At 50.9% G+C, this 282,946-nt stretch overlaps 7 protein-coding genes, 1 long non-coding RNA gene and 4 other non-coding genes across 13 annotated transcripts in view; 6 read left to right on the plus strand and 6 right to left on the minus strand.

The window, feature by feature from the left end:
• The first annotated feature begins 1,130 nt into the window (after positions 1 to 1,130).
• On the plus strand, positions 1,131 to 80,185 carry MAP2K1 (mitogen-activated protein kinase kinase 1). Of its 2 annotated transcripts, XM_055125791.1 has the most exons (12): positions 1,131 to 1,564; positions 31,880 to 31,951; positions 43,397 to 43,607; positions 45,140 to 45,286; positions 54,119 to 54,196; positions 56,354 to 56,405; positions 71,935 to 72,059; positions 74,992 to 75,193; positions 77,155 to 77,219; positions 78,177 to 78,238; positions 78,526 to 78,571; positions 79,254 to 80,185. In XM_055125791.1, the coding sequence occupies exons 1-12, from the start codon at positions 1,485 to 1,487 to the stop codon at positions 79,365 to 79,367; spliced, it is 1,254 nt and encodes a 417-aa protein (XP_054981766.1). In that variant the 5' UTR covers positions 1,131 to 1,484; the 3' UTR covers positions 79,368 to 80,185. The 2 variants fall into 2 exon arrangements, with proteins under 2 accessions (XP_054981766.1, XP_054981767.1); XM_055125792.1 differs by lacking the exon at positions 31,880 to 31,951 and having other exon boundaries at positions 1,133 to 1,564.
• Positions 80,087 to 85,304, minus strand: SNAPC5 (small nuclear RNA activating complex polypeptide 5). Its single transcript, XM_004619628.2, has 3 exons — positions 85,194 to 85,304; positions 83,343 to 83,432; positions 80,087 to 82,209 (listed from the first exon to the last, which is right to left on the minus strand). Exons 1-3 carry the CDS (start codon positions 85,281 to 85,283, stop codon positions 82,096 to 82,098), a joined length of 294 nt encoding a protein of 97 aa, XP_004619685.1. The 5' UTR covers positions 85,284 to 85,304; the 3' UTR covers positions 80,087 to 82,095.
• Positions 85,305 to 86,008: 704 nt separating this feature from the next.
• RPL4 (ribosomal protein L4) lies at positions 86,009 to 90,450 on the minus strand. Its single transcript, XM_004619629.2, has 10 exons — positions 90,293 to 90,450; positions 89,020 to 89,191; positions 88,733 to 88,839; positions 88,351 to 88,489; positions 87,960 to 88,084; positions 87,709 to 87,838; positions 87,332 to 87,488; positions 87,015 to 87,098; positions 86,785 to 86,905; positions 86,009 to 86,530 (listed from the first exon to the last, which is right to left on the minus strand). Exons 1-10 carry the CDS (start codon positions 90,293 to 90,295, stop codon positions 86,303 to 86,305), a joined length of 1,266 nt encoding a protein of 421 aa, XP_004619686.1. The 5' UTR covers positions 90,296 to 90,450; the 3' UTR covers positions 86,009 to 86,302.
• On the minus strand, positions 87,585 to 87,657 carry LOC129402947 (small nucleolar RNA SNORD18). Its single transcript, XR_008628961.1, has one exon. It is a non-coding gene; the product is annotated as a small nucleolar RNA SNORD18 (small nucleolar RNA).
• On the minus strand, positions 88,184 to 88,255 carry LOC129402946 (small nucleolar RNA SNORD18). The gene has a single exon (XR_008628960.1). It is a non-coding gene; the product is annotated as a small nucleolar RNA SNORD18 (small nucleolar RNA).
• LOC129402960 (small nucleolar RNA SNORD16) lies at positions 88,548 to 88,646 on the minus strand. The gene has a single exon (XR_008628971.1). It is a non-coding gene; the product is annotated as a small nucleolar RNA SNORD16 (small nucleolar RNA).
• On the minus strand, positions 88,913 to 88,980 carry LOC129402948 (small nucleolar RNA SNORD18). Its single transcript, XR_008628962.1, has one exon. It is a non-coding gene; the product is annotated as a small nucleolar RNA SNORD18 (small nucleolar RNA).
• Positions 90,451 to 90,784: 334 nt separating the features above from the next.
• Positions 90,785 to 120,336, plus strand: ZWILCH (zwilch kinetochore protein). Its single transcript, XM_055128970.1, has 18 exons — positions 90,785 to 90,912; positions 91,979 to 92,030; positions 92,925 to 93,020; positions 94,506 to 94,624; positions 96,633 to 96,832; positions 98,337 to 98,404; positions 99,059 to 99,214; positions 101,848 to 101,919; positions 104,753 to 104,846; positions 105,826 to 105,875; positions 106,792 to 106,897; positions 108,094 to 108,173; positions 108,486 to 108,642; positions 110,896 to 110,924; positions 115,451 to 115,587; positions 116,961 to 117,056; positions 118,917 to 119,029; positions 120,223 to 120,336. The coding sequence occupies exons 1-18, from the start codon at positions 90,860 to 90,862 to the stop codon at positions 120,309 to 120,311; spliced, it is 1,767 nt and encodes a 588-aa protein (XP_054984945.1). The 5' UTR covers positions 90,785 to 90,859; the 3' UTR covers positions 120,312 to 120,336.
• A 14,570-nt stretch (positions 120,337 to 134,906) lies between these two features.
• Positions 134,907 to 137,393, plus strand: LOC129401643 (saoe class I histocompatibility antigen, A alpha chain-like). The gene is made up of 6 exons (XM_055124376.1): positions 134,907 to 134,992; positions 135,279 to 135,545; positions 135,721 to 135,999; positions 136,547 to 136,822; positions 136,942 to 137,069; positions 137,379 to 137,393. Exons 1-6 carry the CDS (start codon positions 134,926 to 134,928, stop codon positions 137,391 to 137,393), a joined length of 1,032 nt encoding a protein of 343 aa, XP_054980351.1. The 5' UTR covers positions 134,907 to 134,925.
• Positions 137,394 to 137,649: 256 nt separating this feature from the next.
• Positions 137,650 to 138,222, plus strand: LOC129402012 (uncharacterized). The gene is made up of 2 exons (XR_008628495.1): positions 137,650 to 137,700; positions 137,846 to 138,222. It is a non-coding gene; the product is annotated as an uncharacterized LOC129402012 (long non-coding RNA).
• Positions 138,223 to 201,980: 63,758 nt separating this feature from the next.
• On the plus strand, positions 201,981 to 206,564 carry LOC129401644 (patr class I histocompatibility antigen, A-108 alpha chain-like). The gene is made up of 6 exons (XM_055124377.1): positions 201,981 to 201,998; positions 204,660 to 204,948; positions 205,494 to 205,769; positions 205,888 to 206,004; positions 206,423 to 206,451; positions 206,544 to 206,564. The coding sequence occupies exons 1-6, from the start codon at positions 201,981 to 201,983 to the stop codon at positions 206,562 to 206,564; spliced, it is 750 nt and encodes a 249-aa protein (XP_054980352.1).
• Positions 206,565 to 280,600: 74,036 nt separating this feature from the next.
• Positions 280,601 to 282,946, plus strand: part of LOC129401645 (saoe class I histocompatibility antigen, A alpha chain-like) — a 2,909-nt gene continuing 563 nt past the window's right edge. The window contains exons 1-5 of the mRNA XM_055124378.1: positions 280,601 to 280,667; positions 280,939 to 281,205; positions 281,381 to 281,659; positions 282,207 to 282,482; positions 282,601 to 282,717. Coding sequence (XP_054980353.1) covers positions 280,601 to 280,667; positions 280,939 to 281,205; positions 281,381 to 281,659; positions 282,207 to 282,482; positions 282,601 to 282,717 — 1,006 coding nt within the window. The remainder of the gene's footprint in view (positions 280,668 to 280,938; positions 281,206 to 281,380; positions 281,660 to 282,206; positions 282,483 to 282,600; positions 282,718 to 282,946) is intronic.

The raw sequence follows: 282,946 nt of genomic DNA on the forward strand, positions 1-282,946 counted from the left end.
TGGCGGGCTCCAGCTTCCTACCATATGGGACGCCAGAGATAGAACCCAGGACTGCCCCAGGCAAGACAAGTGCCCTTCCAGAAGCGCCCTCCCGGCTACTCTCACTCTGGCCCACTTTTATCCCCATTCCCTCCCCATGCCTTTGCCCTCATTGCCGTTGATACTGTTTTAGTGGTGGGGTGGGCCACACACATTGGACATGGCAAGGACTATTCCTTGCCATGTGCTCAGGGATGCTCATGGTAGGCACCGGGTACTGAACCAGTATTGCTGTTGTTGCAATGACCAGGGATCACGTTCACTTGTCCTCATGCTTGATTTCCTCGATATCCTCATAATCAATTCAGGTGCTCACCAGGTTTGTACTATTTCAGTTGTAGTGCTCACACACGTGCGGGTTGAAATGCTCATTTAGGATCATACTTCTGGCCGTGGAGAGCTCAAGCATTTTTTGCTGGCGCTCACGCTTCATTTAGTTGTTAAAATTTGCACTATTGGAGGCTGGGCAGACAGTGCAAGTGGGCAGACACTTGGCTTACCTGCGGCAAACCCTAAATCGAAACCCCAGCTGGAACTATTGAGGTCGCGAACATGGCTTTAAAGATTTTGTGGAGGGCAAGCATTTAATGAAATTCATTTGCACTCTTAGCAGTACTAAGTATCAGTCGCCCAGGACCCTGGTCAGTATGTCAGTGACATTTCTGAGTTTCTCCTCCAGTTCTCCAAGCTCCGCTTTGCCCATTCCCCTGGACTTTTCCCATATTATTTCATCACGGTCAACGCGGCTCAGTCTCCAATCACTGCAAAGGAGGCCGCGCGGCCGCGGAGACCAGCTCACCGAGCTCTGACCGCCGAAACCCGGACGCGCCGCCTTCGGGGGACCCGCAGGCAGCAAGGAGCGCTGCGGGCCCCGAGCCCGAGCCCGAGCCCCGCCTCCCAGGGCCGCACACCACGCCCCCTTGACGTATTTCCGCGCCATCTGCGGTCCAAGCGGGCTTCCATTGGCTGTCGAGAAATCATAAGGGCGGGGCCGATCGGGTACGTGGCAAATCCCGTCCGTCGGCGTGAGGCGGGGGCGGGAGCGTGGGGCGGGGCTTCTTCGCCGCCCCTCCCCCTTTCCCGCCCTCGAAGCCTCCGGGCGCCGCTGCGCGCAGTGGCTGGGACGCGGCGCTCGCGGCGGCCGCGCTTTCCTGGGCTGCGGCTGGAGCGGGGCTCTGGTCCGTGCGCGCGCGGCGGGCTGCGGGGGACCCGGCGGGCTGCTGCTGGGGAGCGGACGGGAGTCCCGGGCTGCCGAGCAGCGCCGGGCCAGATCGCCGCCGGCTCCTGGGCGCGGACGGCACGCGCGGGGCGCCCCTTCTAAGGCCGCCCGGGCTCGCGGCTCCGCCTCGGCCCCCCGCGACGTGCGTGCTCCGGGCAGCGCGAGCGAAGAAGCGCGTCGGGTTCGCGCGCCCCGCCGACTTGGAAGCGCTTCCCGCGGAGCCAAGATGCCCAAAAAGAAGCCGACGCCCATCCAGCTGAACCCGGCCCCCGACGGCTCGGCGGTGAACGGGACCAGCTCGTCAGAGTGAGTGCGGGGCGCGCGGCGAGAGCCGGGGCCGGGGCGCAGGGGTGCGCGGCGCGGTGCGGGGCTCGGGGCGGCCGGCCGAGGGGTCGGTGACTAAGCACGGAAGGGGCTTCTGACTCACACCAAATCTCGACCCCCGCCCCGGTCCCGCCCTGCAGCGGGTCACTCCGCTTCTCCGGGAGGATGAAATCTGGCCTCCCCGTCCCCCTCCCGCTGGCTCCCGACTGCGTTCGTCCGGGGGCTCGTGGCCTGCAGCCGCCGCGGGGACGCACGTGTCCCCGGGCGCGCGAGCTCCCCGCCGCGCGCGGCGCATCCTCGGCCCGCGCGGGACACCTGTGGGCCGCGGCGTGCGTGCAGCGCCCCCGCGACCCCGCCGTGCCCTCGCCGCACCCCGCCCTGGCGTTCTTCTTGGAAGCGATCTTGTCCGGCAGGGAGTGGCTTTCCTCTTCTTCCTCTGGTTTCACTCGCTTGTTCATTCATTGCACAGTTGACTGTATGTACTTGACCTTGAGCCCCTGAAGTCCCGGCTTGAGAGGGGGACGCGGTGGGCAACGAGAAGTGCGCCCCAGGCCCGTCTCTGCAAGCGCTTGATTCCATACTCTAACGGTGAGGCTGGCTCAGAAGGGACAGCCAGTCGTTCTGAGCTGCCACATCTCTGTCGGATCTTGAGTAAGGGGCAAGACTGGGCGAGGGCGACACAGGTAGCTGGAGAATCAGCCCCTCGCCCCCCCACCCCCAAAGAACAGGTTCCCCGTCTTTTCCCTGCGCGCGATGGACCGGATGGAGTGAATAGAGTCGGCTGGACTTGCTGTGTCCAGCACCGTAGTGATGGCACGGTCCGTGGTGGCAGCGCTCACTCAGTCTGGGTCCGCAGACCCCCTTCAGAGGTGTCGTTTGTTTTGCATGACACTGGCCGTGCAGGTCAGTTGGTTGCTTTGTAAACAAGTGTCCGATGACTCTACAGATTTTACCTTCAGAGACAGCTGAGCTCCCCTCCAGGCCTGCGTTCCTGGGCAGCTCCGTTTGCAGACGGGTTTTGACCACAGGGAGTGTGGGTCCCTCTGCTTACCTCGCTCCTGTCTGACATTGCAGAAGGTCCAGAGGGAAAGTGACCCAAGTCTAGCCCTCGTCACTTGTGACCCCATATTTGTGTTCTGGTAAAAGGGAGGCATTTGTCTACAGGAAAATAAGACAAGAAGGATGAGGCAAAACTCCCTGGGACTTGGTGGCAGAAAGTGTGGGCTGGGACGGAGAGATTCTAAACGGTGGTTCTGGAGTGGCGCCCTGGAGTGGAGCCCGGCTTGAAATGTGGTTGTGGTTTGTAACCTCGGCAGTGCTCTCGCTCTTGTGCTCCGTCCTCACTCTCTCGCTCTTCCATCTGTAAAGTTAGACTGACTGTAGAACTTGCTTAGGGTAGTAGTGAAGGTGAAACGGGCTAACTGTTCCTACACCCTAGTAAATGTTGGCTGCTGTTGCCTTTGTGAGGGGGTGATACTGATAAGGCTTAAGGAGCCTTTACTTGGGTGAAAAAAAGACTCTTCCAGGTTAGATTTTGTGCCATCTGCATCGACCTCCTGACTCATTGTGGTGTTTCAGGAGGAGGCATCTTTGTGTTTCGCTGTCTGAAACTAAACAGGGACTGGTCCCCTGCATTTCTTGGCACTAAGGTAAGAAGGGGGCATGGGGGGGGCAGTGTGCATACATCATCTTCCAGTTCTCTCCTGCAGTGTTCCTCAGACAAACCTTGAGGAAATTTTTATCATTTCTATGACTAGATTAGGGCACAATGTCATTATCAATTTAAAGTATCTAGAGAAGAGAAATAAAAAAAAACACACAAAAAGGAAGCCAGTCCTTGATAGTAAAGAGTTCTTGGCACTCACTTGTTGGAGTTGCTTCTCCGACACTGGCTCTGTGGGTTCACTATGATCTTACCTTACTCCGGTGAGGCTGGGCTGAGTAGACTTGGTGTGTAGGCGAGTTATGGAGATCCTAGATGAAAAAGAATGCAAAGGTATTTCTTTTGGACGTTTTTGCAAAACGTGATATTGCCAGGGCACTGGGCCTTAGAATCAAGTGTGTTGGAGAGTAAACTCAACATTTCCTTGTGTAAAACAGTATGATCTAATTGAGGTTAGAATAAAACCTCCATCCATTTAGCTCAGGGACACTTGAGGGATCTGTCTGCTCTGGCCCCTCCACCCCGGCTCTTTAGCCTCATTTCCTGCTGTTCTTCTCTTCTGCCACATTGGTCCTGTTTCACTTCCTCCTAGGGATGATCCAAACTTCCTCCAGGCCTCAGTGTATGCTCGTCCCTTTGCCTGGAATGAATCATTCCTTCCTTTTCCCCAGCTGGGAAGGAAGCACTCTTCACCTTTTCGCCAAAATGTCATTTCCTTTGAGATGCTTCCAGAACACTTCATTTAAAGAACTTCTCTTTGTCCTGTCACCTGGTGTTTCTTCAATGACACTTAATCACTGTGCTTTTCATATCTATCTCTCCTGTCCCCCTTGCATTAGAGGACTGTCTCCTTGAATTCATCGTAAGTACTTCCTCTCTAAGTTATTCTTAGATTAGTCGCTGGCACATAGTAAGTGCAGAAATGCTTGTTGAGTGAGTCAAGTGTGAATGAAATTTCTAATATTTGCACAGTCTGTTTAATAAACCCTTTTTGTCTTTTCAGTTTTTCCTTTTCCTTTCTCCTTTGCCCTCAGTAACTCTCACTCCCCAGTTTCTTTTCTTTTCTAGGCAGAACAGCCTTATACTACACCCATTTGTTTGGGTATATGTGTGTGCCTTTGGGAAGTAGTATTCGTTTGCATATTTCTGTATTTGTATATTTCTGGGTATAGGGTATGAAGTGGGCTGTAGCGGTAGCACAGCAGGTAGGGCATTTGTCTTGCATGCGGCCAGCCCGGGTTCAATTCCTGCATCCTTCTCGGAGAGCCCGGCTGCCAAGCTCGCTGCCAAGCTTGCTGCCAAGCTCGCCCCCACGGCAGAGCCTGGCAAGCTACCCTGGTATATTTGATATGCCAAAAACAGTAACAACAAGTCTCACAATGGAGACGTTACTGGTGCTCGCGAGAGCAAATCGGTGAATAACGGGATGACAGTGACAGTGTATGAAGTGTGGTACTTAGCCTTGAAAAAAGGAGATGTTGGACTGGAGAGATGGGACAGTGGGTACTTGCTTGCACGCAGTTGACCCGAGTTCCATCCCCACCAGGAGTGATCCCTGAGCACAGAATCAGGAGTAAGCCTTGAGCACTGCAGGGTGTGGCCCCAAAACCAAACCCCAAAATAGGAGATCCTGGGCCAGAGAGACAGGATAGCAGGTAGGGCACTTGCCTTGCTTATGGCCAACCTGGGTTTGGTCCCCAGCACCAGCATGGCTCCCCGAGCATCATCCCAGGGATCATTGCTGAGCGCAGAGCCCCTGTGAGCACTGCCACCCTCCCCCTCCCCCCCTTAACACACACAAAAGATTGCACCATGTGCAACAATTTGCGGATGAACCTGGAGAACATTATGCTGTGGAATAAGCCACGTTCAGAAAGAAAAATCCTGCACCAGCCCATATTCAGAATCTACAAAAATGGAATGCATAACATCAGAGAGCAGTGCCATGGTTACCAAGAGTGGGAAGGTGAGGGAACTGTGAATTCACTGGTCAAAGGGTACAAAGTTGGAGTGATGTAGAATGAATAATTTTCGAAACCTGAGATGCAGCACGCTGACTCTAGTTAATGAGATCCTGTTATACTGCAGGTTTGCGGAAGGTAAATTTCAGGTGTTTTTTTCCACATATGAGGACACAGCTAGGTTCACGAGCATGATGGTAGAAACCGTTTCACTGTGTATATTGAAAGAGCACATGCAGCTTAAATATGTTCAAGTGTTGTTTTAAGATGCTACTGCTAAAATAAAAAGAAAATTGCTGTTGTGCTCCAAATCTGCTCCGTGGAGACAGACTAGGTGGTTGAGGGAACCGCCGCCCACAAGTTTAGCTGTTTCCCACACCTGCAGCCTTGGGAACTGGATCACATCAGGGCCCCAGGCTGATGGAGGCGCTGGCTCTGAAATGTGCCCGTGTGAGAAGGAAATCTTGGGAAGCACATTTTTGCTCATAGTTTTCTTCCCAGATGTGTCACTTGCTTTTTTTTTTTTTGTCACACCCAGCTATGCTGCAGGGGGTGGGGGCGGGCCGGGGGGCGGGGGTTAAGCCTGGCTCACGCCTGGCTCAGCACTTAGGAATTACTCCTGGCAGCACTTGGGGGACCCTACGGGATGCTGGGGATTGAACCTGGGTCTGCAGTTTACAAGGCAAAGGCCCTACCTGTTGTACTGCACACCCCCCAGAAGTGTCACTTTCGCTCTTGTTTCATTGGCCAAAGCAAACCTCTTTGGCTTCATTGATTTTCAAACAAGGCCAGGTCATTATGGAAAGAGAACTAAGATTTGAAAAGAAGCAAGGCTTCCCTCCTTCAGCCTTACTTCAGTTCCTTATCTTTTTTTTTTTTTTTGCTTTATTTGGGTAACACCTGTGGGGGTTACTCCTGGCTCTGCATTCAGGAATTACTCCTGGCAGTGCTCAGGGGAGCATATGGGATGCTGGGAATCGAACCCGGGTAGGCCGCGTGCAAGGCAAACGCCCCACCTGCTGTGCTACCGCTCCAGCCCCTCAGTTCCTTATCTTTTAAAAAGTTTTTTGGTGGGGATGGGGAGGCGAAGGGGGAAAGGCTCCCGAACAATATTTAGGGTGCCTTGGCCTGGCAGTTTATTTTTATTTGTATTATTCCTCTGTGTGTGTGTGTGTGTGTGTGTGTGTGTGTGTGTGTGTGTGTGTGTGTGTAACACCTGGCCATGCTCAGGACAGCAGTGGACCCTGCACTGAGCGATCACTCCTGGCCGTGACCCGGGGATCCTCTGCAGTGGCGTGGGGGCTGGACCTGATGGGCCACACGCTGGGCAAGCACCGTGGCCCCTGTAGCGTCTCCCCCAGTCCTCGTGGGCCCTTTCAGGTGTCCACTCCCACTCGCCCTTTCCCTCTTCCCGCTCTCTCTGTAATACCCGGAGCCTGGGCGAGCTCTGCTAGTGGTGCTCACTGAATCACTGGTGCTCACGTGTACTCATGGTGGGGGGCACACGTCTGGCCCTGGTGGTCCCAAGCTTTTTGTTGCTATCTTTGCCCAGGGTTGTTATGGGTTAGCAATCTCACACTCTAGTGCCACCGCATGGGTCTCTGATGGCTGAGCTGCCACAACTACCCTTGGCCAGTGTGGGCTGCACCAGCGCGGACTCGGCCTCACGCGTGCCGGAGCCTCTCTCTCCTTTCATGCTTCCCGTCTGTGCTGTGCCGTGAACATCACATTTGATGCAGTGCCTTTCTGAAAGATAATGCATTGTTTTCTCTTTGGGGTCACGCACAGCGGTGCTCAGGGCTTCCTGACTCTCTGCTCGGGGATCACTTCTGGTGGAACTTGAGGGACCCTATGGGGTGCCGGGGATTGAACTCAGGCCAGCCAGGTGCAAAGCAAGCACTTTACCTGCTGTATTATTTCCCCAACCCAGTAACACTTTCTTATCCACTAAATATTCCTCCGTTCGGTTTGTTTTTGGGTCATACCTGGCTCTGCTCAGGGATTACTCTTGGCTCTGCACTTAGGAGTCACTCCTGGTGGGGCTTTCGGGGGCTCTGTGGAGAGCTGGGAATCGGGCTGATCACATGTTTTCCTCCTGTTATACTGTCGCTCCAGTCCCAGCTCACTGTTCTTCTGTACCCCTGTATCTGTCTGATTCTTGGTGTGTGTGCGTGTGCGTGTGTGTATGTGTATGTGTCTGTGTCTGTGTATGTGTATGACTTACTCACACTGGGATGGGAACGTTAGCCTAAGGAGGTTAGCTCCGGGTGTGTGTGGGGTGTGTGTGTGTGTGTGTGTGTGTGTGTGTGTGTGTGTGTGTGTGTGTGTGTGTGTGTGTGTGTGTGTGTGTGTGTGTGTGCTCACACTGGGATGGGAACGTTAGCCTAAGGAGATTAGCTCCGTTTTGTTCCTTTTGTTCCCTTGCTGCCAGTTTGGAGAAACAAATCATTCTCCACTCTGTGGCCACTTGGTTCTGTGTCCTGGTTGTGCAGCCTTGGCCCCAGGAGAGCAGGCGACACCCTTACTGGGTAGGGGCATTTTGTTGTAAAATAGCAGGTGTTCTCTGAAGCCTGTAGCCTGATTACTGAAAATGGTGGAGCTCCCTGGGGCACCTGCTTTGATGCCAGCCCAGGGATTCAAATTAAAAGCAAGCAGGGGGAGGTCTGAAGAAAGCAGGAGGGACAAAAGCAGGGGTTTCCCCACACACACACACAACTTAAAATGGCTTGAATGTTTTTTCTTAAAAACATTAAAAAATTTTATTTTGGTTTTGGGGCCGTGATACCCAGAGTTGCCCAGAAGTGATCCTGGTGGTGTCTGGTGGGCCACATGTGTGCCGGGATTCCACCCATGGTGGCCACGTGCCAGGCAAGCTCCTCACCTCCTCAACTTGACTCTCTGGCTCTTCTTTTTGTTTTTATTTTTGGGTCACTTTTGGCGGTACTCAGGGCTTACTCCTGGCTCTGTGCTCGGGGATCGCTTCCGGCTGGCGATTCGGGGCTGGAGTCACAGTGAGCTACATGCAGAGCAAGTGCCTTAACCACTATACTATCTTTCCGGCCCTGTCATAAGCATCTTTTTTTTTTTTTTCTTTTTGGGTCTCACCTGGCGATGCACAGGGCTTACTCCTGGCTCTGCACTCAGGAATTACACCTGGCGGTGCTCAGGGGGCCATATGGGATGCTGGGGATCAAACCCGGGTCGGCCACGTGCAAGGCAAACGCCCTGCCTGCTGTGCTATCGCTCCCATCCCCGTCATAAGCATCTTTTAAAGACCTTCTGATTGTTTTCCAATTTAACTTTTGGTTATTTTAGTTATTATATATTGTGATTAGTGCATCTTTTTTCTTACCTCCCAGTTTTTACACATAATTCTTTTTTTTTTTTTCTTTTTGGGTCACACCTGGCGATGCACAGGAGTTATTCCTGGCTCTGCACTCAGGAATCACCCCTGGCCGTACTCAGGGGACCATATGGGATGCTGGGATTTGAACCTGGGTCGGCCGAGTGCAAGGCAAACGCCCTACCCGCTGTGCTATCTCTCCAGCCCCTTACACATAATTCTTATTTTCGACTGAAGGACAGAGTTTTATAGTGTTCTAGCTACACAAATGATATTTTTGTGGATTATGTAGGTGCTTTGGAACTTTTTCTTGTTTTTGCTACTCTTGAAAATGTTTTTGAGCAATTAATTTTGTTCTGCTTTCAGACTAATTCATACATGAATCTGAGGCAGTGAACCATATTGCCGCCATTGTTACATATTAACAAATGTGTCCCGAGAAAGAGAGAACCAATTTGCTATGCATAGTCAACTGTTTCCTCCAGCTTTAAGTTTATTTTTTTACTTTTAATTTAGTGATTTTTGGTAGTTTAAATGCCCTTACTTGGGCTCTCTGAAGGTCACTCTGCTTTAATTGTTAGCCAGACTGCGCTTTCGAGAAGGAATCCTGGTCTGTATCCCTCAGGGCAGTTGAAGCTAATAGTCACCTGACTGCTCCCTGAGTGTTGCGCGCTGTGCTGGGAGCCCAGGTGGGTAGACGCAGGATTTTCCTTCTCCTTAAACTCCCCTGTCGGTGGAGCAGGATTTCGGCCCACGGGAGGGACTGTGACTACAGTGTAAGGAAAGTGCTCCAGGAGGAGAGGTACAGAGAAGGCACATCCAGCCCTGGAATTCAGCTGTGGGAGGGAGAGCTGGGGGGGTGAGGGGGCACACTTTAGGACCACCACAGGAGGTGCCATCTGGGCTGGATGTTGTGGGATGGCTGGGACTTCCGTGGGAAGGAGGGTGTGGCGGTACAAGAGCCCAGGGCGGGCTGCTGGTCTCGCACCAGCAGGAAAGTCTGGGGTACTTGGGAGAGCCCGCAAGTGGTAGTTTGCCCCGTGCATGTTGTGGGAGACGAATCCGAAGAGGTAGGTGGGCCGGGATGTGTGGTGTCAGGCAAAATAGTTTAAAAGCCCCCTGGAAGTTCTTCTCCGCCCCCCTGATTATTTTTCAATAGCTGTGACTAGTCCCTGTGCACTCTCCAAGTGTAATTTTTGTTGGTTGATGTCTCTCATTAGCTCCTACACGATTGTCTCGCTCTGATTTCCAAGTTTCTACGTTATGGGGCGGGGGATGTGACTCACAGTGAGCACGACTGACTTGTATACACGAGCTTGTGGATTCATCTCTGGCGCTGCAAGAAACAAAGAGAAAACAAAACAAAGCCCCCAGAAACGGCCCAGGTTTAAAGTCTTACAAATTGTGTGGTTGCCACATTGTGATATCTTCCTTATATATTGCATTCAGAGCCACCCCCTCTTTTTTTTAGAAAGGAGGTCCACACCTGGCAGTGCTCTGGAGTTATTTCTGGCTTTGCATGCAGGAATTACTCCTGGTGGGCTCGGGGAACCATATAGGATGTCAAGGATCTAACCTGGGTTAGCTGCATGCAAGGCAAACACCTTCTCTGCTGTACTATGGTTCCAGCCCTAAAAACCTTTTTTTCTATTTTTTCCTTTGGAACAACCTGCTTTTCTTCACAACTAGCCTTTTCTCTCCCTTTTCAGGTTAATTAACTCTTTGTCACATCTGAAATTAAAGAGTTTTGGTGTAAGGTACAGATTTTCCTTTTTTTTTTGCTTTTTGGGTCACACCCAGCGATGCTCAGGGGTTACTCCTGGCTTTGCACTCAGGAATTACTCCTGGCGGTGCTTGGGGGACCATATGGGATGCCGGGGATCAAACCCGGGTCGGCCGCATGCAAGGCAAACGCCCTACCCGCTGTGCTATCGCTCCGGCCCCAAAGGTACAGATTTTCTTTTTTTTTTCTTTTTTTTTTTATTTTATTTATTTATTTATTTATTTTTTATTTATTTATTTTTTTTAATTTTTATTAAATCACCATGTGGAAAGTTACAAAGTTCTCAGGTTTATATGTCAGTTATACAATATTCAAACACCCATCCCTTCACCAGTGCCCAAATTCCACCACCAGAAACCCCAGTTTACCCCCCGCCCCCACCCCCAACCCCCTACTGTATAACTAATGAATTTCACTTCATTTTTTCTTTACCTTGATTACATTCCATAATTCAACACAAAACTCACTATAGTTGACATAACTCTCTCTCTCTCTTTTTTTTCTCTTTTTCCTTTTCCATTTTTTTTTTTTTTTTAATTTTTCCCCCTCATCCCCCTTCCTGCGCCTCATAGTATGGTGTACTCCACGCCACGTTGGCCAGCGTGGGGCTTTTGCTTAGCTCATAGTCCAGAGGTGGCTGTTACATTAAGAACCTTCAATATTTCAACAAAAACTTACTGTTATTATTTGGAGTTTCCCCCCCAAGTCTGACCTGTTCAAATGGAACCCTTTCACATTGATGACAATTATAAATGTTAAGTTGCGCGGACGCGGCAGCATCCGCGCGGTTTTGGATTTCTGTATAAAGTCCTGGGAAAATTCTGCCAGAAATTACATATTTCCTCCGTTAGCCGGCGTGGGGCAAAGGCTTAATTCACAGTCTCCATACATGGGTGCAGGCACTTGCTGGAACCCCAATTCCTAAAGCTGTCTCTGGTTCCCGCTTGTTCCACATCCACCGGCTCTGCAGGGGCATGGGCGCCCGGGCCGAAAACCCGGCCGGCCGGAGCCGAGCACGGGCCCGACTAGGGCTGGCTCTGTATCCTGCGGCTGTTTCAAGTTCAAAGCACACATTTTTTTTTTTTTTTTCCACGCCACCCAGATTTTCTTAAAGTTGATTTTTATATTTGAAATAGGTTGTTTTGGGGGCTTAGAACACTTTTTTTTGTGTGTGCTTTTTGGGTCACACCTGGCAATTCGCAGGGGTCACTCCTGGCTCTGCACTCAGAAATTACCTCTGGCGGTGCTCAGGGGACCATATGGGATGCTGGGACTCAACTCCCATCAGCCACGTGCAAGGCAAACGCCTTACCCACTGTGCTATCATTCCAGTTCCCCATGCTTAGAACACTTTACCATCAATTTATGTGGGAAAAATTTTTATATGTTCTTCGACCCCATAAATCACTAATTTTTACCAAATAGGAACCAACTAGGAATATCCATCTTTATGGAAACCTGCATGGGTCTAAGTAGCTTTTTGTCTATAATAAACTCTAGTATCAGGGCTGCAGCGATAGTATAGCGGGTAAGGTGTTTGCCTTGCACGCGGCTGACTCTGGTTCGATTCCCAGCATCTTATATGGTCCCTAGAGCACTGCCAGGAGTAATTCTTGAGTCCATGAGCCAGGAGTAACCCTTGAGCATCGCTGGATGTGACCCAAAAAGCAAAAAGAAGTAAATAGACTCTAATATCTTACTGGGATTTATGAAGTATGAATTATTTGGTGTTTATGGTATTTTAAACTATTTCTAGTGTTTCTTTATAACACTTCTTATTGGTTTGGTTTTTGTTTTGGGATCATGCATGTGGTGCTTTGAACTTACTCCTGACTCTGCACTCAGGAATCACTCCTGGCAGGGTTTGGGGTAACCATATGGGGTACCGGGAATGGAATCTGGATCTCTTTTAGTACAAGACAGAATCTTTAACCCCTGTTAACCTCTGGCACATCAACTCACTCTTATGTAATTAAAAAAAATTGAACTCTAGGAGGCCTGAGGAATAGCACAGCAGGGAGGGCGTTTGCCGTACACGTGGCTGACTCTGCTTGGTTCAATCTCCAGCATATGGTCCCTTGAACACTGCCAGGAGAGATTCCTGACTACAGGGCCAGGAGTAACCCCAGAACATTGCCTCCTATAGCCCAAAAACAAAAACAAAAATTGAACTATAATTGACATATCGCACTGTCGCCCAGTTGTTCATCGATTTGCTCAAGGGGACATCAGTAACGTTCCCATTGTGAGATTTGTTACTGTTACATATGTAACAAACAGTAACTGTGATTTGATAATTTGTATTTTCATCTTGCTTGTGGTTTGTTGTGTGCAAGTTATTTATATCCTGCAACTTTAAACTCATGAGAGCTAGTAATTTTTTTTTCAACAAATAATGCATTCCAAGATTTACTTGTGGGATGTGCAGACTCCTTAGTTCTTTCTCGTCCCCCACAGGGTCTAGTGGCCGCCTCGTCCGCTGTTGCTCCCAGCCACTGTTCTGTGTTCCCAGGGGACTTCTGCCAGGAGGTTTCCCAGGGACCTCCTCGCACATTTCTGCTCTTTCCCAGGAGCCATAAAATAGGAAGCAGCTGTCCAGCTTCGCCATTGCCTGTGGGCTGAATGGTTGCTCACAGACCCTCCTTCCCTCCCTGTCTTCATCCAAAGGAGGAGGGAATGTGTGTGGGGGGGGGCAGGGGAAGGAAGTCCCCAGGAATTCATAGCTGGAGTGGAAGGAGGTGGTCGGGTTTTTCAGTCCCGCTTAGATTTTCTTACTGTGTATATGTCACATGTTTTCATTTGGGGCATTTGATGACTTGGCTTGAACATTTTCCAGCTTTTTGTTTGTGTGTTTTGTTTGGGGGTCACAGCCAGCTGACTTACTTCTGAGACTGCACTCAGGGATCACTCCTTCGGGGGCTCAGGGAATCACATCGGATTCCAGCGATCGAACCAGTTCAGTCATGTGCAAATGCCCTACCTGCTGTACTGTTTGGCCCCCAGATTTCTAGGTTTGAACTTGAATTTTGGTAATGAAGCTCTGTAGGCCTGGTTTTGCTCCTGCTATTTCCTTTCTTGAAAAAGAAAATGTCTTTCCAAGTCATAACATGAAGCTATGGGAAAGATACCCCTTATTATCTTCTTTTCCTCCTGTCCCTCTCTCCCTCTCTCCTTTCCATCCTCCCTTGCTCCTTCCCTCCTTCCTTTTTTATTGCTGAACTCAGTGCTGCTCAGGTGCTGTTCCCCCGGGTACTCCCAGGCTGGGCCTTCTGCCTGTGATGCCCAGAGCTCTCTGGCCGAGCCCTCTGTCCACTTCACTACTGTCTTAGGTGGCTCTGGGAAGAGGGAATGAGGAAATGGGGGGAGGGGAGGGTATTTTAGTCCAGGATCCTTGGTAGGAGGGCCTATTTTTAAGCTTCATAATGTGGTTTAAAAGCAGTGGTTTTCAAAATAACCGCAGGCAGAAGTCCCCTTGAAATAAACGCCTCTCTGGAATTGACCTGTTTCGAGTTAAACTGTTACCAAGAAAGGCTCAAGCCTGGAATGCCCCTGAGTGCATTTACTTTTCCGACAGCCGAGGAGCCGTTGAGCATGGTGAATGACCACGCGGCTTCCAGAGACAGGTTGGATCTTGAAATCTGGGCTTGAAAAGTGAAGCTAGGACTAATTCACCCGTAACCTTGTACTTGCACAGGCTTATCTGGATCTGGGGCAACCGAGTTCCCTTTATTGAGTTGTCACAGATCCCCAGGTTGCTTTCAGGACTTTCATCAGACTCTTACTACATGTGAACGTTCAGAGTCAGGACGATTTGCCAGATTTTATTTCAGACCGTCCTTTAGTAAACAGCCCTTCAAAAATGGCCTTTTCTGGGGAAGCCTCTGAAGTTGACAAGAATTCCAGGCTGAACTATAAGCCTTTTGTCACTCAGATCCGGGCTGCAATCCGATCTGAGTGCCAGTTTGGCTTCCTCTCCCCTGCCCCCCACTTCTCTTAGAGTCAGTGGAATGGTGGGGAAACAGGCTGACACCAGCTTAACATTCCAGTAATTAGTTTTCGTTTGTGTGGGGCTACCCCCAGCCATACTTGGGGCTTATTCCTGGCTCTGCTCTCAGGGATCACTCCTGGCAGTGCTTGGGGGATTATATGGGATAACCGGGCATGGAACCCAGGTTGGCCACTTGCAAGACAAGCACTCTATCTGCCGTGCTGTCTCCCTGCCCCCGCCCCCCGTAATTATTAATGAAAAATTTCCCTGCTTATCATAGGCATTTATTTGTGCCCTCTGACAAGACTTGGTTTTTGGAGTCGTAGAAAGGTTCCATTTACCAAAAGAAAAACCAGTGGAGCATTTGGACCAGGCCTTAGCATTAGATTCTTTGAGTTAGAGATCTATTTTTCTTTTTCTGTTGGGTCACACCTGGCGATGCTCAGGGGTTACTCCTGGCAGTGCTGGGAATCGAACCCAGGTCGGCCATATGCAAGGCAAACGCCCTACTCTCTGTGCTATCTCTCCAGCCCCCTCAACATCTTTTTTATTCTGTTAGGTGTTTTTGGTTTTGATTTTGATTTTGGACCACACCCGGTGGTGCTCTGGGCTGACTTCCTGACTTTGTGCTTGGGGAATCACTTGCAGTGTCTAGATCGATCTGAGCCGTCTGCATTCTCTTGCCTTTAACCCCTGTCTTGTCTCTCGTGCCCAGAGATTTTATTATTTTAATGACATGGGTCTTTTAAAACATAGCCCTCTGTACCTGCTTCATTTTGGTATCTAAACTAAGGCTGGGGTAAGCAGAAATGTAACTTGCTGCTTTTCTGAGTGTTCTAACTCAGTGAGCCATTAAAAAAAACCCAAAAAGTTCTCAAGGCATTTCCAAATAACAAAATAAGCCGTGAAATATTAGGGGAACTTCAGGAAGAGTCAGTGAGGAAAGCACCCCCAACTCCACAGGTGTTTTGGTTTCACAGAGGAAAGTCTTCTGCTAGGCATTCATGGGGTGTCTGAATTACCGCATGGGCTCTGAGACAGGGTCCCCGGGGCAAAGGGGAATCCAGTTCTGAGGACGTGGGTTATTGGAGGCTTGCCCAGAGCTGAGGACCTGAAAGGATTCCTCAGATAGTTGCTCACTTAAATGACAAAAGCTGCCCCTCCAGGGCCACCCGTGCTAGTCTGGGCGGACCATTAGAGTTATGAATCCCAGCCCCCCCCCCCCCCCCCCCCCCCGCAGGAAACAGTGGGATCAGAATAGAAGAGAACAGGGTACTGCAGAGATGGCACAGCAGGGAGGGTGTGTGCCTTACACGCGGCCCACCAGGGTTCAATTCCCGGCATCCCATATGTTTCCCCAAGACCACCAGGAGTAATTCATGAGCACAGGGCTAGGAATAAGTCCTGAGCACCACTGGGTGTCGCCTCAAATCCCAAACCAAAATAACCACCAGATAGAAGACAAAAATCTTTTATCTATAAGACTGGAAATATTACTTCTGATATTTGAGGACCTCTCTGGCTTATTTACACCCCCATCATCTTGAATTTGCACCAAAGTTCTGGATATTCTCTTGTAGAGATGAGGAAAAAGAATTTCAGGAAAGTTAAGTAAATTGCACAAGGTTGCACAACTGTTAAGTGCTGAAACTAAGTTTAAATTTTGGGGTGACTTGGGTCTCCCCCCCGGCAGTGCTTAGGGCTTACTCCTGGCTCTAGTCTGGGATTGCTCTGGGGACAGTATTGGGTGTCAGGGATCGAACCACGGTTGGCCATGTGCAAGCAAGTGCCCTGTCCACTGTGCTATCTCTGCAGCTCCTTATTCATTTATTTTTGCCCCTTTAATTTGCAAAGGAGAAAATGAGGGACATAAAAAGAGAGTTGTCACTGTCATCCCGTTGCTCATCGATTTGCTTGAACGGGCACCAGTAACGTCTCCATTGCGAGAGTTGTTGGTACTGTTTTTGGCATATCGAATACACCATGGGTAGCTTGCCATGTTCTGCTGTGCGGGTGGGATACTCTCAGTAGCTTGCTGGGCTCTCTGAGAGGGGTGGAGGAATCGAACCCGGGTTGGCCGAGTGCAAGGCAAACGCCCTACCCAGTGTGCTATACTTGGACATTTTCATCCATTTGATCAGTTCAGGCCTTTGGACTGGTGACCTTCCCTGTCATCACGTTCTGCTTTAAATGAACAGAATGTGTGTGTAGATGTGTACACGCTCTGCAGACACAAACCCCACACCGGGAGTTGCCCCCGAGCTCAGTGAGTGTCACCTCCTATGTGCTAGTGGCCTTGCAGCCTGGCTGGCCTAGCCGACTCGCGTCTTTGCTCCAGAGGACTGCCCTGTGATGCCGGAGTTCAGAGGCCATCTCTGAATTAGTTTCCTTCAGGGCAACGGAGGATGTCGGATAGAAAGGAATTCCGTTCTCAGTGAATGAAATGACCCCTGGATTTCCTCTGCTCCTTCCTGCCTTCCACCAGGCACTTCATATCGGACTTGCAGCTGCTAACCATTTGTCTTCCAAACCAGGCCATGGCCAAGCAGTTCAAATGACAGAGGTATGTGGGCTGCACGTGGTAGCAGCTGCCTGTGATTTGCTGTTTGCTGGTATTTTGAATGGCGTTTGTGTTAGGGTCAAAAAGATTTAGATTAACTGACTCTAAAACAGAAAAGAAATAAGAGAAATAACGTCTAGGCCAGAGCGCTATCATAGGGGAATTTGCTTTGCGTGTAGCCGATCAGTTTGATTCCCTGATACCGAGTATGGTCCTCTGAGCCCACCAGGAGTGAGCACAGAGCCAGGGATAAGCCCTGAGCACCACTGATGTGTAACCCCCCACCAGTAATTTAAAAACCACTTTTAATTTTTTTTTCTTTTTAGTTTTTGGGTTACACCTGGTGATGCTCAGGGGTTACTCCTGGCTCTGCACTAAGGAATTCCTCCTGGCAGTTTTGGGGGGACCATATGGGATGCCGGGGACTGAACTTGGGTCAGCTGTGTGCAAGACAAGTGCCTTAACCTCTGTACTCTCCACCTCCACATTTAAACATTTTTAATCCGTAACAGTACATACCTAAGATATACCCAGAACTGGGCTAAGACATGCTGAAAAGAACTTTTTCTGAAAAGTTGGAAAAGGTATCATTGTTACGGGGGCGTCAAGAGCATTTTGAATTCTGTCTGAATTCTATTGTCAGTATTTGCCATCCTTGTGTCTACTTATTTAGGCCTAAGATTCAATAAAAGCTGTAGTTTGGATCAGAATTTCAAAGGAAAGCGAAGAATCAGGCACACTTGTCCTTTAGGAGAAGCTATTAAAGACACTTCAATTATATACTCCGGTGTCTGAATGACATCTAACGTGTGTCTGTGCGTGGGGGGCTGGGCATGTCAGAACAGAAAGAAGGCATTGTACTGGGGTAATATTTTTAGGAAGTCTGAATGTAATGTTTGATTTAAATGTGCTACACGCAAACTTTGAAAAGTTGTCTTTCAGAAACTGAGAACTTAAAGTTTTGGGGGGATTTTCATAAAAAATATAATGTCAAAGATGTGTAAAAGTACAATCAGGTTAAAACAGAAATTGTATTCTGTTTGCTTGGGGGCCACACCAGGCGATGCTTAGGACTTACTCCTGACTCTGCACTCAGGAATTACTCCTGAAGGGCTCAGGGGACCATTTGGGATACCGGAGATCGAACCCGGGGTGGCTGCATGCATGCATGCAAGGCAAACGCCCTACCCGCTGTGCCTCTGTGTTTGACCCCTTCATCAGAAATTGGACAGTGGCAAAGTGTCCAGCACGGGCCAGTCTTCCCTGAACGTGATGAGGGAGGGAGGAGAGACCTTCAGGGTGACGCGTTCCTCTGGGAAGGTCCCTTGGGAGCTGGGACGCGGATCTTTCTCAGTGCCTAAAATGGTGTTTGTGGGGCAGTGACAGGAGGAGTTTGTGCGGGAGCAGAGCGCCCAGATGAGTCACAGAGCGGGCTCTGAGTTTTAGCAACTGGGAATAGTAGGTTTATGAAAGTTTTGGGTTTCATTTTGGGGCAGGGCCATTCCTGGCGGTGCTCGGGGGACCATATGGGATGCCGGGAATGGAACTCAGCAGCTTGCCAGGCAAGCACCCTGCCCACTTGGCTATTGTTCCAGCCCTAGAGTTTTGGAGTCTAAAGGTCCAGATATGGGATAATCCGGGGAGAGCGTCATTTTTCCTCTGTCGTAGCGTTTACTTGGGGCACCGGCAGTGCAGTGAAGAGGCCAGTTTCCAGCCAGGTTTACAGGTTTGTTTTGGCTTTGGGGGTTGAGGGGCTACTCCCAGTGCCCTGCTTGGGGGCCACACAGTGTCAGGCTCCCACCTGCAAAGCCTCTCCCTTCAATCAGAGTTTGGAATTTTTTTCTTTATTTGTGTTTTGGTCTATACCAGGCGGTCCTCAGGACTTACTCCTGCCCTCGTGCTCAAGGATCGCTCTTGTCAGGGCTCAGGGAAGCACATGGATGCCGAGCACTGAACCTGGTTGTCTGTGTGCAAGGCGAGTGCTCTTCCTGCTGTATCATCTCTCTGAACCCAGATTCTGAAGTATTTTCTCTTTGCCTTCACACTTCTTTCTTTATTTGGTTTGGGGGCTGGGGGGCCATCCATGGTCGTGCTCAGGGCTTGCTCCTCACTCTCTGCTCTGGCTGTGCTCAGTGCTGGGGATCGGACCTGGGTCTCCCACATGCCGTCTCTTGCGCTCTCTCCCCCGCCCCTGTGCTTGGTCTTCACCCAGCGACCAAGCCCTTTTCTGGAAGGTCCCACAGCCTAGAGGTGTCAGCGGTTTCAGGCTGCAGCACTCTGCAGAGGAGGTCTGAGTTCGGCCCCTGTCCTGGCCAGCTGGCCCCGTGACTGCTCTGTGTGTGCAGAGCCCGGGTGACAGCAATGCCCCCGACCTCTGCTCCCTGTCCCCCCTCGCAGAGTCCTACAGAGCACGCTTTCAGTCTCCTGGTAGACTGTAAGGTGATTTGACTTTTATTGAAGGGAATCTGGAAGATCTTTGGCAAATAAAAAGGTCGGGACCACAAAGGAGGCTCCGGAGAACTTGGCTTGGCCTTTTTCACGCCAAGATTTGATTGCACTCTCAGGTTTCCTGCGCATAGGCCAGAGCGGGTGTGGCACAGTGGGAAGGCTGTGTTTCTGTGTCCTGGGAGGATGGGGCCACGGCTGCTGGTACTTGGGGGCGCCTCCTAGCTTTTTTTTTTTCTTTTTGGGTCACAACCGGCGATGCTTAGGGGTTACTCCTGGCTGTGCACTCAGGAATTACTCCTGGCAGTGCTCGGGGGACCATAAAGGATGCTGGGAATCGAACCCGGGTTGGGCACATGCAAGGCAAACGCCTTACTTGCTGTGCTATCACTCCAGCCCCAACTCCTAGCTTTATGTTCCTTAGTGCTCCTGGCTTGGGGCGTGCGAGACAAGTGTCTCACCATTGGTATACTCTGTGTGGGCCTCGGCAGGAGGCTGTCATCAACAGACACGGGTTCAAATCCTGGCTTTATTCTCTGAGAGATCTACAGGCTTCTTCACATGCTCGAGTCTGTTTGTAGGATATAGTCGTACCAGGTCTAGGAAAGAATTCACGGAGAGAGAGAGAAAGAGAGAGAAAGAGAGATAGAGACAGACAGACAGACAGACAGACCAGAGAACTTCCTGTGGCAGGCCCCACAGCTGTTCTTTAGGAACTTAGAACAATGCCCGGGTATATTGGCAGTTTGGGGAGTTGTGCTGGAAGTAAAGGAATTCTTTTCAGTGAAACAGGAGGCTGCAAAAGGTGCTTAAGAAAACAACTGCACCCAGGGACAGCCCGATATAGACGTGCCCAGCATCTCTTGGACTGCCATCTGCCCGCGTGTGTGTGTGTGTGTGTGTGTGTGTGTGTGTGTGTGTGTGTGTGTGTGTGTGTGTGTGTGTTCGTAGGAGTTGGAGGGATAGTAAAGGCAGCACTTCCTTCCAGTGACTAACGCCCGACGTCAGGATCCCTTCTTGGCAGATCGTGGACTCTGTTCTTCACTCAGTTATCTCCTTTAGTGGGCCCCGGCCGCTGCTCAAACTGTCTTGCCTCTGGGCGACTGTTCAGTGTGTCCTGGAGCCCTGACCTGGGTCTGTGCTTCCTTGCAGGTCACCTCTCCCTGTCGTCCGCCCGCCTCCAGCAGTGGCCGTCTGCTCTGCTTTCCCGGGGGCACCCCATCACTCTCCGCTTGCACACGGGCTGCTGTGCAGTGGCCTTGGCGTGGCTGTTACTCTGTCTCCGGTACAGGCGGTTTTGGGGAGAAGGGGTCAGTGCTGGTGACCACACCCGGGGCCTCATACATGCAAAGCACACGCTCACACACGGTTGACTGTGATACCCAGCCGTGGCCCTGGGGATGGAGCCCTGCCGTCTGGTCAGTTATTGACAGGAGAGTCAGCACTGGGGTTGTGGCAGTCCTGGTGCTTGTGGTGAGAGACTGGCTGGTCTCTTGGTTTGAACTTCAATCCCCCCCTTTTGCTGCTGATGCTCTGGGGTTTGCACACTCTTTTTCTTTGGTGTGTGTGTGGGGGGGCATTTGGGGCCACACCCAGGAGTGCTCAGGGCTTACTCCTGACTTGGTACTCAGGAATCACTCACTCCTGGTGGGCTCGGGGACCATAGAGATGCCAGGGATCGAGCCCAGGTTGGCTGCATAAAAGGCAGACGCCCTCCCTGCCCCACTCTCCCCAAGCAGCCCTGGCCTGCACGTCCCTGACGGTGGCTCTCCGGTCTGCACACTTGCTTGTGACCCTCACAGGCTTGGTGGTGCACAGAGGTGGTTTGTGACCCCAGGGATCCCAGTAGCTGTGCCACCAGGCTCAGGTGGGGAGGCGCTAGGGCGCCAGCCCCCGTTCCCTGCCCGCTCAGCCCTGGTTCTCCCTGGGCCCCTTTCAGGGAGTCGGTCAATACCCTTTGTTTGCTTTTTTTTGGGGGGGGGCACACCTGGGGATGTTTAGGGGTTACTCCTGGCTCTGCACTCAGGAATTACTCCTGGTGGTGCTTGGGGAACCATATGGGATGCTGTGGATCGAACCCGGGCTGGCCGCGTGCAAAGGAAACGCCCTACCCGCTGTGCTGTCGCTCTGGCCCCTTTCATTGACCTTTGAGTCCATGTATTTCCTCCCTCAACCACGCGAGCTAGGCAGGATGTGCTTTAGTCCTCCTTGGGAGCTTGGGAACTGACCCCAGTGAAGAGCCCTGTCGGGTTATGCAGATAATGTTGAGTACCTCTAGTCCTGTTTGCTTTTTCAGCCCCCAGTTCCCTTTGAGCCCAGAGAGGACACGTCTGGTCTGTGCACCCTGGTGGGAATGCCTGTGGTGGGTCTGCAGCTTGGCGGGGAGGAAAGCGCGTGGAGTGTGGGTGGGCACCTCTGGAAAGGCTGAGTGCACCGTTGACCCCCGGCAAATGCATACCCTTGGCAGTATGTGACATCGGTGGCTGAGTATATGTGGTACCTGGTGGCTTTTCACACTCTACACCCCACTCCCCCCGTGCCTCTCCGGGAACTGGGCTAGGACAGATGGCTGCAGACACAGGCTCCACAGCCTGGCGTCCCGTCTGCACGCCACGTGCTGGGGAAAGTTGAGGTGGTGCAGTCACACAGGCTCAGTGGCACAGTCCTACCCTGCTGGTGAGTTAACACCCTGGGTAAATCACACTTCAGCAGAACGCGTTTGGGAAGAGAGCTTCATTTCACTGGGGTTGGCTGTGACTTCCCACCCACGGCCCTCCCACCCCGCCCTAATGAACGGAGGCTGATAAGGCGCCGGCAGTGCACAGCCGGGCTATTTCTGGGCGCAGGGGAGCGAGGCATTGTGTGAATCACGCTGTTCACCGCCACACCTTCACTGTGCTCCTGCTGGAGCGGCTCACGCAGCTGCTCCGGGCGTGTCCTGAGAGATGAGAGATGGAAAGGAAAGTGGTGGAGGGCTCAGCCTGCTGAATGGAGCGTGGAGAAACTGAGTCACGGGGAGCCCGGGTGCCGAGTCAGTGCTTGTGAAGACTGAGTTGGGTTCCGGGCCCTGTTTCTCTCCGGGGGGAGGCTCCGATTTTCGGCCCTGCCCCAGTCTGTCCTTCTGCCCCCAGCCCGTGGCTGTCTCCCAGCAGCCCGCAGCCCTGGGCATTGACTCCTGGCTGGCAGGTCTCTGCAGAGTTGGTGCGGGCCTTGTGTGAATGCGGTGGGACTGAGTTTCTGGGGAGGGTGAGAGGGGGCAGGGCAGGAAGTCTATGCAGGGGGAGAGAAAACTTGTTTGTTTTCTCTTTTGGCTTGAAAATCATCAGCTTTTGAGGCTGGAGTGATCGCACAGAGGGAAGCCTTACATGTGGCCAGCCTGGGTTCGGTCCGCGGCATCCCATACGGTCCCCTGTGCACTTCTGAGAGTAATTCCTGAGTGCAGAGTCAGGAGTAAACCTCTGAATTGCCAGGTGTAATCCATAACACCCCCCTCCCCCAATAAAGAAAAAAGAAAAAAAAAAAAAGAAAGACCATCAGCTTTTGTGGCCGGAGAGATAGTGTAGCAGGGAGGGAGCCTGCCTTGCATGCACCGACCAGGGTTCCATCCATAGCACACTCAGGTTCTCTGAGCACCACCAGGAGTAATTCCTGAGCACAGAGCCAGGAGTAACCCCTGAGCACCACCAGGTTTCCCCCCAACCCCCCGAAAAAAAAAAAGAATAAAGAAGAACCATTAACTTTTTTTTTCTTTTTGGGTCACACCTGGTGATGCACAGGGGTCACTCCTGGCTCTGCACTCAGGAATTACCTCTGGTGGTGCTCAGGGGACCATATGAGATGCTGGGAATTGAACCCGGGTTGGCCGTGTGCAAGGCAGATGCCCTACCTGCTGTGCTATCGCTCCAGCCCCAGAACCATTAACTTTTGAGATTCAGCTATGCCAGCTAGACGCACCATTCAGAGGTCAGAGCCCGGCTGCAGACTCTTGAGATTGTAATCTCAGATGGCCCAGATGAGAAGGAGGCACATTTCTCACTTGGCCCAGAATGTTCTGCCAAGGGGCTGTGCCAGTCTCGTCACATGCAGTCCCTTGTGGCGGGGTGCTCATGGTCCAGGTGGGGACTCTGGGCTTGGACACACAGGCTGCCCAGCTCTCGGCACCCAGTTGCCTTCCCTGTGGGGTGCTGAGTGTAGCTGGAAGCTGTGGCACAGCCGAAAGAGGCAGTTTGCCACACAGGCCCTCATGGGGACTAGTGAATTGTCGGTTTGTTTCTTGGTTTAAAAAAATAATTCTCTGGGGCTAGAGAGATAGTACAGTGGGTAGGGCACTTGTCTTGCACATGGGTTTGATCCTCAGCATCCCACGTACTCCTTCAAGCCAGCCAGGAGTGAGCACTGAGCCGGAAGTCATCCGGGAGCACCTCTGGGTGTGCCCCAGAAACTAAAGGAAAAAGAGGGGCTGGAGCAGTCGTACAGTGCTTGCCTGCATGTGGCAAGCGTTCTGCCCGCTGTATCATTGCTCTGGCCCCTGACTGACGATTTTAATCTTATGTCTTAGCATGGCATCCGAATCATAGTAAACGTTCATTAAAAATTCACTCCCAACTATGTACATTTCATTTGAAGCTTTTCCTTACAGTTTATTGCTAGTGTTTGGGAACTCTGCTTTTTTTTTCGGGCGGGGGGAGAGGATTTGGGTTTGGGCCACACCTGGCAGTGCTCAGGGATCCCTCCTCAAGCTTAGGAAGTTCTCTGTGATGCCAGAATCACTCCAGGATCAGCGGCATGCAGTAATGCCCAGCCCTGCTCTCGCTCTGCCCCTGGATGTTGGTCTGGGGAGAGTTTGTATGTGTGAGTCCTTATACTTGTCTGTTTTGTTTTCCCCTCCCTTGTTGTGAACTTCTCGGGGAAAGAGTTCAGGATTTTTTGGGGGTTGTATCCAGTGGTGCTCATGGATTACTCCTGGCTCTGCACTCAGGAATCACTCTTGACTCTGCACTCAGGAATCACTCTTGACTCTGCTCAGGGGTCATATCGGGTATCGGGATCAAACGTGGATCGGCTGTGTACAAGGCCAAAGCACCCTCCCTGCTGTGCTGTCTCTCCTGTCCTGGAGGAGTTCTGTTTTTCAGGACCCATCTCTAGCCCAGGCCTGGGGGTCGTGGGGTCTGTAAAAGCGACACGTGTGAAGATTAAGGTTAGCTTACGGAACTCCTGTGTGATCAGAGATTGCCCTGTTAGCATTCCGTTAACATCATGGAGAATATTTTGTGCCTTGAGTTTCTGGATCATTTTTCTGGAATCAACTCTTCTCTTTGTCTTTTTTTGACTGATGGAGCAAAACTGGGCCGGTTGGAGTCCTCAGAGAGGTGATTCCTGCTTGATGTGGTTGAAGATCAAGTGTGAGATTTGGGTCCAGTGGACTGTGAAAGACGATGATGGGCCCGGATGTGGTTTGAGGACAGAAGGAGTCGCAGCCCCTCTCAGAAGAGCCAGGCAGCTCCTAGGAAGTCGGGCCTGAGGCAGGATGTGGCAAACCAGTGGGTCAGTGAGAGCCGTTCTCCTGCAAGGAAAGGAAGTGGGTGGGGAGAAGCAGAGAGGAAGAGCTTGGACAAATCTTCTGTCTGCAACAGTATGCCGCTGCTGCAGCTGCTTTTTTGGAATGCCAGAGAAACTCTGGACAACTTGGTTTTCCATTATTTATTATTTTTTTAAATTGGGGGCCTTAACCCAGTGGCCACTTGCTTCGCCCTGGGCAAGGGGAGTGTGCAAACCCTGGAATCCGGCCCAGACCTCCACCATGCAGAACATACATCAGCCCTCTGCGCCTTTGCCCCGATGTCCCTGTAGAGTTTTGACCCAATGTGATCACAGTCGAAAGCATGCTTAATAATTCCGGCTTGAGAGAGAGAGTACAGTGGGGAGGGTGTTTGCCTTGCAGGTTTCCAACCTGGGTTCTGTCCCCGCTGTCCTTGAGCCCAGCCAGGAGTGATCCCTGAGCGCCGGCCCAGACGTAAGCCCTGAGCACAAGCAAACAATATATGCATAGATTGAAGAAGTTCTGGCTTTGCAGTTGTTTCTCTGCTGTTTGCCGTGCAGGGGAGTGTTATCTTTGTGGGCTATTTCCTTTGGTCATGCGTGTGTTCTTCGGTGCCCTCTGAGGGCTGGCGGAGAAGCGAGGTGCGATCCAGTCACACCCTAGCCAGGGTAAGCGTGAGAAAAGGGGTGTTTCCTCAGGGTCTCTGCACTGTCTGTGTGAGACACATTCTTCCCTGCTGCCTTGAGCTCGCAGGTGCTCGTGGCGGTCTCTCGAGACAGAGGACTGTGCTCCATTGAATGCTGAGGGGAGCTCGCAGGCCAGGGGAGCCGGTGGGAACCAGCCGTGCGCATGGAGGACTCCAGACAACTTGACTTCAAGTTCAGGGTTACTCCTTAACCTTGACACTTTTTGTTTCTGTTTCTGGGCCACACCCAGTGGTGCTCAGGGCCTACTCCTGACTCTGCATTCAGGGGTCGCTCCTGGTGGAGCTCAGGGGGAACAGACGGGATGCTGAGGACTGAGCCTGTGTCGCCTGTGTGCAAGGCGAGTGGCTGACCTGTTGTACTACCTCTCCGGCCCCTAAAACAAGGATGCTAAAACGCCAGTAAATGTAAACATTCTGGGCCAGTCTAGGTATGTGTGCTAGGATGATCTGTTTCTTCATTGATATATATCTTTTTTTATTGGGATATAGTTGAGGTCACGTCAATGTAAGGTGCATGGCAGATTGATTGAATCCATTCTATACTGCGCGCGATTCCCATCATAGCATAAACTCAGACCCTTCTCATGTTGCATAAGAATTTCTTCTTTGTGGGGGTAACATTTAAGATGGAGTCTCCAGCAACCGGTTGTTGTTTTGTTTTGGGGCCATGCCTGGCGATGCTTAGGGCTTACTCCTGACCCTGCACTTAGGAATCATTCCTGGTGGTGCTCAGGGAACCATTTTGGGTGCTGGGAATTGAACCTGGGTCGGCTGCATAGAAGGCAAGTGCCCTTACTGCTGTACTGTCTCTCTGGCCTCAGTTTTGTTTTTTGGACCACACCCACGGGTGCTCTGAGGTTGTTCTGGCTGTGGAAATCCTATGATGCCCCTGCTTGAACTGAGGACCCTGGAATTCAAAAAAGTTTAGGTCTTTGAACTGTCTCGGGGTCAGTTGACTGCAATCATTGTGTCATGCATTGGGTTTCCAGAATTTGCTCATCTTCTTACTGTAAATTTGTACTCTTGGTCCAACATCTTTCTGGCTTCCTCCCCAGACTCTTATTGTTCTACTTCATGCTTCTGTGAGCTTACGAGTTTGGCTTTCTTAACTTTAGCATGGAGGTGAACTTTGGTATCTGCCTTGATCTGACTCAGCTCACTGAGCATCATGCTCGCAAGTTCCATCTGGGTTTGTAAAGTGTGTGGGTCTTTTAAGGGCTAAGTATGATCCATTGTGTGTGTTGCAGCTTTTTTGTTTGTTTTTGATCCCACCTGTGTTGCTGGTGGGGTGGGGTTTCCTCTCAGTGTTGGTGTCTGGGTTTGAGGGTCCGAGAGGATGGTGGGATGCCAGGCCGGGATTGAACCTGGGCCTCTTGCGTGTCTTCCACCCTTTGGGCTGTGCCTGGTCCCTGTGGATCATCTTTCTTATGCATCCACATGTGGACACAGCTTGTTTCCATATCTTGGCTATTATAAATGTGATAAACGTGGGAATGTATATCTCTCAGAGATTTCTCTGCCTTCTCTCCCCACCCCCAGAAGTGGGATTTCTGGATCACATATCACCTCTATTTTAATTTTTGGAGGAACCTCTATTTCTCTATAGTCAGTAGCTGGACCAAGATAGCTCTAGCCATTTTATGGCCTTCTCCCTAGTCAGGAAAATAAAATTGACTGTTCTCTGTGCTTTGACGCTGACTTTTCCCAAGTGCAGAGTACTTGAGGGGCGGGGGTCAGGGTCTGTGGGGAGCTTGTCCAGGGCAAGAGAGCTGGTGCAGTGGTAAGGCCCCTGTTGCCTCCTCAGTACCACACACGGTCTTCATGCACCGTCAGGGCCTGGGTCACTCCTGAGTACAGAGACAGAACTAGCCCCTGAGCACTGTTGGGTATGATCCACATCATTTCTCCCCCACGTGCCCCAAAATCTTGTCAAAACTTGGGGTGACTGACCCATGCACTCCGGGCTCGCCTGCACCCCAGCCTGACAGTGTCATCTCTCCTTTACTTGGAGCATTCTCCCCAGAGTCACTGCATCTTTCTACAGGGTATGGATTTCCCTCACATTTACCCCTCTCCGAGCTCCCTTGCACCCTCCTGTTACACTATCATCTCTCAATAATATTTAGGAAAAATAAATAGGGGCCAAGAGACAATCCGCAGGAAAATGCTTGCCCTGCATACGGCACCCCAGACGGTCCCCCAAACCCTGCCAGGAGCAATCCCCTAAACTCAGTGCCCTGAGCACTGCTAGGTATGGCCCCGAAACCAAAGGAAAAAATATATATAATATGTATAATAAATCAAAGACATAGGGCAGTCAGCTTACTCTAGCCAGAATGAAAACTCTGCTGCTGTTTCTGTTTCTCTTGCCCTCCTGTGTCTACCCACATTAATACTACAGCAGATCACTAACTTCAGGATAAGAAAAGAACTGCATGGCCCCCCGGAATCCAGTTCTCTCTGTCAGCTCCCAGTCCTGTCTGTGGGAAGGTGTTTCTCCGTGTCGTGGAGTAGTGGACAGGCCAGCTCAGCTGCGTCCGGCCTCAAGGGGGACGTGAGCAAGTGCTTGTAAGGACCACTCCTGGCAAGGATCCAGGGGCCGTGTGGGATGCCAGGGATTGAAACCTGGTTGGCTGTGTGCAAGGCATGTGCCATACCTGCCGCGCGATTGCTCCTCCCCTGGAGACAGTCTGGAGGTTTCGTTTTGGATGCACGCCTGACAGTGCTCAGGTGCTGTCCTGGCACACTGCTCAGGAGTGTCTTCCGTGTTGCTTAAGGGACCAGGGGGCCCTGAGGGGGGATCTCGACCTTGCCCATGCAGAGTGTGTGCCCCAGCCCTGGGAGCCGTCTCATTAGCTAGTCCTCCCTGGGAACGTGGGGAGAAGCCTAGGAGCTGACAGTAGGCACTGGCAGGAAGGCGGAACCGTGAATCCTGATGTGCACGGTGCCCTCCTGAGCCATGCCCTGCTCGCGCCCAGCAGCCTGTTCCGGCTGTGCAGCACTGTGCCTCCGTGGCATCCCGGCTCTCTTCCCCGGAATAGTTTCCAGCTCTTGGTGCCTCGGTTTACGCTGGCCCCACCCTTTACTGCTTTTCCCACTGCTCCCAAAACGGGAGACGCTCCAAGACTAAACCTCAGCGTTACATTTTGTGATCTGCATCTTCCTTTCCTCGTCTTTGGTGGCGGTGTCTTTTCTGTGTGTTCTTTTAGATTCCTGCGCCCACATCACTCTCAGTGTTGGATCCCCGTGCCCAGATCACGTGCAGCCTGTGGTTATTACTGGGACTGGCAGCCTTCTGTGTGGGCCTTGTAATATTGCTCTCCCTTCCCTCTCTCCCCTCATTTCTCGTCTCCCCTGCCTTTTTCACTCTCCTCTTTCTTTCCCTCTACCCTGTAGTTTTTGAGAGGTCACACCCGGTGATGCTCAAGACCTATGTCTGGCTCTGCTCTCAGGGATCACTCCTTGCGGTGCTCCGGGAACCCTATGGGATGCCAGGGATCGAACCTGGGTCTCCTGCATGCAAGGCTAGTGCTCTCCGCACATCTGATCTCTCTGGCCCCCCACCCCCACCCATCCACTCTCTTCTCCCTGCATCTGTGTGTCTGTACTTTTCTGGTGAGGGCAAGGGCTGGATTGCGTGATCTTGCCTTCCCGTCACAGCGGGAGCTCATCTGCTTTTTTAAACCAGAGGGGGGTATAATCTGCATGTTCCCTCCTCAGAATTAGAGCCCTCCGAAGGCTTATAATTTTATTGTCACTTCTACCTCTATGGAATTCATGTATTTCCCTTTTAGGATGGTTTTTCTCTTTCTGCTGTATTGAATCCGCATGGAATTAGGTTCCTAGTCCCTGGTTTTCACCACGAAGGGGAGAGGGTGTCACGCCATAGCAAGAACGACATTAAAATCTGGTCTTACGTGACCTGCGATACTTCCTTTGGTGAGGTCCCTTCCTTCCTCTCTTGCTTTCTCCCTCAAACAAGCTTCTCCCGTTTGATTCCTCGACTCAGCTGCCCGGGTCCCCACTCCCCCGCTCTTGAGGCCTGCCTGTGCCAAGGCGTAGAGTTGGGCCTTAAAGCCTGGGCCGGCTCTGGGGTTGGGCTGGCCTTTGCCGTGGAGGGGAGTGCTGGCACCTTTCTCCTTGCAAAAGGCAGGAGTAGGCATGGTTCTCGTTGCTTTTAATTCCAGTTAGGTCTCCGGTTGGCGATGTCACTCTCTGAGGGTTTGGGTGCTGCTCCCCTGGTTTCGACGGGGGGGGGGGGGGTTGTGTGCAGGGGAGGGGCTGACTCCGGTGCTGGAAGGTCTCTCTGGGAGGCTGGGACGCACATGTGTCTTTGAGGGCCGTTTCTGTGCGGCAGTGATCAGTCTTCACACAGACCTGACCGTGGGGGTTCACACACTTGCGGGGCTTCCTGGGGCATCCCCTTGGTTGTGGGACTCCAGTGCTGGCCGGGAAGAGACCTCTGGGGGCCATGCTGTGTGCACACCTGGTTGGGGGCAGGACAATGTGCATCTCCTTGCGCTGGACCTGCCGTGAGCGGCCCTGTGGTAGTGGTGCTCAGGTGGGCTTCGGTGGCGGCCGTGGACTGGAGGTGGGCGTAGCTGGCGTCCTTCCAGAGACCCAGCCCGGGCCCTGTGTTTCTCCCAAGGCCCTCTTCCTGCCATCTTGCTCTGGCCTCTGGTTCTTGGCCTCTGTGCCTCAGAGACTCACTGCCTTCTGGGGGTCTCAGAGCCGGTTCGTGTCAGGTCCCGGGCCTGTGACTGGTGATACTGCACAGGCCGGTGTTATACAGGGGTTCTCGGAGGCCTGTTCAAGAATTGGGGAAAGGTCGGGGCAGAGGCATTTTCCAAGACCACAGGGCACCGCTGGTCCTTTCCCGAAGTGCCAGGCCCGCCTGTGTGGTGGGCACCACAGGTCCCCGGTGTGCAGGTGGTCATCTCAGCGGACTGTCACTAGGCTGTCCTAGCACTGCTGCTTCCAGCACTCCCTGCCTGCCTCCCTGAGTGCCCCGTCTCTTTTTTTCCTTTCTGATCTTTGGGCCACACCCAGTGATGCTCAGGGCTGACTCCTGGCTTTGCTCTCATGGAGCACTTCTGTGGCTTGGGGGGCCACATGGGGTGCCAGGGATGGAACCTGGGTGGTCTGCGTGCAAGACAGACGCTCTCCCTGCTGAACTACCCCTCCAGCCCCCCTCTCTGAAGGCCACCAGCTTTGGCCGTTTCTGCCCAAGTGTTCATCCTCTTTCCTCTTCACCACCGCCAGCTGCGCCTGCTGTGAGGGGTTTTCTGATGGGAGCCCCTTTAGGGAGAGATTAAATTTGTTGTTTTTCCAGGAACACCTTTCTTTTTTTTTTTAAAAAAAAAAATCAGTTTCACTGAGGTATTATGGTTGATAATACTCTTTTTACTTTTGCTTATAATGTTACTGCACCACACCAGAGTAGACTGACTTTTTTGCAGAACATAATTCTTTTGTTTGATTGGTTTGTTTTTGGGGCCACACCCAGCCGTGCTCAGGGTTACTCCTGGTTCTGCACTCAGGAATCACTCCTGGCAGTGCTCGGGGGACTTACATGGGGTGCTGGGGGTCAAACCCGGTTCTGCCACGTGCAAGGCAAATGCCCTGCCCACTGTACCATCACTTCAGCCCCCGCAAAGCACGATTCTTTGCTGCAAAGGAGTAAGTCGCTCATTGGTCAATAATCTGGTGTTAGGAATGAGATGGTGGGATTTGTTTGAAGGATCTGAGATTTGCAGCATGGTGTGGAAAAAACCATCAGCCTTTGGACTTCTGACTCTCACCTGGGGTAAGTGACTTAACTGCTCCACCCACATCCATGTCTGTAAAATGGGAGCAAAGCGCCCTATGCTTTTTAATGTCATTGAGGGTTAATGGGTTAATGGTTGTATCAAGATTGAGGAAGCCCCTCTCCTAATTACATCTCAGTTTCCTTCTCTGTCGGACCCCGTGATTATCTCCTTCTTGTTCCCATCAGTGAAATAGAGGCCATATTCCCTTTTGCCCTGTGTCTTCTGCTCTTCCCCGCCCCCCTCCAGACTTCATCACTTTCCCTTTTTGTATTTCCATAGAAGACTGGCCCTTTGGGGAGGGATTAATATGTGGTTAATTAAAATAAATGTGGCCCCTCCCCCAGCACAAGGAGCCAGAGGCTGCCAGTCCCCTCGAGCCGCCATAGGACCCCCCTCTCTGAGCCAGGCTGTTGTTCAGTATTTAAGAAGAGTCGCTGTGAGCGGGTGGTCCTTTGGCTCCAGAGCTTCCTCTGTGTGTGTGTATGCGTGTGTTTTCCAGCCTGACTGTCTGCAGAGACATGCCGTGGGAAGGTAGTTTATATGATTTCAGGAGCCTGTTTGATTCCAATGGGTAAGTTGGTTTTTTCTTTTTTTTTTCCTTTCTTGCTTTTTTCCGCTAATGGATAGGACTACTTGATTCTTATTTGTCTCTTCTTAATTAAATTTGTTTTCTTGACTTTAAAACCCTGTGTGTTTTGGAAACTACTTGTTTTGAAGGGAAATTAAAGATGAGCACTTACTTGTCCTAGCTCTTATTTTCAAGTTTTATTCAACCCACCCCCACACCTTTCTTCTTGTTTATTATAACGGTCTTGCTCCCTGCTACAAGCCTTGTCCACTGCAGTGCACCAAGAGTGGGTGTTTCTGCCCCCTGGGGGGGCTGTGTCCAGGGCTGGGGGTGGTAGCTGCCTGGGGTGAGGGGGGGGTGCTATTTACTGTTTCAGGAATGATTCTAGGCTAAGCAATTTATTTACTTATTAATTTTTTTCTGGAAAGAAGTTGTCTTCTATTTCTGGGTTTTGGGATGTGTGTGTGTGTGTTGTTTGTATTTTTTGGCTTTTTGGGTCACACTCAGCCAAGCTCAGGAGTTACTCCTGGCACATCCAGGTGGACCATATGAGATGCTGGGGATCGAGCCCTGGCCAGCTGCGTGCAAGTAAACACCCTCCCCAGGGGACTATCACTTCAGCCCAAGAAGGTGTTTTCTGAAAAGGGAGAGCCCAGTAAGTCTGGGAACCTCCGGTCTCCAGAGCAAACCTTTCTGAACTGCGTTCTCTTCTTTCGTGCAGTTAAAATTCACTGAATAGTTCTGATTTGGACCAACCCAGGCCTTGGGTCTCATGCAAATATTTGGCTCCTTCCGAGTTTTCTGTCGGCAGATGCTGGCGACACCAGCCTGACCGGAGCTCCAGAGCTATCTGGGGTGTCCTTGGCCCCTTTTGAGGATTAGAGGAACCTCCATGTGCAGTCTCTGCTTTCAGAGTATTTTGAGGACTAATGGCTGGCAATCACACCGTGGGGGTATTAGGAGATTACAGGTGCTCATCTGTGTGTGACAGGAGGCACTCATTAATCAATACTAGGCTGCTGCCAAATCAGATGTTATTCTTACTAGCAATAATTAACTGGCAACGGCACAACGGAATTGAATATTTAGCATTTTAGGCGATTCTGCTTTTCCTTTTAAACATCGCCACTTAAAAAGGATTGTTGTTATTGTTGTTGTTTTCGGGCCACACCTGACTGCTCAGGGCTCACTCCTGACAGATTCAGGGGACCACTTGGGATACTGGGGATTGAACCCAAATTGGCTGCAGGTGGGCGTCCTCTCTGCTGCCCTGTCACTTCAGCCTCTCACCCTTGGTTCTTCACCACATCATCGACTTAAATTGCCTTTTATCGGTCTGGATTTCTCTTATTTCGGCAGCAGAACCTTCTGTTGCTGAAATGCCTGGATTCCTCAGAGGAGCCCTGGGAAGATGAAGCAGTCGATGTAATGTCAAGAGAAAAGGCAGACTGCAGTGACGGGACAGCAGACAGGGCGCTGCCTTGCGCGTGGCTGACCCCTGTTTGATCCCCGGCATAGCATACGGTCCCCTGGGCCCCACCAGGGGTGACCCCTGAGTGCAGAGCCAAGAGACAGCTCTGAGAACTGCTGGATGTAGCCCCAAAGCAAAAAGAATAAAAAGAGGCGGGGGGCGGGGGATAGTAGTGAAGATGGGCTCTGAGTATGGCTAACGTGTGGACAGGGAGTTGGGCTGAACAGGACCACGTCTCCAAAAGGACATGATACTGCCAAACCTTCCCAGGGCGACGGTCCCGGGCTGAGAACTCTGGGGCCTTCCCCAGCGGGGGCCGGCAGAGTCCGGAAGCCTCCAGCTGCATCCTACATACACAGAGCTGGGCCATGACTGAGCCTCATGGCAGTGCCAGCACCTAACTGTCTCGGTTCTATAGCTTCCGGACACTTCAGAATTTCGTGGTACTGTCAGCCAGTAGGCAGGAAAGTTGGAAAGAAGCACCCCAGATTCAGCCTGAACAGTGACGCAGAGGACTCCACTAGCACCGACCCGTAGTAGACCCTCAGACAGTGACTTTAGTAACATCAGACAACAGTGACCACAGATTGACCGCTGTCGGTCTAAAGTTTGATAATTCTATTTGCCTTTGTGTTGTGATTTGCCTTTGTGTTGTGACAAACAATATGAAGTAAATCTGTTTGTTCCTGCAAGGGGGCAGGCTGGGGTGGTGGGTGGGAAACGGGGACATTGGTGCAGGGAAGGGCACTCTGGGTGTTGGAAGGTTTAAGGCCTGAAACAACTGTATTATGAACAACTTGGTAAATCACGGTTTTTTAATAAAAGTATTATTTTTTAAAAAAAGAAGTTGGGCTGGAGAGATAGTACAGCGGTGAAGGCGCTTGCCTTGCACATGGCTGACTTGGGTTCATCCCTGGCACCGCATACGGGCTCCCGTGCACAGCCAGGAGTAATTCCTGAGTGCAGAGCCAGGAGTAAGCCCAGAGCACCACCAGGTGTGGCCAACAAACAAACACACAAAAACACCAAACTGATAAACCAAAGAAGCAACAACCAGGGCCTGAAGCCGGCCCTCCCCTTGCAGAGGTGCCAGGTGCTCATTCCAGCTGCACAGTTCTCTCCTGCAGTACTAGGGGAAGAGTCTGGTACTGGGAGATTTTCTAGCACTGAGAGGGGCCATCTCCTTTAACGACCCTATTTTCTCTCTGTTGGAAACCGAGGGGAAGTGACTTGTCCAGGTTCACTGGTGGAGTGACTCTCAGAACCGGAACCCAGGTCACCTGACTCCCAGACCCGCCCACCTCTCGACGCCACACACCTGCTTACACCTGCTTTCCTTCCTTTTAAGAATTGTAGGGAGCAGAGGCATAGGACTGGGGGGAAGGCACTTGCCTTGCATGTGGCTGACCCAGGTTCAATCCCTGCCATCCCTTATGGCCCCCTGAGTGATTCCTGAACACGGAGCCAGGAGTGACAGCTGGGCACCGGTGGGTTTGGCCCCCCGAACAAAGCAAACAAACCATTTCAGGTCTCTTGAAGGAAGAGGAACTCTGCTGGCTGGAAGCCGCTGCTTCCCCGCATGTGTGCCTGGCCCGGGAAGTGGGGCTGGGGGCTGCTCTCAAGAACAGTGACTGCGAGCTTCTCTCACCTACACATCTGTCAGCAAGTAGAGGAGTAGGCGGCCAAGATATGAGCAGCTAGCATTAAGGGGGGGGGGGGAATTCAATGGAGCACGTTATGTACCAGGCAGATAATGGCTGTACCTTAGGACGGCCTCCCACAGCTTTTGTTGTTGTTTTTGAGCCACACCTGACAGTGCTCAGGGCTGACTCCTGTCTCTGCGCTCAGGAATCACTCCTAGTGGGGCTGAGGGGAACATCAGGGATGCAGGATTGGGAACATCAGGGATGCAGGATCGGGCCCGGGCCAGCCACGTGCATAGCCAGCGCCTTCCCTGCTGCACCGCGGCCCTGCTCTCCCACTGCATTCTGAGTCTGCGCGCCCAGAGCTGGGTTCGGCACCGGCACGAGCAGAGCTCTCCCGTCACCCATGGCATGGCGGAAGCTCGTGCCCGCCCTAGAGCGACCACAGACACACGGCAGAGTTTGCCTGCCCTGGAGAAAAAGAGAACGCCTGGCTCAAGGGCTGAAAACAGACCAACCCAGGGGCCCAAGTGATGGTACAGTGGGGAGGGCACTGATCCCTGGCACCACTCCAGGTCCCCTGAGCACTGGTAGGAGTGAGTGATCCCTGAGCACAGCAGCCAGGTGTGGCCCCACAGTAAATAAACACAGCCAGAACCAGGAGCTGGAGAGATAGCACAGTGGGCAGGGGACTTGTCTTGCATGCCGCTGACCCGGGCTCCATCCCCAGCACCCCAGATGGTCCCCTGAGTCCTACCAGAAGCAACCCCTGAGCACAGAGCCAGGAGTCAGCCCTGAGCACTGCCAGGGATGACCCAAAACCAAGCAATGACAGACTGAACTAGGATAGCAGAGCTCGTTCCCACTTGTCTCCAGACCTAGCGGGCGACTTTCCCATGGAAAACATTCCTTGTAGGCTGTCCCCGGAGCAGGGCACACACGAGGTGGGTGCCACTCAGGACGGGGGGCGGCGCAGCAGCACAGGGTCACGTGTGGGAGGCCTGGGTTTGGTGCCAGTGCCACCGCGTGCCCTGAGCACCAGCAGGAGTCAGCCCGAGCATGGAGTTCACGTTACACGGGCACTGTCAAGTAGGGCACCAGAACAAACCTGCAAGGTGCCCCTCTGTGCAGGAGTTGCGGGAACACGGAGGAGCGGGCACCCGCAGCTCGGGCCTCGCTCCAGACCTGCAGTGAATCACAGGCATGTGCAGCTGTCGGGTGACATGGGAACAGGAAGGTTCGACCTCTAGCCTGACCGCCTCACGGGAAGTGTGACAGGAGAACATTCCCCTTTCGGGGCTGGAGCCGTAGCACAGCAAGGGAGGGTGTTTGCCTTGCACGCGGCCGACCGGGTCCCATCCCCAGCGCCACAGAGGGTCCCCGGAGCACTGCCAGGAGTGACTCCTGAGTGCAGAGCCAGGAGTAGCCCAGAGCACTGCCAGGTGTGCCCCCGAAACAAAAACAAAAACAAAAAAAAAACTATTTCCTAGCATAAAAGATGATTGTCCTAGTCTCTGATCTTTTGTATCTAGTATTCAGTCAAAATTACAAGGGTGAGGGCCGGGGGGACAGTACAGAGCAAGTACAAGCGCTTGCCTTGCTCATGGCTGCTCTAGGTTTAATCTGTGTCATCCCTTGAATAGCGCCAGCAATGGTTCCTGAGTGCAGAGCCAGGAGTAATTCAAAAGTATCTCTGTGATCCCAAAACAAAACAAAAGAATTAAAAATCAGAATAGAGGGCTGGAGAGCCCAGTGGGTCAGTGGGTCAGGTGCTTGCTGTACGTGCATGCCTAGGTACCATTGATAGCAGATAAGCTTATTGTAAGGAGCTGGATCATGAGATCATGGAGTCTCAGTGAGTCCAAAATTGACAGGGTTGGCTAGTTGGCTGGAGAACCCTGGGAGAGTTGGTTGAAATTCAAATCCAAAGATAGCGTGAGAGCAGAATTCTCACTTCTGGGGAGGTCGGAAGTTCTCTTTGTTCTGTTGAGGCCTTGAGCTGACGGCTGAGACCCCCGGTCTCATGCGCCTACCAATTTAGGTGTTAGTCTTCCCTGTCACGGCCCCCCATCCCTCACACGTACTTTCCGATACATCCACGACAGAGTTCGACCAAGTATCTCCACGCTGTGATCCAGCCAAGTAGTCACCTGAAATTGACCATCACCCGCATTCCTTCTGACCTCCACCCCAGACCATGACCGCTTTCCAGCCTTGTAATTGCATACCTAACCTTTTAAAAAAAAATTTGGGTTTCGGAGCCTCAGTCAGCTGTGCTCAGGGCTTCACTTCTGGCTTACTCTGTACTTGGGGATCACTCCTGGTGGGACTCAGGGTGCCGGGGACTGAACCAGGGTCAGCCGTGTGCGGGGCAAGCGCCTTAGCCTTTGTCCTGCCTCTCAGCCCTGAGCGTCTTTGGCGTTTGCGATGGACAGAAGAGTCGAATGTGCCTTCCTCTGCCTCCGCTTCTGTTCACAGAGCCTCTGTACATAACCATGAAGCATCTCCCTTCTCCCCGCCTCACAAACTTTTTCTGGGTGGGGGACAGGATAAGGACTTCGGACCAGAAAGGGGTACCCTGCCCCAGTGCCCCAGCACTCCCAGATGGTCAGGGGACCACAGCCTCCTTCGCTGGTGTTCGTCTGAGCAAGCTTCTTCCTCCCCCTTCACCCCCCCAATCATGCCTTCACTGTCCCAGACCCTTCCCAGTGCCACAGGCTCTCCGCCCAGTCCGCCCTCCTGCACGAAGCCCTGTTCCTTCTACCCACTCATCGTCACCGTCTGCTCTGCCCTTTGTGCCCCTGCAGAGGTGGCCTCTGTCCCCACGCTTGGTTGAGGCTCACATCAGTGGCAGCCGCCTGGTGTTTAGCATGGCACATGGCCTGTCTGTGCTGGCCCTTGGCAGCCGAAGCTCCCCTTCCTTTGTCTGGGAACATGCCTTGCTCCCTCCCCCCCTGCTTCAGGCCCGCACCCCACGTAGGCTGGAGGGCTGGGTGTCCAGGGGCTGGGAAGTTTTGGGGTCCGGGAGTTGTGACTTGGCATCCTCCAGCCCTGTGAGCTTGTTTGTCCTTGCTGGGCCTCAGTTTCCCCCCTGTGAAGTGCACTGGCTTGGGTGATCTTGATGCTTCCCCCGCTGCTTCTCCATGGGAGCTGCTGAGCTGTAGGCAGATTCCAGTGGTGGCAGAACAGTCAGGCTTAGCAGATGGGCGAGATGGCGGGGAGGGGAGGGGGGTCCCCACCCTTGGATCACCCTCTCCCCACCCACTGCATTGTGCCTGGTGTGTGCGGAACACAAATGACGACCCTTGTTTTTCTCCCTGTTCCTTGTTTTTCTCCGAGTTCCCGTTTGAAACCTATAATCTTCTTGGATCTCTGTGAGTGCGTGTCTACTGTCAGAGAGCGTTGGGGCAGAATTTACGTTTCCGTTTGTCGTGTACCCGCTGCTGTGGTGAACGCAGCTGGGGCCTGAGTTTATGAGAGCTCAGCTGTGTGCTCTGTGTGCACGTGTGTGTGCATATGCATGTGTGTGTGTGTGTATGTGTGTGTGTGTGTGTGTAGGTTTATTGTGCAGGGCCTTGCTGTTTTCCTCAACCCCTTTTTCAGATTTCACTGATTTCAGTTCGAACCAAAGACTGTCGGGCAGACCGGTTTTTGCTGACTGAGTTTCCACTGCTGGTGACCTGATGGAGGGCGAAGGTGCCCTTTCTTCCTGTTGCTTTGCTAGAAGTATTTCACCTCGAAAGGGCAGAAGTGGACTTCATTGAACCCGGCTAATTCCAGCGCGAGAGGAAACAACACTGACTACAATCACATTATTGACTTTTATGTTTTTTTTGGGGGAGGGGACATGCTCCCAGGCAGTGCTCAGGAGACCCCAAGCCTCCTACCCAGGCTGGCGGGTCAGTTCAAGGGCACCAGGACTTGGTGTATCCAGTCCTGGGATTATCTGGACTGTCCCATGTTACAGGACCTCCAGCCACCCCTGTGCTGCGGACTATACTGGGTGTGGTCCCAGGCCGGGCATCACCTTATGAACCTTTTGACCTCTCCAGCCTCAGTTGGTTTAATTTTTATCTTGTTTTGTTTTGCTTTGGGGCCAGTCCTGTGAGCGCTCTGACTCCTGGCTCTGCATGCAGGGATCACTCCTGGTGTTACTCCAGGGACCCTATGGGAAGCCAGGGATGGAACCTGGGTCAGCTGCTAACAAGACAAACGTCTTCCCTGCTGTACTAGCCCTGGCCATTTCTTCCCAAAGCTGGGAGAAGGGCTTATTTCCACAGTCAGAAAAACAAGCATAATTAGCATTCCCTCTACTTGGAGCGCCAGGCTGGCGTGGAGCCTTGGGTTACCTGCTAGGTGAGAGACTGGTGTGTGGGAGGGGAGCGAGGACTGGGCACACTGCTGGCACACTGTGCTGTTACTAATTATATTGACCCCTGGCGTGTCGCATGCCCCATGCTGGGATTTTACTCTTGTTTGCAAGTGACCTTCCTGGAAAGTACTGAACTTTTCTTTTTCTTTTTTCCTTTTCCTTTTTAAAATTTTCTGGGCCTCTGGTGATGCTAAGAGCTTGCCAGGGACCAAACCAGGGCGGGTCATGTGCAAGGCCTTCCCTGCTGTGCTAGTTTCCCACCGAGCACTGAACTCTGACAAACTAACGTGGTAGCTTGTTGACGGATAGTTAGAGCTTGTCTCCACCCTGGTCCTGGTCCTGGTCCTCGCTTGACCACTCGCTGGTGTGTGGCCTGGGACGGTTTCCTCCTGTGTCACTGGAGGGCTGGAGAGCTTAGGGTTGGATGCCGTCATCAGTGTTTAACACCACACAGAAGACAAACGCAAAGAAAGGTTTTATCCTTCCTCATACCTACCCACTGTGTATGCTCTGTGTGTGTATGTGTGTGTGTGTGTGCACGCGCACGTTTCGGTGTGCTCAGGGGTGTGTGTGTACTTGGATGCATTTTGGGAGGGGTGTGTGCGTGCTTGGATGTGCATGTGTGTGTGCTCGAGTGTGTGTGTGTATATGCTTGTCTGTGTGCGTGCTCAGATGTGTGTATGTGCTCACGTGTGCTCAGATGTGCCTGTACTCAGCTGTGTGTGTGTGTTTGGATATGTGTGTATGTGTGTGTATGTGTGCTCAGATGTGTGTGTTTGTGTTTGGGTTGTGTGTGTGCTTGGGTGGGGGCGTGTGTATGCTCGGGAGTGTGTGTCTGCTCGTGGTTTGCATGTGTATGTGTTTGGCTGTGAGGGTGTGCTTGGGTGTGTGTGTCTCTTGTGTTTTTTTTTTTTTTTTTTTGCTTTTTGGGTCACACCCAGCGATGCTCAGGGGTTACTCCTGGCTTTGCACTCAGGAATTACTCCTGGCGGTGCTTGGGGGACCATATGGGATGCCAGGGATCGAACCTGGGTCGGTGCGTGCAAGGCAAACGCCCTACCCACTTTGCTATCGCTCCGGCCCCGGGTGTGTGTGTCTCTTGTGTTTGCGTGTGTGTGTTCGCGTGAGTGTGACTGTGCTTGGGTATGTGTATGTGCTGGGGGGTGCATGTGTGTTTCTGATTTTTTTTTTCACAGCTGCCTTTGGAGTCTGTGTTTCCAGCTGGCCGCCTGAGCCCTCCAGGCAGCCACCCCCTTTGCCAAGTTTTAGCTGTGGGGTCTGTGTGCATTTGTGGTATGTCACCAAATGCTGTCACCCTGGGCTCCTGTGTCCATAACCTGAGAGGAGGAAGAATTCCAGCTCTCACGGTTCCTTCTGCTCGTTTCTGCTCCCGCATCTGAGGACCGGGTGTCGGGGCCATTGGGACGATGACCAGCTGCCTCAGTGTCAGGGACCAGGCAGTGCAAGCAGGGGGAGAGCACGTGATGTGAGGGTGCCAGCACCTGGGGGGCTTGGGGCCTCTTTTCCTGGGGGTGCACATTCCTCCCTTCTCCCTGGCTTGGGGGGTGGGGCACCCCCACTGTTCTTACAGGGCTCCTGATCCTGTCTGATTCGAAGCCTTCCAACAGGACCTTTTTTGTTTGTTTTTGGCCCATACCTGGTGGCACCCAGGACTCACTCCCGAGCTCAGGAATTACTCCTTCCCTGCTTGGGGGACCATCTGGGATGCCAGGGATCGAAACCACGTGCAAGGCCAGCACTCTATTATACTATCTCTCCAGCCCCTCCCTGTTTTTAAGACTTCAATTACCTCCTAAGAGTTCTCTCCCCCACATGGTCACTGCAAGGATTTGAGCTTTAGCCTTCCTCTTTCCAGAGTTCCCAGTGAAGAAAGTCGGTGAAATCACCTTTAACTCTCTCAGCCCCAGGCACTGTTATCTGTAAGGCAGAAATGGATTTCCCCACCCCTGGGCAGCCCGAGGCCCCATCCCCTGCCTTCCCTGAGGCTCTGAGTAGAGTGAGTGAAGGGCCAAGGGTCACTTCTGCCTCTACTGCTAGCTTTCTGGGGTTTTGGGGGGTGAGGGTGCATGTATCACCATGCTTACTGCTGGCTTCACACTCAGGGTGCTCAGAGGACCTGAGCGGATGCTGGGGATCGAACCCAGGTCGGCTGCGTGCAAGGCCAGCACCCTCCCCGCTGTGCCCCGTTCTGGCCCCTCTACTGCCTCCGGTGTGTAACGGTGGCTGTTCTGATCAGCTGACAGTGGTAGAAGCTCTTCTCCACCTGCCAGGAGCCGTGGGTGTTCTGCTCTCCCCTGCACCCTTCTGGAAGGCCAGCAGCCCCCACCACCTGGCTGCACGCCGACCTGCCACATTGCCACACTCCTGGTGCTGCTTGCCGTGGCGCCCACTGGCTGGGTGCTGTGCCTCCCAAGGGCCAGTGTGTTCCCGGAGTCATTTGAACAGTTACAACTGGCATTGTAAGGACTGTTTATAACAGCAGATAAACGGATGACAGATGACTGCAAAAGACGTGGGCTTGTCCCTCACACCCCCTCCGCCCAGGAAGCTGGTTCAGAGCCTGGTTTGCGTGGGAAGACTCAGTAGGTCCAAGTCACTGAACAGCTCTACTGTCAAGTGAGATGGGCATGAGATGGGCATTAAGATGGCATTCGACGGGCATCAGAAGACTCACATTTTAAACCAAGACTGCTCTGATCAGGGCGGTGTTTTCACTTCCCTTAAAAACTCAGGAACCAGAGTTTGTATGTTCAGGTTTGTGTTAAATCAACGATGTGATGTTCTGACCAGTGGACATCACATACTTTAATAGAGTACTGTACCCTGCCTTAGAAGATGTGGGGTATAAAAAATGTGTGCATTTTTGTTACATACACACACATACATATAGATAGATAGTTTTTGAGCCACCTCTGGCGGTGCTCCTGGCTCAGGAATCACTGCTGGTGGTGCTGGGGGACACTGGGGACTGAACCTGGGTCAGCTGCATACAAGGCAAAAGCCGCCCCCACCCCATGCCCCGCTGTACTATTGCTCTGGCCCCCTGTTTTAATTCTTAAATATTTATTTAGTTTTTGGCCACATCTGGTGGTGCTCAGGGCTTCCTTCTGATACTTCCCTCAAGGATCACTCCTGGGGATACTCAGGGGAACATTTGGGTTGCCGGGGATCAAACCCAGGTGAGCCACATGCAAGCCAGCACCCTCCCTGCTGTACTATCTCACTGGTCGGAGTGCATTTTATATGAATTTTACAAAAAAATAATACAAGAAGACGTACCTTTTTAAATTCTTTGCCCCATTCTGATCCCATTGGAGTGTTTGTACTGTTGTGATGCGTTTTAGAGCCTGTTTTGGTGATTTGCCTCGGTTTCCGTTCCGTGTCTTTGGGACATCAATTCTATTTGGCAGAATAGCAGGTGCTGAGTGAGCCAGGACTCTGGGACCTGTCAAGCCGGGGGGCTCCGGAGGGGGCCCACACTGGCTTGTGCCTGCTTCCTGGCTGCCCTCAGGGACCTGAGGCATTTGAGAGGGGCGGCACTCCCCCAGCCTGCAGAGGAGGGGCGGGGTAGGCGAGTTTGTGTGTATGTGTGTGTGTGTGTGTGTGTGCGTGTAGGGGGTGAGAGGCAAGGAGCAGGAGCAGGCGAGGACCCCGAGCCCCGGAGGGGTGGGGTAGGGTGAGTGAGTGAGTGTGAGTGTGTGTGTGTGTGTGTGTGTGTGTGTGTGTGTGTGTGTGTGTAAGGGGTGAGAGGCGAGGAGCAGGCAGGACCCTGAGCCCCGGAGGGGCAGGGTAGGGTGAGTGTGTGTGTGTTTGTGTGTAGGGGGTGAGAGGCGAGGAGCAGGAGCAGGCGAGGACCCCGAGCCTGACCTCTGTCAGTGGGAGGGCTCCTGTGGGCAGCGGCCTGGCCCCGCGGCTGCACTGACCCGGCCCCCTTGGCACAGGACCAACCTGGAGGCCCTGCAGAAGAAGCTGGAGGAGCTGGAGCTGGATGAGCAGCAGCGCAAGCGCCTCGAGGCCTTCCTCACGCAGAAGCAGAAGGTCGGGGAGCTGAAGGATGACGACTTCGAGAAGATCAGTGAGCTGGGCGCCGGCAACGGCGGCGTGGTGTTCAAGGTCTCCCACAGGCCCTCGGGCCTCGTCATGGCCAGGAAGGTGAGGCCACCTGACAGGGAGCCGGAGTCCAGCGGTGCGGGCACTGGCCTTGCACCAGCCGACTCTCCCCAGCACCCCATGGGGTCCCCCTGGCTCCTTGGCGTGACCCCTGAGTGCGGAGCCAGGAGTGAGCCCTGAACCCCGCCAGGCGAAACCCTCAAACCCAAACCAAAAACATAAATGAGTAAGTGACAAGCCTTGTGTGTGTGTGAGGCCCTGGGTCCCATCCCTGGCACTGCAGAAACACGAAAGGACTGACTCTGGGCCAGAGCCATGGTATAGCGGGGAGGGCATTGGCCTCCCAGGTTCCATCCCCGGCATCCTAAGTGGTCCCTGAGCCCGCCAGGAGTAATTCCTGAGGGCAGAGCTGGGTGTGACTGAAAAAACAAAAGACAAAGAAAAGCGACCAACCCCAAGTGGCCTTTCCAAGCGAGTCCTTAGACTCCCTCTGAGGACCCGTGTGGCCTGGAATCGGGTGGAGGGAGGACTTGCTCTCACTCCCAGCGTCAGACTGTCCGGCTGCAGGTAAGTGAGGAGTCTCCGTGTCTCTGCCCGTCCCTAACCTGGCACGTGACAGCAGGGGCCCCTTGTCCTCCCTCTGTGCTCAGGGAAGAATACTGGGCTTCCTGCCTGTCGCCTGGCACACCACATTTATTTCTGGCCTGGTGTCTCGGCTGTGCCCATTTCCCAAGGCCCACCTCCCGCCCAGCTCTCGTGAGCTGCCTCACAGGCGCCGGCTCCTGGCTGCCGCCCTCCACTGTCTGGCTCCTCTGAGGTGCTCAGCCCAATCCGGTGATCTTCTCACGTGTCAGTCACTTGTCTTCCCAGCCGGAGCTCCGGGCAGCATCTGGGGACACGAGGTGGCCCCCCAGGCCCGGGCTGTGTTTGAGTCTCTCTGTGTCCAGCTGAAACCTCAGGGCTTGCAGGCCCAGCCCCTCTTACCCGCTTCCACCAAGCCCTTAGACCACTTTCCCCTCAGCCTCCCGGAGCTCGTCAGGAGAAAACTTCCCTTCAGTCTAGTGAAGCGAACACCCTGCTCGGCCTCGTGCTCGGAGCAGGGACCGTCTGCCTCGCCCCAGCCCCAGCTCCAGTGTGTTGGCACTCGGGGCTTCGGTTGGGCAGAAACTTGCCCGTCTCCTTCCTTGTTTCTCTCTGTTTCTGTCTTTCCCTCATAAAAGTAGGGAACTTTAAGAGCTGAAGCCGGGCGCTGGCTCACGGCACCGGTGGGGGATCCTGGGTTGGTCCCCAGGGCCACGGGGCTCCCCAGACTCTGCCGTGTCGCCTTGTGGTCCCAGAGCACCGCCAGGTGTGGCTGCAGCGACTCCAGCGTGGCTGACCCCAGACACTGAACCGTCGGTTGCACAGCTGAGCCCAGCACTGCTGGGCGGGGCCTCTGGCCCCCCTGAGCACTGCTCGAGAGGCTCCCCCACCCCCTCAGGGTGAGCACCTTCACACGGGAGGAAGTGTCGCCCGTCCCCCGCCCCCCTTCTCCGTGTTGACCAAGACTCTTCTCTCCTGTGGTCCTGTCCCAGCTCATCCACCTGGAGATCAAACCCGCCATCCGGAACCAGATCATCCGCGAGCTGCAGGTGCTGCACGAGTGCAACTCCCCCTACATCGTGGGCTTCTACGGCGCCTTCTACAGCGACGGCGAGATCAGCATCTGCATGGAGCACATGGTGGGTGCCGCCCGCAGGGAGGGGGGCCACGGCCGCCTCCACCGCCCTGCACCCCTCAGCACTCGGCATCAGGAGAGCCTGCTGGGAGGGCCTTGATCACAGGACGATGACAGTTCGTCCATCCTTCCTCCGACCCTTCCTTCCCTCATTGTTTCCTACCCTCCTGTCCTCCTTCCTTCCTTCCCTTTCTTCCCTCATCTTCCTTCCCTTCTTTCCTCCCTTCCTTCCTAGTTTTGTAGTTTTTTTTTTTTTTTTTTTTTGTTAGATTGCCACACCTGGCAATGCTCAGGGCTCTTTCTTGGCTCTGTGCTTGACTTGGAAGCAAGATAGTTTTTATTGACTGAAACTTGCTCGGAGGGATGTGAAAGAGAAAGAGGGGACATATGTGTCCAAGAGAGAGCACGGGCTTCTGCAGGCCACAAGTAGGCTAGCAGAGACACAGACAAGCAAGCGAGAGACATGTGTAGGGCAGAGCAGGAGCTTAGAGTGAGCCTCTTTATTTTGATTTTTTTTTTTAATTCAAATTTTTTTTTTGAGGCCACTTCTCGCAGTAGGTTCTCAGGGCTTATTCCGGGCTTTGCGCTCTGGGATCACTTTTGGCGAGTTTCGGGTACCTTTGCTCCAGCCCCTCCTACCTTTCTTTACAGGGGGATATTCTTGTCCCCAACATTTTGATGTGGGTAAAATCTAGTATTATGTAAATCCACTGTAGGTGATGCTGTGTGTGAGGTATCGGGTTCGGGGCACTGGGGAGGGGGAGAGCGTGAACTCTGGGCACAGAGTCAAGTAGTTGCCCAGCTGTGCGTCATTGGCAGGGGCCGGTAAGGGGCATCTGGGTGCTGCCCAGAGGGGCCTCCTAGTCCAGTGACTCACAGTGAGGTTGGCAGTACCAACAGTGATAATACATGTTGGGTGTATGTTTTAAGGGCTGGAGCAGTAGCGCAGTGGGTAAGGCATTTGCCTTGCACTCGACCAACCGGGTTCCATTCTTCCATCCCTCTCGGAGAGCCGGGCAAGCTACTGAGAGTATTGCGCCTACACGGCAGAGCCTGGCAAGCTACCCGTGGCGTATTCGATATGCCAGACAGTCACAAGTCTCACCATGGAAACGTTACTGGTGCCCGCTCAAGCATATCGATGAGCAACGGGATGACAGTGACTGTTGGGTGGGGGGGGGGGGCATGAGCTGCACACTCGGCCCTGCTCAGGGCTTACCCTGGCTCTGTACTCAGGAGTTACTCCTGGTGGGACTTGGGACCCTCTGGGGTGCCAGGGATAAAACCTAGGTTGGCAGTGAGCAAGGCAAGCGCCCTCCCTGCCGTACTCAGCCTCTGCAACTCAGTACCTAGCACTTCCTAAACAAGTCAGATTTTGTTGCATTTTCATCATCATCTTCTCCAGTGGGTTCGTTATCCCCATTTCACAAGTGAGGAAGTTGAGGCTCTGAGAAAGGGAATAATTTACCCAAGACCATGTCACTAGTATGATGTCTTGATCCAGTTGGTGGTGGTGGGGTTGGTGTTGAAATAGTGAATGTAACAAATCATCATGGACAACTTCATAAAAAATAAATAAAACACGCAAAAAACAAAAAAAAAAGTCTTGGTCCAGCCCAAAGGCAGCAGCCTGGGCACAGCACCTCTGCTTGCACCACCGAGTGGGGGATGGGCCTCTCCTTTCAGCCTTCAGGCCTTGGGCTTCATTGGACTGACTTCAGAGTTGCAACTTTTTTTTTTTTTTTTTTTTTTTGCCATGTTCCCACTGGGCAGCATGACACAGGCGATTTGGAATCTGATGTTTACTCATGCCTCCCTTCTCCCCAGAATCCATGCCGGCACGCTGTCGTATTTGTCACTGTGTCTTCAAAGCCCAGAATAGTCCTGGCACGTAGCAGATGTTCCCTGATCGTTGGTTTGCTGATGGGGGCCTTCCCTGCAGGACCTTCAGAAGCCTCTTATTTTCCCCCGAGTGCTGTCCACGTCTGTGCGGTGGCCTTTATTGCACCCGAGGCTATGCTGTCGTGAGGTTTGTAACGGCACTGTCCACTCGGAGCCTCTCTGCTGCCAACCTGAGCCAGGAGCCTCCGCCTGACTCTCTGACGGCTCAAGACGCGGGCTGATGAGGCAGGGTCGAGTTCTTCACGGCGGCTGGGCCTGCCCGCTTGACTGCCCTCTAACCCGGCCTCTGGAATCAGACCGCCTGGGCCTGGCCTTCACAGGCTGAAGGGAGCCCTCCGTAGGAGGTTTGTGCCTTGCTGGCGCTCCGTAATTCGGAACACCCCTTCGTTTTAATGATCGTGAAGTGCCATGCACACTGCCCCAGGCATCTGCCAACGTTTGAGGTGCCATATGGAACGTGGATCCCAAAAACATCTCCCGCACATTGAAAGGCCACCGAGAACGCGTGCGGCCCTCTTGCTGTAGCAAGAGCCGGGCCCCTTTTTGGCAGAGTGCAGACCTGTTTCTGGCTTGGTCGCAGCCCGGGGTGACGACTGATTTCCACATGGGGCTTAGCTGCCTTCTGCTGGGCCGGACCCCAGGGAGGGACTGTTCCTCCGGGTTCCCTGTGCTCCTTGGGCTGTGACGGTTGGTTTTCCAGCTCACCCCAAGAGTTTTGGATAAAGATGTAGAAGAAGCAGTTGGGGTAGGGTGGGGGGCCGTGGAGAGGCAGTACAGTGGGTAGGGTGCTTGCCTTTGCATACGGCTGGCATGGTGTTATCTCCAGCACCCAGTGTGGTCTCCTGAGCACAGAGACAGAAGAGCAGAAGATGGGGGACTTACCCCAGCTCCCACCACTTACTGAGTGAGTCCTTTTCACCTGCCACTAATCACAGCCAGCGAAACGATTGTGTGTGTGTGTGTGTGTGTGTGTGTGTGTGTGTGTGTGTGTGTGTGTGTGTGTGTGTAGGGGAGGGGAGGTGATGTCAGGAACTGAACCCACAACCTCATGCATGCAAGACAAATGCTCTCCCATGACGCCACAGCCCCGGCGGTGCGACAGATTGCCGAGACCCCTCTTCCGTCAGCCAGGAGCCGGAGAGGGAGGCCTGGAGCTGTGCAGTCACAGGGCCGGTACTTGCGGAGGTGGGCTGAGTGCGGAGTGCCCGATGGGCTGTTCTCCGGTGCTCGGGCCTTACTCTGGGCCTGGGGCAGGGCTATGTTCTCAAGCTGTTGTCATCACTGCAGAGAAAGGTCCGGAATGGATCTTTGCGAGCGACCCTGGCCACGCTTGCACCCTGCGTTTCTATGGTTTCTGGCAGGTGTGAGCCCGATCGGTTAATAAACAAGGGCTCAGCTTCACGCACGCTTATTTTTAGTGTCTGTGCTGCGTGAGGTGCCATGTGCTGCGGGGACGGAGGCCTGGGGGGCATGTCCTGCCCCCTGGAGCTCGTCTCAGGCTGGACGACGGCGTTCTGGGCTCCTCTCCGAGAGGTGTAGGAGTGGGGGTGGGGGCTTCTGTGCATCAGGAACCTTCCGGTCAGGCCCGCTCTCTTGGAACCACTAGAACCCTGAAGTCACCGAGTTTTCTCCAGTTCTGTGCCTCCTGAATCCTCCCTTTGACAGTGACCCCAGGGAGCTGCTTGTGGGCAGGATGTGGCCCAGCCCCAGGGACCCGCTTCAGATTAGACAGTCCTCAGGCCGTGACCTGTGCATTCAGTGAGAGCTTGCTGGAACCTTTTGTTTTGTGTTGTTTATGGGGTGCCCGGTCTGCAGGTAAGGCAGGCGCCCTCCCCGCTGTATGGTCGCTCTGTGCCCTGCAGGTCTCCCTTTTGCTCCGAATTACTTGTCACTGATCATGGCTCTTGTGCCTCTTGCCCATTCCTGGGAGGAGATAAGACAGGCTTGGTTTCTATTCTCTTGACCCATTTCCGGTTCTGGACATGGGCCCTTCCTGCCGCCGACCCCACGTGAACTTGGCCCTAAGGGACAGTGGGGTCCTCCGACACCGGCGCCTAAAGACACCGCTGGCATTGCCCTGGGGACCCTGAGCCTGGGAAACCGGGAAAGGGTGGCCGATCTGCGTAGGAGCCAGCACTGTGTCTGCGTGCCCCGTGGTTGGTGCTGAGTGACTGCATGTGGGGGCACTGTCAGCCCAGTGCTAGAGTCAGACCTTAGGACGACCCAGGTTCAGTCCTCAGCGTCCTGTGTAGTACCCCCAGCCCACCAGGAGTAATTCCTGAGTGCAGAGCCAGGAGTAACCCCTGAGCATCTCTGGGTATGCCCCCTCCCCTGCTCCCCCAACTATATATAAATAAAAGAGGACAGCATTATTTTATAGTTATATATATATTATTTTTATTTATATATAAATAAAAGAGACCAAGTGTGCATTCCTGGGCAAATGCACCCGGGACAGTGGGAGATGCGCGGTCAGTCAGGACCGTGCAGGGAGGTCACCATGACAAAGGCCACATAACCATGAGCGCTGGCAGAGCTGCTCCCAGCTGCCTGGGCTGCCCTGGCAGACACAGCTGTCTGCCTCTTCTCCTGACACTTCCCCTTTGCCTCAGCTTCTGCCTCTCCGAGGTCGGGTGTTACCCAGGGGCACCTCTTTGGGCCTTTCCTGTCGAGCTCTGTGCCCCGGCCACTCCTGGGGTCCTCTGTGCCACAGTCTCCCCATGAAGGGCTTTGTCACTCACATCCCCGACTCCTGGCTGTGGTCAGCCTCACGAATGCAGACGCTGGCGGGATCGTATGACGGACACGGAAGCAGAGGGTCCCACCCTTGCTTAACGTGGTCTGCCCCGAGTCTTTTCAGGGAAATAGTGAAACTGCCTTGCAGCCCTCAGACACGTGCCTTCTCCCACACTCTCCGGTCGCACCCGCGTCTGAGCGGGCCCGGGAGGCTCTGCCCTGGGCCCGCCGCCTCCGTTCCATAGTGAACATTTGGCCCTACGAGCCTTCACCACGTTTTGTTGATCTGTTCTGCCTGGAACCTTATTTGGACCCATCTTTTTTGTTTTGTTCTGGGCCCACAGCTGGGAACATTCAGGGGCTCAGGCCCCAGGAGTTGCTGCTGGTGGCGCTTGGGGGGCCGTGTGGTGCCGGGAATCCATTATGGGCCTTCTTTCCATTTGTGTTTTTGCTTTGGGGCTACATCTGGCAATGCTGACAGGTTACTGCTGGCTCTGCACTCAGGAGTCACTCCTGGAGGGGCTTGGGAGGCGGAACCCAGATCCCCCCACATGCAAGGCAAACTCCCTCCATATAATGACAATCACTGCCATTGCTGCCTTTTGGGTGCATCTTACTTCTGTCCGCATGGTAGGTGTCATGCATGCAGTGCTCCTGCACCACACTCTGCCCGGAATGCTCTCCTCCCTCCACCCTTGTCTCAGGGACCCCTGCCATCCCCCTGCTCCTCCTCCACCCTTGTAAACCAGTCTTGGCTTTAGTTATTCCCATCCTATCCCAATCCCATTCTTTATGCCCCAGGACAGAGAAATCATTCTGTGCATCTTTTTTTCCCCCCATTTTTCCTTTTTTTGGCTTTTTGGGTCACCCAGTGATGCTCAAGGGGTTACTCCTGGCTCAGGATTAACACTCAGGAATCACTTCTGGCAGTGCTTGGAGTACCATGTGGAATGCCGGGGATTAAACCAAGGTCGGCCTCATGCAGGGGTGCCCTACCCGCTGTACTGTCGCTCCAGCCCCAATTCTGTGCATCTTAAAGTGAGTTTGTGTCATTGAGCCCTGCTTTCTAAAGCACTTAGCTAAGCACTGGACTTCCCTAGAGATAAGCCACATTTGACTGCTGGGGACTGACTTCCCAGCCCCCTCAGGTTAATGGACGTAGCTGATGGGAACAGAATTTCTCTGGCTTGTAGGGGAAGTAGATTTCTGCTCAGGTGACAGCAGGCCAGCCACAGAACTGGGGACTCAGAGTTCATGGTTCTCTAGCAGAAGTAAAAGCATTTGCATTTTTTCCCTCTCCATAAAGCATTTGTTTCTTCTGTAGAAACCTTCACAAAAGCACCGTCGACTTAGTTAATAATCGACTGCTAAAAATAAGCACAATCACAGCAGCTCCAGCAGGCGAAGGCAAGCCCTCGGCAGCAGCGGGAAGAAGGAACGATGGGGGGCGGGGGTGGGGGGCGATGTCTGCAGCTCTGGGCAGTCCTGGCTCTCCTCCAGACCCTTGCCCCTCCTGTCGTCTGCGCTGTGAGACCGCTGCCACCTCTCTTCCAGGAGGTCAAAAGGAAGAGAGCCAAGGTTGCTTCCTTTGTAATAGAACTAATTACCTCGCTCCCCAGGGAAAGTAGGACTCGAGGCAGGGACCTTCTGCCTGACAGTCACCCTCTGTCCTTGCCATGAAACCTGGGAGTTTTTCTACTTCATCTGGGTCAGACTCTGACAGCATTGCCTTGTTTTGTGTGGACTTCTTTTTTTTTTTTTTTTTTGGTCCACACCCAGCAGTGCTCAGGGTTTATTCCTGGCTCTACTCTCAGAAATCACTCCTGGCAGTGCTCAGGGGACAGTGTCGGGTATTGAACGTGGGTCAGCTGCAAGTACAATAAATACCCTACCTGCTGTACTATTACTCTGATCCCAACTGTTTTTCTTTATATGTCACATAAAAGAGAGGTCATTCTGCATTTGTCCCTTCCTTTCTGACTGCCTTCATTCAGCTGATGCCACCAGCACCATCCCCTACACAGTGGCACATTACATGACTTAGGTTTTTCTTTAAGCCGAGTAGGTATTTCCTTGTGTTAGGTATTTCGTTGTGTCTGTGTACGACAGTTCTGTTTGTTTTTTGGTTTAAATCCACTCCGATATTATTGAGCACTTGGGTTGTTTCCAGATTGTGGCTATGGTGAACACTGAGCATAGGAGTGCAGGTATCATTTTGAAAGAACGTGTGGACTCCCAGTTCTTTGGATTTTGAGATGCCTCTGTGCTCCTTTCCAAAGAGACGAAGCAGCTGACATTCGAGACAGTCAGGTGTATGGAGAGCTAATCTTCAAAATAGGAGAGAAGAGTGAAATGAAGCCGGGAAAGCCTGTCCAGCGGTCGTGGGGGGCACACTGGACAGCCACACGTGACAAAGTGAACTCAGACCCACCTCTCACACCATGCATTAAAATGAATTCAGAATGGATTGCAGAGCTTCCTTCAGGCCTGATTCTATAAACTATTTAAGGAAAACGTAGACAGAATCCTCCATGACATTGACTCTCGAGGCTCCTTCAGTGACTGTCACTGGCCAGGCAGACAGAAACAAAGACAAGCAAAGGGGACTGTGTCTGCTACTGCAGCACAAAAGAAATGAGACTGGAATGAGAAGATCCTCAGACCGGAAGAAGACGTTCACCTTCCACTCACCTGACAGGGTTAATATCCGAGAGGTGTAATGCGCTTGCGAGACTTGAATAAACAAAAGGAATAGTCCCATCAGAAACGGGAAAAGTAGGTGAACAGACATTTCCACTGCTGCTGAGAATGTCCACTGTAGAACTTCTTTGGAAAACAATATAAATAATTTACTAAAATAGGTAACTCACTTAAACGTTCTAGAAAATTCATAAATAAAAAACACAAACCATCACACAGTAAATACTCCTGATCACCTGACTACCAATATCCCGTTTGATGATCTGTTTTTTGTGTGAGTATATATTACACAGTCTTCATAAAAATGGGGCTTGGGGGCCCATGGAAGTGACTGTTGGTCACAGGCCTTGCACACACTGTGCGCATGACGTGACGCTCTGGATGGGCCCCAACAGCACTGAAAAATGGGGTTCTGTGCTTTCCTGGTGTGCGTTGTCCTAGAACGCGTTCCGTACCGTGACCTCATCTTAGAGTAACGTGTCCCGGTGCCCATGTCTGGAGACGTCTCTGTTTGCCCATGATTTGCCTCTTCCTACTCTTCGCTCTTAGTTTCCATCTCAGGCCTGTTAGGAGCTCTTTTCTCTTCTTCTTCTTTTGGTTATTGGGCTATCTAGCAGTGTTCAGGGTTGTTCCTGGCCCGGTGCTCAGGGATCAGTCCTGTGGGGTACTGGGGAGCAGGCCAAGTGCCCCACCTGCTGTACTGTCTCCCTGCCCCCACATTTCTCCTGATTTATTTTATTAAGGGTTGTATATTTCCTCTGCTAAACTTTCAATTTATTATTATTTTTTTATTCCCTCCTCCAGTTTCTGGGCTATTCCTGGTCATATTCAGGGACCCTCATAGTGCCATACTTGGGGCTCCCTCTGGCAAAGCCGTGCATGAGCCTTGGAAGCTGTCCCGGCCTTGGAACTGTCTTTCACATATCCCTGTCCTCCGTAGAATGTAGCACAGTCTGTGGCATGCCGTAGGGTTTGTGGAGTGAATCATTGCTTTCTAGAAAACTTCGCTTTAGATTTTATTAATTATTATTAAGATAGTACCAATACCAAATGCAAATTGTAAGTTCCATGATGGTCAAAAAAAGCAAACATTTATTGAGTACTTAGTCTTGTTTTTTTTTTCTATATCAACTTAATATAATTTTTCTAATTGTGGGATTATCTCATTGTATATGTCAAATAAGTGGGTCAGTCCCTACTAAGAAACAGAGCTGGGATTTGAACCTGGATCGTTTGTCTCCTGAACCCAACCACTTTTATCACCAGCTCACCGCTAATCCAGGTGGGTTTTCTACGGCTCATTTTAGTTTTGTTTTTTTAATGCTTTGCCACAGGATTTGAGTCAAAATCTCATACCTTCTACAGTGTTTTTGCATTCCTACCATATTTGACGCTTGAGATAAACTGTAGGATACTCTCCTTAGGGGATCTGCCCCTTGTGAGAGATGCAAGAATTGTTAGAAGTAGTCACTGAAAGGATTGGTACTTTTATTCCTAGGATGGAGGTTCCTTGGATCAAGTCCTGAAGAAGGCTGGAAGAATACCTGAACAGATTTTAGGAAAAGTTAGCATTGCTGTGAGTACTTTGCTGCTCCTTGCTTGCAATCCCTCACTGATAAATTAATGATGTAGTGGGAAATGCATCAGGTAGAAAGGGGGAAGTTTGGGGCTGGAGAATTAGCACAGCGGGTAGGGTGTTTGCCTTGCACATGGCTGACTTGGGTTCGATTCCCAGCATCCCATATGGTCCCCTGAGCACCGCCAGGGGTAATTCCTGAGTGCAGAGCCAGGAGTAACCCCTGTGCATCTCTGGGTGTGACCCAAAAAAGGAAAAAAAAAAAAAACAGAAAGGGGAAGTTTGTAAGAAAGTGGAGTTTTCCCACTGGAATTTCGCTATCTAGATTTTACATGCAACATTTATTCTTTCTAAATGTTGCCAGAGAGCTAGTACAGCAGTCAGGGTGCTTGCCTTGCTTGCAACTCACCTGGAGTTGATCCCAGACACCCCATAAGGTTTTCCACACCCTGCCAGGAGTGACAGAGTTCAGAGCCAGTAGTAAGCCCTGAAGACACTGGGTGTGGTCCCAAAATCCAAATCAAAAACAGAAACAAAACACATTCTCTCCCTTCGGCATCCTCTCCCCCTCTGTCTCTCACACACGAACATTAGAAATGGAAAAGTTATGTTCTCTGAAGATGTATGTTGTGAAATACATGCAGGATATCCCAAACCCTGGGTGTATATTTTCCATTTGTAACATAAGAAAATCTCATTTAAGATAGCAAAATTTAAGGGGGAAATACTTGAGTGTGAATTCAAGGAATTTAAAGTGGAATCAGGCAACTTCAAGTAAATCTAAAGTCATTTAAACTTGTAATGTTTGGGCTGGGGAGAAGGTTCAGCAGACTGAGAGTGTGTTTGCATGTGGGAGGCTGCACCAGGTCCCCTGAGCCCTGCCAGAAGCTGTCCCCAAGCCTGGTGCTGGGGGTAGCTTCAGAGAGCTGGGTGTGGTCCCAAAAGGGGAAAAAATATGTTATGATCAATTTTATTTAAAAATAGAACATGTACCAAAAGATGATTTCTTGATGAGGTACATATATTTAAGATGAATCAGAGCCAGGGGGATAGTTGAAAAAGCTGAATAAATCCAGCCCCACAGCTCCTGGAGGACCTGGCCACACAGCACCTCCCAACCTCACGCAGCCCAGAGGAGCCCCCAAATTTGATGAGAAAGTTGGATAGAAGCCCACTGAGCTCAGTGAGCAAAAACAGCACAGAAGGCTCAGCCAGCACCTGACAGATCAGTCAGCTCAGACTATGACTGCAGCAATACCATCGGAGATACAGCAGTTATCACAGATTGACTTTTTTTTTCTTTTTCGGTCACATCTGGTGATGCTCAGGGGTTAGTCCTGACTCAGGAATTACTCCTGACGGTGCTCGGGGGACCATATGGGATGCTGGGAATTGAACCCAGGTTGGCCGCATGCAGGGCAAACACCCTACCCACTGTGCTATCGCTCCAGCCCCTACAGATTGACTTTTAATGATAGACTTTTTGGTAATTCCACTTGCCTTTTGTGTTGTAGCAAACAGTATGAAGTAAATTTGTTTGTGCCTGAGAAGGCGTGGGGGCCTGTGGCTAACTGGCAGCATTGGTGGAGGGAAGGTCACACGGGTGGTGGGGTTGGTGTTGAACCATTGCACGCCCAAAACTGTATCATGAACATGGTAAATCACAGCATAATAATAATAATTTTTAAAAACTGAGTAAATGCTTTCAAACCAAGGGTCAGTCCCTAGCATTGTGTGGATCTCTGAGTACTGCTGGCAGTGACCAGCCTTTGAGCACTGAACCAGGAATAGCCCAAGTACTACCAGGTGTGTGGCTCAAAACTCACAAAAAAGAAAGAAGTGTGCTGGAGTGATAGCACAGCGGGTAGGGCGTTTGCCTTGCATGCGGCTGACCGGGTTCAAATCCCAGCATCCCATATGATCCCCCAAGCACCGCCAGGGGTAATTCCTGAGTGCAGAGCCAGGAGTAACCCCTGTGCATAGCCTGTTGTGACCCAAAAGGCAATACATAAATATGTGTGTATGTGTATATATATATATATATATGTATATATATATATATATATATATATTTAAATAATAATTCTTAAGCTTGAGTTTTTTTAGTGTTTTCAATAAAGCACTGTTTCAGGTTCTTTTTATGTTCCCTCTCTATAGGTAATAAAGGGCCTGACGTATCTGAGGGAAAAGCACAAGATCATGCACAGGGGTAAGAAATGACTGCCTCGCTGCATTCTGAATTTTGCATTTCCTTTTGTGTTTTGTTGTGAAATCATCTCCATGTAGCGTTTAAGCGTTAGGAATGCTTGTCTGTTGAGTCTCGTGGCTGGGACAGCAGGTCCCACCTTCCTTTTGACCTGTGCTGCCCTCTCACTTGAGCTCATCCAGGCCTCACCCAGCAAGCCCGACCGAGCCTCAGTGAAACTAAACTACTCAGTGTGGTGTGACTTGCTGCCTATTGATTTTGCATGTCCCCAAACCATGAATCATTAACTGGAGATGGTTTTGACTATAAGAAAAGTTTGAGGGAGCCAGAGCAGTAGTACAGCAGATAGGGTGCCTGCCTTGCAAACAATCTCCAGCAACTCACAGATCCAGTGCCCAGGGCTGAGTCTTGGCTCTGCTCTCAGAGGAATAGAGAGAGCAGGTAGGCTCGGGGGAACCATATGTGATGCCGGGCGCTAACTCGGGTTGGCCGGGTGCAAGGCAATTAAATGCCCTGGTCCAACACCCAGACCGCTCCTTTTTCAAGAACCCCTGAGCCAGCTCCTTTCCCAGATGGATTCGGGCCTGGGCCTGGGCAGTCCAGCCATGTCATGCATCCTCTCCTGCTTCCCCCGCCCCACTGCGATGGATGGTGGGGAAGGAGGACACACCGTCCGGCGTGGTGTTTGTGCTCTTAGCCGTGTGCATGTGTGACCATGGTTTTGTGTCCCTCTTTGGTGGTATTTGGTTGTGGTGCTCCACACTGCTGTGATTGATCTGGGCCCCCCAGGCCCTAGCAAAGTTGCAGAAAGTAGCTCCTTGTGTGGCTTGTCAGAGGTGGGTGTGGGCTTCCCTCTCGCCACAAGGCACAGACTCGACAGCGAGACTGGCCGAGCGTCTGTGTGGCCTGCCCTGAGCAGTCAGTAGCCTGCTGCTGATTTTTCTTACCATTCCACTCTGGTCTTCCCGTGGCCAGAGTCCTAACTTTATTTCTGATCCTACGAGAAGTTTCCAGATGATTCCTGGAATAACTAGCATGCCTTCTTCTTCTTCTTCTTCTTCTTTTTTTTTTTTTTTTGCTTTTTGGGTCACACCTGGTGGTGCACAGGGGTTACTCCTGGCTCATGCACTCAGGTATCACTCCTGGTGGTGCTCGGGGGCCCATATGGGATGCTGGGAATCGAACCCGGGTCAGCCACATGCAAGGCAGATGCCCTACCTGCTGTACTATCGCTCTAGCCCTGCATGCCTTATTATTATTATTATTATTATTATTATTATTATTTTGCTTGCCGCTGCCCTTACTTTCTAAGAATTTTCTCTCGATGCCACTGATCATTGCCCTTTGGCAAGAAGGGCTGCTCTGTGAGCCAGCTGGAGCTCTGGGCAGATGTCCCTGTGGGCATTTCCTTACTTCCCCGCCAAGAGTGGGCAGTTGCTAGAGGCATTTCTGCCCCACCAAGTGGTGTGTGCCACTGGCCTGACCGCCTGCTCAACTTTGCAGATCCCTGGGCTCTGGAAAATCCTGAATGGGTGGACTGCCAGGGCCCCTCTCCCTCTATAGCACCCCCCAGCCCCGGCCTGACCCCGGGGGATGTTCTCATGTATGATTTGCTTCCTGCACAGGAAGCCCATGAGTGAGTCACTGCTTGAGTCCTGAGTTAGAGCACAGAGGAGAGCGGGCGTCTCCCTGGGGTGTCTCCCTGGGGCGTCTCCCTGGAGCATTTCCCAGCTTCCTCCTCGGGTAGGAAAGAAATGTTCTTCCCCGACCACGAGAAGCCGTCTCTTCTCTGTATTTTAAGGGGAAAGTGAAGAGCAGCTTAAAAATATTACTATCTTCATTGATAATAATTTATTTGTTGGAGGCAATTTGGTGGTTATTTGAATTAGATTTTGCTGTGAATCCACCCCAAATGTAGTATGAATAATTTACTTTGGGCTTTGGGTCGTACCTGCTGGTGCTCAAGGCTTACTTCCGGTGCTTAGGGGACCGTATGCAGTGCCGGGTTTGAACCTGGGTCCATCCCTAGCGCCACCTATGGTCCCCCAAGTCCTTCCAGAAAAAGTTCTGAGCACAGCGGGTGTGGCCCAACCCTCTGACTCACTGAATCTTTTTTTGTTCGTTTGTTTTTTGGTTCATACTGACGATGCTCAGGGCTGACTCTTAGCTATGTGCTCAGGGGTCACACTTAGTGGGGATCTGGAAACCATGTGGGGTACCAGGGATTGAACCCAGGTTGCCATGTGCAAGGCAAGCGCCCTCCCTGCCTGCTGTACTGTTGCTCTGGCCCATGTCTCCCCAAGTCCTAAGCACCATTTTAAACTGTTTGTCTGACCTACGAGTGTTTTCCTGACTAAAACGATTCACATAGACAAGCCAAGGTTCAAACAGCAGGGGGATAGATCCCACCTCTTGCTGGTAGAACTCTGAAATTTTATGGGTAGGGCGTTTGTCTTGCACGTGGCCGATCCAGGTTTGATATCCCCAGCATCCCATATGGTCCCCCGAGCACCGCCAGGAGTAATTCCTGAGTGCAGAGCCAGGAGTAACCTCTGAGCATTGCTGAGCTTGGAGAACCCCTGTGCAAAGCCAGGTGTGACCCAAAAAGCAAAAAAAAAAAAAAGGAAGCAGTTGATCTGAGCTTGCCTTGCACGTGGCCAACCTGGGCTTGATCCCCAGCATCCCATATGGTTCCCTGAGCATCACCAGGAGTGATTACTAAGTGCAGAGCCAGGAGTAACCCCTGAGCATTGCTGGGCTTGGGTCCCCCCAACCTTCCCCAAAGAAAACAGTTGTCCTGAAACCACGGCTTCCTTGGGCTGTAGCTGCCCATGATCTTCCCAAGCCTCTGGGAGTGTCCTGGCTCCCCTCCCAGGGGTCAAGGTTGGTGTTTCTGAAATATGTGCTCCCCCTGCAGACATGCGGCGGGGATTGGGGACACTGTTCCCTCCTGCTGAATTTCGGGGAGTGTAGGTTGGCGTGCAGATGGGACACTCAGAATTTTAAGGTCACAGGTTGAGGAAAGTGTGTCACACTGCTCTCAGCAAATCTGACGTGCAGACCCAAGTCACACAGAGGTCTCCAGGGGCAAATATTCTGTGCTTTTCACAATATTTACTGCAGGGTTTTCACGTGTCACTGAGCCTGGAATGTTCCGGAAGGAAAGCAGATGACATCGGTGTGATGGAAACATTCCTTTCCTTTTGTGCTTTGTTTGGGGGCTTTGCTGACAGTGCTCAGGGCTACTCCCGGTGGCTCTTGAGGTGCCGCGTGGTACTGGGGTCTCACTAGGAGCTGCCATGTGTGAAGCACATGCTCTGGCCCTCCAAACTGTCCCCCCAGCCTCAAACCTTTCTTCCTGAGAACATACCCATGGTGTAAAGTGAGGCATACCTGAAGTTAACAAATCACTTGCTTTTGATTGGATTTGGGCCATATTTCGAGATGCTCAAGGATCTCTCCTGGTGGGGCTCAGGGAACGTCTCTGATGCCGGGGACCACACTCAGGCCAGCCGTGTGTGTAAGGCAAGTGCCCTCCCCCTGTACTACTCTCTGCCCCCAACTTGCATTTTGTTTTGGGGTGGGGGATGGCACGGGGCAGTGCTCAGAGCCTACTCCTGGCTCTCTGCTCAGGGATCACATCTGGCAGGGCTCCAGGGACCATACGGGGGGCCCAGGAACTCAGGTCAGCTACGTGCCAAGGCAGGTGCCCTTCCTGCTGTCCTGTCTGTCCTCCTGCCGATGTTGATCAGCTGTAAGTTCTTGGTGGAGACACGGATGACAGCGAGGAGAGAGGCTTTCATTGAGAGCCTGGAAGGTGTCAGCCTCCACGGTCGCCGCATGGACTGTGAGTGGTGGTAGGAGGTTTTTGGTGACTTCATCCAGGCGGTGGGTGACCCTGTGATGCAGCCCTGCTCCGTGCCCCTCGCAGCCCAGTGTGGCTCTGAGCCCACTCTAATGAGTGAGCTCGGATTCTGACCGGGTGCCTGGAGACACCTTAGACGATCGAGATCAATAAGAGGCTCATACAGCGTGTCCTGTAAATTATTCCTGCCCGGAGTTGCCACCTAAAGATCGATCAGTGCTAAGAGAGTGTTTTTCTTTCCCCTCCGTCAGATGAATGGCTCACAGCCTGATCGTTAGGGAGCCGTGGCCTGGTGTGCTGAGACAGCAAGCCTGGTGCTTTATTTCTTTCTTCATTTTGGTTTTAGGGCCGCATCTCATGGTGCTCAGGGCTGACTCCTGGCTCTGTGCTCAGGAATCACTCCTGATAGCACTCGGTGGTAGTGGTGGGGGGTATTTGCGATGCCAGGGATTGAACCCAGGTTGGCCGTGTGCAAGGCAAGTCACCCTCTGCCCCAGCCTAGCTTTCTGGCTGCACGGCCAGACACGTGTCTTCCTTCCTCTGGTGGAGTGCGTCACGGATATGTCCCTCCGCTGGTCTCTGACGTCCGCTCTTCCCATTGTTCATCCCTGCCACCCCCTCCTGGTGCAGAAGTGAGCTGCCAGCAGGCCAGCAGGCTCTTCGCTGTCTCCTTTCTTGATTGCGAGCTGAGTCTCGCTCACCTGCCGCGGGAGGCTGAGGGCCCTCCTGGGGCAGGCCTGGCCGCACTCAGACAGGGCTTTTAAGCCAATCAGGGAAAGGCTTCCTCGTGATTGGGGGGCAGTGAGTCTCAGTTTCCACGTCTATGGAGTGGAGCTGCCCTGTCACTTCCGAGGGGGCCTTTAGAAGTGAGAGGATCCAGATGCATTTCTATTTTCTGCCCATTTCCTCCCTCCCCACATTTCGTTTTCTCCCTGTAACCCCTCATACCTTTTGCTCTGGCTTTTGTTATATCTGTCTTCAAATTTTAGATCGTTTCCATGTAGGGGCTGCCTGTTTCTGTGTTAGCACTTCCCAGGTGTCACCATATTTTCAAGAATGAAAATATTGAGTCAATATACCCAGACTCAGAGTTAGAAGCAGATGAAAAGGTTTATTGAGAATCAGAGGAGAAAGAAACTCCTGGACTGGAGAGGAAGCGAGCGCAGGACTCGGCCGAGTGAGGCTTCATGTGGAGGTTTCCGGGGAAACCCAAGTCTTTGCATTCTTTTTCTTCTCTTTCTTCTTCCCCCTACCTGTGTGGCAGATGATTTCCACATTACTCTCTCTCTACTTTGGTTACATTTAATACTTCGACACCAGACCCATCATTATTATTTGGGATTTTATCCCAACTCTCAGATCTGCCAAAAAAGGCAACATTAGACAATTTGTTTTCTACTGCTGATTATGAATAGCATACGATGTTGCATGGCCGTGTGCAATTTTGGAATTTTGAAGTTTTAATAATTAAATCTGGAGGGATTTCTGCCCAAAGCTGCTGGGTTCCAAGATTTCTGAGTCTCTGGGATCATGGCCATTAAGCAGCTTGATCAGTAGCCAGAGGGGTCATTCATGGGCAGTGACTCGGGGTCTCATTGGTGGGCGGGGGGCGGGGGGAGGAAGGGAGGAAAGGGCCTGCTCCACCCCCATCATCACGGGATCTTCTAAGAAGGTTCCCCAGCAGTGCGGTTAGTTCAGGGCCCTTTTATGTGGCTAAGATAAGACAGACGCCCGCATTCCCACGTAGGCCAGCAGGGCTGTCGGTCTGTGTGTGCATCTGGGACCCCCCAGGCGTGTGCTTGCTTCCTGGCCTGGCACAGCCTGTCATCTCTGACTCCCGTGAGTCGAGGACTGGGGCAGAGCATATGGTCTTGAGTAAACTCTGGGCTCCCGCACTCTTCGGGAGAGCCTGGGGAATCTCAGGGATGTGTGGAATGTGGGGTGATGGGGGCTGGTGCGACAATACTGCAGGAGGGCGTTTGCCTTGCATGTGGCCCATCTGGACTTGATCCCTGTCATCCCCCTCAAGCACTGCCAGGAGTGATTCCTGATCAGAGACCCCTGAGCATCACTGGGTGTGACCCAAAAATCTAAACAAGAAAGATTGAATAATGTGGGATGGTGGCATCTGAAATGGAGCCCCTTTGTGGGGAAGGCGCTTGTTTTGCACGTAGCCAACCCTGGTCTGATCATACATGGTGGGTGCCCAGCACATCCCGTCCCTTAGCACCACCCGGCATGACAGTGACCCCAGAGCACAGAGCCGGGATGAGCCCTGCGCCCTGCTGGGGGTGCCCTCCGCCCCCTGCACTTAGCCCATCTCTTGAGTGACGTGTGCTAATGAAGCCAGATCCCAAATGCCTGCCGTCAGGCCTAGTGCTCCATTGTGAGCCGTGGGAGCCTTGGGGAAGCCCGCGGGGAGGGAGACAGCCGTAGAGAGTGAATTAATGAACCCGGGGAGGGAAGAACATGATGGAGTGCAGCTGCTGAACTGGGTTTCGGAAGCCTTGAGCGTGGAGAGAGATGGACAGCGCTGCTGGCGAGGGCCCTGCAGGAGTGCTGCAGAGATGCCCTGCCTGACCTGGGCCGTTAGTCGGAGGCGGCAGGAGGCGGCCTTCCCTCCCTCCCGCTGTCAGCAGCTTCCTGCAGCCAGCCTTGTCAGGGAAGATACTGAGCCCCGGGAAGGACCGGGAAGGCCAAAGGCAGCTCCCTACCTCGGCAGGGAATCTGTCCCACCCTGCAGGGATTGTGGGGAGCGCTGGTGTCTGCCGTCCCAGGTGTCTACTCTCCCTGGCTCTGTCTGGGTAAGAGCCAGCCCCGGGCCCAGCCCCCTCCCCTGCATGGTCCTTGCCGCCTCTGTGGCACAGCCAGGGTTCTGCAGCCGCAGAGCTGGGCTTAGGGGGTTGGATCCTCTGCGCTGTGCTGTGGCACCCCCGGCTTCACCCACGCATGCAGGCACTCCAGTCCTGAGCCCCATTGCTGAGCTCCCCCTCCCCCTGAAAGCCAGGATATAGGGGCCCGAGAAAGCTGAGTGACGGGATTGCATGGCCCTGGCCTCCCCTGAGCACAGAGCTGGGAGTGGCCCATTGAGCACTGCTGAACGTGGCCCCAAAAGGGACAAGGAGACTGAGAGCGAATTGTCACAGAACAGTGCTCTAGTTTCAGGTGCCCGTCATTAGGATGCGATGTGTATGTGCACTGAGAAATGACCAGACGTATCACAGTTCCTTTCTGTTCTTAGAGGGGGGTCCCCAATTGTGCTCAGGGCCATTGGAGTGGCCCTGGCGGTACTCAGGGCCACCTAGTGCTGGATGTGGACCCCAGAACCCCTGGCACGCCAGCGCATGCTCCAGACGGCCCTCTGTGTGTGTCCTCTTGGGCTTACGGAGAGCCTTCTTTTGGCAGTGGGCTCGCTCAGTGTGTCCAGGGGCCACTCATGGCAGTGCTGGGGATCAAACTCGGCCACTGCTTGCAGGCAAGCACCCTCCCTCTGCTCTGTCATTGCCCCCCCCCCTGAGGAGGAGCACCCCCAGTGGTGCTCAGGAGATCCTGGGGCTCAGGGAACTGGACCTGGGGCTCTTGCATGCAAACAGGTCCTCCGGCCCTTTGCGCCAACTCCCAGGCCCCCAGTATGGTATTTTAATTTGGTTTTGGAGGGTTCGGGCCCCACCCAGTGGCGCTCAGGGGCTACTCTGGATCTCTGCTCCCAGTCGTTCCTGACAGTGCTCGGGAGACATGAATATGAAGCAAGATGAGATGCAGGTCACACGATGCCCGCCCGCTTTATCCAGCGAGGTTCTGGCCAGGTTGGACGTTTGCCTCTGTCGTCTGTGCTGTCTCCAGCCCCTGATGAATACCATTCCCTGAGGCTTCTCTGTTGTACATTAGATTCTCTGACATGTGTATCTTACAGCTGGGTGTCTGTGTCGGTTGGCAGAGGGGTGGTGTTCTCAGGCCACCCCTGGCAGTGCTCAGGGGTAACTCCTGACTCTGCGCTCAGAGATCACTCTTGATGGACTGTGTGCAAGGCAAGCGCCCTCCCTGCTGAGTCTCTGTGCTTGGTCTCCACCCACAGCCCAGTAATGACTTTCCTTGCAGCATGGGGCCACTTCCACTTGCTCTCTTGACCAGCCCTGGGCTGTCAGGCCCTGAGGAAGAGCCTCGCGTTCTCCTTTGCTCTCCAGCATTGGCTTCTCCTGCAGCGTTCTGGTTTGTTTGTTATGGGGCAGAGGTGGCCGTGCTGGTCTCAACAAGGCGGCCCGGTGTTTGGGACTCAGCCCTGCAGAGCTCAGGGGCCACCAGGAGGCGGCAGCCTGGATGGTGCCAGGGACCGGACTCACGGCCCTGCATGCACTCTGTCCCCTCCCTGGCCCCTTGCTGAGTGACCTGAATGGGTGTGCCCCTGACTTGGCCTCAGCCCTCCTGCCCCCATGTCGGGTCCTGGAATATTTCCTCCCACTCTGGTGAGGGCTGGAGAGGTCGCTCAGCGGGAGCACAGGCTGTGCATTCAGGAGGCCCGGGTTCCACCCCAGACTGCATGCCCACGTGTGGAGCAGCTCCGGGAGTGGGTCCCTGGCGAGGCTCAGGGAAGAGCAGTCTGCTCCAGGGGTCTCCCGGCACAGCTGCACTCAGCAAGCCCGTGGTGGTGGCGCATCTCGGCTGGCTGGGAAGGAAGGAGGCCTCCCTGCCCCAGGCCAGCCAGGGCTGGACGCTGGAGTCCTGTCCGCGCTCCCTGGGAGGGCTGTGCGGGGAAGAGGTCATAGGGATCGGGTAATTGAGAGGTCTGGGTTACCTCTGAATTCTAATTGTCTTTGCCATGGAATTACTTCCCTGGCCTGGCATTGCTGGCGTGGTGGCCCTGGGGGGCCTCTTGATTCATCAGGGTCAGTGACCTTTCCTGTCTGTTAGCTCCTCTTTAGGGAAGGGTTATTAAAATGCTACCAGGATTGCTACAGAGAGGCCGCTGAAGTCTGAAAACAGCTTTAACATTTAGAAAAAAATTTTTTTTTTTTTTTTTTAGTCTGGGGCTGGAGAGACGCAGATGACCAGAGTCAATCCTCACATCCTCTGCATCTGTAGGGTCCCCTGAGCACTCCAGGGTCATTCCTGAGTGCAGTCAGAAGTACCCCTGAGCATTGCTGGGTGGGCGCCCCCCTAAGAAAGGAGATAGAGGAGATAGTACAGCGGGGAGGGCACTTGCCTTGCAAGTGCTGATCCCCGGCATCGCGTGTGCCCCCCTTGGAGCTCCCCCAGAAGTGATCACTGGGTGCAGAGTCCGGGGTGAGCCCTGAGCACCGCGGCTGTGCTCCAAATCAAGACAGAACAAATTTTATCTCATTCACCCTCTGATGCTCATTTACCCAGTAAATGATTCAGCCCGCGCAGAAATGAGCCAGACTCTGGTGGCCCCTGTCTATGTCCATGGGGTCCTCATTTCTTCCTCCGCTGCTTCTGCTTCTCTCATGCCCACACTCTCTCTCATGCCCACACTCACTCCCCTTCCACAGTGCCCACTGCCCTTCCCCACCCCCAGTCCTTTCCTCCAGCACTGGCCTACACCATCCTGGACGGAGCCACTGTCCTCGTGCAGCTGCTTTTCGCTGAGCTTCATCTGCATGGGCCGGCCTGGCCGCTGGACAGGCTAGTGTCAGTTTAGATCAGGGCCCACCTGTCCCCACCCTAACCATCAACACTGTCCCTGCCTGTCTCTGCCCTGTCCATCAGCACTGTCCCCTCTCATCTCTGCCTGGGCCATCAGCACTGTCCCTAGCTGTCTCTGCCCTGGCCATCAGTACTGTCCCCTCTCGTCTCTGCCCTGGCCATCAGCACTGTCCCCTTTTTCCTCTTTGCCCTGGCCGTCAGCACTGTTCCCTCTCATCTCTGCCCTGGCCATCAGCACTGTCCTCTCTCGTCTCTACACCGGCCATCAGCACTGTCCCCACCTGTCTCAGCCCTTGCCATTGGCACTGCCTTGCCATGTTGCTGTTGTTGCGTTCTGTCTCCCCTAGTGGTGACTGCCTTGAGTCGCATGGCTCCAAACGGGCCCCCGTGTCTGTAGAATAAACCGATGCTGAATTATTCCTCTAAAGCTCTTCTGGGGGTAGGGTGGGGATCACCCCCAGCATGCTCTGGCTGGGCCCTTTGTTTTTTTTTGTATATAAAGTAATGTTATTTATTTATTTTTTTTTTAAATTTTTATTAAATCACCATGTGGAAAGTTACAAAGTTCTCAGGTTTATATGTCAGTTATACAATATTCAAACACCCATCCCTTCACCAGTGCCCAAATTCCACCACCAGAAACCCCAGTTTACCCCCCGCCCCCACCCCCTACCCCCTACTGTATAACTAATGAATTTCACTTCATTTTTTCTTTACCTTGATTACATTCCATAATTCAACACAAAACTCACTATAGTTGAAATAACTCTCTCTCTCTCTTTTTTTTCTCTTTTTCCTTTTCCATTTTTTTTTTTTTAATTTTTCCCCCTCATCCCCCTTCCTGCGCCTCATAGTATGGTGTACTCCACGCCACGTTGGCCAGCGTGGGGCTTTTGCTTAGCTCATAGTCCAGAGGTGGCTGTTACATTAAGAACCTTCAATATTTCAACAAAAACTTACTGTTATTATTTGGAGTTTCCCCCCCAAGTCTGACCTGTTCAAATGGAACCCTTTCACATTGATGACAATTATAAATGTTAAGTTGCGCGGACGCGGCAGCATCCGCGCGGTTTTGGATTTCTGTATAAAGTCCTGGGAAAATTCTGCCAGAAATTACATATTTCCTCCGTTAGCCGGCGTGGGGCAAAGGCTTAATTCACAGTCTCCATACATGGGTGCAGGCACTTGCTGGAACCCCAATTCCTAAAGCTGTCTCTGGTTCCCGCTTGTTCCACATCCACAGGCTCTACAGGGGCATGGGCGCCCGGGCCGAAAACCCGGCCGGCCGGAGCCGAGCACGGGCCCGACTAGGGCTGGCTCTGTATCCTGCGGCTGTTTCAAGTTCAAAGCACACATTTTTTTTTTTTTTCCGCGCCACCAAGTTCGTACCTTCTCAACGGACCCACAAAATGTCGGACTCCACGCCTTCTCCCGGAGGGGAGAGAGACCAAGAAGGAAGGTTCTTTCCTCCGTTAGCCGGCGTGGGGCAAAGGCTTAATTCACAGTCTCCATACATGGGTGCAGGCACTTGCTGGAACCCCAATTCCTAAAGCTGTCTCTGGTTCCCGCTTGTTCCACATCCACCGGCTCTGCAGGGGCATGGGCGCCCGGGCCGAAAACCCGGCCGGCCGGAGCCGAGCACGGGCCCGACTAGGGCTGGCTCTGTATCCTGCGGCTGTTTCAAGTTCAAAGCACACATTTTTTTTTTTTTTCCCCGCGCCACCAAGTTCGTACCTTCTCAACGGACCCACAAAATGTCGGACTCCACGCCTTCTCCCGGAGGGGAGAGAGACCAAGAAGGAAGGTTCTTTCCTCCGTTAGCCGGCGTGGGGCAAAGGCTTAATTCACAGTCTCCATACATGGGTGCAGGCACTTGCTGGAACCCCAATTCCTAAAGCTGTCTCTGGTTCCCGCTTGTTCCACATCCACCGGCTCTGCAGGGGCATGGGCGCCCGGGCCGAAAACCCGGCCGGCCGGAGCCGAGCACGGGCCCGACTAGGGCTGGCTCTGTATCCTGCGGCTGTTTCAAGTTCAAAGCACACATTTTTTTTTTTTTTCCCCGCGCCACCAAGTTCGTACCTTCTCAACGGACCCACAAAATGTCGGACTCCACGCCTTCTCCCGGAGGGGAGAGAGACCAAGAAGGAAGGTTCTTTCCTCCGTTAGCCGGCGTGGGGCAAAGGCTTAATTCACAGTCTCCATACATGGGTGCAGGCACTTGCTGGAACCCCAATTCCTAAAGCTGTCTCTGGTTCCCGCTTGTTCCACATTGGGCCCTTTGTTTTAAAGGGATGGAAAATGCTCCAACGTTAGGACAGAATCATTTGCCCTTGGGCCAGGTCCCATTTCAGTGGTGGCAGGCACACCTCCCGTGCAGGGTCACTCTGCCAGCCCCACCTGCCCCCCGAAGAAAGCCAATTATGTGTTTAAGGACAATTAGAAGGCTTGGAAGACTGTCTGCGGCAGAGCACACTCATCCCAGTTTTCTCAAGACTTCCTTCTTCATGAGCCCGGAGATGCCTCAAGAGTCAGTGTCTTGTGCCTTGTATATGCAGGGCCCCTAGTGTGCTCCCTGGCACCATGTGTCCAGCACCCCGGGCCTGGCGCTGGCCCATCTGACCCAGTAGGTTGCTTGAGAGACACCCCTATGCCCCCTTCAGCACCTTCCTTGGGGTTGAGGCAGCAGTGCGGCGGGGAGGGCACCTGGCTGCATGTGCAATGATCCAGGTGCCATCTCTGCCATCCTGGGTGCGGCCCAAAACACAAAGACCAAAGATCCTTCCTGGCTGTCCCTGTAGGAGGTTCCCCGTGTCCCGGGAGGCACCAACTCTCAGCCACACCCTCTTCCACTGGGGTGGGAAGAAGCTCTGGAGAGGCCTCAGGAAGCAAAGAGGGGCCCAGCCTGTGGTGGGGGAGGGGCCGGCTTGCCGTGGGGGAGGGCTGATGCCAAGGGTGACGGAGGCCGTGTGTGTTCCAGTGCGGGCAGGAGAACATGGCCCCAAGGCACAGCAGGACCTAGAGCCTGAGGGGTCAGCAGAATGAGGGGCCGGCTTGGAAAGGCAGTGAGAGCTGGGGTCCGTGCCTGCAGGCAGATGCAGGAAGCAGGGGTGGGGGGCGGCCTGGTGGAGGAAGAGCAGGGGAAGGAGCAGAGGAGGGTAGGCAAAGTGGGGGCTGGGGGGGGGTGTTGCAGAGAAGACTCTCCTGTGGACGGACCTGACCCGGGGCCCATTTCAGCCCCCAGGGGCCCGGGCGCTGCCGGGGTGGAGCAGAGTCGCTCCTGGACCGTCTCCAGGCTGCGTCTGTCTGTCCCACCTTATGCATCACCAGGGGGCCACGTGCTGTGCCTTTGGCCTCCACAGCAAATGGAGCCCAGTAGGGAAACCCCCAGGGCTCCCCTATGCTCTGCCCGACTCCTCTACCCCCAAATCCAAAGCCTCAGGCAGGCAGGTGGCGTCGCTCCAGGCTGGCAGCCAGGGATGGCGGAGAGCGTTATGTAAGTCTGGGGAGAGGGGGCTCGCTTGCCGCATAGCAGGAAGCAAATCCAAGGACGGCTCCAGAGTGCAGCCGCTCTCTGGAGACCTGAGCAGAGGCACAGGGCCGGGCAGGGCCTGAGCTGGCTGGCGGGGCCTGCAGGGCGTCCAGCGCAGGGGGCAGCCCGGGGAGAACCATCCTTCCCGCTGCCGTGACTGGGGCTGCAAGCGTCCACATTGCCCCAGCTGGCTGCTGGCCCATCCGCTCATGCTCTGCAGCTCGAGAAGCAGTGACTTGCTCAAAGCCACAGGCCGGGGTTCGAATCCCACTTTCAGCTCAAGTGATCTCAGCTGGGGGGGGGGGGGGGGGCACTGTGAGGTGGGAGCACCCAAGGCTCTACAGTCAGGACAGAAGTGAAGTGGTCAGGCTGGGGGCCGCACCCCCGCGCCCCTAGTATGTTGCTGGGTACCAGTGACCCCCGACTCCTGAGTTGTCTAAAACTTGGTGGACAAAGAAGCGTCTGAGTTCTGGTTCAGCTTTCCTGGTTTCTGCTGTGTGGCCCCCGCAAGCCCCTGAGCCCCTTTGGGTTTCCGTCTCTCGGTCCCTGCTGTGCCGGGGCGGAAGCAGACGCCTGCACTGGGGTCTCAGCGGGGGCCGCAGGGCCAGAGGCTCTGCGAACTGCACCGGGACCATGCAGGGCACTTACGACTGGGCACTGGGCAGAGGCGCTTCCCAAGCACTGAGGAGCCCCAGGGCCAGAGGCGAGGTCGATGTCCCATCCCCCGTCTCTGCCCACTGTGGGCCCGGAGGGACGTGAGCTGGCTGAGGGGCCTGGTCACTGCCTGACCCAGAATGAAGAGGAGAGGCGTGGAGGGCGAGGGGTAAGAGGGGACAGATGGCTTCTATCCCGCCTCATCCTTGGCAAGATCCTTGGACAGACAGAGAATTTAAGAATAAATTGGGGCCAGAGAGTTAGCCCGAGGCTTCGGCCGTGCCTTGTATGGCCCTGGCTGCGGACCCCACTTCCGCCCCTGGCACCTCACAGGGATGCTGGGAGGCCTCAACACCCCTGTGGTGGCCCAGGTCATGCCAGCACTGTCCTCAGGCCCAGGCCAGAACCACCAGCCCTACTGGCTGTGAATAACACGGAGAGGCCCCTGGGTCTCCAGGTGGTCCTGCTGGGGAAGCCCCCACCCAAAAAAAGAGCAGGGGGGCTGGAGCGATAGCACAGCGGGGAGGGCGTTTGCCTTGCACGCGGCTGACCCGGGTTCGTTTCCCAGCATCCCATATGTCCCCTGAGCACCGCCAGGGATGATTCCTGAGTGCAGAGCCAGGAGTAACCCCTGTGCATCGCTGGTGTGACCCAAAAAGAAAAAAAAAAAAAAGAAAAAAGATCAGGAAAAGAAAAAATAAGTTCTGGGGTAGGGAAGAAAACGCCAAGGCCTGGAGTCCTGGACATCCCTGAGGACTATAGGAGCTGTTCCCAAGCTCACTGCTTGTGACCAAGAGACCCCAGGACCAGAAGTTTGGTCAGTGGGTGTGTCACGGTGCACGGAGGCTGGCAGGGTTCTCGGTTTCTCTCCTCCCACTCTCCGGAAGTTGTGGAAGTCTCTGTCTCACTTCCATCTAGTCCTACCATCTTTTCCCTGCCCGTGCGTCTCATTGTTTGCTGATGTGGGTCCACAAAGCCCAGGACCCATGGCCTCAGCCAAGTTCCAGCCTCAGTTTCCCACCTGCAGCAGTCACCTGGGGGCACTGTGAGGCCCCTACAGCCGTGTGGTGGCCTGGGTCATGCCAGTGCTGTGTCCTCACCCTGGACAAAACCACCAGCCCTGTTGTCTGGGGGGTCAGCAGCCGAATCCATACAAGGCGTGTCCGAGGCTGCGGGCTATCTCTTTGGCCCCAGTTTATTCAGATTCTGTCTATTCAAGGATCTTCCCAAGGATGAGGTGAAAAATAAGCCATTCGTCCTTCCCCAACCCTCGCCCTCCTGACCCCTCCCCTTCATCCTGGGTCAGGCGGTAATCAAGTCCCTCCAACACAGGTCAGCTGCATGCAAGGCCACTGGCTCCTGCTGTGCTGTCGGCCCCCTAAGACATTCTGACTAACCCTCAGTCCGCATCCATCAGGACGCCTCCCTGTGGGTCTCTGGATAAGACTGGTTTCTCAGTGACATTCAAGGCCGGAGAGCTAGCTCAGCGGGTTGGGTGCTTGTCTTGCGTGTGGTCAACCCATATTTGATCCCCAAAACCTCATAGGGTCTCCCGAGCCCCCCAGGAGTGATTCCTGAGCACAGAGCCAGGAGTGAGCCCCCAAACAAGCAGTGAAAATCCCCCGGCGCGGTGCCCTGCCGTCAGCACATGCCCTCACCCTCCTGAGACCCCTTCCGGAGCCCTGTGCAGGCCGGAATGGTGGTCTGGGTGCTAACATGCCAGGGGCAGACTCGGCGTGCCGGAGCAGGGGTGCCTGTGGGGGGCCCGGCCCCACGCCCAGCCCGCCTCTCTTCACCCCTGCTCTCCTGCTTCTCTCCGGCAGATGTCAAGCCCTCCAACATCCTGGTCAACTCCCGGGGGGAGATCAAGCTCTGCGACTTTGGGGTCAGCGGGCAGCTCATCGACTCGATGGCCAACTCCTTCGTGGGCACCAGGTCCTACATGTCGGTACGGACAGTGGGTTCCACAGCAGGGCTGGGTGGGGGAGAAGCCAGGGCCGGGCACTGTGCCCGCTGAGTGGGTAGTCTGGCGGGGAGGTGGTGGCTGCTCGGACGTCGGAGCTGTATTGGCTCCCAGGGCCTGGGACCCAATTATTATTATTATTGTCATTGTCACTGTCACTCATCCCGTTGCTCATCGGTTTGTTCGAGCGGGCACCAGTAACGTCTCTCATTGAGAGACTTATTGTTACTGCTTTTGGCATATCCAATACGCACGGTTAGCTTGCCAGGCTCTGATTATTATTATTATTATTATTATTATTTTATTATTTTATTATTATTATTATTATTATTTTGGTGGGAGGCAGGGGCCTGGAGGGGGACCCATACACAGTGGTGCTTAGGGGTCATTCCTGACTCTGTACTCGGGAATTAGTTCTGGGGAACCATATGGGATGCTGGGAATCGAACCTATGTCCGCCGCGTGCAAGATAAGCTCCCTCCCTGCTCTGGCCCTTGGTGCCGTGTTCTTCTGTTTTGTTTTTGGGCCACACCCGATGTTGCTCAGGGCTTAGTCCTGGCTCTGTGCTCAGGGGTCACTCCTGGCGGGGCTCCGGGGACCATTATGGTGACCCAGGTCAGCTGCACACACAGCCAGCACCTTCCCCGAAGCACCCTCCCTGCTGTCCTGTCTCTCTGGCCCCAGCCTGCTGCTTGTCCTGAAGACATCCTGGCCTGGCTTGGTTGTATTCAGAGTCTCAAGCCGGAAATGCCCAGACAGCCCCTCCCCCTACTCCTCCCCAGGAGCTGGCCTTGTGCTTTCTTGGAAACCTGAGCCTTCCACTTCCCTCTCCAGCCCCCCTCCCCCCTCCCCACAGGGCCCTGCCAGTCCCACCATGTCCCAGACATGCTTCTCCTGCTCCCGGCTCCCTGCAGAGTCCATCCCTGCAGCTGCAGCGGCATCACATTCAATCCCTGCGACCCCTGTCCCCCAGCTCCTTGGGCAGGGAGTGGCCAGAGGGTCTCAGTGACCCCCCAGGATCTGGCTTAGGCCTGGTGGGTGTGCGGAACTATTTGGCAAGCAGGGGTGTGTCTGGCCAGGTGACTGGGGAAGGGGCAGGGAGGGCGGGACATGGAGAGAAGCTGTGTCAAGTGGGGGGAGGGGCGGGGTCAAGGGGCGTGAGGCCTGGAGGTGGGAGTGGGTGAGACGTGCAGAGTCCTCCCAGCTTTCAGCTCCTCGAGGATCTCACTGTTTCCGTCCTCTGAAATACTCAAAATAAGCCCAGTTCCCTCTTTCCGTTTTCGTGGTGGTTGTGATGACCAGGGTTGCGACTCTGGTTGCAGTGCTCAAACGCACTTGGCTACAGCATGGCCCCAGGGATCCCAGGGAGCAGCGCCCTGAACCGGCCCTGTGGAATCTGACAGTTCTCATCAAGGAGGGAGGGACTTGAGACTCAGGGAGGTCGCTGGACGCCCCATCCCCATCCCCCTGCCTCCTGGATGCAGGGGATCAAAGCCAGCCAGTCCCGGACACACTGGCCCTCTTGCCGAGCTTCACATCCCACGCTTTGGTTCCCATGCCTGCCCCCGAGCGCCCCCTGGTGTGCCTTCCCGCCACTGCATGCGTCTCCTGGCCCGCCCCTCAGCTCCGCAGAAACCCACAGCCCTCCAGACTCCTCCCTGCTGACCTAAAAGCTGAGCCGCAGGATCACCCACGCTCAGAGTGGGCGCACGTGCCTGGGACTTACTGAGCCAACAGGGTCCGTTGTCGGTATTGGTGAAAACTCCTGGGGGAGAGAGTAGCTCGGGGTCTGAGGAGACATGTGGTGGGACAGAGGTTCAGTTTGGGGGCTTCCTGAAGTCCAGGAGCTGCTTCGAGTGGAGCTCGGCCGGAACAGTGCTCAGGTCCCGCCGATGGGCTCCTGGAACAGGGTACCTGGGGGTATCGCGGTGCCTGCCCTGGGCTTTCCCTCTCCGTAGCCCTGCAGGCAGACAGCAGGTGTCCATCCTGTTGCCTCTGTTCCTGTCATCGTCAGCTCCCTTTGTAGCTGAGGCTTGACCCCTGGAGAGGCCCAGAGTTGGGATTTGCACGGGGCTCCTGGGCCCGGACCCCTGCTGGAGACCGTTCCAGGGGCCAGCCAGGGCCCCGAGCCTCAGGGCCAGCCCTGCTTCTTCCTGCCCAGAACACGAGGACGCCTGCAGCTGGACTTCAGGAAGACTGTCCCCTTGTCATGGATACTCCCAGGCTGGCAGGGCCAAACCCCAACCAGAGTGTCAGCCAGCACGGGCCAGAGCTGCGGGGGCCTCCCCCTCGCACAGACAGACAGACAGACAGACACACACACACACACACACACACACACACACACACACACACAGAGCAGGGGAAACCCCAGCCAGAGTGGCAGCGAGCACAGGCCAGAGCTGCAGGGGCCTCCCCCTTGCACAGACACAGACAGACAGACAGACAGACAGACAGACAGACAGACACACACACACACACACACACACACACACACACACACACACACACGTCAGGCTCAAACCCCAGCCAGAGTGGCAGCCAGCACAGGCGGTGGGGGGGGCTCCCTCTCACACCGACACACAGACACACACACATACACACACACACATCCCATCCCCCCCTCAACCCCCCACCCTTGTAGGGTGCAGCAGGGAGAGTTTGCAGGATATGGAGCCTGCAGAAGGCCCGAGATGGCGTGAGCGGGCAGAGTGCAGGGCAGAGTGCTCAGCACCCAGTGCATCTCTGATGCATACCAGCTAGCGTAGCATGTGGCGGCCCTGGCTCCTCATGTGAGTGCATGTGTGTGCATGCGTGTGTACGTGTGTGTACGTGCGTGCATGTGTGCGTGTGTGAGCTCGACCCCGCCGTGGAGGCCCAGCAGCTCGCGGTGACCTCTTCGTGTCTCTCTCTGCAGCCAGAGCGCCTCCAGGGCACACATTACTCGGTACAGTCGGACATCTGGAGTATGGGGCTGTCCCTGGTCGAGATGGCCGTGGGCAGGTACCCCATCCCTCCTCCTGACGCCAAGGAGCTGGAGCTGATGTTTGGGTGCTCCATGGAGGGCGACGCTGCCGAGACCCCACCCAGGCCACGGACCCCCGGGAGGCCTCTCAGCTGTGAGTGGCCGTCGTTTACCGTTGGGGTTCTGGGCGGCATGAGTGACCCCGGGCAGAGGTGCTTGGGGACTGTCATCACCAGCCTCTCCCTTCATGTCCCTGATGCCGCCCTTAGCGTTTGACGTGCATGTTGATGTGGAGCCATTCTGAGGTGCATGGGGGCTCCCCGGCTCTGAGCTTGGCGTCTGTCCTGCCCGTGTCCAGGAGACCCTGCGGTGCCAGCTCCCGTGTGAAAAGCACATGCCTCTGCCCACGGACTTTCTGGCCCCTTAAGACACATTTTAAACTTTCTTTTTAAATACCTGGCATTTTGTTTTGGGTGGATTTTGTTAAGTCAGGTAAGCTCCCATAAAACACCCACTTAGAACTGTGCGTTCAGTGGCCGCCTCTCCCGGGCAGTGTGCAGCCTGCGTCACCATATGATGCCCAGACACCCCGTCACCCCCAGAAGAAGCTGTTTCCATGGACAGTCACTCTCATTTCCACCCCATGCAGGTCACGAGTTTATGTTGATCTCTGAGCATTTGATTAACATCATCTAATTTTTTTATGGGGGCATCTCCCGAGTCCTGCCCAGGGGGGCTCTCCCAAGGGCGCTTGATCAGCCATGTGGGCATGAGCCCACATGGCATGAGCCTGTGGGGGTGGGGACACCTCCCTGTGCCTGGGGAACCATGTACATGCTCCAGCCCTCGAGCCAATGGTATGTAATTTTTTTAGGCCACTCATGGCAGTGCTCAGGGCTGACTCCTGACTCTGTACTCAGGAATTACTCAGTGCTCAGGGGACCCATGAGATGCCAGGGATCAAACGTGGGTCAGCCGCATGCAAGGCAAGCACCCTCTCCGTTGTCCAGTTGCCCTTTAGTCTGGTTTTAAAAGCCCCATCTGACCTGATTGAATGGGTTATTTTCTTACTTTTTCGGTTTTTTTTTTCTCTTTTTTGGGTCACACCTGGCGATGCACAGGAGTTACTTACTCCTGGCTCTGCACTCAGGAATTACCTCTGGCGGTGCTTAGGGGACCATATGGGATGCTGGGAATCGAATCCTGGTTGGCCGCATGCAAGGCAAACGCCCTACCCGCTGTGCTATCGCTCCAGCCCCATTGAATGGGTTGTTTTCATCCCACCTTCTCTGTGCTGCTTTTGCCATCTGGTCACGCACACTCTGGGCTTGCCTGGGGCTGCCCGGTGGCTGGCTGTGGTGCCCCCCAAGGTCTTACCCTGCACTGTAGGGCTCTGCATTTGGTCGTGGTGTTGCCAGGGTCACATGCTTTAGCTATGACACTGGGGCCCCTAGCGCAGTGCTGCTAGGGTTCCCCTGCTCCTGGAGCCATGTGGAGATCAGCCTGGGCATCATGGCCAGGCGCCCCCCACCCGGCCCCATGCTCAGAGCAGTTGTGTGTGTGTGCTGTGTCACCTTAATCGAGGAAAGGGCGACGCAGTGTGAGACTCAGGCTGGCAGGTGAGACCCAGAGCACGGAGAGGGGTGCAAACCTGGTGCTCCAGACGCGTGTCCTGGCCCTTCTTCTCGTGCCAGAATCTTCTGTGGCACCGGGGAGCTGGGACGCTACCCCGGGGAGGAGCCGACCTTGGGGGCAGCTTGTGGGGCCTTGCTCTAACTGTGATGTCTAAGGCGCGCCCGTGACGGGCGGACCTGGAGGAAGAAACTCGAGTTGGGTGTTGAAACTCCAAGTTTCTGTTCCTTAGTTACTATCTCATCTGCTCTTCCCTCTGTTGGCAGGGCGGGTGTAACTACCCTTCACCTCTGCTCTGCAGAATTCAAAGCTAGGTCAGTGGCCGGCTGATGCTCAGGTGTGGCTGCCCGTGGCCTGTGACCATCCCTTCTGCATTTGTTTGTCTCCGATCACCTTGTTTGGTGCCCAGGGTCCAAGCCCAGCCTCTAGTCACATATTGACAAGTGACAGGTGTTTTCTTTGTCCTTTTGCTGAAACCTGTAGCCTACGGAATGGACAGCCGGCCACCCATGGCGATCTTTGAGTTGTTGGATTACATAGTCAACGAGGTAGGTGCTGTGAGGACTCCTTCACGTGGGCTATAAGGCGAACGAGCAGGGGAGGCTGGGGTTGGGGCGGGCAGGGAGCTCAGGACCTCTGGGAGAGGAGAGAATCTCGAGCCCCAGGGTCCAGGTGCCTGTCTATGGCACACGCTGGCTCAATGCTGCCGCACCAGCTCCCAGCATCATCCGCTGTGCCCTGAAGACCCCCAGGCTCCAAGCAGCATCATCCTCAGGCCCCAGGGTGCTCGATGGCCTGAGCATGAAGCAGTGCCGGGGCAGCTCCCAGCGTGATACTCGGCATTGCTCCTGGCAGTGCTGGGATCAGACGGGATTTCTCCAGCCCATGGAGGGAGCCACATGCGGGCTCAGCGCCCCTCCTCCTCCCAGCCTCGGCCCAGGCCGGACTGCACCGTGGCTGGGTTGCTGGGACACAGGCTGTGGGCACGGGGCCCCAGCCTTGGGAGGCTCCCTGCCCCTGGAGGCGACGCCTGGTCCCTGCCCTGGCACGTTCCCTTCTCCGGCGGCTGTTCCGAGTGGGGTCAGGAGCGGGCCTCACCCTTCCCCGGAGGAGGCTCATTCCTGCTCATTCCTCTCAGGCCTTCGGGAAATGGCTTGGCTGGGCTGGGGGTGTCGTCCTGGGCGGTGTCGGGTGGGCATGAGCCTGATGCTGTGTGGTAGAGCCTGACTCTGTGGCTGGAGTGCGGACCCCCAAACTCTGCCACGCCACACACCAGGGTTTGCAGTTGGAGCATGAGACTGAGTGCCCCAGAGGCCAGCAGGTCCAGGCTTCCTCCTGCGGAGAGGGGTAAACTGAGGCTCGTTCAGCCCGCAGACGGGCACACAAAACAGGGCTCCAGCAGGACCAGGGTGATGAGGCTGGATGCTGGCCTCCGCTTTCATTGACGGGGTCCGGGGCCAGGGGTTGACGCGGGGTCCTGAGCCCAACACCTCACCACTTTGCAGCCTCCCCCCAAACTGCCCAGTGGAGTCTTCAGTCTGGAATTCCAGGACTTCGTGAATAAGTGGTGAGTGGTTCTGTCCCCGGGGAGTCACCTGGGTGGATCAGCCCGCACCCCGTCCCAGCACACACCTGCCCCATCCCTCCCTGTCCCCTCCACTGCCGTCTCCCAGAGCCCGAGTGGGGGGCTGCCCTGAGCCCTGCAGCAACCCTGGGGGGTGGGGGGTGGGGGGCAGGAGGCTGAGAGTGCCCCTCAGTCATCCTCCCAGAGCCTGGAGGGGAGACGAGGGCGGCGCATCAGCAAATTTGAAGCCGGAGTCCAGTCCCAGCTCATCCTCTCTCTCTTCCCTTAAGCTTAATAAAAAACCCGGCGGAGAGGGCAGATCTGAAGCAGCTCATGGTACGTCCCTTCCTTCTGACTCCTCGAATCCCGTTCCCTGCCGTCTCCTGTCACACCCACTGCTTTTTCCCTTCCCCACCTGGCTTTCCCAGAGCCTGGGGTGCAGGCTAGGGCACTTCGGTGTCTGGCCTTTCGGTTTGGGGAAGAGTTGGGAGGGGGCCCCTCTACACGGCTGGGTTTGGGCTGTGGCCCGGCTCCCCTCCCAGTACACTGCCTGTCGCTGTCCTCGCTGGATGGCACGGGGATGGGGAGCTGGCCTCTGGCCGGCCGTCCTCACTACCCCATGAGCACAGCTGTCACCTTTGCTCCATCTCAGACTGGGGATCAGCTCAGAGGCGGGGGCTGGAGGGTCCGTGTCCGTGCTAGCCTGCCCCACTCGCCCCCCTCAGCCCACTGAACTCCCAGGAGCTCATTGCAAATGCAGCACAAGCTCCAGAATGAAACTCTGGGATTCTCCTTCTTGATGCTTTTTATGATCTTGTTGGTTCCTGGGCCACGCCTGACAGTGCTCAAGCTTACTCCTGGCTGAGCTCAGGATCACTCTTAGTGGGTTCAGAGGCACTGTACCGGACAGCCAGGGATAGGACTCGGGCGGGCCCCATGCACGGCCCTCCCCATGGTGCCTGGCTCCAGCCCCGCTGGTGCTTTTGTAAACCTCCCCCGTCTGTCTCCCCACACACAGGTCCACGCTTTCATCAAGAGGTCCGAGGCGGAGGAAGTGGACTTTGCAGGCTGGCTGTGCTCCACCATCGGCCTTAACCAGCCCAGCACCCCGACCCACACGGCCGGCGTCTAAGCCCCTGGGACCTGCCTGGCACCGTGGCCGGGTTACCACAGGCCTTCTTCCCATGCCTGTCCCTGTGCAGACGTGCGTTTCGCCCGTGACCAAGGATGAAGAACACAGCATGTGCCAAAATTCTCTCCGTGCCCTTCCAACTACGCCTGTCTGTATTCTCACTCCTGTCGTTCACTCCCTGGGTGGATGGCTGCGGGCTGGGGCGAGGACACCTAGCTCCGTGCTGACTGGGGCTGGTGACCACGGGGCCACTCCTGCTGGCCCTGTGCTGCTGCTCCCTCTCCGTGACTGGCTCCGTTCCGGTGTTTCTAGGATTCCTTGCGAATTGGTGGTACTTTCCCCTCGCCAGCTTCCCTTGGGAGATTCTCCGCAGGCAGTGCATGTGCCGCATGCTTTGCTGCTACTCAAAACCGAGCATCGGAATGTGTGTGTCACGTACCTTTATTATGACTATTTTCTCGCTTTCGGTGTACGATTCCGCAGTGCCCACCAAATCCTAGGCAGAGCTCCTCGCTACCACTGCCAGTCTGTCTTCTGGTTGCATTTCTATATTTATTTTGAAATACACTGTGTGGGGTCTTCAGTGGCATATGTCCCTAGTTCCGGTTACCGTTTCTGAAATGGAGTTTGAATGTTACAGACGAATCAAGGCATTAAAGTGTGTGAGATTTCTGCTTCCCCCAAAGCCAGGTCCTGATGCTCTTGTAAACAGCCGTGTGTACAGTGCCTAAGGATTGTAGGAAATCCTTCGAACCATTTTAATCCAGATGTTTAACAAATCGAACCTCTTATTCAAATAAATATGCTTTTAAGACGGATGAGAGCAATTTCCAGTCTTGTGGTTGTGATTCAGTCTTCAATGCACAAATCTAGCAAGTCAGCCAAACCCTGCCGTGGCGTTTACTGGGCTCACGATGGGGCTTCCTAAGAGTCAGCGCTCCCCAACACCCTCCTCTTCCGGCCGCCCTCCTGTGCGCAGCTCCCGTCTGTCCCCTCTGTTCCTCTCTATAAGGCAAAAATGTGGGGGTGGGCTGGGGCACCCCCCGGCACAGGAGCTGCTGCCCAGGAAGGTGCACCTATGCTGCCTATTCCATTTAGGCTTGACTGCACCTCCCCGCCGACAAGCAGCCCCAACTGCTCACCCCGTCTGTGTGGTGGCAGGGAAGTCACCTGCGAGTGTGTGCCAGGGCTCAGCCTAGTTGCCTGCGCTCAAAGCCAGCACCCTCCCCACTGCTCTACTGCTCCGGCCCTGAGGGTTGGATTCCTGTGTCTCAGCATCTCACCGCCACTTAGGAAAATGCCAGTTGTGAAGCGCATAGTTGTGCGGGTGAGGGAGGCAGTGAGGAAAGGCACGTGACTGGTGACAGGCTAGAGCAGGACACCCATGGTGCTCAGGAACTACCGACTGCGGCGGGTGAGTGGACCGTGTCAGTCCACCGAGCCATCTCCTGGGGCCGCATCCTGTTCTTACAACTGTGTTCGTATTTTCAATTAGACGCACCCCCACCCCATGTGCCCTTGCTATTTTTCACTATAAAACTACCTTTTACATGACATTTTTCAAGAAACATGTTTGTCTAGATTTCTGCTTTTTCCCAGTCAGGGTATCCAAAGTAACTTCATCAGATGCTGATACAGTTCAGCAGTGGGAAGGGACAGTACCTAGAAATGAGTTTTGGCTGGAGCCAGAGCACAGCATGGAGGGCACGTAGCATACCTGGGTTCAATCCCAAGCATCCCCTGGACCCCACCATGAGTGATCCCTGAATGCAGAGCCAGGAGTAAGCCCTGAGCTTTGCTGGGTATGACCCAAAAACAAAGAAATGAAGTTTAACTCCAGCTACCATTAGTTTAATAAGCGAGTCTGGAATTAGGATTCCTTTATTATAAACCCAGTCTCCCAAGCTGGTTTCGCATTTTCATGGCATATTTCCTCCCTAGCCCAGGTGTGGCCTTGAGCCCATCCTGCTGTATGTTCCCCAGATGAGATTCTTGGGCAGCTGCTGGGAAGCCAGCACCCTCCTGGTGGCTGTGATCTTGAACCTCCTTCTTGGCATACTTTACTGCCCCACCAGCTGCAGGTAGCCACAGGTGGTCCACTGTGGGCAGTGCTGCCCATGGCCCAGCACATGACCCTGCATCCTCTGGCTCTTTCTCTCCCAGCTGTGGCCTTGCTCTGTGCCCCTGGGGCTGGGTGGCGTGCAGCCAGCAACCAGAGAGGGTTTTCTTTTTCTTTTTTTTTTTTTTTGCTTTTTTGGGTCACACCCAGCAACGCACAGGGGTCACTCCTGGCTCTGCACTCAGGAATCCTGGCAGTGCTCAGGGGACCATATGGGATGCTGGGGATCGAACCTGGGTTGGCCACGTGCAAGGCAAACGCCCTACCCACTGTGCTATCGCTCCAGCCCCAGAGAGGGTTTTCTTATAGGTGACACTATTGGCCGCAAAGGCTGCCTGTAAACACCCAGAGCATTTCAGAGACGACTTCTGTTCCATCATGATCTCGGAGTCAGGTGCAGCCCCGCCCACTCTGCCCAGCGCCCAACCACTGTCGCTTTTCTTGGTCTCTGATTTTTGCGAAAGCATCCCAGGGCCTGAGTTAGTGGAACCACTTCCACAACTTTCCACCCTCTTGAAGTTCTTGCTTCCTTCTGTAGGTCATCGGGCCCATGGCGAGAGAATCTGTAAAGAGAAAGTTCTGGATCCTTAAGACATGAGTCTTCCCCCTTCAGGAATCCGATTCTTCCTCCACCTCCTCTTCCTCTTCTGGCCCGTGGCACCTTGTGCCCAGCTCCAGTGCTGTCTGGTTGATGGATGCTTCATTGTCCACATGCACCAGCATCTGCGTTAGTCAAGGACAAGACGGGTCAGCCGGGAGGGGTTAGCTGGCTTCAGGACAGCAAGGTCTTACAATGGAACAGTACAGCGGGTGAAGATACCTGCCTTGCACGTGGCTGGCCTGGGTTCAATCCCTGGCAACCCATGTGGTCCCCAAGTCCCTCCAGGAGTAACTCCTGAGTGCAGAGCCAGGTGTAACCCCTGAGCATTGCTGAGTGTGTCCCCCCTCCAATTCTATTTTTTTTTGGGGGGGGGGGGGCACACCAGTGATGCTCTGGCATTACTCCTGGCTCTGTACTCAGGGATCACTCCTGATGGGGCTCAGGAAATCACGTGGATTGATTGATGGCAAGCGCCCTAGCTGCTGTACTATCCAGACCCCAAATAGCGAATTCTTAAAAATGCCATCAAATCTGATCTCAAATGCATGTTCATCCCCAGTCTTTACCAAGTGTGACTACTGGCCTGTGTTTCCCAAGTCTATCCAAGCTCGTCACTCCCACTGCCAAGATGGGCAAATCAAGTCTGAGCTGAGCTGGGCTGGGCTGTGGCCAGCCGGGTTTTTTGTGTTGAGCCACACCCAGCGACGCTCAGAGCGTACTCCTGGCTCTGTGTTCAGGAGATCATATGGGATGCTGCGGAGTGAGCCCGGGTCAGCTCCATGCAAGGCCAGCCCTCCCCGATGTGCTTCTGCCCAGGCCCCTCAAACACGGCTCTGACAAAAGCGCCATGCTGCTCAGATGCGTCAACTCTCGTCTGGTTTGAAATGACTCAAGTGCACAAACATGGCATATCTAGAATGAACATGACTCTAACCCCATGGTGTATGATGGGTACCACTGGAAGTAGAATTCATGATTTTGCCACAGTATTTTAGATATTTCCCACCCTTTACTTAAGTATAAAGTAAGACTATTATAAAATTTTTAAATCCTTAAAATCCTGAAGGTAATATAATAAAATGCCTTTAAACATATATGGAACTATTCCTTGTAGTAGGCTGAATAATTAAAACTAAAAGAATCTTAGCACTCTGCAGAGTCCCTTGGGTTTGCAAATGTGATTTACAAGAACATCCTGGTCTCCAAGCAGCCCGCAGGCACACATCTGTGCCTTCTCCCCTGGGTGCACACTTACATCCTGTACTGGATCAGGCGCAGGCTGCGAAGGTGGCACCCCGGCCCCTCTGGTTGAATTGATCATTGCCTGCAGCGCCATTTCTTCAACCTAGAAGAGAAGATATCAGAACCTGCCTGACTTGGACACGTACAATACTCTAAGATGCAGTAAGTAAATGGCTCAACTGCAGGAAGCGAAGCCAGCAAATCTCTGCAGCTCTAGAGAAGGGGAAGGCTCTTGCACTTCCTGCCCCTTCTAAGGAAAGAGCAAAGCTAATCTCCAGTCCCTTTCCTTGGGGGTTTTCCAGAGTGCAGTGACATCATGGCTTCCACTCCCAAATTCGGGAGCCTACAGACAGTGCAGCAGTGTCACCTGCTGGCTCCTCAAACGCCACAGTGTGGCTCCCCTTGTAAGTAAGGCAGAGCTGCAGAGAAAGCTCAAAGGGCGGAGTGCACACTCCCCAGGCACCAAGTGGGGTGAGGTGTGGTCACCAATGGAAAAGGAGGTGAAGGTAGGGAGTAGAGCAGTTGAATTGTTCCCGGGAACATAAAGGCTTTGAAGTCATTTTCAAAACGCATCAGTGTTCTAAGAATACTAGCAAACATGGGCATTGAGTGTCCCGAGAGTGGGCTGGGAGGCAATACTCACTATACACACACGGACTAGGAGGTGCCCTGAGATCACCCACCACAGCCCTCTCCATATCCTGGATAATCCTGGAGCTGCATGGCCCGGGCCCTTACACTGAACCACCAGGCCTGTTGGCTGAGAGCCGTAGGGGCCCCAAGACCTCCTGAGTACGGGTTTGGGGGCATTCTAGGGGTGGGGGCAGACTCAACTGGAAAAAATGCTTGTTTCCATGTTCCAGTTAAAGGAAAGTTTAACGACGATGAGGCAGGTTTTTCATCGCTCTCATTTCGTGTGGACATAATGATGCCCACGGAGGGCGTGGGCAGCGCTGAAGGTGCACAACGCACCTGCCCAGGAAAAAGCCCTGCTGGGCCTCGAGTTCCACGTCTCACTACGGCCATGGTGCCGGTAACAGGAAGGCAGAGAGAAGGGTACAGTGGGGGGAAAGGGGCTTGCTCTTCACGGGACCCACCAGGGTTTGATGCCCGGCATCCCATATGGTCCCCTGAGTCCTAGCAGTTGTGGTGCCTCCAGGAGTTAGCCCTGAGCACCGCTGCCGCGCCCCCCACGCCCCCAAAGAAAGAAAGGTAAGCGATGTTTCAACTTGGTGGTAAATGCATCTCTGGAGCCCTGCTGTCTACACAACGGAAGAAAGAAAATCTGTAGGTGATGGAATGGGGTGTCAGGAGCTCTCAGCGCTCGGGGGAGCAATGGGGGCAAGGGACCTCTCGGTGCTCGGGGGAGGAGGAATGGGGCCGAGGGAGCCGTCGGCGGGGTCAGGGAAGGAGGAATGGGGCCGAGGAAGCCGTCGGCGGGGACAGGGAAGGAGGAATGGGGCCGAGGGAGCCGTCGGCGGGGTCAGGGAAGGAGGAATGGGGCCGAGGGTGCCGTCGGCGCCCGGGGGAGGAGGAATGGGGCCGAGGGAGCTGTCGGTGGGGTCAGGGAAGGAGGAATGGGGGCGAGGGAGCCGTCGGCGGGGTCAGGGAAGGAGGAATGGGGCCGAGGGAGCTGTCGGCGGGGTCAGGGAAGGAGGAATGGGGCCGAGGGAGCTGTCGGCGCCCGGGGGAGGAGGAATGGGGCCGAGGGAGCTGTCGGCGGGGTCAGGGAAGGAGGAATGGGGCCGAGGGAGCTGTCGGCGCCCGGGGAAGGAGGAATGGGGCCGAGGGAGCTGTCGGCGCGCTCCGGGCGGGGAGTCTGACCGCGGCGGAACCGAGGGCCGGGTGGGGACCATGATGTCACCTTGAGCCGGTTCAGCTGGTCGTGCAGCGCCGCTTTCAGCCGCAGCAGCGTCTCCTCCTCCTTGCGCAGCTCCTGCAGCCGGCTCAGCATGGCGCCCTCGCCCGCCCCGGCCGCCGGCTGGTGACGTCGCGGCGCCCGCTGATGACGTCACGGCGCCGGTCCTTGGAAGCGGCCGAATCACAGCAAGGCTCGCTGCGAGGCGCTTCCGGCGAGCTTCCCGAGTGTCTTTTTGTGCCACACGTGGCGCTGCTCACGGCATCCTTGGGCCGCCTGTGAAGACCGCCCGCCTCGAGCTGTCCCAGATGGAAAACTCGCCTACTCGCGTTCCCATGATGGCCGAGTCTGCAGAGGCATCTCTAGACCCTGCCAGCTGGGGGCCACTTGGCGAAAACTACTGAGTAAAGGCAACTCCCAGGCCACTGCTCACAACCCTTCACACAGGCGGGGGCTCTGCAGAGGGCACCAACTGTAGGAGACAGGACAGCAGCCTAGGGCTTCAGAACAGGCCCAGCTGTTCAGGGCACTTCCCTGCACCATACATGGCCACTAGTAAAGCACAGTATTCCAGTCTGCCATCTGGCTGTGCTCACGAGTCACGGGCACTACAGGACGCCAAATGCTTACATTTGATGGGACAGTTATGCGTGCAGCACTCCTCCAGGGGAGAACACACCAGAGGACAGGATTTCATTTGGAGGCACTGAACCCATAAAGTATGGTTTTGCCTCATGCTTGTGGGTATGAGAAGTATATTTTTTGTTTGGGGGCCATGTATAGTGGTACTGGGGAACCAGGTAATTTTAAAGCCAGAGGACTGGAGTCTAGAAGCTGTTTATTAAGTGTTTTTTCAGGACATTACACTATTTACAAATGAGTTTTGTAATCTGCATTCTGGCACTTGCTTTTCCCACCCAACTACATGGGCCCCAACATAAAAAATGAAAAGGGATCATTTCACAAGACTAAACTGAAACAAATGAAAGACTTGCACTAATATTCTAACCAAGATCGACAACACAGCCAACATCTTATTTTTCATTGCCTCTTTGATCAGGTCTTTATTCAAAATTTAGCTGTCCAAATGACTGACTTTTATAGAAGATGGGTGCTTATGCAGCAGGCTTCTTCTTTTCTTCTGTGGCGGCTTTCTTTTCTGCAGGCTTCTTTTCAGCTGGTTTCTTGGTAGCTGCGGCCTTTTTCCCCACAGGTGCCTTCTTTGGTTTCTTCACACCAGCAGGCTTCTCTTTCTTCCCTACCACAGGCTTCTTGCTGCCAACCTCCTTCCCATCTGACTTGGCTTCTAGTGCTGCCGCCGCCTTATCCATCCTGATTTTGTGCTGCAACAATGTAAGAAAGCTTAATCATCAACTCTTTCTTAAAAATTTAACAGCAAGGGGCTGGAGCGATAACACCGCGGGTAGGGGGTTTGCCTTGCATGCAGCCGACTGGGGTTCTAATTCCAGCATCCCATATGGTCCCCCTAAGAACCACCAGGAGTAATTCCTGAGTGAAGAGCCAGGAGTAATCCCTTGCGTGGCCAGGTGTGACCCAAAAAACAAACAAAAAAAGCAAGATCCAAATAACCACTTACATTCCTGGCCTGGCGAAGAATGGTATTTCGGCGCATTGTCTTGGCATATGGATTCAGCTTCAGCATGATTCTCAGGTTTTTCAGAGGATTCTTCTTCAGGACTCTGCGATGAATCTTCTTGCTGTGAAAGGTAGACAATGTCTTGATATTATCTCCAACTATATGCACTAGGAATGACCAATGCCCAGAGCCTGGGATTAAGATGGGCACAAATAACACTAAAAACTGACCGTGGTGCTCGCAGGGCTCTTTGGATCTCTGGGCTTTTCAAGATTCTGCTAAGGTCGGTATTAAGCATCTTATGCATGGGAAGACTAAAAGAAAAAAAAAAACTAAGTTTGAAACCTATTGCTCATACAAAGAATAAGAATCTCAGTTTTAACCATTTAGCCAGTCCAAGATTTAAGCAGGAATTCCACTATACCAGTGGCCTTAGAATCTCACCAGTGTACCTTGCCCACAGAAACCACTTAGAAAACATGCAAGCCAAGTCTGAAGTTTAAATACCAAGAGACAGCTGTGTTTGGCATTCTGACTACATACTCACTTGTAGTTACTCTTGAGGGAGGCAGCTTTCCGCCAAGTGCCATACAGTTCATCTAATTTGCGGAAAGCACTTTCAGTCCAGATGCAGAAACGACCCACATGTCCACCAGGAGCAAGTTTCAGTATGTTCAGCTTGCTTACATTAAGCAAAGTAATTCCTTTGAAAGAAAAGAGAAGAATCATGTACTTCAGCAGCAGAAATACAACCCCTACACAGCTTATGTGCTTCCAATCATGGTACATCCACTCAGCTGAGAATCAGAAGTTCCACAAAAATCATAGATGTTTCAGAAACACGGACCTTCAAGCGGAATATCATCATAATAAAAGCTGAGTAAATGTGGGAAATCCAATTACACGGGCAGTGTTTAGACTTACCGGGAATGTTTCTGAAAGCTTTAATGATACCGTTGTCCTCATTATAGATGATACAGGGTCCCCTGCGCTGGATGCGACGACGGTTTCTCATTTTGCCTTTGCCGGCTCTCATCCGCTGAGAGGCATAAACCTTAACAAGGAAGGTTTGATGGTCTGATTATAACTTCAACTGAGGTCTCATTTCAAGTTTTGTACTATCACGCAGGCTTTTGAAAGCTCTGCAAACAATGACCTGTCTTTCTAAAGTCTACCTTTTTGATGTCATTCCAGGCCTTAAGTTTCTTGAGCAGCAGAACTGCCTCCTTGGTCTTTTTGTAGCCTTCAACCTTATCTTCAACCACCAAAGGAAGTTCGGGTACTTCCTCAATGCGATGACCTGACAAAGCCAAATAAACATCAACCTGGTTACTCCAAAGCTATGGGGAGACATAACTAGAAACATGACCCACAAAAACCAAAATGGCATGTAACTTGCTACATCAGAATTTCCACAGATATCATGTGTTTCAGAAACACGGACCAATGAAGTGGAATCTCATCATACTGACACTTAAAAGAAGTTATGAAACTTTAACATGAGCCAAGGGCAAGATTCAGGTCAAAGAGGCAGTTTGAATCCCTCCAAATCAATGTGCCACAAACCTTTGGACATGACCAGCGCTGGTAAGGCAGAAGCAGCCAGGGCAGAGCAGATGGCATATCGCTTCTGAGTCGTGTTCACTCTGCGATGCCAACGGCGCCAAGTTTTGGTCGGTGCAAACATGCGCCCCCCACGGCACATCTAGTTTTCAGTTAAGGATCAACTCTCAACTTTCAAGGATCAGAAAGAGCTATGGTCTCGCTCAGTAAAAATTTTCGTCATCCTTCTGTACCAGCTTACTGACAGCAGGCAACTGTCGCTGAGAACAGAGTAAGACGCAAATTACGACATCATGGCAAGCATTCCTGAGTTAAAAAGCCCCCATGGGCAGCCATCTGCCTCCACGGCAGAGAAGCCACCAGTCTATGCAGGGGAAGAGGATACGTTTCCAAAAGCACCCTGGCCAGAACGATGAGTACCACCACCTCGAACTCTCGGAATCCGAGCCACGGCTCTGCCAGTTCCCCAAGACTCCGCACTGGTTTGGTGTCCTGAAATTGAGAAATCAAGTTTAATCACCGAGCCATCACCCTGTCTGGGACTTACTATGTACAAGCAGGATTCAGCATCAGAACATCCTGGACAATCACATGCTTCAGAAACACGGACCAAAGGATGGAATCATCAGCGCTGCTCCCCGCCAGGCCGCTCCAGGAGAGGGAAACCCTTACCTGCCAGCTCACTGACGGCATAGGGCTGCCTGTTATTCTTGCGCAGGTTGGTGTGAACAAAGTTAACGATATCCGGCCGAATGGGAGCCTTGAACACCGCAGGCAAAGTGACATTTTTGCCAGATGACTCCCCCTTTTCGGAGTATACAGAAATCAGCGGGCGAGCACACGCCTGGAAGAAAAGGCAATCATTCATGTTGAGAAGCCACGCCAGGCAGTTTCAAAGTCCCAACAAAATCACTATCTACTCAATTACAGGACGCTCCCATGATCGGCAATGCTGAAAGCAAAAATAAATGCCGTTACCACCTAAAATCCGTTTGCGCAGGCTTCTTTGCTCGTCTCTGCCACGTTTTCTTAGGAAAAAAAAATTACCACTACTTTCATCAAGCACTCTAAAGCTGGGAGTAATCTTTAATGGGTCACCCCAAACGTTCCTTATCTCGGCCCAGGGTCTGCTCCCCCAACCTCCATCCTTACGGAGACCCCTTCTGGGGACGGCTTCTGAGACGCAAGACTCGCTAGCGCTTCCATCAGCCGTTTCCGAAGGCTCGGCCCGAGCGGCCAGCCGCCTCCTGCCGGGCGCTAACTAGTTACTCGCCATGTCATCCGCCCTGCCTGTCCCTCTGTCCAGGTAACCGCCGAAGGTGTGGGTACTTGCCCGCGGCCCGGGCATCCGTGCGCGCAGGGCCTGCATACCTGAGCACGGCCCAGGGTTAAGACGAGGTGGGGGGAGCCAAGGGGGCACCCAGGTAGGTAGATCCGAAGCCGAACGAACAGCAAACGGTCGCCCATCCCACCATCTTTCCCAGGATCGCGAGATTTCTCATGAAATGACTCCTGCCCGCCGGCACTAGAGGCCCGCAGCAGCTAAACGTGCGCTTGACTCTCCGGCAAAACCTTAAGCAATGGACCGAGTCTTGCCCAGCGGCACAGGGACGCGCGTTAAGACTCGCGGAACGCCTGGATCCCCTGGGCCCGTGGAACCCAGGGCTTCGAAGGCGCCCGTGCAACTAGAATTCCGAGTCCCGCGAAGCTCCCGGGCGTCCCGGGGTCCTTCCAGGCCGCCCCGGACCGCGACGCCCACGTTGTCCCAAGATGGCTGCCGCGGCGCCGCGCGGCCCGCTCCGCGCCGCACAAGGCGCCCCGAGTACCCCCGGCCTCCCTCGCCACGACCTCACGGACCCCGGCCCGACACCCCCGGATCCCCCCGACCCCTATTCCCAGGGGCCCGAGGCCCGCGGGGAGCCCAGGGCGCCTGACCTGCACTCACCATGGCGGCAGAGAGAAGGCCACGCTCCTCTCCGGCCGGCGTCAGGCACAGGAAAAGGAAGTGCTCAGCACCACCGCCCTATATGTAACCTTCCACGGGCGCCCCCGCCCCGCCCCACCTCAGGGTAGATCCGGAGTCACAGAGAATCCCTCTCCTATTCTGAAAATCAGAAAGGGCCTCTTACTCCTTGCTGGGCGCCAAACTACGGCATCTGTTGACTCCCAAAGTCAGGAGCAGCACTTAGACGCGAGGAACTCCTTTCTGCGGATTGATCCGCGAGGGACGTATCTGGCCCTGAGGGGGCGTGTCCAAGCCAGCCTTTCCCCACACCCCTCTACCCCCTCGAGCGTTTTTCCTTGCAGCTCCAGCGTTGTCTTCACCTTCTGATAACGTGGATGGGTCGAGGAAGAGCCCTCGCCCGCGCTAACACCGCAACTTCGCTTTGAAGACGGATAGGGCTGGGACAGAGGGTGAAAGTAGGCCCGGCCGGGGGCGGGCGTAACCCCGGAAGTCCGCGCGGCGCGCAGTTCGACTTGGCGGGTCGGGAGCCGCTTCCCGGCGGGCGCGATGTGGGAACAAGTGAACCGCGCCGCCGAGGGCTTCTACTCCCGCCTGCTGCAGTAAGTGGGGCGACGCCGCGCCCCGCGCTCGGGGGGCTCGGGGGGCCCGGGGGGGTCCGGGCCTGGAGCTGGCCGCCCGCTCACGCGCTTGCTCGCCCGTGTCGGGGACTCGGAGCTCGCCGGGCACCGCCCTCGCAGGTGGTCCGGGCCACTCGATTTCAGGACCCCCCAAGACCTCCCACTTGGCGCCGCCAGCGCGCCCCCGGGCCGCGGCCGCCTGTGCCCCGGGAGCAAGCCGGGTGGGCTGCGTGCACTGCAGACGCCTGACCCTGTGCATCGCTCCCGCCTCTGCTTTGTTTCAACGGGTTATACAGCTTAGGTGGTTTCCTGCTTATTTATTTAGCCTGTGGCCTCACCCACACCCCACTGATTTTGATATTTTCGCATTTTTGTATTAGTATGTTTACATGTCTTAAGATCCCGGTTTTAAAATGTTCTTGAATAACTATCAAATGATAACTCAGTTTCATACTTATGCTTTAAAAGGAAACCTTTTTAAGATTATCAGATTGACTTATTTTTTTTAGTTACAGCCCATAAACGGAATACATGCCTTGTTTTAGCCATTGAAACTAAGACCTGCAACTTCTCGCAGCTTCTCTGTGGTTCCCCAGGAATGCAGGGGCAGGTCAGAATCCAGACTTGTTGGCATATTTGAATCATACCTGACAACGGTGCACTGGGGCTAGCCCTGACGGCTCAGGAGTGACCCTGGCAGTATTTTGGGGACCCTCGGTGGGTTCCAGGGATCACACCTGCCTCAGCAGCATTGCAAGGTAGCACCTTAACCCATCTCCCCAGTCCAAAACCCAGACATCATTTACTTTCCCAAAATCATGGTAAATTAAATGTCAGTAGCAGCTGGTGACGTGTTTGAAAAGCTACAGGAATAAAGGTAGATAACGCAGCTTCCTGCTTCCATTCCTGACCAGGGTGTCTTAGTGTTGCCTTAAATGCTCCAGTGTTGCTTTTCTCGCTGGTCACAGCAGTCTAGTGACCCCTAACCTGTGAGTGTAAGCAACAGGGAACTGTGACTCCATTTTTCACATGTGGTTCTGCATTTCAGGGAGTTTTATGAAGAAAAGAAAGGAATCTGTAGAGAGCCGTTTATCTATGAGGTAAGATCCAGTTCGGTCTTGAAACTCAATGATCTTAAAATAGTCAAAAAGTTTTGAATTGACTGAAATTAATTCACATATAGATGGCTATAAAGGAAAAGAAGACAACATAAGAGAAGAACAGGCAAAGAACCAGTAACCCAGAAGCAAAATTACAAATATAGATTATGTCTTGCTACTCAAATTCTCCCCGAAACTCAGGAGTCAAGTATATCCTGGTCAGTGTGCCAAATCCTGCCATCTGGACTCTTGTTTGTCATTTGTTTGTTTATTTCGGGCCACCCTAACTGTGCTGAGCCCCGACACCAGCTCTCTGGCTCCCCAATATTATGGTTCTCAAAGTCTCTTTTAAGTTTCAGACTTTTTGACCATAAGTGATGCAATTAAATTTTTAGCATTTCCTTTAAACTGTTATATTTTAGTTCTGAATTCCACCTTATAATCAGAAAAAAAAGTGGTACCTAGTAGTAAATGTTATAGCAATTAGAGAAACATTAGTTTTAGAAATATTAGTTGTCCTAATCCAAAATGACTTTACATGGCAGGGTGATCTCGAAGACTGAGTAAACCCAAATATAATCTAGATTAGGGGGGAGGGTGGCTGTATTTCAGCCCTTGCACCTCATCAAAGAAAAAAAATACCTGTCCCCATTAAGTGTAAGAATAGCATGGACAAAGCTAAGTGAAATCTTTGTTTTTCTTTTTCTTTCTAGGGCTCCTACATGCAAAGCTTGTACTTCTACTCACTGTACCTTCTGATCCCTAAAATCTTATTTTCAAACATTCAGTCATATTTACATTCTTTTTCCAGCAAAGGACTGGTCTTTCGTGCGTTTAAATGTTTGTGCACCTGCTTACAGATAGGTCATGGCGGATGTGCTTCTCTGTCCGCAGGCTGATGTGCAGGTGCAGCTGCTCTGCCAAGGCCAGCCCAGCCCTTTGGAAGCTATTCTCAACGAGAGCGAGGCTGCGTTTATCGCAGGAAGATGGGTGAGGCGCGGGGCTTTCTGCTTGTTGAGTTCTGTGTTCCTCCTCTTCCCGTCTCGCCGTTGCTGTTGGATGAAGGCTGGGGGGTGGGAAGGGGTGACGTATCCAGCTGAGGCGATGTTGGGGGCCATCTACTTTACTCTCTGGTTGTCATGCTCTCTGGGCCCCGGGACTGTGCCTGGATATACCATTGGGGCTCCCAGTCTTGGCCTCGAGCTCACAAGGCAGGAATTCTCTGCCACGCTCCCATCCCCCAGGGCCCTGTGCGGTTTTATTTATCTTACTGGTTTTGTTTTTGAGGCCACACCCAGCGGTGCTCAGGGCTTATTCCTGGCTCTCTGTTCAGGGGACTCTCTGGGGTGCTGGGGATCAAGCCACCATGTACAACATGGACAAGGCAGGTGCCTTCCCCGCTGCACTATTGCTCTGGTCCCCCTGGCCCTTTGGTTTTTAAATGTTAAATGTTAAGTTTGGTTTCTTGGGAATAATCTCAAATGTAAACATGGAATTTGAATCTCATGTCTGCACAGAAAATTCGAATATGTTAACTGAGGCTTTTACAAAGTCTTTGGAAAAGAAAGAAACGAGATGAATGAACTACAATCCCAGTAATGTGGAGTTCATGCCACATTCAATCAGCTTAATCAATGGCTGAATAAATAGCAGTACTCCTACACTGAAAAAAAAAAAAAGAAGAAAAGACTACAATCCTTGCCTCTTGCTAATTTACAACTTTTATATTCTAATTTTTGTTTTTGGGCCACACCTGGCAGTACTCAGTGCTTACTCCTAGCTTTGCACTCAAGAGTTATTCCTGTCGGGACTCGGAACCCTATGGGATGCCGGGGATCAAACCGTTGTCATCTGCATGCAAGGCAGCATGCATACCTTCCCTGTGCCTGTCTCTCCAGCCCCTAAATCAATGTTTTTTGATCGTAAAGTAGAAATACTTTTGTTGGCAAGATCCATTACTAAACTTAGTTTTTAGTAACAATTTAAAGGGGGGAATGAGATCTCCAGGTACTGCTGGTTCTGCTCTGAGTGACTCTCTGCCTGCCAGTCCAGCGTCTCAGCCCCAGGTCCAGTGGTGCAGGGACAGTCAGTATGCTCCCGGGGATAGGGTGGCTCCAGGGCTAACCGCGGGAGGGGGCGGGCGCAGGGCTCCAGGGCTATACCTACTGTGCTCAGGGATTTTGATTCTTGCTGACAGAGTTATTTTGCTCGACAGTTTGGAAATGGAAACTTTGTTTGTTTGGGGGCTGCACCCAGCGATGATCAAGGGTTACTCCTGGCTCTGCACTCAGGAATCACTCCTGGCCAGTTTAGGGAAACACATGGAGTGCCAGAGATCTAACCAGACCAGCTGTGTGTAGGGCAAATCAGTGCCCTTCCCACTCTGGCCCTTCGTATGTGTTATTTTTACCACAATGAACAGTTGGCTCTTAAATGTTCCTGTGCCTGGCTGAGTAATTTTAATCATTCTTAAAGCCTTTGGAGAAGAAAGAAACAAGCCAAGATGAAGAACTGCCGTCTGAAGAAACGACCATTTCTGATCTCTCCACTGGTGAGAATGTTGGACCACTCGCTCTACCGGTCAGGAGAGCAAGGTAAGGTTTTCTTGGGGACGGAGGTGGGAGCTAAGGGGAAGCATCCTTAGACAGTGGGGACCAGGGACCCCCAGTGTCCCTGGATGTGTGTGACTAGCTCCCTAGCGAATGTCGTCCTACAGGACCCAGAGAAGTCCAGACATGACCATGGGCTCTGGGGTCAGTGACCATCCCTGTCTCCATGCCCCTGTGCCTTTGTTTCCTGCTGTCTCTGGTTCCTTTCCAATGTTCCTTCTCCGCTGCCTGCCGCCACCTGTAAAATACAGCACTGACCACACCAGCTTGCTTCTCTGGCTTTTGTTTTACAGGTAGGGCATTTGCCTTGCACACGGCCAACCCGAGTTCAATTCCTCCATCCCTCTCAGAGAGCCCGGCAAGCTACCAAGAGTATCCTGCCCGCATGGCAAGCTCCCCGTGGCATATTCGATATGTCCAGTAACAAGTCTCACAATGGAGACGTTACTGGTGCCTGCTTGAGCGAAATAGATGAACAACAGAACGACAATGCTATACCCAGTGCTTTTCTTTCTTTATTGGGCCACACTTGGTGGTGCTCAGGGCTTATCTCTGGCTCTGTTCTTAGGGATCAGTCTCGGGTAGGCTGCATGCAAGGCAGCTAGCTCCCCAACCCATGATTTTACATTCCGCTCCCACCGAGCCTCCTCTTCCCCTCCCTTCAACCCCTTCTCTTGCTCCCTTCCTACCCCATACCCAGGCAGATGTAGGGGTAACTCTTGATTTTGACTTAATCACTCCTGACAGATGGGTGACCATCTGGGTTGTGGGGATTGAACCCAGAACAGTTGTGTGCAAGGCAAGAGCCCTGTGCACTATCACTCTGGCCCCAAACCTTCACATCTCATGTGAGTGACTAACACAAGCAGGGGAGCATCCAGAAGGCGGCCTGATCCCTCTCCAGCGCTGCTTCTGCTCGGCCTTGGCAGGGGGTGCTTTCCCTGCCCTCGCCTCCCCCGAGCACACGTAATAGAGACTCACTGGAGATCAGCTGCTGACTGCAGTAACGGTCTTCACAGAGTGATTTTTCTTCATTTTGGTGTTTGTGGCACCAGCAGTCCCGACTCACGGCTGCACACTGGCAAGGCCTTTGCCCCCTGAGACATCTCTCGGCTTCACATCTCATCCTTTGGTTTTGTCTGGGGGCCACAGCATTGGTGCTCAGGGGTTACTCCTGGCTCTGCACTCAGGGATCACTCCTGGCGGGGCTTGGGGACCATATGGGATGCCGGGGATCAAACTGTTAGCTGCATGCAAAGCAAACGTCCTCCCCACTGTACTGTCGCTCCTGTACCCAAGTGTTGGCATTTTACAGGATCACTGCTGCTTTACTGCCAGCGACTTTCTGTATGTTTCCTAATGAGTATATGTCCTTACTAATCACAGAGCAGTTGATCAAAATTTGGCAGTTGACCACTATATATACTGGTCCCTGTTTACTCTTCATATTCAGATTTCCATCACTGGTCTAATGACTGAAGCATTTTGTTTAGTTTTTTGTTATAGGGTAGAGCCTGGTACCTCATAAATGCAAAACTTACGAGGTATCAGGCTCTACCCTGCTATGCACCCCTGCTTCCTGCTTATTTGTTTATTCACATTTATATTGGTTTTGCTGCCATGTTGATGGTCTCAGGCTACTCCTGTCTCCATGCTGACAGTGCTGGGAGTAAAATCAGGGTCAGAGTCAAGCTAGGCAAGTACCTTAATCCTGCACTGTCTTTCCTGATGGCGCGACTTGTTTCTTTAGCCAACTTCTTAACTCTTCTGTTTTTTCCCCACTCAATCTTACCACACTGAATTCCAGTCCCATCAAACTTCCTCTTCCTGGGGGACGTGTCTTCATCTACCTGCTCTGCCCTTTGCCACTTCACAGCCACTTCATTTCCCGGCTCCTGTCTCTGGGAGACCCTCAGTGATGAAACCTTTGAAATCTCTTGACCTGTCTCTTGTCTCTATAGTCCTAATTAATCTTCCTGCTTTGGTTTTCTAGGCAGTTAATTGGATTTTACACCATGGCTCACAATCCTAGTATGACTCATTTGAAGATTGATCAGCCAGTTACTGCCCTTCCTCCCCTTTGGGTGAGATGTGACGGTTCAGATCCTGAGAATACCTGCTGGCTCGGAGCTGAGCTTGTCACAGCAAATAGCAGCATTACCGGAATCATCTTGTATGTAGTCAGTTGTCAAGGTGAGCACTCACACATCACTTTCATGGGAGGAGGGTAATTCTCTTCACTTCTTACTGTGAGCTCATGAAATGGCTTGGGGATGGGAGGTAGTACTGGAAACTCATCCCAAGGCTCACACATGCAGGAAGTTCCTGCTGAGCCGAGTCTTCAGCCCAGGATGAACACACAGAAAGACGGTGTTAACCCCTGGGAGTAGACTTGTGTGCTGTTTGCAGCATGTGGAGAGCCTTTGGGAACACCAGAAACACCTCCAAAGGTTGGGGCGATGGGAGCTGGGGACGTAGGACAGCAGGCAGGGCGCTTGCCTTGTATGCTGCTGACCTGGCTTCAGTCCTTGGCACCCAGTATGGTCCCCTGAGCCCTGCCAGGAGTGATCCCTGAGTGCAGAGCCAGGAGTAACTCTGAGTGTTGCCGGGTATGGCCTAAAACCAAACAAAGAGGTTGGGAAAGAGTTTATGACTTTTTGTTCAGATTTATTTAATTTGTGTGTGTTTTTGAAAACTTTCACGGGAGGTGAAAACTGAATATAATAAGAATTTGATTCTAATATAGAAGTAGGCATTTGATTATATTTGGGGGCGGTAGTATTGACCTTGATTCCATTTTTATTTTATAAACATTTTTCAATGGTTAAGACTTAAAAAAATGATTATAACCCTGTTATTTATCATAATACAATTGTTTGAGGCCTTAAATGTTCCAACACCAATCCCACCACCAGTGCCCTTCCCTCCACCACTGTCCCCAGTTTCTTACACACCACCCCAGCCTCCCCCCATCCAGGCACAGATAAACTTTTCATTCAAACACAAGAGCAAATGGGCAAATGGGATTATCAAATCTTAGATCATAGTGGTCAGTCTGATGATTGTCCTGTCTCGCAGTGGCATTACTAAAACTTCTGTTTGAGGATCTGCTCTGCCGGTTAGTGCTGGTGGGACCTTCTGTGTTGTTGTTTGGGCTCACTGAGCTGGGGGGGCCTTTTTGTGCAGCTTTCTAATCTGTAATCCTACTGGGCTGACACTGCTATGAAATTTTGGGGTGTGTGGCTGCAATCCAGGAGGTATAGATCTAGAACAATTGGTGTCTGGCATTTTGGTGAAGTGCAGTTTCATCAAAGGGGCTGGGCCTTTTCTATGTTGGAGGGTGTCTGGTATCACACCCCCCTCCCCACACACACACACACAGCCCCCCCCTCCCTGGGAAGACTTGGCAGTGTCATATTCTCTTGAAGCTTGTGACGATGGGCCAATTGGCCTGAAAACTTTTTCTCTTTTGATTTGGGGGTCACATAGGGTACCAGGGATTAAACCTGGATCGTCCACATGCAAGGCAAGTGCTTTACCTGCTGCACTATCACTCTGGCCCCCATGATCTAAATTTTTAACTATTACTAGAGCTGAGTTGTAGCCCTCTCAGAACTTTTAAGAATTTAGATTTTTCTGACTCTAAATGTGACTTGGAAATGCACTTAAAATTGTTTTCTTCTTTCCCATCCTATAGCTGATAAAAAAGATGTGAATCTTGAAGACTTAAAAAAATTGCATAAGAAAAGACATCACTCATCCACTGTAGGTATTTCTCTCCTACTCCTGTTTCCTCACACTGTCACCCGCCTTCCCTGTTAATATTTCTTTAACTGCTAACAGGGCTACGTATTTCTCTGTAGAATCAAAATGTGTGTTTCTTTTCTTCTTTCACATTTTGTTTTCTCCCCTTCAATTTTTGGTCCATACCAGTGCTCAGGGCTTACTCCTGGCTCTGCACTCAGGGATCACTCTTGGGGGGGGTCGGGGGGATGTATGTGGTTCTGGGGATCAGACCTGGATCAGCCACTTGCAAGGCAAGAGCCCTACCCTATACTACCTCCAGCCTTTGTGTGTTTATTTTCATAACTAATGACTAAGTATGTGCAACTTTTGCTTCTTAGTTAATCTGGTGGGGTGTGTCCTCGGGGACTGTTCCTGGCTCTTTGCTCAGGAATGATGCACCATGGTGCTCCAGAGACCCTACATGGTGCTGGACAGGGGCTGGCCAGGTGCAAGACAAGTGCCCCCGGACTGTCCAGCCCTCCTTAGCTAGTCTTGGTGATTGAAAATATTTCTTTTTTTACATTGGGGACAAAAAGTATGGCACATTTTTTTCCTTTTGGAAAAAGAATGCGGCCAGGCTTGGTAATTTGACCTCGTGAAGGCACAGCTGACGGCCTGCCGCATCCTCGCCAGGTCACGGCCAAGGGCTCTGCGCAGTATGAGCTCTTCAAGCCCGCCGTCATGGACGACTGCAGCGCCTCGCCACGCTCGCTGCTCACCTTGGACGTCTCCTGGAGCCCCGTGGACAAGATCTTCCAGGCGCCTCCGCTCTCTTCCAGCGCGACCCTGGTAGGGGAGAAGCCTGTTTCCTGTGAGAGAGTGCAGCATGTGTTTACTTTGGGGGGTGGGGATCCCCTCAGGGCTCCTCCGCTCTGTGCTCCCTCCAGTGCTCCGGCCCGCAGGGGCCCCGTGCCCGGTCTGCGCGCATCCTTCTGAGCGACCTCTTGCATATTGGTGGAGCCGCAGCCTCCAGCCCCGCCTGTCTCCGTGTGGCCTAAGGGAGCGCCCACAGCGCTGCAGTTGGGTTACCAGAACTTCCCAGGGAGTTTTATGAGCACTCAAGCCGAAATCTCAAAATGCTTTTTTTCTTTTTAAGACCACAAATAGGGGCCCACATCAAGAATCCTTTAAAGATTAAACTCCTTCACCCTGTATTTACTTTTCTAGGTATACATCTTAAAAGACTCATCAGAATTGCTCACAAATACATGTACAGAGGTCATTCAGTGTGTTTCTATAATATTGACAAAATCTGTGGCACAGGGATAATACAGTGGCTAAGGCACTTGCCTTGCATGCGACCAACTCCGGTTGACCCCGAACACCACAGAGGGTCCCAGGAGCATTCTCAGGAGTGACTTCTGAGCACAGAGCCAGGAGTCACTGAGCACTGCAGGCTGTGGCCCAAACCCCCATCCACTGCAAAAACTGACAGATTTTCAAGATGGAAATAATATGCGGGGTGGGCTGGGTGGGGTTGGAGCAATAATACAGCAGGACTTGCCTTGCTTGTGGCCAATGGGTATTCAATCCCCAGCACCCCGTGTGGTTCCCCGAGCACTGCCAGAAGTAATTTCTGAGCACAGAGCCAAGTCTAAACTCAGATCATTACCTGGTGTGGCCCAAAAACCGAAAAAAAGTGAAAATGTTACTACTTTTCTTAAATTGTGATTTAAAGTGTCTTTAACAAGCAAGTGCTTATTAAACAGAAAGATAAAAGCACAAAATTGTGTACAGAGTGAGATGTCAACTCAAATTTTTTTGTTTTCATTTTGGGGCCAGACCTGGCTGTGCTCCGGGTTGCTCCCAGTGTGTGGTTGGGAGGTGCCCGTCACAGTGCTCATTCCCTCCAGGTCAGACCTCGGCCTCTGCAGGACATGTTCTCTGCCCACTGAGCTCTCCTTCCCTCCGTTGCGGGCGTTTCTGCAGACTGGGCTGGCCCTTCCCGGCAGTGCTCAGGCCTGGAGGTGCTGGAGGGAGTGGGGGGCCCTGGGTACCAGGGGCTAAACCTCAGTTTCCTGAGCGTCGGGCGCAGGCTTTACCATTTGTCCTGCATTCCCTCAGCTGCTTTTCCAAACGGATTTACAGAAGCCTTTACTGTGGCTCCTAAGGAGAATCACATTCTTTTTTGTTGTTGCTTTTGTTTGGGGGCCACACCAGGCAGTGCTCAGGAATCACTCCTGGCAGGGCTCAGGGGGCCATCTGGCATTCTGGAGATTGAACCCAGGTCAGCTGCGTGCAAAGCAAACACCCTCCCTGCTATGCTATTGTTCCAGCCCCAATAATTCTATTCTTAATGCTTTCCCGGCCACAACTCCGTAGGAAGGATTTGCATATAATAGCATTTACTTTTTTCTTCCTACACTGTCCCCCAACTTCCATTTAAAAATATATACTTTAGTGTTTTGTGATAGTGATAGTGACACCTATCTAGGACAGGCCCCTGTTGGTTTAGTAAGAAATCAGTGAATTTATTAGGGAAACCTGAATCTACATTGAGTGATAATGTAAGCTTGTGGGTTTGGGGCCCACTCCCAGTGGTGCTCAGGGTTACTCCTGGCTCTGTGCTCAGGGATCACTCTTGGTGGGCTCGGGGACCACATGGAGTGCTGGGATTGAGTCCAGGTCAACTGTGTGTGAGGCAAACACTGATGTGCTCTTGCTCTGGCCCCTCTTTTTTTTTTTTTTTTTGCTTTTTGGGTCACACCCGGCAATACACAGGGGTCATTCCTGGCTCATGCACTCAGGAATTACCCCTGGCGGTGCTCAGGGGACCATATGGGATGCTGGGATTTGAACCCGGGTCGGCCGCGTGCAAGGCAAACACCCTATCTGCTGTGCTATCACTCCAGCCCCGCTCTGGCCCCTCTTATTGGTTCTTAAGTTGTAGGGGGTTTTTCCTTTGCCTTTTTTTTTTTTAATATTTCTCAGAAATTCACTGAGAAGGAGTCCACAGAAGGAAAGTTGTTCCATGTAGATCTAATTGCAGAAACAGAAGTGTGGATGGATACTTTATCGGACAAGCAGGGGCTACCTAACGTCCCCCAGGGTCAGATGTCAGTATGTAGCATTGCCCTACTTTTTTATTCACTAGTGCTTTTTGCTTTGTATATTTTACTTTATTTTTTAAATTTTTTAATGAGACACTGTGGGATACAATTACAGACTTATACAGTTATGATTACGTTTCAGTCATACAGTGGTAGAGTACCCATTCCTCCACCAGTGTCCATCCTCCACCACCAATGTCCCCCAATATTCCTCCTGCCACTCTCACCTCATCACCCCCCCCCACCCGCCCCAGCCTCTGGCAGGCACATTGCTTTGTATATTTTAATATGTCAGTTGCTGGAATGCAAATAACTTACTTTTCCATTGAGAGGATAGGATTACCAGTGAAGCTAACTTTTGGAATTTTCTAGAATATTAAAGTGGAATCAGGAGAGATCGGAGGTCCTTTGAATCATCTCTACCGAGAACTGAAATTCCTCCTTGTAAGTATCCTTTGGAGATTTGTTTGCATTTGGTGATTTGTTTCTGTAACACTGATCTGCTAATCCCATTACTGTTTAGTTTCTTCTTCGCAATGATTTCCAGATGTCGTGCATTTGTTAAGTGCCCTCTGTGGTTTGGACAGTTTAATTGCGCTGTGTGGTGGTTGTCCTAATAACTGAAGGAAGCATTAGCTTTGCCTTTTTGTCTAGAATGTTTTTTCATTCATGTGATGAATTCCCCTCTTTCCAGGCAGGCCAGCTTTTAAATTTATTCTGATATATCTGCTTCTTAATAAGTGGAATTTGGTTTTTGTTTTTTGGGCTATCCCTGATAGTAGTTACTCCTGTCTCTGCTCAAGAGCCACCGCTGGTGGTGCTCTGGGGATCTTGGGTAGAACCCGGGATCAGACTGGGGCCGGCTGCATGCAAGGGTTTACCCACCACACTGCCTCTCCAACCTCAGTAGCTGGAATTTTGATTGATCTTAAAGAGTAATGAGTGTGTGCTTTAAAAGCTCGATTTTGAGAGGCCAGAGCAATAGTACAACGAGTAAAGTGCTTGCCTTGCACACAACCAAGATTCTATCTGGGTTCTATCCCCAGCACCCCACATGGTCCCCTGAGCCCGGCCAGGAGTGATGCCTGGGCACAGAGTCAGGAGTCAGCCCTGAGCACCACCAGGAATAGCTTAGAAATCCAAAACAAAAAGCAAATCTTAAAAAAAAATACTCTATTTTTTTTTGGTATATGTGGGATGGTAATTTTATCTCTAGAAAATGAGTCTCAGAGGATGCCTCATTTTATTTTATTTATTTATTTTTGCTTTTTGGGTCACACCCCGTGGTGCTCAGGGGTTACTCCTGGCTTTGTACTCAGGAATTACTCCTGGCAGTGCTTGGGGGACCACAGGGGATGCTGGGGATCGAACCTGGGTCAGCTGTGTGCAAGGCAAACGCCTTAACGACTGTACTATCACTCCAGCCCCAGGTGCCTCATTTTAATGCAATAAAAATCCCAATGTCTTAGCCCAGCACGCAAAGTCACTGCCCTACTTCTTATTTTTTTTATTTTAAAAATTGTTGGGGCTGGAGCGATAGCACAGCGGGGAGGGCATTTGCCTTGCACGCGGCCGACCCAGGTTCGAATCCCAACATCCCATATGGTCCCCTGAGCACCGCCAGGAGTGATTCCTGAGTGCACAGCCAGGAGTAACCCCTGAGCATCTCCAGGTGTGACCCAAAAAGAAAACAAAAATTGTTTATTGCTGTGAGTTACATCTCCTAAAATTCGCTGAGTTTTCAGAGTGCTCTTCAGTGTCTGGTATTGCTCCCAACTTGGGCAACCATAGACATTTCATTTACCATCACTCTCACCCACCAGTTTTGGAAAACGTTACTGTATCTTGTAGCACATTTTATTACCACGTAGCAGGTGAGGCGCTTGCCTTTCCTTCTTTAGTCCAGAGTGAGTCCCTGGGTTCCATCCACCCCATGAGTTGATGTACCTGTTCGATTGTCAGCTTAGACAGACCCGAGTTTCTCTGTATCCATTGATTAGCCGGTGGATGGCTGGGTCGTTTATATTTGGGGTATTGTGCATGTTGTTTTCTTTGTTGGGGGGGGCGACCCCCTGTGATGTTCAGGGCTTGCTCCTGACTTCTGTGCTTCAGGATCACTCCAGGCAGTGCTCAGGGGACCCTACTCAGTGCCAGGGATCGAATTTAGGTCAGCATCATACATGGCAAGCCTCTTCCCTACTGACCTTCCACTCTGGCCCCACCTGCTATAGTGCCTCTTAATCCCTGATGTGCACTTGTTTTGTTTTGTTTGGGAGCCGTACCCAGCAGTGCTCAGTACTCCCGACTCTGTGCTCAGGGTAACTCCTGGTTGTGCTCAGGGGACCATATGAGGTGCCGGGGATGGAATCTGGTCAGCCACACACAGAGCAAGAGCCAGACCCTGGCTCTGTGCTGTGGGGCTCAGAGACCATATGTGGTGCCAGGGATTGAAACTGTCATCTGTGCTGCAAGGCAGGCACCCCCCTCGTGGTCCTGTCTTTCAGGCCCTCTAATAGGAATTCTTAAGTACTGATTGCGTAGTTTGTTTTTTTCCTGCTCCAAAATGAACTGTGATTGTCATCTTCCATATGAAATAAGAAATAGTTTGAAATTTTAAGGTCACTTTTCATGCCCCACCCCTGTTCCCTCTAATCTTAGCTCCACTTACTTCCTTGGTTGAAATCAGCCCCCTCTTACTCACACAACTTCCTTGCTCTACATGTGAGAACTCCCCACTGAAGTGATGTTTCACTTCGTTCTTTTAGCGCCTTCACCGTATTCTTACCCCTTCTCCTTACTGTGACGTGTATATATGTGTAAGCTTACATATTTGTATTTTGATGTGAATTCCCATTCAGTGCCACCGATGTTCCCTGGCCTTTGCACCTGGCCTTTCACTCCTGCAGGACAGGGCCGTGAGTCTGGAGTCAGCCTCAGCCCTGGACTCCTGGTGTCTGCATCCAGCATGCCATCTCTGGCATCTTACTGCTGGACAAAATGATGTCTTGGCACTGTCAACTACTCACCCTGTGACCCTGAGCTAGTGACAATCTTACTTGGCTTCTATTGAATGTTGATGACAGTGACATCAATCTTAGGGTTTCCTGAGGCTGAGGAGTCAGACCCGCACAAAGTACTTGGGCAGTTCTTGGAATGGAATTACACCTGCACGAAATCCTGTACCGATTGATATGCTTATGTTCATCTCTTTTGACTGTGTATCCTGCTAGCAAGCTTTTTAGGGGATTCATTTTACTTTTGCTTGTGACTCTTGCAGGTCTTGGCTGATGGTTTGAGGACCGGGGTAACTGAGTGGCTGGAGCCCCTGGAAGCAAAATCTGCTCTTGACCTTGTGCAGGAGTTCCTGAACGGTGCCTGCTTTCCTAACTCGTGCTCATAGTTTGCTTTTCCTAGTGAGAATTTACAAGCAACTGTTTAAATATAGCTTGTCTTTTTAGGCTGGGTATTCTTTTAGTTGGGTATTCCGTTTGGGGGTGGGATTTTTTTGTTGGTTTGGTTTGGTTTGGGTTTTTGGCTTTTTGAGTCACACCTGGGTTACTCCTGCTCAAGGTTACTCCTGGTTCTGCACTCAGGAATTACCCCTGGAGTACTCAGGGGACCATGTGGGATACCTGGATTGGCTGCATGCAAGGCAAACGATGCCCTACCAGGTGTACTATTGCTCCAGCCCACGGCTATTCTCTTTGGAGGGTGTGGAGGGCTTGGGGTTACACCGTACAGTGCTCAGGGCTTACTACTGGCTCTGTGCTCAGGGATCACTCCTGCCAGGGAAGCTATGAGGTCTCCACAGAGGGACAATCCTGAGTTGTTAATGGAAATACTCTCATCTTAAGAAATAATCACATTATCACATTGATTTAAGTGTTACATACACAATTTTGAGATTGTAGACAAAGAAGAAAGTAACTGGGATCTTTTTGTTTTGTTTTGTTGTTGAGTCACACCCAGGAATGCTGTGGGGCTGACTCCTGGCTCTATGCTCAGGGATCACTCATGGCAGAACATGTGGGGAGCCGGAGATTGAACCTAGGTCAGCCGTGTGCAAGGCTGACAGCTTCCCCACTGTCCTGTCTCTGCGGCCCGGGTCACTGGGATCTTGATTCCGCTGTGCACCAAGCACTGTCTGAGGAACTGTCTCTGTTCCTCCCCCACCCTCCAGCCCTCTCAGGTGCTCTTGTGTGGCCCCTGAGGGCTGTGTCCTCCCCAGCCTCCACTTCTCCTACTCCTATTCAGAAACAGGCTCACCAAGAGAACCATCTGCAAAGCAGAGACTAGGTTAGTTCTTCTAAAACGGAAATCTTGGTTTAATAAGCTTTTGCTACTTCCTAGACTTAAATAAACTGGACGGACTTGGAGATTCTACAAAAACAGATACTGAGGTAAATGAATATTATCAGAAACACAGTAGCCTTAAAAATTTGTTTGTGCCATCTTTTTTATTTTTGCACTCCTTAGAAGCTCAGGCTGATGTTTAGTGCTTAGGGTCTCTGAGACACACCTGGTCACTGGGGCCATCAGTGCTAAAGATCAGACTTAGAGGTCAGCCCTCCTGCCTGTGCTCCGGCCCTTTGGCTGTCTCTGCAGACCGGGGTCCTCGGTTTTGGTGTGTCATCTCAAGTGCGTTTAGTACCACTAAGGCTGCATTTTGCAGGTAGTTCTTTATTGGTCTTTAATGCTGTGAGTGCTTTCAAAGAGAAACAAACATTCGTGTGTATTACTAACTAAACAGAGGAGAAAAAAATTGGTGGTAATATAAAAGTTGTTACTACAATAGACTACTAATAGACTAATATACTCTGTGGGGCTGGAGTGATAGCACAGCGGGGAGGGCGTTTGCCTTGCACGCGGTCGACCCGGGTTCGGATCCCAGCATCCCATATGGTCCCCTGAGCACCGCCAGGGGTAATTCCTGAGTGCATGAGCCAGGAATGACCCCTGTGCATTGCCGGGTGTGACCCAAAAAGCGAAAAAAAAAAAAATAATAGACTAATATACTCTGAGGTTGTATGTTCCCATGCCATGGATATTATTAAATTAAGCTGTTTGGGGGAGGGGTGTTTATAGCTGCAACTGGTGGTGCTCAGGGCGGCTTACTCCTGGCCCTGCACTCAGGGGTCACTCTTGGTGGGGCTTGGGAGGTCCCTGTGTGGTGCTGGGGAGTGAACCTAGCTGGCGTGCTCAAGGCAAGCGCCCCATCCCTGTACTCAGAGCAGCGTTTAAAATCTTCTTTAAAGTAATAATATTTTTTTTAGAAAAAAACCAGTTGACTTTCTCTGACACTTTGTCCTCTTCCAGACAGTAAAGCATGACAGTGCTGCCATTGACGGTTCCATCGAGTGTCTTTTCACGGTTCGGGAGGACCTGGACTTTGCCGAGCAGCTGTGGTGTAAAATGAGCAGGAGTAGGTGTCCATCCCGGGGACCTGGCCTGCGCCATGTCTCCTGCAGAATGCAGCTTCCCTCTGTCAGACTCCACTCTCCTGGTGTCCTGGAACTTTCTGCTCAAGAGTCAGGCGAGGAGGCACTGACAGATGAGCCCAGGCAGGGGTTCCGGGTGCCTGCCTGGCCTTGCGCTCCAGCACTAGTGATGCTTTTCTCTGACACCCACCTGTGCCTGATGGCACATCTTAGCGCCTGATGGTCTGCTTATAGGAACAGAGCATACACCTTAGAAAACCCTCTTTAACTTTGTGTGTGTAGTGGTGGGGCTTGAACCCAGATCTTCACTCGTGCAAGGCAATTGCTCTATCACCGGGTTGCCGCCTCAGGCCAAAAACTGTAATTATTTAAAAATCAAAATGGTAGCTTAATATTTTCTCTTATTCGTGGCAGCGAATTTCCCTTCTTAGGAATACTCTAATGCTCTTTTGTTCTTGTTTTTGGTTCACATCCGGCAGTGCTCAGGGGTTACTCCCGGCTCTGCAGTCAGATATTATTTCTGCAGGTGCTTGGGGAACCCTATCGGATGCTGGGGACTGAGCCCTGGTCAGCCACGTGCAAGGCAAACACCCTGCCTGCCATACTATCACTCTGGCCCCTAAAGTGTGTGGTGTTTTTTTTCTTTTTGGGTCACACCCGGCAATGCACAGGGGTTACCTCCTGACTCTGCACTCAGGAATTACTCCTGGTGATGCTTGGGGGACCATACGGGATTCTGGGGGTCAAATCCAGGTCGGCCGTGTGCAAGGCAAATGCCCTGCCTGCTGTCCTATCACTTCAGTCCCTGGCCCCGAAAGTTTTTTGTTTTTTTGTTTTTTTTTTTTACTTTGTTGACCCTTTTTCTTTTTTTTTTTTTTTCTTTTTGGGTCACACCTGGCGATGCACAGTGGTTACTCCTGGCTTTGCACTCAGGAATTACCCCTGGCCGTGCTCAGGGGACCATATGGGATGCTGGGATTTGAACCCGGGTCGGCCGCGTGCAAGGCAAACGCCCTACCCGCTGTGCTATCGCTCCAGCCCCCTGTTGACCCTTTTTCTATTCATAAAGTATTCATAAACAAATACTTCTTTTCCCTTTATTTTTGTATTCTTGATATTGATGACCAATTGCACCTGCAGAAACGCCTTGCAGTAATGTCGGCCTGGCTTGTTTCCCAAGGTGTGGTTTCCTACCAGGACCTGGTGAAGTGCTTTACACTGATCATCCAGAGCCTCCAGCATGGGGACATTCAGCCCTGGGTAGGTGGTGAGTTCTGGAGGGCACAGCACATGGGCACACGGGTGTAAGTTCAGCCTTTCCTGTGTGACAGGCTCCTCCTCTGTAACGTGGAGGGAGGAATAGTGCACGCCCACCTCAAGGGTGATGAGTGTAAAACTCTTCATAGCTGCTTAGCCCTAGATATGACACTTGGGGTTGTCTGTAGCCCGGGGCATTTAAGCGATTTATAGTGTTCAAATACTGAAATGCAAGTTTATCATTTTTGTGCTCATCACGCAATACATTTTGCTTCTTGGAAATTTTTTTATGTTGTTCTGTAATCTGACTTGCAGCTTCATAGTGGGAGTACCAGTTCACTGAGTAAGCTCATTCATCAGTCTTACCACGGAGCAATGGACCCCGTGTCTCTCAGAGGGACCGTCCCCGTGCAGATGCTTCTGGAAATTGGTTTAGACAAACTAAAGAAGGATTATATCAGTTTTTTTATAGGTAAGTTTCTTTATTATTCAAAAGAGGACATTATACTTTGTCAACCATACATATTCTCTGTTTTGTTTTTGTTTTTGACTACATGGCACTGTGCTCAGGGCTGACTCCTAGCTCTGGGCTCAGGGATCTCTCCTGGCAGTGCTCAGGGATGCCAGATTGAACCTGGGTTGGCAGTGTGCAACACAAGTACCCTGTCTCTGTGCTATCAGTCCAGTTTTATGTTTTGGTTTTTTACCTAGTCATTATAGTTCTGACTTTGCTCCTTGTTTTCTATGAAATAAGCAGTTTTCTTCTCTGGTCCTGATTTTGCCCTCACTCAAAATAGTAGATTAAAGTTAACTTTATTTTTGGTTTTCAGTCAAAAATTTTTTTAATTTAATTTTTATTAAAATCACTGTGATTTACAAAGTTGTTCATTATACAATTGCTTCAGGCATTTATAGTTCCAACACCACCAGTGTGACCTTCCCTCCACCAATGTTCCCATTTTCCCTCCCATCTCCAACCTGCCCCCTTAGGCAAATAACAATCTTATTTTATAACAAAATTATAATACAAATTTACTTTATATTATTTGCTCCAACTAAATGAAGAAATGGCCAATAGAATGAACAGAAAATAAATCAGTAAGAGCCAATTTGTGATTACTATATGATTTTACCTATGTAAATAAGGAAAATAAAACCCTTTAACACAATAATGTGCTCCTTCTCATTTACATAAGTATAAGTACGTTTTATGGAATATAAGATATATTGCATTAAATCTTGTTTTATATTTGGATCTCATTATGGTAATCATACCTTACCTGTCATTAATAAAACTTTTTTAAAAATCTGTGCTCATATATTTTTTGGAGTTTACATGAAATAGGTAAGGCCTACTTATGTAAATGCTTCTACATTTTTCATAAGCACTATGGTTTGCAAACTTGTTCGTGATGATTTGTTAAAGGCATTCTCCATTCCAACACCAGTCCCACCACCATTGTCACTTTTGTCTCCAATTTTCCCACCACCCCGCAAGCTTGCCTCCATAATCGGCCCAAATATTTTATATTTGTTACCGATAAATTGCTAATGGAGTGATCAAAAATATTTTCTTAGAAGAAAATTAGTGTAAATTGTGTCTCACCATGGAAACATGAAGTCTCATATGAGATTACTAAGATGTTGTTAAGGTTAAGCCTTCTGTGTTACTGTTTGGTTAGTCCAGATGGGTTGCCTTCTGTGTTACATCCCATCCAATCTGGTTAATCTACTGAATAATCAATGTTGTGGAGTTTGGAGATGTTGCGCGGCCACAAAGGTGGCCACATGCTCTAGGAAGTACAGAATTTTTAACCAGGTGGAACTTTTGGGTTGTGGATGTGACTGTCTGGTCTTCTAGAAGTACAGGGAGATGGGGGGTGGTAGTCCATCCCGATCTCAAGAGAGTCAGGAGATTTCAGTCACAAAGACCTGCATTTTTAACCAAATTCTCAGCAGGTTAATTTCTTTTTTTTTTGGTTTTTGGGTCACACCCAGCGATGCACAGGGGTTACTCCTGGCTCTTCACTCAGGAATTACCCCTGGCGGTGCTCAGGGGACCATATGGGATGCTGGGATTAGAACCCGGGTCGGCCGCGTGCAAGGCAAACGCCCTACCCGCTGTGCTATCGCTCCAGCCCCTCAGCAGGTTAATTTCTAAGCGAGACTCGGTTCTGAGACATTGAACTCCAGCCAAAAACATGGCGGTACTTTGCAGTGTACGAGCAAGCGGCTAGGGGCTCTTTTGGTGGGGCACTGGGCCAACTTACCACTGCTTCAGGGTGTCCCTGATAGCTCAGTCTGAGCAAGTGTCCGAGAACGTTTTTTACAGCAAGTTAATCTCTTCCAAAATGTATTTCTGAGTTTCTGGAACAAGATTGGTAGATGAGCTTACATGGTATCAGAGGTGGTTCCCCAAACATTTTTAGATTTTACCACTTTAGTGTTATGAGATTGTTTTGGCGCCATACCTGGCAACACTCAGGGCTTACTCCTAACTCTGTGCCTAGGAATTACTCCTGGCAGGGCTCAGGGGCCATATGGAGTGCCAGGCATCAAACCCAGATTGGCCAGGTTTGCTGAATATAAGGCAAGTGCCCACCTGCCATACTAGCTCTCTAGCCCCAGGCATCTCATTTATATATGAACTATGAAAATTGTTTCTTAGATTTCTTTACAAGTAGTAATATCTAAGACTTATTTGCATATATATTTTTCTTGGTAGGTCAGGAACTTGCCTCTTTGAATCATTTGGTGAGTATGTTTGATCTTTCTTTAGTCTTTGCATACCCATATTGAAGTCCTGTCTTGTGGCAGCTGTGTCCTGGACCCTAGGATATAAGTTGGACAGTCACAGTGTCCTTACTGTCACGACTGTTGGGTAACACAGACAAAAGCACAGCCCTTGCTGTGTCATTACGTGTCCTCTACAAAAGTCTGGTTCTAATACATAGTTGTACCCTGCCCAAGCTGGTGGATCGGTGGATATCTGGTCCTCACTGTTGTTTTGTCATAGAATTGATGAGAAAAAAATGCTTCCGGCCAACATTCAGTTAAATGGTATTATTTAAAAAACCTCATTCTGGGCCGGAGCGATAGCACAATGGGTAGGGCGTTTGCCTTGCATGTGGCCGACCCGGGTTCAATCCCCGGCATCCCATATGGTCCCCCAAGCACTGCCAGGAGCAATTCCTGAGTGCAAAGCCAGGAGTAACCCCTGAGCATTGCTGGGTGTGACCCAAAAAGCAAAAAAAAAAAAAAACCTCATTCTTTGGTACTTTATGCCTGGTTGTGTTCTAAGTTCATCTTTAAGAACCTGCGGATATTGCTGAGTGAGTCCTGACGTGCTCCCGGCAGCACTCTCCGATCTAAGGGGAGGCCTTCCTGTTCTCCTGACCCAGGTCTGTTAGATGTAAAGGATTACTGACCAAAGAATCCACCGTGATGTTTTTCAAATATATAATTCAGTAGTTACCTCTCGGTTTCAGAGTCGCAGTTCCAGAGGTGGGGGTGTTTGTGCATGTGTGTAAGGGTATGGGGGGGGGGGGCAGGTGTTAAGAGAGAGAGCGGAAGACAAGTCATACTGACACTGGACATTGAAATGGGAGCTCTTTTCAGAAAACAAATTTATAGTATTAATTAATTTGACTTTCTAAAACATAAGAGGGTCAGGGAGATGCTCAGGGAGTATTGTGAGTATAGAGTATGGAAAGGATTTTCTCTCTCAGCCATTCCTTTCACCGGTGGTGTGGTGAAAGGAACACCTTTCACTAAACCTCACTAAACAGAGGTACGAGCTTGCAGTGATGGAACTTCTGGCAGAAATTTCTCTGGAGTTAATTACTGAATACCAGAAATCCAAAGGGAAAATCCTTTCCCCTCCCGGGGCGGCATGGGGTCGTAGCTTAGTTCACATACTGGAGTATGCCCAGCACCCAGTGAGCCCCTGAGTGTTGCAGGGTGCAGCCTGAGATACCTGAGCAGACACCTAGAGCCCACCCACCCCCACCCCGTGGCACCACTGCAGTGACACCTGCTTTAAAAATTAAAATATGAGGGGAGCCATTGCAGTAGTGCAGCAAGTAGGGTGTTGCCTTGCATATGGCTCACCAGGGTTCAATCCCCACCACCCCATAAGCCTATATGGTCTACTGAGCCCCGCTAGGAGTGATCCCTGAGTGCAGAGCCAAGAATAAGCCCTGAGGACCGTCACCAGGTGTGACACCCCCCCGCCAAAAGATTGAGGGAGGTAGTACAGCATTGCCTTATTTGCGGATGACTCCAGTTTGAGCCCCAACATCATTTAAGATCCCTTGAGCACCACCAGAGGAGATCCCTGCGCTTAGCAAGGAGCAGCTTCTCAGCCCTGTGAGGTGTGGTTCCACCCCACAGAACATTTAGTGGGCCACAGGGTAATTCAGAGGACAAGGCACTTGTATGTCGCCAACCCAGTTCTATCTCCGTCACCATATATGGTCCCCTTGACATGCAGAATGAGGCTCTGGTTTGATACCTGGCACAGTGCAGGGCTGAGGGTCAATTGGCAGTGCCCCATCACGTTCCTAGGCCTGACGCCACTCAGGGGACAGGAGATCTTACGAAATGTGCTCCAGTGTTGGGAATCTTGAGACCATCATAGTATTCTTCCCACTAAATTCTCTAGTATTTTTCTTTTTTCTTTTTTTCTTTTTTAATTGAATTACCATGAGAACAATTACAAATCTTTCAGGTTTAAATCTCAGTCATACACTGATCAAACACCCATCCCTTCACCAGTGCACATGTTCCACCACCAAGAACCCAGTATACCTCCCACCCCCCCACCTCCGTCTGTGTGCTAATGATTTTCACTTTAATCTCTTTTTACTTTGATTACATTCGATATTTCAACAGAAAACTCGCTATTATTTGGAATTTTCCCCCAACAATCAGACCTGCCAAAAAGGCATTTTTTGATAATATGTTTTCCATAGCTAAGAATGAAGAGCATATGAGGTCGTGGCTGCGCGGTTGGATTTCTGGTATTTAGTAATTAACTCTGGAGAAATTTCCGCCAGAAGTTCCATCACTGCAAGCTCGTACCTCTGTTTAGTGGGGTCTAAAAGATGGTGGTCGCCATACCACCTGCGAAAGGAATGGCTGAGAGAGAAAATCCTTTCCCCTCCCGGGGCCTCATTGGGGCCGTAGCTTAGTTCACAGTCTAGAGGCATTTCTGCAAGAAGCCGCTGAAAGTAGTTAGTGGGCCTCTGGGATCAAGGTCGCTCAGGACCAGAGGAGCCTTTTGTGTGTGGCCGCACAGGGTCTCTTCTGGGCGGGCTCTAGTATTGTTTTTTTGTTTGGTTTTTTGGCCAGGCCTGATGGTGCCCGGGGCTTACTCCTGACTGAGTTACAAAAAAAAAAATCTAGGGCATGTGTGGCATGGGAGTATTTCGTAGCCAAGAGCCATTCCTCTGGCCAGTCACAGTGATGCTCAGACAAAGGACGGGGGAGGGGGTGGAGAAATGGGGCCCCAGGCTGTTCGGTAGATGGTTTATTTCTCTCTCCTCCCCAGTTTAGTCCGATCTCTCCCCTCCCAGCACGATCGTAGTTGTACTTTTGATCGTTGTCCCAGTCATCATAGCTCCATCATCCTAGTCTCCTTCTAGACCTCAAAGACCTCCTCTCCCAGTCCTCATCTTCATCATAGTCCCCTCTAACCCTTTACCACATAGTTACATAGAAACCATGAAGGTGGGATACACATAGGTGGGGTTGAACATTATAACAACAAAGTTGTAAAGCCACTCCTTCAGAGGAAGTTCTAAGAGATTATCTCAAGGACAAAATCTCATCTGAGGGTTCAGCACTCCAGATTACTAGGAGATCCGCCCAAGGGTGGGATTCCATCCAGGGTGTATTGCTTTCTCCTTTCCTCAGCTAGAAATCCATTTAATCAACTATAGTGAATTTACTTCTTAAGATATTTCTAGTCATTTTGTATGAACACAGTAAGACATCTATTAAGCTTAAAGGTTGGTTCTTCCTGGGGACATCTCACTAATCCCAGAACAGTCCTCAGGCCAGATTAGTCTTTTCCTAACCTCAGCAAGGTCCTTATTCAGTTACTTCTTTTTGGGTCATGACAGAGTTTGTTCCATGCCCATGCTCTTAACTTACTATACTATGGCACTTAGCTTGTCCCCTTTCAATGCCAGGGCAGGTTACAACTTGCCCTGGGCCCATCCAGTCCCTTCGTTGGGACCCTCCTTTTGGGGATGTTAGGTAATAAGGGCAAGTGAGACTTAAGTCAGGTAAATATGATGGATGCCCAGGAGTAAAAATTATTTGGGTCAGTTAACTCCCATGTTAGAAAGCATAGGATCAACTGTCTTCCTGTGTCTATACAAAAAGGACATTGCTAAACCATGCAAGTGACATAAAGGAAAGAGAAAAGCAGTATAGGATTATTAGTGCCTGATGGAATGGGTGTGCCTCAGGGGCACTTTGTGGGAGTAACTCAATAAAGCTACTCTCCCTACGGGAGGAGCAAGGACAACCCATTGTTACCCAACACTGTCTCAGATGGCCTGGGGTGTGGTGTCCCCTCGGTCAGCCACATGCAAGGCAAGTGAACCTTAACCCCTGTGCTCTCTCTCAGGCCCCTGTTTTAGGATGAGCTTTTAGAAAAAGAACTAGAAGATCTCAACACTTTATGATCCTTAATTTGAATCACCAAATTCCGTTTCCAAAGGGTTGTAGCCATTTGCCAGTGATAACTGAGTGGGAGCTCATCGGTTACTTGCTGCTCGGCTTCTTGTTACTTCGGGTTTACTCCTTGCTGTAGAGATGATCAATCCTGACAACCAGCCAGAGTGTGAGATAAAGAATCATCTTCTGGGTTCACCGCGCATTCTTTCAGGGGCTCGATGGGCTCTGGCCTGCTTGGGGCTCCCTGGTGAAGGAGTTCTGTGTGTACCAGGCAATATGGTTCACTTAAAGCGTCCTCAGGACTGGAGAGAGTCCTCAGTGGGCTGAGTGTTTGCGTGCAAGACGTCCAGATTCCATCTCTGGCACCACTAAAACTGACCCATGAGCACTGCTAAGACTGGCCCCCAAACAACACATAATCTCAATGAAAATTCTCTTTAAAGCTCATTTATCAGAAGGTGGTAAATTCTTTCATTTTTCATCCCTGGAAGTCAAGCATCTAAAACTTTAGTTTTGTAGGCACAATCAGATTCTTATCAATGGTTCTATGTGTTCTTTGACTCCCTGATTTGCTTGCTTTGTTTTCATTCCAGGAATATTTTCTTTCTCCATCAGTAGATATACAAGAACAGGTTTATCATGTTCAAAAACTCCACCACATTTTAGAAATACTGGTCAGTTGCAAGCTTTTCATTCATCTTCAACATGAGCTGCTTTTTTCTTTAACACAGTAAGTATTTCTCTGTTCTTTAGTTACACGAAAGTATCTCCTGTTCTCAAATCGTTACAGCTAAGGTTTAAGATGTACCAGTTGTAGCACTTCCTAACTTCCTAAAAGTATTCTTTCACTGAGTCTTGGGTTCTCCTCTATAAAGAGAATATAGAGGGGCTGGATAGTACAGACACTGGCTCTGCACAGAACTGACAGTATTTCAGTTGTCCCTATATTGTCTCCCTATATTGTCCCCCAAGCCTATATTGTCCCCCAAGCCTGCCAGAACTGTGGCCCAAAAACTAAACAGAACAATTGATTTGAGCCGAATTAACCGTTTATAGATTATAGCTGTGTAGATCAAGTACTGTTGCTCTGCCAATAATATCGCTGTGATCGGTGAATTTTCCTGGCTGTCATTGTGTCAGTGCCTGGGACCCCACACTTGGTGGCAGGAGTGTGCGGAATGGCCCTTACGCCTCGGGAAAGTGCCAGGACAGAAACCAAAGCCTCTTGCTTGCAAAACACAGGTGCCCTGCCATTAAGCCCCACCAAAATTGCTATATTTGGGGGGCAGCTGGAGCATAATACAGTGGGTAAGCCGCTTGTCTTTCATCAGCACACTGGGTTCAATCGTTGGCAAGCCATATGCCCAAGCACCGCCAGGAGTGACCCCTGAGCACTGATGAATATGGCCCCCAAATAAAAATCGCTGTGTTCCAGGGTCTCTGCCAGCCTGACTGCAGTGGGTCCGACGGGTCCTCGTGCTCCAGATTGCCAGTGTCCAGTCCCCCGTGTGGGTCTCAGTCCTGGCCAGAGACTCTTTCTCTAGGGAAAGAAGTCTGCCAGTCTTTTTCTAAACCAGACTTTGCCTCAGCTGTAAGGGGGAGAGGATGAAAGTCTTCCTGTTTGCAAACTCAAAAAAGGACTTTTCTCCCTAAAGAAAGGGAGAGATGGGAGTGATGGCTTAGTGGGCTGAGCACCTTTCAGAACCCCCCCCCAGAGCTGGAACAAGACTGGAAAAATCATTGGTATAAGTGTTGTATTCCTCAGAAATCACGGAAATGTGTTATCATCTCTCTGTCCTCTTCTTTTTATACCTCTTTCTCCCTGTTTAATGTTTACTCATCAAGCTCACCTCAAAACATATTTTGTTTGATGAATCCACCTATTCATTTTGAGGCAGTTCATTTTGAGATCGCTTGTCAAAGAAAACAGTCATCTCTGGGTCTGGTAGAGGCCGTAAGTTTACCCCTTTCTTGTCTGGCCCGAGTTGACTCTTGCTGAGGTGTCGGCCGTTACTCAGTACAGGGTTGCCCTTGTGAGCTTTAGACCACCAGAAAAGCTTGATCTTTTTTAAAATAAGTCCTTTTCTCTCTTTCTATTTTAAGATCCTGTGTAAAATATTACAAACAAAACCCTCTTGACGAGCAACACGTCTTCCAGCTACCCGTCAGACCAACCGCCGTGAAGGATTTGTACCAGAGGTAAATGGCCTGGGCCTCATGCGGCCGTTTCTGTGTTGTTTCCGGGGGCTCTGTGTCTGGTGGGCTTCTCCTGCCTCTTCCCAGACGTTTCTCTGCTCGCCGTCTCAGCTCTTGTTCTCTCCCTTTGTAATCTCATCTAGACAGAACAGGAGGAAGGGCAGCTGGTAAAAGAGACGGACAGGAAGTGATCCGGATAAGAGGGCAGAATGAGAGGTGTGGTGATGGCTCTGTCCTCCGCAGACATTGAGGAGCCACACTGGGCCCCTGGCTCTGTTGGCCCGAAATCTGTCCTATTCAAACCTCTCCTCCCTTCTTCTCGTCACTGATTCTCCTGTCAGCACCCTCAGAATTGCTTAGCAGATGTCACAGTGACCTTTGAGGGTGGGGAGATGGCTCCAGGGAGTAATGCTCAGGCTCTGTGTCTCCCGACAGCAGGAATGAGCCCTGAGCAACTCACTGGGAAGTGCCCCAGCCACACACCCCACTCAAAGTGGATTTGGTGGCGCCGAGGGGTGGGGGGTGGTTCACCAATTCTCCCTCCTTTAATATAGACATTTTTAAAAGACTTTCAGCACTCAACATTTGAACTGGGCCATCTGTCATTCTGTCATGTGGAGATCTGTCTTACTTTGAATTCAACCCCTCCCTCTACTCCCAAGACTGAGAATGCTCCTCCTCCTCCTCCTCCTCTTCCACTTCTTCCTCCTCTTCCTCCTCTTCCCTTCCTTTCCTTCTCTTCCTTCCTCCTCCTCCTCCTCCTCCTCCCACTTGGTACTGGGCACTGGGCCTCGGACACACGTGACGTGCTCTACCCCTTGAGTCAGTCCCGCCGAGAGTCCCTCTCCAGTGCTTCCTCTGCCCACCTCTGAGTTTTCACCGGAACTGTCCCCTCCGCTCTCTTCTCCGTGTGATTGATTACTTTCCTGCTCAACCCTTCACTTGCCTGGGGCTTTCGATAGTGACAACTCGCGTCTCCGTTGTGCTCCCGAGTGGAGGGCCCAGGTCTGGGTGCCTGTGAGGTGTCAGCACCAGCCCCAGTGTCCCGTAGCAGTGCGGGCTCTACACCCAAGGCCCTTCTCGACACGGATTCGGTGTCTGTTCAGGTGACCATAGCCAATCTCCACCTAATGCCCCGAACAGAACCGGGATGTGACGTGACACTCGCATCCCTTACTGCCCCTGTACCTGCTTCCTCCCTGTAGACTCCTCACGCGTGTCCTTGCATGCCATCCTACCTGCTGTGACGCCTGGTCTGTACACGCCCCATATGGAGGGTCAGGTTGTCTTTTCTGATTCACCTGCTCCCGTGACCTTCCTGAGACCCGGGTCCGAGCAGGACTTCCTCCTATCAGAATGGCTTTCTATTGCCTTGGTGCCCCCCGGCCCATGGGCCCCCCACTGCTGGCCTTGCCCCATTAAGTTGAGGACAGTGTCCATGCCCTCACTCCCACGTCCCCTTGGGCCTGTCCCCGCTCTGCAGTCCCCCGCTGAGCTCAGTCACCCTGGCCGTGGCCTCCTTCCACATCCGTTCCCCTGAGGCCGAGAAGGTTCCTCATGAAATCCTCATTCCTCTCATGTTTCCCTTCCTCTAGTAACTGTGCTTTTCTGGAGTTGCTGCTGTTGTGGGGGTCACTCCCAACAGTGTCCGGGTGGGAGTGGTCAGGGATCTCGGGCTGCCCCAGCTCCCATGCAGGCCGCAGCATGCAGGGCCCGTGCCTGCGCTTGAGCTGCTCCCCGCACCCCGTGACTGCTAAGGGGGCTTGGAGCTGTGTCAGGCCTTGTCAGATGGAGGCAGAAGGGAAAGGCTGCGGTTGAACCCCCATTCCCAGCCCCAACCCAACCTTGATCTTTTTTTCTCAGTGAGAAGCCACAGAAGTGGAGAGTGGAAATAAATAGTGGTCACAAGAAGGTGAAAACTGTGTGGCAGCTGAGTGACAGCCCTCCTGGGGACCATCTGAACCCCCCCAAAGTCGGTGAGGCGGGTTTGTGGTACTGGAGGCTGGAGATGGTGCAGCAGGGAGGGTATTTGCCTCGCACGCAGCTGACCCAGGTTCCCTCCCGACACTCCATGTGGTCTGAGCACAGAGCCAGGAGTGAGGCCTGGACATGCCGCTGTGGCCCAAAACTAAAGAAACAGTTTCTCCACTGGGAAATAACCTGAATGTCCTGGCAGGTCATTCTGTCACTCTCGTGCCTGGCTTTAATTAATTTTCCTGAGCTCTGGGTGCAGAGTATATTGATTCGGGGGTTGGGGGGAGCAGTAAAGAGCGCCCTCCTCACCCTGAGCAGAGGGACAAACACCAGGGCCATGGGAGAGGCGTCAACATTACAGTAGGGCGGGGGGAGAGGTCACCCAGTGGAAGTGCCACTTACTCCGCACGTCCTGATGGGCACTCAGAGCAGTGGTGAGACCCCCGTCAGCTGGTTTCTAAGGCTCTCCCACCTGGCCCATGTCAGTGACAGACAGGTTTGGTCTCTGTGTGACTAGCTCTCGCCAACACGCCCTCCTTCAGTCAGTCCCCGGGAATTGTCACGCATATGCTGCTTCTCCACCAGGTGCTGCCCCCTGGTGTAAGGACGGGTAAGGGCCTGCCAGTGCTGCAAGGGTTGCGCAGAATCAAATTTTTGTGATTTAAGGCAAATAGAAGATTTTAATGGCCCATACCAATCTGCTGGGGAGTAACTGTAATTGATATTAGTAGAATTTCCAGAAAATATTTATTCTTTCCCCCCAAAAATACGTGTTATGATATAATGGGAACCTCCCTCAACTAGAATGTCTTTCTCTGCTCAGAGGGTTGAACTGTTAGGTCCTAAAGAAACTGGTGATGGTGCCATCTTTTCTGTATAATAAAAAAGTAGGAAATTAGAAAATCTAGAAAATTAGAAGTCAGGGCTAGAGAGAGTTTAACAGGTCAAGTGCAAATTTAGAAGGAGACCATGTTAGAAAATAGTGAAACACTGATTTCAACGACCTTGTTTTGTTTCGGGGCCACACCTGGCAATGCTCAGTGGGTCCTCCTGGCTCTCAGAGGTCCTTCTGACGGTGCTGATTGAACCTGGCTTGGCTGTGGTCAAGGCAAGTGCCCTCCCTGCTTTTGATTATTATCAAAATTCATTAGTACTGTGGTAGAAAAGCCAGTAAGTTCTATGTTTCTCGTTACAGATTTTTCTGAGCTAACATTCAATGCCAGCCTGGAAGAAAAGACATGCTTCACCACCATAATCACCTGCAGCCACGTGCATTTCAAGTGAAGTGTGTGGACGGGGCTTGCTCAAGGTAGTGTGTTCATTCTCGGGATACTGTGAGCTGGAGTCACCACTCACTTTGGAGATGTTTCAGCAACAGAAAAGCTATAAATTAAATCCATAAAATTTCTTGGAGGTATTTCATTGAGGAAAGGTAATTGAATTTAGCATAAAACAGGTTGGTTTTGTTTTTTGTTCTTGTTTTGGTTGTTTTTGCCTTATACCAGAGATAACAGGGGCTCAGGTGGCTCAGGTATTTGCCTTGCATGTGGCAGACCCATGTCCCCTGAACACCACCAGGAGTCAGCCCTGAGCACTGCTGGGTGTGATCCCCAAAACTAACAATGAACAAAAGGTTGTCTTAAATACAGAAATAGTGAAACTAAAGCTGTATTTTTTGAAAATAAGAATTGGTGATTTTATTTTTTTGTAGCTCATCTCAGAAAAGGGTCTATGTGGCTGCTCATTTACTTGGTATCCACCTAATGCTTTGCTCCACTTGCCTGAATTTTACCTATAGGTAATTGATTGTCATGTATAGAACAGTAGTGATATAGTGATTTCTAACTAAAGTACTCTTTCTAGGTAGATTTGGATTGGAAACTTGTTCATAGAATATTTTGTGATGATCCCTTTTTGCAAATTGAAAATAAATGTATAGTAGTAAAGATGTCTAAGCAATAGTAAAACGGGTAGGCCACGTGACTTGCACACAATCAACCCAGCTTCAATCTCAAGAATCCCATGTGTTCCCCAATCTCTGATCACAGAGCAAGGAGTAAGCCACAAGAATCACCAGGTGTCCCAACATCCAAAAAAATCCCTACTAAACTAAAACCCCAGTATTGACTTTGAGAGAGGTAATATTACAGATCATTTTAAAAATTTTGGTTGTTTTTATTTTCTAATTCTAAAATTCTAGTATCTGATCCCTCCTCCTCCTCCCCAGAATAAAACAGAAAGAAAAAAAGTACAGCAACTGAAAACAAATGTACATAAACATTCAGAGTGGAGAAGGAGGGTGGTGATGATTGTCCTCTAACAGCCGCCTCGAAATCTGCCAAATGACCGGCCTCAGCCGTGTCTCCGCAGGAGAAGCATCACGAGAACTGCAGCGAGCAGGACACAGAGGGCGAAGACAGTCGGGACCACGATCTCAGTCACCATCTGCATGGGGCCCCGCACAGCTTCTGAAAGGGAAGAAGGCCAGAGCAGAGTGTCACTGCATTGCTTCATCTGGCAAGCCTGACTGCCTGGGAAACTCAGAAGGCCACCCCTAAACTCTCCGCTTGGTCTTGTCTGCCATGAAAGGACTTGTCTGCCTGGGGGATTTAATCTCACAAAAAGTTGTGTGAGGACTTTGTAAACATTTCTGGAGATAATGGGATAAAGGATGCCTAAACAGTTCTTCCTTTGATTCTGCACTATAAAGTCTAATGCATGCAGATTAGCATTTGTGTTGATTGTACATTATCACTGCCACTGTATCACTGTCATCCCGTTGCTCATTGATTTGCTCAAGCAGGCACCAGTAACGTCTCCATTATGAGACTTGTTACTGTTTTTGGCATATCGAATACGCCACGAATAGCTTGCCAGGCTCTGCCTTGTGGGCAAGATACTCTCGGTAGCTTGCCAGGTTCTTCGAGAGGGGCAGAGGAATCGAATCCAGGTCGGCCGCGTGCATTAAACCAAGAATGTTTGCCTCCATGTTTCATTCTCTACAGTTTTGGTTTCAAAATTAAATTTTTCATGGTGGTGTTAGAGAGTTTGTACAGCAGGCAGGACATTTGCCTTGCACACAGAGGACCTGAGTTCAGTCCCCAAAACCGTATATGGTCCTGTGAACTCCTGCTAGGAGTAAGCCCTAAGCACAGCTGGGGATGCCCCCCCCCCTTTTTTAATGAAAAAAAAAAAGGTATTTTTTTCTATGGTAACTCTTAAGTAAGAACCTATTTCGTGTATGTTAAGAGAGTGTGGGGGCTGGAGCAATAGAACAGCGGGTAGGGTGTTTGCCTTGCACGCGCCAACCCAGGTTCAATTCCCAGCATCCCACATGGTTCCCTGAGCACTGCCATGAGAAATTCCTGTGTGCAGAGCTAGGATAACCTCTGTGCATCGCTGGGTGTGACCCAAAACAAGAGAAAAGAAAGTGTGGACACATAGATACCAGGCCTGCATTTCCCCTCTGCCAGACACTGTGTTCCCAGAATGAACAGCACTGGATCTATCCTGAGGGGTGCCTTGGCCGCACGTCATTCCTGCATCGTGTCTGCACTAATTTCATCTTAGTTCGAGTGTAGCTGGGTGGTTGGGTTGTTTGGGTAGGGAAGAGACGACAGTGGCCTGCTAGTCTGTGACAATAGTCAAGTTCGTTCCATTTGGTCTACTATTATGACATATTGACTTAGTTGGCTTGTTTTTTTTTTTTAAAGAGGAAATATATTTCTGATTATCCTTAAAAGGAGGAAAAGAAACAAAAATGTAGGGGCCAGGGGATAGCATAAGAGACAAGCCAGTGCCTGCACAGCGTGGCCTGATTCCGTCCCTGGCACCACAGGAGCCCTCTAGGTATCACCCAGGGACAGCCTGGCAGCTCCGAGCACCACAGGCACCCGCACCCCGGCTCAGAGATGGGGCATGTGCGGGCACCCGGGCAGAGGTCCACCTGCTGGGGGAGGAGGTGAGGCAAGCTTGGGCCACACCTGACAGTGCACAAGACTTCCTCTGGACTCTGCTCAGGAACACTCGTGGCAGTGCTCACTAACTTCTCCATCTTGCCAGCCCACAGTGCTTGATTATGCAACATCTCTGATACTCTGGTGCCTCAGAAATGCTCTTGGGGACTGAAGAGTGCTCAGCAGGCTGGAGTGTGTGTGTCAGCAGAAGGCTGGGTGGATCCCCAGCACCTGGTTGATACTGTACCATGCCAGGACAGCCCCTAAATACCACTGGGTGTGACCCAAGTGCTGTTGGCAAACCAGAGCCCTCCCCTACTCCTCCTGTATCACTTTAGAGCTAACAGTACTTACTAGGTATTTGCTACATGGGTGTCGATCTGGAGAAGTCTCTGACTGGAATCCTTTCCATTAGGTTGCAATGGTTAAGTTTCCCTTCCTTTCACAAACCCCACTGTGACAGGTCAAGTCATAAATTCACAGAAGCCAGAAATCAAAGCGTTTCACTGGCAGTTACATATGCTTTTGATGCTCTGTGTTTTTGAGGCCCAGGATTGATTCCTGGTACCCCAAAACAAAAAACCCACAAACAATGAAAGAATGTTTTCCCCCTGCCCTTTTCTTTTCACTCATGCTCTGCCACTGAATGGTAACTGGGGGGAAATGGAAATCTTTTTTAATCTTGTCGTTTGGAAGATGACTTCAGGTCGGTGCATGTCTCAAGAGTCTGGCGATGCTGCTATTATCAAAGACTGCTGAATCCACTCACCCGCAGCAAGCATCTGGGTGCTGACAAAGCAAGTTTCCAAGGCTTTGGCGTGCTAACTTCTCACCTAATCCAAGCGAAGGAACAGTGTCCTGGTCAGTTTCCTTTTTTTTTTTTCTTCTTTTCTGTTTGAAATCACTTTTGAACCATGTAAGAAATTAGATTTTGAAGGTTTTTTGTTTTTGTTTTTGGGGCATATTGCTTCCCACATTACATTTTAGATGAAAATGCAGCAGAGCAAATAGGAAATCATAATGTTTGCTAAGGAAAAATTACATCTGTATTAGTCAAACTGGACTTTAGGTAAGGCCTGTGTCAGCCTCTGAGGTCTAAGTAACTGGAAATGTAGGCACCAGGCCGGGAGTGATAGAACAGTGGGCAAGGCGCAGCCAGCCCAGGTTGAATTCCCAGCACCCCATGTCGTTCCCCAAGCACTGCCAGGAGTGATCCCTGAGCACCACTTCGGGAGACCCTAAAAACCTCACTAAATACTAAATGCCAAGACACCTGTCTTCGGAAACTCTCGAGCTCATTTGCCAACTTGATTTGGCATGAGTCTCAGGCAATCACAAGCTAATATTGAGTTCACAAAGTTAAGCAGAGAAGCGATAAAGGAAGACCTCAAACAGAGGAGAGCAGCAGTGTTGGTCCATGAGGCAGAAGCCAGGAAAAGTATTCACAATGTTCGCCTTTCCTTCACCAACTAAAAGACTAAGATGACTGCCCTCCGACATCCTGATGGATCTATCGCATCTTCCAGAAGGGCAATGGAGAGGATTATTTATGACTTCTACTCAGATCTGTTCAACAGCCACATCCACCTGCCCAGATACCAAAATCTGCAGGATGGATATGTCATTCCCAAGGTCCTCCGTTCTGAAATCCACACGCCATTTTGTCGGTAAAGATGCGCATAGCACCCATCCAGACAAGGTCAGACTCGAACACCTGAAGAATCTGCTGCCAACACTCATCAATACACTGGCTTGGCTCTTCACACACTACCTGTCTGAATACAAGGTTCCATCCCAATGGAAAACCAGCAGGGCCATTCTGTTGTACAAGAAGGGAGACATCCATGACATCAGCAACTATTGCCCAGTCTTCCTGTTGTCCATCGTCTACAAGTTGTTCACTCAGGTCATCCTGAATAGGCAGAACACTAGACGAAGGACAACCATGCGAACAGGTCGGGTTCTGAAAAGGATTCAGCACTATCAACCATATCCACGTGATGACCAAGGGCATTGAAATTTTGTGAGAGTTCAAGATGCCACTCTGTCTAATGTTCATCAATTTAAAGAAGGCCTTTGATTTTGTTGAGACTGAAGCGGTCATAGAAGCCCTAGCCAAACAGGGCGTTCAAACTCAGTACATCAAGATCCGCCTTGAGCTGTATTACTAGGATCTTACCGTTCTACAAGGAAGTGATCATTGACTTATAAAGAGAGGGGTTCAGCAGGGTGCTACCATTTCACCAAAACTCTTCAGTGCCACCCTCAGAACATCATGCGACAATTGTCATCATCATCGTCATCCCTTTGATCGTCAAATTTCTCGAGTGGTCTCAGTAACGTTTCCATGCGTCCTAGTCCTGAGATTTTAGAAGCCTCTCTTTACTCATCCTTCCCAATGATACCACATTGGAGGCTCTTTCAGGGTCAGGAGAATGAGACCCAGCATTGTTACTGGTTTTGGCATATGAATAAACCATGGGGAGTTTTCGAGGCTCTCCCATGTGAGCAGGAAACTATTGGTAGCTTGCCAGATTCTCCCAGCAGGAGAAGTAGGCTATAAGATGTCACGCAGCTGCAAAACGACTGTGCGCTTCCTGGAGCTTTGTTTTTAGTCTCTGGGTGTTGGCCATTGTGGGATTAACAGCGCCGGGGGCAGTCCCAGGGTGTGACTGCCTAGCTACTGGAAAATGGGAAATCTGGGCAGAAGAGGCCCAGTCCCGAAATGAGCAGACTTGGAGGTCTCAGCCCCGGGTCCCACACAGTTGACAACTGTAATGGGAAAAAATGGGAGTGAAGATAGATGGTTGGCAACTACACCACCTCCGCTTCGCTGATGACACCATTCTAATAACATCAAACATTAGCCAAGTGGCACAAATGCTGGCCGACTTCTACCGTGAGTGTGGAAAGGTCGGACTGCAGCTGAATCTCACCAAGACTGTTCATGAGAAACAAACTAGTCCCTTATGTCCCATTTGCTCTCAATGGAACAAACATGTTTGAACGCAGCAGCTATGTGTACCTGGGTCGAGAACTCAACATGAGGAATGACTTGGTGCCAGAATACACAGGAGGAAGACATAAGTGTGGAACGGTTTCAAGAGCATCGAAGAAGCTAAGAGGATTAAGAACCTCCGGCTCTGGGCACACATTTTTGACTTCACTGTTCTCCCTGAACTAACAAATGCCTCAGAGACCTGGGCCCTATGAAAACAGGGCGAAAACGCTATTCAGGTATCCCAAAGAGGAATCGAAAGGGCTATGCTTGAAATATCAAATTTCAAGTGAGAGAAGGAACCTGGAGTTCCAAACTCCATCAATGATCAAGAATCAGGGACGCTGTCTTGTTTGCCAAGGTGTGGAAAATCAGATGGGCCGAGCACATAATGCAATTGAGAGATGAGTGCTGGACTAGAACTGTTACCGACTGGATTCCATGGGTCATCAAAAGACCACATGGTTGCCAACCTATGAGAGGGTCAGACTTTTTCATCAAAACCCTGAATGAGGAACTAGAGTGGTAGCACAGCGGGGAGGGCATTTGCCTTGTACATGGCCGACCCGGGTTCGATTCCCAGCATCCCATATGGTCTCCTGAGCACCGCTTGGGGTAATTCCTGAGAGCAGAGCCAGGAGTGACCCTGTGCATCACCGGGTGTGACCCAAAGAGGAAAAAAAAAGGAAAAAAAAAAGAAAAGTAAAACACCCTGAACTACCTTTTTGAGGCTCTTCATATTCCTGGAGCAAGCAGATGTCATTGGGCTATACTAGCACGCAACAGGGAGAAATGGAGACATTACTGGTGCCTGCTCAAGCAAATCAAAGATCAATGAGATGATAAGTGATACAAATGATGGGTGCCAATGACAAAAAGGCTCATTAGAAACAGGACAAAAAATAAAACCAGAATAAGACACTCAGACAACAGACACATAAGGACCGTTTAAGATTGCCTAATGATGCGTGCTCCAGACTCTGATTCTGACCTGCCCCAAATTTCTACTGTTCTTGGGGTGTCCCAGGTTTAGTGAGGATGTCTCCCACACTACCAACCAGAGACTCTTGGGCGAGTCTGCCTAGGTCCTCTGCCGTCTTCCAGATCAGGCCCTTCCGCTAGTCCCCCTGACTAGAGTCCTGCCAGGCTGGTTTCTATGGAAGAAATAGCTGGTGTAGTCTGTTTTTTCTAAACCCAGCAAAACCTGGTCTGGTCCTTCTAAGGAAGAGAGATCCAGCTTGGTCCAATTTTTTCAAACCGCAAAATCTGGATAAAGTTCCTACATGTTATGTGGAGGGATCTCAACCACTAGGGGTCCAGAATGTTGTGCCCAAATTTCAGATCTGCAGAGTTGGAGAGACCCAGTTCCACACACAATAATGCAAAAGCAAATGAATTTTATTACTAGCCCGAGCCATCACTAGCTCGAGCTAGGGTCCAAGTCTCATCCAATGCAGTGGAGTCTTGACAAGGACCCCGACTCCGAATCACAAGCAGATAATTTGGGGTTCAGAATAAAAAAGCAATTTATATACTGGTCTATTTTTAGCCTCTGGCTAAGTTTCCTCTGGCTGAGACTTGGATGACGCGGCATTGTAAGGAGGCTGCTCTGCTGTACACTGGAGAAAGCCCCTCAGTTTGGGTGTGGTGGCCAAGGCCAGGGGTGTGGGGAGCCCACGGACACAGTGTCATTCTCAACAGCACTTCAGGGAGTGCAGGAGCCATTTGGTCATCAGTGATGATGGTCATCCTCAAACCCTGATGACACACGTTCCTCAGTTTCTCTATTTCAAGACATGTGTTTTATTTTTTACAAACAAATATATCTTTTGTTGCAATTAAGGTGACATGTACAGTGTTAATGCAGTTTCTGCATCTGACCACCACCAAAGTGCCCAATACCATCCACCATCTCCTTGTGCTATCACTGTCACTGTCATCCCGTTGCTCATTGATTTGCTCGAGCGGGCACCAGTAACGTCTCTCATTGAGAGGCTTATTGTTACTGTTTTTTTTGGCACATCCAATATGCACAGGTAGCTTGCCAGGTTCTGCCGTTCGGGCTCGATACTCTCGGTAGCTTGCCGGGCTCTCCAAGAGGGGTGGAAGAATCGAACATGGGTCGGCCGTGTGAAAGGTGAACGCCCAACCGCTGTGCTATTGCTCCAGCCCTCCTTGTGCTACTTATGTTATTAACATTAATTCTCCTCGTTCACCTAACCCCCTCCCAAAGAGTACCTATGCTCTTGTCCTCTTTCCCACACTGTTTCTTTAGAATGAATCTCTTTGTAACTCTCACGCTAAGAACTGTTTCTCAGGGTATATGAAACTTTCAATTTTGTTTATTCTTTTTTTAGGTCTCACCTAGCAGTGCTCAGGGATTACTCCTAGGGGTACTCAGGGAACCATATGTGGTGCCAGGGATTGAACCCCAGTCAGCTGTATGTCAGGTAAACACCTTACCTGCTGCACTCTGGCCCTGGCCTTAAGAATATTTTTAGTTCTTCCGTATGTGACCAGTTTTTAAACATTACTTTAAATACTTTAAATTTTGACACTTATAAAATATTTGTCAGATCATACTCAAAATATAAAATTCCATTCTAGTCCATGGCCAATATTTTTTCACTGAACTAAACTTTTATTTGCTTCTGCACAGGCAGGATGGACCCCTGCCTCCATATGTGGAAGGCCTGTGCCCTACCGCTGAACCTTATCCCCAACTCACAGAACTAGCTGAGCTTTCCTGACTGGGAGAGGAGGCTAGATTGAATGTCTGGAATATTGCTCAGTGTAGACATTCTGAGGCCTGGGAATGTTGTTCAGTGTAGACTGTCTTTCCTGCAGATATGAGAGCATGAGTTTGACCCCTGTCACCATCCCACATGCCTCGTGTGATCCTGGTGATGCTGTCTTGTGTGATCCCTGGCCCAACAACAAAAAATAGTCTGTCTTTCACACCACAACCAATTGTGCAGGAGCGCCACAACTAAATGATGTTACCTAAATGATGTTACAACTGAACAGTGTGTGAGCACTTCGAGCAAGTGTGCGACCCTGGCAAGCACCACAACCAAGTGTGTGAGCACCAGTGAAGGCATCAACAACAGTGACAACAAAGGGAAGGAAAGGGACAGAAATAAATCACCAATAAAAGACTTTTAAACTGACTTCTTACAAACATCAGACCTCACAAGACAGTGAACCATGCCCAGGGGCCAGTGAGATGCCTTAGCTCAAAGGGCTGGGGCGCAGGCTGTGTGTGCAGCAAGGCCAGCACAGGGCCCCAGGGGTTTCCCTTCGCAACTCTCCATCCGGCTCCAGATCCTGACCCTAGGACAGCTCTGAAGGCACCTTCATCCCATGGCAATCTACTTTCGGCCAATCTTCTACCTGGGCCAAACTAACTATGGCAGATCTATCTTGGACCTATCATCTATCTTGGGCCAATCTATCTTGGACCCATAACTCCTCCTCCTCGGGGTCAGCATCTCAGCCTGAGTCAGACCACAGCCCCGCCCCTGCAAAGTAGGAGCGAGCAGAACAGCGCCGCCCCCGTGTGGCCATAGCGCAGAAAGACAACTCAGTCCGAATTGTGCTTCCTAGCATGGAGCTCTCCATAAGCTCTTACCTGTGCACACTAGGGGGCGCCCTGTGGTATCTGCTGAAACTCGCTGCTGCATCTCTGGCTTTTGATGTCTTTGGAGATGTGTTCCTGAGTCTCTGAAGCAAGGCCAGTAATAGAGTTTACAGGGTGGGCTGGAGTTGGTTTGTGGGAGTGACTGCCAGTGCTTTCACATGTATTGGGAAGTGGTGGGAAGCAGGCCAAACCAACTCCTGGAGATTTCAGTCAAAACCCGCATACCCGAATTTTCAGCAGATTATATCTTGGTGAGGTCCATCCTGAGACAGTGGAGTCAGCCTGGGGATATGACAACGATTTTTTATTGTGGAAGCAAGCGGCTGCTGGGGCCTCTGCTTGGGCAGGCACAGGCCAAACTGCCCCCCTCCGATTTACCCTAGTCTGTTCAGCATGCAGAAGTCCAAGATTTACCGTGGCTTTTGGTCTCTGTTGAGATTTATATTGGGTCTCTGAGATAAGGCCAATAAATGATCTTATATAGCTGAGTCCGAGGTGGTTTGTGGGTGTGGCTCCCACATGCCTAACTTTTGACTGTTTAATTTCTTGGTAAACATGGTCTAAGTTCTTGGGGTCCAGCCAAATGCAATTTTAGGGTGTCAGGAAGCCTGAAGACACCGCCAGGTTGCTGATGCACTAGCCCTGCAGGTACAGGTTGACCCGTTGGCGGCATCATAGCCCCAAGGGAAAAAGATACCAAAATTCTTTTTCCATCTAGAATAAGACCCCTTAACACTGATGGGAGAATGAAAAGACCCAGAGAAGAGGTGCAAGGCCTGTGCAGCCTGGTGGCATCAGCCCTGGGCCTTGAATTTCCAGATTTCCAGGTTTGGGAGGTAGCTTGTTATAACACATATTGTAAAACTTAGTTCAATTTGCTTATTACAACACCCAGATTGTGAGAACCCCTGAGCACCCCTGGAAGCAGTCCCGAGCAGAGAGACTAGGGTAACCTTGAGCACAGCAAGGTGGTGTTCCCCCACCTGCCCCAAATGAGCAGATACAAAGAAAGGAAAAGACCCTGCAGGAGCTCCTGAGACGGGGGGAAGGTCTGTGTGTCCTTAGTGACAGTAACTGCACCCTCGCACCTCTGCCAGCTTTTCTGCACTTTCCACCAGTCTGCTCCATGCCCTGTCCTGCTGCCCCATGTCGGTCTCTGAGCCCAGCAGAGTCCAGTCCTTCCCAGACAGTCACTCTCTCACCTCTGTGCGCTGCCCCACTTCCTCCTCCCTCTGCCAACCAGTCAGGTCCCTCCCCACCACCATGCTCAGATGATGAGTTTATCTTATGTTCTATTCTGGTTTTTGGAGTTTGGATGACATCTGGTTGTACTCAGGGATTAGTCCTGGTGGGGTTCGGGTGACTATATGGGGTGTCAAGGATAGAACCCTGGTCAGTGGTGAACAAGGCAATCACCTTATTCACTTTCCAATCTGTCTGGTTCCTATATCACTTTCACCCCTATAAACAGAGTCTGAGGAGAAAAAAGCTCCGTCATCTCCCCACTCTCTCATCAGGACCTGGATGCTCTTTCACCCCAGGCAGGGGCAGGAAAGAAATGGTCCTGCCCTGTCCAAGGTCCCCTCAGATTTGAACAGGATTGGACCCTTAAAGAGATACTAAATAAATCAAAACAAACGCTTCCAAGTTACCCCACTGTCAGCCCCATGTCCTCTCCCACCTGCTGTCTCATGTCTCCTACACTGGGTGCCCAAAGGGAGCCCCAGGCTCACCCATGGGAGCCTGGATCCCTGCTGACCACATCCAGTTATGATCCTCATTAACACACCAGACTTGAGTCCATATCTCACCTACCAAATTGGTATCTTATTTTTACCAAATGGATATTAAACATGTGATTTCAGAATCCTAATACATCTATAAGGCTTTAGGTCCCAATATTCATGTATTCCCATTTCTTGAAACAACAGAGTTTTACGCTCATAATTACTGCTCATAATTAACTGATACAATTGTTAAAAAATATCAGCCCTACATATTTGAATAAAGCTTATTATTTCCATATATGTTATTTAAATAACAGATTAAAGGCAGGAGAAAATATGAAAACCCAGCTAGCTTCTGATGAGACAGAGAAGACACTTTGAATACATACAGTGTAAAGGATTCCCTCTTCCACAGAACCATTTATGTTCTGAATTAATTTTGTCCTTTTTCCTTCCTATTTTGGGGTGGGGACTTCCAAACAGTGCTCAGAAGGCCTCTGAGCGAGCTCCAGGCTCTCCAGTGCCACACGTGTGGTGCTCTGAGGCCCGTGTGTGCCACACAGAACCCAGCTGCCTGAACCTCTTAACCCCTGAAGCACTTTTTTTGAGGGGAGACTTTTGCAAGCACCATGGTTTACAAACTTGTTTGTTATACGGTTGTTTCACGAAGTCCATGTTCCAAAGCCAATTCCACCACCAGTGTGACCGTCCCTTCACATAGTCCCCAGTTTCCCACCCAGCCCCTCAGCCAGCCTCATAAGCAGACACAAAGAAATTTACTTCAACACATGCTTGTTACAACACATGCTACAACATAAAATTAGTCCAGCATTAAATAATTCAATTATAGTGGCATTTCTTGCTGGGATGAACAAGATGGCACTTGAGTTCTAGCTCTTTGAGGTTGCACAGGTGACCTTGCTCTGATGTCGCACAGGTGGACTGGCTCCCTGAGATTGAACAGGTGGACAGACTCTCTGAGGTTGCACACACGCTCTGGCTCTGAGGTTGCACATGTCAGCTGTGGTGTCAGCACACTTGGCTGCGGTGCTCGTTACTTTGGTCACACACACTGAAATTTCCTGTCCACCCACAAGCCTGACCCCCTGGGGGCACAAAATAATTTACTGTATATATATATATATATATATATACACACGTATATATATATATATATATATATATATATATATATATATTTGCTTTTTGGGTAAAACCAAGCGATGCTCAGGGGTCACTCCTGGCTCTGCACTCAGAATTACCCCTGGCCATGCTCAGGGGACCATATGGGATGCTGGGAATCAAACCCGGGTCAGCCGTGTGCAAGGCAAACGCCCTACCCACTGTGCTATCACTCCAGCCCCTATATATTTTTTTTTTACAGGAAAAAGTATCAGGAAATAGATCAATAGGAATCAATCTGTGATCATTGTTTTAGTGTTTCCGTGTCTTAGTATTTACTGGATGTTTAGTGCCTCTGAGCCTTCTGTGTTATTATTTTTGCTCACTGAGCTTGGTGAGCTTTGCCACAACAATTTGTTTAACGTTTTTATTGAATCACTGAGATAGACCCTGACAAAGCTGTTCATGACTGGATCTTAGTCACACAGTATTCCCACACCATCCCTGCACCAGTGGACATTTCCAGCACCAGTGTCCCCAGGTTCCCTCTCATCACCCCAACTCCCCACCCCCTTCCTGCCTCTATGTCAGGTGCTTTGCTTCTCTCTATCTCACACACACTCTCTCTCTCTCTCCTTTTGGACACTGTGGTTTGCAATATCCTACAGAACTTTTTGTCAAATCTGCTTTTTTCCTACTGGGCTGGGGTCAGGTGGCTTTAACTACTGTGGAATGCGGTGTCGCTCCAGAAGCTGGAAGCATTTGGTGGCTTGGCAGCTTGATGAGGTTCAGGTGTGGAGCTGGGCCATTTCTATGCCTGAAACTTTGGGTGTGGGTGGACATTGTTGGCCCCTGGGCAGGGGCGGGTGGCTGGGGTGTTCGGGGAATCTGCCCAACCCCATTCTGAGGAGGGCCCAGAGCTCAGCCCTGACTGGTCTACATGGAAGATTTAGAGCTTGGTGTTTCCTCTCAAGATTACATGAAGAACTGGACCATTTCTATTCTTATGAAAAACAAAAACTGTTCGGGACTAGATAAATAAAGGAGATGGAGAAGAGGTTCTTGTGGGACCCCTTGGTTCTTTATGGGAAATTTATGGGACCTTTATGGAAGCTTTCAACCCAGAATACTTGGACTAGAGCTGGAATATTGCCCTGGCAAGGGGGGGCATTAGGGGAGGGTCCTGTATCTGCTCTATCTCTACTTCCACTCCTGAAAGAATCTCCCCTTGAGAAAGCCCATTACAAAGATGTTTATCCCCATGAACTAAGGCCCTTGGATGTTTAAAAGTCTATCTTTATATTATATATAAATATTGTATTATATATAATTATTGGTATTTGCACAAATAATGTTGTTCTGATGATTATGGATCCTAAGTAATAAATATGATTCACAGAGAAGATTCAGGGCTCAGTCCACAGGCTGTGAGCCCCTCACTGCACACTTTTTGCTCCCATTTCTGCCTCTTTCTTAGTCCTCATGGTGTTCATGGATCAGGCCTGCTCAGCTGGTGCGGGTCCCTGACAAAAATCTAATATGGTTTTTCTTCAAAGGACTTTCTAGGGCTGGTGAGACAGTATAACAGGTAAGGAGCTTGCCTTGCACCTTGCCAGAAATAGGTCCTATTGCCTGCTTCCCATACGTTCCCCTGAGCGCTGCCAGGAGTAATTCTTGAGTACAGAGACAGTGAGCATCACTGGGTGTGACCCCTTGCCCTCCCCCAAAGGACTTCCTGTTAGCATTAATCTGTTGTTGATATTATCCCAGTTGAAGTCATTTTCAGGCTCTAACTCTGCAGGAGAGATATGACAGAAGGTAAGGTGCTTGCCTTGCATGTGGCCAACAGGGCTTTAATCCATGGCACCACATATAGTCCCTGCCAAGAGTGATCCCTGAGCACAGAGCCAGGAGTTATTCCTGAGTGGTGACTGGTGTGGCCAAAAGCCAAAAAAAAAAAAAAAAAAGTCACCACCAACAGTAAAGGGTCTTTACCTCAGATTCCTCGCACGGCAAACACTGATAGGAATAATCCGAATGCACAGAAGCATCTCTGGGGTCATCACGAACTTGTAAGATTGTAGCGAGATACTGAAATGAAACTCATGGAAAATCGATGAGTCAGTCTCAGCCCTGGACACGGCACACAGTGCGACAAAGATCAGGTGAGGGAACAAGTGAGAGGGCGAAGTCCGAGGTCCCAGGTGTGGCTCCCAGTGTCCCCAGGGTGGTGTTGGGGGCCAGAGATCAGGCCTGGGGATTCCTGGTCTCCAGAGTTTCACTTCTCCCTCTGCAACCTGTGTCAGCGCCTTCTACCCGGATACTCCTGACGCGTCCGCATTCCTCACTCCCATTGGGTGTGGATGCCTAGATCCGCCAATCAGCGTCCGCGACGCTCCCAGTTATAAACTGACTGCAATCACAAGTGTGTCAGAACCCGCCCGCTTCCTTCAGTATGTGGGAGCTGCGACCCCTCCTGCTGCTGCTCTCGGGGGCCCTGGCCCTGACCCAGGCCCGGGCGGGTGAGTGCTGGGTCGGAAGGGGAGTTCGTTGCGGGGGGAAGGGTGGGGAACTGCCAGGCACTGATGTGCAGGACCCCGAGAAGGAGTTTCTCCGGTTCCCTGCTCGGACGCCCCCAAATGTTCCTCCTTGTCCCCCCAACCCCCAACTCCCCTCGCGCCCCTAAGTCTCGCCCTTCTCGGACCCTCCCCCCTTCCCGTCTCCCGAGCCCCCTCCCTTTCCCTCACCCTGGCCCCGGGGCGCGCGGGGCGGCGGGTGGGCCGGGTCTCACCCCTTCCCCTCCCCCAGGCCCCCACTCCATGCGGTATTTCGAATTCGGTGTGTCCCGGCCCGGCGGGGAGCCCCGCTACATCGAAGTCGGCTACGTGGACGACACGGAGTTCGTGCGCTTCGACAGCGACTCGGCGAGTCAGAGGGAAGAGCCGCGGGCGCCGTGGGTGGAGCAGGAGGGACCCGAGTACTGGGAGGAGGAGACGCGGAGAGCCAAGGGCAACGCACAGACTTTCCGAGGGAACCTGAACACCGCGCTCGGCTACTACAACCAGAGCGAGGCGGGTGAGCGCGGCCTGGCAGGGACGAGCCAACACGGGGACGGGCCGGGTCGCCCCGAGGCGGGTCCGAGCGTCCCCGAGGCTGAGGGACCCGCCCCGGACCCTTGACCGGGAGGCGCCGCGGGGACCGGGCCCCGGTTTCGTTTTCGGTTCGGGGTTAATCTGTGCGGGCGGGGCAGACTCTCACACCTTCCAGAGCATGTACGGCTGCGACGTGGGGTCCGACGGGCGCCTCCTGCGCGGGTACAGTCAATACTCCTACGACGGCGCCGACTACATCGCCCTGAACGAGGACCTGCGCTCCTGGACGGCGGCGGCGGGCACGCAGGCTTGGAGAACCCAGCGCAAGTGGGAGCAGGAGGGTGGGGCTGAGTATGAGAGGAACTACCTGGAGAACATCTGCGTGCCTTGGCTCCTCAAACACCTGGAGCACGGGAAGGACACGCTGCTGCGCGCAGGTACCGGGTCCCGGGTGTTGACGACCCCTGACCGCCCGGTGGAGGGGCGACTCCCCACAGGGGGACATAGTGGGGTTCAGTGTCCGAACAGCGCCCCTTCTTCAGTCAGGAGAGGGACGGCCCCGCCTGGTTTCCATGTTCTGTACCACAGAGACCTGCCCTTCCCTCAGGCCACCCTGTGTCCTCAGGACCTTGAAGTTTCTCAGTGTAGGAGCGTGGGGGGAGGGGCGACCTTCTCAGAAATAACGAATATGGCTTCCCTGGGACCCGGCAGCCACCTGTGAACTCTCTCAGGTCTCAGCTCTGACTCCTGCTTCTCTCAGTCCCTCACCCTCCACCCAGGGCAGGACAGAGTCAGTGTCTCCTGAGAGACCCGAACCTCCTTCCCAAACCCTGTTCTAGAACTTTCCAAGGAATTAGGATTTTATCCAGTTTCTCCAGCCAAGCTTGTGTCTGGATTTTTACCTCCTATTCCAAACCAATTATCCTGTTCAACCTAATTGTGGACGTGACCCAAAGTGTGAATTTTCTCATTGTTCCTCCTCAGAAGCCCCCAGAAGCCACATCACGCACCACCCCTTCTCTGACCAGGAGGTCACCCTGAGGTGCTGGGCCCTGGGCTTCTACCCTGCCGACATCACCTTGACCTGGCAGCGTGATGGGGAGGACCTGACCCAGGACACAGAGCTGGTGGAGACCAGGCCTTCAGGGGATGGAACCTTCCAGAAGTGGGCGGCTGTGGTGGTGCCTTCTGGAGAGGAGCAGAGATACACGTGCCGTGTGCAGCACCAGGGCCTGCCGGAGCCTGTCACCCTGAGATGGGGTGAGGAGGGGGACGGGGCACAGAGCCTGTTCTCAGGGAATCAAGGTTGGCCCCTCTGGGGAACTTTGGAGGGTCAGGCTGGGGCTGGGGGTCAGACCCTCTCCTTCCTCCCTTCCCAGAGCCCCCTTCTCAGCCCACCATCCTCACTGTGGGCATCATTGTCGGCCTGGCTGTCCTCGGGGCTGTGGTCATTGGAGCTGTGGTGGCAGCTGTGATCAGCAGGAGGAAGCGCTCAGGTAAGATGGGGGTGGGTTGGGGGGAATCTGTCCAAAACGGCAGGTCTTGAATCTTGTCCCACTTTGGGGGTCTCACCCATATTAGTTCTCCTACCTCATTTGCAAGAGCACCACCCGCCCCTGTGCTGTAGCTCACACTCCCCTGTGTGTGCCGCTCTCAGGTTTGCTCAAGAAAGACACTTTCACTCCCATAAGCTGGGAATGAACCTGGTTCCCAGGGTCCCAGGTCACAGGGACTGTCCCTGTGAGCACAGACCGCCAGGAGAGACTGCTCGTCCTGGAGCGTCTCCGTCCTGCTTGTTTCGTGGTCCTGCCCACAGTCTTCAGAGTTCTGAGGCTTCCCTGGGGTCCAGGCCTAGAGAGCTGCTCTGTGGGCTCAGGACCCAGTGCTCTCCCCAACCTTCCCTGGGCTGTTTCCTTCCCGCAGGTGAGAAAGGAGGACAGTACACTCAGGCTGCAAGTAAGTGTGGGCCGGGCTGGGGCCCTGGAATTTTGGAGACAGAGACCGGAGCCCATGGGAGCTCCCGCACCCCTAGTTCCTCCTCTAGTCCCACCCACTGGGGCTCTGACCTTGGCCTGTTTGTTCCTCCCCAGACAGCGACAGTTCCCAGGGCTCGGATGAGTCTCTCACAAAACCTAGAGGTGAGACTCTAGACTGGAGTGGGCGGGACTGGGCAGAGGGGACAGGACTGGGTTTGGGGGTTCTTTGAGTGGGATGCTGGGAGCTTGCTCAGGATGTCACCACTTCTGTCACTCACCTGGGTCTCTTCATTCTTTTCTCTCACAGTGTGAGGCAGCTGCCCAGCTGGGTTTCCTCTCAACCAAAAGTTGTGACTCAAGAACTGCTGATTCTCCTTCTGCCCTGGGACCTGAGTGTGTCTGTGTCCTGTCACACTCTGTGATGGGGGAGACTGACCCACCCCTGCCCACCGGGCCCTCCACACTGACCTGCGTTCTCTTCCCTGATGCTCTGGGCTGTGCCAGCAGAGACAGGACTCAGACGTTTCCATCTGTGTTAGCTTCTTGTTTCCCTGAATAATGTTTCTCCCTTACTGAAATCAGCATCTGATTTGCATTTTTCTAATTCCTGTTTTGTGGGGTTGAGGGTTAATAAAGGAAATCCCTGAAATTTGAGAAGAAAAAAAATAAAATCTTGAGACCTTCCATGTGTTTTCTGTTTTGATTTGAGTCTGTCCCACCTGTGACCAGAGAGGCTGTGAGGGAAAGGGAGGGGACAGAGGTGTGCCCAGTCTGTCTCTGTCTCAGTCATTGTGGGCTTTGATGAACCTCTAACTCCTTTGTTGCTTTGGGGGAGGGGGGCCCAATCCTGGTTCTGCACTCACGGGTCACTCCCGGCAGGCCCAGGGAACCATATGGGATCAGATCCAGGTTGGCCACATGCAAGGTAAGAGCCTCCCCCTGTACTGCTCAAGGTCCATCTAACCCCTGTGTTTTTTCCTGAAATCCCAGTGTGTTACTCTATTTAAAATATTTCTACATTCTATATCCCAGAGATTGTGTGACACACGACAAACCCCAACACATGAGAACATAATGTCTTATTGTACATTTTAACTTGAGTTTACACACTAGTGTCAATTGCCTCAAACTGCACGTGTTTCTCTTGGGCAGAGCCTCACCCATGAGTAAACTTTCTCCTGGACCTGTAGGCTGCATTTGTAGCCGCCCAACGTGTTTTACCTCACACCACTAATATTCCAAGAGTAGCATATTAGTGGGGTTTAAAGTAGAAGGCAACCAAACTTAGAGGGACATATATTTTTACAGATATATATATATATATATATATATATACATATATATATATATACACACACACACACACACATATGGACTGGACTGGGCCTCTTCCGCCCAGATTTCCCATTTTCCAGTAGCTAGGTGGTCACACCCAGGAACTGCCCCCGGCACAGTGTAATCCCACCAACGGTCAACATCCAGAGAGTTAAACCAAACTCCCAGAAGAGAGCAATGCAGAGAGTCTCTTGCCCAAGCGCCTGGCTGTCTTCCCCGTGGCCCCTTGGAGGGGATTGGCTTCAGCTTCCCTCCCCGCTCCGAACACAGGTTCTGTGGTCGAAGAACCCCGGAGCCTAGCCACAGCCATGCTCAAGGTCCCTCTCCACACGTTCAGACGAGCCTCACGCATGAAGGTACTGGCAGAGGAACCCAGGTGTGTGGAACCCGGGGCTGAGACCTCCAAGCCTGCTCGGATCAGGAGTGGGCCTCTTCTGCCCAGATTTCCCATTTTCTAGTAGCTAGGTGGTCACACCCAGGTACTGCCTCCGGCTCCGTGTAACCCCACCATCGGCCAACATCCAGAGACTATAAAACCAAGCTCCTGCAAGCTCATGGTTGCAAAGCAGCCGTGTGACATCTTATAGCCTACTTCTCCCTCTGGAAGAACCTGGCAAGCTACCGAGAGTTTCCTGCCCTCATGGGAGAGTCTCACAAACTCCCCATGGTGTATTCATATGCCCAAACCAATAACATGATGGGTCTCATTCATCTGACCCTGAAAGAGCCTCCAATGTGGTATAGTTGGGAAGGACTAGAGAGACTTCTAAAATCTCAGGGCTAGGACAAATGGAGATATTACTGAGACCACTCGAGAAATTCGACGATCGATGGGATGATGATGATGATATATACATATATATATCCATATATAAATATTAGAGAAGTGCTTACTTAATGGCCCCTCAGTGAAATACAATAATCTAAACACACGTTCCTCTAAGGAAAGTTTCTTGGATCATTTTCAGCAGTTTATTCATAACAAATAATACAAAATGTATTATTTCGATTCTACTTTGAGGCAGGGGTTCGGGGCCGTATGGAAACATCTGAAATATGGTGGTAGGAAGGTGTTATGGTGGTAGGATTGGTGTTCCAATATTAAATGTAATAAATATTTTTATTTGTACTACTTTATAAAAATAAAATAAAATAAATTTTTTTAATTAAAAATAAATTTTGGGGCTGGAGTGATAGCACAGCAGGTAGGGCAGTTGCCTTTCACGTGGCCAACCCAGGTTCGATTCCCAGCATCTCATATGGGCCCCTGAGCACCACCAGGGGTAATGCCTGAGTGCAGAGCCAGGAATAATCCCTGTGCATCGCTGGGTGTGACCCAAAAAGCAAAAAAAGAAAAAAGATAAACATAAATTTTAAAAAGCTGTGTTTGATGCAGTCAAAATGCCCTTCACTGCTCATGCATGGCCTGTGTTTATGAACTGCATGGTTTAGTTATTTTTATCTTATTAAGTTTATTTCCTCTCCTGCTCTTCATTGTTGTTCTTAGTGATGCTGTGATGTCCGGAGGCTGGGCACATGCCTGACTGGTGTGTGCACGTGTCTAGCTGTGACGCTCAACACGAGGTTGGTGGGACTTTCCCACGTGCTTACTGGGGGTAAGGCGAAATCCCAGTTGAGGCATAAATTATACTTGTGGTGTCACTGGAATCACTGTGATGTCCACCACATGCCCACCAGAGGCCACAGCTCCTGTTCCTGGTATCCTACTCAATATACCTTAACCCTGACACCATTTGCTAGAGATAAAAGACTCCATCTATGAGACCCAATTTCAATTCCTAGCATCCCAATGGTTCCAGAGCACTGCCAGGAGTAATTCCTGTGAATGAGCCAGGAGTAACCCCTGTGCAACGCCAGATGTGACCCAAAAAGAAAATAAAAAAGGGAATACATGGTAATCTTTGCAAATTTTTCTCCTTTGATACTAAAATAACATTGGGCATATTTCACATTTTAAAAATATTTTCTATTCAGGGGCTGGAGCAATAGCACAGCGGGTAGGGCGTTTGCCTTGCACGTGGCCGACCCAGGTTCGATTCCCAGCAACCCATATGGTCCCCTGAGCACCGCCAGGGGTGGTTCCTGAGTGCAGAGCCAGGAATAACCCCTGTGCATCGCCAGGTGTGACCCAAAAAGCAAAAAAAAAAAAATTTCTCTTCATTCAATAAAAATTTGTTCAATGTATTATAAAAATTAATAATAGCATCTTTACTATCAAGAATGGCTAATAAAATAGTAAAGAATGATTTAATTGGGCTAAACATAAAAATTGTGTTCTAGTCAAGTCTTTTTTTTTATTGAATCATCATGAGAAAAGTTACAAAGCTTTCAGGTTTAAGTCTCAGTCATACAATGATCAAACACTCATCCCTTCACCAGTGCACATGTTCCATCACCAAGAACACCAGTATACCTCCCATCCCACCCCAACCCCCGCCTGTGTGGCTGATGATTTTCACTTTAATTCTCTTTACTTCGATTACATTCAATATTTCAACAGAAAACTCTCTATTAATATTTGGATTTTCCCCCAACAATCAGACCTGCTGAAAAGGTATCATTTGATAATATGTTTTCCATTGCTGAGAAGAAGAGCATATAAGGTTTTGGATTTCTGGTATTTTAGCAATTAAGTCCATCAAAAGAAGTTAAAGAAAGAACATTGAGGTAGCAAGGCATGTATTGTTTCCTTGTGTCTGAAAATCAGTGGATTTAGGGTTCTGGAAAGAGATACAGAACCAAAACTGTAACCAAAACCTTTCCTGGACTAAAAGCATCTGGGTTTGCATCCCAAAGACAAGCTGGGCAAGATTCTGGAATCTACATCCCAAAGACTAGGCTGGGCTAGCACCTGGAATATGCATGTCAAAGACCAGGCTGGGCTAGCACCTGAAATCTGGATGTCAAAGACAAGCCAGGTTTCTGTGAGAAAGGAAAACTAACTATTTCAATAAACAAAGTATTTACTGAAGGCAGCTTAAAGGAAAAGATGTTTTGCTTCATCCAAGCCAGTCAGGACACATGAGAAATCTCACCCATTTTCATGGGTCCTATGTTTCTGCTTTTGTGAGGTGCAGTTTACATAGGCTCATGCTGATGGCTCAGTCCCAGCCCAACACTTATCACCTCTAGATAGATCAACAAGATTAAAACTCAGCAAGGAAACACTGGCTTTGAAGGAAAAAATAGAAGAGAGAGGGTCAATAGATGTGTATAGGGCTTTACATCCCCCCAAAACAAATACACATTCTTTTCCAGTGCACACAGAACATTTTACAAAATAAGTCACTTTCTGGGTCACAAAACATACCTTGAAAGAATCAGGAAGATAGAAATTGTATCAACTGTCTCCTCAGACCACAATGCACTGAAGATAGAAGTTAATCACACACAGACTGTGAGAACCAAATCACGCACCTGGAAATTAAACAACTCAATGTTGAACAATGAGTGGATCAGAGAGAAAATCAAGGAAGAAATCAAAAGATACCTGAAAACAAATGAAAATGAAGACACGAACTACCAGAACCTTGGGATGCAGCTAAAGCCATGTGCAGGGGAAAATTTATAGCTCTACAAGCATTTCTTAGGAAGAAAGAAAGGGCCCTTATAGATAACTTCACAGCTAAAGATCTTAGAAAAGGACCAACTAAAGGAGCCCAAATCAGGCAGAAGGAAAGAAATAATGAAACTTAGAGCAGAAATGGAAACCCAAAAAACAATCCTTGAGATTAATGAAACCAAGGACTGGTTCTTTTTTTTTTTTTTTTTTTTTTTGCTTTATGGATCACACCCCAGCGATGCTCAGGGGTTACTCCTGGCTTTGCACTCAGGAATTATTCCTGGTGGTGCTTGGGGGACCATATGGGATGCCGGGGATCGAACCCGGGTCGGCCGCATGCAAGGCAAATGCCCTACCCTCTGTGCTATCGCTCCGGCCCCTAAGGACTGGTTCTTTGAGAAAATAAACAAGATTGATAAACCACGAGCAAGACTCACAAAGAAAGAAAGAGAGAGAACCCTAATAAACATAATCAGAAATGAAAAGGGGGACATCACAACAGACACCAAAGAAAGTCAAAGGATTATCAGAGACTACTTTGAAAGTCTGTATGCCATGAAACAGCAGAACCTAGAAGAAATGGATAAATTCCTGGATTCCTATAATCTCCCAAGGCTGAACCAAGAAGATTTGGAATACTTGAAGAGACCTATTACTATCAAGGAAATTGAAACTGTAATCAAAAGTCTTCCCAAAAACATATGCCCAGGTCCAGATGGATTCACTAGTGTATTCTTCCAAACATTTAAAGAGAACCAATTGCCAGTTTTTCTCAAGCTTAGCCAGGAAATTGAAGAAACAGAAGTTCTCCCAAACAGTTTCTATGAGGCACATATCTCCTTAATACTAATAGCAAACAGAGAGACCACAAAAAAAGAAAAATACAGACTGATATCCCTGATGAACATGGATGGGAAGATCCTCAACAAAATATTAGCAAATAGAATCCAACAACTCATCAAAAAGATCATAAACCACGACCAAGTGGGATTCATCCGGGGGATGCAAGGATGGTTTAACATTTGGAAATCAATCAACATAATCCATCATATCAACAAAAGAAAAGGTAACAACCATATGATCATATCAAAAGCTGCAGAGAAAGCATTTCACAAGACCCAGCACCCATTTATGATGAAAACGCTCATTTAAATGGGGATTGAAGGAACTTTCCTCAAGGTACTCAAAACTATCTACCACTTCTATTCAGTCTAGTACTGGAAGAACTTGCAATAGCAGTTAGGCAAGAAAAAGATATTAAGGGCATACAGATAGGAAAAGAAGAAATCAAGCTCTTAGTATTTGCAGATGATATGATACTATATTTAGAGAACCCTAAAGCCCCTACCAAGAAGCTCCTAGAAACAATAGACTTGTAAAGTCACATGCAATAAAACCAATACCCAAAAGCCCATGGCTTTCCTACACACAATAATGAGAGACAAGAAAGTGACATGATAAAAGCAATCCCGTTCGTAAACATGCCTCTGGAAATCAAGTACCTCAGAATCAGCTTAACTAAGGAGGTAAAGGACCTGTACAAAGAAAACTACAAAATGCTACTTCACAAAATAATGAAAGAGGACATAAGTAAATGGAAACATATCCCCTGCTCATGGATTGGGAGAATTAGCATTGTTAAAATGGCAATACTCCCCAAAGCATTGTACAGATTCAATGTGATTCCTATAAGGATACCCATGAAATTCTCCAAAGAAATGGATAAAACACTCCTGAAATTCATATGGAACAACAAATCCCCACGAATAACTAAAGCAATTCTTGGAAAAATGAAGATGGGAGGCATCAACTTCCCCGACCTCAAGATCTATTACTGTGTGGTAATAATTAAAACACAGGGAATTGGATCAAAGGCAGAGCAGCAGACCTATGGAACAGGGTTCAATATCCTTACACACACCCTCAACATATGATCATCTAATCTTTGATAAGGGAGCAAGTAATGTGAAGTGGAGTAAGGAAAGCCTCTTTAACAAATGGTGCTGGCAAAACTGGACAGCTACATGCCAGAAAATGGGCTCAGGCTTCACCTAACATCATGTACAAAGTCAGATCAAAATCGATTAAAGCCCTCAATATCAGACCAGAATCCATTAGGAACATTGAAGAAAACCCTCTACAACATTGAAGTTAAAGGTATCTTCAAATATGACACGCCACTGACCTAGCAACTGGAAACAGAGATAAACAAATGGGACTATCTTAAACTTTAAACCACCTTCTTAAAAGCATCAGCCCGAGACTAAACCACCTTGTTAAGAGCATCAGCCCTTACAAGACACCCAGGGGCCAGTGAGGTGCCTTAGCTCAAGGGGCTGGGGCGCAGGCTGTGTGTGCTGCCAGCCCTGGCTCACCCAGACTGGAAGGTCCCTCGAGCACCCCTGGGAACAGCCCCCAGACACAGAGCCTGGAGTGACACTGAACACAGCAGGGTGTAGTACCCCCAGCACCAAATGACCACAGAGAAAGGGAGCGAGATCCCACACAGGCTCCACAGGAACCAGTGACCTGAGACATGGGGGAAAGGTCTGTGTGTCCTAGTGACAGTAACTGTAGCCTCATGTCTATGGCTACTTTGTTGCGCTTTCCCCTGGTTTCTTCCATGTCCTCTTCTGCTGCCCCATGTGGGTCTCTGAGCCCTGCAGAGTCCAGCCCTGCCCTCCCACAGGCCACTTCCCAGTCAGTCACTCTCCACTTCCTGAGAACTGAGTCTCACTTCCTCCTCCCCGTGCCAAGCAGTAAGCTCCTTCCCGATCCCCATACTCAGGGGGTGGGTTCATTTCACTTTGTATTTACTTCTTTGGTTTTGGGGTCTCACCTGGCTGTGCTCAAGGATGAGTCCAGTCAGTGCTCAGGTGACCATACAGAGTGTCAGGGATAAAGCCCTGGTGAGTAGTATGCGAGGTAAGTGCCTTACCCACTAGCCCCATAGCGCTTTTACTGTCTGGTCCCTATAGCGCTTTCCCCAGAATAAACAGGGTTTCAGGAGAGAACAGCCCCATCGTCTCCCCACTCCCCACACCAGGCCCTGGATGCTCTTTCCCCCAGTGAGGGGCAGGACAGCAATGGTCCCGCCCTGTCTAAAGGTTCCTCTGCTTGCACAGGATTGGGGCCTGGAAAAGATGCTAAATAAGTCTAAATACAAGCTTCCAAGATACCCCAATGCCAGTCCCATGTCTTCCACCTGCTGTCACAAGTCTCTCACACTGGGTGCCTAGATGAGGCCCAGGGTTCACCCAAGGGAGCCTGGATCTCTGCTGACCATGTCCACCCTTTAATTCTCTCCAACACCAGCAGTTTTGTTTTCATATCTATTTTCCAAACTGATGTTTTATTTTTACCAAATGGAAAAAAATGTAGATTCAAAAGTCTAATACAAGGTTTGGGGCTGGAGAGATAGCACAGCGGGTAGGGCGTTTGCCTTACACGCGGCCGACCCGGGTTCAAATCCCAGCATCCCATATGGTCCCCTGAGCACGGCCAGGGGTAATTCCTGAGTGCAGAGCCAGGAGTAACCCCTGTGCATCGCCAGGTGTGACCCAAAAAGCAAAAAAAAAAAAAAAAAAAAGTCTAATACAAGGTTTAATCACAAATATTCTTGTACCCCATTTCCTGAGGCAACTGGTGTTTTCCTTTTAAGTGACTCTCTCATTGTTATCATAGCTGACTGTTCACAATTATCTGTCACAATTGTTAAAAATATCATTCCTATGTATTTGCATAAAGTTTAATATTTTTCCATTACCTCAAACCAAACAACAGATTAAAGGCAGGAGAAAAAGAAATCCAGCTATCTTCTGATGAGAAAGAGTAGATATATACTTGAAAAGTGTAAAGGTAAAGGATCTACTCTTTCACAGCACCATTTATTGTTGGAACCATTTTTTCCCTTTTTCTTCTAATTTTGGGGTGGAGACTCTTGAGCAGTGCTCAGGAGGCCTAAGCTCTGGGGTCTCCGGTGCCACACCTAGAGGTGCTCTGAGGACCATGTGGTGTCAGATTGAATCTGGTTCCATGTACCAATTAATCCCTGGAATAATTTTTATTTTTTTAATCTTTACACATTTAATTTTTTTGTAAAACATGATTTCCAAAGTTGTTCATCATACAATTGTTTAAATAGTTGTTTCAATACAACGTTCCACACCAATTCTACTAGCAGTAGAACCTTCCCTCCACCAAAGTCCCCAGTTTCCCACCCATCCCTTAAGCATGCCTACTAAGCAACACAAAGTAGTTTATTTCATATTTCTTCTTACAACACATGCTAATACGTAAAATTATTCGTGCATTAAGAACTCCCTTTGTGGGGCTGGAGTGATAGCACAGCGGGTAGGGTGTATGCCTTGCATGCGGCCAGCCTGGGTTCAATTCCCAGCATCCCATATGGTCCTCTGAGCACCGCCAGGGGTGATTCCTGGGTGCAGAGCCAGGAATAACCCCTGTGCATTGCCAGGTGTGACCCAGAAAGAAAAAAAAATTCCCTTTGTAAGGCAATCTACAGAATGAGAAAGGATATTCACCCAATACCCGTCTGATAAGGGGTTATATCAAGGTGGGGAGATGGGGTGGGGGGGTGGGAGGGATGATGATGTCATCAGTGGAGAACGGGCACTGGTGGAGGGATGGGTACTCAAGCTGTGTATGACTGAAACACAAGCACAAGAATATGTAAATCTGTATCTGTACCCCCACGGTGATTCTTTAATAAAAAAAAAGATTAAACTAAAAAAATAAAATAAAGTTAATCCCAACAAGAATGAAAAAAAAATTCCCTTTGTAGAGACAGTTTTTACTGAGGTGAATGGTGTGGCACAGACGTGCTAGCTCTCGGCAGTTGCACAGGCATGCTGGCTCTCTGAGATTGCACAGGCATGCTGGCTCTCTGAGGTTGCACAGGCATGCTGGCTCTCTGAGGTTGCACAGGCATGCTGGCTCTCGGCGGTTGCACAGGCATGCTGGCTCTCTGAGGTTGCACAGGCATGCTGGCTCTCTGAGGTTGCACAGGCATGCTGGCTCTCTGAGGTTGCACAGGCATGCTGGCTCTCTGAGGTTGCACAGGCATGCTGGCTCTCGGCGGTTGCACAGGCATGCTGGCTCTCTGAGGTTGCACAGGCATGCTGGCTCTCTGAGGTTGCACAGGCATGCTGGCTCTCTGAGGTTGCACAGGCATGCTGGCTCTCTGAGGTTGCACAGGCATGCTGGCTCTCTGGGGTTGCACAGGCATGCTGGCTCTCTGAGGTTGCACAGGCATGCTGGCTCTCTGAGGTTGCACAGGCATGCTGGCTCTCGGCGGTTGCACAGGCATGCTGGCTCTCTGAGGTTGCACAGGCATGCTGGCTCTCTGAGGTTGCACACATGCTCTGGCACTCTCAGGTTGCACATATGCTCCGCACACAGGGTGTCATGCGGCATCGGAAGGTGGCAGGGCTCAGAGGGACCAGGGCTTGTTTGGATCTCGCAGCAAGAAATGGCAAGGCGTGCAGGTACCCCAGGTTCTGACCCACGGTCTACCCCTCACCTGCTGTCCAGCATTTCGTTCAGGGCGAGCCATTGTCTCCCTCAGCCCGGCCGGTGCACTTCAAGGAAAGCTGCCCAGACTCCTCCTGCCTTTGCTGACCCGACCCCCAGGACACCCCCAGGACCCCAGAGACCAGAAGCTGGCGCCATGGCTGGCGGGAGGCTGGCCACACAGCCCAGCCGTGCCTCTCTCCGCCCCCCCCTTTTGTCATCAGCCCCTGTGTCCACCCCCTTGTCACTGTGGCCAAGAAAACAGGAAGTGTCTGACTCAGTCGCTGTCCCCTGGGTGAGTTCTGGAGTCGGGGAAGGACACTGAGGAGAGGGTGTTGGCTGCCTTCTACTGGGGGGACCCCAAAGAGCCGGTGGGCCAGGAAATGCCCCTCCCCCACATACTTGAGATTACAGGAGTTCCGGGAAGAGCCACAGGCCCAGATTTGGAGCCCTGGAGGAGGCCCAATCCCTGCTGGCTGCCGGGTTGGGCTTGTCCAGCAGCTCTGGGGCCCGTTTCCGTCTTAGAGTCTCCTGGAGGGGGCAGAGAGCTGATGCCAAGGGCTGGAGCACAGGCCCCTCCTGTGGGAGATTCGGGTTCGATCCCTGGCCTGCTGTGGTCTCAGCATGGCCGAGTGTGGCCCCCAAACCACAGCAGGAGCGACTAGTAGCGTCCCCTGGAGAAGTTTTTTGTGGGAGGGGGCACACCTGGCTCTGCCCTCAGAGATCTCTCCTGGCAGAGTGCTCCCCGAGGTCCGTGCTCCCTTAGTGGTGGTGCTCACACTTGCACTTGTCAGGGGTTGCGCTCCTAGTTGAGGTGGCCTGTGTCATGCTCCCACATCTTTTTTTTCCTTTTAGAGTCACACCCAGCGATGCTCAGGGGTTACTCCTGCCTCTGCACTCAGTAATTACTTCTGGCGGTGCTCAGGGGACTATACAAGATGCTGGGAATCAAACCCGGGCCAGCCGCGTGCAAGGCAAATGCCCTACCCTCTGTGCTATCACTCCAGCCCCTCCCACATCTTCTTTCGCCCGTTCTCACTGGGGTCAGGTCTCTCTTGTGGCCCTCGGTGCCCCTGGCAGTGTGGGATCTGACCCCAGCCCCTCCAGCGCTGTGTTCTCTGTGTGTGGGGCCCTCTGGGCTCGTGGCGCATGCTCACAGGCTGGCCTCTGCGTCCAGCTCAGGCTGGGCCTCCCCAGCCTTGAGAATTTGCTGTCTGACACTGCGGCTCCTGTTTGGGGGACCCTGCCAGTCCCCGGGAGGTGGAGGAGCGCCGAGTCCTTTTTCAGTCGCATCTCTGTGGTCCTCAACAGCTAGGAGGGGAGGGACACACAGGCAGGGAAGCTGCCCATTCCCCAGTGCTCGGCCCCTGCTGGCCCCCTGCAGAGAGGCGGGGTGGGAGCGCACTGGCAGCCTGGTTGTGGAGAGGCCAGCCCAGAGGCCAGGGCAGTGCTCAGCATCCCCCACCCCGCCAGGGGCGCCCTTGAGCACCACCCCTCCCAGTGGAGATGGTGCAGGTGGTTCACGGTGGTGGCCTGGGGAGACCTGCCTGCAGAGGGACAGCTGAACAGGACGGGCAGAGGGAGTCAAGAAGCGGGAGGAGGGGCTGGAGCCATAATACAGCGGGTAGGGCGTTTGCCTTGGCACGCGGCCGCCTGGGTTTGGTTCCCAGCATCCCATACGGTCCCCTGAGCACCGCCAGGAGTAATTCCTGAGTGCAGAGCGTGCGGGAATGCTCAGAGCACCTGCCGTGGAAACATGAGTCCAGAATTGCAGAGAACCCTTAAGGTTCCCCTGTCCGCACCGTGCAGCAGCCACCCGCCCCCCCCACCCCCCGCTGCCCGCTGCCGGCCCTCCTGCCGCCCCCGCAGCGCCCCTCTCCCCCAGGTCCTGCCCTGCCTCGCCTCAGCCAGGAGTGTGTGAGCTGCATGGCGGGAGTGCGCCCCCTAGTGAGCATTCGGAGGCACCGCAGCGACCCTCGCGAGGTGCGCAGGCGAGCTGGGCCAGAGCGCAGGGCACTGGGGCAGGGACTGGACGATGCAGGATTGGATGGTCGCAGCTCCAAGCGGCAGCCCACATCACAGCAGCAGTGCCAGAAGGCGATCGGGGAGGGAATCTTAAACACAGTGTATAGGGGCCGGCCTTGTCCGCAGCCGACATCCCCTAAGGTCCCCTGAGCCCCATCAGGAGTTACCCCGGAGCACAGAGTCTGGAGTAAGCCTGAGGAGCGCCAAGTGTGGCCCCCAAACGGAAACCAAGAAAGCAAAATATTTGAGTTTGATTCCCAGTGACCGAAACCAAAGCGACCCTCCCCCACCACACACACAAACACACTTTGCCCATCAATTCTACTTCTAGGAATCTAGTCTACTGGGTGTGTGTCTGTGTCTGTGTGTGTGTCTGTGTGTGAGCACGCGCAAGGGCAGCATTGTTCTGTAATAGCAGAAATTTGAAAACTGCCAATGCCCATCAGCAAGGTTCCACCACTATCTAAAAGTAGGTCTTTGCAATTTGACATGATTTGACAAATAACATGGCTGATTTGCAGTTCTAGAAATACTAAAAAAAATCTAACAAATGGTGACAGCAAAAGATTTTTTTAATATTTTGTTGGTGATTCCCCCATGGCAGAGCGTGGCAAGCTACCCATGGTGTACTTGATATGCCAAAAACAGTAACAATAAGTCTCAAAATGGAGATGTTACTGGTGCCCGCTCGAGCAAATTGATGAGCAACGGGATGACAGTGACAGTGACAGTTGGTGATTCAAGCAGGTCACAGTGCTGTAGCCTGTCGGCATTTGAGTAGAGAGTGGGAGGGCAGGGTACCCCCGGGAGGGGGGGTCTGTGCAGAGTTCCCCTTTTCCTTGCGGATTGGGGAGGAGGCCCATGTGCCTCTTAGAAGGACCCGTGGCCAGTTGCTCCCAGGGTGAGGAGCCTGGTCAGGAGGGGGTTCACTGTGCTCTCTGCTGCGCTGTAACTTCAGAGCCTGCGGACTTTCCCATCCTGCCGTGCTGGGGCTGTGCAGCATTAGGCCGGGTCCTTGACTGCTCTTGTCTCTTCTGGAAAGAAGGGTGATGCCCCCCACTCTCTGTCACCCAGCTGAGCCTCCCTGGCTCACCCCTCACAGACGTGAGCTACCATCCAGACCTGCTGGAGTTTGGGGGTCACTAGTGAGCTGTCCGCCTGATGCCCTGACTCCCTGGGTGAGACGGGCATGAGAGAGGAGAACGGGACGGTGCTTGCATCTGAGTGAGGCCATAGAGAGAGCTCTGCCTCGCATGCAGTGGCGGGGGGTCGGGGGGTGCTGGTTGCATCCCAGGACCACCAGGAATGACCCCTGAGCACTGTCGGGTGCAATCTCACACCAGTAAGTGCAGAGCGTGTGGAGGGTGCAGGTGTGCTGCAGTTGCAGTTGGAGCCTCACTGGAGCCCCCTGGCCTCGAAGACCCCACTGGGAGCTCTAGGTAGGATCTTGTAGCGGGGGGGCAGTGGTGCCCAGGGCTTACTCCTGGTTCTTTGCTCAGGGGTCACTCCTGGCGGGTTTGGGGGACCATATGGGGAGCCGGGGATCAAATCTGGGTCAGCCGCGTCTAGGGCAATGCTGTGACCCCTCAGGCTGCAGCTAACCCAGGTCTGCCTGACCAGGACTGAGCACCCAGATTTAAGGCAGATCCGCAAATTCAGTAACTGTGGGGCCGCCTGCTGTTTCCTCCCGTCCCTCCTACCCTCCCTTCATTTTGGGGCCACAGCCCGCAGTGCTCAGGGATGTTTCCTGGCTCTGTGCTCAGGAGTGACCCCTGGTGGTCCTGTTTATGTTGCTGGGGGCTCAAACCTGGGTGGTGGCCACTGTCCCTGCGAGCAAGGCCAGCACCTTAACCCCTGTCCCATCTCTCTGCCCAGCTGCTGATTTCAGTCTTGGCCTGTGCCCTGACCACCACCTGCTGCCCAGGAGCAGTGACAGCTGCCGAGATGACCCCCCAGAACACTGGACTTGGAACTGCACAGGATTCTCATGTGTTGCAAACTTCTGATTTTGTTAGTTTTGTCCCTGACTTCTCTGGTTTGAAGACCACACCCTGCTGGGGTGGGGGTTTACTGCCGCAAGTGCTGGGGGGCCCTACAGTGTGGGGTTGAACCTGGACCCAGCACACAGCCTGGTGGAGTCAGGCGACCCTGTGTGGTGTGGGTTCTGAATCCAGTGTGACCAACCTGCAAGGCAAGCGCCCTCCCCGCTGTCCCATCCTCCCGGCAACATGGCGGTGAGACACGCTGTCCATCAGGAAGGAGAGTCCACCCCCCCACTAGGGCCCGGCCTGGGCCCCTCCAGCAGAGCCCTTTCCTCACGGATTTCCAGGCAGGAGTGCGTGGAAACGGGTTTCCTGAGCAGGGGCCCGGGCACGCGCGGGGCTGCAGAGGAGGAGTCTCGGGGGCTCTCAGGGTTGGGCCCCTCTCGGTGTGAGGCTGAAGTGGAGCCATGACAGGCTCCTCCTTTAGACCAAACTCAGCAGGCCTGAGTCTCGGTTTCCCCCATCAGAAAGTCCCGACTTCTCAGGACACAGTATCATCCTGGGCAGGTAAACCGCGCCATGGCAATAACCTATCAGAGTAGGGGGCACGGGCAGTGGCGCCCAGCCCATCAGAGAGGGCCGAGGGAGTAGAGTTTCAGAACAGGACAGGGACCAGAATTGGAAACATATTGCCAGTTCCTGGAGGAATGCTGTTCAAACCAAACCCTATAGAAACTGCTCAGAATTCAGAGGTGGGGTCCTTGTCAAGACTCCACTGCGTTGGATGGGACTCGGACCCTACCTCGAGCTAGCAATAAAGGGTCACTGGCAATTTGCATTTGCATCCTGCGTCTGGTCTGGTTAATGTGCAAGTGAAACTCCCTTCCCAGGACAGAACTCCAGAATCCTTTCTGAACACAGAACACCAGATTTGGTAGCTTCCAGGTTGTCAGGCGTCTCGGCCTGGCTGGGGAGATCTGTCTGATGTGACTGTTTGCACCTTTTGGTGGCCCGTATCTGTGACTCACTGTGTTGGCAGGAACATACTCTGTGCTCTGTGTCAGGGGTTACAAGGAAAAACCTCATCAAAGACAGCAACTGATGGAGCACGAGAAGGGAGTCTTAGGACAGAGGACAGCCATCCCGCCCTGCTCTAAGACAGAGATTTGCAGGGGACTGGAGAGAGAGCACAGTGGGCAGGGCACTTGCTTCACAAGTGGCTAACCCAGGTTTGATCCCCAGCACCCCACGGGGTCCCCCGAGCACTGCCAGAAGTGAATCTGAGTGGCCGAGAGCCAGGAGTCGGCCCTGAGCACCGCCAGGTGTGGCCCCGAAATACAAAAAAGTCAGCAGAGAAGAGTGTCTGTGTCTGCTCGGGGTCTTCTCCTCTGAGGGACAGTCTTCCTCTCGCCACAGTCACACGGCGACTGACCGTCTCCTGCCGGGCACCCAGGCCGACTCATGGCCAAGCCTGGACTCTGGTTGAAAGTGATTTTAGGGTTTATGGATTGGTCAGTAGGGCACGGCCTGGAACTCCAGCGGTCCATCCTCAGATGTGAAATGAAGAATTTGACGCAGAGGGTCTTTGAATCCCCTCAGCTCTTAAAATTAACTGTTTAAGTCCACAGACGAGACCCTGGTTCTCCTTTCGGCCCCTGGAAGCCTAGTGGAGACTCAAGGTTGGAGCAGTTTCGGGAAGAGCCAGCGGGGGGCGCTGCACCACCTGACTGGGCACAGGAAGCATCACGCCTCAAAGATGCCAGCCCTTCCCTCTCTAGAAGCAAACAGGCTCAGGGAGGGGAAGTGAAGGTCGCACAGTTACTGGGTACGGGCTCCAGATGTGGCTCTTGTGGCCCTGCATTTGGCGCCCTCTGGGGGTCACTGACATGCCCTCTGCCCAGCCTTCCTGACACATCGCACTGACCTCCACCCTTAGACTGGCAGGACCTCACAGTGCTCAGGGGAGGGGTGTGACTCAAGATCCTTTTGGTTATCAAGAGCCATGATCCAGGTGGTGGACATTGGTATGGGTGGTGGACAGTGGTCTGGGTAGTGGACGGTGTTTTGATTGGTGAACGGTGCTGTGGATGGTGGTCTAGGTGGTGGACAGTGGTCTGGGCATTGGACAGTGGTCTGGACAATGGACGGTGGCCTGGATGGTGGACAGTGGTCTGAGCGTAGGGCAGTGGTCTGTGCAGTGGACGGTGGTCTGGACTGTGGATGGTGGTCTGGGCAGTGGACAGTGGTCTGGACTGTGGACAGTGGTCTGGGCAGTGGACAGTGGTCTGGGCAGTGAACGGTGGTCTGTGTGTGGTCTGGTGACAATAGAAGCAGAAGAATCCACTGGCTGGGGTCTCCTCTGCTTCTCACTCTCCCCCCATAAAAGAACTGTGCGGGACTGTGCAGGGTTGGAACCACAGGGAGGGCCTGGCTGTGCCCGCCACCAACCCGTGTTTGATCCCCGGCACCCCCCAGGGTCCCTAGAACACCACCAGGAGTGACCCCTGAGTGCAGAGCCAAGAGTGACACCTGAGCACAGCGGGTGTGGCCCCCAAACAAGCAAAACTTTCTAAAGCACCATGCAGGGGGGGTTTACTCAGACCACTGTGCCGCTGAGTGTGGGCCAGCATCAAACACGTCCCCTGGGTGGCTGAAGAGAGAGCCTGGGCATCCGGGATGCGAGCGTTAGGTGTGGCCGGGAAGCAGCCCCCAGCCCCACTGAGTCTGGGTGTCGTCTCGGGGTGGGGGGAGGGGGTCACTCTCATGGAGGGAGACTCAGCGAATATGGGAAGGGCACAGAACTAGTGTCCTGGCTGAGCCTGGGGGCAGGAAACTTTCTGGGGTGAGGAAACACACATCAGGAGATGCGGTGGGAAGGACCCTGGCCCTGCCTGCCAGTTGGGGGTCCGCTGCTCAGACCTGTCGTTTGCACAGTCTCCCCACTAAGGGCGAGACTTCGGTCAGAGTCCTCACTGTAACACCCACCTGTGGCCATTTGAATCCTAATTCTCTGAATCTCACCCTTTCTTGCAACCCCTTTAGTTGGGTTTTTCTCAAGGCATGTGACAGAGCAACCCCTAGAGGGCGCTCGTGTGCCATGGGGCGTCCTAGTGGCCGGACGCTTCCCAGGAGGTCTGCAGGGCCCCAGTGCCCAGGCTGGAGAGAACTTGCAACCCCTCCCCATCATTCACCCCCACTTTCAGAGTGGTACCCCACCGTCCCCCGGTCCCCGAAGCCAGGGTATGCCCAAGTGATGTGGATTCTGAGAGGCCTCTCAGCTTCCCCTTAGTATCAGGGGCAGGAAAGACTGTACAATCCCAGTCACTCTGTGGTGGGCACCAGAGTCCCAGCTCAGGGGCACTACCCAGGAATCACGACGCCCCCAAACAGGGCTGGCACCTGGAAGAAAGGTTGAGGGGTGGGCTGGAGAGATGACACAGTGGGGAGGGCGTTTGCCTAACATGCGACCAACCGGGTTTGGATCCCAGCACCCCACATGGCCCCCGGGCACTGCCAGGAGTCATCCGGGAGAACTGCTGGGTGTGGCCCCAAAGACAACAGAGCCCCCTGCCCTCTCCCCAAAGTGGGTGTCCACAGGACGAGCAGGGTTGGGCCCCTGGGGAAGCTGGTCTCATTTCCTGCTCCCAGCAAAGTGCTCCGAGTGCTGTGAGGGACAGAGGGCAACATTTGGTCCATGGCAGACACACCTGGCCCAGGCTCTGCTCTGCAGGAGAGGGTCTGCATACGCTCCCCAAGGGGTCCCCTGCCCTGTGTGGCCGTGGTCCCAGCTACTGCTAACCGTTTACTGTCACATTGTACCCATTCCTGTAATCCCATGGATGGACAAACTACACAGGCATTTGTGTCATGTTCATGCACATGGTATCACCACCCCAGTGGTGTGCAGCATGCAGACCCCCGGGGAGCCCTCCCCGTTTGAACCTGAGCTGACGAGCGTTGGGTCATGCCCAGCTTTCCAAACACTGGCTCTCAGTCTGAATGTGTTTCCAGGGCAACAGACATGACAGATGTAAAGGATGCCCGGCTCTGAAGGGTACAGCCAGAGTACCGCTGTACAACAGACAAACGACAAAGCTTACACCGTCACATGTGCCCACCTTGATGCTTCCGTAACCTGGACCTGCTCCCCTACACCATGGGCAGGCCCAGCGGTGCTCAGGCCTGACTCCTGGCTCAGTGTCAGAGGATCCCTCCTGGTAGGGCTCAGGGGACCCCTGGGGTGCTGGGGGTTGCACCTGGGTCTGCCGTGTGTAGGCCAGCGCCCTCCCCGCCGCACTATTTCTCAGACTCCTTTTCTACTCGTCTTTTTGGCCCAAGATGGGGAAGCAGGAACCTCTGGCAGCTCTCAGCGTGAGATCTCTGCAGTGCAGGGAACTGGCCCATCCTGGGGGCACCTGCCCCTCCTCGGCAGGGCTTGGGGTCTCCCGGCCTGCTTTCCTGAGGGGGCTCCAGTGGGTGGGGTGCCAGGCCACACTGGACCAACGTGGAGAACCTGTAGCAGGGGGCCTGGGGCATTCTTAGGGCAGCGGGGCCTTGGCAAGGACAGAGGTGTCCCCCCTCACTCTGAAGTGGACAGGAGGTTCCTGTGCCCTGGACAAGCGAGGACCCCGGTGGCCCCCTGGCATTCTGACGCTGGGGTGCATTCTGACGCTGGGGTGCATTCTGACGCTGGCCCAAGGCACAGAGGGGAAGGGGAGAGGCAGCGAGAGATGCCAGGCCGGAAATGTGCGCGGCCGCCAGTGGGCACTGCCAAGCGGGCGGGCGAGTTTCCTGTGGCCCTGCACGGCCTGGTGACCTCACCCCTTAGGCATCCTGGGACAGTCCCCCAGCCACGAGGCCATCCCATTGTCCCGGGAATGGCACCCGGGTGGCAGTGCCAGCCTGTCGGCGTCTGACAGTGCCCGCCCACTACCACTGTCCACCGAGCACCCACACTCTGTGGGCTCCGTGCCAGGCCCCAGCTTCCTGAGAGACTCGTGAGCAGTGCTCAGCGCTGGGGCAGGTCCCTATGCACATTTTCCTGGGGTGCTGAGCCCATAAAACAGGAAGGACCCAAGGGGCACATCACCCCCAGGCCCCCAGTTCTGCCCCTGTGATTGCCCCGTCCCCGTGGACCCTCCACCTTGCTCCCGTGATGCCGGCGTGTCAGGATTCAGACCCAGGACGTGGCCGCTCAGGGCTGGGAGAGGGCTGTCCAGCCAGGTCCGGGTCCCACACCCCACCAGGAGGGACCCCTGAGCAAGGCCGGGTATCCCCCCAACAGAGCAAAAGAAAAGAAAAAAATCCGATTTTAACTCTGCGCATCAGAAGTGTGCCGAGGCGTGAGGACGGGAAGGAAGTCTGAGTCAGGGGTCTCCGTGCCCCCGCGCAGCCGGGTCCCCTCTCCTCCCTGTCCCCCTGCCGTCCCCCAGCCTCGTGTGAACCCCGGAGTCCCAGATGCGCGGGAAGCGGCCGGGCGGAAGGCAGGCGCACTTCCAGCGTGGGGCTGCGGCATGTTTACTCAGCGAGGCTGACAGACAGACAGACAGACAGACAGACGGACTGACCCGCAGGCTTGGCGGCAAACACGCTTCAGCCCCTGAGGACAGAAGGAGCTGGCTGAGGCGGGCCAGGGGAGAGTCGAATGTAAAGTGTTTCCTCCCCCCGGGCAGCCCAGACTTTTGTCTCCAGCCCGTGGGCAGTTCCTCCAGTGATTCAGAATCAGCGGGAACTTATAAATAAACCCACCTTGGCCTCGCGCCGCAGCCCGGGCGTGGGGAGAGGGGCTGCTCGGGCACTCCGGGAGGCTCTGCGCAGGCTCGGGGGGCCTGGGGTGTGGGTGCCCCTGGGGAGGGGAGAGCTGCTCCTCCAGGAGCCCAGTATCTGGGACCAGAAGGCAGAGCGCCTGGTCTTCCATCTGCTACTCTGAGTGCACAGGCCACAAAGTGGTGGCGGGTGGGGAGGGGGTGCTCTTGGCTCTGTGCTCAGGAAGCACTCCTGGGGGGCTCAGGGACCACTCGGGGTGCTGGGTATGGAATCTGGGTTGGCTGCTGCAAGGCTCACACCCTCTTTGCTGTACTACCGCTCCAGCCCCCAAAACTCTCTCTCCTCTCTCTCTCTCTCTCTCCCTCTCTCTCTCTCTCTCTCTCTCTCTCTCTCTCTCTCTCTCTCTCTCTCTCTCTCTCTCTCTCTCTCTCTCTCTCTCTCTCTCTCTCTGACTATATAAAATTTCAAGTCTATGACCAAGTTGCAGAGCAGAGCAGAGAACACCTGGCAACCCACCACTCACGGCCCCTCCCCTTCCCGCGGGCCCCCCACCATGTTCTCACTCATGCTTTAGGGGTATCCAGCGTCACACCCCGCACTTCCTATGCCTAGGAGGCCTCCCGAGTGCGTTTCCCGGAAGAGCCCTCCGTGCTCATGGGCCACTTAGCCACATGTCTCTCGGGCTGCCCAGACCCTCCTCTTCCTCAGCGCAAGGTGCCCGGAGGCCCCTCGCCACAGTGGACACCCCTGCCCGACCTGGAATGGGGCACAGCCCCCTCCTCCCAAAAGGCTACACACACCAGACATGCGTGCGCTCCCCATATTGCTTCGCGAGGGCACCTGGGGAGGGGGCTTCACTGGGCGCCCCTGGAGGAAGCAGCTTCCCTCATGGAACAGCGCCAAGGCCCCCAGACAGGCTGGTTCCCTGCCTGGACGCTTCCCGCCACCTCCTGCTCTGGGAGCCGCCAGGTCCCTGGGGCGCTGCAATGCCGGTCCCTACCACCAGATGGCGCCACGCAGCCCGCGCCCTGCAGAATTCTTTCCAGCACCAGCCCTGTGAGGTGACCAGTGGGCTTTCTGGCCCAATGTGAGGGTTGAGGGGAATCACCCTCTCTGAGCACGTCACCCTCTGTTTGTGGCTGGGGAAACTGAGTCCAGCCAGCCCATGTGCTCGGCGGGGAGGCCTCAACATTTTGAGGTCTCAGCCTCTTCATTTGGGTCCTCGGACACCTGGGGCGTCGGCTGGACTTGGGGCGGCGGCCATTGTGTGTTGTGTGTGTCCTGAGCCCAGATCTATCCCTTCTGGCACTCTGCCTTGGGCCGGGCACACGCAGCCACGGCCAGTCACAGGGACGTGGGCACGAGGGCCTGGTTCCCACGGCAATTTAACGCTGAGCACCAACAGCAACCCCCCTTGAAGGCTCTGCAGGTAGAGCGAATGCTTCCCATGGGAGATGGGCACCTCTGGGTCTTCTGCAGTGACTGCCCTGGCCCAGTGACTAGGTACCTGTGACCCTTGGCCTCTGGCCTGTGGCAGGTGCTGCGGCCACCAGGCTGGACAGGGCAGGGCCTTGAATGCCAGAGGGAGGACGTCAGGACCGCTCCTGGCGCTGGAGCTGAGTAGTGGGGGGCAGGCGGTGCCCTCGGGGACTTTTCCCTGGGGTCCCCAGGAGACCCCAGCCAGCACCCACAGCCCTCCTTCTGCCTCTGCTGCCCGCCCTCAGGTTTATGCACGGGAATTGGAGTATTTGGAGAGGCAGCAGTGACCGAGACCAAGAGGACCCTGCTGGCCTGGGGGTGGGGCAGCCTCGTGTGACGGGCAGTGAAGGGCAGCGGGGAAGGGACTGATGCTTCAGGACAAACGGTCCCTCAGCTCCTTCCCCTCGCAGGCAGCGCTGTCCCCACCCGCCTCGTGTCTGTCCTTCGGGGAGAGGTCCCTGCCCATGGCAGGAGGGGCCACCCGAGGGCTCTGACAGGGCAGACACATGGTTGGCCAGGCCGGGCATGGAGCAGCAGCAGCGTCGGCTGAAGGTGTTTCTGAGGTTTGGGGAGGGTCAGCCCACAGGCCCTCTCTGCCCCCACCGGCCCCTGGCTGCTCCCGTCTAACTGCCGGTCTGCTAGGGCCCCCTGTCCTGCCGACCAAGGCTGGCACCTACCTACCTGCACACGGGGGTCCCTATGCTATGGTCCAACACTGGCACCTACCTGCCTTCATACGGTGGGGGGTGCTGCACTGCCCTCCAGCACTGCCACCCACCTGCTCTGCACATGGGGGTCCTGCCCATGTCCCCCAGAGCTGGCACAGCTCCTGCTCCTGTGGGTTTAAGGGTGGCACCTCCTGGATTCTCTACTTTACCATCAGCCACGAGCTGGGGCAGAGCCCGGGGTGAAGCCTTTGTCCTGGCGGTCTGGCAGGGTGGATGGGAAGCTGGAAGGCCTCGTGCCCTCTCCTCAGTCACTGCTCGCTGGGAATGTGTCTCGAGAAAAGGGTTTAGCAGCAGCAAAATAAAGGGGGAGTGAGGAGATAAGGAAGAAAAGAAGAAAGGGCCAACTATGTATTCATAAATAGTATTTTTGGCATTTGGGGGGTATGTGCACCTGCCTCTGTGCTCAGGGCTCACTCCCGGCTCTGTGCTCAGGGCTCACTCCTGGCTCTGTGTTCAGGGATCACTCCCGGCTCTGTGCTCAAGGATCACTCCTGCGGATGGGACTCTGTGTGGTGAAGGGGACTGAACCCAGCTCAGCCGCTGCAAGGCAGACGTCTTGTCTCTGTACTCTGCCTCTGGCCCCTCCAGCAGAGCCTTTTGTGAAATTGATGAGCATACCTTTCTGTTTTGGTTCTGTGATTCCTGGAACCAAGCCCAGGCCCTCACAGGTGCAAGGCCAGAGCTCTACATCTGAACCACAATGAGCACATCTAGGTGGAAAACCCACTAGTCACGTGAAACTATGGAAACTGGAAACACACATACTTGGAGTGTGGTTTTAACCCCTCAGATTTTTGCTTCTGTATCTGGGTAATAGTCTGCTTGATGGATTTTACTTGGAGTCTAGGAAATAAATGGTGGAAGTTTCTAGTTCAGGGTTTGCGGTAGGGACAAGAGTTAAGAAATAGAACATAGAACGCCCAGGCCCTGTGCCAGGCTGTCTTCACTGGGTCAACATGGAGGGGGGTGGGTTGAGTTTCCCTCCCTGCCCCAACAGGGCCCCGGCAGCTGAAAACCCCAGAAGCCAATGACCACCATGCTCACGACTGCTCTCCACAGCAGAAAAACCAGGTATGTAGGACCTGTGACTGAAATCTCCAAGCTTGCTCAGAGCAGGAATGGGCCTCCTCCCCCCAGTTCCCCAGTTTTCCAGTAGCTTGTCAGTCACACCCACAAACTGCCCCGGGCACCATAGAATCTCATCAATGGCCAAGACCCAGAGACCCAGAAACAAAGCTCCCAGAAGAGAGCAACATAGCCTGACCCATGAGTGAATCTGCTCTATAATGGCATTCTAAATTATAGAATTCCTGGAACTCTCATACTCTACCCCACTGATGTATCAGGCTTTGGGGGACACAATTTGGGATTTGGGGTGGAAATATTTAAAATATGTTGGTGGGAAGGGGCAATGGTGGTGGGATTGGTGTTTGAATATTAAATGTAATGAATTATTGTAAACAACTTTATAAAAATAAAATAAAATTTAGGGGGAAAAAAGCTAAGAAATATTTGTTTCACCCTTTTTTCTTCTGGAAATGAAAACCTGAGCATTTCCAATCATTTGTAAATACTGGAGCAAGTACATTTGGTGGGAAGGGGGTTGGGGGAGGGTCTTGAGTCCTTTCACCTGGAACAACTCAGAAGCACTTAGCCCTAACTGTGGGATATTTAGAGAAGACCATGGGGTCTGCCCCGTGGGCTGTGCTGAGTGTGGGTGGGCCACGATGGGCCTGGCGTGAGTGAGCACATGGGGGCAGCTTTCCTTACTAATACTGGAAGCAGTGCGGGTGTGGGGGTGGGGGGGAGAAGGCAGGGATAGAGAAGGGATCATTAAGAAAATGAGGTTCGGAGGAATCGGTCAGGATGGGAGATGTGTGCTGAAAGTAGATAAAGGAGCAAGCACAATAACGTCTCAGTATCTGCATTGCAAACCATAATGCCCAAAAGTAGAGAGAGTGTGGGGGAAATTGTCTGCCATGGAGGCAGGGGGAGTGGGGGAAACTGGGGGTATACTGGAGGTATGTATATTGGTGGTGGGGAATGTGCACTGGTGGAGGGATGGGTGTTTGATCATTGTGTGATTGCAACCCAAACATGAAAGCTTGTAACTGTATCTCACGGTGATTCAATAAAAAAAAAAAAAGATTAGAAACAGTTACACAAGAGAACTAAGCTGATCTTTCTCCCTCTCCTCCCCTCCCCCGTCCTCTCTGCCCTCTGCCCTCCCCCGTCCCTCCCCTCCCCTCTCCTCCCCAGATGGGAAGAATAAATATTGTCAAAATGACCATCCTACCTAAATTATTATGAGATCCAATGTAGTCCCCATTCAGATTCCAATGATATTCTTCAAAGACTAAGTTTGTGTGGGATCATAAAGCAGCCCGAATAGCTAAAGACATACTGAGAAAAAAGAAATTGGGAGGTGTCTCATTACCTCACTTGAAACTGTACTATAAGGTGTCATGGTATTGGAGTAATGGGTTAATTTTTTTAACCATTATTGGGTTAAAATCAAGTCCTCAGAGACCAGTGCCCAGATTCTCAGCAGAGGACCTGGGTGTGAGGCGGAGTGATGACAGAGGGTGTTGGGAAACCGGACAGCTGCAGGTGAGGAGAAGAAGCTGGATCTGCATCTCGCTCCTTACACAAAAGCCAACTCAAAGTAGACCAAAGACTTTGAGATCAGGCCAGCATTCATTAAATGCACCGAGGAAAATAAAGAAAGAATGCTGCAATGCCTGGACCTCAGAGGTGTCTTCAATGATAGGATTCTTTAGGCAAAGGCAAGAGAAACAAAAATAAGCAAATGGGACTATGTCAAATCAAAAGTTTCTGCATGGCTAAAGTAACATGGGCTAGAAGTAAGACACCCAGCTGGGGGTCAGAGCAATAGTACAGCAGGTGGAGTGTTTGCCTTGCACGTGGCATACCTGGGTTTGATGACCAGCATCCCATGTGGTCCCCCGAGCACCTCCAGGAGTAATTCCTGAGTGTAGAGCCAGGAGTGACCAAAAAAACCAAAAATTTTTTAATTAAAATAAATAAAAGGCATCCAGCCGAATGGTAGAAAGCATTTACATTCAGGACACCAGATAAAGGTCCAATATATATCTAAAGTATATAAAGAACTCATAAAAATGAACAAAAATAATTCCAAAACCCTATTAAAAATGGGGAGAGGAACCAAACAGCCATTTCTCTGAAGAAGGCAGAGGGCCAGTAAGGCGCATGAAACAATCTCATCATCTCTCATTATCAAGGAACTACAAACGAATGAGATGTCATCTCACGCCAGTGAGCATGGCAGGGCGAAAAACCTGGAAATGATCAGTGTTGGTGGGGATGTCGTGGGAAAGGAACGCTCGTCCCCGCTGGTGGGAATGTGTGGCTCAGCCCTGTGGAGGACAGGACGGGGATTTCTCAGGAAGAGAACAGAGCTGCCGCAACACAGCGATTCCTCGTCTTGGTGTCTACCCCCAGGACACAGAATCATTCATTCAGGAGGACGTGTGCACCGCTCCTCACAGCGGCACTCGGCACCATTGCTAGGTGTCCAGCGTCCACCACATGAAGGATGTTTGCACTGCCAGCCCCGACGCAGTTAGCTGTAGCCTGGATGCAAAGGAGCATCTCGTGAAGTGTGTCAGAAGGACAAACACCAGATGATCTCACTTACCTGTGGGTGTAGAATTAACAGGTCCAGGGAATGCGAGGAATCAGAGGGGCACTAAGATGACCCTGATCCCTGGATTATAGAACTGAGAACAGGGAAGGAAGGAAACTGAGGGAAAGAGGCAGCAGGAGGTAACGGGAGGGGAGGGCCCATGCATGTGTTGGCGGGAAAGAGCTGTGGTACCTCTCACCCACGGGACCAACGCACTAGGAGCACAAGGCCCAAACTATGAGAACTCAGCTTTTAAGTGTGCCTGTCGGGGAGGCAGGCTGTGGAGTGGGCAGGAACCCGGGACTCAGGTGGAGGGAAGGGACACTGGGATGGTGTTGGAGCCTTGTGTGCCCAGAACTCTCTTATGAACAACTCTGTACATTACAGTGACTTAATCAAACCCCATAAAGGGGGGCAGGAAGGATAGGATAGCGGGGAGGGCGTCTGTCTTGCATGTGGCTGACCTGGGTTCAATTCTCAATACCCCAAGGGTCCTCTGAGCACCACCAAGAGTGATTCCTGAGCACAGAGCCAGGAGTGATTCCTGAGCACAGAGCCAGGAGTGAGTCCCGAGCACAGAGCTGGGAGTGAGGCCTGAGCTCAGCTGGGTCTAGCCCCAAAGCCAGAGATAAATAATAAACAACAGCAACAGGAAACTGGAAGCCTGCACTTTGGACACTGTGCCCCCATTTTTGTCTGCTTCTATGTCCAATTCAGCAATTGCGAGCTACCACTTTTCTAGACTGGGACCTTGGAATCCCTCCTTGGAGGGCTGTGAGCACTTCCTTCTGAGCCCAGGAGACATGGCAGCTTCCTGCCTCTTCTGGGTCAATCCTGGGTACTTGCTGGGGGAGCAGAGTGAGGCAGCATCTTTTAGCTGCCCCGGGACCTTGGACCTGTCGCAACATCATTTCATATCACTGTAGTCTTGGAAAAGAGATGATTCGGTACACCTGGTGCCAAAGCAGAAGAGCAGGGCAAGCGTAGGACTCAGAGTACTGACCGAGGCTGCACATGTGCGTGTGTGTGTGTGTGTGTGTGTGTGTGTGTGCATGCATAAGCCTATATGCCTGTGTGTGCTTATGTGTATGCATATGTATGTGTGGGGATGCTATGTATTTGTGTGTGTGCGTGTGTGTGTTCGTGTACCTGTGTGCATATGTCTGTGTGCCTGTGTGTGCATGTGCCTGTATGTGAACTTGTATGTTCATGCCTATGCGTGTATCTGCGTGTACATGTGTCTGTGCATGTGTGTGTCTGTGCCTTTGTTTCCATATACACGCATACTCTGCACATATGAATGTATGTATCTGTATCTGTGCATGCATATTTGTGCATGTGTGTATGTGTGTATACATGTGTGCCTGCATGAGTGTGTACATGCATGCACATGTGCCTGTGTGAGTGTGTACATGCATGTGTGTGCATGCACGTGTGTGTGTGTGTGTGTGTGTATGTGTGTGAGTAGTAGCCGGGAGAGGATGTGGCCTCTTTTGAGGTCACTTCTGAGCAGTGGGAGCACAGAAGGCAGCTTTAATTCCGTGTCTCAATTGTTTGCAGTTTTGACAATGGGGCCTTTAACCTTCAAGGGACAAACAATAGGACCCTGCCCCGCCCCCCACCTCCCAAGGATATGGAGATATTTGTGAACTGGGCTTGCAAGGACGAAGTGTGGACCCGAGCCAAAACTTGGCTTAGAACAGTGGAATCCACTCCTTATTATTATTGTTTTTAAACTGGGGGCATTGTTGTTGTTTTCTGGAGTTTGGAGGCCCCACCTGGCTGTGCTCACGGCTGCCATCAAGCCCTCGTGCGCCCACTTTTAGTCCCCTCCCTCCATTGTGGCAGCGATGCCGGGTCCCACCCGTTCCGTGCAGCGCGTCCCTGGGCCCAAACGGGCCACACTGGGTCCTGGCCATGGCACTGTCCATCCTAACTGTGCTTGCCTGTTGATCCACCACCCACAGCTGGACTTTCTGCCCTTCCTGGCAGGGCTGGCCACTGTCCCGGCTGCAGCTTCTCACCTTCTCCCGGCCCCTGCACATCTCTTCAATTGCAGTGCTGGAACTTTCTGGAGTGCCAGGAGGGAGGAGGGGGGCAGCCATGCTGGCGGCAGCTGTGAGGTGCTCGGGTCACAGTGCATGGGCTCTGGGCACCGAACTTATGACCTCATGCTCTCAGGATGGGCACTCGACCCACTGTGCTGTTTCCTTGGGCTCCTATTTTCTATTTTTTTCCCTTTTGGATTGGGGGAACATCTGGCAGTGCTCAGGGGCCATATGGTGTTGGGGACCAAACCTGGGGCTCCCACGTACAAGACCTTTGGCCAGTGGGCTCCAGCCTGAGCCCTTGCTCCCCTTTCCCTCTGTTTTCTCTTCTGCTGCAGGGGGCTGGTAAGTCTGGGATCTCCCGTTGGCTTCTTTCTGCCTTTGCTACCCACACTGTGATGCCATGGCCAAGAAATCATCTCCCAATACGCCATGAGGAAATTATTTTTTTGAAATTTAAATATTTTTAATTTTATTCTATTTTTATAAAGTAGTTCACAATAATTGATTACATTTACTATTTGAACACCAATCCCACCACCATTACACCTTCCCACCACATTTCACATGTTTCCATCCCGAACCCCAGCCCTTGCCTCAAAGCAGAACCGAAATAATTTATTTTGTATTTTTTGTTATGAATAAACTACTGAAAATGATCCAAAAAAGTTTCCTTAGAGGAAAGTGTGTGAAGATTGTTGTATTTCACCAAGGGGCTATTAAACCCTTCTATAAGATATTACTCTCATATTGTTAAAGGTTGAGTCTTGTGTGATTATACACATATATATGTACAAATATATTTTCCCCTAAGATTGGTTGCCTTCAACTTTAAACCTTATCAAATATGGTGCGCTACTCTTGGAGTACGAATGGTGTGAGGCATGAGATGTCTCGTGGCCACAAATGCAGCCACGCAGTCCAGGGATAGGTCACTCATGGGTGAGGCTCAGCCCCAGCGTGTGGAGAGCGGCCATGAGCATGGCAGCAGTTGAGTTCTGGAGGTTTTCTGCTGCCAGGGCTGGGTCCCCTGGGACTCGGAGGAGCCTCACCCCGCCACCTCCGGGTTGCCCCGAATGAAGCAGCCTAGTGCGGGGTCCAGTGCGATGGCAACAGCATGCCGTTTTATGCTCTCTTGCTAGAGATTTATCATGAGTCTCTGGATCACGGCTGTTGATGAGATTACTTGGCGCCAGCCAATGGTGGCTTGTGGGTGTGACTGCCAAGTTGCCAGAAGCAGGGGTAGATGGGGGAAAGGTCACCCATTCCTGGTTCCATTGAACCTGGAGTTTTCAGTCACAAGCCCCGCATGTCTGGCTTTGCTGTGGATTCCCACCACGAGGAAGTTCTTGCCCTCTGTTTCCTGAGAGAAGCCTGTAGAGTTAGGGCTTCCACCCTGGCCTAGCTGATCTCTGTCTGTGCTGTAAGAGATCTCATTCCATTCCTTCCTTCCCCTTGTCGTGATTGTTGGGGTGCTGGGGGTCACCCACTTGGTCGTCGTGCTTGGAAGTACACCCGGCAGTGCCCCGGGCTCATACCAGCTGCTGTGGGCTGGGCCTGGGAGCCAGCTCCAGGCCACGCCCCAGGGCCCCTCCTTTCATTCCTGGGCATGTGTTCCCAGCACTATCTCTCTCTCTCTCTCTTTTATTTATTTATTTATTTTTTGCCAAATGATATTTTTTCAAGGTATTAACAAAACCAAACTTCCTTGCATATATGGAACTGGATATTTCCCCAGAGCTATATCCAAAGTGGGTTTTTGGTTTGGGGGCTACACCCAGCATGCTCAGAGCCTACTCTGGGTCTGTGTTTATGGATTCCTGGCAATGAAGTTGTCTATTTTGTTGTTGTTTTGGGGTCACACCTGGCCATGCTCAGGTCACACCTGGCAGGACTTGGGGACCATATGAAATGCCAGGGGTTGAACCTGGGTTGGCCGTGTGCAAGACAAGCACCCTGCCCGCTGTACTATGTCTCCAGACCCTAGCTTATATATAAGGGTTTAGTTCTGGTCTCTCATTTCTGTTCCATTAGCTTGATGCCTGGGATTTATGCCAGTGCCATATTATTTTAATTAGTGTGGCCTTGTAATATAGTTTGAAATCAGTAAGTATGAGGCTCCCAGTTTTGTTCTTCTTACTCAGGTTCTAGTTCAATGTGACAAATTTCTGCCAGGTAAAACTTTGTCTGATAACCCTAGGTAACCTAGAGTGACCGGCTGGGACAGTCCATTCCCTTGGCAGGTGTCAATTGGATGGGTGAAGTTTTGCCTACATGACTGTCACTGCAACCTCACCTAGTCTACATCCTGCTCTGGCCCTAGGTTTCAGAAGTCATCCTCCCCCTCCTCCCTCCCTCCACCTCCCTCCTCCCTCAATCCCTCACTCCCTACTCCCTCCCTTCCTTCCTTCCTCACACCCCTAATTCAGGAGCTGGGGACCCTGTGGCTGTCACAGCCCCTGAGCGTACATCCCACCCCGCCCCAAGTTGTTCTGCCAGTCCTGCCATGCAGTCGGATTGGTGAGTCTCCCGTCAGTTCTTGCTGAGTTACAGCACCAACTCCATATGGCATGCAGTGACAGATGACACTGCAGCTCGAGTGTCTGTGGCTGATACCAGACACAGGGAGGTGTTACAGCCTGGCCCGTCCAGAGGAGTCCCACGCCTCATGCTGTGAGAAAGGACAAAGCAGCTGGAACATGCCTGCCTGCAGTGCCTGCGCTTCTAGCTCGTCGAGCCCATAAGCAGTGAACCCCGAGACGCGGGAACTGTGATTCTCTGAGTTGGCAGATGAGAAGGGAAGATGGGACAGTCTCTGAAGGCTATGCAATTTTCTTATCAAAATTTCTGTGTTTCTACTGGCTTGTCAGGACTATGAGATTTGAAGGTGTCGCTCTAGGAACTGGAACAATTTGGTGGCTTGGCAACTCTATGAGGTTTAGCTTTGGAGTCGGACCATTTCTATGCAGGCAGATGTTGGATCTGGGGTAATGGCTTATGGAACTTTCAGCGAGGGTGGGCAGCTAGGGGTAGGAGGAATCTGCCCACCCCCATCTGAGAAGGCCCCAGAGTTGTGAGCCCTGACTGGTCTGCCTGGGAGATTCAGCAACTCGGCATTCTCTCAAGATCAGTTATGGAGTGGAGCCATTTCTATGCTGGAAAAATAAACTAAAATAAGTTTTCTTTTCTTTATAAAAGTACTTAGTTTTCGTGCTCCACCGAGATTAGACCCTGGTAGCCATGCTTTTGCATGGCCACTTTGCTGCTGAACTACCAAGATCCAGAGGCCAGCTACACTACTTCTGGTTCCAGCAAGTGCTTGCAGCCATGTCTCTAGACTGTGAACTAAGCCTTTGCCCCATGCTGGCTGAGTAGGGGGAAATATCCTTCTTCCTCGGTTTCTCTTCCCTTTGTGGGAAGAAGCGGCATGGCGTCTGCCATATTATGGGACTTTTAAGCAGGTATGAACTTGGTGGCGTGGGAAGGAGGAAAAAAATGTGTTTTGAACTTGAAACAGTGGGACGCTTGGGCAGTCTCGGGCCGGGACTGATACTGTCTCGTGCTCCGCCGAGATTCGACCCAGGTGGCCATGCTTTTGCACGGCCGCTTTGCTGCTGAACGACCAAGATCCAGAGGCCAGCTACACTACTTCTGGTCCCAGCAAGTGCTTGCAGCCATGTCTCCAGACTGTGAACTAAGCTTCAGCCCCATGCTGCCCCAGGAAGGGAAATGATGCGATTTCCAACATAAATATCCCTGGACTTAATTACTAAAATACAGAAATCCTAAACTGCACGGCCTCAACTTCATATCTCTTCATTCTCATCAATGGAAAACTAATTATTAAATGCTTCCTTGTCAGTAGGGCCGTATTTTGGGGGGGCACACTCCAACAACAATAGTGAGTTGTGTGTTGAAACTCCAACATTAGTGAGTTTTGTGTTGAAATATGGAATGTAATCAAGGTAAAGAGAAAATGAAGTGAAATTTATCAGTTTTGCAGGCAGTGTGGGGGGCTGGGGGCGGGAGGTATACTAGGGGTTTTGGTGGTGGAATATGGGCACTGGTGAAAGGACGGGTGTTTGAGATTGTATAACAGAGACATAAGCCTGAGAACTTTGTAACTTTCCACATGGTGATTCAATAAAATAATTTTTTTTAAAGTACTTAGTTTTATTCACTAACATATTTCCAGCTCACAGGGTATTTTTCAAATTTCAAAGCACCATGGCTTCCATTGTTATTTATAGTTGAGTTTTAGTCATACAATATTTCAGCACCAATCCCACGACCAGTGTCAACCATTCCCTCCACCATTGCCTCCCATTCCCCTCTGGCTCTCTCTCTTAACAACCACTTTCAAGTTAGGTTGTTAAAGTTTGGATCATTTGATTTTAGTATTGTTGGCTCTGGTTTTGATATTTAGCTCTATAATTCCTTAATATCATCAGTGTACCTGAATCCCCTTCACATGGCCCCATTTCTTCTCATCTGTCTCTTCTCCCCATCCCCTCCACCCTATTTCTTTCCTTCACCCCGTACACCGGGGCCAAAGGTGATCTGGGTTTCCTCCCTTTAATACACTGCATTCCCTCGTCCAGATATTCTAAATACCACATATAAGTGATATCATCCAGTGTTTATTCTTCTATTTTACTTCACTTAACAGTCCCATCTATGTTGCTGCAAATTGCATGATTTCTTCATTCATTCCCGGCAGCTGTGTAGTGCTCTATCTTAGCTATTGTACTGAGTCCTTTAATGAATAATGGTGTGCATACATTTTTTGAGTGAATGTTTTTCTGTCCCGTGATAGAAACTAAAAAATGGAACTGCTGAGTCACAGGGGAGCTCAGTTGTGAGTTTACTGAGAGCCCTGCATACGGTTTCCACAGGAGTTGGACCAGGGACGTCTCCAGCAGCAGTGGGTGAGCCTTTCCCACCGCAGCCCACCAACAAGGACTGTTCACAGTATTTTTGACAGGGGCCGTTCTCACTGGTGTAAAATGGTATCTCATTGTTGTCTTGATTTTTATTTCCCTAATGCCAAATGACGTTGAGCCTTTTTCATGTGCCGCTTTTCATTTCCTCTTTTAGAATTTTTGTTGTTTTTTTTTTCCAAACACTGGAGAACATATGAGGATACTCCAACCCTGATGACTGAAGAAAAACAATCACACCCTGAACCTCCAGAGCTGGGCAGTCTGGTCAGACCTCACCCTGTGGGTGGCAAGGAGAAAGGGAGCCCCAAATGCCAGTGAGCTTAGGAGTCACCTGGATGGTTTCTGAAATCCCAGAGGGTCCGGCTGGAGGAGAGACTGGGTTTATAACATGGTTGGAGGTGAGCTTGCCGGTTTCAGACCCACGTTAGCAGGAAGAACAGAGACCAGAACACCAGTGACATTACTGACTGCCCCTGTCCCCAGGTGGGCCCTTGTAAACAAGTGACACCTGCGATCCAGGCCCCACATGCTGACAGAGACTTGGGAGAGGCCTGAGTATGCAACAAGCCCAAAGCAGCCCCGGGGTTCAGCTAGATGGGAAATCACTGAGTCACTCACCAGAGAGTACCCCGGGTGGTGTGGTGCTTAAAATACATGCTTAATTATGATCAATTTCCATATCTTCTGGGAAGAAAAGAGATCCCTGTGATTGGAGATCCTGTGTGTTTCTCTGTGTGGGGTGTGGGGTCTGGCCATCGGAATGAGGAGGTTGGTGTGAGCCCAGCAGCAGGAAAACATCTGAGTCTATTTCCTAGGTGGATTTCCTATCAGTGCAAACAGTGGATGACAAACTTTCTTTTTAAAAATTTTTTTATTTTATAAAGTAGTTCACAATATTTGATTGCACTTGATATTCAAACACCAACCCCAAACCATTACACCTTCCCACCACCATATTTCAGATGAAATAATATATTTTGTATTATTTGTTATGAAAAACCACTGATAATGCTACAAAAAATATCCTAAGAAGAAAGGGTATGAAGATTGTTGTATTTCACCCAGGGACCATTAAGACCTTTTATAAAAGTATATAAAAAAAAATTCCCTCTAAGATTGGTCACCTCCTACTGTGAACCCCGTAAAGTGTGTGCGGTCCTCTTGGAGTGCACGTAGGGTGTGTCTTATGGAGTGTCGCTCGGTCAAGGAATAGGCTCACTCTTGGGTGAGACTCGGCCCGAGCCTGTGGAGAGCTGCTGTGCACAAGGCGCTGTTGAGTGCTGGAGGTTTTCGGCTGCCGGGGCTGGGTGCCTTGGGGAGGGGAGGGGTCTCACCCGCCCCTCTCTGGGGTGCCCCAGATGAAACAGCCTGGCGTGGGGTCCAGCAGCATGGTTATGGTGAGCGTCTGACAAATTTTCTTAATATCAGATTTAGTAAAGGGCTAGAGAGAATTGAAATGTATCTGTGCATCAGGCAACATATGGTACTTATACATGTAACATGCAAAACAGACACACTCAGAGCAGACATGGAATACATAATGATATCAGTATAATTATGTGGGCGAGGTCATCACAGTGACACAGAGCAGGCTGGAGGCCACACAGGAGCAGAACCCACCATCTCCTCTCGTCCCCTCTCACAGGACACACAGCTCCTGCTGCAGGTCACAGAGTCACTGCCCACGCCCCTGACTCCCAGACACTGTTCACTGGGCTCTACACGAGGTCACAGCTGCTTCTGGACACTGAGGACACTGCTGTCACTCACCTCCATGACAACTGCAGCTGCACTGGCCCAGCTTCTGAGCCAACATGTCCCGAGTCAGAGTCCATCATGTGGTCTCCTGTCTCGGGCTCATGTCGAGTCCATGTAAGACCGTGCGGTGGGGTTTCCTCTCTCAGGGAGGGAGGGGCTCTGCCTTCCGCCCATGTAGACTCCCCTCATGGGGGAGGGTGAAGGGTCTGAGGATGGGGGTGGAGGGTGAGGAATTGGGAGAAAAGACAAGTTTCCGTTTTCTGAGCTTTATTGGAGCATTTCCCCTCATCAACTGTGTGTAGAGGCTCCCCCGTGCCTGTCCCACACCAGAGACTAGGGCTGTGGGGAGGTGACTTTCTCTCTTCACAGCCCGGTCAGGTGGCTCAGGACTGTGGAGGCGTCACTCACACACATCCTCTCAGCAGCCTCCTCCGCGCCCGCCTGACTGAGAAGGTGACACTCAGGCCTCTGCGCTGAGTCTGGAGGGAAACAGACTTTAGGGCCTCGCCCGAGGGAGTTTATTTTGCATGTAGAAAAATGCAAATGATTTGTGGTCATGGTGGAGTGTGGTGGCTGTCAATACTCCCCACACCCTTTGCCCTGAGAGTGGAGACAATCCCCTCTCCTGAGGTGGCTGGACTTGCGGGCTTACTCCCCGTGGACAGAACAAAACCGGGGGATGTGCAGCTCCCAGAAGGCTGACGAGCCCTGTGGGCCCTGCCTGGTCTACACTCCTGGGCACTCATGGAGATCAGTCACCGCGTAGTGTGGACACAGCTGAGGACACACACACGGCAGGGAACTGAGGCTTCTCTCCAGAGGCACAGGGATGAGCTGTGCAGCTCTGAAGCAGACCCTTCCTGCCAGAGACCCAGAGTCGGAGCCACAAGCCCGACACACAGGGGCCTCCCACACAGTGACAGTGAGTCTTTGTTAGTCCATCTCCCAGGGCAGGAAGCTTGGGAATCATTTGTCTCAGAGGGTAAATAGAGGATCAGTCTGGTGGGTTCCTCCTTTAAAACAACAGAGACAGAGAAATTGATCTGATATATTTAAATTGTGATATAAAAGATCTTCCCATAATATGCCAGAATGACCAGCCAGATGCCCAGAGCTGTGAGCTGTGATGAACCTAGACCCCCTTGTAAAGTCCTACTGTGCGCCCCAGAATCAGGAACCTGGACTGGCCCCCAGGGCACACAGGCCTTGCCCTCCCTCCCCTGGGTGTTCTGGGTCTGGAAGGAGCGAGATCCCTTAACCACCTGCCCCTGTTCATCCCCTGTTTCCTTCTCTCATTGTGGGCTGGTTCCCAGGAGAAGGCGCCTTCCTGCCTAGAAGCAGAAGGAGAAGAAAGTATGGGGACCCTCGGACCTATATTTCATCTGTGAGCACCAGACATTCAGGGGAGTCAACCTGGAACATGGGAACCAGCTATTATGACCTGTTCTTCCCTGAGACATGAGTGTGGGCTCCCCAGATTGGGACAAAACACCATCAGACCCTTCAGCTGACAGGGAACACCCGCTTAGTGCACCAAACCCTGTCCTTCCTAGAGACCCAGGGAAGGCCTGGCTGAGCAGGAGAAAGGGGCGCTCTCGTCTCTGCCACAGGAGGGCGCTGTCGTGCTGCTCTCCGGCTCTAAGCAGCCCTGGAGCACTGAGGGGTCTGGGTCAGCATTGTTGGTTGACCTGGAGACCAGGTGTCAATGGAGTGAAGATTCTCTCTGAGGAGCCCTAGAAGCAGGACTCAGAGGAGGGAAAGCTCAGGAGTCCGTCCTGTTCCTGACATTTACATCTTTTATTCCCAGAACGCGGCTCTCCAGCCCCTTGATGGCAAGCCCTGAAAAAACTTAAAATTAAATCCATTCCCTTCATGAAGGTTATTTTTATTTATATTTAATAAAATTACATAATAATTTTGATTTGCAAAATTATTCATAATACAGTTGTTTCTAGCATTTAAATTTCCAACACCAATCCCACCCTCAGTGTGACCTTCCTTCACCAATGCCCCAGTTTCCCTCCCACCACACAACCCTCCTCCTTATTAGGCACATAACAAATTTATCCCATATTGCTTGTTCCAAGAAAACTTAAAGGAATGGCACATGGAATGATTGAAAATAAAGCAATACAATTTCATTTGTGAGGATTGATTTTGATAGGATTTTAACCCATGTAAATAAATTAAAATAATTTCATAGAGTAGAATACTCACTCTCCACTGTATAAATAAGTTTTCAACTCTGGTGTCTAATATATATTACATTAACTTGAATTTTGTAGGTAGCTCTCTCGTTTTGGCAAGAATCATGTCTTCCCTGTTGTTTTTTTGCTAATCTACTTTGGAATTTACACTAAATGTGCAACTCCTGCAACTGTAAAATTTAGTAAGAGAGACGAGAATGAAATTTAAGGGGGAAAATATGAATATGCCGATAAAGTATAATGTGTTTTATCCAAAGCGAGGGAATATTGGTTTATCTTAGAAGAAATTATATTATAGAAACTGTTTAAGTGCCTACTAAAGCAGATGAGAGATTGCTATAAAATCTCTATTGATGATAAAAAGACTGATAAGACATAAAGACATAGAACATTCAATATTAATGCTATGTTAATTCATTGTTGAAAATATATAAAATCCATTGGCAACCTAAGAGTAAACATAAATCTTCATCTAGTAGAGGGCAACCATACACACCACGAGTGAGTGCCACACTCGGTGGCACGTGCTGAGAAATGTGTCCTTTAGAGAAGCTCCTTCTTTTTTTTATTGAATCACGGTGAGAAGATTTACAAAGCTTTCCAGTCTGAGTCTCGGTCATACAATGATCAAACACCCATCCCCTCACCAGTGCACACCCCCCCACCACCAAGAACCCCAGTCTACTCCATCCCACCCCGCCCACCACCTATGTGGCAGATGATTTCCACCTTACTCTCTCTCCATAGAGAAGCTCCTTTTAAGCTTCCTTTAAATCTGGTTTCAGGGCTGTGCATTCCCTAAGCCCGTCCCTGAAGCTTTATATCATTCCTTCAAATGTGAATGATGATCTAGCTGACTAGAGTATGGTTGGTGAGATGTGCGTTTTGTTGAGGTTTTCTACGATATCCCTCTCTTCTGGCTCGTTTGATAGATCTAATGCAAATTATATGGGCGTTCCTTTGCGTGTATGTTGCTTTATTGCACTTGCTATTCTCAATATCATGTTTTCGTTTTTGAAATTTGTTACTTTGAGTATGATGCATCTTGGAGTTTTTCTAGTTGAGCCTATTTTCTTGGGGACCCTTTCAGTCTCCTGGATCTCTATGACTATAATCTTCAAGTCTAGGAAATTTCTACTTATGATTTTTCCAAATGTTGTTTCTTCATCAAATTTTTGTCCCTTTGTCTCTTTTCAAAGACTCGAGTGATTCTTCTATTTTTCCTCTTGAACTCATCACATAATTCTCTGTTAGGCTGTTTATTACTTTTGAATATTTTCTACCTTCTGTTATTTTCTAGTGTTTTCCACTTGAAATCTTTGAGATCCTTGATATTTTATTAAGCTGCTTTTAATCTTTTGTTCATACCTTCTATTGAGCTTTCTGTATCACCTACCATAATCTGCATTTCTGCTGGTAGTACTCTCATTTTAGTACTCATTCTTCTGCACTGCTGGTCATGCTTAATACCTGTACTATTGTTTCTTTGACCTCATCCAATATCCTCACAATGGTGTTACTAAAATTATTGTCTGAGAATTTGCTAAGTTAGTTAGTGCTGGTGGCGCCCTCCGTGTTGTTGTTTTCACACATTGAGCTTGGTGGCCTCTGTGTGTCTTCCCCATTGGGCTTTCTGTGCTGCCACTATGTTGTGAGCAGGGAAATTTGGAGGAGCTGTTACTTTAGGAGTCGTGGAACTGGCCTGTTGATATGGTGGAGTTAAGAGTTTGTGTTTGCAGGGCTGGAGCAATAGTAAAGTGGGTAGGGAGTTTGCCCTGAACGCGGCCAACCCAGGTTCGATTTCCAGTATCCCATATGGTCCCCCGAGCACCGCCAGGAGTAACTATTGAGTGCAGAGCCAGTAATAACCCCTGAACATCGCCGGGTATGACCCAAGAAGGAAAAAAATGAGTTTTTGTGGCTTCTGGAAATATACCCTGGGGGCCCAAAAACACACATCAGAAATGTCATCTGCACTTCGATGTTCATTGCAGCACTGTCCACAATATCCAGAATCTGGAAACAACCCGAGTGCCCAAGAACAGATCACTAGGTAAAGAAACCATAGTACATCTACGCAGAAGAATACTATGCAGCTGTTAGAAAGAATCACTGTATCACTGTCATCCTATTGTTCATTGATTTGCTTGAGCAGGCACCAGTAATGTCTCCATTTATCTCAGCCCTGAAATTTTAACAGTCTCTCCTTACTCATCTTTCCCAATGATTGGAGGCTCTTTCAGGGTCAGGGGAATGAGACCTGTTATTGTTATTGTATTTGGCATATCGAATACGCCACAGGGAGTTTGCCAGGCTCTTCTGTGCAGGCAGGATACTCTCAGTAGCTTGCTGGGCTCTCTGAGAGGGATGGAGAATGTATATCAGAGAATACAAGCAAGTATGTTCTAGTCTAGCCCATTGATGTGCCTAAAGCAGCACGCATGTGTTTGGTTTTAATATACTTGCTTGGTATATCAAAAGTAAACGAGGACTGGGCTGGAGAGATCATACAGCGACTAAGGCACTTGCCTTGCACACAACCAATGAGGTTCGATCCCCAGCATTCTTAAGGGTCCCTCAAGCACTGCCAGGAATGATTCCTGAGAGCAGATCCTGGAATAACCCCTGAGCATTGCTGGGTATGACCCCAAAACAAAACAAAGAAAGAATAAATGAGGGAGGGCCAGAGACATAATACATAGATTGAAGAACTTGTCTTACATGTAGCTGACCCTAATTTGATCCCTGGCACAACATATGGTCCATATATATATATATATATATATGTATATATTCAGGTATAAACCCTAAGCACAGGAGGTGTAGCCCCAAAATAAATAATTAAAAATAAGTGAGAGGCTAGGTATGGTTCAGTAGTAAAGCACTTGCTTTGCACGTGGGAGGCCCTGAGTTTGATTTCTGGCACTGAAAAAATAATTGTAGTCATATTTCTCCCAAACAGAAATCCCAGGTAATGTAGAAAAATCAAGTACTGATACCGATGCTGTTCCCATCGGTATCACACTATCACAGAAAAGGAAGAAAATGTTGTTGTTGGACAGGGAAGTTGCTAGATAGCGAACATAAAAGATCTAGATGCTCACTTAGGTGACTTATGAGATCCATGGGGGTTGACAGATAATACAGCAGGTGGGGTGCTAGTCTAGCACCCCATATAGTCCCCAGCACCCCACCAGGAGTGATCCCTGAGAACAGAGCCAGGAGTAAGCTTTGAGCCCCCAGGAATGATCCCTGTGAATAGAGCCAGGAGTAAGCTCTGAGCAAAGCCAGGAGTGGCCTGAAAAAGAGAGACAAAAAGAAAAAGTAAAAGAAAACACCCAGAGGCCACAGATCACTCATCCATAGCTGTTCATTCTCTCCTCTCTCTTTTTGTCTTTGGACAGTTGCTAAATAAATTTTTTAAGATAGTATGTTTGATCAAATAAATTAGTAATAACCCTGCAGGGTCTTTTTTCTTTAAAAAATGTTTTGGGATCACATCTGGCAGTGCTTAGAGCTTACTCCTGACTCTGCACTCAGGGATCACTCCTGGCAGTGCTGGGATCACATGGGATGCCAGGGACCCATGTACTACTGCTCTGGCCCTTCTTATTGATTTATGTATTTTTCTTGCCGAGAACTCCAGTTGTGTTCTAGACTCACAATACTTCTCCTTCTGGTTTCCTTCTATAATATACAAAAGTCCCAATATTTGGGTTAGTATGTGGTGGTACCAGGCATTGAGTTGACTGTCCAGTGTTTGCTCTGGACACTGAGCCCTCCAATTTTTTTCTAATGGAAATCAAGAGTTTTATTTAGGAAATATGAGTGAGAAGAGTGAACCCCATAACGTAAAGGAATGATGAGTCCAGAGCTGGGGTGTACAGACAACACTGGAATGAGGCGTCTCGTAAGATAAAGGGGAGAGCCGCACACCTAACGTGAGTAGCTTTGGGCACCCCAAAGTGGGGTGCTGACATGTTCATGCAATTATACTTTACTACAGCATCTAAGAATGCAATGGTTTTTCTAGAAATTTATTGTGATACTGTATATTATTATTATTATTATCATCATCATCATCATCATCATCATCACCAGTTAATGATCAGTTGGGAAAAATACAAACTTTCCTTTTGCCACAGATGTTTTTGTTTTGCTTCTACAGCAGTGATGCCCCTGGCTCTGCACTCCAGGGTCATTCCAGGTGGGGATCGAACCAAGGCTGGCTGCAGTTACTGGCTGTACTAGCTCTGGTCTCTACTTTGGCCACAGGTAATTTGAGAAGCACTCAAAATAATCCATCGGGCCATAGGTAGTTCAGAGTCTTGAAGTGAACTTATGGTTTTGCTTCGGTCAGGTAGGATCAATAGATCATTAGAAAGGATCATTAGAAAGAATGAAGTCATTAAATTGGCTTAGAAATGGATTGACATGGAGAGTATTGTATTGAGTGAAATGAGTCAGAAGGAGAGTGACATTCATAGAATGAATACTCATTTGTAGGATATGTAAATATATGTGCATACATATATAAAGGGAGAAAGAAAGATAGATAGATAGATAGATAGATACATAGATACATAGATAGATAGATAGATAGATAGATAGAGAGAGAGAGAGAGAGAGAGTGGGAGAGAAGAAAAGTGCCTACCGTTGTGCCTGGGGATGGGACTGGGTGGGAGGTCAGGAGGTAACTGGAACCATTGGTGGTGGAAAAAGTACACTGGTGAAGGGACGGGTGTTGGAATATGATATGACTGAAGACCAACCATGAACAAACGTGTATATCACTGTAATTCAATTTAAAAAATAAATAAATGGGAAAAAAGAGTTTGTGTTTGGAGACTGTCGGGACAAGCTGTAAGGGAGGGGAATTCAACTGCCCCCATTCCAAAAAGACCTTGGGGTTGTATTTTGTGCTATGGAAAGCTGTGTGGCAGTGTGTAAAGTTCCAGGAGCCACTGAGATGATGCAGTTCTCAGGTAGAATCACTCAGAGGTTTTCTTTTTTATTAAAATGTCAATTATATATCACCCTATTCAAGGCACTTACTAAATTGTACTTCTTTTAAATGCATCATCTCATTAGCCTGACAAACTATAGATAACAGGTCTTGTTTCGCACACAAACACCTGAGTCCTTTTTTCAAATGTTGTTTGCTTTGGTTTTTTATTAATTTGGTTAGTTGTAGTTTTAAATTTTTGCTTGTACTTTTTTTTTCCTTTTTTTGCTTTTTGGGTCACACCCAGTGATGCTCAGGAGTTACTCCTGGCTCTGCACTCAGGAATTACTCCTGGCGGTGCTCAGGGGACCATATGGGATGCTGGGAATCAAACCTGGGTCAGCTGCATGCAAGGCAAACGCTCTACCCTCTGAGCTATACTCCAGTCCCTGTTTTTAATTTTTTTAATTAAAAAATTAATTTTAATTTACTGGCTATCTTCACCAGGGCCCCTTGGAGGGGGGCGGGTTGAGTTTCCCTTCTCTCCTCGAGCAGAGGCCCAGCAGCCGAAGACCTCCAGAACCCAGCCACAGCTATGCTCAAGGCCACTCTCCACATGCTTAGACAAGCCTCACACATGAAGGAACTGGCAGAGGAACCCAAGTGTGCAATACCTGGGGCTAAGATCTCCAAGACTGCTTGAATTGGGACTGGGCCTCCTCCACCCAGATCCCCCATTTTCCAGTAGCAAAAGGCTCTTGCCTTGCAAATGACTGGCCTGTTTTGATCCCCCACATCACATATGATTAGAGATACACTAGGAATGATCCCTGAGTGCAGAGCCAAGTGTAATTCCTGAGCACTGCCTGGAGTGTCCTCAGAATAAAATAAACACATCATTCTTGAAATGTATATAATATTAGAAGGGAAGAATTCTCCCCAATTTAATATTTAATATTTCAGTATGTCTAAAAGTCTAGTAGTTTTATATTCTAACCTGTTATTGCAATCAGTATGTGAACTCTTTCATTTATTTGTTTGGTTTTTTTTGTTTGATGGCCACATTCAGCTGTGCTCAGGGCTTATTCCTGGCTCTTTGCTCAGGGTTCAGTATGGGTATTACTTGAGGGACCATAATAAGTTTGGAGATTGAATCCAGGTTGTGTTTGGAAGACGAGTGCCCTACCTGCTATATTATTTCTCCAGACCCTCAGTGAAATGTTTTATTTGCTGTTTGTTTGTTTCAGACCAACCCAGTGATGCTTAAGATTTACTGGTGACTATGATCAGGGATCACTCCTGGTGATGTTCAGGTGAACATATATTGTGCTGAGTATTAAACTGTGGTTGGTTGCACACAACGTAAGCACTTTAATGCCTAAAATAGGTCTCCAGCCCCTGAGTTCTTTCTTTGTAAGCCTCATGACTCTCTTTGGATGTATCTCACTTCCTTTCATGCTATCAAATCCCCTCTGTATGGGACTAGAGCAGTGGAGAGAGTAGAGAGGCTGCACAAACAGCTTCTGTAGGACAAATTCATAATTGAGGAATGAAACACTTGTGGGTACCCTAGTGAGGGCAGAGGGAAGAAGCAAAAAAGTACAGAGTGCTCAATATCTGGCACTTGCAAATATTAAGAATAAAGAGTGAAGGACCAAGGGGAGAACCACAGTAGAGCAGGTGGGGCACTTGCCCTTGCCTTGCACACAGCCAGCCTTGGTTCAATCCCTGGAGCCACATATGGTTCGCTAAGCCCTGTCAGGAATGATTGCTGAGCACAGAATCAGGAGTTATCCCTAGGCACTGTTGGGCATAGCCCAAAACCCAAACTAACAAACAAAAGCGAGTGAGGCACCAGAGAGATAGCACAGATGGTAGGTCTCTTTAACCAACCTGTGTTAGAGTCCTGGTACTCAATATGGTCCCCCAAGCCTGCCAGGAGTGATCCGTCAGTACAGAGCTGGAAATAAATCCTGAGCACCATCGGGTGTGACTCCAAAACATACATACATACAAACATACATACATACATACATACATACATACAAATATACACACACATACATATATACATACTGAGTCAGAGAGATTGTAACAAGCTTCAGGCTGTTGGGGACTGTTCAGGACCCTGAACAAAAGAGGGCCCCAAAACCTTTGCTCTGGACAAACCAGAAAATTCCATTACCAGCGTTTGCATAACCTGAGGCACAGGTGCCATTGTGACAAAGGAAATAGCTAAACTCAAGAAGTAAAAGTAGCCCAGGGCAGTTAACCACGAGACCCCAAGAGCCTGTAAAGTAGAATGCCTTCCTCTACACTAAAAGCCTTGTACATTCCTCCTGACAGATGTTCCTGCCAGATAAACCCTTGTCTTCCCCTCCCCACTATTTCTCAACCGACTCTTAGAGAATATTGTAGCCCACCAAAGAATGCCCCGAACTTTTCCTTATTTGGTCTGAGAAGACACTTTCCTGATGATTGACAACTCATGTACCAACCCCCTACTAAGAAAGGTATAAAACCAGCATGACTGATAATAAAGACGCTCTTGATCAGCACGTGTTGTCTTGAGCCCCTTTCTTCCTAACCTCACCAGTTTTATTTTCAGGTCGGGACCGCTCATAGAACCCACCCAATTAGGAGCGCTTTCCACTGTTGTCTCTCTGCGGGCCGGAGAGATTCCCAGGAACGCGCATCAGGCACTTGCCAGCTGACAATGCTTCCATGGCCAGCTCCACACGCAGTCCTCCTAACACCACCAGGGGTCATTCCTGAGTACCAGGAGTAGCCTCATAACTTCCTCAATTCTGGACCTACCCCCTATTAAGTCCTAAAACAGTCCAGGGATAGGTCAGTAATAGAGCGCAACCTTACAGGCATAAACCTAAGAGCTGGCATTGAACCACATATGCCTAATGTGATCTCAGTGACACTGCCCTTTGGGATCCCAGGAACAAGAGCAAAATGTGTGATCTTAATGGCTCCTGCCAAAATAGAACAATCTTCACAATGTTTCCTATATGAACATTTTTTAGAAGCATGTTTAGCAGTTCTTCATAACAGACAATATACAATATATTATTTTGTTGTGTGTTGGTACAGAGATTGGGATAGAAACATCCTGAATTTGGTGGTGAGAAGGTATAATGGTGGTGGGATTGGTGTTTGAATATTGAATGTAATCAGACATTGTGAACTAACTTATAAAATAAAAAATAAACCCTGCAAACGTCTGTGGATTTTCTCAGATCTTAGCTCTGAGGAAAGATGCTTTAATCAGTCATCCATCTCCCAGGCCAGTTTATATGATGCCAGTGGCAATTCATGGGTGGGCTGCCAGGCTCCCAGAAAAACAGGGGGATGGGGGAAGGTTGCCCCATCTGGGCCTCAGTTCCCTAAAATTTCATAAGCACTGTGATTACAAAACAAATCAAAGAACAGCCATGACCAGAGACAGAAATCCTCCCAACATGGCGGATTCGAGACCCCAGGCCCCGCATGCCAAACAAGGCTGTGCTTTATCTTCCCTCAGGATCTGACCTTCTCCTTTCACTCTGTCTGAACCTCCGAGTCAGGAGAAATATCACAGCCCCGTCCACACTTGGGCAAGGAAACTGCAAAGCTGCAACAGTATTTTTTATTTTACTTTTTTAGTAAAGCAAAATACTTTTTATTGAAAGAAATTTAGCGAGAAGAGATGTGAGGGGTGAGGAAGAGAGGAATACGTGTTCAAGAACAATGCTTTTCCAGAGTGGAAAAAGTAGAGAAGAGAGAAATTCATGTTCAAAAGAGAACAGTGACTTGGAATAAAAGAAAGCAGGCCTCATTTTATTAAATGTGTGATTTGTTTTCATTTTACCCACAGAACAAAATTTCTGGTTCACAACTAAACTAAAAGTCACGTTAGTTTTTCTGTGCCAAAAAGTCTTTTCAATGAGGTGAGGAAGACACACTCCATGGTTAGAAATAGAATCAACATGTGGGGGCCAGAGTGATAGTGGGTGGGGCACGTGGTTTGCAAACAGCCAACCTGGGTTTGACCCCCAGCATCCCATCTGATCTCCTGAGCACCACCAGGAGTAATTCCTGAGTGCAGAGCCTGTAGTGACCCCTGAGCACCACCCCAAGGCAAGCCCTTTAAGCCCTGTACATCATCACTCTGACTCCCAGTTTGTATAATGTTTTCAAATCTCTTCAAAATCACTGGAAGCGTTATGATTATTACCTTTAAGCTACTCACCTTTTCTATTTTAAAATAGAAACCTCCCATCAAACCATAATGTTACTATTGTTTTGTTAAAATAGCTAAGATTCTCTTTCCCCCCCTAAATTTTAGGGTTACATGAAATCATAGTAATTTCTTACAAAGTTTAGTTATTGCACATTTTTTTTTATTTTGGGGCCACACTAGGAAGTGCTCAGGGCTTATTCCTGGCTGTGTACTCAAGAGTCACTCCTGGCAGACCAGGGGACCATATGGGGTGCTAGGGATGAAACCTGGGTTGGCAACTTGCAAAGCAAGTGCCCTCCCCACAGTACTATCACTCCAGCTCTCCATAATATTTTACAGTCATTCCCGAGGGCAGGGAGTGGCCCACAGGGCTGGGCATATGCTGTGCATGCAGGAGCCCTGGGCCCCACCCAGCAAGCACAGAGCTGGGAGTGTCTGTCGTTATTTCTGGGGTCAGGGGCAAAGTGAAAATAAGTATTCAAAATCCTCTGCTATTTGGAAACACCCTCAAGCATCTACATGATGCTCCTCCAAGGTGTGGATGTGCACACTGAGGCGTCTGAAGTGAGGGCACAGCTCGCCCGGCCTCTGCTCCCTCAGCAGGAACAAGAGGGGTCCCTGTACCAGGGTCACACTGCACTCCCTGAACTCTGTGTCCTGAAACAGGTGTTAGGGAGATCTGGCCTGCTGCAGGTGTCCCCACCCTTGCTCCCACAGGATCAGGAGAGAACCCAGGGCACCCCTCCCCTCCTCCCCAGGGAGAGCACCCCGTCATCAGCGGTCAAGAAAGGGTCCGTGACACAGTCTCGTAGCCCTTTTCCAGCATTGTCTGCAGGGAGGGCAAATGGGCCTGTGAGGTGTGTGTGTGTGTGTGTGTGTGTGTGTGCGTGCGCAAATATGTATGCATGTGTGTGTACACGTGTGCACATGTGTGTGTATGTGTGTGTGCTTGTGTTCATGTGTGTTTGTATGTATGCGCCAGGGTTGGGGACACTCCAGCCAGCTTACCAGAGGGTCGCTGAACGTGATCCAGTGCTTCACCCGGTCCCCAAAGGCCTTGAAGCACAGATTGGCGAAGTCCCGGAAGTAGGCGGCCATGCTCACATTCTGCCAGCCGCCGAACCTGGCCTGGAGCGCCTGAGAGAGTGGACAGAAGCTGGTCATTCTGTGTCCAGGAGGGACTCTGGAGCCGCCCGGCCCTGCTTGTGTGAGAAACACGGGTGATGACGGTGACAGAGTGCAGCCAGAGGCACAGGCAGTGAGGGGCAGGGCTGTGGGCTTGAGATGTGAAGAGCCATGAAAGGGTTTAACTGTGGAGCTGGGGGCTGGAGCGATAGCACAGGGGGTAGGGCATTTGCCTTGCACGCGGCCAACCCAGGTTCAATTCCCAGCATCCCATATGGTCCCCTGAGCACCGCCAGGAGTAATTCCTGAGTGCAAAGCCAAGAGTAACCCCTGTGCATCACTGGGTGTGACCCAAGAAGAAAAAAAATGTGGAGCTGAGGCATGATGTGGAGTGATAGCACAGTGGGAAGGGCGTTTGCCTTGCACATGGCTGACCCGGGTTCGATTCCTCTGTCCATCTCGGAGAGACCAACAAGCAACCAAGGGTATCCCACCCACATGACAGAGCCTGGCAAGCTACCCTTGGCGTATTTGATATGCAAAAACAGTAACAGCAAGTCTCACAACGGAGACGTTACTGGTGCCCGCTCGAGCAAAAAATTGAACAACTGGACAACAGTGCTATAGTGCAGTGCTACAGAGGGCTGACGAGAAAGAAGTGAGGGTAGGTGTTTGCTCTGCGCATGGCTGATGCAGGTTCAATTCCTGGAACTTCACACACACCTCCCCTCCCCACCCGAAGCCGAACGTAGTGATTCCTGAAGTCAGAGCCAGGAGTAACCCCTTGCAGAGTAACTGCCAGGTGTGACCCCAAAACAAAAATATTGAGAAAGAAGCAGACAAGGAGCTGAGCTCTGGGATGAGCTATGTAAATGAGGGGCGGGGTGGGGAGCTGAGCAAGGCTGAGGATGATACTTAAGAGTAACTTGGCAGGGGCCGGGCCTTAGCATAGCAGGGAGGGCATCTGCCTTGCACGCGACTGACCCTGGTTAGATCCCTGACATCCCACAAGGTCCTCAAAGCACTACCGGAAGTGATCACTGTGCAGAGCCAGGAGTAAGCTCTGAGCACCTCATGGGCTCACAGCTCCCAGCTGGAGGCACAGACAGATCCCAGCTTCCAAACCAGCTTCATTCTGCAGCTGCCTGAAGGGGAAACTGAGGCACATGGCAGAAGTTTGATGAGGGAGGAGCTGGACTCAGGCTCTGTCCTGCCTGGGCCATCCCACCTCTCCAGCCCCACCTGTGGAGCTGAGTGCCCAGCTGCACCTTTGCTCACCTGCGGGAGGTCCCAGTGGTTCAGGGTCACGAGTGGGGTGATGTTGACCCTCAGCAGGGTGTCGATGAGGTCGCTGTAGAGCCGGACCCCCTTTTCATTCACCTGCTCAGCTGAGAGCAGACAAGCAGGGCTTCGAGGGGCGCAGGGCCCTGGCTCATCTCGGGCCACAGCTCCCCCACCCCTCGCCCTGTTGCCCCCCATGTCCAGGCCGCCCCCTGGGTCTGTGGCTGTTCCTCCTCCCCCAAGTGATTTTGCAAAGCCAACAGGACACAGGGCACCCCATGGGCTGCTGGGACGCCGCCCTCCTCACCGCGGACCCCCGTGGGCAGGAGTCAGGGCCAGGACACGGAGAATCGGTCATGGCTCATGCCCAGGTTCCGGAGCAGGCCCACATCCTCCTGCACAGACGGAGGGAGGAGGCAGATGGACTGAGAAGACCGGGGTGGGGGTGTCCCTGTGGGGGGGCCGAAACTGTCCACCCTGCCTCCACTCCAACTCACTCCAGCCGGCCTGTCCTCTTCAGGCGGGGGTGGGCTGGGCCCTGTGGGAAATTCCCCAGCCCCCTTCCCCCAAGTGCCCACATCACATCACTGAGGTTCTGGGGCGCGAACAGACCTGGCAGGATCTGCTGAGAAGTGAGGCCGGAGGGGAGCAAGACGCAGAGCGAGCACTGTCTGGGCACTCCGGGCCTGGGAGGCACCAGCAGGCAGAGGCCCAAGGCCCTTCAGGTGGGCCCTGACCCTCCGAGGCCACAGTCTGAAACCTCAGTTGCACCCCAGAACCACAGGAGTGGGGGTGCTGAGCAGGGCACTGTGAGGGGAGTGAGAGCTGGACCACCCCAGCCTGTCTGTCCCCAGGAGTGTGCCTCAGTCATTCTCGCTCCTTCTCTCCTGCTCTCTCCCCCCTCAGACACACACACTCACCTGGGCCTTGTAGCTGTCACCAGGCCCCTGGGCCTGCCCATGTCCAGGAGGGCTCCCTGCCCTGCGCCGGGTGAAGTCGTCCCAGATGCTGGGCCCCTTCCCGTCCTGGTCCCACGCGCCCTCCGTCGGGAAGGCAGAACTGCCCACACCCCAGGAGAAGCCGACAAGCAGAAACCCTACATTGGGCCCGAGGGCTCACTCCCCACCCAGGCCTGGCCCTCAGGGATGTGGTTCTGTGAGTGTGTGTGTGTGTGTGTGTGTGTGTGTGTGTGTGTGTGTGTGTGTGTGTGGAGGGCTGCCTATCTCCCAAAAGGGCAGGAGAGTGAGGAAAGCGACTTCACAGGTGTGGCGTGTGGCAGTGCAGGGGGCCACGACAGTGAGGGTCGGATTAGACATCACATGCCAGCTTGTGCCCCCCACTGAGCCTCATCACCCTCTTCCTGCTGACCTGTATCTCCGACCAGCATCTCCAGAGAACTGCACTGAGGCAAAGAGACAGAGAGCAGGGAGGGCTCCGGGTCCCATCCCCAGACCCCCATTTGGTCTGGCGCCCCCTGCCAGGCTTACCCTGAGGAACTCCCCAACCCTCCCCAAATAAATGCATGAAAACTAAAATTGCAAAGGGCTTAAGGAGCCTTTTGTTTCCCAGCCCCCACCTGAGTTTCTTTGTCCCACCCTCTCTGTCAAGAAGCTAAAACAACCAAACTCTCTCGCAGCCACAGATGGGACAGACGGGTGGACAGACGGCTGGACAGACCACCCAGGACGAGGATGTACCCCGAGGGAAGATGCCATAACAGAAGGTGTCTTCTGGGGGTCCCGCTCTTGAGGCCCCCCGCCTGCACAGCAGCAGCAGCAGCACCCCCCCAGGGGGACACCACGCCGGTTTCATGCCTCCCGGCCCTCGGCCACGCCTGGGGAAAGCACAGCCGACAGTTGGGCCACGTGGCAGAGAGGACTGGTGGGGACAGGGACTCGGGGGGCAGGGGGAGCCCGGCTGGGGCCGTTACCATGTGGGTCTGTAACCCACATGCAGAGCTGAGCCTGGTGTCTGAGGGGGCTCTAGGGGTCCACACTAGGGGCAAAGCCCGGGGAGCCCCAGGGCTGATGGGAGTCGGCCCAGAGCTGTGAAAGCCACACCTCAGGGGCACTCCAGTCTGATGGTGGAGGTGAGCTGCACAGACACTCCCTCCCCCCTGCCCTCCCACCCCCAGGATACAGCCTGAGGGCAGGACAGAGCTGATGGGCCCCTGGATTTCAGCCCCGCCCCACCCTCAGGCTCCAGTCTGACAACTTACCCCCCGACTGTGCTGGGTCCCAGATGAGTCCAGACAGAGCCCCCGCCTGCGCTGGCCCCGACAACAGGACCCACAGCTCCCTGAAGTCTGTGGCCGAGGCTGTGGTCAGTGGCAGAGCCCCACAAAGAGGCCCGGGGCGACAGGGATGCTGAGCCAGCCGGCAGGGCCTGAGTCAGCAGCCCCAGACCTGGCCCAGCCCAGCTGGTCACGAGCTACAAGGACAGGGGCAGCTGCCTGGCTGCAGGGGCCCTGACGGGGGCTGCAGGGTGGGACCTGCTCCTGAGCCCTCCCCTCCACTCGGGTCACTCCCTGCCCAGTCAGGACGCCTGCTGCAGCATCTCCCCCGGGCGGCTCAGCAGCTCCTGCTCCGCCACAGCTGCCCACAGGGCCACACGCCTCCCCCCTCCCGCCTGCGGCCCCCTGCACCTCCACTCCACTCTACTGTTATTTTTTTCTTTTTGGATCACACCTGGCAATGTGCTGGGGTTACTCCTGGCTCTGCACTCAGGAATTACTCCTGGCAGTGCTCTGGGGACCATATGGGAAACTGGAAACTAACCCGGGTTGGCCAAATGCAATGCAAACGCCCTACCCGCTGAGCTATTGCTCCAGCCCCTCCACTCGACTCCATTTAACCAATCTCGCCACATGGTTCTCTCACTGGGCAAGTCTTACCTCTTGGTGCTCAGTTCATTTCTTTCTACTCCTTTTTCAGGTCTTAGACAGCACCTCCTCCAGGAAGCCTTTCGAGGCTCACCTTCCATCCTCTCTCCCCAGCAAGTTAGGTACTGCTGGCTTAGACTGTCACCTCCAGATCAGCCACATAGCCGCTGGGAGGCACAGACATGCTTGCCTTACTCATACAGAGTTCCCAGCTCCAGCATGTAGGAGCCACCGGGGATGTGAGGGGAACATAAATTATAAATCACTGCCCTGAGCAGGCCCTTAAGGTCCAGGAGTTTATATATGTGGAGTGACCAGAAGCTCCGACATCCCCCGAGCTGGAGGGGATTTCCAGCCTAAGCCTGGGCAGGTCTGCTCTGCTGTGACAGACCCCTGCGGGGCAGCGGGAGGTCGCCCCCCACCTCCGGGGCCACAGGTGAGCTCCCCCCCTGCTCCCACCAAACTCCTCCAGACTGACACAGGGACAGTGCTCAGGAGCTGGCTTGGGGGCACCTGGATACTCACAGGACCAGCTTTCCCTCTACGGGCGCTGGGCCCTTCCCCTGACCTGGGGGACGAGGCATCTGCCGGCCAAATCCTGAGGTGCCCCAGCACATTCGCTCTGTCCGTGGGAGAGATGGGAACCCCGCACTGGGGGGGTGTGGGGTGGAGTGGGGGCTCCCTGTCAGGTCTCCTGCGCCCTCTGAGGGCGCTTCCTGTGGTCTCTGCTGACACTCTGGGAAGGGGGTGGGGGAGAGGGACATGAGATTCACCTGTGTCCTCCAGGGACCGACTGCGGGTGCAGCGGAGAAGGGATGGGGTAGCAGGAGAAAGAGAAGGATCTGTTCCAGTGTCAGTTCCAGAGCAGAGTGTCCCAAAGTCAGCAATACACTCCCCCACTCACACCCAGGGGCTCCGAACATTCCAGGGGCAGAGGTGCTGGCAGTGTAATTGAGGTGCATCTGGTTTTATTTGTTTTTGAGCCACACCCAGTGGTGCCCAGGGGCTCCTGGCGGGGCTCCTGGACCATACATGGTGCTGGGGCTCAAACCATGCCAGGGAAGAGCCGTAACCCCTGGACTACCTCTCTAGCTCCCATAATAGCTAACTAGTTAATAGGTGTTCGGGCCACACCCAGCTGTGCTCAGGGATCATTCCTGGCAGGGTTCAGGGCACACTTGGGGTGCCAGGGATCATACCAGGGTTCCTGACACGTGCAAGGCAAACACCTTCCCCGATACTGACTCTCCCAGGCTCCCACTGACCTCTGCTGGGGGTCTTCAGGCTCGGGAGCCCTGGCCATTCAATTGCTGGAGGAGGAACCACCCTCAGGTTCAGGTGCAGCACGAACTCCCCGAGGAGGCACCAACCTTGGCTCTGAAAGGGCACAGCGGAGCTGCCAAGACTCAGGTGACCTCAGCGCACATGGGCCCTGAAGCGGGGAGAAGCATCAGATGCAGTCATCGGAAACTCAACCTGATGCCGGCGGCTCTGCTGTGGCCCCCCCGCCCCCCCACCCCCACTAGGCCACTCCGCCCACCAGCTCACACGCAGCAGATCCAGGCCACTGCCAGGGGCTGTGACCTCTGTGGGCAGCTAGGGCTGATTTCCTGCCTCTGTTCTAGGGCCACCGCCTGGCGCACTCTGGGTAGCACAGACCTGGCCGCAATAGGAGCCCACAAGGCGCTCACCCTGTGTGCATGCGCGCCCCGCCCACGTGCTCCTGTGTGCTTTGTGTGCTTGTATCCTGCTCATGTGCTCGTGTGTGCTATGTGTGCGTGTGTGCTATGTGCACATGCGCGGGGCCCTGCCACATGCTGGTGTGTGCTGTGTGCTCTTACAAGTACCGCCCACTGTGAGGCTATAATGAATCATGACAGGCTCCACTTTAAGACCGAAACTCAGCATGCCTAAGTCTCGGCTTCCCCCATCAGAAGGTCCCGACTTCTCAGGAAACAGTATCACCCTGGGCAGATAAACCGACCCGTGGCAACAATCTATCAGAGCAGGGGGCACGGGCAGTGGGGCCTAGCCAAGGAGAGAGGGCTGAGGTGTAGGATAACATAGCCTCACGTAGTTTAGGTTTATTATGTTACTCCCATTACAGTGCTCCTATTCCTTTCTTTATTTGTAGCTTCTTTCTTAGTGTTCTGTTGACTTGTAAATAATGTTTTTCTCTTCTCCTTGAGTCCTTTGCATAGTTTATTCATAGCAAGTCTGTTTTGTATAGACACAAGAAGACAATATTATGTTTTTATAACTTGGGAATTAATTGGCCTCGAATATTATTCCCTCCTGGGCATCTGCTTTCTCCACTTAAAGCCTCAGTTGCCCTCAGTTCCTAGCACCCCAAAGTAGGGTCCCCGACGTGGGACGGGAAGGATCCAGGGCAAGCGGTAAGTTATGTGTTACCCTGGCATCGAGATGGGCCTGGCCAAAGTGCCTAATTCTTAACTATAAGTTAAGAGCTTGATCATAGACAAATGCTGTCATGACCCAATAGTATTTATGAGACTGGGACCCTGCCAGGGATAGGAAAGACTGATCTGGCCTGAGCACTGTAGTCTGAGATTGAGATGGCCCCAGGAGAGCAATTCTATAAGCTTTAATGCATCTCTTATTGTGTCTATACAAAATAATTAATATTATGAATTCATATATGTTTGCTGGCTGAGGAGAAGAGAAACACATTCATGGGACTCTGCCCTTGGGTGGATCCTCCTGCTGAAAGAGAATTAAGTCCTAGGAGAAGCTTCCCCTAAGGGAAGGGAACCTTACCCTATTGATGGTGACCACACCTATGTGTACGCCCCAACCCCCTCATGCTGTGGAGATTTAACTAGGCTGTAAGAGTGTGTTGGCGGGACAGATCCACGGGGGCAGATCCACGAGGGCCAGATCCACGAGAGCGGGAGAGAAGCGGAGAGAGAGAATGAAATAAACGGATCGAGTAACCAGTTTGGCCTTCTTCCTTTTTCCTTCCGTCGCCTGCCTTTGACCGACAGCACACACAGCGGTTCCGGGGCACCGGACACGGGCGGTGAGACAGAGCTGCCTGGAGAGCCCGTGAATGTACGCGCCCCCTTGGCGTTCTTTAGTTTTTTACACTGAGGGAGTGGAATCTCAGGACAGGACTGGGACAAGAATTGGAAACATACTGCCAGTTACTGGAAAAATACTGTTATGTAACCAAACCCTATATAAGCTGCTCAGAATTTGGAGTCCGGGTCCTTGTCAAGACTCCACTGAGTTGGATGGGACTCGGACCCTAGCTCAAGCTAGCAATAAAGGGGCCTTGCATTCACATCCTGTGTCTGGTCAGGTCAATGTGTGAGCGAAACTCCCTTCCCGGGGCAGAACAGCAGAGATTCCGTCTTCCTCCAAGTCGCACAGCCCCGTGGCCAAGAGCTACTTCAGCTGCATTTGCCAGTGTCACCAACGGGCAGATTCACTGCCTAGGGATGGGGAGATGGTCGAACTGGGGGTGGGAGTGTGTGGCTGCATGCATGGCAAGAACTACCTCTCCAGTACTATCGAGTTTTTTCTTTTCTAATGCACCATATTTCTCTAGCCACACTATACTTGGATGTTACTGTCTTCTTTTTTCTCCTTGGATCTCACCCCAGGATCATGCACCCAGGTTGAGGTCCCAATCATGTCTCCCAAAGGCACCTCCGGCTGAGTCGGTCTCAGATTCTGTCTTGGATGACGTGAGATTGTAAGGAGGCTGCTCTGCTGTATATTGGAGAAAGCCCCTCAGTTTGGGTGTGGCGGCCAAGGCTAGGGGTGTGGGAAGCCCACAGACACACAGTGTCATTCTCAACAGCACTTCAGGGAGAGCAGGAGCCATTTGGTCATCACTGATGATGATCACCCTCACCCCTGATGACACATAATCCTCAATTTCTTCCTTTGAAGACATAAGTTTCTTTTATATACAAATATATTCATTGATGCAGTAAAGTAACATGTGTACAGATAGTGTTAATGTACCCTTACTGCATCTCACCACCAAGAGGAGCCTAACACCATTCACCATATCCTTATGGTACTTTTTAAAAAAATTATTAAATCATTGTGAGATAGTTATAAGCATTCATGTTTGGGTTACAATCACACAGTGATCAAACACTCATCCCTCCACCAGTGCACATTTCCCACCACCAATATCCCACCCTCCCCCTGCCACCATGGAGGACAATATTCCCCATACTTTCTCTCTACTTTTGGGCGTTATGGCTTGCAACACAGACACTGAGAGGTCATCATGTTTGGTCCATTATCTACTTTCAGCACGCATCTCCCATCCCAACTGGTTCTTCAAGCCATCATTTTCTTAGTGATCCCTTCTCTATTCCATCTGCCTTCTCCCCTCCGTTCATGAAGCAGTCTTCCAGCTATGGGGCAATCTTCCTGGCCCTTGTGTCTACTGTCATTGGGTGTCAGCCTCATGTGATGCTACCCTACACTCCACAAATGAGTGCAGTCCCTCTATGTCTGTCCCTCTCTTTCTATCTCATTTCACTTAGCATGATACTCTGCGTGTCTATCCATTTATAAGCGAATTTCATGACTTCATTTCTCCTAACAGCTGCATAGTATTTCATTGTGTAGATGTACCAAAGTTTCTTTATCCAGTCATCTGTTTTAGGGCACTTGGGTTGTTTCCAGATTTTGGCTATTGTGAACAGTGCTGCAATGAATATATAGGTACAGATGTCATTTCTACTGTGCTCTTTTGCATCCTCGGGATATATTCCCAGAAGTGGTATTGCGGGGTCATATAGAAACTCAATTTCTAGTTTTTGAAGGACTGTCCATATTGACTTTTAAGTCAATTATTTATGTCAATTATTTAAGTCAATTCTCCCATTCCCTAACCCACTCCCCAACGAGTAAATATTTTCCTTGCCCTCTTTCCCACACTTTAAAGGGATTGTGTAGATGGATCCCTATGCACAGACCACACTAAGGGCTATTCCACAGGTTTTTGTGAAACCTTAATTTTGTTTTTTTAATTTTAGTTACGACCTCCACTACCCAGCCACCGCCATGCTCCAGGCCACTTTCTGTACACTCGGTCCGAACCTTACGCATGAGTGAAGCCCCACAGAACCAGGTAAAGCAGAACTTTGTGATCTTGAACTCAAGGCTCAATGAGACCCAGAAACAAGATCTTCTGCCTCCTCCAATCTCCGGTGCCCCACCCTGTTGGGGACTGTTTAGGACCCTGAACAAAAGGGAGCCCCTCAACTTTTACTCTGTACAAACCGGAAAATTCCATTACCAGCGTTTGCATAACCTGAGGCACAGGTGCCCTTGTGACAAAGGAAATAGCTAACCTCAAGAAGTAAAAGTAGCCCAGGACAATTAACCACGAGACCCTCAGGGCCCGTAGAGTAGAATACCTTCCTTTACACTAAAAGCCATACCTTAGCTTACAAAACCTTGTACGTTCCTGACAGATGTTCCTGTCAGATAAACCCTTGTCTACGTGACTGCTCTTCCCCCTCCCCACTATTTCTCAACCGACTCTTAGAGAATGTTGTAGCCCACTAAAGAACACCCCACACTTTTCCTTATTTGGTCTGAGAAGACACTTCCCTGATGATTGACAACTCATGTACCAACCCCCTGCTAAGAAAGGTATAAAACCAGCATGGCTGGTAATAAAGATGCTCTTGATCAGCATATGTTGTCTTGAGCCTCCTTCTTTCTAACCTCACCAGTTTTGTTCTCAGGTCGGGACCGCTCATGAAACCCACTCAATTAGGAGCGCTTTCCACTGTTGTCTCTCCGTGGGCCTGAGAGATTCCCAGGAACTCGCACCACCCCATGGATCAAAACCAGATGACCATCCTACTGGGGCCAGATAAATACATCATCAGCCAGCCTCGACTAAGACACACGATAAGACTCTTAATACCCGGTTTCCATAATTTCTACATCATATTTTATGGGATTCAAATATGGTGTGAACCATGAGAACACCTGTAAGGGCAATTAGAGGTCATCCTAAAAGTCTCCATCCCTCTTGGAGAGCCTGGCAAGCTACTGAGAGTATCCACCCACACAGCAAAGGCTGGCAAGCTACCCGTGGTGTACTAGATATGTCAAAAACAATAACAACAATGGGCCTCATTCACCTGACGCTGAAAGAGCCCCAAATAGGGCAGTGTTAAGGATGAGCAAGGAGAGGCTGATAAAATCTCAGGGATGAACTAGACTGCCAAAACGACACTGTATCACTGTTGTCCCATTGTTCATTGATTTGCTCGAGTGGGCACCAGTAATGTTTCCATTGTGAGACTTGTTGTTACTGTTTTTGGCATATCCAATATGCCATAGGTAGCTTACCAGGATCTGCCATGTGGGTGGGATACTCTTGATAGCTTGCCGGGCTCTCCGAGAGGGATGGAGGAATTGAACCCAGGTCAGCTTCCTGCAAGGCAAACGCCATACCTGCTGTGCTATCGCTCCACCCTGCCAAAATGAAGAACTAAAATGACTGTCTGTACTTTCAACGCACATACGCTTGCATCAGAAGCATCCACCAAGGACCTGATGGTGCAAGCTCAGATGATCAAGTACAACATCATTGGTCTGACCGAAATGAGAAGGCATCGATCAAATCATGCCATTTCCTTTTTTTTTTTTTTTGGCTTTTTGGGTCAAACCTGGCGATGCACAGGGATTACTCCTGGCTCTGCACTCAGGAATTACCCCTGGCTGTGCTCAGGGGACCATATGGGATGCTGGGATTTGAACCCGGGTCGGCCGCGTGCAAGGCAAACGCCCTACCCGCTGTGCTGTCTCTCCAGCCCCGAATCACGCCATTTTCAACACTGGAAAAGTACTGTTCCTTGGAACATGTGATAACAGAGGCGTCAGTGGTGTCAGTGTCCTTGTCAACATGAATTTGGCTGTGAGCATTGATTCATTCAAATGCCTAACAATGTGAATTGGATGATTATGCTTGAATCGATGTGGCTCACTGCGGGCAGTTTCTATCTTCATTGTCTATGCACCCACATCCAACTACAATGAAGAAGAAATTGAGAAATTCTACATGGAGCTGGAGAAGTTCTATAAAAAAGACCACACCTTTTAAAAGATCATTATTGGTGTTTTCAATAGCAAGATAGGACTGAGAAGGTCGCCTGAAGAACTCCACATTGGGGCCCACAGCCTAGAATGGAACAAACAGGGTGAGAGACGATCTAATTTCATCATGTTGACCAAGACCATCCATGGTAACACACAGTTCCAGAAGGCCGAATATAAATGTTGGACATGTGAATCTCCCAGTGGACAGTTCCACAATGACATTGATCACATCATATTCAATCGTTGGTTTTGCCTAACTGATGTTGCAGTTTTCCCAAAATTCCAAATGGGATCAGACCACAGTCTCCTTCATGCAAAATTCTACTTCACAGAGTGGGGAGAAAGGACTGCAAAGTTTAAGCTTAAAAAGAGAACTCCCAGAATGACCACCAACTGGGAGCTCTTTGGCACTATTGCAGCAATGTGGGAAGATGCCATCATTGACAACATTGACGAGGAATATGATAGACTGCTTCAGCACCTCCATGACTGTGCAAGGAATACCGAGAATGGAAAAGCCACAAACAGACGCCTATCTTCGGGAACTCTCGAGCTCATTAGCCAACGTGGTTTGTCCCAAGCTTCAGGTGATCACAAGCTAACATCAGAGCTTGCAAAGCTGAGCAGAGAAGTAATAAAGGAAGACCTCAAAGAGAGAAGAGCAGCAGTGTTGGCCGATGAGACAGAAGCCAGGAAAAGTATTCGTAACGCTCGCCTATCCTTTGCCAACTCAAGTCAAAGATGGCTGTTCTCCTACATCCTGATGGATCTATCACATCTTCCAGAAGGAGAATGGAGAGGATTATCTATGACTTCTACTCAGATCTCTTCAACAGCCACATCCACCTGCCCACATACCAAATTCCACAGGATAGATATGTTGTTCCCAACGTCCTCCCTTCAGAAATCTGACACACCATTTCATAGGTAAATGCGTACAGCACCCAGTCTGGACAAGGTCAGACCCAAACACCTGAATAATTTGCTGCCAGTACTCATCAATATACTGGTTTGTCTCTTCACACACTACCTGTCTGAATACAGGTTCCGTCCCAATGGAAAACCAGCAGGACCATTCTGTTGCACAAGAAGGGAGACATCCACGACATCAGCAACTATCGCCCAGTCTGCCTCTTCCGTTGTCTACAAGTTGTTCACTGAGTCATCCTGAATAGAATAGGCAGAACACTAGACAAAGGACAACCATGCGGGCAAGCCAAGTTCCAAAACAGACTCAGCACGATCGACCATATCCACATGATGACCAAGGTCATTGAAGTTTCTCGAGAGTTCAAGATGCCGTTTTGTGTAATGTTCATTGATTAAAAGAAGGCCTTTGATTCTGTTGAGACTGAAGTGGTCTTCGAAGCCCTAGCCAAATAGGGCATTCAAACTCAGTACATCAAGATCCTCCATGAGCTGTATTACAGATTCACCACCAGGATCTCACCATTCTACAAGGAAATGATCGTTGAAGTAAAGAGGGTTTGGCAGGGTGATATCATTTCACCGAAAGTCTTTAGTGCCACTCATACGACAACTGACATGGGAAGAAATGGGTGTGAAGATAGATGGTCGGCAACTACACCACCTCCTCTTCGCTGATGACATCATTCTAATAACATCAAATATAAGCTGAGCAGCACAAATGCTGGCCAACTTCGACCATAAATGTTGAAAGGTCGGACTGTAGCTGAATCTCACCAAGACAAGTTCATGTGGATCAAACTAGTCCCTGACATTTCATTTGTTCTCAATGGAACAAATATCTCTGAATTTAGCAGCTATGTGTACCTGGGTAGAGAACTCAACATGAGGAATGACTTGAGGCCAGAACTGCTCAGGAGGAAGAAATCAGTGTAGAACACCTTCAAGAGTGTCGAATAAGTTATTAAGAGAACAAAGAACCTCTGGCTCTGGGCACATCTTTTCGACTCCACCATTCTTCATGCACTAACGTATGCCTCAGAGACCTGGGCCCTGCAAAAACAGGACAAGAACGCTATTCAGGTATCTCAAAGAGGAACTGAAAGAGTTATTCTTGGAATATCGCTTTTCTCTCAAGTGAGAGAAGGAATCTGGAGTTCTGACCTCCATCAACTATCAAGAATCAGGGACGTTGTCTCGTTTGCCAAAGTGTTGAAAATCAGATGGGCCAGACCAGTAATGCAATTTAGAGATGACGGCTGGTAGAGCTGTTACCGACTGGATTCCACAAAAGGTCAAAAGACCATATGGCTGCCCACCTATGAGATGGCAGGACTTCTTTGTCAAAACCCTGAATGAATGATTTGAGGTTCTTTGTATTCCTGGAGCAAGCAGATGCCATTGGGCTACACTAGCATGCAGCAGGGATGAATGGAGACATTACTGGCTCCCACTCGAGCAAATGGAAGATCAACGGGATGACAAGTTATACAAATGATGGGGACCAACAGCAAAAAGACTCATTAGAAACAGGACAAACAATAAAACCAGAATAATACACTCAGACAACAGACACACAATGGCCGTGAAAGATTGCCTAATGATGTGCGCTCCAGACTCTTATTCTGACACCACTAAAATTCCTACTGTTCTTGGAGTGTCCCAGGTATAGTGGAAAAATCTCCCACATTACCAACCAGAGACCCTTGGGCGTGTCTGCCTAGGTCCTCTGCCGGTCTTCCAGATCAGGCCCTTCCGCTAGTCCCCCTGACTAGAGTCCTGCCAGGCTGGTTTTCTATGGAAGAAATAGTTGGTTCAATCCGTTTTTTCTATATCTGGCAAAGCCTGGTCCAGTCCTTCTATGGAAGAAAGCCCAGCTTGGTCCAATTTTTCCAAACTGGCAAAATCTGGATAAAGTTCCTATGTCATATGTGGAGGGATCTCAACCACTAGGTGTCCAGAATGTTGTGCCGAATTTCAGGTCCACAGTGGCGGAGAAACTCAGTTCCACACACGATAATGCAAAAGCAAAGGAACTTTATTACTAGCCGAGCCATTGCTAGCTCGAGCTAGGGTCCAAGTTTCATCTAATGCACTAGAATCTTGACAAGGACCCCGACTCCCAGTCACAAGCAGATTATTTGGGGTTGAGAATAAAAAAGCAATTTATATACTGGTCTATTTTTAGCATCGGCCCTATTATAACAGTGGTCAGCAATTAGACCATGGCTAGTAACAGTTTCTAAGGGGGGTATAGTGACTCTTCATGACTAGCCAGACCCAACTGCCCAATTTCTTATCTCAGCAAATTACTCACCTGGGAGTTTACCAGAAACTGCAAGTCTTATTCTGGGGAAACACAAACTGAGGCCTAGTTGAGACTTAATGTTGGCTAGAGGCTGTCCTGGCTGCTGAGGACCTGCTTTTGGGCTGCATAGTGCTTCTCCCTCAAGTAGCAATTCCATATCCCTCCAAGTCACACAGCCCCATGGCCAAGATCTTCTTCATCTGGATCTGACAGTGTCACCAATAGGCAGATTTGCTTGCCAGGAACTGGGGTCATGCTCAAACTGGGTGTGGATGCATGCATGCTAGCACTATCTCTCCAACCCCAAGAGGTTCATTTTTAATTTTTTTAAATTTTATATGGTAGTTCACAATATTTGGTTACATTTAACATTCAAACATCAATCCTACCACCATTACACCTTCCCACAACCATATTTCGGATTTTCCATCCTGAACCCTAATTTATGTACCAAAGCAGAACTAAAATAATGTATTTTGTATTGTTCTGAAAACCACTGAAGATGTTCCAAAAGAGTATCCTTAGAGGAAAGAGTGTAAAGGTTTTTCTATTTCGACAGGGCATTAGGGCCTTCTATAAGAGATCACTAACATTTTGTTAAAGGTTGAGCCTTGTGTGCTTTTGTAAATATATCTGTGTGTGTATATATATGTATATATGTATATATTTCCTTCTAAGATTGATTGCCTGCTACTGTGGACCCCATCAAATGTGGTGCGGTACTCTTGGAGTGTGGGTAGGGTGTGTCCTATGAATTGTTGCATGGCTGCTTTTGCAGGCGCATGGTCCAGGAATAGGTTCACTTACGGGAGAGACTCAACCTGCACTTGTGGAGAGCAGCCTTGAGTGGGGCAATTGGGTTCTGGAGGTTGTCGGCTGCAGGGGCTTGGTCCTTCGGGTGGGGAGGGCTCTCACCCGCCCCCTTTGGTACACTCCGAGTGAAGCAGCCTGGTACAGGATCCGGTGGTATGGTTATGATGGCGAGTGTCATGTTATGCTCCCCTCCGGGAGAGGGTTGTTTTTTGGTTTTTTTTTTTTAACAATTTTAAGATATTCTATTGCACTCTCTTACTCTCTTCCCTAAACAAACGAAATGTGGAGACGCTGCCTCAATAAGAGGATTTTTGGTCACTGACAGAGAAATGTTTAAAAATCAACAGTCAAGTTTGTACATTAGACTGTTCATCTATGCTGGATTCTGGTTCTCCCTCTTTTTATTCCATTACAGTGAAATTACAAATTTACTTATGATTTGTTTTCAGTCAGACAGTATTCCAACACTGATCCCTTCATCTCTCCCAACAGCCCCTGCCCTCCAGACAACTTGCCTCCCACCCACCAGTCTGCTCTATGACGGGAAGGTTTTGTGGAGCCTTGTCAGGGGTTCCTGTTCTGTTTTGTTTTTTGCCAAGAGTTACTCCTGGCTTTGCACTCTGGAATTACTCATGGAAGTGCTCAGAGAATCATATGTGATATCTGCGATCATTCTCTGGTCAGATACAAGCAAGCGAAATTTCCTACCTGCTGTACTAACACTCAGGCCCCAAAATTTTTTTTTTTTAATTTTGTACTGGTGTTTATAGTACTGTCACTGATAGGGTTTCATAAACAACACATAGCCACCTCTCATATGTTAGATTTTTGAAAATTCACCTCTCCAGCAAAAGTTTCTTGGTAGCAATGTCATGGCCTACAGCTGTTGCTCTTACATGCTGTGGAAATCTGGAAACACTAGAACCAGTGCCCAGGGTTGAAGCTTCCAGGCTGCACAGACCTTGTTCCCCTTCTCTGGGTCTTTTCATTCTTCCATCAGTGTTAAGGGGTCTTATTCGAGATGGAAAAAATCCTTAATACGTTTTCTCTTGAGGGTTATGATGCCGCCAACATGTCGATCTGTACATGCGGGGCGAGTGCATCAGCAGCCTGATGGTGTCTTCAGGCTTCCTGACCCCATAAAATTATCGCTGTGCCTTTGGCCTGACCTCAACAACTTAGGACCAAGTTTACCAAGAAATTAAACAGCCAAAATTAGGTACGTGGGACCCAGCCCACAAACCACCCTTGATGCAGCTATGTAAGCTCATTTATTGGCCTTATCTCAGAGACCCAGAGATAAATCTCAAAAGAGACCAAAAGCCACAGTTAATCTCGGACCAAAACATGGCTGAACAGACTGGGGTAGATCGGAGGGAGGCAGGTTGGCCTGTGCCTGCCCAAGCAGAGCCCCCAGCAGCCACTTGCTTCCACAATCCAAAGTTATTGTCATTTCCCCAGCCTGACTCCACTGTGTCAGGACGAACCTTACCAAGATATAACCTGCTGAAAATTTGGGTATGTGGGTTTTGTGACTGAAATCTCCAGGCTTTCACGAAGTTGGTTTGGCTAGTTCTCCCCACTTACAATACACATGTTAACACTGGCAGTCACCCCAACAAACCAACCCCAGGCCACTCTGTAAACTCTATTACTGGCCTTGCTTCAGAGACCCATGAATAAATCTCGAAAGACATCAAAAAGCAGAAACATAGTAGTGAGTTACCGCAGACACCACAGGGCGACCCCTAGTGTGCACAGCTGGGAGTTCATGGAGAGCTCCCTGCTAGTAAGCGCAATACAGACTGAGTTGTCTTTATGCGCTATGGCCACACGGGGGCGCACCTGCTCTGCTCGCTCCTACTTGCAGGGTCAGGGCTGTGGTCTGACTCAGGCTGAGATGCTGACCTGGAGGAGGACATTCATGGGATGAAGATGCCTTCAGAGCAGTCCTGGGGTCAGGCTCAGGAGCCGGATGGAGAGTTGCGGAAGGGAAACCTCTGGGGTCCTGTGCTGTGTGTGAAGTTCCAAAATATCCCCAAAACCTCTTTCTTCAGTCTGTGATGCCAAACCTAGAAACTACAAGGTAACATTCCTTCCATACCCTGTTGCTTTTCTTAGGAAAATTATTCTTCTTTTATCGCTACCACATTTCTACAGCTGATAAGTCCACATCAGGACAGTATCACGAATCTCTACACTATATTTTGATGTTACTGCTTTCTTTTCTCTCCTAGAATCCCATCCCAGGGTCATTCACCCTGAGTGAAATCCCAGTCATGTCTCCCAAAGTTTCCTCTGGCTGAGTCTTGGATGACGTGGCATTGTAAGGAGGCTGCTCTGCTGTACACTGGAGAAAGCCCCTCAGTTTGGGTGTGGTGGCCAAGGCTAGGGGTGTGGGAAGCCCACAGACACAGTGTCATTCTCAACAAGCACTTCAGGGAGTGCAGGAGCCAATTGGTCATTAGTGATGTTGGTCACCCTCACCCCCGATGACACATGTTCATCACTTTCTCTATTTCAAGACATGTGCTTTATTTTGTACATGCAAATATATCTATTGTTGTAATTAAGGTGACATGTACAGTGTTAATGCAGTTTCTGCATCTCACAACCACCAAAGTGCCCAATACCATCCATCATCTTCTTATGCCACTTATGTTATTAACATTAATTCTCCTCTTTCACCTAACCTCCTCTTAAAGTGTACCTATGTTCCTTGTTATCTTTCCCACACTGTTTCTTTAGAATGAATCCCTCTGTAACACTCACACTAAGAAGTGTACTTCAGGCTGTATAAAACTTTCAATTTTGTTTCTTTATTTTTGGTTCTTACTGACAGTGCTATGGGCTTACTCCTAGGGGGACTCAGGGAACCACATGTGGTGCCAGGGATTGAACCCCAGTCAGCTGTATGTCAGGTAAACACCCTACGTGCTGCCCTCTGGCCCTGGCCTTAAGAATATTTTTAATTCTTCTATATGTGACCAGTTTTAAACATTACTTTAAATACTTTAAATTTTGTGACACTTATAAAGCATTTGTCAGATCATATTCAAAATATAAGAATCCTTTCTAGTATTGGGCAAATATCTTTTCACTGAACTAAATTTTATTTGTTTCTGCACAGCCAGGATGGACCCTGCCTCCATACGTGGAAGGCCTGTGCCCGACCGCTGAGCCTTATCCCCAACTCACAGAACTAGCTTAGCTTTCCTGACTGGGAGAGGAGGCTAAGATTGAATGTCTCGGTGTAGACATTCTTGGGCCTGGGAATGTTGTTCAGTGTAGACTGTCTGCCCTGCAGATAAGAGAGCATGAGTTTGACCCCTGGCACCATCCCACATGCCTTGTGCGATGCTGGTGACGCTGTCTTGTGTGATACCCGGCTCCACAACAAAAAATAATTCTGTCTTTCACACCACAAGCAAGTGTGCAGGAGCTCCACAACTAAATGATGTTACCTAAATGATGCAACAACTGAACAGAGTGTGACCACTGCGAGCAAGTGTGCAACCCTGGCAAGCACCACAACCAAGTGTGTGAGCACCAGTGAAGGCACCAAAAGAAGCAACAACAAAGGGAAGGAAAGGGACAGAAATAAATCAGCAATAAAAGAATCTTTTAACCGCCTTCTTACAAACATCAGACCTCACAAGACAGTGAACCATGCCCAGGGGCCAGTGAGGTGCCTTAGCTCAAAGGGCCGGGGCGCAGGCTGTGTGTGCAGCAAGGCCAGCACAGGGCCCCAGGGGTTTCCCTTCCGAAACTCTCCATCCGGCTCCAGACCCTGACCCTAGGAAGCTCTGAAGGCACCTTCATCCCATGGCAATCTACTTTTGGCCAATCTTCTACCTGGGCCAATCTATCTTGGGCCAATTTATCTTGGACCCCTATCTCCTCCTCCTCCAGGTCAGTGTCTCAGCCTGAGTCAGACCACAGCCCCGCCCCTGCAAAGTAGGAGCGAGCAGAGCAGGTGCGCCCCCGTGTGGCCATAGCTCAGAAAGACAACTCAGTTCGAATTGTACTTCCTAGCAGGGAGCTCTCCATGAACTCCCAGCTGTGCACACTAGGGGGCGCCCTGTGGTGTCTGCCAGAACTCCCTGCTGCATCTCTGGCTTCTGAAGTCTTTGGAGATGTATCCCTGGGTCTCTGAAGCAAGGCCAGTAATAGAGTTTACAGGGTGGCTTGGAGTTGGTTCGTGGGGGTTACTGCCGGTGCTTCCACGTGTATTAGGAAGTGGGGAAAAGTAGCCAAACAAACTTTGTGAAAGCCTGGAGATTTCAGTCACAAAACCCACACACCCGAATTTTCAGCAGATTATATCTTGGTGAGGTCCGTCCTGACACAGTGGAGTCAGGCTGGGGATATGGCAGCAACTTTGGATTGTGGAAGCAAGTGGCTGCTGGGGGCCCCGGTTTCGTTTTCGGTTCGGGGTTAATCTGTGCAGGGCGGGTCAGACTCTCACACCCTCCAGCTGATGTACGGCTGCGACGTGGGGTCCGACGGGCGCCTCCTGCGCGGGTACGACCAATACTCCTACGACGGCGCCGACTACATCGCCCTGAACGAGGACCTGCGCTCCTGGACGGCGGCGGCGGGCACGCAGGCTTGGATCAGCAAGAGCAAGTTGGAGCAGGCGGGTGAGGCTGAGTATCAGAGGAACTACCTGGAGGGCAGGTGCATGCAGTCTCTGAGGAGATACCTGGAACACGGGAAGGACACGCTGCTGCGCACAGGTACCGGTCCCGGGTGTTGACGACCCCTGACCGCCCGGGGGAGGGGCGACTCCCCACAGGGGGGACATGGTGGGGTTCAGTGTCCGAACAGCGCCCCTTCTTCAGTCAGGAGAGAGACGGACCCGCCTGGTTTCCATGTTCTGTACCAGAGACCCGCCCTCCCCTCAGGCCACCCTGTGTCCTCAGGATCTTGAAGTTTCTCAGTGTAGGAGCGTGGGGGGAGGGGCGACCTTCTCAGAAATAACGAATATGGCTTCCCTGGGACCCGGCAGCCACCTGTGAACTCTCTCAGGTCTCAGCCCTGACTCCTGCTTCTCTCAGTCACTCACCCTCCACCCAGGGCAGGACAGAGTCAGTGTCTCCTGAGAGACCCTAACCTCCTTCCCAAACCCTGTTCTAGAACTTTCCAAGGAATTAGGATTTTATCCAGTTTCTTTAGCCAAGCTTGTGTCTGGATTTTTACCTTCTATTCCAAACCAATTATCCTGTTCAACGTCATTGTGGAAGTGACCCAAAGTGTGAATTTTCTCATTGTTCCTCCTCAGAAGCCCCCAGAAGCCACATCACCCACCACCCCTTCTCTGACCAGGAGGTCACCCTGAGGTGCTGGGCCCTGGGCTTCTACCCTGCCGACATCACCCTGACCTGGCAGCGTGATGGGGAGGACCTGACCCAGGACACAGAGCTGGTGGAGACCAGGCCTGCAGGGGATGGAACCTTCCAGAAGTGGGCGGCTGTGCTGGTGCCTTCTGGAGAGGAGCAGAGATACACGTGCCGTGTGCAGCACCAGGGGCTGCCGGAGCCTGTCACCCTGAGATGGGGTGAGGAGGGGGACGGGGCACAGAGCCTGTTCTCAGGGAATCAAGGTTGGCCCCTCTGGGGAACTGTGGAGGGTCAGGCTGGGGCTGGGGTCAGACCCTCTCCTTCCTCCCTTCCCAGAGCCCCCTTCTCAGCCTACCATCCTCACTGTGGGCATCATTGTCGGCCTGGCTATCCTCGGGGCTGTGGTCACTGGAGCTGTGGTGGCAGCTGTGATCAGCAGGAGGAAGCGCTCAGGTAAAATGGGGGCGGGTTGGGGGGAATCTGTCCAACACGGCAAGTCTTGAATCTTTGGGGGTCTCATCCATATTAGCTCTCCTGCCTCATTTGCAAGAGCACCACCCGCCCCTGTGCTGTTGCTCACACTCCCCTGTGTGTGCCGCTCTCAGGTTTGCTCAAGAAAGACACTTTCACCCCCATAAGCTGGGGATGAACCTGGTTCCCAGGGTCCCAGGTCACAGGGACTGTCCCTGTGAGCACAGACCGCCAGGAGAGGCTGCTCGTCCTGGAGCGTCTCCGTCCTGCTTGTTTCCTGGTCCTGCCCACAGTCTTCAGAGTTCTGAGGCTTCCCTGGGGTCCAGGCCTAGAGAACTGCTCTGTGGGCTCAGAACCCGGTGCTCTCCCCAACCTTCCTTGGCCTGTTTCCTTCCCGCAGGTGAGAAAGGAGGACAGTACACTCAGGCTGCAAGTAAGTGTGGGCAGGGCTGGGGCCCTGGAATTTTGGAGACAGAGACCGGAGCCCATGGGAGCTCCCGCACCCCTAGTTCCTCCTCTAGTCCCACCTGCTGGGGCTCTGACCTTGGCCTGTTTGTTCCTCCCCAGACAGCGACAGTTCCCAGGGCTCGGATGAGTCTCTCACAAAACCTAGAGGTGAGACTCGAGACTGGAGTGGGCGGGACTGGGCAGACGGGACAGGACTGGGTTGGGGGTTCTTTGAGTGGGATGCTGGGAGCTTGCTCAGGATGTCACCACTTCTGTCACTCACCTGGGTCTCTTCATTCTTTTCTCTCACAGTGTGAGGCAGCTGCCCCGCTGGGTTTCCTCTCAACCCAAAGTTGTGACTCAAGAACTGCTGATTCTCCTTCTGCCCTGGGACCTGAGTGTGTCTGTGTCCTGTCACACTCTGTGATGGGGGAGACTGACCCACCCCTGCCCACCGGGCCCTCCACACTGACCTGCGTTCTCTTCCCTGATGCTCTGGGCTGTGCCAGCAGAGACAGGACTCAGCCGTCTCCATCTGTGTTAGCTTCTTGTTTCCCTGAATAATGTTTCTCCCTTACTGAAATCAGCATCTGATTTGCATTTTTCTAATTCCTCTTTTGTGGGGTTGAGGGTTAATAAAGGAAATCCCTGAAATTTGAGAAGAAAAAAATTAAAATCTTGAGACCTTCCATGTGTTTTCTGTTATGACTTGAGTCTGTCCCACCTGTGACCAGAGAGGCTGTGAGGGAAAGGGAGGGGACACAGGTGTGCCCAGTCTGTCTCTGTCTCAGTCATTGTGGGCTTTGATGAACCTCTAACTCCTTTGTTGCTTTGGGGGAGGGGGGCCCAATCCTGGTTCTGCACTCACGGGTCACTCCCGGCAGGCCCAGGGAACCATATGGGATCAGATCCAGGTTGGCCACATGCAAGGTAAGAGCCTCCCCCTGTACTGCTCAAGGTCCATCTAACCCCTGTGTTTTTTCCTGAAATCCCAGTGTGTTACTCTATTTAAAATATTTCTACATTCTATATTCCAGAGATTGTGTGACCCACGACAAACCCCAACACATGAGAACAATATATCTTATTGTAAATTTTAACTTGAGTGTACACACTAGTGTCAATTGCCTCAAACTGCACGTGTTTCTCTTGGGCAGAGGCTCACCCGTGAGTAAACTTTCTCCTGGACCTGGAAGCTGCATTTGTAGCCGCCCAACATGTGTTACCTCACACCACTAATATTCCAAGAGTAGCATATTAGTGGGGTTTAAAGTAGAAGGCAACCAAACTTAGAGGGACATATATTTTTACATATACACACACACACACACACACACATATGGTGGACTGGACTGGGCCTCTTCCGCCCAGATTTCCTATTTTCCAGTAGCTAGGTGGTCACACCCAGGAACTGCCCCCGGCACAGTGTAATCCCACCAATGGTCAACATCCAGAGAGTTAAACCAAACTCCCAGAAGAGAGCAATGCAGAGAGTCTCTTGCCCAAGCGCCTGGCTGTCTTCCCCGTGGCCCCTTGGAGGGGATTGGCTTCAGCTTCCCTCCCCGCTCCGAGCAGAGCTTCTGTGGTCGAAGAACCCCGAGCCTAGCCACAGCCATGCTCAAGGTCCCTCTCCACACGTTCAGACGAGCCTCACGCATGAAGGTACTGGCAGAGGAACCCAGGTGTGTGGAACCCGGGGCTGAGACCTCCAAGCCTGCTCGGATCAGGACTGGGCCTCTTCTGCCCAGATTTCCCATCTTCTAGTAGCTAGGTGGTCACACCCAGGTACTGCCTCCGGCTCCGTGTAACCCCACCATCGGCCAACATCCAGAGACTATAAAACCAAGCTCCTGCAAGTGCATGGCTGCAAAGCGGCCATGTGACATCTTATAGCCTACTTCTCCCTCTGGAAGAACCTGGCAAGCTACCGAGAGTTTCCTGCCCTCATGGGAGAGTCTCACAAATTCCCCATGGTGTATTCATACGCCCAAACCAATAACATGATGGGTCTCATTCACCTGACCCTGAAAGAGCCTCCAATGCGGTATAGTTGGGAAGGACGAGAGAGACTTCTAAAATCTCAGGGCTAGGACGAATGGAGACATTACTGAGACCACTCGAGAAATTCGACGATCGATGGGATGATGATGATGATATATACATATATATATATATATCCATATATAAATATTAGAGAAGTGCTTACTTAATGGCCCCTCAGTGAAATACAATAATCTAAACACACGTTCCTCTAAGGAAAGTTTCTTGGATCATTTTCAGCAGTTTATTCATAACAAATAATACAAAATGTATTATTTCGATTCTACTTTGAGGCAGGGGTTTGGGGCCGTATGGAAACATCTGAAATATGGTGGTAGGAAGGTGTTATGGTGGTAGGATTGGTGTTCCAATATTAAATGTAATAAATATTTTTATTTGTACTACTTTATAAAAATAAAATAAAATAAATTTTTTAATTAACAATAAATTTTGGGGCTGGAGTGCTAGCACAGCAGGTTGCCTTGCATGCGGCCAACCCAGGTTCGATTCCCAGCATCCCATATGGGCCCCTGAGCACCACCAGGGGTAATGCCTGAGTGCAGAGCCAGGAATAATCCCTGTGCATCGCTGGGTGTGACCCAAAAAGCAAAAAAAGAAAAAAGATAAATTAAACATAAATTTTAAAAAGCTGTGTTTGATGCAGTCAAAATGCCCTTCACTGCTCATGCGTGGCCTGTGTTTATGAACTGCATGGTTTAGTTATTTTTATCTTATTAAGTTTATTTCCTCTCCTTCTCTTCATTGTTGTTCTTAGTGATGCTGTGATGTCCGGAGGCTGGGCACATGCCTGACTGGTGTGTGCACATGTCTAGCTGTGACGCTCAACACGAGGTTGGTGGGACTTTCCCATGTGCTTACTGGGAGTAAGGCGAAATCCCAGTTGAGGCATAAATTATACTTGTGGTGTCACTGGAATCACTGTGATGCCCACCACATGCCCACCAGAGGCCACAGCTCCTGTTCCTGGTATCCTACTCAATATGCCTTAACCCTGACACCATTTGCTAGAGATAAAAGACTCCATCTATGAGACCCAATTTCAATTCCTAGCATCCCAATGGTTCCAGAGCACTGCCAGGAGTAATTCCTGTGAATGAGCCAGGAGTAACCCCTGTGCAACGCCAGATGTGACCCAAAAAGAAAATAAAAGAGGGAATACATGGTAATCTTTGCAAATTTTTCTCCTTTGATACTAAAATAACATAGGGCATATTTCACATTTTAAAAATATTTTCTCTTCAGGGGCTGGAGCAATAGCACAGCAGGTAGGGCGTTTGCCTTGCACGCGGCCGACCCGGGTTCGATTCCCAGCAACCCATATGGTGCCCTGAGCACCGCCAGGGGTGGTTCTTGAGTGCAGAGCCAGGAATAACTCCTGTGCATCGCCAGGTGTGACCCAAAAAGCAAAAAAAAAAAATTTCTCTTCATTCAATAAAAATTTGTTCAATGTATTATAAAAATTAATAATAGCATCTTTACTATCAAGAATGGCTAATAAAATAGTAAAGAATGATTTAATTGGGCTAAACATAAAAATTGTGTTCTAGTCAAGTCTTTTTTTTTATTGAATCATCATGAGAAAAGTTACAAAGCTTTCAGGTTTAAGTCTCAGTCATACAATGATCAAACACTCATCCCTTCACCAGTGCACGTGTTCCATCACCAAGAACACCAGTATACCTCCCATCCCACCCCAACCCCCGCCTGTGTGGCTGATGATTTTCACTTTAATTCTCTTTACTTCGATTACATTCAATATTTCAACAGAAAACTCTCTATTCATATTTGGATTTTCCCCCAACAATCAGACCTGCTGAAAAAGGTATCATTTGATAATATGTTTTCCATTGCTGAGAAGAAGAGCATATTAGGTTTTGGATTTCTGGTATTTTAGTAATTAAGTCCATCAAAAGAAGTTAAAGAAAGAACATTGAGGTAGCAAGGCATATATTGTTTCCTTGTGTCTGCAAATCAGAGGATTTACGGTTCTGGAAAGAGATACAGAACCAAAACTGTAACCAAAACCTTTCCTGGACTAAAAGCATCTGGGTTTGCATCCCAAAGACAAGCTGGGCAAGATTCTGGAATCTACATCCCAAAGACTAGGCTGGGCTAGCACCTGGAATATGCATGTCAAAGACCAGGCTGGGCTAGCACCTGAAATCTGGATGTCAAAGACAAGCCAGGTTTCTGTGAGAAAGGAAAACTAACTATTTCAATAAACAAAGTATTTACTGAAGGCAGCTTAAAGGAAAAGATGTTTTGCTTCATCCAAGCCAGTCAGGACACATGAGAAATCTCACCCATTTTCATGGGCCCTATGTTCCTTTGTGAGGTGCAGTCTAAATGGGCTCATGGTGATGGCTCAGTCCTGGCCCAACACTTATCACCTCTGGATAGATCAACAAGATTAAAACTCAGCAAGGAAACACTGGCTTTGAAGGAAAATATAGAAGAGAGAGGGTCAATAGATGTGTACAGGGCTTTACATCCCCCAAAAACAAATACACATTCTTTTCCAGTGCACACAGAACATTTTACAAAACAGATCACTTTCTGGGTCACAAAACATACCTTGAAAGAATCAGGAAGATAGAAATTGTATCAACTGTCTCCTCAGACCACAATGCACTGAAGATAGAAGTTAATCACACACAGACTGTGAGAACCAAATCACGCACCTGGAAATTAAACAACTCAATGTTGAACAATGAGTGGATCAGAGAGAAAATCAAGGAAGAAATCAAAAGATACCTGAAAACAAATGAAAATGAAGACACGAACTCCCAGAACCTTGGGATGCAGCTAAAGCCATGTGCAGGGGAAAATTTATAGCTCTGCAAGCATTTCTTAGGAAGAAAGAAAGGGCCCTTATAGATAACTTCACAGCTAAAGATCTTAGAAAAGGACCAACTAAAGGAGCCCAAATCAGGCAGAAGGAAAGAAATAATGAAACTTAGAGCAGAAATGGAAACCCAAAAAACAATCCTAGAGATTAATGAAACCAAGGACTGGTTCTTTTTTTTTTTTTTTTTTGGTTTTTGGATCACACCCCAGTGATGCTCAGGGGTTACTCCTGGCTTTGCACTCAGGAATTATTCCTGGTGGTGCTTGGGGGACCGTATGGGATGCCGGGGATCGAACCCGGGTCGGCCGCATGCAAGGCAAACGCCCTACCCTCTGTGCTATCGCTCCGGCCCCTAAGGACTGGTTCTTTGAGAAAATAAACAAGATTGATAAACCACGAGCAAGACTCACAAAGAAAGAAAGAGAGAGAACCCTAATAAACATAATCAGAAATGAAAAGGGGGACATCACAATAGACACCAAAGAAATTCAAAGGATTATCAGAGACTACTTTGAAAGTCTGTATGCCATGAAACAGCAGAACCTAGAAGAAATGGATAAATTCCTGGATTCCTATTATCTCCCAAGGCTGAACCAAGAAGATTTGGAATACTTGAAGAGACCTATTACTATCAAGGAAATTGAAACTGTAATCAAAAGTCTTCCCAAAAACATATGCCCAGGTCCAGATGGATTCACTAGTGTATTCTTCCAAACATTTAAAGAGAACCAATTGCCAGTTTTTCTCAAGCTTAGCCAGGAAATTGAAGAAACAGAAGTTCTCCCAAACAGTTTCTATGAGGCACATATCTCCCTAATACCAATAGCAAACAGAGAGACCACAAAAAAAGAAAAATACAGACTGATATCCCTGATGAACATGGATGGGAAGATCCTCAACAAAATATTAGCAAATAGAATCCAACAACTCATCAAAAAGATAATAAACCACGACCAAGTGGGATTCATCCGGGGGATGCAAGGATGGTTTAACATTTGGAAATCAATCAACACAAAACATCATATCAACAAAAGAAAAGGTAACAACCATATGATCATATCAAAAGCTGCAGAGAAAGCATTTGACAAGATCCAGCACCCATTTATGATGAAAACGCTCATTTAAATGGGGATTGAAGGAACTTTCCTCAAGGTACTCAAAACTATCTACCACTTCTATTCAGTCTAGTACTGGAAGAACTTGCAATAGCAGTTAGGCAAGAAAAAGATATTAAGGGCATACAGATAGGAAAAGAAGAAATCAAGCTCTTAGTATTTGCAGATGATATGATACTATATTTAGAGAACCCTAAAGCCTCTACCAAGAAGCTCCTAGAAACAATAGACTTGTAAAGTCACATGCTATAAAACCAATACCCAAAAGCCCATGGCTTTCCTACACACAATAATGAGAGACAAGAAAGTGCCATGATAAAAGCAATCCCGTTCGTAAACATGCCTCTGGAAATCAAGTACCTCAGAATCAGCTTAACTAAGGAGGTAAAGGACCTGTACAAAGAAAACTACAAAATGCTACTTCACAAAATAATGAAAGAGGACATAAGTAAATGAAAATATACCCCTGCTCTTGGATTGGGAGAATTAACATTGTCAAAATGGCAATACTCCCCAAAGCACTGTACAGATTCAATGCGATTCCTATAAGGATACCCATGAAATTCTTCAAAGAAATGGATCAAACACTCCTGAAATTCATATGGAACAACAACCCCCCACGAACAACTAAAGCAATTCTTGGAAAAATGAAGATGGGAGGCATCAACTTCCCTGACCTCAAGATCTATTACAGTGTGGTAATAATTAAAACACAGGGAATTGGAACAAAGGCAGAGCAGCAGACCTATGGAACAGGGTTCAATATCCTTACACACACCCTCAACATATGATCATCTAATCTTTGATAAGGGAGTCTGAAGTGGAGTAAGGAAAGTCTCTTTAACAAATGGTGCTGGCAAAACTGGACAGCTACATGCCAGAAAATGGGCTCAGGCTTCACCTAACATCATGTACAAAGTCAGATCAAAATGGATTAAAGCCCTCAATATCAGACCAGAATCCATTAGGAACATTGAAGAAAACCCTCTACAACATTGAAGTTAAAGGTATCTTCAAAGATGACACGCCACTGACCTAGCAACTGGAAACAGAGATAAACAAATGGGACTATCTTAAACTCTAAACTACCTTCTTAAAAGCATCAGCCTGAGACTAAACCACCTTCTTAAGAGCATCAGCCCTTACAAGACGCCCAGGGGCCAGTGAGGTGCCTTAGCTCAAGGGGCTGGGGCGCAGGCTGTGTGTGCTGCCAGCCCTGGCTCACCCAGACTGGAAGGTCCCTCCAGCACCCCTGTGAACAGCTCCCAGACACAGAGCCTGGAGTGACCCCGAACACAGCAGGGTGTAGTACCCCCAGCACCAAATGACCACAGAGAAAGGGAGCGAGATCCCACACAGGCTCCACAGGAACCAGTGACCTGAGACATGGGGGAAAGGTCTGTGTCCTAGTGACAGTAACTGTAGCCTCATGTCTATGGCTACTTTGTTGCACTTTCTCCTGGTTTCTTCCATGTCCTCTCCTGCTGCCCCATGTGGGTCTCTGAGCCCAGCAGAGTCCAGCCCTGCCCTCCCACAGGCCACTTCCCAGTCAGTCACTCTCCACTTCCTGAGAACTGAGTCTCACTTCCTCCTCCCCGTGCCAAGCAGTAAGCTCCTTCCCTACCCCCATACTCGGGGGGTGGGTTCATTTCACTTTGTATTTACTTCTTTGGTTTTGGGGCTCACCTGGCTGTGCTCAAGGATGAGTCCAGTCAGTGCTCAGGTGACCATACAGAGCGTCAGGGATAAAGCCCTGGTGAGTAGTATGCGAGGTAAGTGCCTTACCCACTAGCCCCATAGCACTTTTTCTGTCTGGTCCCTATAGCGCTTTCCCCAGAATAAACAGGGTTTCAGGAGAGAACAGCCCCATCGTCTCCCCACTCCCCACACCAGGCCCTGGATGCTCTTTTCCCCAGTGAGGGGCAGGACAGCGATGGTCCCACCCTGTCTAAAGGCCCCTCTGCTTGCACAGGATTGGGGCCTGGAAAAGATGCTAAATAAGTCTAAATACAAGCTTCCAAGATACCCCAATTCCAGTCCCATGTCTTCCACCTGCTGTCACAAGTCTCTCACACTGGGTGCCTAGATGAGGCCCAGGGTTCACCCAAGGGAGCCTGGATCTCTGCTGACCATATCCACCCTTTAATTCTCTCCAACACCAGCAGTTTTGTTTTCATATCTATTTTCCAAACTGATGTTTTATTTTTACCAAATGGAAAAAAATGTAGATTCAAAAGTCTAATACAAGGTTTGGGGCTGGAGAGATAGCACAGCGGGTAGGGCGTTTGCCTTACACGCGGCCGACCCGGGTTCAAATCCCAGCATCCCATATGGTCCCCTGAGCACGGCCAGGGGTAATTCCTGAGTGCAGAGCCAGGAGTAACCCTTGTGCATCGCCAGGTGTGACCCAAAAAGCAAAAAAAAAAAAAAAAAAGTCTAATACAAGGTTTAAGGTCACAAATATTCTTGTACCCCATTTCCTGAGGCAACTGGTGTTTTCCTTTTAAGTGACTCTCTCATTGTTATCATAGCTGACTGTTAACAACTATCTGTCACAATTGTTAAAAATATCATTCCTATGTATTTGCATAAAATTTAATATTTTTCCATTACCTCAAACCAAACAACAGATTAAAGGCAGGAGGAAAAGAAATCCAGCTATCTTCTGATGAGAAAGAGTAGATAAATACTTGAAAAGTGTAAAGGTAAATGATCTACTCTTTCACAGCACCATTTATTGTTGGAACCATTTTTTCCCTTTTTCTTCTAATTTTGGGTCGGAGACTCTGAGCAGTGCTCAGGAGGCCTCTGAGAGAGCTCCGGGGTCTCCTGGGCCACACCTGGAGGTGCTCTGAGGACCATGTGGTGTCAGATTGAATCTGGTTCCATGTACCAATTAATCCCTGGAATAATTTTTATTTTTTTAAACTTTACACATTTAATTTTTTTGTAAAACATGATTTCCAAAGTTGTTCATCATACAGTTGTTTAAATAGTTGTTTCAATACGTTCCACACCAATTCTACTAACAGTATAACCTTCCCTCCACCAAAGTCCCCAGTTTCCCACCCATCCCTTAAGCATGCCTACTAAGCAACACAAAGTAGTTTATTTCATATTTCTTCTTACAACACATGCTAATACGTAAAATTATTCGTGCATTAAGAACTCCCTTTGTGGGGCTGGAGTGATAGCACAGCGGGTAGGGCGTATGCCTTGCATGCGGCCAGCCTGGGTTCAATTCCCAGCATCCCATATGGTCCTCTGAGCACCGCCAGGGGTGATTCCTGGGTGCAGAGCCAGGAATAACCCCTATGCATTGCCGGGTGTGACCCAGAAAGAAAAAAAAAAATTCCCTTTGTAAGGCAATCTACAGAATGGGGCAGGATATTCACCCAATACCCGTCTGATAAGGGGTTATATCAAGGTGGGGAGATGGGGTGGGGGGGGTGGGAGGGATGATGATGTCATCAGTGGAGAACGGGCACTGGTGGAGGGATGGGTACTCAAGCTGTGTATGAATGAAACACAAGCACAAGAATATGTAAATCTGTATCTGTACCCCCAAGGTGATTCTTTAATTAAAAAAAAGATTAAACTAAAAAAATAAAATAAAGTTAATCCCAACAAGAATGAAAAAAAATTCCCTTTGTAGAGACAGTTTTTACTGAGGTGAATGGTGTGGCACAGACGTGCTAGCTCTCGGCAGTTGCACAGGCATGCTGGCTCTCTGAGGTTGCACAGGCATGCTGGCTCTCTGAGGTTGCACAGGCATGCTGGCTCTCTGGGGTTGCACAGGCATGCTGGCTCTCTGAGGTTGCACAGGCATGCTGGCTCTCTGAGGTTGCACAGGCATGCTGGCTCTCGGCGGTTGCACAGGCATGCTGGCTCTCTGAGGTTGCACACATGCTCTGGCACTCTCAGGTTGCACATATGCTCCGCACACAGGGTGTCATGCAGCATCCGAAGGTGGCAGGGCTCAGAGGGACCAGGGCTTGTTTGGGTCTCGTAGCAATGAATAGTAGGGCGTGCAGGTACCCCAGGTTCTGACCCATGGTCTACCCCTCACCTGCTGTCCAGCATTTGGTTCAGGGCGAGCCATTGTCTTCCTCAGCCTGGCCAGTGCACTTCAAGGAAAGCTGCCCAGACTCCTCCTGCCTTTACTGACCTGACCCCCAGGACACCCCCAGGACCCCAGAGACCAGAAGCTGGCGCCATGGCTGGCGGGAGGCTGGCCTCACAGCCCAGCCATGCCTCTCTCCGCCCCCCTCTTTGGTCATCAGCCCCTGTGTCCACCCCCTTGTCACTGTGGCCAAGAAAACAGGAAGTGTCTGACTCAGTCGCTGTCCCCTGGGTGAGTTCTGGAGTCGGGGAAGGACACGGAGGAGAGGGTGTTGGCTGCCTTCTACTGGGGGGACCCCAAAGAGCCGGTGGGCCAGGAAATGCCCCTCCCCCACATACTTGAGATTACAGGAGTTCCGGGAAGAGCCACAGGCCCAGATTTGGAGCCCTGGAGGAGGCCCAATCCCTGCTGGCTGCCGGGTTGGGCTTGTCCAGCAGCTCTGGGGCCCGTTTCCGTCTTAGAGTCTCCTGGAGGGGGCAGAGAGCTGATGCCAAGGGCTGGAGCACAGGCCCCTCCTGTGGGAGATTCGGGTTCGATCCCTGGCCTGCTGTGGTCTCAGCATGGCCGAGTGTGGCCCCCAAACCACAGCAGGAGCGACTAGTAGCGTCCCCTGGAGAAGTTTTTTGTGGGAAGGGGGCACACCTGGCTCTGCCCTCAGAGATCTCTCCTGGCAGAGTGCTCCCCGAGGTCCGTGCTCACTTAGTGGTGGTGCTCACACTTGCACTTGTCAGGGGTTGCGCTCCTAGTTGAGGTGGCCTGTGTCATGCTCCCACATCTTTTTTTTCCTTTTAGAGTCACACCCAGCGATGCTCAGGGGTTACTCCTGCCTCTGCACTCAGTAATTACTTCTGGCGGTGCTCAGGGGACTATACAAGATGCTGGGAATCAAACCCGGGCCAGCCGCGTGCAAGGCAAATGCCCTACCCTCTGTGCTATCACTCCAGCCCCTCCCACATCTTCTTTCGCCCGTTCTCACTGGGGTCAGGTCTCTCTTGTGGCCCTCGGTGCCCCTGGCAGTGTGGGATCTGACCCCAGCCCCTCCAGCGCTGTGTTCTCTGTGTGTGGGGCCCTCTGGGCTCGTGGCGCATGCTCACAGGCTGGCCTCTGCGTCCAGCTCAGGCTGGGCCTCCCCAGCCTTGAGAATTTGCTGTCTGACACTGCGGCTCCTGTTTGGGGGACCCTGCCAGTCCCCGGGAGGTGGAGGAGCGCCGAGTCCTTTTTCAGTCGCATCTCTGTGGTCCTCAACAGCTAGGAGGGGAGGGACACACAGGCAGGGAAGCTGCCCATTCCCCAGTGCTCGGCCCCTGCTGGCCCCCTGCAGAGAGGCGGGGTGGGAGCGCACTGGCAGCCTGGTTGTGGAGAGGCCAGCCCAGAGGCCAGGGCAGTGCTCAGCATCCCCCACCCCGCCAGGGGCGCCCTTGAGCACCACCCCTCCCAGTGGAGATGGTGCAGGTGGTTCACGGTGGTGGCCTGGGGAGACCTGCCTGCAGAGGGACAGCTGAACAGGACGGGCAGAGGGAGTCAAGAAGCGGGAGGAGGGGCTGGAGCCATAATACAGCGGGTAGGGCGTTTGCCTTGGCACGCGGCCGCCTGGGTTTGGTTCCCAGCATCCCATACGGTCCCCTGAGCACCGCCAGGAGTAATTCCTGAGTGCAGAGCGTGCGGGAATGCTCAGAGCACCTGCCGTGGAAACATGAGTCCAGAATTGCAGAGAACCCTTAAGGTTCCCCTGTCCGCACCGTGCAGCAGCCACCCGCCCCCCCCACCCCCCGCTGCCCGCTGCCGGCCCTCCTGCCGCCCCCGCAGCGCCCCTCTCCCCCAGGTCCTGCCCTGCCTCGCCTCAGCCAGGAGTGTGTGAGCTGCATGGCGGGAGTGCGCCCCCTAGTGAGCATTCGGAGGCACCGCAGCGACCCTCGCGAGGTGCGCAGGCGAGCTGGGCCAGAGCGCAGGGCACTGGGGCAGGGACTGGACGATGCAGGATTGGATGGTCGCAGCTCCAAGCGGCAGCCCACATCACAGCAGCAGTGCCAGAAGGCGATCGGGGAGGGAATCTTAAACACAGTGTATAGGGGCCGGCCTTGTCCGCAGCCGACATCCCCTAAGGTCCCCTGAGCCCCATCAGGAGTTACCCCGGAGCACAGAGTCTGGAGTAAGCCTGAGGAGCGCCAAGTGTGGCCCCCAAACGGAAACCAAGAAAGCAAAATATTTGAGTTTGATTCCCAGTGACCGAAACCAAAGCGACCCTCCCCCACCACACACACAAATACTGCAACACACTTTGCCCATCAATTCTACTTCTAGGAATCTAGTCTACTGGGTGTGTGTCTGTGTCTGTGTGTGTGTCTGTGTGTGAGCACGCGCAAGGGCAGCATTGTTCTGTAATAGCAGAAATTTGAAAACTGCCAATGCCCATCAGCAAGGTTCCACCACTATCTAAAAGTAGGTCTTTGCAATTTGACATGATTTGACAAATAACATGGCTGATTTGCAGTTCTAGAAATACTAAAAAAAATCTAACAAATGGTGACAGCAAAAGATTTTTTTAATATTTTGTTGGTGATTCCCCCATGGCAGAGCGTGGCAAGCTACCCATGGTGTACTTGATATGCCAAAAACAGTAACAATAAGTCTCAAAATGGAGATGTTACTGGTGCCCGCTCGAGCAAATTGATGAGCAACGGGATGACAGTGACAGTGACAGTTGGTGATTCAAGCAGGTCACAGTGCTGTAGCCTGTCGGCATTTGAGTAGAGAGTGGGAGGGCAGGGTACCCCCGGGAGGGGGGGTCTGTGCAGAGTTCCCCTTTTCCTTGCGGATTGGGGAGGAGGCCCATGTGCCTCTTAGAAGGACCCGTGGCCAGTTGCTCCCAGGGTGAGGAGCCTGGTCAGGAGGGGGTTCACTGTGCTCTCTGCTGCGCTGTAACTTCAGAGCCTGCGGACTTTCCCATCCTGCCGTGCTGGGGCTGTGCAGCATTAGGCCGGGCCCTTGACTACTCTTGTCTCTTCTGGAAAGAAGGGTGATGCCCCCCACTCTCTGTCACCCAGCTGAGCCTCCCTGGCTCACCCCTCACAGACGTGAGCTACCATCCAGACCTGCTGGAGTTTGGGGGTCACTAGTGAGCTGTCCGCCTGATGCCCTGACTCCCTGGGTGAGACGGGCATGAGAGAGGAGAACGGGACGGTGCTTGCATCTGAGTGAGGCCATAGAGAGAGCTCTGCCTCGCATGCAGTGGCGGGGGGTCGGGGGGTGCTGGTTGCATCCCAGGACCACCAGGAATGACCCCTGAGCACTGTCGGGTGCAATCTCACACCAGTAAGTGCAGAGCGTGTGGAGGGTGCAGGTGTGCTGCAGTTGCAGTTGGAGCCTCACTGGAGCCCCCTGGCCTCGAAGACCCCACTGGGAGCTCTAGGTAGGATCTTGTAGCGGGGGGGCAGTGGTGCCCAGGGCTTACTCCTGGTTCTTTGCTCAGGGGTCACTCCTGGCGGGTTTGGGGGACCATATGGGGAGCCGGGGATCAAATCTGGGTCAGCCGCGTCCAAGGCAATGCTGTGACCCCTCAGGCTGCAGCTAACCCAGGTCTGCCTGACCAGGACTGAGCACCCAGATTTAAGGCAGATCCGCAAATTCAGTAACTGTGGGGCCGCCTGCTGTTTCCTCCCGTCCCTCCTACCCTCCCTTCATTTTGGGGCCACAGCCCGCAGTGCTCAGGGATGTTTCCTGGCTCTGTGCTCAGGAGTGACCCCTGGTGGTCCTGTTTATGTTGCTGGGGGCTCAAACCTGGGTGGTGGCCACTGTCCCTGCGAGCAAGGCCAGCACCTTAACCCCTGTCCCATCTCTCTGCCCAGCTGCTGATTTCAGTCTTGGCCTGTGCCCTGACCACCACCTGCTGCCCAGGAGCAGTGACAGCTGCCGAGATGACCCCCCAGAACACTGGACTTGGAACTGCACAGGATTCTCATGTGTTGCAAACTTCTGATTTTGTTAGTTTTGTCCCTGACTTCTCTGGTTTGAAGACCACACCCTGCTGGGGTGGGGGTTTACTGCCGCAAGTGCTGGGGGGCCCTACAGTGTGGGGTTGAACCTGGACCCAGCACACAGCCTGGTGGAGTCAGGCGACCCTGTGTGGTGTGGGTTCTGAATCCAGTGTGACCAACCTGCAAGGCAAGCGCCCTCCCCGCTGTCCCATCCTCCCGGCAACATGGCGGTGAGACACGCTGTCCATCAGGAAGGAGAGTCCACCCCCCCACTAGGGCCCGGCCTGGGCCCCTCCAGCAGAGCCCTTTCCTCACGGATTTCCAGGCAGGAGTGCGTGGAAACGGGTTTCCTGAGCAGGGGCCCGGGCACGCGCGGGGCTGCAGAGGAGGAGTCTCGGGGGCTCTCAGGGTTGGGCCCCTCTCGGTGTGAGGCTGAAGTGGAGCCATGACAGGCTCCTCCTTTAGACCAAACTCAGCAGGCCTGAGTCTCGGTTTCCCCCATCAGAAAGTCCCGACTTCTCAGGACACAGTATCATCCTGGGCAGGTAAACCGCGCCATGGCAATAACCTATCAGAGTAGGGGGCACGGGCAGTGGCGCCCAGCCCATCAGAGAGGGCCGAGGGAGTAGAGTTTCAGAACAGGACAGGGACCAGAATTGGAAACATATTGCCAGTTCCTGGAGGAATGCTGTTCAAACCAAACCCTATAGAAACTGCTCAGAATTCAGAGATGGGGTCCTTGTCAAGACTCCACTGCGTTGGATGGGACTCGGACCCTACCTCGAGCTAGCAATAAAGGGTCACTGGCAATTTGCATTTGCATCCTGCGTCTGGTCTGGTTAATGTGCAAGTGAAACTCCCTTCCCAGGACAGAACACCAGAATCCTTTCTGAACACAGAACACCAGATTTGGTAGCTTCCAGGTTGTCAGGCGTCTCGGCCTGGCTGGGGAGATCTGTCTGATGTGACTGTTTGCACCTTTTGGTGGCCCGTATCTGTGACTCACTGTGTTGGCAGGAACATACTCTGTGCTCTGTGTCAGGGGTTACAAGGAAAAACCTCATCAAAGACAGCAACTGATGGGACACGGGAAGGGAGTCTTAGGACAGAGGACAGCCATCCTGCCCTGCTCTAAGACAGAGATTTGCAGGGGACTGGAGAGAGAGCACAGTGGGCAGGGCACTTGCTTCACAAGTGGCTAACCCAGGTTTGATCCCCAGCACCCCACGGGGTCCCCCGAGCACTGCCTGAAGTGAATCTGAGTGGCCGGAGAGCCAGGAGTCGGCCCTGAGCACCGCCAGGTGTGGCCCCAAAATACAAAAAAGTCAGCAGAGAAGAGTGTCTGTGTCTGCGCGGGGTCTTCTCCCCTGAGGGACAGTCTTCCACTCGCCACAGTCACACGGCGACTGACCGTCTCCTGCCGGGCACCCAGGCCGACTCATGGCCAAGCCTGGACTCTGGTTGAAAGTGATTTTAGGGTTTATGGATTGGTCAGTAGGGCACGGCCTGGAACTCCAGGGGTCCATCCTCAGATGTAGAGGGTCTTTGAATCCCCTCAGCTCTTAAAATTAACTGTTTAAGTCCACAGACGAGACCCTGGTTCTCCTTTCGGCCCCTGGAAGCCTAGTGGAGACTCAAGGTTGGAGCAGTTTCGGGAAGAGCCAGCGGGGGGCGCTGCACCACCTGACTGGGCACAGGAAGCATCACGCCTCAAAGATGCCAGCCCTTCCCTCTCTAGAAGCAAACAGGCTCAGGGAGGGGAAGTGAAGGTCGCACAGTTACTGGGTACAGGCTCCAGATGTGGCTCTTGTGGCCCTGCATTTGGCGCCCTCTGGGGGTCACTGACATGCCCTCTGCCCAGCCTTCCTGACACATCGCACTGACCTCCACCCTCAGACTGGCAGGACCTCACAGTGCTCAGGGGAGGGGTGTGACTCAAGATCCTTTTGGTTATCAAGAGCCATGATCCAGGTGGTGGACATTGGTATGGGTGGTGGACAGTGGTCTGGGTAGTGGACGGTGTTTTGATTGGTGAACGGTGCTGTGGATGGTGGTCTAGGTGGTGGACAGTGGTCTGGGCATTGGACAGTGGTCTGGACAATGGACGGTGGCCTGGATGGTGGACGGTGATCTGGATGGTGGACAGTGGTCTGAGCCTAGGGCAGTGGTCTGGGCAGTGGACAGTGGTCTGGACTGTGGATGGTGGTCTGGGCAGTGGACTGTGGTCTGGGCAGTGGACGGTGGTCTGTGTGTGGTCTGGTGACAATAGAAGCAGAAGAATCCACTGGCTGGGGTCTCCTCTGCTTCTCACTCTCCCCCCATAAAAGAACTGTGCGGGACTGTGCAGGGCTGGAACCACAGGGAGGTCCTGGCCATGCATGCCACCAACCCGTGTTTGATCCCCGGCACCCCCCAGGGTCCCTAGAACACCACCAGGAGTGACCCTTGAGTGCAGAGCCACGAGTGACACCTGAGCACAGCGGGTGTGGCCCCCAAACAAGCAAAACTTTCTAAAGCACCATGCAGGGGGGGTTTACCCAGACCACTGTGCCGCTGAGTGTGGGCCAGCATCAAACACGTCCCCTGCGTGGCTGAAGAGAGAGCCTGGGCATCCGGGATGCGAGCGTTAGGTGTGGCCGGGAAGCAGCCCCCAGCCCCACTGAGTCTGGGTGTCGTCTCGAGGGGGGAGGGGGTCACTCTCATGGAGGAAGACTCCGAGAATATGAGAAGGGCACAGAACTAGTGTCCTGGCTGAGCCGGGAGGCAGGAAACATCCTGGGTGAGCAAACGCACATCAGGAGATGCGGTGGGAAGGACCCTGGCCCTGCCTGCCAGTTGGGGGTCCACTGCTCAGACTTGTCGCTTGCACGGTCTCCCCACTAAGGGCGAGACTGCGGTCAGAGTCCTCACTGTAACACCCACCTGTGGCCATTTGAATCCTAATTCTCTGAATCTCGCCCTTTCTTGCAACCCCTTTAGTTGGGTATTTCCCAAGGCATGTGACTGAGCTACCCCTAGGGGGCGCTCGTGTGCCATGGGGTGTCCTAGTGGCCAAACGCTTCCCAGGAGGTCTGCAGGGCCCCAGCACCCAGCCTTGGAGAGGACTTGCAACCCATCTCCATCATTCACCCCCACTTTCAGAGTGGAACCCTGCAATCCTGCGGTCCCGGAAGCCAGGGCATGCCCAAGTGATGTGGATTCTGAGAGGCCTCTCAGCTTCCCCTTAGTATCAAAAGCAGGAAAGACAGTACCAGCCCTGGCGCTCTGTGGTGGGCGCCAGAGTCCCAACTCAGGGGCGCTACCCAGGAATCACGACACCCCCCAAACAGGGCTGGCACCTGGAAGAAAGGTTGAGGGGCGGGCTGGAGAGATGGCACAGTGGAGAAGGCGTTTGCCTTGGGGCGGTGGCCATTGTGTGTTGTGTGTGTCCTGCACCCAGATCTGTCCCTTCTGGCACTCTGCCTCGGGCCGGGCACACACAGTCATGGCCAATCACAGGGGCCTGGGCACGTGGGCCTGGTTCCCATGGCAATTTAACGCTGAGCACCAACAGCAAACCCCCCTTGAAGGCTCTGCAGGTAGAGCGAATGCTTCCCACGGGAGACGGGCACCTCTCGGGTCTTCTGCAGTGACTGCCCTGGCCCAGTGGCTAGGTACCTGTGGTCCTTGGCCTCTGGCCTGTGGCAGGTGCTGCCCACCAGGCTGGACAGGGCCTGGCCTTGAATGCCAGAGGGAGGATGTCAGGACTGCTCCTGGCACTGGAGCTGAGTAGTGGGGGGCAGGCAATGCCCAGGGGGACTTTTCCCAGGGGTCCCCAGGAGAGCCCAGCTAGTGGGGGCGCTCAGCGACTGGCCGAGCCCCCCAGCCCTCCTTCTGCCTCTGCTGCCTGCCCTCATGTTTATGCACAGGAATTGGAGGATTTGGAGAGGCAGCAGCGAGCGAGACCAGGAGGACCCTGCCGGCCCGGGGGTGGGGCAGCCCCTTGTGACAGGCAGTGAAGGGCAGCGGAGAAGGGACTGATGCTTCAGGACAGACGGTCCCCCGGCTCCTTCCCCTCACAGGCAGCGCTGTCCCCACCCACCCCGTGTCTGTCCTTCAGGGAGAGGGCCCTGCCCACGGCAGGAGGGGCTGCCTGGGGACTCTGACAGGGCAGACACAGTTGGCCAGGCAGGGAATGGAGCAGAAGCAGCATCTGCTGAAGGTGTTTCTGGGTTTGGGGACTGTCAGCCCACAGGCCCTCTCTGCCCCCACCGGCCCCTGACTGCTCCCGTCTAACTGCCGGTCTGCTGGGGCCCCCTGTCCTGCAGTCCAAGGCTGGCACCTACCCACCTGCACACAGGGGTCCCTACCCTGTGGTCCAACACTGGCACCTACCTACCTGCATACAGGGGCGGGGGCTGCCCTGCCCCCCAGCGCTGCCACCCACCTGCTCTGTACATGGGGGTCCTGCCCATGTCCCCCAGAGCTGGCACAGCTCCTGCTCCTGTGGGTTTAAGGGTGGCACCTCCTGAATTCTCTACTTGACCATCAGCCACGAGCTGGGGCAGAGCCCGGGGTGAAACCTTCGTCCTGGCGGTCTGCCAGGGTGTATGGGAAGCTGGAAGGCCTTGTGCCCTCTCGTCAGTCACTGCATGCTGAGAATGTGTCCTGAGGAAAGGGTTTAGCAGCAGCAAAAAAAAGGGGGGGTGAGGAAAGAAGAAAGGGCCAACTATGTATTCATCAATAGTATTTTTGGCATTTAGGGGGCGTGTGCACCTGGCTGTGCTCAGGGCTCATTCCTGGCTCTGTGTTCAGGAATCACTCCCAGCTCTGTGCTCAAGGATCACTCCTGCGGATGGGACTCTGTGTGGTGAAGGGGACTGAACCCAGCTCAGCCGCTGCAAGGCAGATGCCTTGTCTCTGTACTCTGCCTCTGGCCCCTCCAGCAGAGCCTTTTGTGAAATTGATGAGCATACCTTTCTGTTTTGGTTCTGTGATTCCTGGAACCAAGCCCAGGCCCTCTCAGGTGCAAGGCCAGAGCTCTACCTCTGAACCACCATGAGCACATCTAGGTGGAAAACCCACTAGTCACGTGAAACTCTGGAAACTGGAAACACACATACTTGGAGTGTGGTTTTAACCCCTCAGATTTTTGCTTCTGTATCTGGGTAATAGTCTGCTTGATGGATTTTACTTGGAGTCTAGGAAATAAATGGTGGAAATTTCTAGTTCAGGGTTTGCGGTAGGGACAAGAGTTAAGAAATAGAACATAGAACGCCCAGGCCCTGTGCCAGGCTGTCTTCACTGGGGCAACTTGGAGGGGGGTGGGTTGAGTTTCCCTCCCTGCCCCAACAGGGCCCCGGCAGCTGAAAACCTCCAGAAGCCAATGACCACCATGCTCACGGCTGCTCTCCACAGCAGAAAAACCAGGTATGTAGGACCTGTGACTGACATCTCCAAGCTTGCTCAGAGCAGGAATGGGCCTCCTAACCCCAGCTCCCCAGTTTTCCAGTAGCTTGGCAGTCACACCCACAAACTGCCCCGGGCACCATAGAATCTCATCAATGGCCAAGACCCAGAGACCCAGAAACAAAGCTCCCAGAAGAGAGCAACATAGCCTGACCCATGAGTGAATCTGCTCTATAATCGCATTCTAAATTTTAGAATTTCTGGAACTCTCATACTCTACCCCACTGATGTATCAGCCTTTGGGGCACACAATTTGGAATTTGGGGTGGAAACATTTGAAATATGGTGGTGGGAAGGGGCAATGGTGGTGGGATTGGTGTTTGAATATTAAATGTAATGAATTATTGTAAACAACTTTATAAAAATAAAATAAAATTTAGGGGAAAAAGCTAAGAAATATTTGTTTCACCCTTCACTTTCTTCTGGAAATGAAAACCTGAGCATTTCCAATCATTTGTAAATACTGAAGCAAGTGCATTTGGGGGGCGGGAGTCGGGGGAGGGGCTTGATTCCTTTCACCTGGATCGACTCAGAAGCCTGGGCTGCCGACTTAACCCTAACTGTGGGGTATTTAGAGAAGACCATGGGGTCTGCCCCATGAGCTGTCCTGAGTGTGGGTGGGCCACTATGGGCCTGGCCTGAGTGAGCACATGGGGGCAGCTTTCCTTACTAATATTGGAAACAGTGCGGGTTGAGGTGGGCAGAGATGGCTGGAATAGAGAAGAGATCACTAAGGAAATGAGGGTTGGAGAAATCGGTTGGGATGAGAGATGTGTGCTAAAAGTAGATAAAGGAGCAAGCATAATAACGTCTCAGTATCTGCATTGCAAACCATAATGCCCAAAAGTAGAGAGAGAGTGTGGCGGAAATTGTCTGCCATGGAGGCAGGGGGAGGGCGGGAAACGGGGGGTATACTGGGGATATTGGTGGTGGGGAATGTGCACTGGTGGAGGGATGGGTGTTTGATCATTGTGTGATTATAAGTCAAACATGAAAGCTTGCAACTGTATCTCATGGTGATTCAATAAAAAAAAGAAAAAAGATTGGAAACAGTTACACAAGAGGACTAAACTGATCTTTCTCCTTCCCCTCCCCTCCCCTTCTCCTCTCTGCCCTCTGCCCTCCCCTCTCTCTCCCCTCCCCTCTCCTCCCCAGATGGGAAGAATCAATATTGTCAAAATGGCCATCCTACTTAAATTATTATGAGATCCAATGTAGTCCCCATTCAGATTCCAATGATATTCTTCAAAGACTAAGTTTGTGTGGCATCATAAAGCAGCCCGAATAGCTAAAGACATACTGAGAAATAAGAATTTGGGAGGTGTCTCGTTACCTAACTTGAAACCGTACTATAAGGTGTCGAAACAGCATGGTATTGGAGTAATGGATTAATTTTTTTTTTTTAACCATTATTGGGTTAAAATCAAGTCTGCAGAGACCAGTGCCCAGACTCTCAGCAGAGGACCTGGGTGTGAGGCAAAGTGATGACAGAGGGTGTTGGGAAACCGGACAGCTGCAGGTGAGGAGAAGAAGCTGGATCTGCATCTCGCTCCTTACACAAAAGCCAACTCAAAGTAGACCAAAGACTTTGAGTTCAAGCCAGATTTCATTAAACGCACCGAGGAAAATAAAGAAAGAATGCTCCAAGGCCTGGACCTCAGAGGTGTCTTCAATGATAGGATTCTTTCGGCAAAGGCAAGAGAAACAAAAATAAGCAAATGGGACTATGTCAAATCAAAAGTTTCTGCATGGCTAAAGTAACATGGGCTAAAACTAAGTTGACACCCAGCTGGGGGTCAGAGCAATAGTACAGCAGGTGGAGTGTTTGCCTTGCACGTGGCATACCTGGGTTCGATCACCAGCATCCCATATGGTCCCCCGAGCACCTCCAGGAGTAATTCCTGAGTGTAGAGCCAGGAGTAACCCCTGAGCATCACTGGGTGGGGTGGGAGGGGGCGGGAGGTATAATGGGGTGGTTGGTGATGGAATATGGGCACGGGTGAAGGGAAGGGTGTTTGAGTACTGTATAACTGACATAATCATGAGAACTTTGTAACCCTCCACATGGTGATTCAATAAAATTTAAATTAAAAAAAAAAAAGACATCCAGTTGAATGGGAGAAAGCATTTATGTTCAGCACACCAGATAAAGGTCTAATATATATCCAAGGTATATAAATAACTCATAAATATGAACAAAAATAATTCCAAAACCCTATCAAAAAATGGGGAGAGGAACCAAATAGCCATTTCTCTGAAGAAGGCAGAGGGCCAGTAAGGCGCATGAAACAATTCTCATCATCACTCATTATCAAGGAACTACAAACTAATGAGATATCATCTCACACAAGTGAGCATGGCAGGGCGAAAAACCTGGAAACGATCGGTGTTGGTGGGGATGTCGTGGGAAAGGAACGCTCGTGCCCGCTGGTGGGAATGTGTGGCTCAGCCCTGTGGAGGACAGGACGGGGATTTCTCGGGAAGAGAACAGAGCTGCCGCAACACAGCGATTCCTCGTCTTGGTATCTACCCCCAGGACACAGAATCATTCATTCAGGAGGACGTGTGCACCGCTCCTCACTGCAGCACTCGGCACCATCGCTAGGTGTCCAGTGTCCACCACATGAAGGATGTTTGCGCTGCCGGCCCCGACGCAGTCAGGCAGTTAGCTGTAGCCTGGATGCAAAGGAGCATCTCGTGAAGTGTGTCAGAAGGACAAACACCAGATGATCTCACTTACCTGTGGGTGTAGAATTAACAGGTCCAGGGAATGCGAGGAATCAGAGAGGCACTAAGATGACCCTGATCCCTGGATTATAGAACTGAGAACAGGGAAGGAAGGAAACTGAGGGAAAGAGGCAGTGGGAGGTAACGGGCGGGGTGGGGCCGTGCATGTATTGGCGGGAAAGAGCTGTGGTACCTCTCACCCACAGGACCAACGCACTAGGAGCACAAGGCCCAAACTACGAGAACTCAGCTTTTAAGTGTGCCTGTCGGGGAGGCAGGCTGTGGAGTGGGCAGGAACCCGGGACTCAGGTGGAGGGAAGGGACACTGGCATGGTGTTGGAGCCTTGTGTGCCCAGAACTCTCTCATGAACAACTCTGTACATCACAGTGACTTAATCAAACCCCATAAAGGGGGGCAGGAAGGATAGGATAGTGGGGAGGGTGTCTGGCTTGCACATGGCCGACCTGGGTTCAATTCTCAATACCCCAAGGGTCCTCTGAGCACCACCAAGAGTGATTCCTGAGCACAGAGCCAGGAGTGAGGCCTGAGCTCAGCTGGGTCTAGCCCCAAAACCAGAGATAAGTAATAAACAACAGCAACAGGAAAAGTGGAAGCCTGCATTTTGGACACTGTGCCCCCAATTTTGTCTGCCTCTATGTCCAATTCAGCAATAGCGAGCTGCCATTTTTCTAGACTGGGACCTTGGAATGCCCCCTCGGAGGGCTGCGAGCACTTCCTTCCCAGCCCAGGAGACATGGTAGCTTCCTGCCTCTTCTGGGTCAATCCTGGGCACTTGCTGGGGGAGCAGAGTGGGGCAGAATCTTTTCGCTGCCCCAGGACCTTGGACCTGTCCAGCATCATTTCATATCACTGTACTCTTGGAAAAGAGATGATTTGATACATCTGATGCCAAAGCAGAAGAGAAGGGCAAGCGTAGGACTCAAAGACCGAGGCTGCACATGTGTGTGTGTGTGCATGCATATGCCTATATGCCTGTGTGTGCTTGTGTGTATGCATGCGTATGTGTGGGTATGCTATGTATTTGTATGTGTGCGTATGTGTGTGTTCGTGTACCTGTGTGCCTGTGTGTGCATGTGCCTGTATGTGCACTTGTGTGTGCATGCCTATGCATGCACCTGTGTGTACATGTGTATGTGTATGTGCATGTGTGTGTCTGTGCCTGTGTTTCCATATACACGCATATTGTGCACATATGAATGTATGTATCTGTATCTGTGCATGCATATTTGTGCATGTGTGTATGTGTGAGTGTGTACATGCATGCACATGTGTCTGTGTGAGTGTGTACATGCATGTGTGTGCATGCACGTGTGTGTGTGTGTATGTATGTGAATAGTAGCCGGGAGAGGATGTGGCCTCTTTTGAGGTCACTTCTGAGCAGTGGGAGCACAGAAGGCAGCTTTAATTCCGTGTCTCAATTGTTTGCAGTTTTGACAATGGGCTCTTTAACCTTCAAGGGACAAACAATAGGACCCCGCCTCGCCCCCCACCTCCCAAGGATATGGAGATATTTGTGAACTGGGCTTGCAAGGACGAAGTGTGGACCTGAGCCAGAACTTGGCTTAGAACAGTGGAATCCACTCCTTATTATTATTGATTTTAAACTGGGGGCATTGTTGTTGTTTTCTGGAGTTTGGAGGTCACACCTGGCTGTGCTCACAGCTGCCATCAAGCCCTCGTGCGCCCACTTTTAGTCCCCTCCCTCCATTGTGGCAGCGATGCTGGGTCCCACCCGTTCTGTGCAGCGCGTCCCTGGGCCCAAACGGGCCACACTGGGTCCTGGCCATGGCACTGTCCATCCTAACTGTGCTTGCCTGTTGATCTACCGCCCACAGCTGGACTTTCTGCCCCTCCTGGCAGGGCTGGCCACTGTCCTGGCTGCAGCTTCTGACCTTCTCCCGGCCCCTGCACATCTGTTTAATTGTAGTGCTGGAACTTTCTGGAGTGCCAGGAGGGGGGAGGGGGGCAGCCGTGCTGGCGGCAGCTGTGAGGTGCTCGGGTCACAGTGCATGGGCTCTGGGCACCGAACTTATGACCTCATGCTCTCAGGATGGGCACTCGACCCACTGTGCCGTTTCCTTGGGCTCCTATTTTCTATTTTTTTCCCTTTTGGATTGGGGGAACATCTGGCAGTGCTCAGGGGCCATATGGTGTTGGGGACCAAACCTGGGGCTCCCACGTACAAGACTTTTGGCCAGTGGGCTCCAGCCTGAGCCCTTGCTCCCCTTTCCCTCTGTTTTCTCTTCTGCTGCGGGGGGCTTGTAAGTCTGGGATCTCCCGTTGGCTTCTTTCTGCCTTTGCTACCCACACTGTGATGCCATGGCCAAGAAATCATCTCCCAATACACCATGAGGAAATTTTTTTTTGGCATTTAAATATTTTTAATTTTATTTTATTTTTATAAAGTAGTTCACAATAATTGATTACATTTACTATTTGAACACCAATCCCACCACCATTACACCTTCCCACCACCATATTTCACATGTTTCCACCCCGAACCACAGTCCTTGCCTCAAAGCAAAACCGAAATAATTTATTTTGTATTTTTTGTTATGGATAAGCTGCTGAAAATGATCCCAATAAGTTACCTTAGAGGAAAGTGTGTGAAGATTGTTATATTTCACCAAGGGGTTATTAAGCCCTTCTATAAGAGATTACTCTCATATTGTTAAAGGTTGAGTCTTGTGTGATTATACACATATATATGTACAAATATATTTTCCCCTAAGATTGGTTGCCTTCAACTTTAAACCTTATCAAATGTGGCACGCTACTCTTGGAGTACAAATGGTGTGAGGCGTGAGATGTCTCGTGGCCACAAATGCAGCCACGCAGTCCAGGGATAGGTCACTCATGGATGAAGCTCGGCCCCAGCGTGTGGAGAGTGGCCGTGAGCATGGCAGCAGTTGAGTTATGGTGGTTTGGGGCTGCCGGGACTGGATCCCCTGGGACTCGGAGGAGCCTCACCCGTGCCCCCTCTAGGTTGTCCCGAATGAAGCAGCCTGGTGCAGGGTCCAGTGCGATGGCTACAGCGTGTCTTTTTATGCTCTCTTGCTAGAGATTTATCATGAGTCTCTGGATCACGGCTGTTGAGATTACTTGGCACCAGCCAACGGTGGCTTGTGGGTGTGACTGCCAAGTTTCCAGAAGCAGGGGTAGACGGGGAGGTCACCCATTCCTGGTTCCGTTGAACCTGGAGTTTTCAGTCACAAGCCCCGCATGCCTGGCTTTGCTGTGGATTCCCACCACGAGGAAGTTCTTACCCTCTGTTCCCTAAGAGAAGCCTGTAGAGTCAGGGCTTCCGCCCTGGGCTAGCTGATTTCTCTCTGTGCTGTAAGAGATCTCATTCCATTCCTTCCTTCCCCTTATCATGATTGTTGGAGTGCTGGGGGTCGCCCACCTGGTCGTCGTGCTTGGAAGTACACCTGACAGTGCCCCGGACTCACACCAGCTGCTATGGCCTGGGCCTGGGAGCCAGCTCCAAGCCACACCCCAGGGCCCCTCCCTTCATTCCTTCATTCCTGGGCATGTGTTCCCAGCACTATCTTTTTTTTTTTTTTTTTGCCAAACGATATTTTTTTAAGGTATTAACAAAACCAAACTTCCTTGAATATATGGAATTGGATATTTCCCCAGAGTTATATCCAAAGTGGGTTTGTGGTTTGGGGGCTACACCCAGCATGCTCAGAGCCTACTCTGGGTCTGTGTTTATGGATTCCTGGCAATGAAGTTGTCTATTTTGTTGTTGTTTTGGGGTCACACCTGGCCATGCTCAGGTCACACCTGGCAGGACTTGGGGACCATATGAAATGCCAGGGGTTGAACCTGGGTTGGCCGTGTGCAAGACAAGCAACTTGCCCGCTGTACTATCTCTCCAGACGCTAGCTTATATATAAAGGTTTAGTTCTGATCACTCATTTCTTTTACATTAGCTTGATGCCTGGGATTTATGCCAGTGCCATATTATTTTAATTAGCATGGACTTGTAATATAGTTTGAAATCAGTAAGTATGAGGCTCCCAGTTTTGTTCTTCTTACTCAGGTTCTAGTTCAATGTGGCAAATTTCTGCCAGGTAAAACTTTATCTGATAACCCTAGGTAACCTAGAGTGACCGGCTGGGACAGTCCATTTCCTTGGTAGGTGTCAATTGAATGGGTGACGTTTTGCCTACATGACTGTCACTGCAACCTCACCTAGTCTGCATCCTGCTCTGGCCCTAGGTTGCAGAAGTCATCCTCCCCCTCCTCCCTCCCTCCACCTCCCTCCTCCCTCGCTCCCTCACTCCCTATCCCCTCCCTTCCTTCCTTCCTCACACCCCTAATTCAGGAGCTGGGGACCCTGTGGCTGTCAGAGCTCCTGAGTGTGCATCCCGCCCTGCCTCAAGTTGTTCTGCCAGTCCTGCCATACAGTCGGATTGGTGAGTCTCCGTCAGTTCTTGCTGAGTTACAGCACCAACTCCATTGGCATGCAGTGACAGATGACACTGCAGCTCGAGTGGGTGTGGCTGATACCAGACACAGGGAGGTGTTACAGCCTGGCCCATCCAGAGGAGTCCCACACCTCATGCTGTGAGGAAGGACAAAGCAGCTGGAACATGCCTGCCTGCAGTGCCTGCGCTTCTAGCCTGTCGAGCCCATAAGCAGTGAACCCCGAGACGCGGGAACTGTGACTCTCTGAGTTGTCAGATGAGAAGGGAAGATGGGACAGTCTCTGAAGGCTATGCAATTTACTTATCAAAATTTCCGTGTTTCTACTGGGTTGTCAGGACTATGAGATTTGAAGGTGTCGCTCTAGGAACTGGAACAATTTGGTGGCTTGGCAACTCTATGAGGTTTAGCTTTGGAGTCGGACCATTTCTATGCAGGCAGATGTTGGATCTGGGACAATGGCTTATAGAACTTTCAGCGAGGGTGGGCAGCTAGGGGTAGGAGGAATCTGCCCACCCCCATCTGAGAAGGCCCCAGAGTTGTGAGCCCTGACTGGTCTGCCTGGGAGATTCAGCAACTTGGCATTCTCTCAAGATCAGTTATGGGGCGGAGCCATTTCTATGCTGGAAAAATAAACTAAAATAAGTTTTCTTTTCTTTATAAAAGTACTTAGTTTTCACGCTCCACCGAGATTAGACCCTGGTGGCCATGCTTTTGCACGGCCACTTTGCTGCTGAACTACCAAGATCCAGAGGCCAGCTACACTACTTCTGGTTCCAGCATGTGCTTGCAGCCATGTCTCTGGACTGTGAACTAAGCCTTTGCCCCATGCCGGCCGAGGAGGGGGAAATATCCTTCTTCCTCGGTTTCTCTTTCCTTTGTGGGAAGAAGCGGCATGGTGTCTGCCATATTATGGGACTTTTAAGCAGGTATGAACTTGGTGGCGTGGGAAGGAGGAAAAAAAATGTGTTTTGAACTTGAAACAGTGGGACACTTGGGCAGTCTCGGGCCGGGACCGATACCGTCTCATGCTCCGCCAAGATTCGACCCAGGTGGCCATGCTTTTGCACGGCCGCTTTGCTGCTGAACGACCAAGATCCAGAGGCCAGCTACACTACTTCTGGTCCCAGCAAGTGCTTGCAGCCATGTCTCCAGACTGTGAACTAAGCTTCAGCCCCATGCTGCCCCAGGAAGGGAAATGATGCGATTTCCAACATAAATATCCCTGGACTTAATTACTGAAATACAGAAATCCTAAACTGCACGGCCTCAACTTCATATCTCTTCATTCTCATCAATGGAAAGCTAATTATTAAATGCTTCCTTGTCAGTAGGGCCGTATTTTTGGGGGGCAAACTCCAACAACAATAGTGAGTTGTGTGTTGAAACTCCAACATTAGTGAGTTTTGTGTTGAAATATGGAATGTAATCAAGGTAAAGAGAAAATGAAGTGAAATTTATCAGTTTTGCAGGCGGTGTGGGGGCCTGGGGGTGGGAGGTATACTGGGGATTTTGGTGGTGGAATATGGGCACTGGTGAAAGGACGGGTGTTTGAGATTGTATAACAGAGACATAAGCCTGAGAACTTTGTAACTTTCCACATGGTGATTCAATAAAATAATTTTTTTTAAAAAGTACTTAGTTTTATTCACTAACATATTTCCAGCTCACAGGGTATTTTTAAAATTTCAAAGCACCATGGCTTCCATTGTTATTTATAGTTGAGTTTTAGTCATAGAATATTTCAGCACCAATCCCACGACCAGTGTCAACCATTCCCTCCACCATTGCCTCCCATTCCCCTCTGGCTCTCTCTCTTAACAACCACTTTCAAGTTAGGTTGTTAAAGTTTGGATCATTTGATTTTAGTATTGTTGGCTCTTGTTTTGATATTTAGCTCTATAATTCCTTAATACAATCAGTGTACCTGAATCCCCTTGTCATGGCCCCATTTCTTCTCATCTGTCTCTTCTCCCCCTCCCCTCGACCCTATTTCTTTCCTTCACCCCGTACACCGGGGCCAAAGGTGATCTGGGTTTCCTCCCTTTAATACGCTGCATTCCCTCGTCCAGATATTCTAAATACCACATATAAGTGATATCATCCAGTGTTTATTCTTCTATCTTACTTCACTTAACAGTCTCATCTATGTTGCTGCAAATTGCATCATTTCATCATTCATTCCCGGCAGCTGTGTAGTGCTCTATCTTAGCTATTGTACTGAGTCCTTTAATGAATAATGGTGTGCATACATTTTTTGAGTGAATGTTTTTCTGTCCCGTGATAGAAACTAAAAAATGGAACTGCTGAGTCACAGGGGAGCTCAGTTGTGAGTTTACTGAGAGCCCTGCATACGGTTTCCACAGGAGTTGGACCAGGGACGTCTCCAGCAGCAGTGGGTGAGCCTTTCCCACCGCAGCCCACCAGCAGGGACTGTTCACAGTATTTTTGACAGGGGCCGTTCTCACTGGTGTAAAATGGTATCTCACTGTTGTTTTGATTTTTATTTCCCTAATGCCAAATGATGTTGAGCCTTTTTCATGTGCCACTTTTCATTTCCTCTTTTAGAATTTTTGTTGCTTTTTTTTTTTTTAAACCCTGGAGAACATATGAGGACACTCCAACTCTGATGACTGAAGAAAAACAACCACACCCTGAACCTCCAGAGCTGGGCAATCTGATCAGACCTCACAGAGGTGACTCTCTGTGGGTGGCAAGGAGAAAGGTAGCCCCAAATGCCAGTGAGCTGAGGAGTCACCTGGATGGTTTCTGAAATCCCAGAGGGTCCGGCTGGAGGAGAGTCTGTGTTTATAACATGGTTGGAGGTGAGGTTGCTGGTTTCAGACCCACGTTAGCAGGAAGAACAGAGACCAGAACACCAGTGACATTACTGACTGCCCCTGTCCCCAGGTGGGCCCTTGTAAATAAGTGACACCTGTGCTCCAGGCCCCACATGCTGACAGAAACTTGGGAGAGGCCTGAGTATGCAACAAGCCCAAAGAAGCTCCGGGGTTCAGCTAGATGGGAAATCACTGAGTCACTCACCAGAGAGCACCCCGGGTGGTGTGGTGCTTAAAATACATGCTTAATTATGTTCAATTTCCATATCTTCTGGGAAGAAAAATGCAAGAGATCCCTGCGATTGGAGATCCTGTGTGTTTCTCTGTGTGGGGTGTGGGGTTTGGCCATCGGAATGAGGAGGTTGGTGTGAGCCCAGCAGCAGGAAAACATCTGAATCTATTTCCTAGGTGGATTTCCTACCAGTGCAAACAGTGGATGACAAATTTTCTTTTTTTAATTTTTTAATTTTATAAAGTAGTTCATAATATTTGATTGCACTTGATATTCAAACACCAACCCCAAACCATTACACCTTCCCACCACCATATTTCAGATGAAATAACATATTTTTATTATTTGTTATGAAAAACCACTGATAATGCTACAAAAAATATCCTAAGAAGAAAGGGTATGAAGATTGTTGTATTTCACCCAGGGACCATTAAGATCTTTTATAAAACTGTAAAAAAAAATTCCCTCTAAGATTGGTCGCCTCCTACTATGAACCCCGTAAAGTGTGTGCGGTCCTCTTGGAGTGCACGTAGGGTGTGTCTTATGGAGTGTCGCTCGGTCCAGGAATAGGCTCACTCTTGGTTGAGACTCGGCCCGAGCCTGTGGAGAGCTGCTGTGCACAAGGCGCTGTTGAGTGCTGGAGGTTTTCGGCTGCCGGGGCTGGGTGCCTTGGGGAGGGGAGGGGTCTCACCCGCCCCTCTCTGGGGTGCCCCAGATGAAACAGCATGGCGTGGGGTCCAGCAGCATGGTTATGGTGAGCATCTGACAAATTTTCTTAATATCAGATTTAGTAAAGGGCTTGAGAGACCTGAAATGTATCTGTGCATCAGGCAACACATGGTACTTATACATGTAACATGCAAAACAGACACACTCAGAGCAGACATGGAATACATAATGATATCAGTATAATTATGTGGACGTGGTCATCACAGTGACACTAGCAGGCTGGAGGCCACACAGGAGCAGAACCCACCATCCTCTCTCGTCCCCTCTCACAGGACACACAGTCCCTGCTGCAGGTCACAGAGTCACTGCCCACAACCCTGACTTCCTGACACTGTTCACTGGGTCCTGAGCAAGGACGGCTGTCACAGTTGCTTCTGGACACTGAGGACACTGCTACCACTCACCTCCATGACAACTGCACCTGCACTGGCCCAGCTTCTGAGCCACCATGTCCTGAGTCAGAGTCCATCATGTGGTCTCCTGTCTCGGGCTCATGTCGTGTCCATGTAAGACCGTGCGGTGGAGATTCCTCTCTCAGGGAGGGAGGGGCTCTACCCCCCCCATGTAGACTCCCCTCATGGGGGAGGGTGCAGGGTCTGAGGATGGGGGTAGAGGGTGAGGAATTGGGAGTAAAGACAAGTTTCCGTTTTCTGAGTTTCATTGGAGCATTTCCCCTCATCAACTGTGTGTAGAGGCTCCCCCGTGCCTGTCCCACACCAGAGACTAGGGCTGTGGGGAGGTGACTTTCTCTCTTCACAGCCCGGTCACGCGACTCTCACACACATGCTCTCAGCAGCCTCCTCCGCACCCGCCTGACTGAGATGTTGACACTCGGGCCTCTGCGCTGAGTCTGGAGGGAAACAGATTTTAGGGCCTCGCCTGAGGGAGTTTATTTTGCGTGTAGAAAAATGCAAATGATTTGTGGTCATGGTGGAGTGTGGAGGCTGTCAATACTCCCCATATCCTTTGCCCTGAGAGTGGAGACAGTCCCCTCTCCCGAGGTGGCTGGACTTGCGGGCTCACTCCCCGTGGACAGAACAAAGCCAGGGGATGTGCAGCTCCTGGAAGGCTGACGAGCACTGTGGGCCCTGCCTGGCCTACACTCCTGGGCACTCATGGAGACCAGTCACCGCGTAGTGTGGATACCACTGAGGACACACATGTGGCAGGGAACTGAGGCTTGTCTCCAGCAGCGCATGGGTGAGCTGTGATGCTCTGAAGCAGACGTTTCCTGCCAGAGACCCAGAGTCGGAGCCACAAGCCCGACACACAGGGGCCTCCCACACAGTGACAGTGAGTCCTTGTTAGTCCATCTCCCAGGGCGGGAAGCTGGGGAATCATTTGTCTCAGAGGGTAAATAGAGGATCAGTCTGGTGGGTTTCTCCTTTAAAACAACAGGGACAGAAGATATTAATGTGATATATTTAAATTATGATATAAAAAATCTTCCAACAATACCCCAGAATGACCAGCCAGATGCCCAGAGCTGTGAGCTGGGATGAACCGAGACCCCCTTGTAAAGTCCTACTGTGCGCCCCAGAATCAGGAACCTGGACTTTCCCCCAGGGCACAGAGGCCTTGTCCTCCCTCCCCTGGGTGTTCTGGGTCTGGAGAGACAGACAGAGACAGAGAGACAGAGAGAGAACATCTCTGAAATTACAGAAAAATGCCTTCAACTTAGTATTCTTAATAAATCATAGAGTCCACATCTCTGTGACCACCTCCATGTGAAAATAGAGACTCTCCACTCCCCAGACACCCACTACCCCTCCCCTCCAGCCTATGTCGTGCCCAGTTGTCCGCACAACTGATGCTGTGTCCTGTGCAGCCAACTTGAACTTTGGCTGGAGACAGGGAATGAGAGCTGAAATACGGGGTCAGGAGGACTGTATAAAACATACAGTGACTTTATTCCAAGGCTCATTTTCTTTTATAGTATGCAGTGAACACTCCGTGGGAAAGTCAAGGGTTACAAGCTGAGTGAGCTACGTTATCTTTTACTCTGTTTTGCAGGTGCGTATGCGGGCAGTTCCTTGAACTCTCTCAGGAATGAGAATGTGGGTCCTGGCCCGGCCAAGGCAGATCAGGCACAGCTTCCCATCAGCCCCCTTAACAGGGTCAATTGCCAGGGCATGGCGCCCCCACACGCCCAGTTTTTCCTGCTCATTCCCTTCTCAGGGAAAACAAGCAGGGGCTACCAAGGCCAGTCCCCAACAATGAACTTTCCCTGCAACTTTTGGTTTTTGCTTTTTTGGGTCACACCTGGCGATGCTCAGGGGTTAAGTCCTGGCTCTGCACTCAGGAATTACTCTGGGCAGTGCTCGGGGGACCATATGGGATTCTGAGGATCGGACCCACATTGGCCACATGCAAGGCAAACACGCTCTCTGCTGTACTATCACTCCGGTCCCCCTTTCCTGCACCTTATTTCTCTGCTACCCACCCACACTGTTCTGAGTCCCACCCCACGATGTCTCTATTTACTGCCTTTCCTCACTTATCCAGGAACCCCCACCCCCATCTCACTAGCCAGGACCCTGGACACTTCCTGACCCCTCCACGCACACTAGGGATGGAGAATCCAGGGCTGGTTCCCAGGAGAAGGCACCTTCCTGCCTAGAAGCAGAGGTAGAAGAAAGTATGGGGACCCTCGGACCTATATTTCATCTGTGAGCACCAGACATTCAGGGGAGTCAACCTGGAACGTGGGAACCAGCTATTATGACCTGCTCTTCCCCGAGACATGAGCATGAGTGCTGGCTCCCCAGATTGGGACAAAACATCGTCAGACCCCTCAGCTGACAGGGAACACCCGCTTAGTGCACCAAACCCTGTCTTTCCAAGACACCCAGGGAAGGCCTGGCTGAGCAGGAGAAAGGGGCGCTCTCATCTCTGCCACACGGGGGCGCTGTCGCGCTGGTCTCCTGCTCTAAGCAGCTGTGGACTACTGAGGGGTCTGGGCCAGCAGAGTTGATTGACCTGGAGACCAGTAGTCAATGGAGTGAAGATTCTCTGTGAGGAGCCCTAGAAGCAGGACTCAGGAGGGAAAGCTCAGGAGTCCATCCTGTTCCTGAAATTTACATCTTTTATTCCCAGAACGCGGCTCTCCAGGCCCTTGATGGCAAGCCCTGAAAAAACTTAAAATTAAATCCATTCCCTTCATGAGGGTTATTTTTATTTATATTTATTAAAATTACATAATAATTTTGGTTTGCAAAATTATTCATAATACAGTGGTTTCAAGCATTCAATTTTCCAACATCAATCCCACCACCAGTGTGACCTTCCTTCACAAATGCCCCAGTTTCCCTCCCACCACCCGAACCTCCTCCTTATTAGGCACATAACAAATTTATTCCATATTGCTTGCTCCAAGAAAACTGAAAGGAATGGCACATGGAATGTTGTGAAAATAAAGCCATACAATTCCATTTGTGAGGATTGATTTTGATAGGATTTTAACTCATGTAAATAAACTAAAATAATTTCATAGAGTAGAATGCCTACTCCCCACTATATAAGTAAGGTTTCAACTCTGGTGTCTAATACATATTGCATTAACTTGTATTTTGTAGTTAGGTCTCGTTATGACAAGAATCATGTCTTCCCTTTTATTTTTTGCTTATGTATTTTGGAATTTACACTTAGTGGATAACTCCTGCAACTATAAAATTTAGTAAGAGAGAAGAGAATAAAATTTAAAGGGGAAATATGAATATGCCTATATAGTATAATGTGTTTTATCCAAAGCAAGGGAATATTGGTTTATATTAGAAGAAATTATATTATAGATACTGTTTAAGTGCCTGCTATTGCAGATGAGAGATAGCTATAAAATCTCTATTGATGCATAAAAAGTCTGATAAGACATGAAGACATAGAACATTCAATATTAATGCTATGTTAATTCATTGCTGAAAAGATATAAAATCCATTAGCAACTTAGGAGCAAACATGCCCTCCTTAACCTAGTAGAGGGCAACCATATACACCACAAGTGAGTGCCACACTCGGTAGCACGTGCTGAGACATGTGTCCATTTGAGAAACTCCTTTTTTTTTTTTTAATTGAATCACCCTGAGAAGAGTTACAAAGCTTTCCAGTCTAAGTCTCGGTCATACAATGATCAAATACCCATCCTGTCACCAGTACACACCCTCCACCACCAAGAACCCCAGTATACCCCCATCCCACCCCTCCCCGCACCTATGTGGCAGATGATTTCCACCTTACTCTCTTCGTAGAGTAACTCCTTCTAAGCTTTCTTTACAACTGCTTTCAGGGATGTGCATTCCCTAAGCCTGTCCCTGAAGCTTTATATCATTCCCACAAATGTTTATGATAGTCTAGCTGACCAGAGTATAGTTGATGAGATGTGTGTTTTGTTGAGGTTTTCTACGATATCCCTCTCTTCTGGCTCATTTGATGATCTAATGGGAATTATATGGGCGCTCCTTTGCATGTATGTTGCTTTATTGCACTTGCTATTCTCAATATTGTGTCTTTAATTTTGGAATTTGTTATTTTGAAAATGATGTGTCTTGGAGTTTTTCTAGTTGAGCCTATTTTCTCAGGGACCCTTCCGGTCTCCTGGATCTCTATGACTATAATCTTCATATCTAGGTAATTTCTACTTATGATTTTTCCAAATGTTGTTTCTTCATCAAATTTTTGTTCCTTTGTCTCTTTTCAAAGACTCAAGTGATTCTTATATTTTTCCTCTTGAACTCAACACATAATTCTCTGGTAGGCTGTTTATTACTTTTGACTGTTTTCCACCTTCTGTTATTTTCTAGTGTTTTCCTCTTGAGATCTTTGAGATCCTTGATATTTTATTAAGTTGCTATTTGTAGGATATCATTGATTTTTCCTTTCTCTCTTGCCACAGAGTTTAGGCATATCTGGTAATAATCTCTAAACATTTTAAGACTACATTGGTATGTCCTGACCCCTTGCCATTAGGAGCTTAGGTATATCAGTCACGCCTATCAAGGTGCTCCTGAGTCACTTTCGTTCCGTAATCACTTCTATGCTCTCTTCCCCAACTAGTTAATCAGCTTTTCCCCTAATCAGACTCTGTTAACTTGTAAGGTCAGACCTTGCTAGGACAGTGAACTTGTATTGTAAGTTAATATTGCCTTGCTCCTCTCCTCATGTCTTTTGAATAGTTTACTTTAAAGCAATGCTCTTTTTATATGGACAAAGAAAGAGCGTTGTTAAATGCTTTGGTAACATGGGATTTAATTAGCTTCAAATATTATTCACTCCCGGGCATCTGCTTTCTCAACTTAAGCCTCAGCTGCCCTTACTTCCTAGCACCCCCCAAAGCAGGGTCCCTACGAGGGACGGGACGGACCCAATGCAAGCAGTGAGTTATGTGCTACCCTGGCATCAAGATGGGTCTGGCCAAAGTGCCTAATGCTTAACTATAAGTTAAGAGCTTGGTCATGGACATGTCATATCATGATCCAAAAATAATGACGAGACTAGGGCCCTGCTAGGGATAGGAAAGACTAATCTGGCCTGAGCACTGTAGTCTGAGATAGAGATGACCCCAGAAGAGCAATTCTATAAGCTTAATGCATCTCTTGCTATGTCCATACAAAATGATTAATATTATGAATACTTTTATGTTAGTTGGACAAGGAGAGGAGAAACACACCCATGGGATTCTGCTTTTGGGTGGGTGTCCTGCTGAAAGAGAATCTGTCCTAGAAGAAGCATCCCCTGAAGGAAAGAACTTTATCCCTATCGATGGTGACCACACTTATGTGTAAGCCCCAACCCCTTATGCTTGGGGATTTAACTAGGCTGTAAGAGTGGGCTGGGGCCCTGCCAGTTCCACTGCGAAATCTAGAGAAGCCAGATCGAGATCCAGACCCAGAGGAGAAGGAGAATGAAGTAGTGTAGGGAGCCATTTTACAGAGCTTGGCTCTTATCTTCTAGTCAAGCGGAGGCTGCTTGGGATTCCTGTAATAAGGAGGCCACTGCTGTCCTTACTGATTTTATCATTTCACCATTTCTTTCTCACTAGCCAACGGCCATGCCTAATCTGCATTTTACTACTGTTCATATGGGGGTCCAAGCATGCATACTATACTACCTCCTCCCAGCAGAGAGGGATAAGTATTGTAACTGCAGTAGAATAAACTCTCTCTCTCCTCCTCCTTCTGGCTCTGCGTCTGTTCATTCAGCTGCATCCCCTCCTTAGCCCCACAAAGGGTCCTCCCTGTTGGACAGGATGGGACCCCCACAAAGTAGCATGGGGGAGGAAGAAGCAGGAGGAGAATTAGAAGAGAATGGAGATGGGAATGGAATAAACTGCAACTGAGACCAACCAGCCTGGCCCCTCGTTCCTTCCTTCGCCTGCCTCATCATCGCCATCAACCTCCCCAGTGTGGGGGAAGTGGCTGGAGACTACCGAACGCGGGAGGCGGGAGAGATAGAGCACTGCTGCCCTGTGTCCGGTGTGGTGCCCTCTCCCTCTCCCCATCTTTTTTGTGTGTTTACACACTATTAATCTTTTGTTCATAGCTTCTATTGAGCTTTCTGTATCACCTACCATAGTCTGTATTTCTGCTGGTAGGATTCTCATTTTAGTACTCATTCTTCTGCACTGCTGACCATGCTTAATACCTGTACTATTATTTCTTTGACCTCATCCAATATCCTCACAATGGTGTTACTAAAATTATTGTCTGATAATTTGCTAAGTTGATGGTGCTGGTGGCACCCTCAGTGTTCTTGTTTTCACACATTAAGCTTGATGGCCTCTGTGTGTCTTCCCCATCAGGCTTTCTGTGCTGCTACTATGTTGTGAGTAGTGAAATTTGGAAAAGCTGTTACTTTAGGAGTTGTGGAACTGACCTGTTGATATGGTGGAGTTAAGAGTTTGTGTTTGCAAGACTGGAGCGATAGTACAGCGGGTAGGGAGTTTGCCTTGCACGGGGCCGACCCAAGTTCGATTCCAAGCATCCCATATGGTCCCCCAAGCACCACCAGGAGTAACTCCTGAGTGTAGAGCCAGGAGTTACCCCTGAGCATTGCGGGTGTGACCCAAAAAAGAAAAAAAAGGTTTTGTGTGCTCCTGGGAATATATTCTGGGGGCCCAAAAACACACAGCAGAAATGTCATCTGCAATTCCATGTTCATTTCAGCACTGTTCACAATATCCATAATCTGGAAACAATCCGAGTGCCCAAGAACAGATCACTGGGTAAAGAAACCATAGTACATCTACACAGAATAATACTGCGCAGCTGTTAGAAAGACTCACTGTATCACTGTCATCCTGTTGTTCATTGATTTGCTCAAGCAGGCACCAGTAATGTCTCCATTTATCCCAGCCCTGAGATTCTAGCAGTCTCTCCTTACTCATCTTTCATAACTATTGGAGGCTCTTTCAGGGTCAGGGGAGTGAGACCTGTTATTGCTAATGTATTTTGCATATCGAATATGCCACAGGGAGCTTGCCAGGCTCTTCCGTGCAGGCGGGATACTCTCGGTAGCTTGCTGGGCTCTCTGAGAGGGATGGAGAATTAATATCAGAGAATACAAGCAAGTATGTTCTAGTCTACCCAATGATGTGCCTAAAGCACCACACATGTGTTTGCTTTTAATATACTTGCTTGGTATATCAAAAATAAACAAGGACTTGGCTGGAGAGATCATACAGCAACTAAGGCACTTGCCTTGCACACACCCAATGAGGTTTGATCCCCAGCATTCCAAAGGGTCCCCCAAGCACTGCCAGGAGTGATTCCTGAGAGCAGATCCTGGAGTAACCCCTGAGCATTGCTGGGTATGACCCCAAAACAAAACAAAAAAGGAATAAATGAGGGAGGGCCAAATTGAAGAAATTGTCTTACATGTAGCTGACCCTAGTTTGATCTCTGGCACCACATATGGTCCCCATATATATATTCAGGTATAAACCCTAAGCACAGGAGGTGAAGCCCCAAAATAAATAATTAAAAATAAGTGAGAGGCTAGGTATGGTTCGGTAGTAAAGCACTTGCTTTGCACATGGGAGGCCCTGAGTTTGATTCCTGGCGCTGAAAAAAAAATTGTAGTCATATTTCTCCCAAACAAAAATCCCAGGCAATTTAGAAAAATCAAGAACTGATACCGATGCTATTCCCATACACTATCACAGAGAAGAAAGAAAATTTTGTTGTTGGGCAGGGCAGTTGCTAGTGAGCATTAAGATAGCGAACATAAAAGATCTTGATGCTCACTTAGGTGACTTATGAGATCCATGGGGGTTGACAGATAATATAGCAGGTGGTTCGATTCCAAGCATCCCATATGGTCCCCCGATCACCACCAGGAGTAACTAGTCTAGCACCCCTTAGAGCCCCCAGCACCCCACCAGGAGTGATCCCTGTGAATAGAGCCAGGAGTAAGCTCTGTGCAAAGCCAGGAGTGGCCTGAAAAAGAGAGACAAAAAAGAAAAAGTAAAAGAAAGAATAAACCCAGAAAGCCACAGATCACTCATCCATAGCTATTCATCCTCTTCTCTCTCTTTTTGCCTTTGGACAGTTGCTAAATAAAATTTTCAAGATAGTATGTTTGATCAAATAAATTAGTAATAGCCCTGCAGGGGCTTTTTTCTTTAAAAAAAAGTTTCGGTGTCACATCTGGCCATGCTTAGAGCTTACTCCTGACTCTGCACTCAGGGATCACTCCTGGCAGTGCTGGGATCACATGGGATGCCAGGGACCCATGTACTACTGCTCTGGCCCTTCTTATTGATTTATGTATTTTTCTTGCCGAGAACTCCAGTTGTGTTCTAGACTCACAATACTTCTCCTTCTGGTTTCCTTCTATAATATACAAAAGTCCCAATATTTGGGTTAGTATGTGGTGGTACCAGGCATTGAGTTGACTGTCCAGTGTTTGCTCTGGACACTGAGCCCTCCAATTTTTTTCTAATGGAAATCAAGAGTTTTATTTAGGAAATATGAGTGAGAAGAGTGAACCCCATAACGTAAAGGAATGATGAGTCCAGAGCTGGGGTGTACAGACAACACTGGAATGAGGCGTCTCGTAAGATAAAGGGGAGAGCCGCACACCTAACGTGAGTAGCTTTGGGCACCCCAAAGTGGGGTGCTGACATGTTCATGCAATTATACTTTACTACAGCATCTAAGAATGCAATGGTTTTTCTAGAAATTTATTGTGATACTGTATATTATTATTATTATCATCATCATCATCATCATCATCATCATCACCAGTTAATGATCAGTTGGGAAAAATACAAACTTTCCTTTTGCCACAGATGTTTTTGTTTTGCTTCTACAGCAGTGATGCCCCTGGCTCTGCACTCCAGGGTCATTCCAGGTGGGGATCGAACCAAGGCTGGCTGCAGTTACTGGCTGTACTAGCTCTGGTCTCTACTTTGGCCACAGGTAATTTGAGAAGCACTCAAAATAATCCATCGGGCCATAGGTAGTTCAGAGTGCTGAAGTGAACTTATGGTTTTGCTTCGGTCAGGTAGGATCAATAGATCATTAGAAAGGATCATTAGAAAGAATGAAGTCATTAAATTGGCTTAGAAATGGATTGACATGGAGAGTATTGTGTTGAGTGAAATGAGTCAGAAGGAGAGTGATATTCATAGAATAAATGTACTCATTTGTAGGATATGTAAATATATGTACATACATATATAAAGGGAGAAAGATAGATAGATAGATAGATAGATAAATAGATAGATAGATAGATAGATAGATAGATAGATAGATAGAGAGAGAGAGAGAGAGAGAGAGAGAGAGTTGGAGAGAAGAAAAGTGCCTACCGTTGTGCTGGGGATGGGACTGGGTGGGAGGTCAGGAGGTAACTGGAACCATTGGTGGTAGAAAAAGTACACTGGTGAAAGGACGGGTGTTGGAATATTATATGACTGAAAACCAACTATGAACAAATGTGTATATCACTGTAATTCAATTTAAAAAATACATAAATGGGAAAAAAGTGTTTGTGTTTGGAGACTGTCGGGACAAGCTGTAAGGGAGGGGAATTCAATTGCCCCATTCCATAAAGACCTAGGGTTGTATTTTGTGCAATGGAAAGCTGTGTGGCAGTGTGTAAAGTTCCAGGAGTCACTGAGATGATGCAGTTCTCAGGTAGAATCACTCAGAGCTTTTTTTTTTCCATTAAAATGTTAATTATATTTCACCCTATTCCAAGGCACTTACTAAATTGTACTTCTTTTAAATGCATCATCTCCTTAGCCTGACAAACTATAGATAGCAGGTCTTGTTTCGCACACAAACACCTGAGTCCTTTTTTCAAATGTTGTTTGCTTTGGTTTTTTATTAATTTGGTTAGTTGTAGTTTTAAATTTTTGCTTGTACTTTTTTTTCCTTTTTTTGCTTTTTGGGTCACACCCAGAGATGCTCAGGAGTTACTCCTGGCTCTGCACTCAGGAATTACTCCTGGAGGTGCTCAGGGGACCATATGGGATGCTGGGAATCGAACCTGGGTCAGATGCATGCAAGGCAAACGCCCTACCCTCTGAGCTATACTCCAGTCCCTGTTTTTAATTTTTTTAATTAAAAATTAATTTTAATTTACTGGCTGTCTTCACCAGGGCCCCTTGGAGGGGGGCGGGTTGAGTTTCCCTTTTCTCCTCGAGTAGAGGCCCAGCAGCCGAAGACCTCCAGAACCCAGCCACAGCTATGCTCAAGGCCACTCTCCACATGCTTAGACAAGCCTCACACATGAAGGAACTGGCAGAGGAACCCAAGTGTGCAAGACCTGGAGCTAAGATCTCCAAGACTGCTTGAATTGGGACTGGGCCTCCTCCACCCAGATGCCCCATTTTCCAGTAGCTAGGCAGTCACACCCACAAACTGCCCATCAACAGCCAAGATCCAGAGACTATAAAGCAAAGCTCCTGGAGCTCATGGCTGCATTTGTGGCTATGTGACCTCTTATTGCGTAGTTCTCCCTCTCAGAGAACCCAGAAAGCTATTGAGACTATCCTGTCCGCAAGGGAGAGCTTGGCAAGCTCCCCATTGCGTATTCAATATGCCAAACACAGTAACAATGATGGGTCTCATTCCCCAACCCTGAAAGAGCCTCCAATATGGTACTGTTTGGACGACGTGTAAAGAGAGACTGCTAAAATCTCAGGGCTATGACGAATGGAGACATTATTGGTGACCGTTTGAGCAACTCGATGAACAATGGGATGATAGTAATACAGTGACAGAATAATTTTAATTTTTAAATTTTTAATTCTTTGCAGTTCCAAGAACAGAATCCAGGACCTTGTCACATAAAATCAGTGCTTCTTGCTTTTTCTTCTCCTTTTCCTTCTACTTTTCTTCCTTTTCCTCTTCCTGCTCCTTCTCCTCTTTCTCTTCTTCCTCTTTCTTTTCAATCCTCTTCCTCCTTTTCCTCTTCCTCCCTTTCCTCTTCCTCCTTTTCTTCTTCTTCTTCTTCTTCTTCTTCTTCTTCTTCTTCTTCTTCTTCTTCTTCTTCTTCTTCTTCTTCTTCTTCTTCTTCTTCTTCTTCTTCTTCTTCTTCTTCTTCTTCTTCTTCTTCTTCTTCTTCTTCTTCTTCTTCTTCTTCTTCTCCTTCTCCTTCCTTTTTCTTCCGTTCTGTCTTCTTCTTTGTCTTTCTCACCACCAGTGTCTCTTATTACCTCGTGACCCATTCACAGACTGCCTCTGTGGCACACACCCAGAAACCAACCACCACCACTTTTTAGGCAGTATACTACCCTGAACACGCCCAATCCCATTTGGGTCAAACAAATGCAAGCAAATGCCCTGTGGGTCTGTGATTGCTCCAGTCCCTGGGTACTGTGGTTTGCAATGCACAATCGCTTTGCCTCTTTTTCACCTCTCAGTCTTGTCCATAGTGAGCATTTGCTACTATCATTGACATAGTGACCTCTTCTCTGTCATAACCACTCTTCCGCTCCAGTACCCAACTGTGACAAGCTTCCTAACATGGAGCACAGAAACTTCAGTATCCTGCTAGCTGACTTTAGAGCTCTACTTCATATCCACATTCCCCTTCCAAACTCATGATTTGGGGAGTGGGAGAGTGACACCTAGTGGTATTTGGAACAACTTGCAGTTCTGGGATTTGGACACCTGGGACTGGACATGCAAAACTGGTGCTCCAGCACTCTGAGCATCTCCTCTGGAAGCTATCTTTCTATTTTTTTCTCCAGTTTGAAAGGGGAGGATGGCAGTCTGAGAGAGAAAACTGTGGCTTTGTCTCTCACTGGCAAGGGAAAATGAAGTTTCCTCTTTCACTACAAAGGTCACACAGCACAGAGATTAAAGCATAGTAAATGCAGCAGGGGACCGGTTCAATTCCCTGAATCAAATATGTCTCCACGAGAGATTCCTGAGCACAGAGCTAAGAGTTTTAAACTCTGAACAGAGGGGTGTGGCCCCAGAAAAGAAAGAAAAAGAGACTGAAACTATAAAGCAAAGGTGGCTGTTACATAACCCCAGGGACTTTCCAGGAAGAAGGGCGCTTTCCGACTCTGGGGGCTGGGGGAGGGTAGCGGTCACCAGGGCTGGAAAAACACTGATTTAAAAGAAATCAAAGTCTTCGTTGATAGACAAGCAGAGCTGCCTGCAGCGCGGGAAGCGGGCGGCTGCGTTTGGGTTTCTGGCCTCCAGCCCTGGGCATGTCAGGTCGTGATCACGCCCCTGGGCAGGTCCCTGGGAAACCTGGCATCTGCTTCTCCACAGCCCCTGGGGATCCCGGACTGTGGTGGGGAGAAGCTCCCTCCAGCTCCTACCGGGGCGCCCGGGATTGTCAGACCCGAGAACGCGTCCTGCTGCCCCAGCCTGGGGAACCGGGAGCTGCCGGGCTGGAGAGAACCGGCTTCCAGCGCGAGGAAAACAGCGACCACAGAGCCGGGAACCGCCGGTCCTGCCCGCGACACTGAGGCACATAGTGCAGATCTGGGCGACTCCCACAGAACAGAGTGACTTTCCCTGAAACAGAAACGCGAGACAGGGACGCTTTACTGCTCGCAAACGCCCAGGCGCGCATGCCGGGGACTCTGTACCCGCTTGTCCTAGGAGGACAAGTCAGCGGGTTTGAACCGCGCGCGAAATAAGAGCTGGATTCCAGATTTACCAGGAACAGCTCCTCCCGGCAGGGACAGTTGTGTCCCCTGGTCCTTCCTAACAAATCTGAGAGAAGGACAGAAATCTCTGGCTCGCCTCAGCCGGAAACCCCTGGCTTGGCTTTGCACATACAAGGGGAGCGAGCTTCAGGGGGCAGCCAGGGGGGATTTATTGATGGTCCTGGTGCCCACAGTCTGCAAATTCCTGTCCTGAAAATGGGCTTCCCTGGTTCCTTTCTCTAAAAACCCACTCTTTGGACCTTGTAGACAAGGCAGTTACTTTGCTGTAGGTTCCTAAACCCGCCCCCTTATATGGGGGCGGGGGTGGGGGGTGGAGATGGGGGGACGGGACTCCCACATGCAAAGAAGAAAAGAATGTGCCCCAGCCCTCTGAGCCTTCTCCCAAACCCCCTTTACTTGCTTTATATCCCTTGGGGAGGGGCAGGGGTGGGGGTCTCGAGGAGAATACAACTCTAGACCCACCACCTTCTCTTTCTTGATGGGCCCTTGGGTGAATCTGATGTGAAGGACAAAGTGGGGAAAGAGGAAAGAGAGAGAATGAAGAGAAAATATATGGGAGAAAAAAATATAAGGAGGAAATACTTTTTGTTTTTGATACCTAGGGCTTTCTTCTGACTTTATTCTCTGGCAGACTTGGACCATATTGGATGCCAAGGATCAAATCGAGGCAGGATAGATAGCTTGTTTAATGCAAGGCCCTTGGTTCCACCCCTGATGCTATACATTTTCACTTTGACAATGATGCAAAGGACCAGACTGTAAGTTCAGTCCCTTGAACTGCATAGTTCTTAAGCCCTTTGGAGAATATCACACACACACACATGCGCGCGCACGCACACACATGGTAGTAAGGGAGATGGTTCAGAGGGCTGGAGTGCATGTTTTGCATGCCAGAGTCCTGGATTGGATCCAGCAGTGCGAGTGGGACCGTGCAGGGCTCCACACCCTCAGCACCAAGGCCCCCTTCCCTTGCAGGGCAGACACTGTGAGTCATGGAATCAACCCCATGACTTCATCTTTTGGGGGCTTTGGTTGGTTTGTTTTGGCTTTGGGCCACGTCTGGTGATTCTCAGGACTTACTCAGGTCCAACTTTACCTTTTGAAATATGTTTCTCGGGGGCTGGAGAGATAGCACAGCGGGTAGGGCGTTTCCCTTGCACGCGGCCGACCCAGGTTCAAATCCCAGCATCCCATATGGTCCCCTGAGCACGGCCAGGGGTAATTCCTGAGTGCAGAGCCAGGAGTAACCCCTGTGCATCGCCAGGTGTGACCCAAAAAGCAAAAAAAAAAAAAAAAAAAGAAATATGTTTCTCTTCTGTTGTTTATGTATATATAACAGGTATGTTTTATATATGTAAAGTATATATAAAACAAGTATATATATATACTTTAAACACTCATATTTGTGGCTAGAGTGACAATACAGTAGAAAAGGCTCTTGCCTTGCAAATGACTGACCTGGGTTTGATCCTCCACATCACATATGATTAGAGATACACCAGGAGTGATCCCTGAGTGCAGAGCCAAGTGTAATTCCTGAGCACTGCCAGGAGTGTCCTCAAAGAAAATAAAACACATCATTTTATAAATGTATACAATATTAGAAGGGAAGAATTCTCTCAAATTTTATATTTAATATTTAAGTATGTCTAAAAGTCTACTAGTCTACTATTTTGACCTGTTATTGCAATCAGTATGTGAACTCTTTCATTTATTTGTTTTTTTGTTTGTTTGTTTGTTTGATGGCCACATTCAGCTGTGCTCAGGGCTTATTCCTGGCTCTTTGCTCAGGGTTCAGTATGGGTATTACTTGAGGGACCATAATAAGTTTGGGGATTGAACCCAGGTTGTGTTTGGAAGACTAGTGCCCTACCTGCTTTATTATTTCTCCAGACCCCCAGTGAAATGTTTTATTTGCTGTTTGTTTGTTTCAGACCAACCCAGTGATGCTTAAGATTTACTGGTCACTGTGATCAGGGATCACTCCCGGTGATGTTCAGGTGAACATATGTGGTTCTGATTATTAAACTGTGGTTGGTTGCACACAACATAAGCACTTTAATGCCTAAAATAGGTCTCCAGCCCCTGAGTTCTTTCTTTGTAAGCCTCATGACTCTCTTTGGATGTATCTCACTTCCTTTCATGCCATCAAATCCCCTCTGTATGGGACTAGAGGTGGGGAGAGAGTGAAGAGGCTGCACAAACAGCTTCTGTAGGACGAATTCATAATTGAGGACATGAAACACTTGTGGGTACCCTAGTGAGGGCAGAGGGAAGAAGCAAAAAAGTACAGAGTTCCAAATATCGGGCACTTGCAAATTTTAAGAATAAAGAGTGAAGGACCAAGGGGAGAACCACAGTAGAGCAGGTGGGGCACTTGCCCTTGCCTTGCACACAGCCAGCCTTGGTTCAATCCCTGGAGCCCCATATAGTTCCCTAAGCCCTGTCAGGAATGATTCCTGAGCACAGAATCAGGAGTCATCCCTAGGCACTGCTGGGTGTAGCCCAAAATCCAAACTAACAAACAAAAGCAAGTGAGGCACCAGAGAGATAGCACAGATTGTAGGTCTCTTTAATCAACCTGTGTTAAAGTCCTGGTACTCTATATGGTCCCCCGAGCCTGCCAGGAGTGATCCCTCAGTACAGAGCTGGAAATAAATCCTGAGCACCATCGGGTGTGACTCCAAAACATACATATATACAAGCAAACATACACACATACATACATACATACAAATACACACATATGCATACATACATAGTGAGTCAGAGAGAGAGAGAGAGAGAGAGAGAGAGAGAGAGAGAGAGAGAGAGAAACAGGGTTCATGCACTTGCCAGCTGACAATGCTCCCATGGCCGGCTCCACACGCACTCCTCCAAACACCACCAGGGGTCATTCCTGAGTACCAGGAGTAGCCTCATAACTTCCTCAATTCCACCCCCACCCCCTAATAAGTCCTAAGACAGTCCAGGGATAGGTCAGTAATAGAGCACAACCTTATAGGCATAAACCTAAGAGCTGGCACTGAACCACATATGACTAATGTGATCCCAGTGACACTGCCCTTTGGAATCCCAGGAACAAGAGCAAAATATATGATCTAAGTGGCTCCTGCCAAAATAGAACAATCTTCACACTATTTCCTACATGAATATTTTTTGTAAGCATGTTCGGCAGTTCTTCATAACAGATAATATGAAATGTATTATTTCTGTTGTGTTTTTGGACAGAGATTGGGACTTGGGATGGAAACATCCTGAATTTGATGGTGAGAAGGTATAATGGTGGTGGGATTGGTGTTTGAATATTGAATGTAATCAAACATTGTGAACTAACTTATAAAATAAAAAATAAACTGTTCAAACATCTGTGGATTTTCTCAGATCTTAGCTCTGAGGAAAGATGCTTTAATCAGTCATCCATCTCCCAGGCCAGTTTATATGATGCCAGAGGCAATTCATGGACGGACTGCCAGGCTCCCAGAAGAACCGGGAAATGGGGGAATGTTGCCCCATCTGGGCCTCATTTCCCTACAATTTCATAAGCACTGTGATTACAAAAAGGATGAAAGGACAGTCATGACCAGAGACAGAAATACTCCCAACATGGCGCATCCGAGACACCAGGCCCCGCATGCCAAACAGGCTGTGCTTTGTCTTCCCTCAGGGTCTGATATTCTCCTTTTACTCTGTCTGAGCCTCTGAGTCAGGAGAGAAGCCACAGCCCCGCTCCATGCTTGGGCAAGGAAACCGCAAAGCTGCAGCAGTATTTTTTTTTTGTTTTATTGAATCACCATGTGGAAAGTTACAATGTTCTCAGGCTTATGTCTCAGTTATACAATGCTCAAACACCCGTCCTTTCACCAGTGCCCATATTCCACCACCAAAAAGAAAAAAAAAAGCATACATCCCACGCCCCACCCCCCAACCACCCCCCTGCATAACTGAAAAATTTCACTTCCTATTCTCTTTACCTTGATTACATTCCATATTTCAACACAATACTCACTATTGTTGGAGTTTCAACACAGAACTCACTATTCTTGTTGGAATTTATCCCCCAAGAATATGGCCCTATTGACAGGGAAATATTTGATAATTAATTTTCCACTGATGAGAATGAAGAGATATTAGGTTTTAGGATTTCTTTATTTTAGTAATTAAGTCCAGGGAGATTTAAGTTGGAAATTGAATCATTTCCCTTCCTGGGGCAGCATGGAGCAAAAGCTTAGTTCACAGTCTGGAGACATGGCTGCAAGCACTCGTTGGAACCCCAAGTCATGTAGCTGGCTCTGGATCCTGCTCGTTCAGCAGCAAAGCGCCTGTGCAAAGGCATGGCCACCGGGGTTGAGTCTTGGCAGAGCTCAAGCCGGCACCAGCCCCAGCCCGAGACTGCCCAGGCGTCCTGCTGTTTCAAGCTGAAAAAGCTGAAAGCACATTTTTTTTTCCCCACGCCACCAAGTTCATACCTGCTTGAAAGTCCCATAAAATGGTGGACACCACACCTCTTCCTCCTGGAGGGAAGAAAAACCAAGGAAGAAGGATATTTCCTCCATTAGCCGGTGTGGGGCAAAAGCTTAGTTCACAGTCTGGAAACATGGCTGCAAGCACTCGCTGGAACCCCAAGTCATATACCTGGCTCTGGATCCTGCTCGTTCAGCAGCAAAGCGGCTGTGCAAAGGCATGGCCACCCGGGTCAAATCTTGGCGGAGCTTGAGCCGGCACCGGCCCCAGCCCGAGACTCCACAACAGTATTTTTTATTTTATTTTTTTAGTAAAACAAAATAGTTTTTATTGAAAGAAATTTAGCGAGAAGAGATGTGAGGGGTAAGGAAGAGAGGAATATGTGTTCAAGAACAACTGATCCAGACAGGAAAAAGCAGAGAAGAGAAAAATTCATGTTCAAGAGAGAACACGGACTTGGAATAAAAGAAAGCAGGCCTCATTTTATTGAATGTGTGATTTGTTTTCATTTTACCCACAGCACCAAAATTCTGGTCCACAACTAAACTAAAAGTCACACTAGATTTTTTGGCCAAAAGGTCTTTCCAGTGAGGTGAAGAAGACACTCCATGGTTAGAAATAGAACCAACATGTGGGGCCAGAGTGATAGTGGGTGGGGCATGTGGTTTGCAAACAGCCAACCTGGGTTTGACCCCCAGCATCCCATCTGGTCTCCTGAGCACCACCAGGAGTACTTCCTGAGTGCAGAGCCTGGAGTGACCCCTGAGCACCACCGCAAGGCAAGGCCATTAAGCCCTGTACATCACTCTGACTCCCAGTTTGTATAATGTTTTCGAATCTCTTCAAAATCATTGGAAGCGTTATGATTATTACCTTTAAGCTATTCACCTTTTCTATTTTAAAATATAAACCTCCCATCAAACCATAATGTTACTATTGCTTTGTGAAAATAACTAAGATTCTCTTCCCCCCCCCAAATTTTAGGGTTACATGAAATCATAGTAATTTCTTCCAAAGTTTAATTATTGCACTTTTTTTTTGTTTTGGGGTCACACTGGAAGTGCTCAGGGCTTATTCCTGGCTGTGCACTCAAGAGTCACTCCTGGCAGACTAGGGGACTATATGGGGTGCTGGGAATGAAACCTGGGTTGGCAACTTGCAAAGCAAGTGCCCTCCCCACAGTACTATCACTTCGGCCCTACATACTATTTTACAGTCATTCCCGAGGGCAGGGAGTGGCCCACAGGGCTGGGCATATGCTGTGCATGCAGGAGTCCTGGGCCCCACCCAGAAGCACAGAGCTGGGAGTGTCTGTCGTTATTTCTGGGGTCAGGGGCAAAGGAAAATAAGTATTTAAAATCCTCTGCTATTTGTAAACTCCCTCTAACATCTACATGATGCTCCTCCAAGGTGTGGATGTGCACACTGCGGCGTCTGAAGTGAGGGCACAGCTCGCCCGGCCTCTGCTCCCTCAGCAGGAACAAGAGGGGTCCCTGTAATCCCCGAACTCTGTGTCCTGAAACAAGTGTTAGGGAGCCCTGGCCTGCTGCAGGTGTCCCCACCCTTGCTCCCACAGGATCAGGAGAGAACCCAGGGCACCACTTCCCTCCTCCCCAGGAAGAGCACCCCGTCATCAGCGGTCAAGGAAGGATCCATGACACAATCTCGTAGCCCTTTTCCACCATTGTCTGCAGGGAGGGCAAATGGGTCTGTGAGGGGTGTGTGTGTGTGTGTGTGTGTGTGTGTGTGTGTGTGTGCGCGTGCGCGCGCACGAACAAATATGTGTGCATGTGTGTGTACAGGTGTGTGCATGTGTGTGTGTGTGCGTGTATGTGTGTGTGCATGTGTCCATGTGTGTGTGTTGTATGTGCCAGGGCTGGGGACACTCCAGTCCGGCTTACCAGAGGGTCAGTGAACGTGATCCAGTGCTTCACCCGGTCCCCAAAGGCCTTGAAGCACAGATCGGCGAAGTCACGGAAGTAGGCGGCCATGCTCACATTCTGCCATTCGCTGAACCTGGCCTGGAGCACCTGAGAGAGTGGACAGAAGCTGGTCATTCTGTGTCCAGAAGGGACTCTGGAGCCGACCGGCCCTGCTTGTGTGAGAAACAGGGGTGATGACGGTGACAAAGTGCAGCCAGAGGAACAGGCAGTGAGGGCAGGGGTGTGGGTTTGAGATGTGAAGAGCCATGAAAGGGTTTAAATGTGGAGCTGGGGGCTGGAGCGATAGCACAGCGGGTAGGGCATTTGCCTTGCATGTGGCCAACCTGGTTTCAATTCCCAGCATCCCATATGGTCCCCTGAGCACCACCAGGAATAATTCCTGAGTGCAAAGCCAAGAGTAACCCCTGAGCATCATTGGGTGTGACCCAAAAAGAAAAAAAAATGTGGAGCTGAGGAGTGATGTGGAGTGATAGCACAGCGGGAAGGGCGTTTGCCTGGCACATGGCCGACCCGGGTTCGATTCCTACATCCAGCTCGGAGAGACCAACAAGCAACCGAGGGTATCCCACCCACATGACAGAGCCTGGCAAGCTACCCGTGGCGTATTTGATATGCCAAAAACAGTAACAGCAAGTCTCACAATGGAGACGTTACTGGTGCCCGCTTGAGCAAATCATTGAATAACTGGACGACAGTGCTATAGTGCAGTGCTACAGAGGGCTGACGAGAGAGAAGTGAGGGTAGGTGCTTGCACTGCGCATGGCTGATGCAGGTTCAATTCCTGGAACTTCACACACACCTCCCCTCCTCCCCCCGAAGCCCAACATAGTGATTCCTGAAGTCAGAGCCAGGAGTAACCCCCTTGCAGGAGTAACTGCCAGGAGTGACCCCAAAACAAAAATATTGAGAAAGAAGCAGACTTGGAGCTGAGCTCTGGGAGGAACTATGCAAATGAGGGGCGGGGCGGGGAGCTGAGCAAGGCTGAGGCTAATACTTAAGAGTAACTTGGCAGGGGCCAGGCCTTAGCACAGCAGGGAGGGCGTCTGCCTTGCACATGACTGACCCTCTGTGTGTATGTATGTGCCGGCATCCCACAAGGACCCCGAAACACTACCAGAAGTGATCCCTGTGCAGAGCCAGGAGTAAGCTCTGGGCACCTCATGGGCTCACAGTCCCGAGCAGGGGGCAGAGACAGATCCCAGCTTCCAAACCAGGCATGCTGCAGCTGCCTGAAGGGCAAACTGAGGCACATGGCAGAAGTTTGATGAGCTGCCCTGCCTGGGCCATCCCAGGACCCCAGTCCAGCCCCACCTGTGGAGCTGAGCACCTGGCTGCACCTTTGCTCACCTGCGGGAGGTCCCAGTGGTTCAGGGTCATGAGTGGGGTGATGTTGTCCCTCAGCAGGGCGTCGATGAGGTCTCTGTAGAACCGGACCCCCTTTTCATTCACCTGCTCCGCTGAGAGCAGACAAGCAGGGCTTCGAGGGGCGCAGGGCCCTGGCTCTTCTTGGGCCACAGCTCCCCCCCACCCTGCTGCCCGCCCCCCCCCCCGTCCAGGCCCTCCCCCGGGATCTGTAGCTGTTCCTCCTCCCCACGTGACCTCGAAAAACCAACAGGACACAGGGCGCCCCACGGGCTGCAGGGATGCCGCCCTCCTCACCTCGGATCCCCGTGGGCAGGAGTCGGAGCCAGGACACGGAGAGTCGGTCATGGCTCACGCCCAGGCTCCAGAGCAGGCCCACACCCTCCTGCACAGACAGAGGGAGGAGACAGATGGACAGAGAAGACCAGGGTGGGGGTGTCCCTGTGGGGGGCCAGAACTGTCCACCCCGCCACTGCGCACTCCAGCTGGCCTGTCCTCATCAGGTGGGGGTGGGCTGGGCCCTGTGGGAAAGGCCCCCCGCCCCCTTCCCCCAAGCGCCCACAGTCACATCACTGAGGTTCTGGCGGGATCTGCTGAGAAGTGAGGCCAGAGGGGAGCAAGACGCAGAGCGAGCGTGGTCTGGGCACTCCAGACCTGGGAGGCACCAGCAGGCAGCGGCCCAAGGCCCTTCAGGTGGACCCTGACCCTCTGAGGCCACACTCTGAAACCTCAGGGTGCACCCCAGAACCACAGGAGTGGGGGTGCTGAGCAGGGCACTGTGAGGGGAGTGAGAGCTGGACCACCCCAGCCTGTCTGTCCCCAGGGGTGTGCCTCAGTCATTCTCGATCCTTCTCTCCTCCTCCCTCCCCCCCCCCCACACACCACACACACACACACACACACACACACACACACACACACACTCACCTGGGCCTTGTAGCGGTCACCAGGCCCCTGGGCCTGCCCGTGTCCAGGAGGGCTCCCTGCCCTGCGCCGGGTGAAATCGTCCCAGATGCTGGGCCCCTTCCCGTCCTGCTCCCACTCGCCCTCCGTCGGGAAGGCAGAACTGCCCACGCCCCAGGAGAAGCCGACAAGCAGAGACCCCACATCGGGCCCTCGGCCCCAGTTGGGTGTGTGTTGGCCCTTGGGGGTGTGGTTCTGTGAGTGTGTGTGGTGTGGAGGTAGGGGGGCCTGCCTATCTCCCAAAGAGGGCAGGAGATTGAGGAAAGCAACTGTCACAGGTGTGGCATGTGGCAGTGCAGGGGCCCATGCCGGTGAGGGTCGGACTATACATCACCTACCAGCCTGTGGCCCCCCCCTCACTGAGCCTCAGTCCCCTCTGCCCCATTCTGCTGACCTGTAGAGAACTGCGCTGAGGCTAGAGAGACAGACAGCGGGGAAGGCTCCGTGTCCCAACCAAGACCCCCATTTGGTCTGGCGCCCCCTGCCAGGCTCGTCCCTGGGGGCCCCCCACACCCTTCCCAAATAAATGCATGAAAAACAAAATTGCAAAGGACTTAAGGAGCCTTTTGTTTCCGAGCCCCCACCTGGGTTTCTTTTCCCATCCTCTCTGTCAAGAAGCTAAAACAACCAAACTCTCCCGCAGCCACAGATGGGACAGACGGGTAGACAGACGGCTGGACAGACCACCCAGGACGAGGACGTACCCCGCAGGAAGGTCCCGTAGCAGAAGGTGTCTTCTGGGGGTCCCGCCCTGGAGGCCCCACGCCTGCACACCAGCAGCAGCAGCGCCCCCCAGAGGGGGCCTCCACCCCGGTTTCATGCCACAGGGCCCTCGGCCACGCCTGGGGAAAGCACAGCCTACAGTTGGGCCATGTGGCAGAGAGGACAGGTGGGGGCAGGGACGCGGGGGTGGGGGGGGGGAAGCACGGCTGGGGCCGTTACTTCCCGGTTTGGGACCCTCATGCAAAGCCGAGGCTGGTGTCTGAGGGGGCTCTGGGCGTCCACACTAAGGGCAAAGATCGGCGAGCCCCAGGGCTGATGCGAAAGCCCCACCTCAGGGACACTCCAGTCTGATGGCAGAGACTGGCTGCACAGACACCTCCCCCACCCCCGCCACCACCCGTGGTGCAGCCTGAGGGCAGGACAGAGCCAATGGACCCCTGGATTTCAGCCCCGCCCCACCCTCAGGCTCCAGTCTGACAGCTTACCACCGACTGTGCTGGGTCCCAGAGGAGCCCAGACAGAGCCCCCGCCTGCGCTGGCCTTGACAGCAGGACCCACAGTGCCCTGGAGTCTGTCTCCGAGGCTGCGGTCAGTGGCAGAGCCCCACAAAGAGGCCCGGGGCGACAGGGATGCTGAGCCGGCCAGCAGGGCCTGAGTCAGCAGCCCCAGACCTGGCCCAGCCCAGCTGGTCACGAGCTACAAGGACAGGGGCAGCTGCCTGGCTGCAGGGGCCCTGACGGGGGCTGCGGGGTGGGACCTGCTCCTGAGCCCTCCCCTCCGCTCGGGTCACTCCCTGCCCAGTCAGGACGCCTGCTGCAGCATCTCCCCCGGGCGGCTCAGCAGCTCCTGCTCCGCCGCAGCTGCCCACAGGGCCACACGCCTCCCCCCTCCCGCCTGCGGCCCCCTGCACCTCCACTCCACTCTACTGTTATTTTTTTCTTTTTGGATCACACCTGGCAATGCGCTGGGGTTACTCCTGGCTCTGCACTCAGGAATCACTCCTGGCAGTGCTCCGGGGACTATATGGGATGCTGGGAACCAAACGTGGATCAGACACAAGCAAGGCAAACGCCCTACCCGCTGAGCTATTGCTCCAGCCCCTCCACTCGACTCCATTTAACCAATCTCGCCACATGGTTCTCTCACTGGGCAAATCTTACCTCTTAGTGCTCAGTTCATTTATTTCTACTCCTTTTTCAGGTCTTAGACAGCACCTCCTCCAGGAAGCCTTTTGAGGCTCACCTTCCATCCCCTCTCCCCAGCAAGTTAGGTACTGCTGGCTTAGACTGGCACCTCCAGATCAGCCACATAGCCCCTGGGAGGCACAGACACACTTGACTTCCTCATGCAGAGTTCCCAGCGCCAGCATGTAGGAGCCACCGGGTATGTGAGGGGAACGTAAATCATAAATCACTGCCCCAAGCAGGCCCTTAAGGTCCAGGAGTTTGTATATGTGGATTGACCGGAAGCTCCGACATCCCCTGAGCTGGAGGGGATTTCCAGCCTGAGCCTGGGCAGGTCAGCTCTGCTGTGACAGACCCCTGCGGGGCAGCGGGAGGTTGCCCCCTACCTCGGGGGCCACAGGTGAGCTCCCCCTCCTGCTCCCACCGAACTCCTCTTGACTGACACGGGGCCAGTGCTCAGAAGCTGGCTTGGGGGCACCTGGACCTCACAGGACCAGCTTTCCCTCTACGGGCGCTGGGCCCTTCCCCTGACCTGGGGGACGAGGCATCTGCCGGCCAAATCCTGAGGTGCCCCAGCACATTCGCCCTGTCGGGAGGAAAGATGGGAACCCCGCACTGGGGGGGTGTGGGGTGGAGAGGGGGCACCCTGCCAGGTCTCCTGAGCCCTCTGAGGGCGCTTCCTGTGGTCTCTGCTGACACTCTGGGAGGGGACAGGGGAGAGGGACATGAGGTTCGCCTGTGTCCTCCAGGGACCGACTGTGGGTGCAGCGGAGAAGGGATGGGGTGGCAGGAGAAAGAGAAGGATCTGTTCCAGTGTCAGTTCCAGAGCAGAGTGTCCCAAAGGGGGCAATACCCCGTCCCCCCCAGGGGCTCTGGAACTTTCCAGGGGCAGAGGTGCTGGCAGTGTAATTGAGGTGCATCTGGTTTTATTTGATTTTGAGCCACACCCAGTGGTGCCCAGGGGCTCCTGGCGGGGCTCCTGGACCATACATGGTGCTGGGGCTCAAACCATGCCAGGGAAGAGCCGTAACCCCTGGACTACCTCTCTGGCCCCCATAACAGCTGATTAGTTAAATAGGTGCTCGGGCCACACCCAGCTGTGCTCAGGGATCATTCCTGGCAGGGTTCAGGGCACACTTGGGGTGCCAGGGATCATACCAGGGTTCCTAACACGTGCAAGGCAAACACCTTCCCGGATACTGCCTCTCCCAGACTCCCACTGACCTCTGCTGGGGGTCTTCAGGCTCGGGAGCCCTGGCCGTCCAATTGCTGGAGGAGGAACCACCCTCAGGTTCAGGTGCAGCATGAACTCCCTGAGGAGGCACCAACCTTGGCTCCGAAAGGGCACAGCGGAGCTGCCAAGACTCAGGTGACCTCAGCGCACTTGGGCCCTGAAGCGGGGAGGAGCATCAAATGCAGTCATCGGAAACTCAACCTGATGCCGGGTGCTCTGCTGAGCCCCCCCATACACACACCCCCACTGGGCCACCCCGCCCGCCAGCTCACACGCAGCAGATCCAGGGCACTGCCAGGGGCTGTGACCTCTGCGGGCAGCTAGGACTGATTTCTGCCTCTGTTCCAGGGCCACCGCCTGGCGCACTCTGGGTAGCACAGACCTGGCCGCAATAGGAGCCCACAAGGCACTCACCCTGTGTGCATGCGCGCCCCGCCCACGCGCTCCTGTGTGCTTTGTGTGCTTGTATCCTGCTCATGTGCTTGTGTGTGCTATGTGTATGTGTGCATGTGTGTCATGCCCGTGTGCTCATGTGTGCTATGTGCACATGCGCGAGGCCCCGACACGTGCTCGTGTGTGCTGTGTGCTCTTGCAAGTACCGCCCACTGTGAGGCTGAAAGGGATCATGACAGGCTCCACTTTAAGACCGAAACTCAGCAGGCCTAAGTCTCGGTTTCCCCCATCAGAAGGTCCCGACTTCTCAGGAAACAGTATCACCCTGGGCAGATAAACCGACCCGTGGCAACAATCTATCAGAGCAGGGGGCACGGGCAGTGGGGCCCAGCCAAGCAGAGAGGGCTGAGGGAGTGGAGTCTTGGGACAGGACTGGGACCAGAATTGGAAACATATTGCCAGTTCCTGTAAAAATGCTGTTATGTAACCAAACCCTATAGAAGCTGCTCAGAATTCAGAGTCAGGGTCCTTGTCAAGACTGCACTGCGTTGGATGGGACTCGGACCCTAGCTCGAGGTAGCAATAAAGGGGCCTTGCATTCGCATCCTGCATCTGGTCTGGTCAATGTGCGAGTGAAACTCCCTTCCGGGACAGAACAGCAGAGATTCCGTCTTTCTCAAAGTCTCAGAGCCCCATGGCCAAGAGTTACTTCAGCTGCATTTGCCAGTGTCACCAAGGGGCAGATTCACTTCGTAGGGATGGGGAGATGGTGAACTGGGGGTGGGGGTGTGTGGCCGCATGCACGGCAAGAACTACCTCTCCAGCACTATTGAGTTCTTTCTTTTCTAATGCGCCAATTTTAAGACATTCTGCCACACTCTCCCTACACAAACAAATATGAGGGTGTTGCTTTAACAAGAGGATTTTTGTGTCACTGACAGAAAAATGTTTAAGAATCAACTGTCAAGTCTGTGCCTTACACTCAGAGACTGTTAATCTGTGCTGCAATATGTTTTCTTTCTTTTTATTTAGTGATTGAGAAGCTACAAAGTTATTCATGATTTGGCTTCAGGCATACAAAGTTTCAACACTGATCCTTTCACAGTGTCCAGTATCTCCTCCAACCCCCCATCCCCCACCACCCCCAGCCCCTTTGCCTCCGACCCACCAGTCTGCATCCAGGAGAGGCACTCTTTGGGGCCATACCTGGCCCTACTCCTGGCTTTGCACTCAGGAATTACTCCTGGTGGTGCTCAGCGGACCGTCTGGGGTGCCTGAGATCAAACCCAGGTGGACTGTGAGCAAAGCAAACACCCCGCCCACTGTACTGTCACTCTGACATCAGCTATTTTACCTTTTGCACTGTGGTTTACAGCGCTGCTCCTGGCAGGATTCCATAAATAACATACTATCACCTTTCATATCTGGATTTTTTTATCCCCTCTCCCACAAAAGTTTCTCGGTAGCACATGCCATGGCCTACAGTTGTCGCTCTCACATCTGTGGAACTCTGGAAACTCGAGAACCGGTGTCCAGGCTGACCTCCCGAGGGTGCACGGGCCTTGCTCCCTCCCGCCCTCTGGGTCCCTTTTTTTCCCCATCAGCGTAAATGGGTCTTACTCTAGAGGGGAAAAGTCTTTAATACCTTCTGTCCTCTCCCCTTTCCTCCACTCCAGTTCCCTTCCCTTCCCTTCCCTTCCCTTCCCTTCCCTTCCCTTCCCTTCCCTTCCCTTCCCTTCCCTTCCCTTCCCTTCCCTTCCCTTCCCTTCCCTTCCCTTCCCTTCCCTTCCCTTCCCTTCCCTTCCCTTCCCTTCCCTTCCCTTCCCTTCCCTTCCCTACCTCTCCTCTCCTTTCCCTTATACTCTGCTCTTCCCTGTGTTTGAGTTATGTCAGACTTCAAAGCATGGGGAATTGCCTGAAAGTTCATTGTAGTTTCCCAGTCAATTGCAGAGCAAACTCCTGATCCAATAATTAACCTCAGATGACAAACAGACTCTATTACTCCGCCTTCCTGTGCCTGATCCACACAGAGTCCATCCCTCCCCACAGGTGTCCACTAGCTGGCCCTGCCCTGCCCCTTTCCTCACTTCTTCCCCCTCATGTTATTTGGCCTCCATCCCCTAAAGTCACTCTTTCTTCCTATCTCCCTTCTCCATGAGACATTCCCCTATATCCCTAGTCCAGGGCCTGGGGCTCTTTTTCCTCCTTCTTCCTCCACCTCATCCTGGGGATGAAATTTTAGAGTTGGTTCAGAGGAGTCACCAGCAGTGGAAGTGACAGAGACTGGGGATCAATGTCTCATCTCAGCTGGGGGGGGGGGCACCAGTATGTTTGTGGGGCTCACTCTGGGCCTGGGTAGAGCACTTAAGGCCTGGAGTCCTTGTTGTTTATTTTTATTTAAATATTTTTATTGATTAAGATCTTGTGGTTTACAATGCTATTAACAAGGATTTCTCACGCACATGTTGTTTAATCACTCTTCTTAAAAAAATATTTTTATTAAATCACCGTGAGATAGTTACAAAGCTTTCATGATTGAGTTTCACTCATACAGTGATCGAACACCCATGACTCCACCAGTGCGTGATCACCACCAAAGTCCCCAGTAGCCCTGACCCACCCCGACCTCTAGGCAGGCACCTTCCTTTTTCTCTCTCTCTGCTTTTGGGCTGTTTAATCACTCCTGAAGCCAGTGCTCACAATTATGCAGGAAGAGGAGCCCTCCATGTGAATGTGTTTAGCACCTGACGCCGATAGGGCGCCCTCTAGTGAGCACAGCCTGTCCTGTTGCCGAGAGACCAGAGATTCCCCTGCTGAGGAAGCACCATTAAAACTGAGTTTTCTTTCTCCAAATGGCCACACGAGGGCGCCGCTGCTCTGCTCGCTCCTACTTTGCAGGGGTGGGGCTGTGGTGTGACTCAGGCTGAGATGCTGACCTGGAGGAGGACACGCATGGGATGAAGGTGCCTTCAGATCAGTCCTGGGGTCAGGCTCGGGAGCTGGGCGGGGAGTAGAGGAAAGGAAACCTCTGGGGCCTTGTGCTGTGTCTGATATTCCATCATGTCCCCGGAACCCCTCTCTCCGGCCCATGATGCCAAAGCTAGAGACTACAAGGTGACTTTCCTTCCACGCCCTGTTGCTTTTCTTAGGAACATTCTTCATCTTTTATTGCTACCATATTTCTCTAGCCACACTATACTTGGATGTTACTGTCTTCTTTTTTCTCCTTGGATCTCACCCCAGGATCATGCACCCAGGTTGAGGTCCCAATCATGTCTCCCAAAGGCACCTCCGGCTGAGTCGGTCTCAGATTCTGTCTTGGATGACGTGAGATTGTAAGGAGGCTGCTCTGCTATATATTGGAGAAAGCCCCTCAGTTTGGGTGTGGCGGCCAAGGCTAGGGGTGTGGGGAGCCCACAGACACAGTGTCATTCTCAACAGCACTTCAGGGAGAGCAGGAGCCATTTGGTCATCACTGATGATGATCACCCTCACCCCTGATGACACATAATCCTCAGTTTCTTCCTTTGAAGATACACGTTTCTTTTATATACAAATATATTCATTGTTGCAGTAAAGTAACATGTGTACAGATAGTGTTAATGTACCCTTACTGCATCTCACCACCAAGAGGAGCCTAACACCATTCACCATATCCTTATGGTACTTTTTAAAAAAATTATTAAATCATTGTGAGATAGTTATAAGCATTCATGTTTGGGTTACAATCACACAGTGATCAAACACCCATCCCTCCACCAGTGCACATTTCCCACCACCAATATCCCACCCTCCCCCTGCCACCATGGAGGACAATATTCCCCATACTTTCTCTCTACTTTTGGGCATTATGGCTTGCAACACAGACACTGAGAGGTCATCATGTTTGGTCCATTATCTACTTTCAGCATGCATCTCCCATCCCAACTGGTTCCTCCAGCCATCATTTTCTTAGTGATCCCTTCTCTATTCCATCTGCCTTCTCCCCTCCGTTCATGAAGCAGTCTTCCAGCTATGGGGCAATCTTCCTGGCCCTTGTGTCTACTGTCATTGGGTGTCAGCCTCATGTGATGCTACCCTACACTCCACAAATGAGTGCAGTCCCTCTATGTCTGTCCCTCTCTTTCTATCTCATTTCACTTAGCATGATACTCTGCATGTCTATCCATTTATAAGCGAATTTCATGACTTCATCTCTCCTAACATCTGCATAGTATTTCATTGTGTAGATGTACCAAAGTTTCTTTACCCAGTCATCTGTTTAAGGGCACTTGGGTTGTTTCCAGATTTTGGCTATTGTGAACAGTGCTGCGATGAATATATAGGTACAGATGTCATTTCTACTGTGCTCTTTTGCATCCTCGGGATATATTCCCAGAAGTGGTATTGCGGGGTCATATAGAAGCTCAATTTCTAGTTTTTTTCTTTTTTTTTGCTTTTTGGGTCACACCTGGCGATGCTCAGGGGTTACTCCTGGCTCTGCACTCAGGAATTGCTCCTGGCAGTGCTTGGGGGACCATATGGGATGCCGGGGATCGAACCCGGGGTCGGCCGCGTGCAAGGCAAACTCCCTACCCGCTGTGCTATCGCTCCGGCCCCTCAATTTCTACTTTTTGAAGGACTGTCCATATTGACTTTTAAGTCAATTATTTATGTCAATTATTTAAGTCAATTCTCCCATTTCCTAACCCACTCCCCAACGAGTAAATATTTTCCTTGCCCTCTTTCCCACACTTTAAAGGGATTGTGTAGATGGATCCCTATGCACAGACCACACTAAGGGCTATTCCACAGGTTTTTGTGAAACCTTAATTTTGTTTGTTTAATTTTAGTTATGACCTCCACTACCCAGCCACCGCCATGCTCCAGGGCACTTTCTGTACACTCGGTCCGAACCTTTCGCATGAGTGAAGCCCCACAGAACCAGGTAAAGCAGGACTCTGTGATCTTGAACTCCAGGCTCAATGAGACCCAGAAACAAGATCTTCTGCCTCCTCCAATCTCCGGTGCCCCACCCTGTTGGGGACTGTTTAGGACCCTGAACAAAAGGGAGCCCCTCAACTTTTACTCTGTACAAACCGGAAAATTCCATTACCAGCGTTTGCATAACCTGAGGCACAGGTGCCCTTGTGACAAAGGAAATAGCTAACCTCAAGAAGTAAAAGTAGCCCAGGACAATTAACCACGAGACCCTCAGGGCCCGTAGAGTAGAATGCCTTCCTTTACACTAAAAGCCATACCTTAGCTTACAAAACCTTGTACGTTCCTGACAGATGTTCCTGTCAGATAAACCTTTGTCTATGTGACTGCTCTTCCCCCTCCCCACTATTTCTCAACTGACTCTTAGAGAATGTTGTAGCCCACTAAAGAACACCCCGAACTTTTCCTTATTTGGTCTGAGAAGACACTTCCCTGATGATTGACAACTCATGTACCAACCCCCTGCTAAGAAAGGTATAAAACCAGCATGGCTGGTAATAAAGACGCTCTTGATCAGCATATGTTGTCTTGAGCCTCCTTCCTTCTAACCTCACCAGTTTTGTTCTCAGGTCGGGACCACTCACGAAACCCACTCAATTAGGAGCGCTTTCCACTGTTGTCTCTCCGCGGGCCTGAGAGATTCCCAGGAACTCGCACCACCCCATGGATCAAAACCAGACGACCCACCGTACTGGGGCCAGATAAATACATCATCAGCCAACCTCGACTAAGACACACGATAAAACTCTTAATACGCGGTTTCCATAATTTCTACATCATATTTTATGGGATTCAAATATGGTGTGAACCATGGGAACACCTGTAAGGGCGATTAGAGGTCATCCTAAAAGTCTCCATCCCTCTTGGAGAGCCCGGCAAGCTACTGAGAGTATCCACCCACACAGCAAAGGCTGGCAAGCTACCCGTGGTGTATTAGATGTCAAAAACAATAACAACAATGGGCCTCATTCACCTGATACTGAAAGAGCCCCAAATAGGGCAGTGTTAAGGATGAGCAAGGAGAGGCTGATAAAATCTCAGGGACAAACTAGACTGCCAAAATGACACTGTATCACTGTTGTCCCATGGTTCATTGATTTGCTCGAGTGGGCACCAGTAACGTCTCCATTGTGAGACTTGTTGTTACTGTTTTTGGCATATCCAATATGCCATAGGTAGCTTACCAGGATCTGCCATGTGGGTGGGATAATCTTGATAGCTTGCCGGGCTCTCCGAGAAGGATGGAGGAATTGAACCCAGGTCAGCTTTGTGCAAGGCAAGTGCCCTACCTGCTGTGCTATCGCTCCACCCTACCAAAATGAAGAAGGACTAAAATGACTGTCTGTACTTTTAATGCACATACGCTTGCATCAGAAGCATCCACCAAGGACCTGATGGTGCAAGCTCAGATGATCAAGTACGACATCATTGGTCTGACCGAAATGAGATGGCATTGATCAAATCACGCCATTTTCTTTCTTTTTTTTTTTTTTTTAACTTTTTGGGTTACACCTGGTGATGCACAGGGATTACTCCTGGCTCTGCACTCAGGAATTACCCCTGGCTGTGCTCTGGGGACCATATGGAATGCTGGGATTTGAACCCGGGTCGGCCGCATGCAAGGAAAACGCCCTACCCGCTGTGCTATCTCTCCAGCCCCCAATCACGCCATTTTCAACACTGGAAAAGTACTGTTCCTTGGAACATGCGATAACAGAGGCGTCAGTGGTGTCAGTGTCCTTGTCAACATGAATTTGGCTATGAGCATTGATTCATTCAAATGCCTAACAATGTGAATTGGATGATTATGCTTGAATCGATGTGGCTCACTGCGGGCAGTTTCTATCTTCATTGTCTATGCACCAACATCCAACTACAATGAAGAAGAAATTGAGAAATTCTACATGGAGCTGGAGAAGTTCTATAAAAAAGACCACACCTTTTACAAGATCATTGTTGGTGTTTTCAATAGCAAGATAGGACTGAGAAGGTTGCCTGAAGAACTCCACATTGGGGCCCACAGCCTAGAATGGAACAAACAGGGTGAGAGACGATCTAATTTCATCATGTTGACCAAGACCATCCATGGTAATACACAGTTCCAGAAGGCCGAATATAAATGTTGGACATGTGAATCTCCCAGTGGACAGTTCCACAATGACATTGATCACATCATATTCAATCGTTGGTTTTGCCTAACTGATGTTGCTGTTTTCCCAAAATTCCAAATGGGATCAGACCACAGTCTCCTTCCTGAAAATTCTACTTCACAGAGTGGGGAGAAAGGACTGCAAAGTTTAAGCTTAAAAAGAGAACTCCCAGACTGACCACCAACTGGGAGCTCTTTGGCACTATTGCGGCAATGTGGGAAGATGCCATCATTGACAACATTGACGAGGAATATGATAGACTGCTTCAGCACCTCCATGACTGTGCAAGGAATACCGAGAATGGAAAAGCCACAAACAGACGCCTATCTTTGGGAACTCTCAAGCTCATTAGCCAACGTGGTTTTGCACAAGCTTCAGGCGATCACAAGCTAACATCAGAGCTTGCAAAGCTGAGCAGAGAAGCAATAAAGGAAGACCTCAAAGAGAGAAGAGCAGCAGTGTTGGCCGATGTGGCAGAAGCCAGGAAAAGTATTCGTAACGCTCGCCTATCCTTTGCCAACTACAAGTCAAAGATGGCTGTTCTCCTACATCCTGATGGATCTATCACATCTTCCAGAAGGGGAATGGAGAGGATTATTTATGACTTCTACTCAGATCTCTTCAACAGCCATGTCCACCTGCCCACATACCAAATTCCGCAGGATGGAGATGTTGTTCCCAACTTCCTCCCTTCCGAAATCTGACACACCATTTCATAGATAAATGCGTACAGCACCCGGTCTGGACAAGGTCAGACCCAAACACCTGAAGAATTTGCTGCCAGTACTCGTCAATATACTGGTTTGGCTCTTCACACACTACCTGTCTGAATACAGGTTCCGTCCCAATGGAAAACCAGCAGGACCATTCTGTTGTACAAGAAGGGAGACATCCACGACATCAGTAACTATCGCCCAATCTGCCTCTTCCGTCGTCTACAAGTTGTTCACTCGAGTCATCCTGAATAGAATAGGCAGAACACTAGACAAAGGACAACCATACGGGCATGCCAAGTTCCAAAACAGACTCAGCACGATCGACCATATCCACATGATGACCAAGGTCATTGAAGTTTCTCGAGAGTTCAAGATGCCGCTTTGTGTAATGTTCATTGATTAAAAGAAGGCCTTTGATTCTGTTGAGACTGAAGTGGTCTTCGAAGCCCTAGCCAAACAGGGCATTCAAACTCAGTACATCAAGATCCTCCATGAGCTGTATTACAGATTCACCACCAGGATCTCACCATTCTACAAGGAAATGATCGTTGAAGTAAAGAGGGTTTGGCAGGGTGATACCATTTCACCGAAAGTCTTTAGTGCCACTCATACGACAACTGAAATGGGAAGAAATTGGAGTGAAGATAGATGGTCGGCAACTACACCACCTCCTCTTCGCTGATGACATCATTCTAATAACATCAAATATAAGCCGAGCAGCACAAATGCTGGCCAACTTCGACCATAAATGTTGAAAGGTCGGACTGTAGCTGAATCTCACCAAGACAAGTTCATGTAAATCAAACTAGTCCCTGACATTTCATTTGTTCTCAATGGAACAAATATCTCTGAATTTAGCAGCTATGTGTACCTGGGTAGAGAACTCAACATGAGGAATGACTTGAGGCCAGAACTGCTCAGGAGGAAGAAATCAGTGTAGAACACCTTCAAGAGTGTCGAATAAGTTATTATGAGGACAAATAACCTCCGGCTCTGGGCACATCTTTTTGACTCCACCATTCTTCATGCACTAACGTACTCCTCAGAGACGTAGGCCCTGCAAAAACAGGACAAGAACGCTATTCAGGTATATCAAAGAGGAATTGAAAGAGTTATTCTTGGAATATCACGTTTCACTCAAGTGAGAGAAGGAATCTGGAGTTCTGACCTCCATCAACTATCAAGAATCAGGGACGTTGTCTTGTTTGCCAAAATGTTGAAAATCAGATGGGCCAGACCAGTAATGCAATTTAGAGATGATGGCTGGTAGAGCTGTTACCGACTGGATTCCACAAAAGGTCAAAAGACCATATGGCTGCCCACCTATGAGATGGTAAGACTTCTTTGTCAAAACCCTGAATGAATGGTTTGAGGTTCTTTGTATTCCTGGAGCAAGCAGATGCCATTCATCCCCAACAGGGATGAATGGAGACATTACTAGCTCCCACTCGAGCAAATGGAAGATCAATGGGATGACAAGTTATATAAATGATGGGGGCCAACAACAAAAAGACTCATTAGAAACAGGACAAACAATAAAACCAGAATAATACACTCAGACAACAGACACACAATGGCCGTCAAAGATTGCCTAATGATGTGCGCTCCAGACTCTTATTCTGACACCACTAAAATTCCTACTGTTCTTGGAGTGTCCCAGGTATAGTGGAAAAATCTCCCACATTACCAACCAGAGACCCTTGGGCGTGTCTGCCTAGGTCATCTGTGGTCTTCCAGATCAGGCCCTTCCGATAGTCCCCCTGACTAGAGTCCTGCCAGGCTGGTTTTCTATGGGAGAAATAGCTGGTGCAATCCGTTTTTCTTATATACAGCAAAGCCTGGTCCGGTCCTTCTATGGAAGAAAGTCCAGCTTGGTCCAATTTTTCCAAACTGGCAAAATCTGGATAAAGTTCCTATATCGTATGTGGAGGGATCTCAACAACTAGGTGTCCAGAATGTTGTGCCGAATTTCAGATCCACAGTGGCAGAGAGACCCAGTTACACACACAATAATGCGAAAGCAAAGGAACTTTATTACTAGCCGAGCCATTGCTAGCTCGAGCTAGGGTCCAAGTTTCATCTAATGCAGTAGAATCTTGACAAGGACCCCGACTCCCAGTCACAAGCGGATTATTTGGGGTTGAGAATAAAAAAGCAATTTATATACTGGTCTATTTTTGGCATCGGCCATATTACAACAATGGTCAGCAATTAGACCATGGCTAGTAACAGTTTCTAAGGTGGGTACAGTGACTCTTCATGACTAGCCAGACCCAACTGCCCAATTTCTTATCTCAACAAATTACTCAACTGGGAGTTTACCAGAAAATGCAAGTTCTGTTCTGGGGAAACAGAAACTGAGGCCTGGTTGAGACTTAATGTTGGCTAGAGGCTGTCCTGGCTGCTGAGGACCTGCTTTTGGGCTGCACAGTGCTTCTCCCTCAAGCAGTGATTCCATGTCCCTCCAAGTCACACAGCCCCATGGCCAAGATCTTCTTCATCTGGATCTGACAGTGTCACTAATTGGCAGATTTGCTTGCCAGGAACTTGGGTGATGATCAAACTGGGTGTGGATGCATGCATGCTAGCACTATCTCTCCAACCCCAAGAGGTTCATTTTTAATTTTTTTTTAATTTTATATGGTAGTTCACAATATTTGGCTACATTTAACATTCGAACATCAATCTTACCACCATTAAAACTTCCCAAAACCATATTTTGGATTTTCCATCCTGAACCCTAATTCCTGTACCAAAGCAGAACTAAAATAATGTATTTTTATTGTTATGAAAACCACTGAAGATGCTCCAAAAGAGTATCCTTAGAGTAAAGAGTGTAAAGATTTTTCTATTTCGACAGGGGCCATAAAGACCTTCTGTAAGAGATCACTAACAGTTTGTTAAAGGTTGAGCCTTGTGTGCTTTTTTAAATATATCTGTGTGTGTATATATGTATATATTTCCTTCTAAGATTGATTGCCTGCTACTGTGGACCCCATCAAATGTGGTGCGGTACTCTTGGAGTGTGGGTAGGGTGTGTCCTATGAATTGTTGCACGGCTGCTTTTGCAGGCGCATGGTCCAGGAATAGGTTCACTTACGGGCGAGACTCAGCCTGCACTTGTGGAGAGAAGCCTTGAGCGGGGCGATTGGGTTCTGCAGGTTCTCCACTGCAGGGGCTTGGTCCTTCGGGTGGGGAGGGCTCTCACCTGCCCCCTTTGGGACACTCCGAGTGAAACAGCCTGGCATGGGATCCGGTGGTATGATTATGATGGCGAGTGTCATGTTATGCTCCCCTCTGAGAGAGGGTTGTTTTTTGTTATTTTTTCAACAATTTTAAGATATTCTACTGCACTCTCTTACTCTCTTCCCTAAACAAACAAAATGTGGAGATGCTGCCTCAACAAGAGGATTTTTGGTCACTGACAGAGAAATGTTTAAAAATCAACAGTCAAGTTTGTGCATTAGACTATTCATCTATGCTGGATTCTGGTTCTCCCTCTGTTTATTCTGTTACAGTGAAATTACAAAGTTACTTATGATTTGGTTTCAGGCATACAGTGTTCCAACACTGATCCCTTCATCTCTCCCAACAGCCCCTGCCCTCCAGACAACTTGCCTCCCACCCACCAGTCTGCTCAATGATGGGAAGGTTTTGTGGAGCCTTGTCAGGGGTTCCTGTTATGTTTTGGTTTTGGGCCAGAGTTACTCCTGGCTTTGCACTCTGGAATTACTCATGGAAGTGCTCAGAGAATCATATGTGATATCTGCGATCATTCTCTGGTCAGACACAAGCAAGGAAAATATCCTACCTGCTATACTAACATTCCAGCCCCAACATTCCTATTTTAATTTTTGTACTGTTGTTTACAGTACTGTTGCTGATAGGGTTTCATAAACAACATATTGCCACCTTTCATATGCTAGATTTTTGAAAAGTCACCTCTCCAGCAAAAGTTTCCTGGTACCAATGTCACGGCCTACAGCTGTTGCTCTTACATGCTGTGGAAATCTGGAAACACTAGAACCAGTGCCCAGGGTTGAAGCTTCCAGGCTGCACAGACCTTGTTCCCCTTCTCTGGTTCTTTTCATTCTTCCATCAGTGTTAAGGGGTCTTAGTATAGATGGAAAAAACCCTTAATATCTTTTTTCTTGAAGGGTATGATGCCGCCAACATATCAATCTGTACCTGCGGGGCGAGTGCATCAGCAGCCTGGTGGTGTCTTCAGGTTTCCTGACACCCTAAAATTGTCGCTGTGCCTTTGACCGAACTCCAACAACTTAGGACCAAGTTTACCAAAAAATTAAACAGCCAAAATTAGGTATGTGGGAGCCACGCCCACACACCACCTCTGATTCAGCTATATAAGCTCATTTATTGACCTTATCTAAGAGACCCAGAGATAAATCTCAAAGGAGACCAAAAGCCACAGTTATTCTTGGACCCATGCATGGCTGAACAGACTGGAATAGATAGGAGAGACGCAGGTTGGCCTGTACTTGCCCAAGCAGAGACCCCAGCAGCCACTTGCTTCCACAATCCAAAGTTGCTGCCATTTCCCCAGCCTGACTCCACTGTCTCAGGACAGACCTCACCAAGATATAATCTGCTGAAAATTTGGGTATGCGGGTTTTGTGATGGAAATCTCCAGGCTTTCACAGAGTTGGTTTGGCTACTTCTCCCCACTTACAATACACATGGTAACACTGGCAGTCACCCCAACAAACCAACCCCCAGGCCACACTGTAAACTCTATTACTGGCCTTGCTTCAGAGACCCAGGAATAAATCTCGAAAGACATCAAAAAAGCAGAGACATAGCAGTGAGTTCCTGCAGACACCACAAGGCGCCCCCTAGTGTGCACACCTGGGAGCTCATGGAAAGCTCCATGCTAGGAAGCATAATTCGGACTGAAATGTGTTTCTGCGCTATGGCCACACGGGGGCGCACCTGCTCTGCTCGCTCCTACTTGCAGTCAGGGTTGTGGTCTGACTCAGGCTGAGATGCTGACCTGGAGGAGGACATCCACGGGATGAAGATGCCTTCAGGGCAGTCCTGGGATCAGGAACTGGAGCTAGGTGGAGAGATGCGGAAGGGAAACCTCTGGGGCCTTGTGCTGTGTGTGAGGTTCCAAAAAGTCCCCATAACCTCTTTCTCCAGTCTGTGATGCCAAACCCAGAAATCACAAGGTAACTTTCCTTCCATACCCTGTTGCTTTTCTTAGGAAAATTATTCATCTTTTATCGCTACCACATTTCTACAGCTGATAAGTCCACATCAGGACAGTATCACGAATCTCTACACTATATTTTGGTGTTACTGCTTTCTTTTCTCTCGTAGGATCCCATCCCAGGGTTGTTCACCCCAAGTGAAATCCCAGTCATGTCTCCCAAAGTTTCTTCTGGCTGAGACTTGGATGACTTGGCATTGTAAGGAGGCTTCTCTGCTACACACTGGAGAAAGGCCCTCAGTTTGGGTGTGGTGGCCAAGGCTAGGGGTGTCAGAAGCCCACAGACTCAGTGTCATTCTCAACAGCACTTCAGGGAGTGCAGGAGCCATTTGATGATCAGTGATGATGGTCACCCTCACCCCTGATGACACATGTTCCTCAGTTTATCTATTTAAGACATGTGCTTTATTTTGTACATACAAATATATCTATTGTTGCAATTAAGATGACATGTACAGTGTTAATATAGTTTCTGCATCTCACCACCACCAAAGTGCCCAATACCATCCACCATCTCTTTATGCTACTTATGTTATCAACATTAATTCTCCTCCTTCACCTAACCCTCTCCCAAAGAGTACCTATGCTTCTTGTCCTCTTTCCCACACTGTTTCTTTAGAATGAATCCCTCTAACTCTCACACTAAGAACTGTTCTTCAGGTTGTATGAAACTTTCAATTTTTTTTGTTTATTGTTGGGTCTCACCCAGCAGTGCTCAGGGCTTACTCCTAGGAGGACTCAGGGAACCATATGTGGTGCCAGGGATTGAACCCCAGTCAGCTGTATGTCAGGTGAACACCTTACCTGCTGGACTCTGGCCTAGGCCTTAAGAATATTTTTAATTCTTCTGTATGAAACCAGTTTTAAACATTACTTTAAATACTTTAAATGTTGTGACACTTATAAAGTATGTGTCAGATCATACCCATTCTAGTCTATGGCAAATATACTTTCATGGAACTAAACATTTTTTTGTTTCTGCACAGCCAGGATGGGCCCCTGCCTCCATACGTGCAAGGCCTGTGCCCTACCGCTGAGCCTTATCCCCAATTCACAGAAGTAGCTTAGCTTTCCTGACTGGGAGAGGAGGCTAGATTGAATGTCTGAAATATTGCTCAGTGTAGACATTCTTGGGCCTGGGAATGTTGTTCAGTGTAGACTGTCTGCCCTGCAGACATGAGAGCATGAGTTTGACCCCTGGCACCATCCCACATGCCTTGGCTGATCCTGGTGATGCTGTCTTGTGTGATTCCCAGCCCCAAAACAAAAAATAATTCTGTCTTTCACACCACAACCAAGTGTTCAGGAGCGCCACAACTAAATGATGTTACCTAAATGATGTCACAACTGAAAGGTGTGTGAGCACTGTGAGCAAGTGTGCGACCCCAGCAAGCACCACAACCAAGTGTGTGAGCACCAGTGAAGGCACCAACAGCAGTGACAACAAAGGGAAGAAAGGGACAGAAATAAATCAGCAATAAAAGAATCTTTTAAGCCGCCTTCTTACAAACATCAGACCTCACAAGACAGTGAACCATGCCCAGGGGCCAGTGAGATGCCTTAGCTCAAAGGGCCGGGGCGCAGGCTGTGTGTGCAGCAAGGCCAGCACAGGGCCCCAGGGGTTTCCCTTCACAACTCTCCATCCGGCTCCAGATCCTGACCCTAGGACAGCTCTGAAGGCACCTTCATCCCATGGCAATCTGCTTGCGGCCAATCTTCTACCGGGGCCAATCTAACTTGGACAAATCTATGTTGGACCTACCATCTATCTTGGGCCAAACTATTTGGGACCCATATCTCCTCCTCCTCCAGGTCATCATCTCAGCCTGAGTCAGACCACAGCCCCGCCCCTGCAAAGTAGGAGCGAGCAGAGCAGCGGCGCCCCCGTGTGGCCATAGAACAGAAAGACAACTCAGTCGGAATTCGGCTTCCTAGCAGGGAGCGCTCCATGAGTTCCTAGCTGTGCACACTAGGGGGCGCGCTGTGGTGTCTGCCAGAACTCCCTGCTGCATCTCTGTCTTCTGATGACTTTGGAGATGTATTTTTGGGTCACTGAAGCAAGGCCAGTAATAGAGTTTACAGGGTGGCTTGGAGTTGGTTTGTGGGGGTGACTGCCAGTGCTTCCACGTGTATTGAGAAGTGGGGGTAGGCCAAACAAACTCCGTGAAAGCCTGGAGATTTCAGTCACAAAACCCACATACCCGAATTTTCAGCAGATTATATCTTGGTGAGGTCCGTCCTGAGACAGTGGAGTCAGTCTGGGGATATGGCGGTGATTTTGGATTGTGGAAGCAAGTGGCTGCTGGGGGCTCTGCTTGGGCAGGCACAGGCAAACCTGCCCCCCTCTGATTTACCCCAGTCTGTTCAGCCATGCGCAGGTCTGAGATTAACTGCGGCTTTTCGTCTCTCTTGAGATTTATCTCTGGGTCTCTGAGATAAGGCCAATAAATGACCTTATATAGCTGAGTCAGAGGTGGTTTGTGGGAGTGGCTCCCACATACCTAACTTTTGGCTGTTAAGTTTCTTGGCAAACTTTATATAATTATATAAATCTATTGTAGTGGCAGTTCTTGCGGGGATAAATGAGGTGGCACTTGAGTTCTAGCTCTCAGAGGTTGCACAGGTGGACTGGCTTTCTGAGGTCACACAGGTGGACTGGCACCCAAAGATTGTACAGGTGGACTGGCTCTCTGAGGCTGCACATGTCAGCTGTGGTGTCACACACTGGGCTGCACTGCTCATTGTTTTGGTTGCACACACTGGCATTTCCTACCACCCAAGAGCCTGACCCTCCAATGGGCACAAAATAATTTACCTTATATTGCTTGTTACAGTAAGTATATATTGGAAAATAGATCAATAGAAGTCAATCTGTGATCATTGTTCTATCTCACAATAGTGTTACTAAAGCGGAGTGTCTCAGTGTTTACTGGATGTTTTGTGCCTCTCAACCTTCTGTGTTACAATTTTTGCTGACTGAGTTTGATGGTTTTCTAGGAAACAATTTGTTTAACGTTTTTATTGAATCACACTGAGTTTGACACTTACAAAGCTGTTCATGACTGGATCTCAGTCATATAGTGTTCCCACACCATCCCTGCACCAGTGGACACTTCCAGCACCAGTGTCCCCAGGTTCCCTCCCATCACCCCCCACTACCTATCCCCTTCCTGCCTCTATGGCAGGTGATTCTTTACTTCTCTCTCTCCCTCTCTCTCTCTCTCTCTCTCTCTCTCTCTCTCTCTCTCTCTCTCTCTCACACACACACACACACACACACACCCTCTCTCTCTCATTTTGGACACTGTGGTTTGCAATATCCTACACAACATTTTATCAAACCTGCTGTTTTCCTACTGGGCTGGGGTCAGGTGACTCAAACTACTATGGAATGTGGTGTCGCTCCAGAAGCTGGAAGCATTTGGTGGCTTGGCAGCTTGATGAGGTTCAGGTGTGGAGCTGGGCCATTTCTATGCCTGAAACATTGGGTGTGGGTGGGCACTGTTGGCCCTGGGCAGGGGAGGGTAGCTGGGATGTTTGGGGAATCTGCCCAACCCCATTCTGAGGAGGGCCCAGAGGCCAGCCCTGACTGGTCTACATGGAAGATTTAGAGCTTGGCGTTCTTCTCAAGATTACATGAAGAACTGGACCCTTTCTCTGCTGAAAAAGAAAAATTTGGGGGGACTAGATAAATAAAGGAGACGGACATGAGGTTCTTGTGGGACCCCTTGGTTCTTTATGGGAAATTTATGGAGCTTTTCAATCAACCCAGAACACTTTCACTAGAGGTGGAATATTGCCTTGGTGAGGGGGGTGTAGGGGAGGGTTCCATATCTGCTCTATCTCTACTTCCACTTCTGAAAGAATCTCCCCTTGAGAAAGCCCATTACAAAGATGCTTTTCCCCATGAACTAAGGCCCTGGATGTGTAAAAATCTATCTTGTTTATTACATTATATATATATTATATTTAATACAATTCTTGGTATTTGCAAAAAGAATGTTGTTATGGTGATTACAGGTTCTAAGTAATAAATATGATTCATGGAGAAGAGACAGGGCTCAGTCCACAGGCTGTGAGCCCCTCACTGCATGCTTTTCGGTCCCATTTCTGCCTCTTTCTTAGTCCTCATGGCGTCCATGGATCAGGACTGCAAAGCTGGTGCTGGTCCCTGGCAAAAATCCAATATGATTTTTCTTCAAAGGACTTTCAAGGGGCTGGTGAAATAGTATAACAGGTAAGGAGCTTGCCTCGCACGTTGCCAGAAATAGGTTCTATTACCTGAATCCTATATGTTCCCCTGAGCGCTGCCCAGAGTAACTCTGGAGTACAGATACAGTGAGCATCACTGGGTGTGAGCCCTTGCCCTCCCCACAAAGACTTCCTGTTAGCATTAATCTGTTGTTTATATTATCCCAGTTGAAGACAGTTTCAGGCTCTAACTCTGCAGGAGAGATATTACAAAAGGTAAGGTGCTTGCCTTGAATGTGGCCAACACGGGTTTGATCCAATGCACCATATATGGTCCCATGAATCTGGCAAGAGTGATCCCTGAGCACAGAGCCAGGAGTTGTTCCTGAGCGCTGCCTGGTGTGGCCAAAAGCAAAAGGCAGAAAAAAAAATCGTCACCACCAACAATAAAGGGTCTTTAACTCAGATTCCTCGCTCGGCAAACACTGACAGGCATAACCTGAAGGCACAGAAGCATCTCTGGGTTCCTCAGGAACTTATAAGATTGTAGCGAGATACTGAAGTGAAAACCATGGAAAATCGATGAGTCAGTCTCAGCCCTGGACATGGGACAAAGTGCGACAAAGATAAGGTGAGGGAGCAGGTGAGAGGGCGAAGTCCCAGGTCCCAGGTGTGGTCCAGTGTCCCCAGGGTGGTGTTGGGGGCGGGAGATCAGGCCTGGGGATTCCTGGTCTCCAGAGTTTCACTTCTCCCTCTGCAACCTGTGTCAGAGCCTTCTGCCCGGATACTCCTGACCCGTCCCCAGTCCTCACTCCCATTGGGCATCGCTGTCAAGATCAGCCAATCAGCGTCCGCGACGCTCCCGGTTATAAACTGAGGGCACTCGCGAGGGAGTCAGAACCCGCCTGCTTCCTTCAGTATGTGGGAGGTGCGACCCCTCCTGCTGCTACTCTCAGGGGCCCTGGCCCTGACCCAGACCCGGGCGGGTGAGTGCGGGGTCGGGAGGGGAGTTCCTTGCGGGGGGAAGGGTGGGGACTGCCAGGCACTGATGTGCAGGACCCCGAGAGGGAGTTTCTCCGGTTCCCTGCCCGGACGCCCCCAAATGTTCCTCCTTGTCCCCCCAACCCCCAACTCCCCCCGCGCCCCTGTCTCGCCCTTCTCGGTCCCTCCCCCCTTCCCGTCTCCCGAGCCCCCTCCCTTTCCCTCACCCTGGCGCGGGGCGGTGCGGGCCGGGTCTCACCCCTTCCCCTCCCCCAGGCCCCCACTCCCTGCGGTATGTCTACACCGCCGTGTCCCGGCCCGGCGGGGAGCCCCGCTTCATCCAAGTCGGCTACGTGGACGACACGCAGTTCGTGCGCTTCGACAGCGACTCGGCGAGTCCGAGGGCCGAGCCGCGGGCGCCGTGGGTGGAGCAGGAGGGACCCGAGTACTGGGAGCGGGAGACGCGGATCGCCAAGGGCAACGCACAGACTTTCCGAGGGAGCCTGAGCAACCTGCGCGGCTACTACAACCAGAGCGAGGCGGGTGAGCGCGGCCGGGCAGGGACGAGCCAACACGGGGGCGGGACGGGTCGCCCCAAGGCGGGTCCGAGCGTCCCCGAGGCTGAGGGACCCGCCCCGGACCCTTGACCGGGAGGCGCCGCGGGGACCGGGCCCCGGTTTCGTTTTCGGTTCGGGGTTAATCTGTGCGGGCGGGTCAGACTCTCACACCTTCCAGTGGATGACCAGCTGCGACGTGGGGTCCGACGGGCGCCTCCTGCGCGGGTACAACCAATACTCCTACGACGGCGCCGACTACATCGCCCTGAACGAGGACCTGCGCTCCTGGACGGCGGCGGCGGGCACGCAGGCTTGGAGAACCCAGCGCAAGTTCGAGCAGGCGGGTGAGGCTGAGCACAGCAGGAACTACCTGGAGAACATCTGCGTGCAGTCGCTCCTCAGACACCTGGAGCACGGGAAGGACACGCTGCTGCGCGCAGGTACCGGGTCCCGGGTGTTGAGGACCCCTGACCGCCCGGGGGAGGGGCGACTCCCCACAAGAGGGACTTAGTGGGGTTCAGTGTCCGAACAGCGCCCCTTCTTCAGTCAGGAGAGGGACGGACCCGCCTGGTTTCCATGTTCTGTACCACAGAGACTCGCCCTCCCCTCAGGCCTCCCTGTGTCCTCAAGACCTTGAAGTTTCTCAGTGTAGGAGCGTGGGGGGAGGGCGACCTTCTCAGAAATAACGAATATGGCTTCCCTGGGACCCGGCAGCCACCTGTGAACTCTCTCAGGTCTCAGCTCTGACTCCTGCTTCTCTCAGTCACTCACCCTCCACCCAAGGCAGGACAGAGTCAGTGTCTCCTGAGAGACCCTAACTTCCTTCCCAAACCCTGTTCTAGAACTTTCCAAGGAATTAGGATTTTATCCAGTTTCTTTAGCCAAGCTTGTGTCTGGATTTTTACCTTCTATTCCAAACCAATTATCCTGTTCAACGTCATTGTGGAAGTGACCCAAAGTGTGAATTTTCTCATTGTTCCTCCTCAGAAGCCCCCAGAAGCCACATCACCCACCACCCCTTCTCTGACCAGGAGGTCACCCTGAGGTGCTGGGCCCTGGGCTTCTACCCTGCCGAGATCACCCTGACCTGGCAGCGTGATGGGGAGGACCTGACCCAGGACACAGAGCTGGTGGAGACCAGGCCTGCAGGGGATGGAACCTTCCAGAAGTGGGCGGCTGTGCTGGTGCCTTCTGGAGAGGAGCAGAGATACACGTGCCGTGTGCAGCACCAGGGGCTGCTGGAGCCTGTCACCCTGAGATGGGGTGAGGAGGGGGACGGGGCACAGAGCCTGTTCTCAGGGAATCAAGGTTGGCCCCTCTGGGGAACTGCTGAGGGTCAGGCTGGGGCTGGGGTCAGACCCTCTCCTTCCTCCCTTCCCAGAGCCCCCTTCTCAGCCCACCATCCTCACTGTGGGCATCATTGTTAGCCTGGCTATCCTCGGGGCTGTGGTCACTGGAGCTGTGGTGGCAGCTGTGATCAGCAGGAGGAAGCGCTCAGGTAAAATGGGGGCGGGTTGGGGGGAATCTCTCCAACACGGCAAGTCTTGAATCTTGTCCCACTTTGGGGGTCTCATCCATATTAGCTCTCCTGCCTCATTAGTGGGAGCACCACCCGCCCCTGTGCTGTCGCTCACACTCCCCTGTGTGTGCCGCTCTCAGGTTTGCTCAAGAAAGACACTTTCACCCCCATAAGCTGGGGATGAACCTGGTTCCCAGGGTCCCAGGTC

Source organism: Sorex araneus, chromosome 2 (genome assembly GCF_027595985.1).
Source record: "Sorex araneus isolate mSorAra2 chromosome 2, mSorAra2.pri, whole genome shotgun sequence".
NCBI classification, from domain to species: domain Eukaryota; kingdom Metazoa; phylum Chordata; class Mammalia; order Eulipotyphla; family Soricidae; genus Sorex; species Sorex araneus.

What these genes read in the sequence shown, in the direction of transcription:
- ZWILCH (XM_055128970.1), top strand. Translation starts at nt 90,860, where the DNA reads ATGTGGGAACAAGTGAACCGCGCCGCCGAGGGCTTCTACTCCCGCCTG. An exon ending in TTCTACTCCCGCCTGCTGCA is followed by an intron (nt 90,913 to 91,978) that starts GTAAGTGGGGCG and finishes TCTGCATTTCAG; the next exon opens with GGAGTTTTATGAAGAAAAGA. An exon ending in TGTGCAGGAGTTCCTGAACG is followed by an intron (nt 104,847 to 105,825) that starts GTGCCTGCTTTC and finishes GCTACTTCCTAG; the next exon opens with ACTTAAATAAACTGGACGGA.
- LOC129401643 (XM_055124376.1), top strand. Translation starts at nt 134,926, where the DNA reads ATGTGGGAGCTGCGACCCCTCCTGCTGCTGCTCTCGGGGGCCCTGGCC. An exon ending in CTACAACCAGAGCGAGGCGG is followed by an intron (nt 135,546 to 135,720) that starts GTGAGCGCGGCC and finishes CGGGCGGGGCAG; the next exon opens with ACTCTCACACCTTCCAGAGC. An exon ending in GCCTGTCACCCTGAGATGGG is followed by an intron (nt 136,823 to 136,941) that starts GTGAGGAGGGGG and finishes CTCCCTTCCCAG; the next exon opens with AGCCCCCTTCTCAGCCCACC.
- LOC129401644 (XM_055124377.1), top strand. An exon ending in GGACACGCTGCTGCGCACAG is followed by an intron (nt 204,949 to 205,493) that starts GTACCGGTCCCG and finishes GTTCCTCCTCAG; the next exon opens with AAGCCCCCAGAAGCCACATC. An exon ending in CAGCAGGAGGAAGCGCTCAG is followed by an intron (nt 206,005 to 206,422) that starts GTAAAATGGGGG and finishes TCCTTCCCGCAG; the next exon opens with GTGAGAAAGGAGGACAGTAC.
- SNAPC5 (XM_004619628.2), bottom strand. Translation starts at nt 85,283, where the DNA reads ATGCTGAGCCGGCTGCAGGAGCTGCGCAAGGAGGAGGAGACGCTGCTG. An exon ending in ACCAGCTGAACCGGCTCAAG is followed by an intron (nt 83,433 to 85,193) that starts GTGACATCATGG and finishes CTTCTCTTCTAG; the next exon opens with GTTGAAGAAATGGCGCTGCA. An exon ending in CGCCTGATCCAGTACAGGAT is followed by an intron (nt 82,210 to 83,342) that starts GTAAGTGTGCAC and finishes TGACTAACGCAG; the next exon opens with ATGCTGGTGCATGTGGACAA.
- RPL4 (XM_004619629.2), bottom strand. An exon ending in GCCAGGGTGCTTTTGGAAAC is followed by an intron (nt 88,490 to 88,732) that starts GTATCCTCTTCC and finishes ACTGAAAACTAG; the next exon opens with ATGTGCCGTGGGGGGCGCAT. An exon ending in TCCCTCAAGAGTAACTACAA is followed by an intron (nt 87,099 to 87,331) that starts GTGAGTATGTAG and finishes TTTTTCTTTTAG; the next exon opens with TCTTCCCATGCATAAGATGC.
- MAP2K1 (XM_055125791.1), top strand. Translation starts at nt 1,485, where the DNA reads ATGCCCAAAAAGAAGCCGACGCCCATCCAGCTGAACCCGGCCCCCGAC. An exon ending in GCACCAGGTCCTACATGTCG is followed by an intron (nt 72,060 to 74,991) that starts GTACGGACAGTG and finishes CTCTCTCTGCAG; the next exon opens with CCAGAGCGCCTCCAGGGCAC. An exon ending in CAGGACTTCGTGAATAAGTG is followed by an intron (nt 78,239 to 78,525) that starts GTGAGTGGTTCT and finishes TCTTCCCTTAAG; the next exon opens with CTTAATAAAAAACCCGGCGG.